Genomic DNA, 288358 nt, shown 5'->3' with positions numbered 1-288358 from the left:
ACCAGCTATCTGTAAACGCTGCGCACAGACCACAACCCCACCAGCTATCTGTAAACGCTGCGCACAGACCACAACCCCACCAGCTATCTGTAAACGCTGCGCACAGACCACAACCCCACCAGCTATCTGTAAAGGCTGTGGACACAGCACAACCCAACCATCTCTCCGTACATGGCAGATGCACAATGCCAGCATGCCAGCTCCCAGTAACTGCCACGCGCCTGTGGAAAGTTTTAGGCTCGGTCTCGCTCCACAGAGCTCTGCGTTTTCTTTTACAGTATCGGGAGCTGGACTGGGGTGTTCCCCATTAGGAAAATTCCACTGGTGCGTGCCTACAGCAATAATGTCAGTGTGATGCTAAAAAGCCGAGCCCACGTGTGTTTTACACAGGCAGTTTAGGTGGCACTCCATCCCTGTTAGCTTACTCCCGGTGTGGAAAGAGGATTTTTCCAGTCTCAGACGGCAGATGGTTTCTCTCCCGGTAATCCCGGCAGGATAACGCAAACACCCCCCCCCCCACCCTCAGGACGTGGGGTCGCCCCCGAACAGCTCGCAGTTCCAAATGTTTGTCAGCAAACGTTCAAAATATTTGTCAACACGTAGCGGGATGGCCGGAAGTCATGCTTCCCTTAATATTCCTGCGAATACAAATAGGAGTCTTTGCATCCTCTTTCACTCAAACTACACCCGTTCTTTCAAACTGGACAACTCATAACAGGACTATAAAGTACTTTTTAAAGTAGTTTTCCAGCATCTTGTTCATTCTGGGAGGTAAACTGCAAGTCTTGTGGAACAAAATAGGACCCTGACAAACTGGGACAATATCACCATCTTCTGGAGAGATACTGTTATGAACAGGACAAAGTACTGGCGTTAGCAATTGAAAAATATCTAAATGGAAAATACTGCAAAAATAAAAATTTATGTACACGTTTTTTTTTTTTTTTTTTTTGCTTTCAACTTCAATGTATCTCAGAATAACAGACACCAGCTTAGATGTTTAACAGGTTGACCATCATCAGTCCAATGCCAAACACAGAACTACACTACTACACTAGAGCTATCTTCTGGCACACTCAGAGGCCTGGGATTTACAGTAAGTAGTTATACTGGAATTGAGGTAATCTTCGTGAACAAATGAAGTAATGACCTCTCTAAATTATGCGCAGCGAGGGAAACATTTCAGGATGTTTCAGGCTAAATACTCTTACGCCTCAAGGGCTACAGTTGGAAAAGGATTATTGCGCACATGTAACATTTTAATATTTCTTTCCAGCTAAGGCTATTGTGTGCCTGACTTTTGCTGCCTTGCCTCTGGTTTCTCTGTTCCCCTTCCTACATGGCCATCTCAATATTGATCGGAATAACCATCTCTTTTTACGTCATTTCTCATAATGACGCATTCTGTCTATTTCTTGTCTATCTCTTTGGAGCACCCATTTCGCCTTAGTTGTGCTCTTGTGGCATGTCCTCCCCCTTGCTCTCCTGAAATGGCCCAGTGGAATCCTAATTCATTAAAATGACCACCTGTGATGCAGACTATTTAAAAGTGTGTGCGTAGCCATCTGATGAAGCCTGCCAACCAAGGTTATGGACTCACAGGAGTGCATACAGCACATTTGATTCATGTAAGTTTGATGGCATGACCAGTTAAAGGCTGGAAGCTGATCTGAGGGCAAAAAGGAGCACTGCTAAGCACTCCATGAATGATGGAAGAGTGAAGATATAGGAAGTCATGACTCATTGATTAGAACCAATCACAGTGTTCACACTCCTGCTCCGACACTGTAATTGGAGCAGGAGTCTTTTGATTGGTTCAGACCAGTCAGTGATCAGCTGCTGTTTGCTTCCCGGGAAGCAAACAGCAGCTGTGTGTGTGTGTGTGTGTGTGTGTGTATCTGTGCGTATGTGTGTGTGTGTGTCTGTGTGTGTGGTGGCAGGGTTGCCGAGATGCCTTCCCATACTTGTTTTCACAGCCAGACTGCAGCTGTTTGATGCAAATGGAAGTGCGCGGAAGTGTGTGGAAAATGGCCAAGTACTTTTATTTTTCCATTTCCATTTCAGTTTTCTGGAGAGGCAAAAAGCAAGAAATTATTTTAAAATTAGAATGCCTCATGAAAGATTATTTGTGCTGCAATCAGAGAGGCTGGTCAGCAGCCAGGTATGTTGTGAATGCCAAAACTGTTGCACTGTTGTAAACAGCGATGTGTTTCAAAGGAAAAAATGTTCAGATGTTCAGCACCATTAATACTGCATTGTTTCATTATCACTGTATTGTTTTTCCATTTTTTTTCTAGAGCAATGTGTGTTTGATCATCTTTTCGTCTCGCCTACGTTTATGTTTATAGCGTAGATAGCTCGCAATCCTCTTTTTATATTTATGATGAAATACAGATGCTTTCTCAGACATTTCAAACTTTTTTTTCACTGTATATGCATTATCTTCCGCTCCTTTGGAGACTCCAGCATTCAGTCGCTCTGGTACACAAATGCATGAAAGACATGAAAACATTGTAAAACGATTCCTTCCTATGCTACTGTTTGTACTGCAAAAGTCACTCGTGAGCTGGATAACCTCCTCCCCTCCACTGTCTACAAGTCCCTGTCGGCCATTTTTCTACCACACCTCTCAACACACCTCTCCCTTTTCCTATTGGCCAGACTCCCCAATCTCACTCCACACCCACTCAGCCATGCCCTCAAGGTGAGATTCTCCATTCAGAACTTCAGTCGAAGCTCCGCCCACCAGCCTCCTCCTCTGTGAAAGGAGACTCGCACTCCCAGAGACCTCCTGTGCAGCTCTGGGGCTCGGCGAGCTCCGGCCACAGGCGGTGGACCAACGCGGCTCTGCACTGCAGTCGTTAAGAGCCTGTGGGCAGGGCGTGGAGGGGGGTAGATGTGGTCCAGCCTCATTATGGGGATTTGGGGCTAATAATGGGTAGCGGTCAACCCAGCTGTTACCCAGCAGCGTAATGTTCCTAAGGGATTCTGTCTCTCTGATTTGGCTATTTGTGGGCCAATCCCAAACCATTTATGACAAAGCAGTCAGTCATGGTGATCCCTAAGATAAATTAACTAATTTGAACAGAATTGTTTTGCTTTATATCTTCTAAGACAAAAGTCGCACATACACAAATGCATGCAAATGAGAAATATATGCGCATATGAGTATGTTGTGTATTTATTAATTTCTTAAAAATTAAAATATTAAAAATGCCCTCTGCCTGTGAGCCTATACTATCTATGTGGGTGAGTGGTTCTGACAGCGACACATGAACATAAGAACCACACAGGACATCTTTCAGCCTATGTGCTATTTCGCACTGGAGCTTTATGTGTATGTTACAATGACATGCGTCTAACTTCAAAACAGGAGACCAACGGAACTGTTCCACCCCGTTCTTTGTAATCCTGAAGCCTGGGATCAAATGATGCCATGTCTGTATCAGTGTGAAGGAAGCGGTGCAGCTCAGCTTAGGTCAGTATCAATCCAAGCATAAACAAACAAAGATAAGCGTGAGTTTGCTCTGAAAGCGACAGCCAAGCAAAGCAGAATGCCAGAACAGCGTCGACAGTAACTGGGCAGTTTTTTTCCGTAACGCGGGAGATTGATTGACAGGTGGCTTGAGTTACTTTGAAGCTCTCCGTGAAAATGTTATGACCTCATCAGCGCTCCTCTCACTTTCTATATGACGAGGTATCGCAACCAAGTCCTGCCAATGTTCAAACTCTATTAAGATACTCCTTTTGCTGCAGAGCTTCGGTGCTCTGAAGCGTGGTGACCAGGGCCCGAGACTCAAACAGCCTCAGCACTGCTGAAAATATCCGGTGTCGGAAACGTGTTGCAATTCAAGTCCGAGATTTCAGTCTGTGTTTCTTCATAGACTACCAATGTTTTCATTTCATTTCACTTACCATCACACTTCTAAGTAAGAATGCCAGTGTTTTTGTCGATGGCTGTAAAACATATCCACTTTGCTGATACCGCATATAATTTGGTCAACAAGATCAAAAAACCCAAGTTTGAGAGTGTGTATTTTTCTCTCATTTTCTTCACCAAAAAAAAAAAAAAAACAAAAACAAATTAATGTGAGACAGTATGTCAATATGAATGCGGAATGAAGTCAAATCAGATGTCAAGCTCTCAGACATTTGGATTTGATAAATGGCGCCCCTCTGGGCTCTAACATCTTGGCTGCAGGAATGGAGCTGGCAGCTGACATTCCCTTGTTTTTGCACAGAAAAGCTCACCTCTCATTCAGCTGTGGCATATTTGGAAGCTCGGGAGCCAAGCAGCTACAAAAAAAAAAAAAAAAGGACCCTAAATCAGTTCCACTCTGCTGTAAATTACAACCCTGCATTTTTAATTTCCTCTCCACATACAATGTTATTCATTGGCGTCCAAACCAAACACGGGCCTCACAGTCTGAACAGCTTGGGAGAACAAACTGTCCTCTTTTAGCAGTCTTTACCTGTCAGAAGCATGATTAAACACACACATTCCTGATGTGGGAGCTGTAGAGCCCGGGCGGCCGGAACACAACGGAAAAACAAAGGCCCAGGCAAAAAAAAAAAAAAGTTTAGATGAAAAGTCCAAACGCTTGTGTTTACCTTTTGAGTCGGAGTTACACGGGCAGTTTGACGTGAAATGCTATTCTTGGTGTCACTTTTTATTTTAGGTAATCGGTAATACTGCAAACAGACTTAACATGCTCCGATTTTTTAGTCGCACACATCATAAAAGTTTTGAAAGATTTTTTTTTTCTTTTATTGCAGAACTTCAAACACATGAAATACCCTCAGGCGGGCTCAGGGAAAAACATGGAACAGATCTGTAAATACAGACCTTGTTGTAATCTTTTTTCAATGGTCAGGCATTATAGTTTAAAAGGACAGAGTTGACTTAAACTATGTCCAAATCATACAAGTCAAATCAAATTTATAAATAAAAGAATTATATTCATCAGGTCTTTTGGATAAGATGTTTAAACTGAGGTCCTGGCTCTCAGTCTAGGTGGTTGTTAAAAATCACATGGTACTTTTTGCTGCAAGAATGGGTATTAACCAAAAAGCCTCTGGAAAATTCTCAAGTAGGCTCTCTGTACCTGGACATCTGATCAGCCCCCCAAACCCCCCCACCCCCCTTCAACACACACACACACACTCTCTCTCTCTCTCTCTCCCACCCCAAAACTGTACAGCAACTTGCCTCCCCAGATCATCACTGTAGAGAAATTAGTTCTCTCCAGATCTGACTGGTTGTACAACATACAACACACCTAAAGAGCAGTGTAACTACTGTATATCCTATAAAGTTATTCTCCTGTGTACAGAGTTGAGAACTTGAGCTGACTAGCTCTTTGTACTAGAAAATTACTTGCTCTTGTATTTCTAAATAAAACAAAAAGACCACTAAATAGAAAATGGTCTCCAAGTTAACAGCAATGGCCAACTGGATACAGTGAATCCGTTAAAAATAAAACAGACAGAAAAGTCCCCAGATGTAGCCAGAACTTTTGGGTTTTTTAAAATGTGGATTTTTTTTATTTGGTTTACAGATATGAAAATAAAAAATGGTCCACTCGCCCATAGCGATGGTAAGTTTCACAGCACTTTAAAGACTTTGCAATTTGCGGTATCAGCCCCAAATCCATTCAGGGCAATTCTAAATCAAATTATGTAAATAAAACAGGAATGACACACGGATTACAAAGGAGTAAGGTCTCAAATTTGAAATATAATATGCTTTCCAATGGGGTGCACAATGTGGAAATATAGCGGGACCGCTGCCATTTAGATGAATTTGTGGCCCTAATGCCTCGCCCGCCGCATCCTGGCAGACTCCCTTGTGCCTTCCAAGCCACTTAATGTTTTGCTTTCAAACAAAATTGCCACTAGCATATCAAAATGTGATCTTTAAAACGGCCTTCAGTCTGTCTTGCCTAATCAGGGCTGGTTTTCGAGAGAGGGGAAAAGTGTGCCGTGTGTATCAGAGCAGAGACCCGACACATTCCCTTTTCCCTCCGAGAGATCTGTAATCATTCGCTGGCGTGATGAACGGGTGTGGGGTGCCAGCCATGACTTGGCACTGTGCATTTTCACGACGTCCCGTATTGTTTCAGTGTCTTTCAGTATTCAGCTGTAACCGCTGACAGCGCACTTTAAGCGAGTTTGGCTCACAACGGCTGAGCTTGTCACACTTCACCTTTTCAAACACTTCAAGTTTACATTTTGAACCCTGTTGATGGCAGTTGGAGAACAGTCAGTTTAAGGCTATAGTGATTCTGTTTTTCTGAGAAAGAATTGTGCTGAAATCTTGAAAATATCTGAAACTGTATACAGATCAGTATCCCAGCTGACCAGCAGGGTTTCAAATGGCTTGAAATTGAGATTCTAGATATTTCATTACAGTGTCACCATTTTCATTTAACTTCCTGGTAAAAGTTGCTGCAATGTGGTGGAAATCAGAGCACAGTAAATGATAGAAAAAACATTTTAGGTTTAGTGGTTTTACCATGTACTGGTGTCAACATCCATAATACTGTCAAAATTCTGCTAGTAACGGTACTATAAAAAAAAAAAAAAAATTACCCCCCCCCCCCCTTACAGATTCTACTGCTACTCCTGCTGCAGCTGCTACTACGACTACTACTACTATTACTAATAATAATAATAATAGATAGTCATCACCATTCAGTGACATCCTCTGATTTCCACTCATTAATGGCTATGTCCATCCCTACTCACTCTGACTCAATACTGGAGCTAAATGACAGTGTCCATCTCTGATAGTAGTGTGTCTTCCAGCAAGCCACAAATGGGCTGCAACCACAAATACATAGGGGTGAGGAAAACATACAGACAGGGTTAGGAAAAATGCAAAAACTGTATTTTTGTCTTCAGCGGCTTTTTTGCCGCTGACATTTCTCTGGAAGAGACACAAACGCATCAGTGATTTGATCAGAATGTGCTGTATTCATTTCACAACAGTGTGGCTATACCATTACATTTCTGCATAGAAATCGTCCCTCTCCCTCATACCATACCACGTCCCTCAAGAACATGAAACTGCTTTCCTGATCAATCACAGAGCTATATGTCCGGGAGAATGAAATATGAAAATTATTATAAGAGTGTTTCACACGAGTCGCTGGGATTCTGTTTACGGTTACTAATGTTCAGATTCAATCTGAAAGGTTTAAAATGATTGGTTCTGACAAAGGATGATGTTTTCCCTGTTATTTAAATGCATGTAGAATGTGCCGCATGCAGTACATTCACTCTGTAACAGAATACGTTTTCTTGAGAATAAATTGCCTCATAATAATCATACAAAACATAGCAAGTGGTCTTCACTGTACTGTCCATGTTGAAATGTTGTGTTGTTTGTCCTGTCCCTGTAGAATTGCTTGTGATGGTGTAAACAGGTTACTGGCACAGTCAGAGGGAAAACTTGGAATATTATGAGAAACCTCACAGACTGCAGCAAATGGTTTCGCTATAGTCAACACACAGGGTGGGTATTAGGGAGGGGTATTTTAAATGTGAAACAATAGAGCATTTTGTTTAGGTTTATACAATACTCAGGTTGTAATTACACTATAACCATAGCTGATTTTATTAATGAGTTTTGTTACATTTTGGATCTGAACTTGCCTGACCTTCTGTGTACGTCCAGTCCCTCTGTACAGCCTGGGTCTGTCTGCTCTAGGGCCTAAGCATGGCTACACAGCCACAAATTACAGTAAACCTTACTCCAGTGTGGGGTCTTCTGCCACATATTATTGTTGCTAAGACAAAAGGAAACACGTCTAGTTCTGTGTCATCCATCATAACTCATGGTTACATTGCTTTAGCAAAGTATGCAAATCAAAATTCTCTGTGTTTTCTTCTCTTTGTTCTCGTAGGTTTGATGCATCTCTTTGATGTTTCAGTCCTTTGTTTTATTGCAAAATTTCACCCCCTGTCCCCCATTCAGTCTCTACGGCAATATACTTCAGAACTGGACTAACTCGATTCTCCACAGTGGGTTCACTATGCATCCATAATAATGCTACACATTTTTAAGCATTTATCCTCACATATTTACAACAGACCTCACATTTACTTTAGACCTTTTGCAGGAAACACACTAGCAAAGCCGGCATTTCATCCCGGGCCAGGCTTGAAGCAGTGCAAAGCTCGATATTTTGACAACTCCAAGCTGAAAGACTTTCCCACACTTAGAGAAAAGCACTTACTGAACAAAGCACCCATTAACACAGCTGGAAGCTCCCTATAATTGCTATAAATGCTTTTCGCATGCAATTTTAGACTTTTAATTTTAAAACAGTGCAAACTTCAAGAGTTAAAAGACTAGATGATCTATGTGTCATCCTTGCGGGAGGGCAGTAGTTAGAAGCCCCTCCCGGGAATCGCGCAGTTCTCTACCGGCCTCCGATTCACTAATTGGGTCTCACATCCTGCTGCAGCTCTTCCTATTCACGCTTTGGGTCTCTCTTCTCATGCGCGTCTGAGGGGTGAGAGGAAGCGCAGGGCAGATAAATCTGTAGATAAATTCTTCAAACACCGCCGGCCAATGAATGGCTTCCTCCCCGGACAGCTTGCTGTCGGATGTCGTCATGCGGATGAACTCGGAGCGGTATGCAGTCACCAGGCACTGCACGGACTACGAGGCCTAAGGGCCGGCCGTGTCGGGCTGCAGAAAAGAGCGCTAATATTCCTCAGATGCTGCGCTATTTATAACGGCCTGATTCAGAGGACGGCAGCGAGGCGGACAGGGCAGGGGTCACGGAGAACGGCGCGCCGAAACGCTGTGATGTGGAACTCTGAGGACGCCCGATCCCTCTGTGCTTTCAGGGGAGAGCTCTGTCCGTGCTAATGAGATGGGGGTGGTGTGGCGTAAACACCGGTCGCTGCCATGCTTTCACACCCTTCCACTCTGTAGGCCTAGGACTGAGGACAGAGCGCGGGTTCAATAGCTGGCGCATCATAACAAACCATTTAGATTCTGTTAGATATAGTACTGACCACTGGTTTAAGCCACGGTGATTATGTTTCATTGTCTGTGCTCAAAGGTTAGGAAATGCTGGCTGAGACAAGACAGCTATGCAGTGCGAGTGAGAATCGGAAGCACCTTCTACGGACACCACAGTAGGTTACAGGCACTGTAAGGCAGAACGTTGGGATGCATTCAAAATCCTTTTTTGAGATCCCTAAATTGTATTGGACTACAACCTATGGATGTGTAATGTTTGCAGTGGAAATGATAATGTAAATGAAATGGCCTGATTTTCACCTGATAAAGGTAAGAATGCAACATTTAATTTGAAATACACTAATCGTAGTAGTATGCTGCAGTGGTAAATAGCCCCAAGCAGAACTTTGAAAGAGTGAGTCAGTTAAAATTACACCACTGTGAATGGCACTGATGTGATGTGTCTCCCTTGCCAAACCAAGTATCATCACACGCTGTGCATGTCACACACAGGTCTGTAACTATGTGGCAGGCCCCACCCCCTATACGATTACATCATATAAAACACTGACAGTTGCAAAACCAATAATGGGATCACATAATTACATCACAGCCTTTGAAATGGCTATATGCACATAATCATGTCGTCGCACGCGCGTAGTGATGAAATCTTGCCCACTCTAGCGCTAAACCAGAATGCGTTTCGCAGGATAGCGTGCTGCCCTCAGCATTCCTGCGGCCTCTGAGAGACTCATCACTGGCAGATCCTGTTCCAGGCTTAGCTGCCACTGTCACCCACTTGCCGTACTCTGGAAGGAGACACTTCGCCGCCTATTGCTCGAACCCCAGCACTGGGAGTGAGCAGCAGCAACGGGGGGGGGGGGGAATGAGACTTGGCCACAGTTACAGCTGTGGGCATGAAAATGACAGTTGCCGAAGGCCTCTGGAGTTGGGTTAGCAACATAACATTGCGGTGGGTGGAACTCTGCACAAAGTTAACCGCAAAGTGACCAGATGCTGTTGGGTCCACTGCTCGTGAGAAACAGACAGTGGAGGCATCAAAAGGACAGCGCGAGTGATAGAGGCCTGACTGCTGTACCGCTACACCCACAGTCTGCAAATAGACTGCAAATCAGACTCTCCCCAGAGGCCTGCCCACAGTGTCCCCTTACCCAGCTGGTCATGAACCCCACTATACCAACGCACACTCACACAAATTAGTCCCAGGTCAACAGCGCTTCAAAACTACCAGTTACAGTTAAAAAAAAAAAAAAATTATGAAACAAATGAAAAAGTCAAATATAGAATGTTTTCACAACAAAACCCCAGAATAAACTTCTTATTTTGCCCTGAACAGGGGCCGCACACACATTGGGTATCTCTTCACTGTCAGTGACAGAACACAGAGGCAAACCCTACCCAAGTACAGGCATAGTGAACGCACACTGGTACTCTAAACAGGCTGGCACAAAAAGGCAGTGTTGCTAAAACAAGACAGTATACATATCAACATATTTCAATATCATATATCACTGTATCTTTGTCATTTTACAATTACAACATTTAATGTGTGTACATGCTTCGGGGTTTTATATGTGTTTTTTCCACCCTGTATAACACACTTTGGCAATATGAAAAAGCAACTCCCCCATTTTCAGACTTAGGTAGCATCAATATATATGACAGGTATATCACTCTTCTCAGTAATCCATCCACTTAAATTGGAATTTGTGAATGAAATAGCTGACAATAACCATCAAATAAACACCAGAAATCACAACCAGCTAGCAAAAGGAGCATAATACTCAGTGATTCATGCACTGCTACAGAGCCCATGATAACCTTATGCTAATGCATGATAATGTGACCATTATCTACCTTAATTATAACTGTTCAAAAGACCAAATACCTTGAAAATATATACAAGCAGTAATGCACAAATCCTGTTTATATGGCCGACATAATTGCTTCACATTCTTGGACATGTCCATGGTGCCTTCTATACTTGGGTCATGGCATTTATAATAAAGTATGACATCACACTGCGCGGTCACCAACTCAACACACGTGTAAATACAACATACTGACATGGACATTCATTGCAAAGTGCAATTCGATGCATTTTTGACTGATTGCTTATGTTCCATTTGCCCTCCTATTGGCAATCAATACAGAAAGAAACTTTTTTTTCCATCAACAACAATCTTGTTTTGCCCTTTAGAATTTGTCTGTTGATCAGAAAATCAATTTACAGCAAAAGAAGCTCTCAATTTGATACCATAGTACTGTGGGGGGGGGTCGTTATTGTGACAAATGTAGGCACTGACGCTGAAATAGCTTACATTTTGGTGCCACTTAAAGTCTATTTCTAGGGAATGTTGCAGCGATACAGATCAGGTTTCATTTATTACTTTTAACTGTCTTTCAGCAAGGACTCCTGAGGTAGCAGTTAAGGAAATGGCATGAAAAAACTTTCAATTAATTGCTCATGTTTTGCTGAATGGACATGAAAGTATCATATTCCCAATAATTAAAGGTACTGGCAATAAAATAATATTGATATAAATATTGTATAAAAAAAACCTGGGCTTAAAAAGAGAAAATACCACTGCATACTGTCTGTAGGCCAGCTATGTCACTTTACGTTTAGCCTCCTTTAAATTCATACTTCCTGTGTTTCAGGTCAAACACACTTGGCTTCAAGACTCTGCCCCTTCTGAGAGTCGTACAGGTTCAGCTTCTAATTATAAACCCAAACAACTGAACCCATAATGACCCCGACTTCCTCCCTCAAAGGTGCACGCTTAATGCTGGCAGCCCTTCTAATGCTGCCTGCGCTGAGGAGAAACTTTGACCGCTGAGGAGAGACCTCTCCCGGTTCGCGTTTCAGATATATGTGCCCTCGGCTCAGGCCTCACCCCGCACATAATGTCTCAATAACGTTTTAATACGGCTGGGCCGGCTCCAAGATCATGGCCGGCACACAATATATGGCGATCATACCGCAATCTGATAAGGGATGTGGTTCTTCTGGAGCATTCAAACCTGTTGTTAATCTTTTGGTCCCTCGCATAACGACTGAACAATAACTCAAATGTTTCTTTCCTGGAACTTTCACTTGCACTAGACTGCTTCAGGGGACAGCAGATTGGAATCTGTATCTATATATAAAACCTATGCTCAGAAACACCAACGACTACTGGCACACAACAGGTGGGGGAAAGTGAACAATGGTAATATGCGTGTTTACCCATTTCCCAATGTTGAGGTGAGGAGGCTACTGCAAATAGCTTACAGCTATGATCTACAGGCAAATGATCAAAACAAATCATCTGGCTGAGCCAAATTTATGCGATTCACTTTCTCGTGTTTTCATTTGTGTGTGCCACATATGAGTGTGCATGTGTGGCGGTTTCTGCAGTAGGAACTATTGCATACACATATGTAATAATATTTCAAGAACTATATTAGCTATTAAGTTTACATAGTCAGGGCCCTCTTCTGACAGTGATCCATAAGTGTTTTGCCCTTGCATTCAAACTCAGAGCCCAATACAACACACTTAGATCACACAGGTAAGAAAGAAAGGACAGGTACCACGTTGGCGTGCTGTTGAATCTTAAAACAAGGGACAGCAAATGGTCTGTGATACAGCCATCGGTGTTAGACAGTTCTTGGATACGAGATGAAACACAGATCTTTTAGGTAAAATGCGATGTATTTTCACTAAAGTTGAGCCTCCTTCACGATCATCTTTGATGGTAGAGGGTACAGTTTAAACACCACCCATTTTGTGTGGGGCTGCTGGCTTCTAAAAACACATACGCGTGAAGCACAGCCATCACAAGCCAAAGACGTTCTCTCCAGCGTTTTTTTCACACCATGGGAACAACAACAGATTAAACACGCAGTGGCACCGAGTCTGAGAGCCGAGAGAGCTCGTTTCTGTCGTCAGCAGCCATTAAACACCACAGAGAAAAGCGTGGAGGTTTCTGTGCACTTAGGCCCGGCTCGTATCAACCTGTGTGGCAGCGGTTGAGGTTGAGGTGGCTCGTAAAGTGCATCCAAACCTGAAACCACAAGGATCTGGGAAACACCTCCCCTGGCTGTGTAGAGAAAAGAGGAGGGGGAAAAAAAGGATTTTCTCCAGAACCACATTGTTTACTGTGGCGGTTTCCTATCAAGTGTGGAGGGTTAAACGCTCCTCGAAAGGCTAAGAACCTAACAATAAATGAATGTGGTTTTGTGAGAGAGAGAGTGTCTTTGCGGTTAAATATTTTTTTTCACCAATCTCAAATAATCTGTTAATTGGAATCATTTTAGAATTTAAACAGCATTCATTCTGCAGTAACCTGAGGTACGGGAATCAATGGGAATGGAAAATTTTAGTAATATTGCGGTTTCACTGATGTATAGCAGCACTGGTAGCAAAGCAAACTCCAAAGAAAAGACAACATTGTTAATTTGCTGTCAGTCATGAGAAAATAATGACCACCAACAACTTTTCATCCCACCTTTAATTCAACCAGAAAAAAATTGAGTTTTATATTACTGTTTTTTTTTCTCCATCTCTGAAATGTATTTAATGTCTTTCATCTATTATTAATGGGTGGGTTCAAATTATTGTATGTCATAGAATCCTTGAAAAATGAGCATCTACTATTTCAAGTGATCGCTTAAGTAGTTTTACAAAAGTAAACACGCGTGCTACGGTGAACCGGAGCTGTGGTAAGTCATGAGCTGCTTACGCAAGTTTACCAAAGTCCCCCCAGCATACTTCACCCCGTATGACTGCTGTAGAGGTTTCCAAGCCCCCCGCCTCCATGCGAACGCCTTTTTTTTCCCTCCCCCTCACTGTAATTACATGACAGGACCAATTTGAAACGAGATTGAATCAGTAAATGAGAGGTTTAATGGGAGCTTTCACACAGTTAAATTCAGGATTTTCGCCGTAAATGAAAACGTACCGCAGGATTTGAAGCCAAATAACAGATGTTGCGGCTCAGTGTCATATTTGTTTAGGTTTGACGTAGATGCACTACTGGACTAGCTTAGGGGGTTTGGCAGCCGTTACTGCGCGGTTTACGCCTTCGTAAACTGCCCCCGCTCCCGCCGTTTGGGCCCTTACCTTGATCACATCCATGACTCACTCTTTTTAAAAAGGTCTTTGCCAAAGTTAGCTGTTCGGCATTTGCCGAACGACTTAATTCACTGTTTATTTCGAGAGGGATATTAAGCACATGCGCGCGTTTTATTATTATTGGTGGTGGCTGCAGTTGCTGATATAGCCATTTTTCTGGCCTCGATAATCTTGCTTTTGTTAGGTTTCATGTTGAGAATATATTTTCTTGAGCTGACATTCGAGCTCTTCAAGGTTAACACCGTGTCATTTCCTTTTCCGTCTGTGGCTTTATTTGAATGTGTCAGTATTGTTTGTACTATTTTAAAGGATATATTTGCTGGAAAAACCATCACTTTCCCTCCTGTGTTACCTTTGAACATGGACACATACATGCCAAGGGAGTCTGAGAGTCTCTTCAGATTCTCTGCAAAATGTCAAGCAGTTCTATCATCTAACCAGGATTCACTCAGCAGAATACTTGCTGCATGCTTGGCTTTTAAGACCAAACATAATTGCCGCATTGAATTTTAGATTTGCATTTATTTTTTCATGAGTATTTATAATGTATTGTTAGGTTTTATTTTGTTTTGATGATTTCTGAACAGTAACTTACGATTCATCTAATGTTATTTAATGATAGACAGAAACTAGCATAGGTTACTACAATTATTAATATCTTTTCATACTACCATTGTTGTTGTTAACAACGCACGCATTTCCAACATTTAAACAAGCCAGCAATACTTGCCACTTTTTCCCCCCACACATGCCACAGGCCTTATTTTGCTATTATAATTGTAAATGTGGCAGCACTAAGTAAGATGAATGAGCGTATGAGTTCCCAGGACTGGGAACCTTGGCCTTTAGCACAGTGAGCTAACTGTATCCCTTTTACCATGCAGACAGCCATGGCCTTTATGTTAATACTGCAGCAGACCTGCCCCAACTACATTAATTCAGTTACATAAGAACAGCAAGAAATCCACAGAAATTTCACATGGACACAATCACACACTTAACATCATGACCTCAAAGTCAGGCTCTTCAGAGTTCAGCTTTTCATGTTCTTGCCATGCACGCGAATGCACATCATCATACGATCAGCAGCGGTGAGGCTTCATTTGAAAATGCTTCTGTTATTTCTCACACATACACACACATTACTGCAGTTTACACTTCATTTTACAGCTGATATCATTTTGTTGACAACTCTGGCAATAGTCGCTTTTGCGGTTTCTGAAGCCATACTTAATTGAGCATCCATTTTACGTCACATTCTTGGACAGTTCATCGGTGTGCAGTGAGTGCATATGATGCATTTCAGTGACGACAGTAACCAAACACAAGACATCATTTCTTCCACGTTGTCTCACACAGGAGAGCATACACAATCACCCACTGATTTAAGATCCGCTTTCAAGACCTCCCGCAGTGGAAGGCCAAGGCCCAACAAGGCCAGGCTAATGCTGCCAACACTATGGGACTAGCTCACCCCATCACACCTCTATCACCAAGTACAATCCAACTCCACAGCAATATGTGAACAAAGCAACGTTTCACACAGAAAGTATGCATAAACCTTTTGGGGAAACACAGTACGAGGTGTAACAATACAGCTAAGCATATCTAACAATAACATTCTGACATCTAGCCTTAGTCGTACATGCATTTTGAGGTTACAGCATCTGGGCCAAAGGGTAACTCGGATACGTCTGAGCGAAACAGAGACCGTATTAACGAGGACTGCAGGATCCAGCAAGAATATTTAATGATTAATGGTAAAGGCCGCACAGTTACAGCCCATGGAATAGTGTTTTGGCTCCACGCATAAGCAGTTTAATCAGGTATGCACAAATGGATTTATAAATAATCTCCTCTTTCGCAGCAGACAGACAAGTGACGCCACGCAGACACATTTAATTTGGCTGTCAAGAAAATTAAAACCTTTAATGACCTCCTGCCGGATGTACAAGGAGAGCTCTTAATGGCTCCGACAACGACAGAATAACAATCTTGTTGACCGCTTCCGCTTGTTCCCCCCCCCCCCCCCCCCCCCCCCAGCACCACCACCCCGCACCCCCGATATCCAGCAAACCTCGAGGCTTGATTGGTTTTCCAGCCGTGTGGAGCCTGTATAATGTGACTGCTGTTTAAAATAAAGTGACAATTTTTAATGGCGTTTCAAACCTCAGCAGTTTTCCCTGTCCTGCCAAGTGCTTGGCGAGGGCCCTCTTCCAGCTTTCTTTAATGTAAAGGAAGCAGAGGGAGAGAGAGAAAAAAAAAAATGACATGAAATCGCTGCCATCTAGAGCACTGCACAGGCAGCAATTTTCTCGTCTTGTGTTGATTTCACATTGTGACTGAAATTGCCTTTTATTTACACCATATGCATGGATCGGTGGCTTTTTACAATGTAACTCGCTTCTTGGGGCAAAAAAAGGCAGTTGCTCTCAGGACAGAGGAGCTTTTTAACTCATAACAAGTTTTGTTGGTGGTCAGTGTTGCTTTGTTAGAGAAGCATGGCTTTTGCGACCCTTCTTGGCGTGGTTCTATTTGTTGTGCTCCTTGGTTAGAAGGTTAAAATAGTCAACAATACAGGCAGGGATATGTTCAACAAGGTTTGTATGGCTGATGCTCTGTATATGTTCCTGTAATTTGTGTGTATGTGTGTGTGTGTGTGTGTGTGTGTGTATTCTGCTGCTCTTTGTTTCTTTTTATCTTTTACGTTGACATGCTCAGTGGTCACACTGCTATTGACTTTGACAGACTTTCTTTGCAGGGATATATACTCACCGACAAACATCACAGCAATGCATTTTTAAATGAGATCAACAACAGATACGACGCCATTCTGGGGATTAGTGTACTCAGACAGAGCCGGCGGCCTCCAATAACAGGATTACATTCCTTGCCACTGTGCTAGCAAATATGAACGTAGTTTGAGAAGGGGGAAATAAAGGTTATGAATCAGCAATCATGCTGCCTTGATTTAAATCTCATTAGGCACCTGTGGGGCTGAAACTACAAATCAGGTACAATGCTGTGAGCCTGCCGGGAAATCTGGAGTGCTGTAAACACCATATGGGATGCACCAGCGGTGGAACACCTGCACACTCTGCTTGAGATCACCCCCACGGAAGCTAATAATTACTGCCAAATGCAATCTACTGGATATTAAATGAATGATTTGTCAGGTACTTGGTATCATGTCTAATGTCATAATCCAGTTTTTTCATGATCAGGCAACATTTTTAGAGGCAGGTAATTCTTTGTCACTGGTAATGTTTTTTTTTTTTTTTCTGCCATCATGGCTAATTGCAGACCCTTCCATGACATAGTGCGTAGTGTGCTACTCTTCACAAAGTTCCGCAAGCACTCCTCAGAAGTTTGTTCTGGAGTTCTGCTGCTTGACATATTGTATTCATTTTCTCACATAACTCCAGGAGACTTTACTTTCCTGGTTCCACGGCTACTATTTATTTATTTATTTTTTTTAATTTTCTCTTCTTTTTCTGCACCATCCTTTCCTTCTTGCGCTCTGAATTTTTAAGTTTACGGGATATTCCGCTCTACCTAATTGGACAGAACTCCAGTTTTTTTTTTTTCCTCGCTCTTTTATTTTGTAAGTGTGTCAGCGCTCAAAGAAAAACAGGAAATGCAATTAACGTCTGTCTAGCGCCGACATTCTTCAACAGCAAGGCCAATTTTATGGCAATTTCAGAAAATCAGCAGAGCCCTAAGTAATGGTAATGAGAGCCCTAATGTTTTCACACGGAGCAGCAGAGCCTCATTGTGGTATTTTCCCTCCGGTATTTGATCCGCCTAATATTGTGCACGCCGTTTATACTGTGTTTTCCAAACTGCAGGCTTCCACAAGCCCCGCGAGACGGCAGGCACCAGCGCTTTTTGGAACACCGTCGTTAAAAGCTGTGTATATAGAGATCTCGTTTCTTTTTGGCGTCCCCAGAGTTCAAAGGTTGTGCATATTTAAAAGCTCCTAATAACAAGGTGTGGTTAAGGCCGAGTTAAAGCAAATAGCAGAGCTGAGCTGCAGAACGAAACGGACAGCTCGTTACACTGTTTTCCTTGGTGCCGCTGGCCGGGCGAAGACGATAAACGTTCGAAAAGGGGAAAGCTCCCCAAACTCCATCTGACAGAGCAGTTAAACACTATCACAGAGACCAGAGGTGTGTTAGCGAAGTTCTCTGTTCTTCTGAGGGCTCACAGCCAATCACTGGACCTGGCACAGAATGGCTACAACCAACCGCTGCCAAGGGACACACACACAGAGTATCGTTACCTACTGGACAGAGAGCTGCTCTGCAGATCACGCTACACCCTCTGTCACATTGCTCCGCTGCACTGTGTCCAACACGAGCCCAGACCGTTCTCTAAAAAATGAGGAGCAGATTACCTGACAGTTACATTAAATGCATCTATGACTGAAATCAAAAATGCATTCCAAGTCTCTCTGAAAACGGAGTCCTTCATCCATTTCTGTCAAAAAATATATCCTAAACGAATTAATAATTCATATCTCATGTTTAAGCAGGCTACACCGGGATGACCTTCCCTGACGCATTCACACATATGTGTTGATAAGGGAACTCCTTTCCAACACAACATGAAACGTCTTTTAATTAAATCTTTTACTGCTGGTGAATGTGCAATTGAAATGACTCGGACCACCCCGGCTGCACATCTCAGTTTTGAATTTGGGGAGAAATTTACAGCGCAGGAAATGCTGGGGCTTGAAAGTAAATTTAGAAACCCAGCGTCTGGACAAAAACAGCAGAGCAATGAATCACTCAGCCCTGACAGCTATCTGTTTACTCTGGTACCTCACATCTTGCGCCGAATCACACCCCGGGCTCGAGAAGTGCCCGCTTAAAACACGGCCACTGTGTGGCACAAACACCTCGGGGGGAATGACAGCGCATTCATTTAACTTGGTAATTAGATTTTAATTAGACTTTTTTTTTCTCTTTTTTAAACAGAAGGTGACCAAATGCTGGTCTGTTTCATCAGCACACTGTGTTACATACACTTCATCTCAATATACCAATAATTGGTATATTGTTTTTTCCTTTGCCTGCATCAAAACAAAGAGGAATAAAACAGGAAACTGTTCAATAACATTCCTAATGTGGATTTGTGAGATAATAAAGCCCAGGGAAAGTGTTTGGATGTTTGGATATCAAACATGTGCATTCCAGCCTTGTTTGAATTTGACTTGGTGTGTGTGTGGAGCAGTACAGCAAGCTAAACAGTTTTGTCAGGTTTTAATTTCTACTGCTTATCAATTTCATTACAGTCAGGTAGTGCTACAGACAGGTGTGTGAGGAGTGCTCCAGCCAGGTGTGTGCAGAGTGTTACAGCCAGGTGTGTGAACAATGCTTCAGGCAGGTGTATGAGAGGAGATGGCTGGAGCTCAAAGCTCTGCCAACCAGATAATATTTCAGAAAAATCTTTTTTGTGAAAGAGAAAAATTAAGACTGAAATAAGATTAAACACCCTGACTGAGGAAAAAATAAGCATTATGACTGAGATATAATCTTTAATCTTTGTTATGTATTATGTTCAAAAAAAAAAAAAAAAACTCCACACTAGCTTAGCATTTCAACTTTGTATCTTACTGACCTCTTGTAATACCTTACGATGTCTACTCTTAGCATAGTGATGCACTTATTTGTAAGTCGCTCTGGGTAAGAGCGTCTGCTAAATGATGTAATTTAATGTAATGTAATGTAATCTGTGGTATATGTGAACATAGACAGGGTGATTTGCTTTGATTCAAAAGGTGATCTACCCTTTGATCACAGCAGTACTAACTCCCTCTTGTCATCGGTGCAAATGGATGACTGCCCATGCTCTTGAGATAATTCTAGTTAAAGTGTGAGCTTTGGGTTTTATTTTTCAGAGAAACTTAATAATGAAAAAAATCAACTTTATCCCGTAGTATTTCACCATCCATTATCTCAAGCATTAAATAAATACATGTTCACTCACGGTATCAGGCAACTTTTGCCTCCCCTCTCTTCCCGCACTACACTCTGTCATACAATACCAGTCAAAGTTTGGACACAACTTTTATTCTTATATTTCAAAGTAGCCAAAATTTCTTTTCTTTTAATTCGTAATTCATACATAGACAAATATAAATAGTGAAGTTGATGCCTAAGAAACAAACTTCAAGCGTGTAAAAGCAAATGTCTTTAGATCAAAATGTCTTTGAATTTGCATGTTTCCCATTATCTTAACCAGGTGTGTGCAAACTTTTGACTGGTACTATAGATTAGTATGAGTCTTCCAGAGATGCTTATCATTTCAAGTTCAGCTGAAAGGCACTAGCACCGTGACTGACTATAAGGAAGACAGAGATAGCATGTTAAACCCAATATGGATGCACTTTAATTTCACAGTGAATATACAAAGTGGCGCTGTGTTACTTTGGTATAAGTTCACACTTGTGTTATTATTACAACATTGGTTAAGACTTGCGGCATGGGCTACGCCTGGGGCAGTACCAGGGATGCTGACACAGCCTCTGCAATTACACAAATCCCTAACACCTGTTCCACTCTGATCACTGTATAAATATATACATTACCTGATGTTTATGCAGTCATGTTGTAGTTACATTTTTCTAATTGCCTGCGTACTGTGACGCTGGGAACACCCACACTGATGCATGAGCCGCAGTAAAGTAGAGTGAAGTGTGACACTCTTGCTTTGCTTAGAGCCAGAACACAGATCGCAGGTTTGGGTTCTGGGTCTGGGGCAGATACAATAGTCTGGAGCAGACAACTCTGCACTGCAGCATGGAGCAGACTACTGCCCACAAGTGCCAGCATGAAAGATTTGTAATTAATAGGTGCCAAAGTCACCAAAACATTGTCAGACCTCCCTAAAATCGAAGTAGCTGTGTGGATCAGGTGGCCTCATTATTAGTGAAAAAAATTATGTGGACAGTTTTTTTAAAATGTGCTCCAGATTTTCAGATAGACAATACAGTCACAATGTATTATAAAGGGTTACATGAGTGTTACCTAACTGTGTGGGCAGCATAAACCTGCTTAGAAAACTGGACCAATGAACTGCACTCCATTCCAATATTACAGTAAGAATTCAGACTCCAACAAACTGAAACTTTGTGTCCACCAATTCTAGTGAGCCAGCAGCACTGGCCAGATATTATTCAAGATACTGAAACGGTGCAGCTATAATTACCATGGCAATAAAACAGTTCACTGGAAGAAGAGCTTATGTTGGCTATCAGTACGTTTCATTTTTGAAAAATGGCACATGGCTATCACCTAGAGCTTAGAGTAAGAACTGCACTGGCAGGATTATACCCAGCAGGGAGGTACACACTGAAACTCAGCTACACAGACCACAGAAAGGCAAATTACAATGCCACTTAGGGGTGCCTTCAATCTAAGATCTGTCATGCTCCATCTTCAGCTTTAAAGGATTTGTTTTTGCAAGTATTATTTTCACACATTGAGAGTTTGGAGATCACAACATTCTTCAAGAATAAAACGTTCTTTTACATAATGTGCACCAACACCATGAAATCACACCGTTATGATGAGCAAACAAATTCTCTTCAAGGGAAGGCAGGAGCTCAGAGCAAGAGCAAAGAACCAGTGAGCACGTATGCGGCCACCCCTGCTGCTCACTCCACTTGTTGAGACTGATCTCGTGTGTTTACAAACACTCTGTGAACACCTTATGAACACTTTATGAACACCACCTCAGGGTGCCAGCCAGACTTACGAAGTGACAGAGGTGCACTGTTTTTGCCCCTTGGATTAATCTTGAGTGTCTGAAATGATCTAGCCAGGTAGGTAGGAAGCCAGCAGGTGAGGCAGGTCACTAACATAGAAGGTCACTCACATTTTCAAAATGACAAATTAAACTTTAGCTACTACTTAACATCTGGTAATTTAGCTAGGTAAAATCTGCTGAAATAGCAAGTCTACATATTCATAAAAATAATCTGCTGGCAACATTTATAATTCTGAGGGGGATAACACTACAAAATAAAGTACCAACAGATCGTGCCTTGAACCTTGTAGTCTTGCTTAATTCGCTTTCTTTATTCACTGCGGTGCGTGATTACAGAAACGGAGTACACGAATTACAGACTATTGTATTTTAAAAGCAACTTCCTATATTTCCTTTTTATGTTCCTATATTTTATTTCAGCCACTTAGCCAGCTTGGTAGTTATTTAGTTAGCAAATAAGGTTGACAATGGATTATTCTTGCTACTTATTTAATTTCAGCCAATTAGTTAAATTGTTAACCACTGAACTTGCCACATAATTATATTCTTTCTCCTGAATTCATCATTACTTACACTGATGGCACTAATTTTTTTATACACTATATTTTGAAAGATTTCATTATGTTTTGTTTAGCATACCTGATCCACTTACAGTTTACCTTTTTACATTAAACTTTTACAAGGGCCACTCTCAAACGGCTTTGGAAGTGAAAAGTTCATTTTATGGGTGTCTAAAAGAAATTCATGGAAGTATTAAAACTGAAGTGAATTTAACTGAGCAAATAATGTTTTAGCATAAATCTAAATATTTACACTTTAAAATGGTTAAATTTACTACTACATGATACGCATTTTAAAAATTCAATAATGGAGGAGAACAGTTCTTTTGGGGAAAAAGGATCACATATATCATGTTTCGAGAGGAAAACAAACAAAATGATCATCTTGCACAAAGAGGACCACTTATCTCTTTGTTTGCCTCCTGCGTATGTTATTCCAGTAAGTGGAATTATCCAATGATAAAACACGTATGAGCCATCTGAAGGTTTGCATGCCACTGCAGTACAGAGGAACTTGGCTTCAAAAGGCAAGGGGGTCAAACAACAATGGTGCCAACCCATAAACCCAACCGTTTGCGTTGCTGTGAAACAACCTAAATGGCCTACCCTTTATACTGGTCCCCGAGACCCCTGGCTCTGACAGTTAGTGCTCTTTGCCGTGGGGGTCTGGTTTGTTTTCTGTGGTTATGGTGATGCACCGTGGTCTGGCGGGAGGACGCTGGCTCCCTTTTATTTCAGATCCCGCCGCAGATGACAATGCCGCGCTCTCCACGGCTGTAACCTTGCACGGCCCACAGATAAATGTGCCATGCAGCTGCCAGTACTATAAATCGTGTTAATTCTCTGAATGAAGTGGCTGCAATACCACCATCCCCCCCTCCCCCCCCAACCCCCATCCCCGCCACACAACTCCCCCCCCCCCCCCCCCCCCCCCCGATCCCTTCTCAGAAGTAGCTGCTGTGTGAATCGTGTCCAAGTTACCGCCCTGCAATCCGAGCCAAGAATTATTAAACAAACGCACCCTTTGTGAGTCGTTTCCTTGATTAACTGAAACTTTGGCCATATGTGCCCCCTAAAAAAAAAAAAATCTGGAGAACACTGTTGGTGGGGGCCGATATTTTTTAGTCCCGTTAATATATCAGTGGTGCTGAAGTTGTTTTTACCCTTTTTAGTGGAAACTAAATTTACACATATATCTCTCTCCCGAGATTCAATATTTTCAGAAGCGCAAGACTCTGATGTTTCACATATAAAATAAATACTGAAACTCCACTTGAAAATACCTGAAGCAGAAAATTAGTAGTCACAGAAAGCTGGGAAGGGTACATTTTGCATTAAAAGCAGAGATTAAGACATTCCACAAACATTTTTAAAATGTTAAAATGGAGGACTGGTACAAGTTATCCTCCATACCACCCACATTCAGAAGCATTTCATCAGCATAAGAAGTCACTGAACACCACCTGCATTCACATAGTGACACTGTGATTAACTGACACATTCAATCTCCACAGCAAACTGTAGCCGCATGTGATCTGTTAATTGCTTTCTTATGTTGAAGTCCTGTACAAATACACCAGGAGAATTCAATGGGAAATAGTTTCCACCATCCTGTCAGGGTATTTAAAGATATCTGCACTGCAACTGCTTGGTTTAAAATTCCCATGTACCTGTTCGCATTTCAGAGGTTTGCAGAAGATAAGGTAAATTTATCGTTTAGAATCCTGTCTGAACACACACATACTGATGACAGGGTGAAATCTGTTCAAAAGGATTTTTTTTAACTAATTCATTAAAACTTCCTGGAATAATTTCAAAAGCACGGCAAGGACATATGTGCAGTGGTTGTGGCTGTATGTAGTTCTTTGCACATTGCTCCAGTTCTGACCCTTCTTTCAACAACTGAATTAGTGAACAATACTGCACCCTGTTGGAGGAATGTTGGAAATGCAGTGATGCAGTGCACTACTATAAAGGCAAATGTTTATGTGGCAGCTTAATTTAGCTTTATCTAATTGTGAAGAGTGTATGTAATATAGTGCTTTCGAAAGGGAAAAAAAAGACAGTATTCAATCACCCTCCACTACCTCACTCACTGACTGAGCAAACAGTTCCTAAAGTGTGACAGCAGTGCTGAGTATTTTCATAGTTTTAGTGGTACTGAATTATGCTACTTACAAGGTACCTGGTGTGCTTCCATGGCAAAGAAAAAAAAAAAAAACTCTGGTTGGATGCAATAAATAATTTAAACTTGTAGTGGCCATTGATTTCTCACGTGTACATGGTACATCACAACTGACCCCGGGCTGCATTTTCAAATATTTATATATGTATGTATGATGTATGTATGTCCTAAATAATTTACATATTAAATGCGAGATGTAAACTTTAAAATATTTCAATGAAAAGCCACAGGTGTCCTTTAAACTGCATTAGAAAAAAAAAATTGTTACATACACACATGTAAACATTCTAACAGGCAGTCATCAGGTATTCTTATGAGCAGAATGCACACTATTTAACACATTTTACTGTCAGAAGGTCTGACTGACAACAAGAGTTAAATCACAGGTCCCAGGGCAAAAGAATGATTTTAAGGTCTTTAACAGAGCTTAAAACACACACATCAGCTGAATTAGTTAACTTTTGAAGGCAGCTCACACCCCCCCCCCCCCCCCAATACTCCTCACACTGCACGTCCCTCCCACAATACTGTGTTATTCTCATAACATTGCTTTTGTATCGACAGAGCTTCGATATATTCTATAGCTCGCGCTAACGATTCGCAAATGGCCCGTTGATTATAGTTTACGTTTGCTGAATATTGACGAGAACATATGCCTTTGTGTGAGGAAGTTCCATGATTATAGTTCCATGATTCACTGTAAATTGTGACAGTATAAATAACTCCGCAGACTGGACAGAGAGACGGAACACCTGAAACTGTCCACATCTGCTGAAATCAATACCCACATGTACTTTTGCTGTTGAAACTGACACTAAAAATGGTAGAGAGTGAGTGATGTATCTATCCGTGTTCTCTGCAGATGATGCTTCGAAGAGTCCATTAACATGCTTCATTAACTGTTCTTGTCCATTTTGACAGCTTAAGTATGGCATTAAAATATAAGCAATTAAATTGTACCATCAATACATATCTGTTATTATGTACTATATAGACTTCTGCTGTAATTAAAGTGCAATTTAAGAGCAAAATAAATTGTTTAATACAACCATTCAAAACACAGCATGGTAAATAATGGTACCAGGAGGATGTAGAAACCAACTCACTTTAAAATTAAGGGCTCCAGTTCACCTGTCGGTGTGGTCAGCGGGGTGTTGATCACCTGCACTACCTGTCTGAGGGGTGACCCCAGGGTCATCATTCTCGTGAGGAAGTTCAAGCACACTTTCAAGGGTGTGCTCACATTTCTGAGACTCATCAGACTCTAAGCCTCCTGTTCAGTCCATATAAAATTAAGCCAAAACATCACAAATCAACTGTCAGAAAGACATTGACAACAAACAGATGAATAAAAGCCATCTAGGTTTTACAAGTGTTCTGGAACACAGCTTTTCAGCTTTCCATTATTGTTAATTTGGTCATACCTTATCTTAGCACACAGGTAATCATGTATTAAGTCGTTTCAAGGTATTGGCTGTGAAATGAAATGGTTATAGAACTTTTTCTCCCCGCAACTACCAGGAAGCTACCACTCAGCACACAACTACCAGGTAGAAACTTGTAAGAGGTGGTAAGAAACTACATGTAATTATCTACTGAACATACACTGTAATAAAATGCCTACTTACAGGCGAAAAAAGATCACAAAGAGCAAGAGAAAAGTGTTCATTATACAACTTTAAGAAACACACACACACTCACGCACACAAACCTCTGTTACTTATTTGGGTTGTCCATAATTTAAGACAGTTTTCAAGCACGTTCAGCCCTAAAGTAGGTTCTTAAAAGGGCCATATGTCAGTGAAATCGCATAACTCTCCATAATAGATGCCTCTGTCCAAGCGCCGTTCAGCGTTAAATAGGCCCACATCATTAACATGACCAATGATCCTGACAGTCCAGACTGTAAAAAAAAAAAAATTCTCTTCTCTCTGGCTTTTTCCCTCAATTGTGACATCTCTAGCTCAGCTAAAAAGTCAGTTGTAAGTAAGTTGACTGGACATGTCAGGAGAGTTTACTGTGGCACAAACGAGCCACAATGTGCCATGTGTAACACTCAAGTACTTTTCATCAAAGAGGAAAGAAAGAAAATAACCGTGTAATCTGATCGCTGTCTAGTTTTTATTTAGGTCTTTTTTTATATTTCTTATATTTCTTTGACCTATGATAAAACAAAACTACAAACATTAAAGTGATAAGGTCATGATAGTTGCTTCTCTCAAACTCTATGAATGACGACGTGTAACATTACATTACATTACATCATTTAGCAGATGCTCTTACCCAGAGCGACTTACAAATAAGTGCATCACTATTCTAAGAGTAGACATCGTAAGGTATTATAATAGGTCAGTAAGATACAAAGTTGAAATACTAAGCTAGTGTGGAGTTTTTATTTTTTTATTTGAACATAATACATAACAAACACAACAAAGATTAAAGCTCATATCTCAGTCATAATGCTTATTTTTTCCTCAGGATGTTTAATCTTATTTCAGTCTTCATTTTCCTCTTTCACAAAAAAAAGATTTTTCTGAAATATTATCTGGCTGGCAGAGCTTTGAGCTCCAGCCATCTCATCTAACACACCTGGCTAAGATACAAAGTTACAAAGTTAAGTGCTAGGCTAGTGTGGAGGGGTTTTTTTTTTATTTTATTTTATTTATTTATTTATTTTTTTTTGAACATAGCAATCGATAGGATATATAGACATACATGGGGGGAAACTACTTTTTAGCTACAGATACAGCTTGAACATCCAAGATAAAATGTATTCTAAACCCTCCATTAGTGAAATACACAATTAAACAAACACATTTCGTTATTATTAAGATAACCAGTTAGCGATCTTATTTTCGATCGAATGCATAATTATTTTTAGAACTTCAGAACGTTCCTCTAAGAATCGATGCCTTTGTTTCGCCATAGAACGGAGGCTTCCGTGACAGTGAGCTATGACACCACACAACACGTTGTCATAATTCAAAAGAATTACTAGTTTCTGGTATTTATATTTCATGCACACTCAATTATTTCCCATTTGAACATCTGGACTGATTCTACAACACTTAACTTACTCATTGCGATTGCCTATGGTACTTCTACTATAGGATAATTACTGTCAATATGGCAGGTTTCGTTCGACGTTTGTATGTCTTTCTTTTGTTGTATAATATAGGATTATTCCCATTCCTGGTAGATGAGAATTCTCTGGACCGCGGTGGTGAGTGTTTTCTTCTCCCCAGTTTTCCCCGGAATGGGATGAGATCCAGCCATGAATTTTATTTAAGCCAATCAGAGAGTTGTATCAAAGTACACTGACATTGCTACAAACGCATATCGGCTAACGAGCTGACCTGTCTACTTGCCGTTAACTAAGAAATTAGTAACCTGCTTTTATTTCAATCTACTTTACTTAAATGCTAGAACAACTAAACAGCCATATTTCTTATCTGTACTCTCATCTTAACAGCATTGATAATGCATATACGAATTAACACAGTGTAACAATCTTCCTTATATACCGTAACAAAGTTTGGACGAGTTGCTACCGCTTACTACGTTAACGCACACACCGGTTGTTCGATAACCGGACGACTTGGTCTGTGCGATATAGAATGATGGTTCGCCATTTTGTCTTACCTGTTTTGTGGGAAGTCCATTCTCCATGGCGCTTTGAGGTTACCAGCACTGTACGTCATGACCATGACATAGCTGTATTGTCAGCGTCATTAAGAGTAGGCTAACTAGTTAGCTATCAAGTGACTTTGTTTTCCCTAACAAGCGATCTCAAATTATGCTTGCTAGATATGTTGTCGAGTTAACTAGACAGCTGGAAAATGCGGGCCAAGACAAACGTACATAATGTAGCTAACCTTCCATTTCAAATAAATTATTAAGCAAGGTTATTATCCACTATTAACAAAACACATAATATTATCATTTACCGGTAGCCTTCGTGTCGTTGTATTAAAAAAAAAAGCCAGCAGGTTTCCAATGTTAACCTATGAGACAATGCCACTTTTTAGGCCCAAGACGCCATATTGCCGTATGACGGCGGTAGATATCAGGGGCTGAACCAAATGGTTGCCAATCTAGCCAATCGATCCCGTCATTGGACGAGAGCTATCTCTGACCAACCACGGCATTAATTTAATTGCCTACAATTTAATGCGTCATTATGACTTATAAACAAACTAAACCATAGAGACAATCAGTTTATTTCTGTTGTGTAGGCACCTGCAGTGTGATTTCGGAAAGAGCAGCATCTAACCCATATGATATATTCATCCCACAGTGCAACAGTTGTGGTGTGGAGAAAGCCAGGTTGGGACATTTACACCCGATGGTCAGTTTGTGAAATTTGGCAATACCTCAGCGCTGAAAAATGCACAGGCAAGGAGAGTAAGTATACCATCCAGACGACATGCTTTCAATATGAATGCATGTACTTTGGTTTTTAGACAGCTTTAAAATATTGGCTACAGTAAATGTGTTTATTGTATGCCTTGACCTATGACAAACGTGCTTGTAAATCTAGTTTCCTCTACAATAATAATTATAAGTGACTATATTGTCTCCAGGTTGACAGTCGTTTTGACGATAGTCCTAAGGACAACTTAGTAACCAGTCACACCAGCACTGATAAGGGGTTACAGCCTTTTGCAGAGGTAATTGAATTCATTACTTGGTTGTACCTGGGCATGTATAAATTGTGTTAGAATTCTGAGTCATCAGTTCTTCCAAAGTCCCTCCATGTAGAAAGCTTTAAAATATTGGCTACTGTAAATGTGTTTATTGTATGCCTTGACCTATGACAAACGTGCTTGTAAATCTAGTTTCCTCTACAATAATAATTATAAGTGACTATATTGTCTCCAGGTTGACAGTCGTTTTGACGATTGTCCTGAGGACAACTTAGTAACCAGTCACACCAGCACTGATAAGGAGTTACAGCCTTTTGCAGAGGTAATTGAATTCATTACTTTGTTGTACCTGGGCATGTATAAATTGTGTTAGAATTCTGAGTTATCAGTTACATCAGTTCCTCCAAAAATCCCTTCCATGTGACAATAAAGAGGGTCTCACAGGACCTTCTTACACCCGAGTAACCCAAAAGGTTGCTGGTTCGATTCCCCTGCTGGTGCACTGCTGCTGTACCTTTGGGAGAGGTACTTAACCCACAGTCGCCTCAGTAAATATGTAGCTGTATAAATGGATAATATGTAAAAATTGTAACACATGTAAGTCGCTCTGGATAAGAGCATCTGCTCAATGACAGTAATGTAATGTAATATAAAAAGAGTACTGGCCTGCCTCCTCACCGCTTTCACTCTGGCAGTGGCACATAATCACTGATCATATTGCATTACCTGTTCATCGGAAATCAGTAAACCACTTATAAAAGTATTTGATAGTAAAATGGGATTGCGGGATCTCATTTTCTTTTCAGGCCGCTGATTTTGTACATAAGAGCAGAAAAATCACTGGTTTGACCTCAGAGGAGACTCTGAAAGGACCACAGGCAGCAGTGAAAGATCAGTTTGATTTGAGCAGCAGTTCTGAGGGGGATCACCCATCTCCAGGTAGCTGGTTTTTGGTCTAATATGTTCTTTAATGGGGGGGTATTTGTCATGTGTTCATGTTTTAAAACCCACATTATGTATCTTCAGGGTCTGTGGATTCAGCTGATGTTTCTGACCATCATGAAAATGATCCAGAGGACCCCACCTCATTCGGCTCCTTTCTCCTTTGGATTCAGGACCATTTGGGAGAATATTATAAAGTGCTTGATCTTGTTTCTTTTTTTCTTTTTTGAGGACTTTAGAATTAGTTGACTTTGTTAATGTTTCTAAGAAGTGATTAAGGGAGCTACATAGTGGGTACATATATTAATGCTTTTTGGTATTTAATGTCAGAATGTTGTTTTCAGGCTTTTTGTCACTGAATGAGTTGTAGCCTACTTCGTAAGCCCGAAAAAGAAACCTTAGCAAATGATGGGGGTTCTGCCCAGTGTTTTTAACCTTTGGTTGCATTGTAAAGTCATGTACTCTCAGTTGCAGGACATTGTGGGGGGATGTGATTGCCTCAGTGGAGCCCCAAGGAGCAGGTCTTTTAACCGAGTGGCTGAATTGTTAAACTTTCAGATCATCACCAGCCTGCTGTCGGACTGGTCCCCAGACCCCTCCTTCCGTGGATTGCCTTTGGAAGCTTTATTCATCACATCTGCTATCGAAATCCTCCTAACATTCAACGTTATCTGGAGAGTAGCGCATTCTGTGAGTCTTTTTTCACCCATATTGTAAACCGTGTCTCGTAGACCTCCCTGCACAATAACCATAAAGCCTCTTTGCTGAAACATTGTATTTACATAATTTCATATTTTACAAAGAAACACATGAAGGAGAAGGAGACATTTCGCAAGCAACTGGAGAAGGAACACCAGCAGCACATGGAAATGGTGAGCTTTTCTGCATCTCTGCCTTTGTTGTATGTATGTTGTAAAGGTTTTAAATTGCTCAGAATAAGTGTCAGCTAAATAGGGATGGGTATTTGAGCAAGTTTTTGCAACACTTTGGTTCATTTAAACTGCATAATAAAACTATCATTTAAGATGCTGTATATTTAGGGTGTTCATAATATTTCAAATATTAGGGATAATAATATATAAAAAATATCAAATAATAGGGATGGGCATTTGAGCAGTTTTTTGCAAATCTTTGGATCAGTTAAACATTATATTACATTTCAAAATACTTTAATCCTGACTTGCACTCTTTAGTTGTGGACATGAGTAACAGGCTGTGAAGTGAACAGCTGAGGTTCAGTAATGCGTTTCCTGACACAGGTGGAGATTGCTATCTCAAGCTGTGAAAAGGAAAGGAATCGCTACCTGGAGAAACTCCTGGCAGAGGAGGAGAAGAATCACCAGCTGGAAGGTACATTGCATAGATACCATTGCTTATCAACAAATGACTCTCGAATTCCCTGTGCCTGAACTGTGATGGTTTGTGCCCCAGAGCAAATCGAGATGCTGAAGAGGGATGAAACCTCTTTGATCTGTGAGAAAAAGCAGCTGGAAAGCCAGACTAGGACCATACAACAGAGGCTGGAGGTTATGAGCCAGCTGTGTCAGCAAAAAGAGGATGCATTACAGCAGTAAGCACCCAGCACATTGCCTAAGATGGGTTTTGTGTATTCATGGCAGAAGAGGCCATTACCTGAGAATATGATCCAGATGAACCATTCAACTCCCCAAAGACCCCACTCTCATACTGTAATTTTTAAAATTGTTCACATTTTCTGGTGGAGTTGTAAGATGTATCTTATATGACTGTTGGAAGTAATAGAAGCTTAAAAGCTGCTAGGCGCAGGAGCTCAGAATAGTAATTCGGACGGTGGAAGGCTGAAACCCCTGTGTTCTTGGTGTTGCAGGAAGTTGATTCAGGAGAAGATTGAGCAGGATGAGAGAGAGAAAGAAGCCCTGCGCAATAAGGAGGCTCTCGATGCTTACCAGCAAAGGATGGACAAAATTAAAGAGGAGCAACAGCAGCGCATGGAAATGGTGAGCTTTTCTGCAGCTCCGCTCATGTAGCAGCAGAACTTTGGCTGTAAATGGTGCTACAGACAAGACGCTCTCACATATCACTTTATAGCCTTGTAAACACAAAGGCCTAGAATAATGTTGCTTTTATGGATCGGTCTTAGATTCCGTTTGTACATTTGCATGATGCAGATACATTGCTCTCAAGAATAACTGTTAGGCACTGTGTGTACTGTTATATAGCCTATACATTGTATGTATATTGTAAAGGTTTTCACCTTAATGCTCATTTCACTGCATTACCAACTCTTCTGTACATACAAGAGTAAGTTATTTAAAACACATGACTGTGTTTTAAGTTGCCCAGAATAAGTGGCAGCCAAATACGGATGGGCATTTGAGCAGGTTTTTGCAAATCTTTGGTTCAGTTAAACATTATATTACATTTCAAAATACTTTAATCATCACTTGCACTCTTTAGTTGTGGACATGAGTAACAGGCTGTGAAGTGTACAGCTGAGGTTCAGTAATGCGTTTCCTGACACAGGTGGAGATTGCTATCTCAAGCTGTGAAAAGGAAAGGAATCGCTACCTGGAGAAACTCCTGGCAGAGGAGGAGAAGAATCACCAGCTGGAAGGTACATTGCACAGAGACCATTGCTTATCAACAAATGACTCTCGAATTCCCTGTGCCTGAACTGTGATGGTTTGTGCCCCAGAGCAAATTGAGATGCTGAAAAGGGATGAAACCTCTCTGATCTGTGAGAAAAAGCAGCTGGAAAGCCAGACTAGGACCATACAACAGAGGCTGGAGGTTATGAGCCAGCTGTGTCAGCAAAAAGAGGATGCATTACAGCAGTAAGCACCCAGCACATTGCCTAAGATGGGTTTTGTGTATTCATGGCAGAAGAGGCCATTACCTGAGAATATGATCCAGATGAACCATTCAACTCCCCAAAGACCCCACTCTCATACTGTAATTTTTAAAATTGTTCAAATTTTCTGGTGGAGTTGTAAGATGTATCTTATATGACTGTTGGAAGTAATAGAAGCTTAAAAGCTGCTAGGCGCAGGAGCTCAGAATAGTAATTCGGACGGTGGAAGGCTGAAACCCCTGTGTTCTTGGTGTTGCAGGAAGTTGATTCAGGAGAAGATTGAGCAGGATGAGAGAGAGAAAGAAGCCCTGCGCAATAAGGAGGCTCTCGATGCTTACCAGCAAAGGATGGACAAAATTAAAGAGGAGCAACAGCAGCGCATGGAAATGGTGAGCTTTTCTGCAGCTCCGCTCATGTAGCAGCAGAACTTTGGCTGTAAATGGTGCTATAGACAAGACGCTCTCACATATCACTTTATAGCCTTGTAAACACAAAGGCCTAGAATAATGTTGCTTTTATGGATCGGTCTTAGATTCCGTTTGTACATTTGCATGATGCAGATACATTGCTCTCAAGGATAACTGTTAGGCACTGTATGGACTGTTATATAGCCTATACATTGTATGTATATTGTAAAGGTTTTCACCTTAATGCTCATTTCACTGCATTACCAACTCTTCTGTACATACAAGAGTAAGTTATTTAAAACACATGACTGTATTTTAAGTTGCCCAGAATAAGTGGCAGCCAAATAGGGATGGGCATTTGAGCATGTTTTTGTAAACTTTGGTTCAATTAACCATTATATTACATTTCAAAATACTTTAATCCTCACATGCAATCGTTAGTTGTGGACATGAGTAACAGGCTGTGAAGTGTACAGCTGAGGTTCAGTAATGCGTTTCCTGACACAGGTGGAGATTGCGATCTCAAGCTGTGAAAAGGAAAGGAATCGCTACCTGGAGAAACTCCTGGCAGAGGAGGAGAAGAATCACCAGCTGGAAGGTACATTGCACAGAGACCATTGCTTATCAACAAATGACTCTCGAATTCCCTGTGCCTGAACTGTGATGGTTTGTGCCCCAGAGCAAATCAAGATGCTGAAAAGGGATGAAACCTCTCTGATCTGTGAGAAAAGGCAGCTGGAAAGCCAGACTAGGACCATACAACAGAGGCTGGAGGTTATGAGCCAGCTGTGTCAGCAAAAAGAGGATGCATTACAGCAGTAAGCACCCAGCACATTGCCTAAGATGGGTTTTGTGTATTCATGGCAGAAGAGGCCATTACCTGTGAAAATGATCCAGATGAACCGTTCAACTCCCCAAAGACCCCACTCTCATACTGCAATTTTTAAAATTGTTCAGATCTTCTGGTGGAGTTATAAGATGTATCTTATATGACTGTTGGAAGTAATGGAAGCTTAAAAGCTGCTAGGCGCAGGAGCTCAGAATAGTAATTCGGACGGTGGAAGGCTGAAACCCCTGTGTTCTTGATGTTGCAGGAAGTTGATTCAGGAGAAGATTGAGCAGGATGAGAGAGAGAAAGAAGCCCTGCGCAATAAGGAGGCTCTCGATGCTTACCAGCAAAGGATGGACAAAATTAAAGAGGAGCAACAGCAGCGCATGGAAATGGTGAGCTTTTCTGCAGCTCCGCTCATGTAGCAGCAGAACTTTGGCTGTAAATGGTGCTATAGACAAGACGCACTCACATATCACTTTATAGCCTTGTAAACACAAAGGCCTAGAATAATGTTGCTTTTATGGATCGGTCTTAGATTCCGTTTGTACATTTGCATGATGCAGATACATTGCTCTCAAGGATAACTGTTAGGCACTGTGTGTACTGTTATATAGCCTATACATTGTATGTATATTGTAAAGGTTTTCACCTTAATGCTCATTTCACTGCATTACCAACTCTTCTGTACATACAAGAGTAAGTTATTTAAAACACATGACTGTATTTTAAGTTGCCCAGAATAAGTGGCAGCCAAATAGGGATGGGCATTTGAGCATGTTTTTGTAAACTTTGGTTCAATTAACCATTATATTACATTTCAAAATACTTTAATCCTCACATGCAATCGTTAGTTGTGGACATGAGTAACAGGCTGTGAAGTGTACAGCTGAGGTTCAGTAATGCGTTTCCTGACACAGGTGGAGATTGCTATCTCAAGCTGTGAAAAGGAAAGGAATCGCTACCTGGAGAAACTCCTGGCAGAGGAGGAGAAGAATCACCAGCTGGAAGGTACATTGCACAGAGACCATTGCTTATCAACAAATGACTCTCGAATTCCCTGTGCCTGAACTGTGATGGTTTGTGCCCCAGAGCAAATCAAGATGCTGAAAAGGGATGAAACCTCTCTGATCTGTGAGAAAAAGCAGCTGGAAAGCCAGACTAGGACCATACAACAGAGGCTGGAGGTTATGAGCCAGCTGTGTCAGCAAAAAGAGGATGCATTACAGCAGTAAGCACCCAGCACATTGCCTAAGATGGGTTTTGTGTATTCATGGCAGAAGAGGCCATTACCTGTGAAAATGATCCAGATGAACCGTTCAACTCCCCAAAGACCCCTCTCTCATACTGCAATTTTTAAAATTGTTCAAATTTTCTGGTGGAGTTGTAAGATGTATCTTATATGACTGTTGGAAGTAATAGAAGCTTAAAAGCTGCTAGGCGCAGGAGCTCAGAATAGTAATTCGGACGGTGGAAGGCTGAAACCCCTGTGTTCTTGGTGTTGCAGGAAGTTGATTCAGGAGAAGATTGAGCAGGATGAGAGAGAGAAAGAAGCCCTGCGCAATAAGGAGGCTCTCGATGCTTACCAGCAAAGGATGGACAAAATTAAAGAGGAGCAACAGCAGCGCATGGAAATGGTGAGCTTTTCTGCAGCTCCGCTCATGTAGCAGCAGAACTTTGGCTTTAAATGGTGCTACAGACAAGACGCTCTCACATATCACTTTATAGCCTTGTAAACACAAAGGCCTAGAATAATGTTGCTTTTATGGATCGGTCTTAGATTCCGTTTGTACATTTGCATGATGCAAATACATTGCTCTCAAGGATAACTGTTAGGCACTGTGTGCACTGTTATACACTGTATAAACTGTATGTACATTGTAAAGGTTTTCACCTTAATGCTCATTTCTCTGCATTACCAACTCTTCTGTATATACAAGAGTATGTTATTTAAAACACATGACTGTGTTTTAAGTTGCTCAGAATGAGTGTCAGCCAAATACGGATGGGCATTTGAGCAGGTTTTTGCAAATCTTTGGTTCAGTTAAACATTATATTATATTTCAAAATACTTTAATCCTCACATGCAATCGTTAGTTGTGGACATGAGTAACAGGCTGTGAAGTGTACAGCTGAGGTTCAGTAATGCGTTTCCTGACACAGGTGGAGATTGCTATCTCAAGCTGTGAAAAGGAAAGGAATCGCTACCTGGAGAAACTCCTGGCAGAGGAGGAGAAGAATCACCAGCTGGAAGGTACATTGCACAGAGACCATTGCTTATCAACAAATGACTCTCGAATTCCCTGTGCCTGAACTGTGATGGTTTGTGCCCCAGAGCAAATCGAGATGCTGAAAAGGGATGAAACCTCTTTGATCTGTGAGAAAAAGCAGCTGGAAAGCCAGACTAGGACCATACAACAGAGGCTGGAGGTTATGAGCCAGCTGTGTCAGCAAAAAGAGGATGCATTACAGCAGTAAGCACCCAGCACATTGCCAAAGATGGGCTTTGTGTATTCATGGCAGAAGAGGCCATTACCTGAGAAAATAATCCAGATGAACCATGCAACTCCCCAAAGACCCCACTCTCATACTGTAATTTTTAAAATTGTTCAAATCTTCTGGTGGAGTTATAAGATGTATCTTATATGACTGTTGGAAGTAATGGAAGCCTAAAAAGTTCCAGGCACAGGAGCTCAGAATAGTAATTCGGACGGTGGAAGGCTGAAACCCCTGTGTTCTTGGTGTTGCAGGAAGTTGATTCAGGAGAAGATTGAGCAGGATGAGAGAGAGAAAGAAGCCCTGCGCAATAAGGAGGCTCTCGATGCTTACCAGCAAAGGATGGACAAAATTAAAGAGGAGCTGCAGAATGCAGAGCAGTCATACAAGGTCCAGGTGAGCAGGATCTGAGGACCACAGTGGAAATAAGTCTGGCGACTTTATTGTGTTTTCCTTAGTTTCTTTTTATATCCATTGTCCCCACATTGTGGTAATACTGTATTTTTAAAATTAATGAATAAAGTCAAATTAGCAAGACTACCCAATACGATTGCTGTACCCTCCCCTTGATAGAATTATATTTGTCCAGTCTGCTCCTGTATGTTGTGTGTTATGTACTATGTATCATATATTATGTTTTCAGTGGTTCCTACAAAGATAGTGTACTATGCTTCATATTTTTCATATATAGCATCTTGTACAGATTACAGAATAACAAGGATTGCTACATTGACTGACTGATTGACTATTTGGACATGCCCTGAATTTATGTTACTTCATATGTTGTACTGACTGTTACTTCTCTCTCCATAGATTACATTTCAAGAAAATAGAGCAGAGGAGAACTGGGTAAGAAGGATGTGGTAGGAAGGACAGTTTCATGTGTTATTGGCTTTTTACAGACAAAATATTCACTCTTGTCCTTTTCCCTCCAGTTGAAAGCTTGCACTGCAGAAAGAGCCTTGGAGGAAGAGAAGAAACAGATGGCGATCCTTCTTGAGAAGTCAGTTCAGCGGGAAACAATAGCCATTTACCAATTGGATATGTAACAAACAAAGGGATAGATAGTGGCCAAAGATTGATTATCAATTGGCAAACTGTCAGTAACAGACCTGTTATAATTTGTGATGGTGACAACGTATTTAGTAGATTTGGCTTCATATTTTCATCACATCCTCCTTGCTAAACCAAATGACAGACACTTCTAGCAGGGCAAAAAAATTGCTCTTGTTTGAATGGCTTTTTATCTACTTTTCAGGCTAGCTGAGATGAGTGTGAAACTGGCTGAATTCCAAAAACCACTCTTGGAGCTCAACATCAGCCACTCTAACCATGAAATCGCTCCTCTTGCAATAGGTGAGGCCCTGCCAGTCTTGGCGTTTTACCATCCTGTCTTATTGAACTGGTATGCAGAAAACCCTCCTTGGCAATCTGTGTCTGTGGGAGTGTTTCAAGAATAGTTTATATAATGTAAAGATTATCATTTTGGCCGCTCTCATGAAACAAGGTATACCATCACACCCCCAAATTCTCCTTCTGCAGACACACCCCCCAGTGAACCTGCAATAGACCTTTGCAACCCTACTTATGACAACAGATTCAATGGTAAGAGTTTCTTGTTTTTTAAATTCAAGATTTTTTGGAAATAAATTTTTGTATAATAGTCATCAACTTCACTTATTTATATTTGTCTAAGGTACAAATTTTAAGCATACGTCTTTAGATCAAAACGTCTTTGAATGCATCTTTGCCATTATCATTATCTTTCCCATGTCCAAAGTTTTGACTGGTACAGTATATATTAACACTTTGACCCCTCTCATAAACCATGGTATGCCATCACACCCTCAAATTCTCCTTTGCAGACACATCCCTGATTGAACCTGCAATAGACCTTTGCAGCCCTACCAATGACAACGGACCTGATGGTAAAGAGCTTGTCGGTTTTGCTGCATTTGAAGAAATGAGTCCCCTTGCAATAGGTGAGGCTCTGCCCATCTTGGCTTTTTATTCATCCTGTCTTAATGACACAATATGCAGAAAGCACTCCTTGGCAATCTCTGGTCTGTTGGTGGGATTGTCAGTGTTTCGAAGTATAGTATATATAATGTAAATATAAACACTTTGTCCCCTCTCATAAGCCAATGTATGCCATAATGCCCTTAAATTCTCCTTCTGCAGACCCAACCCTGAATGAACCTGCAGTACTTGCAATAGACCTTTGCAACCCTACCAATGACAACGGGTCTGATGTTAAAGATCTTCTCAGTTATGCTGCATTCGAAGAAATGGCTCGTCTTGCAATAGGTGAGGCCCTGCCAATCTTGGCTTTTTACCATCCTGTCTTATTGACATGGTTTGCAGAAAACACCCCTTGGCAATCTGTGGCCTGTTTGTGGGATTGTTAGTGTCTCAGGAATAGTTTATTTAATGAATATATTATCATGTTGACCCCTTTCATGTGCCAATGTATGCCATCATGCCGTCGAATGCTCCTTCTGCAGACATACCCCCCAATGCACCTGCAGTAATTCCTTGCAGCCCTACCAATGGCTACGCATCTGATGGTAAGCACTTCTTATTTTTGCTGCACTCCAAGAAACATGTCCCCTTGCAGTAGGCAAGGCTCTTCCCATCCTGGCTTTTTATCCATCACGCCATATTCACATGGTATGCAGAAAACACTCTTTGGCAATCACTAGCCTGTTTGCTGGATGGTCAATATCTCAGGAATAGTTTATTTAATGAATATATTATCACTTTGTCCCCACACATAAGCCAGTGTATGCCATCACGCCCCCAAATTCTCTCTTCTTCTGCAGACCCAACCCTGAATGAACCTGCAGTACTCGCAATAGACCTTTGCAACCCTACCAATGACAACGGATCTGATGTTAAAGATCTTCTCAGTTATGCTGCATTCGAAGAAATGGCTCGTCTTGCAATAGGTGAGGCCCTGCCAATCTTGGCTTTTTACCATCCTGTCTTATTGACATGGTTTACAGAAAACACCCCTTGGAAATCTGTGGCCTGTTTGTGGGATTGTCAGTGTCTCCGGAATAGTTTATTTAATGAATATATTATCATGTTGACCCCTTTCATGTGCCAATGTATGCCATCATGCCGTCGAATGCTCCTTCTGCAGACATACCCCCCAATGCACCTGCAGTAATTCCTTGCAGCCCTACCAATGGCTACGCATCTGATGGTAAGCACTTCTTATTTTTGCTGCACTCCAAGAAACATGTCCCCTTGCAGTAGGCAAGGCTCTGCTCATCCTGGCTTTTTATCCATCACGCCATATTCACATGGTATGCAGAAAACCCTCCTTGGCAATCTCTGGCCTGTTGGTGGGAGTGTTTCAAGAATAGTTTATATAATGTAATTATTATCACTTTGGCCCCTCTCAAAAACCAAGGTATGCCATCACACCCTCAAATTCTCCTTTGCAGACCCAACCCTGAATGAACCTGCAGTACACCTTTGTAACCCTACCAATGACAACGGGTCTGATGGTAAAGAGCTTCTCAGTTTTGCTGCATTTGAAGAAATGAGTCCCCTTGCAATAGGTGAGGCTCTGCCCATCTTGGCTTTTTATTCATCCTATGTTAATGACACAATATGCAGAAAACACTCCTTGGCAATCTCTGGTCTGTTGGTGGGATTGTCAGTGTATATCAAAGTATAGTATATATAATGTAAATATAAACACTTTGTCCCTCATAAGCCAAGGTATGCCATCACATCCTCAAATTCTCCTTTGCAGACACAACCCTGAATGAATATGCAATACCTGCAATAAACCTTTCCAGCCCTACCAATGACAACAGATATGATGGTAAGAGTTTCTCGTTTTTGCTGCATTCAAAGAAATGACCCATCTTGCAATAGGTATGCCATCATGGCTTCAAATTCTTTGTCCTTCTGCAGATCCAACCCTGAATGGATATGCAGTACCTGCAATAAAGCTTTCCAGCCCTACCAATGACAACAAATATGATGGTAAAAGCCTTTCATTTTTGCTGCCCTCTGACATACACACAGACTTAAAGCTGGAGCGTATACTTTTTATTTTTTACAACCAAAACATCCTAATCAAACATTTGTATAATGTATTCTCTATATTTATTCTTCTCCTCTTGATTTTTATGACTGAAACGTAGCAGCTTTTAAAAACGCTGCTCAGAAATCTGACACACCACCACAGTGTGAGGTGAGTAATGGGCAATGTGTTTGAAGCAGGGTGCTTTCTGTTCCCAGACTTTGAAGAGATCAGTCTCTCTGACCCACCTGCACCAAGGAAAGGCGGTCCCGCGGGGGTATTCGACATCTTACGCCAAACGGCCCATGACTTTGTACACCTGATTAAAAAACAGCAGCACAAATCCTGTGAGAGACCGGCCCGTGTCCGGTATGTTACCCAGGGAGCTTCTGCTCAAGCCCACAACCAGTCCAGACCTCCGCCGCACTTGGATCTGAGTTCCTGGGTTTTTCTAGAGCCAGTCCACGAGATGGAGGACTTCACATCCCACAAGCCAGACCATCGTGCCACTCTGTCCTCATTTTTCCATCCAGCTAGCAAAAGTTCTGCCATTCATAAAATTTTCAAAAATAAATCATAATCAAACCAGCAGTGTTGTGTTGTCTTTGGGTTTAGGTATACTAGTCAAAAGGAAAATGAATGAATTAGTTGCAGAGGTCTGTTGTCAGGTGCAAGAAGTCTTTACTCATAAGTATGACATTCTTTTTGGTGTAAGGATAATTGTGGGATGTCTTGGAAAATGAGGATCCTCTCAAAGTTCATTTTTGAGAAATGGATGTTAAACTTTGTCCTTTGAGGAGCAGTTATAGCAGTTTAGTTATTATGTGGGAAAACAACAATGAAATAAGAACTTTAAACTTTTTTAACTTTAAGCCGTTGTGCTGTTAAAGAACAACAGAATATGAAGGAGAAATCTTGTGTAAAATCTCTAGCTTTGAAGCAGGAAGGAACAGGGTACCTGGAGAGAGCTCCGCACAGTGGGTACTTTTATTGTGACAAAGTGGAATTCTGGATGACCGGGAACACATTTCCGGTTTCCGTCGACTTCTCCCATGGAACGAACGGCAGGTAGGCCAGTGGCGGTACACTTTCTGTCGTATTCTGAATTAATTTCATATTGAAGAGCTGTCGAGCTAATTCGTTTGATATCGTAAGATCTGCTAGGAGTAAACTGAAGCCATGCTTTCTTGCGAGCTACGTGCAACGTTCCCAGTAGTTCAGATGGCAGGAAGACCATTTACGGGAATATGTCTAGTTAAATGTAAAAGTTTCGTATGAAGCATCGCGTTTTCTGGTAGATAACCTATCTCGTTGGACAGGATCAGGGGACATATGTGAGGATTTTTGAATGTTTTGGGTCAGAGGCAAAGCCCTGTGTGCTGTGCACTGTTAAAACGTACCAAATTTAGCTAACGGAATTATGCCAGGCCAATTTTAGGAAAGATGAAGGTCGCTGACCGTTTTATTTCGTGAACAGAATGAGCATTGGAGTTCTCCTGAGTGACTCAGGAAGCGGGGCACTTGTTTTGAGTGCAGGCTGAGGCCTACGTCTTTGTAAACTGCCGACAATGACCTATAGCCCAGGGTGGCGGAACACAATTATGTTCATTCCCTGGGACACGGGTAGGTAAATCGGCCAAAGTTTCCCAGTCTCACCGCTTTTCGCCAAATTCCTCTGCGTACTGCACGTGGCGTCAGTGGCTCCAATGATGTATCCTCCAATGAGTGCACATTTTATTGCAGCGCTCTGTGTGGGTGAAATACCCGCTGCGCTGTGTCTCAGAAATTGCGTTTGGTGAGGTAAAACCAGTATATAATTGAAGAGTCCAAAAACAGTTTAAAAAGGGTGGGAAAGGCATTTAAAAGTAGGAGCTCACCAGCTACCTCCCTATTGTTACTGGGGTCTTTTAGCACTACAAATGCAATTGTAATGAAGTAGGTGATTGCTGTATTCCGTTTTAAAAACTCACACACCAACTATTGCATTTCATTGGAGAGCTCCGTTTGTTTCTGAATCAGTAGGTGTGTACTTTTTATTTTTTGACATTTTGTCACATCTTGTGTGTATCTGTCCCTGAGGAGGGTTCCAGATATTGTATGTAGATTCTTGGAAGGACTAGCTTCATGACCCTCCAAGCCAGTTTACAGCAAGAAGATACTCCTGGCTAATGCAGTCCTTGTGATCTCCTAGTCCATCTGGACAAATGAGAAGTTTAATACCTTTTAGGAGTGATAGTTGGCATTTACACACATAGGTCCTTTTACACTTGATAGGTCCTTTCACTGAGTATGCAGGATGAGAAAAAAAAAAAAAAAACACTGGGGTTTTGCACAATATTTCAGACATGATGACCAACTCCTCTTTATTACAATCTTTCAGGATGTTTGTTTAGGAAAATAAAGATATGTCAAACTAAGCACCTGGTAAATGTATACTGCTCATTATACTGCAGTGCAGTCTGCTTCAGTTTCAGCCCATGGTGCCAAGTTGTGATCAGTCGTGCACAAAATAAATACATTACATTATATTACTGGCATTTAGCAGACACTCGTATCCAGAGCGATTTATATAGGTACAGTTTTTAAATGTTATCCATTTATACAGCTGGATATTTACTGAGGCACTTCTGGGTTAAGTATGTTGCCCAAGGGTACAACAGCAGTGCCCCAGCGGGGCATCGAACCAGTAGCCTTTTAGCTACCATTCGTGATCCTTACCACTATGCTACTGTACTTACTGTTCTTTACTTTTTAAATGTCTTTAGGTAAACTTATTTTATGATCTGAAATTACAGATTATAAACTCAAAAAAGAGATGCTTCTGTCAGGCCCAAAAATGGGCACTGCATCAGAACAGAATGAAGAAAAGGGGTTCATTCTTGGTAAGTTGTATTCTTTCACTAATGTGAAATTCAGGGATGCAAGATAATTACATGTGTACTGCACATATGTCTCTGGTTACAATGTGTTGAATACCTTGGCTGATGTATGCGTTTCTTCTAGGGCTGAACGATACAGCCATCGCAATGTATTGTACAGCTATTTTTAGCGCAATAACAGCTATCCCCGGTATGTGGCGTTAGGTTTTTTCCCATATGTTTTTCAGTGGCTGCGGGTGAGCTGGAAACAGGGGAAGCGGAAACACGACCTTTAAATCTATCATTACTTGCAGCCTGTTCCCCTTAATCCTCCTCTATTAACAATAAAACAAATAATTCACAGAATAATTGACACCAATCGTAAATAAATGATTATGCACGCGAAACAGCGCAGATTGTCTGTAGTTTGTGTGCTTGCGAAAGCTCCAACGTGAGATTGTTTAATTAACAAGGATGGCATTTATCGATGTAAATTACGTTAAATGCTCATGACACATAACAGCTTTTGTGTTCTAAACATTATTGTTCACTGCACTCAGCCTAACCTGAAAGTTTATTCTCAGTAATTTAAATCGAATTAAATTACAAAACGGAGCTAAATTTAGTTAACACAAGAAAGCTATAACTTCAAACATTTAAGAGAAAGCTTTGGGATCACTTGCCACTTAATTATTCAATTTGCCATCCTTGTTATTTTGAGCATTTAAAATAATTTAAATGCTCAGCCCTAGTTTCTTCTCACTTTTAACTCTTTTCTAGGTTGGAGTATAGTTATTCCAGTCAATATTATACTGAATAGTGGTAATGAAGAAGAGGAGCATCATGCTATCGACCATGGAGCAGAGGGCATAAAAACAGAGAAACATGGTATCTGGTCATTTTCATTTACTAAGTGTTTAATATGTTCTGATTATTAACACTGACTATAGTCATTCATTGCAAACATAACTCCTTATCCTTCTTCCACAGAGGGGTGGCAGCATGAATGGGACAGCACAGAAGCAGAGAGAAAGCCATGCATAGACAGGGAGGAATCCAAAGAGGTCAGCCACTGTGTTTCTGGAGCAGTGGTGGAAGATGGCGACGGCTGTCCGTTCAGTGCTGCGGAGGACGTGAAGCCGCTGGCTCTGTGTGTGTGTCAGGTGACGGGGGATGAGTGGAAGCTTCTGCAGCAGCACAGGCAGGTTCACTCGAAGCCCCCGCTGAGGTGTGGTCTGTGCCCGTGTCCCGGGGGTGGGTCGCAGGCTCTGAAATGCCACGCAGCGACACATGTAGAGAAGGAGGCTCTCAGGTGTGAGCTCTGTGGCTCCTCCCTCTTCGCCACCGACCCGGCGGAATTCGTGCCCGTGAAACCCGAAGACCCTGTTGTGAAGTCCAAAGCGTGTGAGACCCCTCTGTGCGTCCCCGCTAAGAGCCCCCACCACAAGAGCGGCACAGGCCGCGGGGGGGCCGAGTACACCTGCAAGGAGTGCCCATACACCACCAACAGCTCGTACAACCTAAGCTGCCACGCCAGGACTCACAGCGGGGAGAGGCCCTTCCAGTGCCCCAGGTGCGCACGCTGCTTTCGAACCCGCAGCACCCTCAACCGGCACAGGAGGTCACGGCGTTGCCGGGACAGGGGCAAGCCCTCCCTTATGCCCGCCCGCCTGGCACAGAGGGAGAAGCTGACCCTGTGGGAGTGCGGGGACTGCGAATACTCCACCGTTAATGGCTACAACTTCAAGGTGCACCAGCGGATCCACTCCGACGAGAGGCCGTACAGGTGCAATAGGTGCGAGAGCGCGTTCCGAACGCAGAGCCATCTGTACCGTCACGAGAGGTGTCACCAGAGGCCCGCCAGCGCGCCAGGTTTTCTTGGCCATTGAAACCTACAGTTTTCGGATCTTTGTATTTGAGCCGTGTGCTCAGATGTTGTTTTAAGTCAAGTTCTCGACTTCTCCTGTTGTGATGCGTTCTTTCTGGACACACAATAAAGGCTCTTTTGTGTGGCAGATAAGTCTCGAACCTCATTCCCTTCTTCATCGTTCTGTGTATCACAGGCCAGCTTTGCCTTCCACCAGCAAGGGCATGTGCCATTTATCAATTAATTATTTGTGGATGAAAATATATATGGCAAGCATAAGCAAAGTCTGCCGTCACAGTGACACTGATGTCAGCAGTTTGCCCCTGGAAGATACAGTTTGCAACCTGTTTGTTTATTTGTTTACTCCTAGATGAAATAATATGGCCATAAATCATGTTGCTTCAGCTGTCGTCCGACATATGATTTCATTTGGGGCTGCACTGAGAATTTCCATCATACAATTTCTTTTCTTATCTCAAGCAGTTACAATATCCTTACTTTCACACATACAAAGCATGCAGTTGACGCATGCTGTAAAGAACATATTGTAAGTCAAAACCAAGTAAGTCCATAGAGCACCTCCTCTTAGGTCCTTGCAGTGTCATTTGCGGCTTGTCTATAGCAACCATTTTATCTCAGCATTTTTAGCTGCAAAAAAAAGATAGCGTTTTCTTTTCACATGTTGACACGGACAATGCTTAAAAAGCTGAAGAATTGATCTATGTGAGGACAGAGTGAAGGGCCAGTGGTTTGATCAATGCTGTCTGATAACCTGGGAGTGCAGGTAATTGGTTATTTTTCTGTTTAACATTTAAGTAATGTGTTATCTTTGCTGTAGTTCTTTGTGACTGTCAAACATCACAGTGTTGTCTTTTTAAGATGTAGCCGTCTCACAAATTGAATTGTTTGCCACTGACTGCCTGAAAAGGGATGCTTTCTATTTAATGATAGATGATTGGGTTACTCTCTCTTGAGTCGATAAGTTACAGTACGTTTTATCTTTTAATTTTTATTTTTCAGGATACAATGGTCGCGGCCAAGCAGCAAGAAGGAGTTTTCAGGCAACACTTGTTTCTCTCTTAGCGTAATCGAATGTGTGAGAATGTTTTAACTGCGTAAGAACTGTGAGAGTGCTTGAGGCCCTTCTTACACTTGCAATGGGTGATGCACAGCAATTTTTTGTTTATTTCTGAAAGGCAGCAGCAGAGCACAGGGACAGCGTCAGAACTGTACATTTCTGTCATGTTACTTCAGTGTAATTCACATAATGTATTGTCCACGTTATTTATGTATAGATTTTTCATAGAATTATTATATTCTGGCAGCTGGTACTGGGCTTGTAACCAGGGGGTTGCTTGTTCAACTGTCACCTGAGGCACTGCTGAAAGACGCTTACTTTAAACGGCTTCAGTAAGTATCCATTTAATAAATTTTTTCTGCGTAAGAATGTAAGATGTTGGACTGTACTTGTCTTTAGTACAGGCCTCACAGCAGGGGTTAGAACCCAGTCCTGTCATCTGCCGACCGTGACCGGGAGCCCACAGCAGCAGAAAAAATCCAACGGGAGGGGGGGGCGGATGGCCAGAGGTTCCTTGTCACGCTGTTGTTAAGTCCCCCCCCCCCCCCCCCCACAGCTCCTCAGACAACATAAGTGGCTTAGAATTTATCCTCCAATAGATTCCCACCTCTCTGTGGTGCACTGAGTGACTTGTAGTGATTTTTAAAGAGCTGTTTGAATGCATGCGAGTGTATCAGAGGACTCCATTCAGCGGACTGTTTATCACTCACTATGATTCATGTTACCTAAAAACCTTGAATAAAATACTCATTGTAAAAACAACAATTGGTAATTCAAATAATTCACAAAGGTGCATAAAAAATGTAAGCTGTATAAGTCTTCCCACCCATTGGTAAAATGGTTCTATAGTTTCTGTTGGATTTTCAGCTTAGTGGTCGAAGTTAACAGGCCACGAGCGGTGTGTCCAAACAAGCTTTTTCACTGGGTTGTCTTTCCATAGTACCATCAAGTTAGCCCTCGACTTGCCGCCTGGCTATGGGTCCACTGACCGCCCTCACACCCAACCGCTGCTCGCCCATCTCCCACGGTGCCTCACTCTCTGCCTCCCCTCACGCCCACATTAGCCCAGGCGTAGGGCACCAGTTCACGGCTGTCGCCCTTCCAGTCTCGGTGCTGCACTTAAGTAAATCAATTTAGTGGTGAGAGTCTGGCAGTCTGTACACCTGGTCTTGAAGAAGAACATTGCTCTGAAATGCACACTGATTTATCAATATGTTTCAAAGACCATTCAGAGTCCCATTCAGTCACAGTATTAAAGTGATCAATTAAATCAAATTAGTAAATGTGTTATTGATTTTTAACTTGCTGTGCTAACATTGGTGTTTTAACCAGCATCTAAATACACTGGAATATGTACTGTTTATGTACTGCCTGTCAGATGTGCCTACTTTTTCACAGTGACTTTTGTTAATATAACAATTTTTTAATTGAACTCATTTTATGAATCTTTACTGTCAAACTATAATTTCTTCCCACATTTCTTCTTTCCCTCTGGCACATCCCTTCAATCTATCTGTATTTATTTATCATCTTGAATTTTCTTGGATATTGTATCTATCTAATAACTCATCTGTTTTTTTTTTTCCTTTATGAAGACTCGTTCTTTCCCCTGGGAAGTATTCCCAGACCTGTATTTAACCTGAGCTAATGTTAAATCTGTGCATATGCATTTCTGATTCTGTAATTAAATTTATTCTTCATATTCTTACAAGTTGTATTTATTTTTCTCATGCAATTAATCTCATGCATCTTGGATGGAGTCTGTGAATAACGATAATGAGTTTATAAATAAAGTGCATGCAATCAACAAAAAAAGTGTGTGTCCTTATCACAGGCAATTATTATTCTAAACATATTTGCTCTTTTTGCTGTGCAGTTGGGTCACAGGGTGAAGTACGACACCTTGTTACAACGAGCGCCTCCTGATATCAGGGCAGTTCTCCTCTGGAAGATTTTCAGTCACGGTTGAGATGCTCGGCAAAGCTAATGTGCCTGAACAGCGGGGAACAGAGAGAGGTCTCTCTCTGTTGACCTTGCACTGGAGTGACAAGTTTCTGTCCTCTGTGGACACACATCAAAGTATGTGAGCCCATGCAAAAGTTATAGTGCCAGAGAATGTTATTTACTGTAGGTGCAACTACAGACAGCATTCAACCCGGTGTTGCTTCCATTTGCACACATAACACAGTTTCCTTTCCTGTCTGGCTTTGATCTGCTGTAGTCGGTGGAAGCTGTACAGGTTTTATGTGGTGGAAACTGGCATTAGTGAGGTCATTTCAAGAGGGAGGAGTGGGTAGCTTGGGTTTCGCACATCCACTGAGATAAATATCACCTCATTTCTCTGACAGCTCCGTGTATGTCTTTAAAAAGAGAAAGGAGTTTCAGATTTTTTTTTTTTTCCTGTCTGTAATACATTTAGGAATATATCCGGACTTTTGTCAGGAGTTGCTTCAGTTTTGATGATCCCGACTGGAAATGTGTTTGACATACTGGAGGAATTTCACCCTCAGTGAACAATTTGAAGAGATGATTCTGTAAATGAAAATGGAAGATAAATACACATCAAAATTATCTCCTGCCACAGACTACAGCGCAGGAATGTTTCTGGTGGTAATCGGTAAGTAGATCTGTTTTGACGTTATTATGGTAATAAAGCTTTGCTGTAAGATCACATGTATGTATGATAACCGTAAATGCCTTGTCTGCATTCTTAATCAAATGCAAAAAGATCCCCGCGGTCATTTTAAATATTTACAATATATTTTAGTAACACTAGTCAAACGGCTTCTTTTGCTTGCTTTTGAATTTGTTTTCATCGTTAGTTTTCATAAATTCTGATTTACATCCATAATGCTCATATTAGTCTACTTACTATTTATACATTCTATATTTATTCTACAATATTCTAATAGGAATATGCATAAATACTGTATACATGCATAAATACTGTATACATAAATTTGTGTGTAATTATTATGTAAAACATATTTTATCATGTATAATGTATGTAATGTGAGTTAGTTATACACAGTGTTAACTATAGTGGATAGTGCACTGGTTATACATGTGGTGCCTACAGTATATTAAAAACAACTAGTCTGTGTTTTTTTTTTTTTTTTTTACTAATAAATGTTAAATCAATGCATTGTTTAAAAAATCTGAGTTGATCCAGCAGGCACAAGAGCATTGCATTAACTGTGTTTCTGTACAGACTGTCTATGACAGCATTTCCCAAATGTTCACAACCCTGCTTCCCTGAGCTCCACTGTAAGTGCAGTGTATGGCTTTCTGCTGCACAACATTAGCATGATGTCATTGTTGCAGAACCACTTAGCTGTGCATCAGAAGGAATGTATTCCTAAAAGATTCCTCTGATGGAAATTTAGTGCTATCATTGAATGCAATGAGGAATGTGAGCCAGAGGCAGACAAGGTCACCAGTACATCATATCCGTACAGTAGCTGTTGAGTTAAGTTGAGGTGGAATGACTCGTCCCAGTGATTGCTGAAATATTTAACAAGCTTTAGAGTGCTGTACGCAGGTGATGGAGTGCTTCTCATGTACATTACTTCAGCAATATTTCAAATACAAGGTACCTCCTTCATTTCTTTTTCTAATGACAATCTAGTGGGCATTCTACATTAAATAGAACATATATTTGTGTTGAATATATATTATTAAACAGGCATTTGCTCCCAAGTGGCTCAGACAGCAAAACTCTCATCTTGAGTGCAAGCTGAACCCTGGTCCCACAAAAGGCATGTCATCTGCCAACAGTGACCGGGAGCCCACAGCTGCAGAATAATTTGGTTTCATTCTGCCAGGGGTAGAGGTGGGTAAGTCAGGCAGGGTTTCCTCACTCGCCTCTCTCAGGCATCCTGAGGTTCCTCAGGTGCTTGCCGGTTGCTCAGATGACATCAGTGGGACTGATGCCCACTTCACTGTGGTGCACTGTATGACTAGCGGTGCGAAAAATAGCCGTTGGCTATGTGCGAGTGTTTCGGAAGATCACATTTGAACCCATAAAAAAGGGTCAAAGATGAGGATGGATGTTTAAGGCTTAAACATTGCAGGTGTGCAGGTGCAAAACATTTCACTCCTGTCTGGGAAAGGGACTGCTTCCTTCTCACCTGTCAAAATCAATACCAGCCTGTGTGTGAGATCTGTGAATCATAACCTGAAGGATGAAGTGACATGATCAATAAACACTCCACATACAACACACTTCCTGGCTTTATGTTTTCATCAGCAGTAGTGCAGGTTGCAGGACAGCAGTGCACCTGGGGGAAAAGGAGTTTTGCTATAAATAGATCTATTCATAAGAGGAGCCAATGGTAGTAGGGATGGCAATCCTTACCATGTCTAAATACAATACACATGTGAACAAAATGCTAAAGGCTCATGTGAGTGATATATTTGATGTTTCTGTACTGTATTTGAAATGAGTATGAATAATCTGCATTTGGTTTACATGTGACTTGAGTTTAATTATGACACAGATGATCATCTGTAGGCTGTAGCCTACAGTCTCTTGCACGTGCCCATCAAAACAATGAATATAATGAATCACTTGCTTAAGGAGTGATGAGAGAGGAAAACAGTTCTATTACCAAATAGGAATGTTCTGGAACAATCTTGCAACCTGCGTGGATGACGTTCATATGCCCGAAAGGTCATAACATAAATCGGACTTAGCTACCGAATTTTTACTTCTTTTTGAGTATTTCTTACCTTCTTACCTAACCTTTCTAACCTCTCTTCTAACTACTTCCCATTGTGCATTTATCAATTTGTAAGTGGGCTGACTGGTGACAATGGCAGGTGAGGATGGTCAAATGATCAGGTACAGTAGATAATCACAGCACATATATTTTCAGACTGCTGTACTAAAACCCAAAATGACCTGATCATTGCCCAATTACTATTGCCCAGATGACATATTGGATCTAATGATTTTAGTCATATGCTGCCTCTAAGCATATCTTTAAGTGTCTTTAAGCAGTGCATCTGTATGAATTCATAAACTGCTTCAGTCCAGCACACTTGCTAATGTCCTTCAGTCATTTCCCCCTTGCAGCTCTCACACAGTCCTGGAAATTCAGTGTTAATGCACCTGTCCCCTAGCTCTTCCCCTAATGACTACACCTTATATCTGACATGCAACTCATAAAAGGCTCGGTGTGTACTGTGTGGCCACGTTTCGAAGCACTCCGTGACCTTCACGCTGTAAAATTTCAGCTCATCTCATGGTTACAACTGCAAAAACAGAACCAGACACTGTAATGATCTAATGCTACACAAGGGAAAGAAAATATGATGCAGAAGAGAAGGCAAGATTGCAAAATGATGCTTTTACCACACCGAAGACATATATGGAACATATCACTGAAATTATGCCCTTGTATGTTTTTGTCCATTTGATGTTGTCTTCTTCAAACATGTAAGTATTTTCAGAACATTTCCGCCCTCTGAATTGTCCTTACCTTGCCCTCCCCCATCCCACAAGACCTCAGAGGAACAGAGCGTGCTGAGTAGGATATGTTACACGTGGAATTGTGTACGCGACAATTTCCACAATGCAGCAAACCATAATCCTTTTCCGCAAAGGGAAGGGGTATCAGCAAATCCCTGACAGTAATCAACCCGTGAATACTGAAACACTCCAATGCCTCAAAGAGGCTGCAGGCAAATTGTATCACTGCCAAACAAGTGAATACTTCTGTACTTTACGATGACTGTTTTAGAAGACACAAATCCTTGCATGTTGGCTGTCTCAGTTTAAGTCAATATTTCTCAGAGCTCATGGTAAACATGGCTCTTGAGACCACTCCTGAGTGGTTCAGTCAGTAAAAACACTTGATGATTGTGCAAGGCTGCGCCCTTTGGCCTGGGTTCGATCCTACTGATTATTATTGGCATTTTAGCAGACACTGTTACTCAGAGTGACTTACATCAGTTACAATGTTATCCATTTATACAGCTGGATATTCACTGAGGCAATTTTGTGGTTAAATACCTTGCCCAAGGGTACAACAGCAGTGAATCAAACCAGAAACCTTTCGGTCACCAGTCCTGCTCCTTAACCACTATGCTACACAGGCGCCCACTACCAATGATGACCAGAAGCCAGCAGCGGCAGAACTAATTGGCTTTCTTCCCTGCTGTTATGGGGGGTGGGTAGGTCACCCAAGGGTTTGACCACCCTATTGCTCATCAGTGACCCCTGCTGGCCAATGGGCTGCAGCTGTGCATGAAGTATCTTCCTCCAACTCACATCTTTGCAAGCTTGGCAGTGAAAAGCTTGCGCAAGCTTGTGTTTTGAAGGAGAGCAAGAGTTTGAATGAGCTCTCTTGGATTGGCAGTGGGGGTTGCAGCAATGGTCAGGCTAGTCTATGACACAACTGGGCACTTCAAATTGGGAGAAAATTGGGAAATTTTGGCCCTCCAAAAAAATAAATAAATAAATACACACCTCTTGTGATGTGTCATAGACAAACGTTGTCTCACAGCAGCATGACAGCAACTCTCCACAGGCCAAAACAGACCACTTCAGGATTAATTTTTTTTAGAATTATCAAGATGGTAAGCGTGTTTCCAATGAAAAGCAAATCATGGGAGATTTGCTGCAAATCGCATCTCAGTTCATCTCACAGGTGTTAGATCAATAGGAGAGCTTGCTGAGGATTGTAACGATCACCCAGGAGCATCAGTTTTCCTGCTGTTAGACGTTTCTCTAGGGGAGGTGCCGCGTTAAAAGCACTACTCTGCATTTTACTCTTTGCATTACGTGTGATGACATTTTTATTTGGAATTAGTGGTTGGCACTGGCTGTGCATAACTTTAGGGTTAAAATGCAGGGGGTTATGCCATACCAGCAGGCAGTAGGCAGTCGCTGTCTGTGGTCAGAGAGACATCGCCATGATTAGTTAATCTCCCCCTGTCCTCTTGAGGAGAACAGGCATTTCTACGAGGAGGAGAAACATTTTGCCACAGGAAGTGATTTGAAATAGGTTCTGCAGAAACAAAAGTGGGTTTTTGGAGCATGAAACAGAATGCGGGCCTGAGTCTTTGTTTTGATGTTTCAAAACGGACACCTTAATAAAGCAGAAGAACTAGAGAGGAAAAAAAACAATTTGAAGACACTGCTTTTTAAGAACACCTCTCCCACCTCCTCCCATGTTTGTGGTACACTCCTAGGCCACTGTCCTGTTGAGAGCAGATAGTGTTTCTTATCCTCACCTCAGGAAGGAATCACTTTCATACACAGTTACCCTAGAAAGGAGTCATTTACATTTACATTTTAAAAACTGAGCTTGAGCAACACCTTTCCTCAACACTTCCCAGGATTAGGCTAACCTGACAGATGGCCGACTGAGAGATCTGGTCACACAAAATGTCTTGCCACACAGCATTTCAACACGTTCTAGGACTGAAAGGGTAGACTTGTCAGAACTGCACTGCATTCATTTGTGAGAAACACCATAATCTCATGTATATGTCATTGTACAATTTAATGTTAACATTAAAGAAATGTGTGCCAGTCTTCTGAATATCCTTACTTCCACTTTATATATATATATCCTTATCCTATACTGGGTGCTTGGGTTCAATGTCCCGGTAGGTTGCAAATGGTTTGCTCCATTAATTTTTAACACATTTTACAATATGAAGGAATAGCCATCACTATTATACATATTTACTGTAATTGGCAGTTTTAAACAGGCAGTAAACCTAAATTTCTAGGATGGAAGCATGTCTCAGTGTAGCTTCGCTGTTCTGTTATACTGAAGAGGTTCCTTCATTAGAATTATTGGAAGCAACCTCCACTTGATACATTTGTGGTTACAAACACTGCCATAATTTTAGTGTTGTATTTCTGTATCTAATATGTGATAAAAGTGAAAGATACTGATGCAAGACAAGTGCAAATTTATGCTGGGCCTTGCACTTTTCAGTGTTTTCAAAGCCACGCTACAGGATCACCCAAGTTAACCCAACAGGAAAAATCAACATGTCAGGCTCTTTCACTAATGAAAGTAGGAGATTATTTACATGTACGAATTTATAGCAAAAAAATTAAACTCAGTATTACTCAAAAGCTTACTCAAATGAACACAGAAGCCCATTAATGTAATTAATTTCATAATGCTGTGGTGGACAGGGTGGGAAATCTTTCAAAACAGATTAAAATTACAGTAACTAAGAACCATTTTAGAGCAAATTTATCACCAAATATAGTTAATGGGCAAAGATTAGACTGCAATTATTTTTCAGGTTAGGGGTCAATGCACGGCCTAGCTTCATCAAATCTCTGAGTAATTAATGACTTTATCGGAGAGGGTGAGAGACACTGTGTGTAAGTTGGACAGGTGAGCAAAATGTGTTTGTTATAGCTCATTATTTCTGTATCACATTGTCACAAACAGTTAGACACTGAGTTTATTTTCTAGAGGGAATCACACAAAAGAAAACAGAGAGGAATACCTGAAGTCAGCTGCAGGCAAACCAGTAACTTTATCTCAGGAAAAGGTGGGGTAGGAGAAACTGACCGAAAACTGTTTTGTTGCATGATGATGACCTTGGTCTTTGTTCAAATACTGTTTTTGTGATATGTCAGAAATTTCACCGTTATACCTTCTTTCCAACAACCATATGCACATTTGGGTTTTACATAAAAGGCGGTTTCAGTGAATAGTTTTAAAAAAAGTTCAGGTACGCAAAATGCAGTGGTCATAATTAACTGTGTCTGTTGACTTTAAAGTTTCATGAGCAACGGATGACCGAATGTGTAACCTCCCTTTTAATGTGTTTCAGGGCTTTACGGTTTATGGTCTGTTTGTTTTGTTTTTACCTTTCAAATGTTAATCCCCTTTTTTTTAGGTTCTTTGTATATATTTTTCTCATAAAAAATATGTGGGGGTGCTAAACAGATACGGTTTCATATGGTAAAACTGTGGTGCTTCAGCATCCCTAAAAGGAAAAGTATTTAGAGCTATCATAGATTAGATGTCACTTAGGGGAAGAGTGGGGCTGTGATTTTTCATTTTCAGTCCAGCTAATCCTACAATATGGATGATTAACCAGGATTTCCCAGGGTTAAAGTAAGGTTACCTTCAAATTAAAAGAAGCTAAACATATTTTCTTGGAAAGATATTGTCTCTAATGAAGCATGAAGTCTAATGAAAAATATTTTATGTGAATCTGATTGTACCTAAAGCACATTCAGGTAACAATAACAATAACATAACAGAAAAAGTCAAAATGAAGCCTATTGTGCTTTGTAAATATGTAGGATAACTTTCACATCTTACATTGTTGCATGCTATACATTTGTCCAGCTGGATATTTACTGAAGCAATACAGGTAAAGCACCTCACTGAAAGGGTACAGCCGCAGTGACCCAATTAAAACCTGCATCTTCTGGGTATCAATCCTATTTCTCAACTTCTACAGCCCACCCAGTGCCCCTCATAGGTCCCTTTTAGAAATGCAATACTCTAATGTTTTTAATATGCAACATCCATATATTCTGTTATTTAAATGCATGAGAAGCACCATGTAAGTAAGGTGCATTGTTACTATTTTAGATAGAGGAAATATGACAGACCACGGCCAGCATTATGGGGATGCTTAGGGGTGCACCCCCAGCTGTCTCTTTATATCCCGATGTCTACATAGTATTTATTATGTTTTTTTTTTTTTAGATGTGACGTTTTGTGCACCCCCCCCCCCCCCCCGCAGAACCGCACCTCTCTGTATTTTCTCCTGGCGCCGAGCCTGTGACAGACTGAGATGACCCCTTATAATTCTGCTGCTTCTTCTGCTTCAGCGGTCCTGTCCATTTTTGGAAATGCTGCTGTCCTCGCCACCGCTGCCAAGCGCCTGACCCTCCTCAAAGCCCCGGAGCTCCTCACGGTCAACCTGGCCCTGACCGACATCGGCATGGCCCTGAGCATGTACCCGCTCTCCATCGCCTCTGCCTTCAACCACACCTGGGTCGGCGGGGACCCGGCCTGCGTCTACTATGGCCTGATGGGGTCGCTCTTCAGCGTGGCCAGCATCATGACCCTGACCGTCCTGGGCATGGTCAGGTACCTCATTACAGGGACCCAGCATCGCTCAGGTACGGCTGCAGCTCTAACGACGGTTAACAGACAGTCTTTACATCTCTTTTTCTTTAACAAGATTTGTTTTAGCATTTTAATCCAATTTAATCTTCACACAGTGATTGGTAGTTACTTTTGTGCTCTACAGTTTGGTGTTAGGGGGCTTGCATGCACACAAACACAGCATATATTTGTGATGTAAATTATATATATAAACCTTATTGGCCAATGTGAATTATAATATCCTTTCTTGGTGCAGTAAGTAATTTCCACAGTCAAGCACATTTTCCATTTTCATTGTTTTTAATATCAAATACTGGAAACTGACATTCCAGCAAAGTTTTTTTTTCTTTATCCTCTCAGCTGAAGAGGCTGGTTTTTATTCAAGCCCAGACCTTTTTTATCTGGGGAAATAGTTTGCATAAAAATACAAAGAGTATATAATATAGAAAGGGTGCATACTCTGGGTATAATCCACGTTGTAGGTGGAGGTGACCCTCAGTTTTCTTTCCTGAGTAAAGAGCTGCTTGCTGATAGAGGAGGACATAGTGTAATGTTACATTTCTCCTGTGGTTAATCCTATTGCTTTTTGTAAGGTATTTTATGATTATTTTAAGCACTATATCCTTATGCTGGATTTCGTCGCATTATTAATACTGCAGCTTGACACTTCATTGCTATGTGTTCCATGATGTACTTGATGCCAATGATGCCAATGTCCATAATGTGGACATCTTCCACTATGCACAATAGGCGTTTTACATCTTAAATACAGCCTGGCATGTCACTCAGGAATCAGCCAAATGAATGAAGAATAGACATTGTCACGTTTTTTTTCTGTAAGCCTCAGCCAATAATTTTTTTTTCCATCAGTGCCGCTCCATCCTGAAGACAATCTCACAGTCATTTCCTCACACCTTTGCAGGTAACAAATTCCAGAAGAAGACCATTATGGTGATGATCACGTTCATCTGGCTGTACGCGGTGCTGTGGGCTGCGCTTCCGGTTCTGGGATGGGGATACTACGGTCCAGAGCCGTTCGGTCTGGCCTGCTCCGTGGACTGGGCAGGGTATCAGCACTCTCTCAACGGGTCCACCTTCATTTTGGCCATATCCATCACCTGCACGTTTATGCCCTGCCTGGCGATCATCTTCTCCTACTCCGGCATCGCGTGGAAACTCCACAAAGCTTACCAAGCCATCGAGAACAACCAAAACCTTCCTAAATCTGGGAGTCTAGAGAGGAGGTTCACATTGGTAAGTCCCTTTATTTATTTATTTATTTATTTTTACAGTTCCATGTCCAGAAAACAAGCCTCGGGGTATTTCTGCCCCGGCATTTTCACAGCACTGAGATGCTACATGAGCTGTGATGGTGAAATGTCACATCACAGAGATTGCCCGAATCCCGCCGTGACATCGCCTCGCTGCGTTGTGACAACATTGAGCACGGATCTGTTCACTCGCGTCCAGGTGCAACATTGCCAGGATGTGCGAGGTCTGTCGTGTGAAGGTCTACAGCAGGATCTGAATTAATGCAACGGCTTAAAACATAACAATCAAGCAAACCTAGCGGCGTGCAGTTTGCAAATGGGCTAATATTTTTTCAGTCTGCTCAATGAACTGTTATACTTCCTAACACGCTCCCTCCACACACAAATCACGGACCCTCCTGTAGGGCTCCTATTTGTATCTGTTTCTCATTAGCTCACTCTTTCTGTAGTCCCCATTGGATTGGGGTGGCAGTGTAGCATAGTGGTGAGGAGCAGGACTTGTAACCCAAAGGCTGTTGGTTCGATTCCCTGATGGGGTACTGCTACTGTACCCTTGGGAAAGGTACTAAACCCTAAATTGCCTCAGTAAAAATCCAGCTGTATAAATGGATAATATGTAGAAATTGCAACTGGATGTAAGTTGCTCTGGATGTGTGCATGCATTAAACAACAGTGATGTAATTGTTTCTGTCATGAAATATGGATAGTTGCTTTACTCTGGTTAGTGACCATGGCTGGGTGGGTGACCATAACATCAAATCCATGTGAATTCAAGGCATTTTATAGCTCAACTGAACAATTTCAGTTTAATGCAACAAAGTTTCATTTTATCATCCCGACGAAAGCAGCAATCTGAAACATGTTGGAATCTTCTGTCATCAGTAAATACTAATAGTTTCCAATGTCACAACACAACCACAACAAATAATCTGTCCCATGACCAAACCACAAGAGTGCCAAATTCTGTGTTTTTTTTTGAATGGTTATTTTACACATTTTACTGTTATCACAGTTATTGCACATGAAGGCCCAGTCTAGAGAAGGTAAGTTCATCAGAAGAGTTCTGAGCCATGGAGGAGTCTTTCTGGAAAGGGCACTTGAGGAGATGCTTGAAGGAGATGATGAAGCATGAAAATGGGAACCTTGTCACTTTGATTTGCTGGCAACTTTTAACAGAGCAAATGGGGCCGTAGCACGACATCTCTCTTGAGGTTAGGAGCACAAGAACAAAACTGTCTTTTAGCTGACGTTAGCGAAGAGATTACACAGGATCACATTTACGGTACGGTTTCAGTTCATTTTAACTTCGGTTATGGCCACGAGGCAAGATTGAAAAATGGTTGGCAGAGCTGTCTGTGATATCTGTGCTTTTAAAGAACAAACCACAAATAATGGCCTAATAGCAAGTGATAGATTCAAACTGTATATCCGTGTTTTTTAGTGTCGCTGTCTTCATGGAGGGCTCGGATTTGTGCTGCAGTCATGAATGACAAGCATGTAAAAAACGACAACCATGACAAAAGGGTAGATATTTTTCATGAGTTACCACAAAGCATAACTGCTAAATGACAGAAATAAATGGTTGCGTGCACACTTGAACTTGGGTCACAACAGAACCGGAAACCACGGCAAGAGTAATGCATTTTCATGTCACAGTCATATAAATGGGTTTCTCGTGTTCAACACATTCACGGGGCCATTATCGGATCAAGGGCACTGCGAAAGAATTGCCGAAGGATTGTGGAATGTTTGCTTCTGTAAACACAGGTCTTTGTTTTTCGCCAATATGACAAAGTGTGGCTAATTGGTCAGGGAGCTGGCCTTAACTGGCCCTTACAGTCAAGGAGAGGGGCTGAGACATTGTGCTCTTGAACTCTGCATCATTTAAGGACAATATCCAGCTGCATAAATGGATAAAATAGAGAAATATGTAAGCTAATTAAGTTATTAATTCCCAAACCTGATCCTGGCAACACATACCTGAATTAAATAGTTGTTAAAATAGTGGTTATAGACCCAGTTGCACAACTAATTATATTTAATCAATATTCGCATATGTGCCCCCAGGACTAGGGTTGAGAAAAACAGTTTAAAAAAGTTAAATAATCCTATGTGCGCTGAATGTTAGCACGATGTTTTTTGTTTTTGGCTGTTTTGTATTAACACTGTTTTTATATTTCACTTACAATGTTAGCATGTTTAAAGTCTTTGTTTCATTCTGCTACCACATCTTCAGAACCCCTGAAGTGAAGCAATTAGTGACCAGAAATACGCCGTATGTCAGCAGCACAAAGCATTGAGATTTTTCTGCATGGCTGTAACTCCCCCCCATGGCCGCACCTGCCTCCCTCTGTTTCAGATGGCCGTGCTGATCAGCTCTGGTTTCATCGTGTCCTGGACGCCGTACGTCGCTGTCAGCTTCTGGACCATGTTCCACCCCAAAGGCAAGGACAGCATAGCCCCCATCGTGAGCCTGCTACCCTGCCTGTTTGCCAAATGCTCCACTGCGTACAACCCCTTCATCTATTACATCTTCAGAAGGTCCTTCCGCAGGGAAATCGGGCAGATCAAGTGCTGCTGTGCTCTCTGGATGCGGCTCCACGCTGCCGAGAACTCTCTCGCAAGCAAATCCCCGGACAGCCAAACCCTCAGAGGGGCCACCAGGGACAGCAATCCAGGGCAAGCCGCGGACAGCCAAACCCTCAGAGTGGCCACCAGGGATGGCAATCCAGGGCAAGCCGCGGACAGCCAAACCCTCAGAGGGGCCACCAGGGACGGCAATCCGGCACGCGCCTGTAGCACAGCCGTCAAGAGACTAACAGATGGCGAGACGATGAGTTCCTGTTGAACAGCCCATCATACAGGTGGAGAATACCATCAGCAGGGTCAACAGCAGACTGAACCTCACTTTGGCAAATGTGAATTTAATATGATGGCCATCATTTCCAACCTGCACCAAGGGTCCTCTCTGAACCATTAGCATCTTCATCTAAATAATTCATTCTATAACTGGGAGGTTATTAGGAATTTCCTTTCTGCTCGCAGTCATGTAGTTTTTTTATTGTTTAAAATGTTTAAGTCATAGTTCTTGTTTAATTGTTTAATTCATATTTCGGAATACACTTACCAGCTGTTTTGTAAAAGTATAAATAGGTCTTTAAGCTACACTAAACTCCCAATCAAATATATTTTTAAGTTGTTCCTTATTTTATAATTCAGTGGTTATCCATACGAAGACCACAAAATACTCTCATCGGCTACTATAATGGTGGCTGGAATGCTGCAGTACATTTCCCCTCTCCTTTAAATCATAAGTAAATGCACACTTTATTTTAGACTACCTCCGGTTTAAAAAAAAGGTATTTTTTACAATCTCAAAATGAGCCCTCAGAACATGTCCATGTGGCCATCCTGGGCAAATCACTCCATTCATACATTAACAGGAAAGGTTTCTGCTGAAACACACAGTGATCCTTTCAATACCACTCCTCTCTGCCTGCCATCCCCTGCATTCACAACAAGCTTGTTTAATCCAGAGAGAGAGAGAGAGACAGGGAGAGAGGGAGAAAGAGAGAGAGAGATAAAGATGGCTACATTTGTCAGACACAGAACCACAAACAAATTTCAGCCTGTGCTATTACTTAATGAAAATAATGGCTCTTTTGTGTTGATTCTTACTATAGTAAAGGCAGGGACAACATACTATACCCATATATTTATGAAATTGTGGTAGAATTATGCTTAATGTTTGTCCAGTAGGTTGCATGTGCAACAGCATATTATTCTATACTTCCCTTCCCAGGCAATAGAGCATAACTGAAAATACCATCAGAAATCCTTGAATTCCTATCATAGGCCTTTCTATGACTGTCTGCTTGTTTGTACCTCCAGAAGGACTCGAACATGTGCTGACATAGTGAATCAACCCTTTTTTGTGGGCTTATTACTGCGAGGCTTTTCAAAAGAATGCTGGGCTCTGGTAATTTATCAATTTTGACATATGAATTTTACCCTATGTTGCTGCCTATAGGCTTTACCATTTTGTTGTGCTCTTGTTGTTTGCTGTTTCCTTGTATAATGGTGGGCATCCTTTGAAATTACTGGACTCGGTGTTAGATTTCATTTGTATTGTAACTATTACATTTAGTTATTATTTTTTTCTTTTGGGCTGGGGTTGCACAATTAGGTTTTACCTTCCAAAATGTCTGCTTTGGTGGATAACTCATGGGTATATAGCTTTGTGCAAGTTCAACATTAACCTAAAGAGTTTCCCGATTCTATTTAGATGGGTAGCACTGTAACAACAAGGAGGTGTACAAACTGTCCATGGTCATTGATCTAACATGAAAATAAAAGGTTGACCCTTGCTAAGAGAATCTCACCTCGTCTCTTGTGTCCCCTAAGAAAGCACACTCGTGTCAGCTTCAAAGCACACGGGATCTGTCTATAAGTAGCACATCCACGTATCACATGCTTCTAAACTAACAGAACAGATACACTATCAGAATGCTGTTACAATCCACCACAGATTTGCCAGGTAAAGGCAAGCTTACTCGTCTTCCGAAGCAAAGTTCACTTATGAAATTTCGTTTATGATAGTCATTGTGTGTCTACTGAACAACCACACAGTGCATGCAGTTTTGAGGTGTGTCTGCTGGCTGGTTTGGGAGGCCACTGATGGATTCTTTCCCTGGTAAATCCGAAAGGGAAGAAGCTATAGGGAGACAGCAGGGGCACTAGAGAAGACGTCATTGATTGTAGCTGAATACAACAGTAATTATGCAAACCCAAGGAAAATCACCCTGGGTCATGGAGGCCATTACTTTGTTTGCATCAGTCTTTTCCATGGCAACAGTGTGTCAGGTCCTCTGATTGGAAATGGCCGCCATGCACTATATGTTGATCTACAGAAGAGGTATATATACCACATATAATGACCACATATAATGTCATAATTTCAGTTTTGTGCTTATATGCTCACTCAAGCATTCTTCAATTATTTTTTCATGGATGCTGATGTTGTGCAGTGCTTTCAGTCCAATTAATTAACCAAAGCTTTTGTTGATAAATAATTCCTTGATAAAAGTTGATTGAGCTTAACCCTTTGACACATTTATTCTAAACAGCAATGCCAGGACTGTGGGAGTGAGATCTTTTGTCATGTGCTTAAAAAATGTTTCTTTTCTCCAGTTGAACAGCTTCCTTACCACACCTGTGTCTGTTTGATTCTTCATTTGTTTTTCTGCCCAGTAGATTAGCTAGCTAGCTACATAAGTTCTAAGTATTCTAAGGCTACACCGTCTATCCATGCTGACTGACGTAATCATGGAAATTTGCTAATAATTTACAATAAATCAATGCTTTAGGGAAACAGCTTGTGAAGGCAGATCTAACATTTCTTTTCCTTTGATTTGACACAAAATTACACGTAGCTATATAAGTACTTAAAACATTGATTGTTAACGTTATGCTCAACAGTATAATTTACATGTGTATGCTTTCAATAAGGCTAGTAGCAGAAAAGGCAATTTGTTGCCTTTTATTGTTATTGATGCAACTCTAAATGGTAGACAAGGTCACAGAGGTCAATATCTTCAAAGACAGCTGTACGTTTTCTTCTGCAGAAAAAAACCTTGTAGATGGGGTTTGAATAGATGCTTGAAAGGGAAAATGCTACTACCCATGCTACTACATAAATACCGTGCCATTAAGCCACTCAGGCCGTCAAAATATACCTCAATCGACACTAATTGCCATTTTCAGGGACATTACACGTTCAGGAACATTACATGTTCATTCTTTTGTCCTTTGCAATATAGCTGAAGATTTTTTTTCCCCTCCCCATGGACATGTTCATTACTTTGACATGTAGGGACAATTGTTTTAAAGAACGAACAAAATGATTGGACCCTATTCTGTCATCAGGCAACAACACTGATTTCTTTGCCTTTTACAACATTGTTCTTGTAATACAGCATATAGGCAAGGCTAAAGCTGGTTTCTTATTTCCAGCATCCTATTCAGTTGGATTCCTACGACAATCTCTTATTCTGAAGGTATCTTTGTCCTTGGGACATCTAAGAGGTTAACCGCATCAACACATTTAAATTGCCTGTGTAACTACAAAATAGCAATATGTGCAAGGCTGGCATTTGTTTTTGAAAGGTCAAATAACTTCTAGCAAGGTAAAGAACAGTGTCCTCTGGTAGGTAACATAGGTTTCCTGAAGCGGGAGTTGGTAAAACTTGGTGAACATGTGAGGAAGGTGTTAACAAATAAGGGAGATGATAAATGCTATTGTAATATCAAACCTGCCATGATTTTTTGTGATATTTGAATTGCATACATTATCGAGAAACATATTAGTCAATTAATCAATTAGGCAAGCAACTGGCTATACTAGAGAGTGTGCCTGGAAGCTACATACAGCCCAATAAAAGACCGATAAAATTATTTTGGGCCAGGAAAAATACAACTTCCTTTGGAAAGCGGAACCTGATAATTGAAAGGCTAACTCATTGCAGGGTAAATTCATATCTTGCCACTTAACTATCAACAACTATGAGTGTGAATTTTGTTTTTGTCTAATGTAAGGTAATAGTATAATTCGGTGTGTAATTGATATACTTCATGAACCTGCTGGGTATAAGCAGGTAGTATGTTCAAAATGGAGTGGAGGCTACTGCCCCTCTAAACACTAGGCTGTGTGTGGCTTGTGCTTTTTATTGATTTATCTTGCTGTTTTGTCGTTCGTGCAGTACATATGAGCTAGCCAGCTCACTCTACATTTTTTCTGCCTTATGTATTGTGGATTTTGCTGTGGTTTGACGCATATCTAGTTATGCAAATTCATTTATTCAGTTATTAGGCATTCATCAACTTTTTCTGTTGTATATTTATGAAAACATAGTACTACACACACATGCACGCACACACACACACACACACACACACACATTTCCCATATTTCCAATGTGTATTCCTTGCCTTTATTAGCTAGAAAGCTAGCAATCAGCAACACAACCACAAGGACCCAGATCTCCAGTCACTGCACTTATATCTGCAGCAAACTCCAAAAAGGGCCTCAAGCTTAGTCCCATATTCCCCAATATCATTTACTTGGTGGACAGCATACCATCTCAATTAGTTACACACACACACACAAGCTGCTGCCCACTAGAGACATACTCCAGTGGTTACTGTCTATTCAATAGATCTTGAGGTTTGGGTCTTTGTGGTTATTCTGCTGATAGATCATGTCTTTACATTACATTACTGTCATTTATCAGACACTCTTATCCGGAGTGACTTACACAGGTTACATTTTTTTAGATGTTATCAATTAATATAGCTGGATGTTTTTATTGAGGCAATTCTGGGTTAAGTACCTTGTCCAACAGCACAGCAGTACTGAGTAGTACCCATCAGGGAATCAAACCAGTAACCTTTTGGTTACAAGCCCTGCTCCTTACCACTATGCTGCACTGCTGCCCTTATCTATTGCCCTATATTTATAGTCAAATATTGTACAATGGACAATAAAATGTAGCTGTGAAGTAAATGTGTGTAAATATATCTCTTCATTTTATAGTTGACATTTTCAATTTAAAAAGGCATAACATTTGTCATTTAGAGGTATAAAACCTTTAGGTATACTTTCAGTTTTTATGTCAAAAAAAAACAAAAACAATAATGAAATGAATCCCACTAAGCAGAGAAATTAATGTGTGGTGCTTCACGTCAACACTCAGCTCTGAACAGGAGCAAATGTACATCATGATAAAAACACAACAGTCATTACATTAGCCATGCCATATCATGTGGTTTGCGCACTATTGAAATTCTGAGAAAACTTCCCTCAACCCCTTGAGCTCTCATGGAGTGCTCTGCTTGCAGTTCATGCACATGTACATTTTCAGTTTTATCATCCATTATAACAGTCCATAATAAGGTGACATATCTACACTTTACCACTAAATGTACCCACATTACTTTCAGTATGGCTGTCAACCAGTATTAAATATGTTATTTCAAGAAACTCATTGGCCGCTACTGTGGCGACATATACAATTGAAATATTCTATGCTGGAGTCTGGAGGCATGATTGTATTTTTTATTAATGTCAGAGAGGCATTTTGATAAGGCAGTTTATTAATTCATACCAGTCATGTCTTTGTTTTTGTCATTTTACATAGGTGTCCCTTTGCAGATAGGCCTACTGTATGTTACAGAAAAATTACACATCAGTAGATGTAATGATTGTGAAAAATGTTCTATCCAGAATATCCATATTCACTACAGCTAGGGACACAGCTCCCCATATGCATACATGTAATTGTGACTTTTTTTAAATACCATCAAGGATTTTTTTTTTGTCCTTTTAACAATGGATATATCCTTAAAAAAATTATTTGTAAGGAAATAACAAATAAACTGGAAATTATTTGAAATAGCAGCAACTAATACCATGATTAGGTATGATAGCCTGAGCTGACACTATAAATTCTATTTTCAGCACAAGCTAATACAATTTTTCCTCAGATAAAAAGCACTGTTTATTGTTTAAAATTTATTTACAACTCGTGTAATTTATATAGAATGATTCTAATTCAGATAGGAGCATCAAAATCAGCTGATTTTGGGACACTGAAAGACAAAAGGTTGCCTTTTTCTAGTTATCCATTCTACATTTATTTTGTAGTCTAGTGTAGTGCACAAAACCTCCCTGAGGGTTTGTTATAATTTGACACAAATGACTATGCTATAATTTATTAGCTTTCTACGTAACATGTAAAAATGGCAAACAGTTTATTGTAAAAATTATTGTAAAAAGACTGTCATGTCATTGTGCCATTTACAGTCGAACGTTAATTCTCAGACTCTGTTGCTATTGATTTCTAAAAGGCTGTCTCTTTCTCTTGAGTCTAAAAGCCATTTTATCCAACAAAAATCAGTTCTCCATAGTTGCTGGAGGGTTGAGCCAAGGACACAACTACATACTGTGATCCAGAAATAGACATCTCTGGGCCACTTTGTATAAATTCAGCGAAATATAGGAAAGCCTCCTATAGCCTCATATGAAAGTATATATGTCCAGTGGGCATGGAATATCCATGACAAGTTTTATAATAACAATGATTAATATTGAATTTATAGTGCTGATATGCTGAGTCACTTGGATCAGGTGACTGCCAACACTGTCACATTTGATATATATTGGCAGCTCAAAGCCACCTCAACATACCGTATGGTGTGACAGGATCACAAGAACTTTAAGCTATACATACAGTAAGTAGCTTATATTATTTCATATGGTGAAATGTGTGCAAATGTTAGAAAAATAAAGCTGTCCAAAAGGCTCTTTGAGAAGCACATTTCTGGAGGTGCAAGAATTGATGTTGCATGTTGCATGTCAGAGCAGAGATATGGTGCCTTCAAAGAGGGCTTTGCTTTTAAACAATACAAGGGTGCAGACTAAGGACACATTCAAGCCATACTATTGGAGGAGGTTACAGGTTACTTATATCTGATAACAAGGAAGTATAACACCATGAAATAAGGTTCAGTTAAGCAGTACAAAAAGTAAAAAAACTGAAGGTAAATAGGTCAGCAGGCCTCTGAGAGGTATTAAATTAAGAGTTATAATAGAGTTAATAATTAAATTATTATTTATAATGAATTATAATGTATAATGAAAAACTTGGAATCGGAGTGACTGCAGAATGTAGCCAGCAGAATGAGCAGGGATATGTAAAAATGAGTTCAAAGTACTTTTCAATGCTATGAAGGATCACACAGAGAATTATTAATGCATGGAACAGATCGGGCTTCGAGCAGCCCTTGATACATTGCAGACTAGCCTGGCATGGTCAACCAGGGGCCACATGCAGTACTTCAGAGACCGATATGACCCCTGAAGTGAGTGTGAGGGAAAAATTCCAATTTGGATTAATGATATGGCCAAAAATGTTATCGTTGGTCCTGTGAAATACATAAAAGGCTATTACAGCTACAGAAAACTACAAGGTCATACTCAAATAAGGATTACCCCTGTTGTTATGATTTCAGTGTTTCACTCCAACTAACAATAAAACAGTTGGGAGAGATGGAGATCAGGTTCTTTCATGCTTTACTAGCATAATCAGAGAGTGAGGATGTCAATCCCACAATACAATGCACACTCAAAGTATGGGTGGAAAATGGTATCACATTGCTTGACACAATACATAACGCCAACCAAAGAGATACATCTGAAAAACTGTGCATTCCACAGTCAACAACAAAGACTGTAAAATACAAGGAGAACATTATGAAGAGCGATGGAGAGAAAAAAAAATACATACGAACTAACAAGGCACCTGTCAAACTTGACATGTTTATGATCAAACATTGATCATAAACATCAAAGCGTTTTAGCCCACACAGCACTGGCAATTCACTAAAGTAATTAATGTGGATCAAATAGTTTTATTCTCTACAATAAACTTTGCATAAAATTATTACACCATCAAATATTTTTTCCATGTTTGAATTTTTTTAAAGGGCCTTCGCAGATACAGTCAATTTTATGTAGTCATTAAGAATGAATTGTTTATAAAGAGCAAATAATCATGGCTAAAGATGACTATTATGAGTAGGTTGCACTGTATAATAAATTGAGTGTTTCAGTATTATTATTGATCTTTGACAAAGAAAAGACACTGTAAAACTTTGGTTCCTGCTCTGGGTCAGAATGGCCTCCTCTGTTCTAGCCAAAATGACAAGCTTAGATGGGCTGAATGACTCTTTCCTGGCATTAAACATTTTATTTTTACTCTGATGTAATTTGTGGGGCTCTTTCAGAAAATAAACCAAAGAAAACTCTGTTACAATTTGTTTGTCTTGGATATCGTTATATAAAGGTGTATCTTCAAAAAAACTGGATCAATTTCGTTTCTTTGAAGCCTTGTTCTCTGTTGACCAAGATAAAATGACAGTGTTGTCATGCTCAGATGTCCACATCACAACCCTGCAGTGCAGTGGCTCTCCTGGTCACTGTTGATTGTGTAATAAATAATACTGGTTATAATATATGATTTAAAAAGACAAAACCCACATGTTGTGTGGAGTCCCAAGGACATAAAACTTAATTAATATGACAGTTATGAACATACCTCCAAATCCCCACCCCCACTCTTACACACACACACACACACACATACACAGATGTTTAATTTTACCACCTTAAGGGCTGTTTTCTTTTCAGTTTGACCACAAAATTCTGATTCCTGTTAAGACAACATCCAATCAGGATGTTAAATATAAATTGTAACTGCAGTTGTTACAACAAAACATTTTGGGGGAAAAAAATCAAATGATTTTTATTCATATAATCAAGAGCAAATTTAATTTAATTTAAAGCAAATTTAATTTAATTTAAAGCAAATTTAATCTACAAAGGACTTTTTCCTATGAACCTATGTGACTTTTTTTTGTTTTTATTTCAAACTGAGTCAAAAATGGTCTATACCTATTATAAAATGTATTTTCTAAAAATATAGTTTTTGCAATAAATTTTTGCAAAATATATTATTGGGTAGTCCAAGTCAAATACACTCCTGGCTGGTCACTGAATGACATTGCTTAAACAGCAAACATTTCTTTCCTGATTTTGAACCACAGGGGGTTCATGTTAGGTCTGCGTGGAAAACACATGCTTCAAAGAAAAAGATTTGTACAGCTGAGAAAAATCTTTAGGCCTCCTGATAAGAAGCCTGACTAACAAATGCATCTTATGTCATCATCATTAGAATTGGCTTTTCATCAGTGCGGTTTCCTTTCATGAGTGTTTTAGGATTTTTTTTAAGTTTATTGATTGGAGCCTTTCAGAAACCTAACCCCAGCCTTTGATCAGGCGGCATAGTATAAAATTGGTTGGATTTTTTTTTTTTATTTAAAAGGGAATTAAAGTAAATTGTGAAAAATGTAAATATTGTACAAAGAATTTCAACCACATGTTCCATTTAATGATTTATGTAAAAAAAAAAAAAGAGCTCTGCTGTATATTTTGAATATATTTGAAAAAAAAAATAAACTGACAGAGTCCTGGGTCAGGCCTATTAAAGTTGTGGCCCTTACACCAAACTGGGCCCACGAATGGTTCTCACTAACCCACAACACAGCCACTAATTAGTAAATAAAATAGTATAGCATGTGCTATAGTTTAACTTTCAATGACCTCTGCATTCAGACCTGCAAATTTCAACATCAAATATGACATTTCATCATAATGTTTGCTAAGATTTTATAGACCAACTCTGACCATGACAATCAACAAATGGCGACCATGCAAAAACCCATTCAGGAGTTAGATAAAACATTACAAATACATTAGCATTTTCATCAATGCAAACTTTACTCTCAAGTACCAAACACTTCAATGAAAATTTTACTCTAAATTTCAAATGATTCATACTGTATAGTACTAGTACTTTTTTCCCAACTGAATAATCTAACTACCTGAATAAATGAATAATAATAAAAGGGATAAATGTAATGTAAATGAATAATCATACGGGCTGTATATTTTATTAAAATAACTGAAATGTTGACTCACCCACTGGATTTAATGCCAGCCATATAGCAACACGCTAACATTTCACAGCCTGAGGCCCTGCAGTATCAACCAAATGACCAGATGGAGCCCACCATCCTCAGTCGATGACTCTCGTTCCCCCCATCATCTCGCTGGACCACAGCTGCCAGCACTCCGGCCTGAGCTGCATGATTCTCCCTGTCTGTCTGTGTGTATTTTGTTTTTGTTCCTTGTGTTTCCTTGTCCCACCTGCCTCCTCCTGTTACTTGGCCACACCCATCACCTGAAGCCTGTTCCGCCCACCTGTGTCTCGTCCCCTCATCATCTCCCAGCCTACTTAAAACTTGCTGTTTTCCTTGTTCTTTGCCTGATTGTTGCAGTGTCATTAGTGGTTCGTTCTTGGCTCTTGTAAGTATACTTGTTCTGTTCCTGTTGGTTATTGACTCTGCCTGTTCCAGATTACTCTTTTGCCAGCTGTTTCTGATGTTATCTGTTTTCCTCTGGATTTTTTGGCTACCAACTTGGCCTGGTTTTTCCTCACTTTGATTTTTGCCTGTGTGTTTTGGACCCGACATTAAAGAATACCTTTTCGAACTGCCCATATTGTCTGTGCCTGGGTCCTTTCCCTGCAAATCCTGACAATAGCATTCCATCCCCATAACCACCCCTAGCACCAGCGGCATCTGTGCTATTTTTATTCTGCATATTAATGAATGACCAATATATGAACAATTATGTGCATGTCTTCTGTCATAATTCTATAAATGCAGTGTAATTCTGGTGAAGAGGCTTTTAGTTTGTCTGCACATGTTTTGTTGCTGTTATGGTACAAATTGGATGACTAATTTTACTTGCTACTTACCTAGCCTCTTATAAGATGTCTTCTGTGAGCACAATGAGAAGTATAATTTCTGCTTTGCTATTTTCATCTGCACATGAAGGAATGGCCAGCAAATAGATGTTGTTTATGGACAAGTGCACAGTAAACTGTTTAAATGCAATGTACTTACCATTGATGTGGGGGGGGGGGGGGGGGGGAACGATAAAATGTCTTTGAATGTGCACACACTACACATGAGTAGGCATTCTGTGTTTTAAGCTGATTAGCCCACTGGCTGCTTGAGTTTTCAATGTGGACCACTAGCGAGCACAGCTGGCTAAGACATCAAGGGACCTATTTAGGGGATGCAAAGCACAATTGCTATTTCAGGACTGTAAATGCATGAGATGGCAGCTATGTTAAAGTTTCCATTTCACACACACACACACACACACACGGTGTAGTCATGTGCAATTCGGTTTGTTTTGACACATGAAATAAACCCGTGTAGTGTGCAGTGTAAGCTAGTGGGCTAGGGAACAGAGTTTAACAAGTTGTAGGAGTGGCAGAGGTGTAACCATGTACTGAGAAATCAGGAGCAACAAACACAAAATGCCCATCTACACTCTACCCAAATACCACTTTACCCCAAATATTCATGACCACATACTAATTTGTTTTCTTCACCCTCCTTCTCAGGGCAAAGCACTAATGCAGTGATGATGAAAATCACACCTGGTAAAGCTGGTATTTTTGTGGAATATAGCGATGAAATGACCAAAATCCATTGCATGGCATGCACTGCTGGTCTGCACCAAGTATGAACAGCAGACAAAATATTCCAGTCTTTTGACACCTCAATGTTGGTCTGTGAAGGCAGGCAATAAGGTTTGTTCACACAAACAAGTGGTCTCAAGAAGCAGCACAGTCTTTTTTTTTTAAAAAATCGCATCATCACACTGTCTCGTAGTACACCAAAAACTCAAAAGGGGTTACTATCAGATGGGTCTGAACTCCGTTTCTTCATTACATAACCTTGCACATGATTTTTCAGGACGATCTGGATGAAAAATGTAGAGTGATAATTTTATTTCTTTAGTCACCAAAACCTAGATAAAACTGATGGCATATCAGTTCGAGTGAAGAAGAAAATTCTGTAAAGAACCTGGCTGTTAATCAACCTAGCAAAAACATATATACGAATAAAACCACACAAAAAGTATAATTTATGCTGCTGTGTATTATCTTTGAGGTTCTCCATACACGTAGTTCAGCTTTAAAAAAAAAAGACAGACTCAAACAGACTAGCTCAGAAGACTCATATTCAGGACAGTATCACCCTTTGAATTTGTGTTCTCTAACTCATCTTGAACCAAAGATAACATTTAAATTTGCCAGTCCTTATGTGTCAGGGACCTTTGGGTTGGTACATGGAGGGCTTTGAATGGAGGGCTTGAATACTCACATTCAAAAAAAAAAGTCATGTTTTTGCAAGAACATTACAATAAACAATCCGGAGATTAATTAAGATTAATTAGTCCTTTTGATTTATATAAAACTCTGTGCTGTTAATCAGTCAGGCTGTATTTTCATTAAATTAATCAGTCCTTTTGCAGCGTTATTAAATTCATTTCCTTAACGAGGAAATGTCATTAAAAAGTAGGCTGTTGATAAGAGGGAAATATCCTATTTACGTAAGAAAATATGATTCCAGCAGATATTTTCACCATCTCTCACCAGTCATTCTCTTTGGCTTGGAGCCTCTTGCCAGATCCCTGACGCCGCCGCTCCCTCAGCCCACCGGAGCGGTACTACTGCGTCACTCGTCGAGAGCTGCTGGCCATCATTCTGGGGCTCCGCCACTTCCAGTCTTACCTCTATGGGCGGAGGTTCGTCCTGCGCACCCACCATGCCTCCTTCACCTGGCTCCTCAACTTCAAGGAGCCAGAGGGGCATTGACAACATTACTGTACAGTGTAAAACTTGTCTACCAGCGGTGAAAATGCTGTCAACATCGAAATGCTCAATATCAAACCTGAGGAAACATCTACAGGTAAGTTAATGTAACCGTAATCAGTCACATAAAATAAAGTACCTCCCTCCCCACCATATTTTTCATGTGTGTTCAAGACATAATTTAGCTCTATATTTTGCTCGGTGCCTGTCCAGTAGGCTACATATTTATGTTCAATCTCCATTCATGACAAATTAATTGCTAGCTAGCTAACAGACGCCTTTTGCATAGCCGCACCTCCATTTATGAACTCTTTGATAGAAAATCTTAGCTAACGTTAGTCCTCCTTGAATAGTGATGTAGGTAGCCTGTGTAAGATCTAATAACACTCACTAACTTAATTCAGCATTGCGTTTTCATTAAATATTAACAGAGACAAAGACAAATGTACTTACTATTAAGTCAAAGACATTCTTCACTCTCTCATGAGATATGGTTAAAATAACGTTTATGCAGTATGTGGTGTAATGCCATCCCTTTGTCCTTTCTGATAAAGAGTCACTCTGCCCCCTGTGACTCCCAGCATGTCCCAGGATCTGAGCTGCAGTTCGGTGGAGCAGAAGAGAGTTCTAAAAAATATATTCTCTGAGCTTCAGGACTGAAATGAGACTGTTTGCATATTAGACATTTGTAAGGCAGAGTTCAGAACAGCGCAGTCTATAACCTCACGGGTCTTGACAAAGACCTTCATGGAGCCTCTGTACTGCATGTGAGCTGTATTGGAGATATTACATTTGCTTAGCAGATGCTCTTGTCACATAGCTTACAGCTTTCATAAGTTGCTTATTTATACAGCTAGGCATTTAATAGGGCAATTTGTGGCCAAATTAAATCAAATAGGCAGTTACGGTTAAATAACTAGCCCAAGGGTACAACGGCAGTGGCTCCTTGGGTATTCAAACCAGAAACCTTTACAGGTTACAACCCCTCTTCCTTATCACTGCGCCACACTGCCTATGAATGCTGCATCATAGCAATCACAAAATGTTTTTCATATACCAAAACTATTCACTGCAATATTTTAAACATGCAGTTAAACAAACAAGTGTTATGTTCTGAAGAAGGCTCATACCTGAAAGGATGCTCATTTGATTCCCCACTGGGACACTGCTGCTTTGCCCTTGGAAAAGGTACTTAACCAGTAATTGCCTTAGTAAATATCCAGCTGCATAAATGGATAACACCTAAAAATTATAATCTAAGTTGCTCTGGATAACAGCATCTGCTAAATGCTGGTAATATAATGTAATGTAGAAGAAGACAAAAAGAAACTCTCCCCTCTAGTATAATTGCTATAGAAAGTTAAGACCAAAGTTTTTTTTCCAGTTTGTACAAAACACTTGTATAATGCATAATCCATTTTCTTCCTTCTTTCATCCATTCAACCATAAGGCGTAACCTGAAATGCCAACACCTGATTGGTGAAGCCAGCATTTTCCACCCCTGCCACACTGGTAGACTGTGATGGTTCCCACCAAAATTAAAGGGCCTCTGAGCTCTGACCTTTATCAATCTCAGAACAAGGATGCTCTTTGTTCCCATTCAGAAAGCTGTCTGGCTGTAGCCAGCATCATGTGTATGATCTCTGCCTTTGTGCTAAAATAACCAGGCAGCAACATGATGGGGACCTCTCAACATTAACAGAGCAAAAGTACTGCTGTATTCCCAGTGCAATGCCGATGGCCTCTTCCAATGCAAATGGTCTCTTCCTCTCATCCTCAGCACAAAAGCACTGGTTACACATATATGAAAACTACTTATAGCTCATAACGAGTAGTCTTGATGGTTGCATGAGTGCGTGAGTGTGTGTGTGCGCCCGTGTGTGCAAGCTCGTGTGGCCGAACATGTGCGTGTGTGTTTTCTCTGAGTAGGAGTGCTAAACAAGGGAAATGTAAATGTAAAAATGTGTGTTACTGCTCTTCTGACATTCACACAATGGATAGAGCAGAGTAGTGAGCGTATTGGGAAAGAATGGCATGACAAGTAGAAAATTTACGAAACTGAGATGGTGCCACAGCATCCTGTTATTCTGTGATCGTTTAGCTTTGGTGAGGACACCCCGAATATGTCATGATGAAGGGACATGTGGCCACATGCCACCCCTCAACAGTGTGACCTACTACTGCAACTCCCCATAGTATGCCTATTTACAGCACAGTACCATTACAGTACGCCCCATTGGCCCAGCGTAATACTGACCAACCCCTTTACAGCAAAGGGTGTCAACACCAGCAAACACTATTCAACACATGAATAGTTTCTTTATTGTTTTCTTTAGCCAGTGTGAAGTGAAAATATTGAAAGCAACTTAGTAGAGCATAAAACGTTCGCATATCTTAAATGCTCTGGTGATCAGCTTCACAAGTTTTATTATCTTGCTGTTTCATTTATGTCAAACATTGTAAGTGAAACTTTAAGAGAAGGCAAATGTTCAATAAAAATGTGTATGATGTAATGTTACACTTTAAAAACTCTTTTAAAACTCAAAACTAACAATTTGGCTTGTATTAAAACTGTCAGACAACTACTTTTGTAGGTAAAATTTAGCTTCTATTTTACACGTGTAAAGAATTTTGAAAGCAGCATGGTCTTCCTAAAATTAATTTTTAGCAAACCTTGAATCTACCAGTTTTTTTTCTGAAAACAGACAATTTCCTGATAGCATTAAATTTGTCCAATAGTAATGCAAGTCATTGTGCCACTTTGCACACACAACCCATACACCCACAATACAGCAGGCAAAAAAGAAACTTTTAGAAAGTTATTACCTACAATTGGCTCTATATGTAGTCAGACACAATCTTATCAGACCTAAACAGACTGTTGATGAGCTGCATAGTGCTTCTTTTAATTTCCTTTCCAAAGATCTGTCTTTTATTCAGCAAAATATGAGTATTGCAATATAATCGCTAAATTGTTTCTTTCATTGTTTGCTGTATTACATTGAATTTAATGTTAAAAATGGGTGGAAGGCATCAGCACTCTTATAAAGAGGTCAAATTTATTTTGTGCTTTGACATAGCTTTAAAGGTATTCAATTTGACCATTTTGTTACGGGAACATAAAAGCCTGTTTCAGATGTGCTGTAGGTGGAAAATGTGGCAGGTTTTACCAGTGATCTTTTCTGAAGATAACTTGTTAATAGCACAATTATGCAAATTGTTGTTCAAAGTAATTATGCAAAATTAGTTTCCTGTAGCAGTATGATCATTTTTTGATAGTCCTTATCATTTTTACTTTAGCTCCTGTTGCTTAACAGATATTTTCAAGTAATGGGATGTGAAGTCTGCTGTATTTCAAGGCTTTTATTATGCCATACAAGCATAAAATCAAACATTTTTTTTTATTTTTTTATTTTATGAAAACAGTGGTTCTCAAGAGCAGGCACATACTCTCATCTATGGGTAAAATGACAAGCCTGACTGTGCCGAATAGCCTGTCCTTCACATTTATCTTTGTATTTTCCTGTGTTCTTATACACAATAAGGCTCCAGACAGCTGTGAAACGTCTGTATGTATTGAGAGAGACAGAGACACAGAAAGAGATAGAGAGAAAGAGAGAGAGAGAGAGAGAGAGTAGAAGTAAAGCTGTAAAGAAGCTTGTAATACAACTTCACCAGCTTGCAGTCTGACTCCCCCAAACAGCTGACCCGATGCCCTGCCATACATACTGTATGTTATGCCTCAGCAGTGGTGAAACCACATGCTGTGTTACCTCCGCATGGCTGTCCAAGTGTGCAGAGTTTCACTCATCGAAATTCACATCTCAGCCTAAATACATTGACTTTGCTCATTAAAATTCACATTTCATCCCCAGGATAGATCCCCTGTCCTTTTGAATTCTACTGTCAATCTGGGTTATGTTTAATGAAAATCTTGTCCCCATAATCCACACCGTACAGCTGAAAGCAGTCATCAGTGGCTAAATAAAAGAAAGGATGTATAATCACTTCCTGCATCAGTCCAAGGTGGATAAAATCAGTGCTGTTGTTCAATGGGGAATTTATATGAATAACATGTTCTTTAGCTGAGCAAACCATATTAAAACACAGTTTCTGTGGTCTGAGATAGACAGAATCAACTCTCTCACAGGAGAAGCATACTTAAATACTGGCCGATGAAATTCTGGCATTTTTAATGCTACCTTTGAACTTATTCCTCCATTAAGTGAATCCAGTATTATGAGATGTCTCAGCTACTGAATTCATTATCCCTTGAACAGTTCTGCTGTGGTTAAAGCCAGAAATATCACACTGTTCTGTCAGGAAGAGAAACATTCACTTGGAAGCACAGAGCTGTGTCAGAGCTCATCAATAATCCTATTGACATGCTGGACCAGTTAATTTGCTGCGTTGATTAATCAATAAGGAGACAAAGAGATAATTTGCCACTCTTTCAAAATGAACATTTTTGCTGAAGGACACATATTGAAAGCTTTTCTTAAATATCTATGTACATCTGTTTATTTTAGTCTCCCTTATTGCACTGTGAGATCAATTATTCTTTTTTTTTCTCAATAGACTCTTACTTCCACAGTGATTTGGCAAAGGTGCAGGCAGTGGAAAAACTTATATAAAATGTTTCCAAATCTTTGATTACGATACATTGATGAGCAAGACCTCTGACTGTGAGTGTTCACAATGTACTTCTGACATCTACCCTGTACAGGATGTAGTCCTACAATGAGTTGGCTACTAGAATGTGGTCAAACTGCAGCACAAATTTCACAGATAGATTAGCTAAAATGTAAACACAGGATTAATAACCATATCTCAGTGGCAAATTACCTTTGCAGTGCATTGAATCGCAACCTAGATTTTTTATTTGATTTCACAGTTTGTGGACATGTACAGTAGCTTAATATTATGAATAATTGAGTTTTCCAGCTCTTGTTTTATTGACGGAAAACCTATCTGAAGAGTTTTGCGCTAATCTAACCATCAATAGACTCAGCACGTTGTTGATATAAATAGATTATCACAGCATGTTCCTTTTTTACAGATCAGAGGCAGAGGAAGTGTACAGATAAAACTTAGGAAACACAGACAGCAGATACTAGTTGTATTTTCAGGCCAACACATTTGGATTCATAGAGAAAAACACAGAAAAGAATTACAGTTAGCTGACTATATAGGTCTGTTATTTTAAAACAAACACCGCAGTCACTCAGAGTGATCAAAAACACTGAGATAGAAGCATTCCTATAACCATGTAATTTAAATATTGTTGCCTATAAGAATCAAGAAATCCATTGATATAAATAAGTTTCGGCTCATTGTCAAGATGTGGTACGATACTCTGTTTAGTGCAATTGTTTATAATAAGTGAAAAATCTTGAATAGAGTGAATTTCACATCTCACTTACTGTAGACTCTGTAGATTCTTAAGAGTCAGAAAAGGCTTATTTATGAGCCAGTGGTACTTGATAAATTATTTTGTATTAGAGGTTTGAATTGATTGTCCATTGTTTCACTGGCTGCTAGCTATCTACCTGTTGATGCCACTTAAGTACAGTTGCCATAGTGCATGTCTCCTTATTCTGCCCTTGATTCTCTTCTGCCTTGCCCAGATGTGTCTCTGTCTCACATCAGATGCTTCGTATAAAATATAAGCAAGGAGTATGGCATGTAAATTAACAGCTAGACCCTTGCTGTTAAACCTTGTTGAGATATGATCCAAAGCAAACCCAATAAAGCAATGTATTATTTCATATTATTGAAATAAAATAAAGCAAAATACATGTTTTTGCCTTTAGTATCAGTTTGGTTTCCTACTGGATATTAAGCAAAATTTTACTTTTCAGTGAATAAACTGGGAAACGCAGGACAGCATCTACGTTTTGCTGGGCTTGTGAGCACAGCTTGTTGGATAGTACTGTTGCTGTTTCATGCTATTTCATGGATCAGTAATCCACTTGCCTTACGTCAAGCGCGTCTTTTAAACAATTAAGTAACAAAACAATGAACACCGTCTCCATACAGTTGAAAGTAGACTAATACCTCGGCTAAAGCCACCAAAAGACGGTGACAAAGTATTTATAGCTAGATAACAGATATTAATCATTCATACCAAGTCACGACGACGCAGTGCTAATTATGTTAATTAGATAAAGATCCAAGCCGGCTACAGAAGTTTTGATACAAGACGTTCAGCATATGAGTGACAACCTGTCCTTGTTCTGATATTTATTATTCATTCCTATTTTGCACAACCAATCACCTTTATTCTAACATGACGTCAGACATTATGAATTTCGCTCAAAGGAGGTGGCAACCGGGTAACTGAATAATCTTGAGGTCCACAACCGCCCTTGTAGTCAGATGTCTATGACACATTCAACACCAGCAGCATGTGAAGAACTCCAGACCTGACATACGCCGCAGCAAGGTTTGTCGGGCAAGGCACTACAAATGTATGAACCCATTCAGACAAGAATTTGCGGTGGTGCCTCTAACCGAAGACCTATAAAAAGAGTTTGGTTTGCTGAACAGTTCTGTGGTTTCCAGACCAGTTTCTACAGAATCAATTACTGCACGAACAAAAATACGCTTAAGTAATGGATAATCGCTTTTCATCTAAATTGTCACCTGCTATGGATTACGGAGCCGGTGCTTTTCTTCTAGTTATAGGTAAGCGTGTGTTTTTAAAATTACTTTAACTTTTTTCTCAGTTTATCATATGTCAGTCTGTTGTTGATTCATTATGTAATGATGTCAACAACGCGTTCGACAGTACAGCAATATACCTTCTAACACGATTTATGTATATATAATAAATAATTGCTTTTTGAACTGGTGAACACACCGAACCTCTTTTTGATTGGAGCAGCTAGGTACGAGGGAAAATCAAGTGGGAAAATTGAATGTAATTAATGAGTTGAATAATTCTTAGCAACAATGTGACAGCACGCATTTAAACTTATTGATGAAATAGTCTAATTAGTGAGAAATAACCAATGAATATTGCTCGGCATGTCTTACGAAACGCATTTAACACGCACGTCGCAGGAGTAATCATTAGGAATTACATCAAAACAAGAAATTAAGAGTATAAAGAATATCTTATATCTGCAGCATATTGTATTTTCGTATAGGCACATATATAACTCTTATATTTAATGCTGTATTTATACACACTCATATACATATACATATACAGCTAGCCTGCTTTATATTTCAGACTAAAGTCGACATGTTTTACGAAATTTTATATTGTATGTTTGTTGGGACCTTTTAAATGCAACGTTGCAAGGTCGTCCAAGTTTTCAAGTTACAGCTCCCTAACTGGCATCGTCTTTACTATTGAATCCATCATCGCATATACTGTCAATTTCGCTTCTTATACAGTCGCGTATCAGGCTTGTTTATGTATTACGTCATTTGCAGCACAGTGGTCGCAATCTTTCTTCACACCATTGTAAACCCAGGCAGTCCGATTGGCGTTAGAATAAAGACAGTCCTGCCTGTGTGGGAGGCACGACCATCAAAATAAATCATACTAAATGGTAATTATAAAACTCTTTAATCATCTCAAAAGACAAAAATTAACTGTGACTATAGCAATGTGACTACCCTTTTAAATAACTGAAACACACACCCAGGTCTGTGAGTTTTTCTTGCAATGTCACAGACAAACTCAAGATCTAAAAGTGACCAAACGCCACTATGATTTAACCCTATGATGTGGTCAAAAATGAATTTATCGTAACTTTATTTCTCAAATTAATATTACCACAAATACCTTGTTTTGCCAGGCTTTGTACTGCGGTGCAGAAGTGGAGTGTTCAGTTATTCCTTGCATGAGTGCTTAATCCTGTGTATATGTTTGACTGCACATGCGTGCACACGGGTGTCTTTGTGTGTGCACGCGGGCACACATGTTTGTTTGTGAGAGACAGAGGTACTGTAATCACATTGTCTGTTAAATATATGCTGGATTAAATGATCCTCAACTGAGGCATTTTTGTATGTGGGAGCTCAGATCAACAGAATGATTAGCTTTCTGAGTGTGCTGCGGATGACCATGTGTTCTCTTTGGCTGTAATGATTGAATGTATTGTGCATTATACATGTATAAGTGCTTTGTGATTGTGAAAACAAGCATTTGCTTATGTCATGAGAGGAGCAGGGCCCTTGAGTTATTAAATAAAATTAAAACTAACTTGTCCCAAATAAGGTCACTCAATAGAATGTTACGTGATGTCACATTATACAATACATACATATGATTTAATGCAAAAAAACACAGTATGTATCTATGGTGAACGGAATATTATTTTTGGGTTGTCATATGATTACGCATCATATGATACTCATAAAAGTGCAATACTACAGTCTTAGTATTCATGGTATAGTAACTTTCCCTTCATTTTGTGAAGAAAAGTATCATATTTAACTCTAGGGCTAATGCTGAATCAACCCTCAAGTGCCAGTGTCACCAGTAAGCAGAGAAAATATGATTTCTAATCTCTAGAGTTCCTGTGTCAATTTTGTCATTTATTTACTAGAGCCAAAGTTATCAATGCAGGAAAAATGAAGGAGAGCACTGAAAAGGTCACTTTCACTCTGGAACCCCCCTCCCAGCTCTTTCCCCTATGACCTTTGTTTACAAAAGGAGACTTCTGGAGGGCAATATGACATTTTGCTCTCAGGAGTTGGGTCAGGAGATTTTAATCATAGTAACTTAATTTGCATCAATTTGGCTTAAGTGGTATATAAAATAATATTATTTGCACTTTGTCCGAGTAGACCCATTTTGCTGATGTGATATTGTCAACATGAATGTAACCAGGGAATATTTGTTTACATTTGATCTATTGAAGAGATTGCACCCAAGGACCACTGACAAAAAACACTCAGGTTTTCTAGTTTGTCTAGTTTCTAGTCTGATTAAACTCACTGGTACGACTGAGACATGGGCTGGAATTGAAAACAAAGCCTTCACCCACAGCAAAAACTGAATGGTCAAGAAGCCGAGAGACCTGAATAAAATCTCTGAGGGAATAACAGGCCTCATATCAGCTCCCAGGGCCAACGATGCTGGAAACTGGAACTTTGACACATTGTCATAGAAGCTAATTACTGCTTGGGGACAGTCCCAGTATAAACAAAGGAGATTTGTTTTGGGGTAAAACAGAAAGGAGAGCATTACTGATGTTGGGACAAAAGATATTGAGGAGTGACGGACCCAATAATGACTGCAGGACTTCAGACAGAGACACAGACCGGCCAAATGTCTTGTATGCTAATTGCTCATGATATGCTCATGATATGCTTTAGTTTGCCACGAGATGGTTAGAATGTATGTGATTGTCCTTCTTTGTGAGTTTGCTTGTGAACGGGATAACTGAAAAACTTGCATGGTTTTGGACGAAACTTGGTGAAATCGTTGTCTTCACGACAAGGAAGAAGTGAATTGATTTTAGGGTTGCTAAAACAGTTCTTGAAGGAGTTGTCTCACTGGTTGTTAGATCCTGACCCACTATAGGTTTCCTGAACATATGAACACCTTGAACCATCATATATGATATATTTTATGAATATAACCATTTCTTGGCCTCACAGACCACAGGCTGTGATAAATCATAAGAATTATCCTAATACCAATCATTAAGGTTTCTGTCATCTCTTCCTATTGTAATTATTACTTGTACTAACAGCACTTTGTACTAACAGCAATTTGAATACATCAAGCTGGTACCGCAAGTGTTACTATTTCTAGAATTTCACTGAATCTTTCCTGCATTGTATTCTTGGATGTAACACAAAGATTTAAAGACCAAAATCTCTACAGATGGAAGGTGAAATACTTAGGGCCATGTTACAGGAAAGAACTGAGGAAAGATTGAATAGATTTACTTTGGAACAGAGCTTGTTCTGTCTGTATGAGACAATGTTATCCACATTGTCTAGTGTAACTTGGCTTCATACTGTGAATGGTGTGACAGCATCATGCTATGAAAGCTCCTTATAAAAACAACATGCTCAATCACCCAACTCCACAGTGAGGATGAAATTCACATATACTGGTTAGGCAGGGGTTAAATGAGCATAGATGACAGGGTTTCAGTTTTGGCATCTATCTCCCTGCATACTGGTTGACTCTCCCTAATTGTAGGCAAGGTTGCACTTTATTTTTTACACAAAGCAGATGTCTATTTCTAATGTTGATAACATTGTATTACTTACATGTATAACTGGTGCTGAGAGCATGAAATATCATTGTAAAAAAGAATGTGAAAAGATAGAATCTGGCCATATTGTATGAAGGTCACTCATACAAAATCCATTTTGCCTCTATGGTCACCTTCAGATCACAAAGTTGGTCAAAGCACAAGACACCCTTGGGAGCACTCCATTATGTGTCATGACAGAGTTTGCCGTCATGTGAGATTCTGACACACAGTGATAGGAATAAAGGCGGACACAGAGGCCGTGTTGGTGCATTCTTGCCCTGGCCTGTAACTCAGTCAGGCTTGGTCAGATCTGGTTATTTACTCCGACCACTGGTGAGAAGATTTTGCTGGCTCCGGGGCCAAGCATTTATTGGAAAGAGTATAAGATGTACTTTAGAAAACAGTGATGTCACTGAAAGTTATTTAATGGGATTACTGAACAGCATTTAATCCTGAGAACTGAAGAAGTTTATGAAAAAACAATAAATTACATAACAACCCTGTTGTTATGTAACCAAGGGAATTAGCTTCTCATTAGTAGACCAATTTCCCATGCAATCTGTAGAATTTTATGGACAACCTCAGTTAACAAATTACTATTGTTATTACTATTATTGATAATATGTGCCCTCGATCAAGGAAAAGTATAACATATAAACATTATCTAATTACATGAATCCAAATATTGACAAATAAGCATAAATACTAAGCATTTAACTAAACATGTTACTCAAACAGTGAAAGTGCTTATGTAGAAATATTGTACATAATCCAATGGCAACTATTATACTGTTTTCCTGGCAACAGGTCTTTACATGATTCAACCTTTTTCTCGTTTATTGTTTATCACCAAACTGTAAGCATGACTGCGTTTTTACAACTGCAAAACAACAATGTGTTTAAACAACACTTTCGCTCACTAGCACATGCCACTTAACCTGGAAAGCTAGGTAGTGATACGATTAAAGACACGTATGTATTTGCAAACATCCACGGAGCAAATACGCGGTTTATTTTCGGTCAATGGCTGTGTTGCTGCAGGCAGTCGGGAGCTTGTGCAGTGGGTTGCAAGCGTTCATATTGTCATTCCCTCCTTAGTTCACGCAAGATAGGTTTGCTTGCAGTGGGGCTGCTTGTCCAGGAACACCAGTTAAGAGCAGGCGCTGCGCAGATGAACTACTGTGTACTTTGTAAAGATGCGCTGATAGTGGACGCACGATGACATTACTGTATTTATACAGTATGAATATAAGCGGATCCGCGATGCGCCTGCTCAACACCTGCATGGCAAACCGCCGTTTCCTAAAAGTTACAGACCTATCATACGTAGCAGTACAGGGAATCTCGGGTGCTGTATAGTTTTACAGTTAAATAAACATGTCAAATGACACAACAGACACAAAATATTTGTATCACAGACAAAGCATCAGGTGAAGGTCGTGTAGATCGAACCGGTGTCACTTTTGTGTAATAAACAATGATGCTTTTCAAGTTCAGTGTGTGGGGGTCGTTCTTATTAATCTTATTAAACGAAGATCTTTACCTCAGACTGTCTGCCATGTCGATTGTTTGTGTACGTCGAGGTATGTGGCCGGTTTCACAACGCAGGATTACTGAGTTTGCGGGCTACCTTTAGCAAGATGTTTCCAAAAGTCAGGCTTAGCCCGTTTCACGACGGAAGCTCAAATTGTATTGGCTAAATTACCGTGGCAACATAACGCTTAGCCCAAAATTAGAGTGAAATGACGGGAACACCGAAAATAGGCATGTCTTATCAATCAATCCCCATGACAAGCCTTTGATCCACGGTGTCACCATTCTGAAGGAATCGATTTAAATTGGTGTGCAAATGGAAGGGAATTTGAGAAAATTTATTTGACAGGATCCAATACGTTACTCAGATGATTAGTTTTTACGAGCGATATTGATTCTCAGATAAGGTAGACTATATTATACCAATTTACTAAATCCATACAATGGCAGCGTCACTCGTTGCAGGTCAGCAGCTCCGTTACTGGCAGTGACTGACTTTTCCGCACGGGGGAGCTTCTTCTCACAGTCGCTTTGGGATGCCGAGCATCGAAGGCGTTGTTGCGTTTCAAATTCCTTTGCACTGCATTCTTCCCTAGAGCGCTCATGCCTCATATCAAGGCTCACCTGTTTTCACTTCCCTTGTGAAACTGCTAGTTTTTCACTATTCACAATGAATCTCAGCCCATGCATGCTGAATTCGTACCTCATCCTAACACCTTATGCTCTGAGGTGTTTCAAGTCCTATGAACAATGCTCATTGTTATTTTAAACACCTTAGGAGTTGCAAGGGAATATCAACCACTTTTGGTATTTTCACTGATTTTTGTTTAGTTTTGTTTCTTGAGTTTCCACAAAAGTAGGGTTAAATATTGGTTGGAGGTTGAAGGCTGAAGACTTCACTTTCATTAAACCAGCTGATAAAATATTTAAGGCAGTCCCTCAAAACAATAATAAAATTTTAAAAAAAAGTAATAATTAGCCAATTGAGCACATCCGTGATTGTCCTGGCATCTTTGTTTCTGCCTCATTACTTTCAGCTGCATTTGTAACTTCTCATCTTACCAGCTAAGTGAGTTGGCTAACGCTATTGTCTGAAAAAATAAATGGTGAATCTCCTTTGAGATTCGGTCAAAAATGGTTGCGTAGTCTTAGGCTGAGCATGAGCCAGGCCTTGTGTGCGTTCCCCCTTAGCTCTTTAAAAAGCAAATGGAAAACGTAGACCACTAGTTCGTCTAAGTTTGACTCGGTCAACCCTTAAAAAACATTGTCTTATCAACCTACCACACTTATGAATGCGCTGTTAATGATGGCTGCCGTTTAACCCTGTTTCTCCCCCGGTCAGCTGTGCTGTCCATGGTGGGGAACGTGCTGGTGCTCGTCACAGCGTTCAAGAGGTTCAACCACATGAAGCCCCCGGAGCTCCTGAGCGTGAACCTGGCCTTCACTGATCTGGGAGCGGCCGTGACCATGTACCCGCTGGCCATCGCCTCGGCCTGGAACCATGGCTGGCTCGGGGGAGAGGCCTCCTGCATTTACTACGGCCTGATGGGCTTCTTCTTCGGGGTCGCCAGCATCTCCACTCTGACCATCATGGCGGTGGTGCGCTTCATCGTGTCCTTAAGCCTGCAGTCTCCCAGTGAGTACACCCATTTCCATGCAACTGCCCTCGTTTGTCTCATTTTTCCTGCATAAGGCTGTGAAAATAACTAATCACTTAATTACATTACATCATTTTCTCTCATATGGATATTTTTTAAAAAGTACACCTGTAATGAGAATATATTCAATACAGATCTCCCGGGAAATGCGCCTGTCATATCTGCCCACACAATTACTTTCAACTAGGCACTTTGAAGAAATGAATCATAAATAATATGCAGAGATTACCATGCTAGACAATGAGACTCACACTTAGATAATGTCAGAAATATTAATCCTTCTTCATATACATAGTACCTAGCTCTCAACTGAGAAAAAAATATTTTCAGACACATTGTGTGTAGAATACTCCTTTATATTTCCTCTATGCTATGAATTCTTTGTGGCTGAAATATGATATTGAAGGTATATTTGTGAAAAAAGATCAGGCCAAGCTGCTCCATTCGCATATTTTAATTATTATATTTAGGGTACCCGTCTTAATTAAACTGTGAATTGTTCAATGAATCGCTCCTGTTCTCAGTGTACCGCTATAACCTTAATCAATCAAACTGAATGCCTGTCTGTGCTTTGTCTGTAGGGCCTCAAAGGAATACAAATCATTTACAAAGGCACTGCCACAAACACACTTCCAACAACCCATATTTCCAAGAAAGAGGCTCCAGCAGTAGATGGTTGATGTAAATCAGTATTCAGTTAACAACATAATGAAACCAACTGAGAGCTTAGCTGCAACAAAAGTATGCAAATACTGTATACTATATTCTGTCAGGACCTGAGATCAGAAACACTGCTTCATCTGAAGTGTCTGTATAAATGCAATTACTGTTACTGGAAATGACAAAAGGCCATGCTACACCACTCCTTGACAAAAAGACAGATATATACTGTGTATATAGCCATGCACTTACAATGTTTTTTGCCTGCTTAGTTAACTAGCTGTTATATCATTTCCATTTGTGCATTTCCGAAAATATACTGTAATTAAATATTCCTGTGTAGCACAGTGTGTTCATCTGTGATCTGTCATCAGCTGAAAGCTGAAAAGGGCCAAAGCAAGCAGAGGATGGGTATAATAAGCAATTATGAGCAGAGCCAGGGGCAGAGAACAGCCCACATGTGGTCTCTCTGAGAACAGGTATTCATATTTACATTAATAGGCTCATGCAGTCTCAAGTTTAAATGTTGTTAGACGAGTTATTTTCTTTTTTTTCTTTTTACAAAGGAATCCACTGAAAAAGAGTTTCAGCAAAGTACCATAAATAAACCAAATGACTCACTTGAAAATCTCAAAGCTCCTACTAGTGGTGACTATTAAACTGAACCCACAGTGCTTTGTCCTTAACTTAAAGTAGGGACATTAAGTATGCATTAGAGGCAATATTTTCCTATTCCAACATGGTGCTTTTTTTAAGCAAATCCACCCGCCACTGAACTTGTATGTAACACTGTCACAAATTGGTGACGGCTCAGACATAAGGGCAAAACTGCACAGCACCTGGATTCGCAGGACCTCCTCGTTTGATTTCCTCCTCCCGTTCTCCTTTCAGAGGAGAAGATCAGCAAGAGGAACATGCAGGTGCTGGTGCTGTGCTCGTGGCTGTATGCCCTGCTGTGGGCGCTGTTCCCCGTGCTGGGCTGGGGGAAGTACGGGCCCGAGCCGTTCGGGACGGCCTGTAGCATAGCCTGGGGCGAGATCACGCAAAGCTCCGTCTTCATCATCAGCATGTTCTCCATGAACCTGGTCATACCGGCCATCATCATCATCGTGTGCTACTTCGGGCTGGCGCTGAAGCTCCGCATCGCCTACAAGTCCCTCAACAACAGTAACCAAATCCCCAACGTAATACGGATGCAGAAGAAATTAGTCACAGTGAGTACCCTTGAGGATCCCTTCCAGACATAAGTTAAACTGAAAAGCGGGCAGATAAATCAGCTATCATATTTCAAAACTAATTGATTGCTTTCAACTGCTTTTTTTTTTAGCAAATGGAGCGTGACCAGTAGTTTTAGTGGAAGAGATACGTCCTATTGGGTATTATTAGTTCACACATTAATGTCATTAAATGAGTGGAGCTACCATGTGTCATCGGTGTCATTGTGTTTTTCTGTGAGAGGAAAGTTTTAATCTCTAATTGACTACACATGGTAGGAACACCCATAATGGGGTTCACAGATGACCTTTTTAAATTTAATTTGACGATGCCAATACATAGCCCATACAAGCCCACCAGTTAACTGTCAGCTTGTGTCCTCAGCAGAGTGGACTCTGTTCTAAACTGACAGGATAAGCAGAACAGCAAATAAATGGGAATGTCCTTCCTCAAGTGAAAATATTTGTATTGTGTTTTGCATATTTATAACTAAATCCGTTTTCCTTTTAATGTCATCCGGGGATACAATCACTGTGCCAAAAGTATAAGCCTTGTCAAAAACATGTCTCTGGTGGCTTTGGCTCTGTAGATGATCGTTTCTTGGTTCCCCACTCTTCACTTTTGGAGTCTTAACATCACTTTCAGCAAAGCACTGATAATTAAAACATTTGAATGAGACTTAATTCAATGGTCCATCATCCACAAGTCTTTTACAGCCTGCTGGGCAAAGATTTCATTCTTCAAAAGGTAATGTAGAGACATGGGCTGGCTGCCTATTACAAGAGTAGGACTGAAAGTAATTTATGTTCCTTAAACTAAATTTTGTAGACAAAAATACTTGGATGTAAAACAGACTTTTTTCATTAAAAGGGAATTACAGATATGTTCTTTGCAACTAGGTCCTAATTGTGCTTAAACTATTCTAGAGCTTGATAAGTAACTCTTAATTGCCCCATATTTTTGATAATCATTATTTCAAATCATATAATCAAAAATTTTTTTTGATTATTTTTGATAATAATAATTTCTTGCCATTTATCTGTTGGCAATTGACTTGACAGCTGATTGGGACTCACTGGCATTGTCTTGACCTAATGCCTAAAGCTCCCGACTGCCTGCATCTAGGGTTAAAAAAAAAAATGCTTTTCTTATTACTTTTTCAGATCGCGGTTCTCATTAGCGTCGGCTTCATCGGCAGCTGGACGCCGTACGCCATCGTTAGCCTCTGGTCCATTTTTCACACCAGCGAGTCCATTTCCCCAGAAGTGAGCATTCTCCCCTGTTTCTTCGCCAAGACGTCAACGGTCTACAACCCGCTGATCTACTACCTGTTCAGCAAGAACTTCAAGAGGGAAGTGAGAGAACTGAGGTGGCTCTGCGGGAGATCTAATGTGCCTGGCGAGACAAAGCAAGACAATATCACGGACAACCACATCTACGCCATGTGCCACAGGAGCAGGGTAAAAACGGTAGCTGGGGACCAATCCGAGAGGAAGACGACAGAAATGGAGACCAAGCCGAACTTAATGGAATGCCAGTGACCCTGCGCTACATTTCGAAGATGTTCCCAAGTGGATCTACAAAGACTACAGTGAATTTAGAGTTCTGACAGCCTGTTTGGTGCGTTTGATATAAGACGGAGTTGACATTATTTGTAGTCCATTATTTGTAGTTTGAGCTGCAAGAAATCTGAAATTACTGAAAGTGAGAAGCTAATACACACGTTGTGGACTTGTACAGTCATTATATAGGGCACAGCAAGCTAATTCACAATATGGCAAATTAATTTATCCATTGAAAGTTGCATGGGAAAAGGCAAAGGAAAAAATTGCAGCTAAAGGTGGTTTGAAACCAAAGAGATCATTAGCTAGCACGCACAGCAATGCACATGTTATCTGTTACTTTCCAAAACACCACATCTGACTAATCACATCTGACAGCTCAGGCAACTGCACACTTCCACAAGCAGTACTGGCCACTTTCTCTGATAAATAATGCACATATATGAATTTTAAATGAAAAGCGTGAAGCCCTGAAATAACATATGTGTTTAACCAGCAGAGAAAACATTTGTATTAATGTTTTTTTTTTTCCTTTCAATTCTTATTGGATATTCTCAAAAATGGCAGAAGTGCACAGAGACTCAAAACACTTTTAGGTCAGAACACTTGTTACTCAAGGATTGTCTCAAACATAAACATATAAGACTCAGTACTTCTATACTTCTTGGAAACAATTTCTACATGACAGTCAGTATACCGTATTATTTAATAATGAACATACAGAACAAGCAAATAACTATATTTAACCAGCAAAACCAAAAAAAAAACATTCAGTTACCAATTATATTGGGCTATTCTTTGCCTTGCACAAACACATGATCCCAAAGAAGATGAATAAAAACTGGATAATTCTCTGACAGACATATGAACTGAATATCATTCATAAATGGCTTTACATGACACTAGCACGCTGACCTCAGCCACTGAATGACAAATTTCACACCAATTTGCTGTCAAAGCCAGCTTGAGTTGGTGCTCTTTGCCTGAGGAGAGTGATTAGTGTAACTGAGAGGTGGGGGGGGTATTTGGAATAGCCGTTTTGGGCAGAGGAGTACTGCAAAAGAGTTTCACATTAATAGCTGCACACATACAAGGTAAATCGTGACCGAAGTTCTTAGAGGTGGGATGACACTCTAAACTTATAGTGCAAGGAAAGTGAGACAGTGGATAAACTCATTGTAAACATTTATGTAAGACAGATACGTATTTTTAGCTGAGACTGCTGTAGATAGCCTGTGCCATGAATGACACTTTGAAGTGCGCCGTTTCAGTCAGTGCAAAAGGATTTGAAACGGCGCAACATGATGGCAAAAAAAAAAAACATTCAGATTGTCTCCTGATTACTCAGGAAATGGGAATTAAACTGGTGAATCTTGGGATGTACAGTCTAAGTTTTACTTTAAAACCGCTAGACAGCAGTGAGTGAAATATGTGTAACCTGCTTTTTAATGTCTTTTGCTTCTTGTGAAAAAAATGACTTGCAATAGCATTGAGATCTCACATACATGCTCATATACTCCACCAGTTTTTTGCCTTTTGTGAAATTAAGTCTCTGGTAGTTCATGAGGAAAACACAACACAAACTGGCCCCTCAATGTGCAGTTTCAAACTACAGGAGGAGCATAAACATCCCAGAGTAAATGCAGGTTTACACTGAGCACTGAATTTTAAACAGCATCCCACTCAAATATGTTTAGTCTTAAAGCTGAAAAGAAAAAAAAAATCAAATTCATTTTGATAAAGAACCATCTTTGAAAACATAAGTAAATAAAACTTTTTGTGTGAAGAGAGCATTACGAGAAATGGTGTCTGTTTTAATGTTTTACCATATTACGTCTCTATTTTATATTATTTATTTCACATATTTTTCATCTGGAAAAATAATGATGGCTTAGCCTGACCCCATGCATGCCCAAGCAGGAGAACAGGTGAAGCTGTGAACACCACATTAATACAGTGCAGTACTGGAGCATTGGAGCAGGTATAACTGTACAGTAAATACACCATTAGTACAGTACACCATTAGCTTACATAAAACCAATCACAATTTCACAGCACATAGTTACAGCTAGAAAGCTCAAAGGATGTGTATGATGCAATATTGGTGACGAAAGGATTCCCATGACTAAATTAGTTATTATATACACTGTATTTATTGTACAACAAAAGCAACCTAGATTCTGAAAAATGTTTGTTATTCACAGACAATCAGGGTTTTTATTGAGACTAACTGACAATTCAGTGTTGTTCAACTCAAAAAAAGCAAAAATCCAGCAACAAAATATGAATATAGGACTATTTTGATGCAGTCAAATCCACAACTACACATGGGTAAAATGGGCGCTGTTTTAGCAGGGAGGGGGGCCTCAGTTGTTTAAGGTAGAGGTTTATGGTATAGATTCACACATCTGTATCTGATATCCATTATGACTGACGCTAGAAAACAAACCAAGCACTCTACCAGCTGGTACCCTTTTTTTTTCCTCAGTCACGATAATCCAGTGCGGTTACTGACAGAACCTGACAGGACGACTGATGAACCACAGAATTGCTGCCCCTCTCATTTCTGACGCTCCTCGAGGCGGTAAGAGCAGAGGCGGGCGAGCCTCGCGTGGTCATTTCATGAAGGAAATTTACGATAATGATACATTCAGCAAACCCCAAACACATCAAAGCAGTCAGACTGAGAGAGGTGATTTTCGTAGGAAAGAAGGAAGGGTTCAAAGATACGAGCGCCCCTTGTTCTCAGGCTCAAGTTTGTCAAGATCTTGTAGGGGCTGACATTTAACCGTTTGATGGTGAAACGTGTCAGGGGGTCACAGAGGGGGCCTGATATTGTGCTGTCTGTCTGACAGCTGGTGGCTTCTACAGGCTGTAATAAATATGTGCACTGCTGTGTGGACTTAGTGCACTTCTTATCAGTTTCTCCTCAGTTTTTCACCCAAGGATGCCTGCTAAGCCTCAAAAGGCCACGGGTGACAAACCACCCCACTCTGCCAAAGCTGCCAGAAAGAAAGCAGTCTAGTCTCCAAGCAAACCTGTAAGTCATGCTTTGCAAACTAGAAGGGGGAAGATAACACAAGGATCTCAGGTGGTGTTTTCGAGAAGGGATTTTTTACACTGCTAGTAGATAATGTAATAATGGTGGCAAAACCTGCAATCTCCTGAGAGGGGGTGGTTTGTGACATTGCTGCTGTATTAAATAACATCAGAACCTTTAATAAGCTTAAAGGGTTTAGTTCAATTCAGCTGGTTCACCTTTTGCATTTCCATTCACGTTTTCTTTTGCCCTTCTAATACCTTTGGTGTGCAGAGTTCAGGCATCCTCTTGAAATACACACAGAGCGCAGGATAAAGCAATATGGATTCAAGGTTAAGATGATAGGTATTACCCATATTGGCAATCTTCACTGAAAGCTAGCAGTGAGTCTTCATGGTAGGCCTGCCATTCAACAGCCCTGCACCAAGCTAAATCCCAAACCAATCTTGACATTAAGACACTGTGTCCCTGCCTTGGTCTCAATGAGACATTCAATATTAACTGAGAAAATATCACCACTTGAGAAAGTTAAAGCTAACACTCCAATTAGCAAAAACTACAGCAAAGCATGAAGAATTTATTTTCAATTTATTTTAAAGTGACACCGATGGAACATTTTTTTTACATTATATTCATTTACATTACATTGTAATGTAAATGAATAATGCAGTAGTTTTTATGTTGATTATCAATTTAGCCCCCTCTAGAAAATTAGACTCAGAAATATTTTTCATGTGATAGGCAAGCATGAACTGAATTCAGGAAACTATTCTTTTTTTCATGTCAAATCATTGGTAAAGGCACATTGCCACAGATGGTAATAGCTGTATGTCTTCATTGAATAATGAACAAGCAATGGACTAGAAACACCCCAATATCTTCTAAGTCAAGACTAGCTCCTGTTCTCCAAGAACATCACCCAATCATGTAGAAAACCAAAGGAGAGAGATCAAACGGCTTGATGGTTAATGTTAGAAGTCCCTCTGGTCTAAAAGTAAATCTGATAAGATGCTTCTATTAGCTGTGTAGAAGGAGGCTCCTGCTTTCAATATCACACAGATAATGGACAGAAAATGGCTGTCAGAATATTTGCTTCCCCGCCCACCATTACATTGCTTGGCGGTTCTTTTCCAAACTCTTCTCGATGTTGTCAATGACCTCCACGGCTGCCTGAGGGATTCTTGTCCCCGGACCGAAGATGCTGCAAACTCCCTTTTCATACAGGAACTCGTAGTCCTGAACAACAAGGACACACAGATTATTTATTACATATTAAATGTGTTACCCATTCTACACAATACACAATTACATTCCTCCGAGTGCTTGCAAAGTGACGATTCCTCAGTCCCACGATGGCTGGAGCTTCCAGTAACTGACGTGATGAAGTGAACCAAGGACTCAGGCCTCCAGAGAAAAACACCAAGACTTGCTTAAATCAATGTCACGGATAACACATGATAGCTCTACTGAATCTAAGGTGTATGAAGCCTCAGTCTCCCATAACTAATAACTCTAAACATTTCTGTACATTTTTTTTCCCCTCAAGGCTTTTCTCATGCACTCCAAACAACACTTCTTTCCACCTTTGGAGCACAGCATGACTTCCTGAAGACAGATGTCAAATATAACACCTCGGAAGGTTCAGCCATATGCCAGTGAACTCGGTATCTGTTACCCGGGAACACTTGAAAGGTGTATCGATTTTCATGTCAGTTCCGATTTCCGCTGTTTAACCTGGATTAAATCGCGCCTGCTACGAGACAGTCCATCAGACATCACTCAATAATTGTTAAATCGCATCCCAGATGCAGCGGCTCGCTATTTGTTCGACGTGTCTGTGTCATCGGCCGCTGGCCTTCCCCGTTTCTGCAGATGTGGAGCTCACACGAAGTGGAGAAATCAGCTGCCATGAGATTCTCAGCGACACCCAACTGTATCGGAGAGCGGCCAGCGTTTCCGCAGTGTCAAAACAAACACGACAGTTCTGTGCGACAGCTGTAGGTACACAAAACGCTCCTGGTAAAAATCGCTGCAATGCCTTGTCCTGATCTGGTCTGGGAGTGTTGTTAGATTGGTCCGACACTGTTTCTCATTCAACTTCAATGGATACACTTCTGTTCTTTTGTGATGTTAAATGAATGTAATGTAATGTAATGTAATGCCTTGAGGTGCTACGAGAAGTTACAGGCATTACGTATTTGTACTTTAACTGCCGGCCCTCATGTTCAGAGAGTGGAGAAGCGCTCCAGTAATCTCCACTCACGCAGTCCTTCCTAAGTCCCGTTTGACCATTCGGTGGATGAGCCTCAGCAGCTGCTGTGGTACACCACGTACCGTTACCACTGGCCACACTTTCACACTTCACACCCCCCAACCCCCTCAAGGCCTTGAAGTGATGGTTGGGGGATTTCGAGACACATGCTCATTATGAAAAATGGATACTGGTCTCCTCTAATCTGATTAACCTTTTAATCTTGCCAAAGGTCTTGAATTGAGCCCTGGGATATTTCTGGGATATGATGAACCTTGTGCCAGACCCAAAGAAACACAACGGAGTTTCTCACAAAAAAAGGGTCACCCACCTCCCAAACACATTTATAACGGAAAATAGTACCACCTCTGAAAAGAGAGTCTCTAAAAAGCTATCCATGCAAAGCATGCATTTCTAAATATCCTAATAAATAAAAAAATTACCTCAGATTTTAATTTGTCCTTTGTGTTTCATTTAAGATAAACTGTTTCTATAGAAAAACTTTATTGTGAGGAGAAGTTTCTCAATTTTTAACTATTAAAACCACGCTCTAATACAATTTTAAAATGTTATGAAGGTACAATAAACCTAGCTGAATGTTATAAATAGGAAGGGTAATCAAAGCTCTGATAATGTACGCTACCCTGGAATGCTGAAGCAGCTATCCACACATTATATTAAAATGGTACTACGATCTAATCAGACAAAATTCACAATCATGTGTAATTAAACTGAGGCAGAAATACCTGACATTTTATCAGGAAAGTGAAAATGACACACCTAAGCTTATTCAAATTGACATTCACAACATGCTGCATACCTCTTCCTTAATTACACCCTGAGTTAGCCAATTTAAGACTTTACATGAACGTGAAAAAAATGCTTTACAGAGCAATTACTGTATGTCAGGTTGACTCACTGTGAAAACCTTTTCCCTGTGAGTTCCTGCAGTATTTTAAGCGCGAAAAGACCAGTGGAAATTGGTATGTGCCAGAGGCACAATATCAAAGGTAAATCCCACTGTTAGTAACTAATAAACCAGATATTAGAGAGCAGCTCTTTGGCAGTAGTGCTTCATCTGACAGCCAGAGGAACAGGAATACCTGCTTTTTGTGAATAAAGCGTGCAAAATAAGACAACTATATCTGGACGGAATGTGCCGGAATTCATTCAGTCTGCTCTTTTTAATGATGACAGTTTGTAATAATTAGGCCTGTCAATGCAATTACCAGGGCTGTTCACGCAATTGCTGTTCTTTATAATTAGCACATTATCCCTTTGCAAGGCAAACTGCAATTTCCTTGTTTGTTCTTGTCCTTTCAGGCCTCTTAATAATAGGTCTGAGGAAAAAAAGAAACTTAAAGATGGTGCTTTGGATAAAAGCAAGATTACTTCTTCCAACTGCCGAAGTTTCACTGAAGTAGAATTTTCACTGAAGTAGTTTTAATGTAGCATTTCACTGAAGTTGTCAGCACAACCTATGTGTTAAATATACAGTGACTTGAAAAGGTATTCAGCCCCCAATACAGTTTAAAATGTATTGTCTCAGATTCCAAATTTAAAATACATTAAAGTAAGATTTTTTCCAGCTGGTCTACACAGTGTTGTACATCCTGACAAATCTAAAGAAATGGTTAGAAATAATCTAATATTTATAAACTAAAACTTTTGAGTTTTAGAAAGTATTCATGCCCTTCGTAATTATCAGCTTCGCTAATCTTGCTCAGGTGCAAGATAATGTCTTATAAACTCATCCAATTTGTTGATGGTCTCCACCTGTGTAGGAAATTAGTGGATCACCTGTTTTGAATTACGTCCCCCTCTATAAGGTCAAACAGTTTGGTTGGAATTTCCACTGAACAAACCAAAATGAAGAGAAAAGACCATTCAAAACAAGTGAGGGATATAATTGTGAAGAAGCACAAATTTGGGAAAGGATACAAGAACATTTCAAAGGCACTGAACATACCTCAGAGCTCAGTGCAATCCATCACACGGAAGTGGAAGAAATATGTAACTATACAGCCACACTGCCTAGGGCAGGCTGCCCCCCTAAACTTAGATGCTGAACAAAAATGGCGCATTTCAGAGAGGCTATTGTGATGCCAACTGTCACTCTAACCAACTACAAAAGTCAGTGGCTGCAACTGAAAATGATGTCCATGGGTCAACATCTCCAAGCTATTGCACAAAAAGGGCTTTCATGGAAGAGTGGGAAGGAAGAAGCCCTTGCTCAAAAATAAAAGCACATGCACAAGTTTGACCTAAGGCTCAAGTTTGACCCAATGACCCAAAGCACATTGCCAGAGCAACACTGGTTTATCTTGAAATGAAGGAAACTGACATCCTTGAATGGCCCAGTCAGAGTCTTGAACTTATCCCCATCGAACATCTGTAGAAAGACGTCAAAATTGCTGTCCACTGCCGCTCCCCAACTAACCTGTACGTTGCGCAAATTTAATAGATTTATCCAAAAAGACTGATGGCTGTAATAGCTGCCAAAGGTGGTCCAACCAAGTACTTTTATTCTTTAATGATTTATAATTTTATTTCTTCACAGGTCTGCACTGTTGCAAAGTTGAGTGATACACAAAAAATCTCAGTGTAATTAGTCAAAATCTCAGGTTGTGGAAATCATTTGTGTGGAAAAAAAGGTTGGGCCTGAATACTTTTTCAGGGCACTGTATGTTAGCTGGTGAATGTCTGCTTCAGCTCAAAAGAGATTTCCATTTAAGCAGAGCACTATTATATAATGCCTGCATCAGTGCAAGACAAGGGATCAAACAAGCAGAATTATTTGCACTTTGCTTAGTGGTTCAGTAATCATTCAACTTAAAATTATTACTTTACTGACAGCAAATTCAAGGGAATGATGCAATTTCCTTTTTTTATTTTACAGTTGCACTTTTTAATGTCTTCTTAGGAAATAAAGAAATGTAGCTATTGAAGCAACAATCAAATGTGCCTGGCCCTGAGATTCCTGCAGTCACCAGTGGAAAAAGCATCTATTCAAGCCACAAACATCTCTGTATCTGCCGCATCATGAGATCCTCACATGATACGGCGGTGTGTATTTTACCTTATATCACATATATATATATATATACGTATTTATACATGGAGAGCTGAGTAAGAATTCCATTCTGGCAGGTTCCACTGAAGTGCAATTTACTGAAGAAAGTAAATGACGATCACAAAGCACAAGAACACCCCCCCCCACAGGGAGGTGTGAGGTGAAAGGGCCTTACCTGGGGGGGTATGACACCACCGCAGACCACGAGAATATCAGGGCGGTTGAGGTTGCGCAGCTCCTTGATCAGCTCAGGGACCAGAGTCTTGTGACCTGCCGCGAGGGTGCTGACCCCGACGCAGTGCACGTCTGCATCCACCGCCTGCTGCGCCACCTCCAGGGGGGTCTACCGGGGTGGGGGGGTTGAGGGGAATGAAAGCACAGCCTTACTCTCCCCACCAAAATATTTACATTCAAACCACCTAATTGCACTGAAATCTTTATCTGAATAACGGGGAGCTTCATGGCTCAGCTCTGCGGCAGATGAAAGCACGCTACACATGTAAATATATTCCCCTCTTATTGTGGCCACGCTGCTCAAAGGTAAGGGGTCACGGAGCGGTGTCGTGCGTGCGAAGCATCAGGTTCCCCGGGTTTAATTACAGCACAATAAACTGAAGGACCTGTGCAAGATGCTCCAATGGCAACGGAGACAACAGGACTTTCATCAGCTACTAACTGGAAAACATGGTGGATATAAGGGCCGCTGGCCTCGGCTTTCATTTACAGAGGGACGTGGAAATGAGGGCTCTTCAGCTGCTGAGGGCAGACGCGTTTCGCAGCATCTGATGATCACAATGACAAGTGGACAACACACTGATTGGAAAGCTGCCTGTAGTTAACATGCAGGTGGCTATAAAAAAATTCTATGATAAATGCAGTCACGTTTTTTGTTACAACATAACATATCTGTGATAAATTATGAAATTAAATGTAAGAAAGGATGAAATCTGCTGCTGCCAAATTAAAAACACATTTACTCGCAGGCTGCTTACAGGTGGTCTCTCGACATGGATACGATACTGGCTCTTTGGCAAATGTATTTACAGACAGAACCTACAGAGAAAATTTAAATGCATTCGGGGACTCACTCAAAAGGAATAAAGTGGATGGATTTAATAGTATTTTGAGGCATTTCAGGGCCAAGACAGCTGACCCAGTGTTATTCAGTTTATTCTGCAAGACTGCGAAAGGAATGCTCTCTACTACAGGCTTTATTGATGAAATGTGTTCATTTAAGAAACACTGATGTAAACAATGACATGTAATATAAAACTGCCTTTTAATTTTATGGAAAGAAAACATCATTTTGACAGATGAATTTTCATCCACTGATGTGTGGAGCAATGATATTGAAGAGTTATGTATATTTGTCCTTATTGTCATTACATATCATAAGCCCCTTCTGGTAATAAGTATGAGTAAAAGTTCAAAAATGTGTAAATAGAATCAGTACAACTAAAATATAATTATGGGTTACACTGCTGTGTAGGAGTAAAAGGTACACAGAGATGAAAGCAAAGGATCAAAGGAAAGTTACTACTATTTTAACTGCAACACATACTAAGCATTCACAACTGAGCTGGTCAAGCTCTGACAGGTACAGCTCTAGCCAAAGAAATAACATGTGTTACAGGAATCAAAATAATAAGGCAAAAATAATAAAACCTTATTGGATTTCACAGCATTAATGGCTTGTTTCCCCTCTGACACTGCCACATGAAAAATTCAAAGGGATGTTCTAGTTTATATTGCTTCAAGAAAAATCACGTTTTTTTAATGCCATGAACAACGGCTGGAATGGTTTTTTATCAATTCCAGGCACCATGTTGCCTGAACTCTATATGTGTACAGCTGTGATTTCTTTTGCCAGTGGCATGTCTAGAAGGTTCACCCATAACAGCAAGCAAGCCATTACCATGCCTCCCAAACCCAATTTATTTCTGACACCCACGACTGTCATATTGTGCTTCTGAACCAGAATCACATAGCGTGCATGATTTCCCTGGGTTTGCCTGTGAGGCTATTGAATGGAGTCCTACCCCGGTTGGTTGGAAATCGAAAAGAAGCAAAACTGCACCAAGCTGGGAAACTACATGTAAGGGAAACAATTTCCTGACAATAGTGTAGGTCATGAAGAAGACAGCTTAAGACTACAATTAAATGTAGTGTTTTGACCACAAAATGTGTACTTGGTGCACAAAATACATACGTTAGGGCACTGTAACTCCTCGCAAACAACAACAAATCAGAGGATGAAACAATTCGATCAACACTCATTATATTATATTATTCATTACACATCCTAGTCATGCCGTACTGACCTTTATTGTTCACACTAGTGCCCTCAATCTGTAACTGTGGAATACTCCCGACCAGTTCCCAGAACTACACTCTTTCTCTACAGAATGTGATCACACTTCATTACTGAACTTTTGATACTCCAATATGTTGGGTGCGGATTTACAAATTACACATTGCATAGTTAAAATGCAGACTACTACAAGTCTATGTTCCCTTCTGACCACTACGCTCTGCTACCGACTGGCGTCTGGTGGTCCCGTCACATTGCGGCACAAAATCACTTCCCAGAACCTTATCTGCCGTTGTGCACCGATGGCGGAATGAACTTCCACGCTTCATCTGTTCTGCCGAGTCCCTCACCATCTTCAAGAAAATCTGAAGACACAGCTCTTCCGCGCTCACCTCATCACTTGAATCAGTACCACCTAAAGCAATTTCTTATATTGTAAACTCTGTTTTTCATAAAGAAAATGAATCTGTGGTTTCATACACTTTTATCTCTACCAGCTAGCTTGCATCTTGTCTGGCCAACTATTGAAACTTCTTATATTGTTGACTCCTTATATGGCTTTTTGCTTGTGTTGCATTCTGCCTCACTTGTAAGTTGCTTTGGTTAAAAGCACCTGCCAAATGAATAAATGTAAACGTGATCGAACTGTAATGCATCCATTTTGTTGTTTATCATTTTGTTGAACAAGCCCTCCCTTCCCCATGGCAACTCCTAATGTTCCTGCAACACATAACTTGATATTCTCAGCCAGAGTAATGATGTAACTGATGTAAGCAAGCAGGTGAGAACTGGGAACGCCATTTGTTAATAACATCAGCTCTCCTTGGCATATTCTGTGTGTGTGTCAACAAAAGGAAGCATACCTGGAAGAGCGGGCCAATATCGACATCGAACCCAAGGTCAGCAAACCCAGTGGCGATCACTTTGGCACCTCTGTCGTGACCGTCCTGGCCCATCTTGGCCACCAGGAGGCGCGGATTTCGACCCTCCTGCTTCTTAAACTGCAGAACCCTGGAAGGCAGTTGGCAGTAGGTAGTAGGTAATGTGAATCTGCTTGCTTTGCCACATGTGCACTGTGTGCAAAGCAGAAAAGTGCTGGGGTTTAGTAAGACCTGGACTGCATGCATTGCTGAAGGCAATGAGGCTGAAACAAACAGCTGTGTCACAACATGTTCAATATGGGATTTAAAAAAAAAAAATCAAAACCACACAACGCTATTGCTGACTAGGGAGTGCAGGCATTTATATTGTCCTTGAAAACAAGCTGGGAGTTTATTTTTAGGTCTTGCACCTCATATGGCTTAAACTTTATTGGAATAAAGTAGGTGGGTGGTCATGATGAACTGACTCATTACTCAGAAACAAATGCATTCAGTGGATGGAGCTAAACAAATCAACAGACCATCTGTAAAAAAAGTCCTATGTGGAAGCTATACTCCATTATAACCCAAGAAAAAATTCCTTAAGAGAGGTGTATCAGAGCTTCCTGCTTACAGTCAGAACTGCAGGATCGCTGTCCATTTTCCCTTGCAGATTAACAACCGAGCTGTTCAGAACACACCTTAACACCAACATGAGCTAGTAGCTGTTAAATTAATTATGATTTAAACCTGAAATATAAAAGCTTGGTGGCACCTCAACCCTTTGCAGCACATTAGTTCAGCTGTAAACATGTTGTGGAGATAACAAACCTATAGAATTGAAGGGTCGCGCAGTCTAATCTTAATGTTGCGTACTAATAGTTTAAGGCTGTATGTCCTTTGACAGCACTTAATCCCTCTGGGTGATGTCCCCCACAACAACACGGCATTTCAAGAATCACACTAAGGTTTTAATATGTCTGCAGCTAATTGACTAACCTACTGAATGCACTTTTGTCAGTTGCCCCAGATAAGAGCGTCTGCCAAATGAATAAATTTAAATGTAAATGCAATAGTGCAAAGCTATTATACTGCAAATCTTATTTTTCGCCGTCGGTTACCAATCGCCTGTGGATGTTTCCCAGACTGGTTGTTGATTTGATGAATGCCTACTGTGTCTTGCAAAACACTTCTCCTGGATTTATATTTCACAGAAAACCACTCTAAATGGCTGGTGAAGTGCCAGGCGCTGGCCAGATTTAACTGTCATTAGCAATGAAGACACTGTCTGAGCACTGAATCCTAAATGAAGATCTGTCTGAAACTGAAGATTAGTTATTGGTGTTTCTCCTCCAAGTGGTTATGAAAATATGAATATGAATATGGCCATTAACTGCACGAGAAAAGAAAGGTTGGCACAGACAGCCTGACACTCAATAGGAACAATGAGCCCAATTCAGTCCTGGGAAGTGCTGATTCTACCTGTAGCATGAACTGCCTTTAAATCATTGCAAAATATATGTTTACATTTAACTAGTATTTGTTGTCACAAGTTTTGAGTAAGCCTGGGTTAAGGTTGTTGCATACTCAACTGGACTCACTGTGTCCACTGAGTGACTGACAGTGGCTGTGTTCCTCAAACACCAATGTGGTGTATAAGTTACATTCAACTCTACGAATGTGAAATTCATAATATTGTGTATGAAATGAAAGAGAGGTACTTGTATTCACAGAGAAAGATCAAACATCCAATCAGCAAGACTGTGGAGCTCAGACTACATCACTTAGGCAGCATTGTAAATTACCCAACCAGGTATTATAAAGATGAAAAGCAACAATGAAAAATTTTGAAAAAGATAAAAAGGCACACGAAACAAAAATCACAATTTCCTGAGTAACACAATAACTAACTATTACTACTATTGATTAAATAGCCTGAATATGGACTGACAAAAAGCTGTTAATTTCTGATACGTTGACAATTTCACAAAATGTATTTTCCTAATTTTCACCCTTAGCCATTGCGACGTGCATCGCTTACCTGTACATTTTGATAAGCTGCCCAATTACTGAAGCAATTCCACTTCAGAGCATTGCACAACACAACCACACTGGACTTTCAAAGCAGGTACAAACTGAAGCAGGACCGTTGCTCACTGCAGTCCTTGCACACATTGGACACAATCACCACTTTTGTTTTACCCATTATAATTACGTTATCATTTGCTTATTATTCATAATCAAAGCTTATTCACTGACTGAAGCTCTCCGCGCCTACCTGTTGTTGGCGTAAGCGATCTCCTCGTGTTCTCCGAACTCACTGCGGTACGCTCCGCTCACCATGCGGGTGCTGGCTCTGTGCTCGCCGAACACGGCTTTCATGGCGTCGGTGATCTCTCCCACCGAGCACCTGAAGAGAGGGGCAGCACATTGGCTCACAGCAGGCACTGCGGTGGCAGGAGTGTGGGGAGGCAGGGCGTGCGGGTGGGGTTCTCTTTACATTACATTACATTATTACATTATTGGCATTTATCAGACGCTCTTATACAGAGCAACTTACATCAGTTACAGTTTTTCAAAATGTCATCCATTTATACAGCTGGATATTTACAGAGGCAGTTTTGGATTAAGTACCTTGGCCAAATGTACAGCAGCAACCTTTTGGGTATGAGTCCTGCTCCTTAACGACTATGCCTCATTGCCGCCGGTTCTCTGAAAGTCTGGTGGGGGTGAGGTGTGAGCGTTGGCACGTGGGGCATATATATGGCGGCAAGGACTGTGTGGGGGGTGGGTTTTGTGTGTAGGGTGGGGATGTAGAGTGTGTTTGTATTTGTAATGGCAGGGTGTGTGTGTGGGGTGGGTTTTGTGTGTAGGGTGGGGATGTAGCGTGTGTTTGTAGCTGTAAGGGCTGGGCGTGTCAGTGTGGGATGGGTTCTGTGCATAGGGTGGGGATGTAGTGTGTGTAAGGGACTGTATTTGTAGGGACAGGGTGTGTGTGTGTGTGTGTGCGGGGATGTAGAGCATGTTTGTATTTGTAAGGACAGGGTAGGTTGTGTGCATAGTGTGAGGATGACGTTTGTGTAAGGGGCTGTATTTCTAAGGGCTGGGGTGGGTTGCGTGAGTGAGTTGTGTGTTTGGCGGGGGGGTCACCTTGCCCGGGCCGCCTCCACCGCCAGGGCCAGCAGGTTGCCATCGCGGGTGCGAGCGCACTCCTCTATGGCAGAGAGGCACTTCTTCACGGCCTCGGCGTCCCGGGTTTCTCTCACCTGCGGAGAGGAAGTCAGCCTCATACTCCATACTCCACACACCGATGTCCCATTTACACCACAAGAATTTCTGACAGAGCAAAAAATGGCCAAAAAGTCCCCCAAAATTCTAATTCTAATAATGACAAAGACTCTTCATAGTAATAAAACAGATGGGTCAGTGGGTGGCCCTTCCTTTCACAACTCACAGGGACCTGAGCGCTGTTAGGATGACATCAGCAAAGAAGCGTCTATCTTCCAATGAGTGGCTGTCATGTTGAGATGAGCCTAATGAGCAACTGGTGATTCCAAGGTAGGGTTGCACAAAGGCGATAAAAGCATTAATATTTCATACTATTTTATTTTAAAGAGACATTCTACAGCCCTCATCATCTGTAATCTGGATTTAGTCTTGACTCTTGTCAAATGTCAAACAAAAGCTTTTAACCTTTTCAGTCAAAAAAGGGTTCATTGTCCACATCTTGACATGAAATACCAAACTGATAAAACCACTGCTTTCCATCAGCTGAAGCATGTACTTAAAGGTAATGCTAACTGACCTTCCAAGACAGACATTGTATACATATTTTATTTTATTATATTACTGCACCCCAGACTAACCGTTTCCATAAAAATGTTTTCATTACTTATTTACTTCCTGGCTCTGAGGTTAAGCTCCATATATATGTCACAGCTGTCATAAAAGCAGGCAAAGAGCAAAGACAACACTCAGAATCACAGATCTCTCACAGAATGCCTTTTAGTCCAACACTCTACTCTCTGAAGCGATTAGCCTTCAAAACAATGCAACTGAGAAAGCAGGTCTCCTCAAAATGTAATATCTAACGGTAGTGCTTGTGTAAAGTCATTTATTCTTTATTCTTTAGGTTGGGAGCAGGTTTAATGTGATACAGTGCCCGCAAGGTCCACTTATAAAATCCTATTTTGAGAGCCCTTCAGGCATGATCAATGCTGTACAGTAGCATTATCCAGCTGGCCTGGGGCTGTTATTTTTGCTTGCTGGGGCTCTACAGGCCAGGAGAGTCTGTACATAGCTTCAGTGTTGCCTGGGGGTCAAGGCTATATCATTAGCCGGCTTTGACAGGTGGTTCACCACAGTGGGACATAATTGGCTCTGCCCTGCTGGGGAAGAGGGCACTCAGGTCAGTCAGGCTTCTGCGTGAGTGTCTCTTGCCCAATCATCAGGCTAAACTGCCATCAGTAAGACGCTACGCCCCAGTTTAGCGCCGGGCCTCCTATATTGCGCTGTGGGGCTTGTAGCGTGTCAATGGCTGCTGGCCGCCAGCAAGTGCGTCGAAGGATTGAAAGCACCTCACTTCAGTGCTTCCTGGCCACTTGTGTGGGTGTATAATAACAGAAATAATACAGCTTCTTTCATTCCTTCATGGAGATAACACTACCCTTTCACTCATCCATGCAGACTTCTAAAGGTATGTTAGATACTCAGTCATGACATGGTGTTTGTACTTGACGACCATGATGATGGTGATGATGATATTTGCTCTCCAACCTGGTCACAAACCCGGGAAATGGGTGTAACCTGATATGTGCGGCTGTTCATATGTGCATGCATGCAGGCAGGCCGGTACCTCACCTTTGTGGGTCTGTCAGTTTTTTAATTTACTGGACCAGTGAGTTGCTAGTCTTTTTTAGTGTTTTGTGCTGGTAACACTTATGATTTCTTGAAAGGCTGACACATTTCTAAAGCTATCCCATAAGAGCAAAGATCTTCATTTATCTTCAGTTATCATTCGCCAATTTTCTCATACCCAGGGTTCCTACTGCGCTTTGAAACTTTAACACAGACACCGAAAGGTCATTAATAACCATTTCAATCCTTCACATCTCAAAAGTATGAATTTAAAATACAAATGGGTACTTCTGCGTTGCTGTGGTAACAGTAGGAATGCACATGCTAACATTCTAGAGGATCTGTCTGTGATACCAACAACGTCTGACTTTACATGCTGCCGATGCTATCATTATTCAGAATTACACAGAAGTGCTCCCAAACCAAAGCTAGCCTGTGTCAATTCATTTAAAATTGTCACAATGTTCATTTGTATTACAGTGAATTAATAGATACAATTTTTTAAAAAAAAAAACATGTCAAGTGAAATAATCATTTGCCAAAGGCAGATTGAATCAGAGCAAAATGTTGTGTTATACAGTCATCAGCTAAAATCCTTTTGACTACTTTTTCAAGTTTTGGGCATTTTGGGTCAAACATCTGATTTCTGCTAACCGAATGTAACAATGCCCTCCTTATTTTACACCAGAACAATCCTGAGAGAAAGAACATTCTGTTTCGGGAGTGTTTGTTTGCCGGCCTCAGTGAAGTGTTATCAGAGGTTCCCCAAGCCCTCTGTAAACAGGACATCACCATTCTTAACGTCTGCGAAACGTATGGTCTACAAATCAAGCCTTCATTTCTCTCAACTGCAGTAGACCGGGAAGAAAAACACGATTTTAAACTGGAAACTTTTAAAAAGAGGAAAAGGGTCTTTCATAGTAGCTGACAAGGCTTTAAAAGAACAAAGGAAAGGCCCCGTTTTGTCTTCTGAGGAACGTTTTTTTACCCATATATTAGACCACAAAAGGGAAGTGGCGTGAACGAGGAGGGCAACGTGGCTCCCTTATCTGTAGACAGTCTGACCTCTGCCACCTATAGGGGTACCAGGGTACCAGGGTACCACTACAGGTGGCACAGTGATAGCTCAGGTCTGGGCCCAGATATCAATACCATCAAAAAGACTATAACCATTCGTGCTGTAGAAACTCAACAGTCAGATGAAGAAATGCCCCCCGCAGACAAATGAGCAGAGACACAGTGGAATGTACACATCTCTGTTCTGTACACAACCCTTTTTTGGAAGGCTATTTTTTGGCTATTCACACTCTGTAGAACTGCTTCATCACAGAGAAGCTGATCATTGGCAAATCACTGACAGCCCAATAACAAGGGCTAAATTCATTAAAATGAACTGAAACAGAATTAAAAAGACACTTCCTAGCGGCAGCAGAACTTCATATATTTAAGATTCTACGCCTATAAGCACTTACATAAAATGACATATCTGTGTGTGACATGTTCATCATTTACTCCCTTCAAATTAAATTACATACATGTACAGCCAGAGCTGTCTATGTCATTGTCTTGCCATGGTCTTTTGAATCCAGGTTGGTGGCGAAGGTGCATACGCACCACTCTCAGTGCGTCTTTAAATCAGCACACCTCAGGCTGCAGTAAGCGTGAAAACACGAGGAGCTCACACCTCACAAGTGCAAATTACCACAGGCTGGAGGGCAGCGTGAGCTATACGGGTAGGAGGATTAATACGGGAATGTTATAGGATGACTTAGACAAACGTACGCAAGCCGAGTGACTAACGCTGAAACACTCCATCAAGATCAGATCAACAGCCGTGTTCAATCCACATCACGGCAGCTGGCTTTTTGGTATTCTGACTGGGTCACAAGTCCAGTGTTCTGGAGCACCACTCCAAATGTAACTACTGGATAATTACCTTGAATGGTGTCACAATAGCTGGAGCCGTCACTCCAGGGAACAGAGGAAAGAGGCAATGCAAAGCACCTATAACGCTCACCTTCCTCAGTTTCTCGATTTGCTTGTTGCGAACCGCGGTGTTGTCGATTGCCAGCACCTCCACCGTCTCCTCTTTCTCCAGACGGTATTTGTTGACTCCTACAATGACTTCTGATCCTGGAGCCAACACAGTGGGACAGAACAGACATGAAAAAGGTGAGAGTTGCTCTTCTTTGACAAGCAACTGTGATCAGCCCGTTATTTCTAATCTAACAAGACCCACAGTACACACAAACATACCTTTAAATATTTCATTAATCGAAAGTCTTTTGATTCGGTTGAACAGTCTGCAGGCGAATCTGTTTGATTTCAGCAACAAAAAAAGAATACGGCACGATCAAGATCAAGAGACGGTCTAATTTTCGGTGATCTCATGGTCTCGTATCTCGTAACACCAACCAACCAATCCTTTGGCGACAGGTTCCCTTTCAAAAGAAAAAACAAGATAAAAAGCCAGTGCCACCCCTGTCCAATGTAAGATATGCACTGAAGCACCAGGGGTGTGACTAATATCACACCCCATCCTTCTCCCCGCACCAGAGGCCAGACCTTTCATCCCTGAGCCTCTGCGGTCCCCTGATCACCCGCACTGTTCCTCTGAAGCCGTGAGAGGACAGTGATGCACACGCACGCACACACCTCTGCGGGGGGACTATTACAGAGACATGCGGGCTGCTCTCCTGCCAGGAAAGGGGCGAGGACCCTCTGCTGGTACCCATGCGGGAAAGGGGATGCCTCCACACAGCAGGCCCCACCCCCCACCCCCCCACACCAGCTCTTTTCATTTGCTTTAACGCTTCACCGAGACGAGGTGCACAGATCACAGTGAAAGAGCAAAGCAAGTACCGGAGCACTCCTGATTCTGCAGATCCCAGCAGGAGGTCTGAGGGGAGAGAGCAACAGGTAGACAAAGAGAGCTGACGGCTGCTGGTAGGTGAAGGACACCCCGTCCGCATGTCATTACCCTCTCTGCGTGCTATTACCGTCACGGCTGTCAGCCCCCGCACCTGGCAGCTCTGCTCATCTTAAATTGAACCTCTCAAACCCCAGGAGCCCAAACAGCAAAGTTACAGCGCCCCCTGGTGAAGAACCAACAATCACAGGTATCCTGTGGACACTGAATTCCACTGCTACACATGATGTCATGCACTGAGATTTAGCTGTTATGGTACACTCGCACAAAAGCAAAATGAGTGAAGTTCAATGGATCAGCACAGAATATAAACATCCTTTAACCTTTTATATATAATTACAGCCTTACACCTGCAGTGTTACGCGAACCTCTAACAGTGTGAAAAGGAAGAGCAAAATGACGCACTTTCAAAAAAGTGTTGTCACACAACGAATTCCACTTCAATCACTTCATTTCCAATATCAACCTATCGCGAAAAATGTCAAATCATTTTCACTACAGGCAAATGAACGGATGTTAAAATTAATGCTAACATTCGCATGTAGGCATTTACATTAGAAAAGCATTTAAGGTATGCCTCTAAACGAAGGAACAGAAGAAAACTATGTTGTTTCACACATTTCCTCAAAGTCAGTCACCTCAACATGGTCCTTTGGTTATTACAGTTGTTCCGTATGGCATTCTAACTAAATTGCTCATTTCCCTGTGAATTACTGAAACACTGATGTAGCTAATCGCAATGGCAAAGAGCAAAGAGCATAAACTTCACAGCCCCTTCACCATGTAGTTCTGTGTTACAAACTACAGACACCTGTTACAGCAGTAGTTTTAAAATGACATGTAAAAGCTCCTTAACTCAAACAAGCTTTCACAGAACATACGCATTTCACCAACTGAAGCTTATAGAATATTACAGTTCAAGTGAACTTGACTGCTTCGTCGATTGACACTTGAATGTCACAGATAATTGCATGCCAACGCTGTCCACTCCATTTCTGTCCTAACATTATGAATTCCAATCCAATACGAATCTGTGTAACAATTCACGCTGAAGAGGAAATGAGCCATTTTATTAGGTAGGATTGATACATCCCTCGGAGAGTTCTCTTTTCTTCTATAGGTTTCTTCCAGAAGAATTGCTGCATGCAATGTACGTGAAATCAATGGATTGTTCGGTGGCTCGTCGGCATTACCACACCAACAGATATATAGAACGCAAATACATTTTGGTTCCAGGGCATTTCAGGTGTTACTGTGACAACATAATTTTCATAAAAAGGGGAAATGAAGGCCTAATTTTGCAATCCACCCAGCGGACGTGACTGAGACAACCAGTAACTTCACGTAGCTCTTTCACGATAAAGTTGATAAGTTGTTTTGCTCCTGCTTTGAGAGCCAAACACACAGACGACACACAGGTCTGCAGTCACCATTCGGCTGGTTTTCCCAGATTCACACTGGTTCTCACGTTCCGTCCACCGTGCTTTGTCTCTGGGACTGCGCTTCCACAGCTCTTTGAAACATTAGACTGGGAACACACAATACTCCACGGCCATTAAAATCCGAAAGCATTCTTCAGGCCAAATTGCAGCAATTACGAAACACTTACTGTTATTTACCACACTGGCATCTGTGAGGTAAAATACAAAAGGGTAAAAGCAGGTGAAATACTTTGGTGGGTACAGCAGCAGCTCATCACTTGAGAATTGTGCCTTTAAGATGTCATCTTCTTATCCACCCCATCACGCTGCCACTGATTGCTTTTCCCTTGTTCTTGGTGGATTGAAAGAGTTGAGGTGCATCTCTCTTGCAAAGCTGAAAAGAAGAAAGCATGCTTTCTTCTTTAATAATGTAAGGTCATGCCAATAAAGCATAAAGCATATTTAAATGGAGCTGAACTGGAGTGGCAAATGTAAACTTTCACCGGCTCCTTGAGCAGAGGCCTGCTCCTGAATACAGGCCTTGTGAGCACGGCTTCTACAGCCCTTACCAGCGCAGACGGCTGACCTGTGACATCACCTTTAGGGATCAATCTCCGTTCGACCGTTAACTTGCGTGAAGCGTGAGGACTGAGTTCCACCCTACTTCACAAACGCAATTGCGTTTGGGTAAGACCCTGAGCCGGGGGGGGGTCACAACGGGTTACAGCTTCTGCTGGCTGCCCATGCTGCTGAATGCACAGTAATTGTGACCGCCTTTCCACTGCGTTTGCGCCATCCTTGAGTAACTCATTTTAAAGAGTAGACCTTGCATTCCACTTCACAGTAATTCAGCCTGATGTTAATTATTAGTTACAGTGCGTAACTCACACTTGGAGCTTTAATGTAACTACCCTGCCACCTGACACTGATTTTAATAGTTTAAAAGAACATAAAAAGCACCACACAACTACATTAGATCATGACTCCCAGCCCAAGCACATATCATTTTATTCATGTGTAATCACCTTCCACCATTCAGAAATATTCTGACTGTAATATTCAGAAATATCACTTCATTAGTAAACAGTAACCAGTCTAATGCATGTTATCAGTTACCCTCCCTAGATTCACATATAAAAATAGCTTTTGACAAATGTTTTAGTAAACAAATAAAATTAGGATATTATGTTAATGTCCACCCTTTTTATTGCATTTATTTTCCAAGAAAAAATAAAATTATCTTTTTTATTCCCCCTGAATTTCAGCCAGGGTCTATTGATCCTGTGGCAATGGTCCAAACCGGGTTACTGAGTACAACGTTATTACTAGGGTTGTGCATTTTCATTAACGCCATATTTGCATATTCTATATATATTTGTGAATTCACATACTGAAAGGCCACTTCTTACCCTCAAGCACTGCATAGGCCTGCACGTCTTCCTGTGCATATAAACACAGAAACAGATCCAAACCCTCACCATTCTAGGCAGGAATATAATTAACAGTAGCTTATGCATGGTCCCCGGGCTTCTCTTTATGAATACAGATGAAAACACATGCAGGAAAGGACATCATTTTTTTTTTCTGTTTGCACTGCAATTTTGTGAAATTATCATTTGCATACCAATTGGGGAATATGGAGCAATTTTCTGAGTGAATTTAAATCAGTTTGCATAAACTTTGAGATGTCAGTAACACCAATATTATATAGAAATCGCCAAGATAATATTAGTAACATTATCTGCTGAATACTAAATGACTGCAAATAAAAAGTTACTGAACAATTTAGTATGAAAACAGAAAACACTTGCAATTACCTTCCTGTTGTATGTTACTTTAACACAGTATATGGGAGAACCAATTTTCCAGTCAAGGATTCCTCCATCTCAATATGTATGAACACTTGACATAAGCACTGTATTTATGTTTTCCTTCAGAAATCTTTTTCAACATTCTGAAATTTTCATATAAATGTTCACATTTTGAAGTCTTAAAACCAAACCCATTACATTTCTGATGCAGAACACTTTAAACTGGCCATGTTACATCTGTGTATAACATACTTCCTACATCAAATTGGTTGAAATTCTGAACAGGAGAAACCTATGGGCAGGATCACATTGTTTTACCAAACACTGAACTGTAGGAACAAGAGGTTATTTCCCACCCAAGAAAGACTTTGACACAAAAAAGAAGCCCTCACTGCAAAGCTAGCCAGCTACAGGCTGGGACCAATTCAGTTCAGTTCAGTTCAGTTTATTTATACAGCACTTTTTACAACATGAGTTGTCACAAAGCAGCCTTACCAGGGCCAGGGCTCCCAGGATGGCGATTCTTTATGTCTTGGCAACACTGTGAGTTCTTTAATTGTATGATGTGGTGTAAATTTTAAAAAATCACCTAAACCAATTCTGGATGCATTAGCAACATCTCCAGCTCCTCCCAGAAGCTCCCAACCCATCCATCCAGTGCAAAGAGTGGAACATAAATACTAACTCAAAAGCATGCGTTCTCTTTTCATTCTTCTGAGTAGATTCATTTGGGGAAAAGTATGGAATGGAACCCGCACAATGTCTCCCTAGATCACTCACTCAAGTCACAACTTAATTGATGATCAAGTGAAATCAAACACTATTTCCACCCCTGGAACAGACCCTTCCTTTTTTTTCCATCAAGAACTTTGAATACTGATAACCTGAGTTTGAGCTACTCTCTGCCCTGCCCTACACTGCCCTGTTGTATGATTTAAATACCACACGGGTGGCAGTGTAGCATAGTGGTAAGGAGCAGGACTCGTAACCAAAAGGTTGCCGGTTCAATTCCCCGCTGGGGCACTGCTGTTGTACCCTTGGGTAAGGTACCTTACCCACAATTGCCTCGGTACATATTCAGCTGTAAAATTGCAACCTATGCAAGTCGCTCTGGATGAGCACCTGCTAAATGACGAAAATGTAAACTGAATACTAATCCTAATACAGTTGTGATCCTACAGTAGCTCTAATAAATGGTCTTACCCCTAGTCATCAGAATGCTGATACCCTTGCCACTGTTCAGGGCCTTTGAGCCCAGGTCCATAGTGCGATTTGAGTCAGTACCTGAGTCTATCCTGGCCTGCCTGCGGGCAGCACACTCCTCGATGCGTAGCTTGGGGATCCCCTCGGCCACAGCCCGCGCCATGCCCCCCATCTCTTCAATCTCCGTGATGAACTGCAGAGGGGACAGAGTAAAAAACCCCAGGTCACCCGGACTGAGCAGCCACCCCCTCACTGGTCCTGAAGCTGCTCCCCCCCCCTCTGTGAGCATAGCAGAATGAGTGAACCCCACGCATTATACATGACAGTCTTCCAGGAGGACTCAGGGCCAGGAGCTGGAGCCAACTGGGGGCTGGAGGCTCAGAATTTGCATACACTATGTTCATTAGTTACGTAGTTCAAACAAGTTTAGCGTAGCGCTCTGAGCTAATGCTCCAAGCTGGTGTTCTGACATGCACCGTTCAGTGCAGTTTGGCGGTTCGGTGCCCTTCTTCCCCCCTGCAATGAGGATGCCAACAAGGATGGGATTCACTATTTTTATGTTTTTTTCTTAATTTTCTTCATTTTACCAATTACCACACCTGACTATTGTACATGCACCACAGCACACCCCACTGTATTTTGGATAATGGACAGAAGTAAAGTGTACAAGGCTTATGACCAGTTAAGCCACAGAAACTGGCTAGAAGAACAAAATGAACACAAATGTAGAACCTGACTTGACACTTGCAAAAGTGAACACTGCCACTTATAAAGTCAAATGGTAAGACTTCGGGGGGGACAGCCCGGGTGTGCGGGCCTACGTGGTGGGGTGCTCACCTTGAGGGCGGAGTCGTAAACATCGTTTGTCAGGGACTCCATCATGTAGGACCCCCCCCACGGGTCGGCCACCTTGGGGATGCCTGACTCCTCCTGGATGATGATCTGCGTGTTGCGGGCGATGCGGGCGCTCTTGACTGTGGGCAGGCCCAGGGCCTCATCAAAGGAGTTAGTGTGCAGGGATTGGGTGCCCCCGAAGACAGCCGCCATGGCCTCGATTACAGTGCGGATCACATTGTTGTAGGGGTCCTGTGGCAAAAAAAAAACATCAAAGCATTTTAACTTTAGAAAAAAAAGAAGAACCAAAGGCTTAGTTTGGCTCAAATAAAGAAACATTTTACTCTGTTTCCATACAAAAAAATACCAAAACCAGATTAGTGGTCAAAAGGCTGTTAGTTAGACTTTAATATTTAAAAAAAATGTAAAAGTTTGTAAACCATGTTTACTAAGTCAAACTGTTTCATAAAAAGGCCAAAAGACCTTGCTTTGTGGTGAAATGTGCAGACTGAGTTTAAACAGATCACAGCTTGTTACATTCTTCTGTGCACCCTGGATTGTACAGATCTTTATATTCGAGTCTACACAACTGAGACTGCCAATCCTCTCTCATGGTCACCTGCTCAGTTAAAGACCATCCTGATGTCTGGCAGTGAGTTCTGAGCAGCAGCGACTTGGAGTTCTTGGGCTGAAATTTCTCCTTGATTAGACTGGCCCAAAGCCGTCGTCCTGCCCTCAGCTTGGCAATCTCCATGTAAAAGTTCATGCCAATGCCCCAGAAGAAAGACAACCTGAATGAGGAGAAAGAAATGACACAGTGTCATGGAATTGTGTACATTAGTTTCTATCATTCCATCTAAAGTCACCAATGCTGAAGAAGTACACTCTGAACTGTATCAATGATTTGAGAATTCCTGCAGAAAAGGGGCACTCTAAAGACATGTACAGCACTGTTTCTGATATCACAGGCTGTGTCCCTTTCACAGCAGACAGAGGCCAGCAACGAGGCAAGGTATATGATGCTCAAACAGGGTACACGAGAAATCAAAGGTAGACAAGGACAGCAACTGTGGACAGCAACAAGAGTCCTCAAATGCAAGTGGCAGCAAAAACAAGACAGAAAAGGCTTCAATAATAAAGTATGGAGGCAGCTGCCCTGCTGTTTTATATTTGATCCTTCAGAACATTTGGTCACGCTAATTGCTTCGTGCCTTCATGCTAATTTCCCAAAAGCTTTATAAATGGCTTTATTTCCATTTCATAATAGTTTTGCCTCCAGCCATGTTCAAATGATCAGGTTATCAAAGAACTTCAATGAATGACTTTGACGAATCACTTCACTAGGAATGCCAGATTTTATAACTGTTAAAAACAATATTGTACATTTCAACAAAAGTCCATCTGTGATTCTCTTATCTTGATCAGCTTACCTTGGGGCAAATTCATCAATAGTCAGACCAGCCTTTAAGCCCGTTCGGCAGTATTCCAGACCATTGGCAATGGTGTAAGCTAATTCAAGGATAGCATCTGCGCCGGCTTCTTGCAAGTGGTACCCACTGATTGAGATGGAGTTGAACTTCGGCATATGCTGTACAGGAAATAAAACAAAAAAAACAATATGTAAGGGATGCACACAAAGAGCCCCAGACACATGGCCTCAGCGGTGAATGCCGAGTATTTTTCTGATGCATGCTTTAGGAGGAAGTGTAGAAGGTGCTAGGCTTCACCTTTGAAGTGTAGGCGAAGATGTCGGCAATGGCGTGCATGGAGGGCTCGGGGGGAAAGATGTAGGTGTTGCGGACCATGAACTCCTTGAGTATGTCATTCTGGATGGTTCCCGTCAGCTTCTCCAGGGGCACCCCTTGCTCCTCCCCCGTTACGATGAACATGGCCAGTATCGGAATCACCGCCCCGTTCATCGTCATGGAAACTGACATCTTCTCCAAGGGGATGCCGTCAAACAGCATCTTGGTGTCTTCCACGGTGTCAATGGCCACCCCTGCCATACCCACGTCACCGTGCACCCTGGGGTTGTCCGAGTCGTAGCCACGGTGGGTAGCAAGGTCAAAGGCCACAGAGAGGCCCTGCTGCCCGGCTGTGAGAGCACCCAAAAGGAAAACAGTTTCATTCATTTCATAATTAATTTTATTCATTTCAGACCTATAAAGCAAATGAATAATACAGTATTAAGCTATATTGACTTGGAGTAATCAATAGTTGAATGTCTGGTACAATACATTGTCAAACAAATTAACTGCAACCAAGACAGCTGCCCCAGACAGCAAATATTTTCAATACACAATCTTTTTCATAGCACACCTTCAACAGCACATTTCATTACATTCATTTAACTGGTGTTTTTATCCAGAGCAACAGTGTCAGACCAGGCTAAAAACACTCCCAGACCAGTGAGTGTGAGCATCACACCATTCAATCCCTACCACAAGTTAACTTGTGCAATCTAACTCGGCAACAGAAGTGTACTACGATACATCAGTCACTAGAACACAGAATCCAAAATACATGGCAATATTACACGCAAAATAATCATCAAACACTAGAGGCAGCAGGTGCTAGGGGGCAGGGGCTGAGGTGGAACCTAACCTAGATGCAGTCTGAAGAACTAGGTCTTCAATAACTGATCAATTACACTGCTAGGAGACAGCTCAGATAAAAACTAGCATATGAACAGTAGATGGAAAACTAGCATATGTCTGGCAAATTTCCCAGGACCAGGATTGAGCAATAATGCACTACACTGGGGAAATGAAGGAACTGACTGCCCTTCTTGTCTTTACTGTGTGAAATCTTCCATGTCCAGGAAGCTTTGTAACACAGACACAATCAGTGGACTGATACTTTCCATAGAACAGTCACTGCAAGTAAGCAATTCAGAATCCTGCAAATTGATGTCTTATTATTTGGTGGCAGAATAGCATAGTGGTAAGGAGTAAGACTGGTAACCAAAAGGTTGCCGGTTCAATTCCCCACTGGGGCACTGCTATTGTACCCTTAAACAAGGTACTTAATCCACAATTGCCTCAGTAAACATCCACCTGTATAAATGAGTAACACGGGAAGAATTTAATCTATATAAGTTGCTCTGGATAAGAGCATCTGCTAAATGCCTGTAATGCAATGCAATGTGGCATTATACCTTTGATATTGTCTTTGTAGAACTTGTTGCTCTCCTCCACGGTGCTAAAGCCGGCGTACTGTCGTATTGTCCATGGTCTGTAGGTGTACATTGTGGGGTACGGACCGCGGCTGAAGGGGAAAACTCCGGGCAATTCATCGGGGATCCCCTCTGTGTCACTGCGGGTATAGACGGGCTTGATCGAGATGCCCTCCGGCGTGTGCCAGATGAGATCTTCGGGATTTTTGCCCTTCAGCTGTTTCTTGGCCAGCCCGGCCCAGGCGGCGTGCAGCTCTTTCTGCGAAGGTGTGGCAGTCTGGAAACATCTGGAATGCGAGTCCGACAGAGGTAGTGCACTGGTTGATCTTAACAGCTGTTTGGCGGCGAAGGCCGCAAAGGCGCCCCGTGCTGTCAACATGGCGAACTGTCGTGCTCTGATTATCTTGACATTGGTACCTGCAAAATGATAGACATGACACCAATGAAATTGTAATGCAATTAAACTTGGTTGCACTAACTGGGCAGAAAGCCTTCTAACGGTATGTCATACTGTCATATTATTTCAGAAAGCTGGATAGTTACCCAGCGCCCTCTCAAAAGCGAACAAAGACTATGAGCTACCTCGTTAGCTGGCTAAAGTAAACTTATGAGAGGCAATGCCTCACGTAACATTCGGCTCGTTATCTAACGTGGGCTAGTTAACTTGAATGGATACTTCGCCAAACAATGTAGAGGCTGTTGGATATATGTGTGGATACCAGCTGGAAAACCTGATTAAATATGCTAGCTTTTGCTGAATGTACCTACACAGGCAGGTAGCCAAAGTTAGCTTCATTCTTTCTTTCTATTGTACATACTGGAGCTGTCAGCTGACAGATGCGGTTATGCCATCAAATGCATTTTTTGGACAAGCTGTGTAACACTAATATAGATAGAAAGCTAAAATAGCATTTGTTTAACTTAGTTATGCTAATCTAGCTGGCTAGCTGGCTCAAACGATGCAAAGCAATTTAGCCTGCTAGCCCGCTAACTTATGATCAGGTACCCAGCTACCTAGTTATTTCAACGAATTTTGAATCTGGGGGCACCGTTGTCTTTTATGTTACTAAATGATAGCAGCAAGGTGCTAAATTAATGTTACCAATTGAATATACATTCGTCCTGGAACATAAATTCAGCGTCCTGACCTTGCGTTACTTGGCTCCCGAACAGAGATGTGGAGTGGAAGGTGTATGTCCAACCACCAATAGCGTGAAGCACTGCGGTAGCTGTCCAATCACAGGAGAGATTGCCCTGCGATTGAACTTTGACCTCTTTACGTACTACACCGGAAATGCTTTTTTCCTTTGATTAATGTTTACATTTTTTCCCTGTAGTCTTTACTGCCACCTTTGGTGTTTAACTATGTAGCCAGGTATATGTGTACTATTAGCTTTAATGACGATTCAAAGCTCATATAGGCTACCTAGGCTCCCAGATGAGAGACATAACTAAAATAATTTCAGAATCAATGGTAATTTTCGCAACTGTTCTAAACCGTACTAGATACAGTAGGTGCATTTTAGATGCATGTGTACCTTCTCCACGAGATGGTAGTGTTGCCCTTCATTTGTATAACAGCAGCAAAGCTGGTTCTTATTTATATTTGGGGACCAAGCCCCGAAAGTGCTGGATGCGTACTGGTTTTATTAACATTGTTGTTATAAATTACACCATGTTGGAAACGAATGGCTATAAAACCGTATCGAAAACTGTTTATGGAAACCCGACAGAATTGGGTAGGCTTATATCAATATCTCATTTCATGATGTTGATCAGACACTTGATCGGAAAACTGACATTCCGATGTCCAAGAATCCTAATCCTTAAAAAGATAACGTCGTGTAAGTTTAAAACCTGTAAGTATTTGGCTAAGTGAAAAAAAATCTGGCTACAAATGAACTTGCTTTAGCTAAAGTATAACAAATACACCTCTTAAGAATCATTTAGCATAAATGATTTAACCACATTTATAAGGCCTATTTACAATATTGACAGCTTGCAGTGTAAACTGATGATGTTGTCTTAAACATGTGTACTCCCCATTCAGTCTATGGCAGTGACAGAACAGTCCAAGGACTGTAGCACGTACAGTAACTGATTTCTACTGAGCTCCGCGGCTAACCGAGGAACGCTTTTAAGTACACAACCCGTGAGCTCAATTCTTTAAAGAGGATCATTCATGTCATGCATTCAAAGCTGGCCTAGGTGTAACCCCTTGACTTTAATTCACGGAAGTTTCGTTAAATGCCTCAAGACGGAGAAGGGTGCAGAATTGAAAACTGTTGCATAACACTTCCGGACTATCGGGGAGTCCAATTCTGGATGCCGCTTTAATGACTTGAAGCGCCGATTGAACCTGATTCAAATACAAATAATGTATAAGCTACCTAACCGCTAATAATATGAGCTACCACTCTACGTGATCGTCGTAGTTTTATTTTAAATCTTAAATAAGCAATTGAAGTTGGCTTTATATTAGGCAGCAAATCACAGAAAACATCACGCTGTGTCCTCTATTACAGCGCAGTAAATGATGCTGTCTCCATATGTAGAAATGCCTCATCAATAAGTTACTTCTCAAAAAAATTACAGTCCAAAATTAGTCATCTTAAAAACCCACAAAATTAAAGAAAACTACTTCTGCAGGGTGTTGCAAAACTGCTGTTTTGGGTGACGTGGCCGAGTAAGAGTAAAATGCTCACAACATTTTCAACCGCTGCAGGGGTCAGGGTTTCTAATTAGATGACCAGGATATTGGGGAACTCTCAGTAGATCAGTGAGCCAAGATCTCTGTTTAATGTCTCATAGAAAAGACAGCATCTCCTGCCACAACGTTTAGTGACACTACACTTGTTTTTCTACCGGGTTCAGAGGGAAGATTGCCTACTGTTGGTTGACCATATCCATCCAGCAACCTGTTTCATTCTGCCAGTCAGCACTATCCAAATTCAGCCACATCCCTGGATTACCAGTTCCTCCTGCTCTCGATGTACAGAAAAAAAAAACAAGACACCAGGTTTAAAGGTAAAATCATTCCTCATGAATCATTAAGGGTACTTTATTCATTCTCACGCAACATTGCGAATACATTTGTAACATGCCATTGATGACAGCTGTATATTTGCAAGTCAGTACGCCTTTCTACACAGAATTCAACTGTAGACAGAGTGTGTTCAATAACATCCAGGTTTACCACGGTGCACCAGCATTTGCAGGTTATAGACACTGTCTCTGTGCAGGGCCACACAGAAAACTGAATTAACTAGCAGGATTTATAATTCCTCAGTGAATGCATTGAGAAGACGACTGTTGTTGTCTCATTTAATGACGATCGTGTTTAATTCTTTCGAAAAGCCAGCGAAACGACAGCAATCAGTGGGTGCATGGTGGGTTACCACACCAAAACCACGATATGAGCATGGGTGAACCACACAAATGCTTCCACCCAAAAGCAGAGGTTACAAACTCATGAGAAGGGGAGCTAAATGAGAGAAATTCTGTATGTGCCCAAACTAGAAAAACACTGGCACATTCTTTCTTTGGAGTCTGGTTTCTTTTCCTTTCCTTTTTTTGGTGTCAAGTTTCAGAATATCTCCTTTGGATAATGTTTGTGACACTTTTCGAGAGTATGGCTTTGTGAACACTGGTGATGCATAAGGTGCGATGACCCAGGAGATCTGAGAGAAGCCATAGTAATGTGATGCAGAGCTTTCCCTATTTCACTCCTAAAGGCTCAACTCTACAGTTTTTGTGGTGCAGGAAAAAATGTGCTTTATCTCTGTATCTCTTGCAGAACTACTTACAAATGCTAGGGATTTTAGTTTGGATGCCCCTGTTTTAGCTTGCAGTCAGGCAGTTGAACACATTCTAGAATAGATGTAAATGTAACGCTATTTATGAAATGTTACCCTTAAAATGGTCAAAATGTCTGAATGAACTGAAGTAATATTTTTTCCTGAATTATAGGTCTTAATAAATAAGCCTTAAGCAGGCTTCCTCCATGTGAACCTCATGCTTGCTAATGTGAGAGGATAAGAAAATACTTGAGAAAAAAATCTCAGACAAAACCCCTAAAACCATTCAACTTATCTTCTAGTCATTCACTCACTGCTGACAAATTAACTACTTTGTCACCAGCACTTAAGACTTTTACAGTGTGCTGGCAGTGTTTACACACAGAAGTCTGTAGACTTTATCCTTTTCAAGGATTTTTTTTCTCTAAATGATATTTTTAAAAAGCTGACAGGCATTTTATTTGTTGATCATACTCAAAGGTTTCCATGTTGAGCACATAAAAATGATGGTAATATATGGGAACTAAGCTGAATTTGCCTTTGGAAACTTTCGTCTTGGCCAACAGCTACAAACCTCTTTTTACAAAAGGGACTTTTGGAGGTAATCTAGCAACTTTTTTGCTCTGAGGAGTTGGCAGAACTAGGTATCATCAGCTGGGGTTTCTGTGCATTCAAGGAACCAAAAAGGCTTCTCTTGAGAAAGTCTAAGAGAGATACATTCCTGCCCCTTTAATTGGCAAAGAATAAAGACCTCTCACTCTTTTTATTAAGGGTTGATGAAGCATGTGATCCTCATAACTAAAGCAACCTTCAATATGCAGTAATTGTGCCTGAAATCATGCAATTGTTCTTTCCTGTGGCTTCATCAGAGCAAGCTTATATGATGGACATAGAAAATATACTAAACACAGCAAGACTATTTTTTATCAGCATTCAGCAGGACACACCTCAATTAAAAGTGGCAATGCAGATAGTGGTTGTTAATGCCCCTTAAAACACAGAATATTGTACTTTCACGCCCTACTTCCACTTTAACAGTACGCTAAGGCAGTGGTTTATAACTCTTTATATACTCAGTGGTGAGGGATTCAGGTTTTTTTCATTTGCAGAGTCAGTAGAAATGTACAACCTAAAAATGTAAACGAAGAAGAAAAATACAATGGGTAAATATAAACATTGCAACAAAGGAGCCTAATTATGGTATTGGTAGGTAAAATGTAAAAAGTCTAAGAACAACGATCGACATCTAATTGACACAGTTGCCAGCGAAGCAGAAGATACATTAAGTAAGAGGTTTAGTATGCTAAAATCGATTGGGCGTGGGGGTGGGGGACCCCTGGCGGAGGGTGATCGGTCTTGGGCGACAACCCCTCCCCTCTGCGGTGGTCCTCACTCCAGCTTCAGGAGCTCCACGTCGAATATGAGGGTGGCGTTGGGAGGAATGACTCCTGGATGACCTGTGGCCCCGTACGCCATGTCCGGTGTGCAGGTGATCTTAGCTCTCTGGCCCAGGCTCATCTGAGTACGGAAAAGAAACAAACAGGTGACAAAGTACCATCACGCACAAAGTACCATTACTAGCTTCCAGCTAGTAAGCTGCTTGCAGACGAAGCTGTGAAAGTGTTTGTTTTATTTGTCCTTTAATTATGCTGCATCAGCTGAGATGGCAGGTGAAGCTGAAAAATTATCAGCTATAAAATCCATACAGTTTACCTAAAACTCATAAACCATGGAGTGTTAGTGGCCTATGGGACATACGCAGCAGTGTTGGCTGGTGAGCTAGAGACAGGTGAGCCAGAGGCCTTTTCTGTTTACTCCCCTCAATTTACGATCCAACAGTTAATTTACATATATAGGTATAGCTTTCAAATTTTATTCTGTGATTGCATTAAATTGCTTTGCATCATAAAGTTTTAGCTCTTTTATATCCATTTAATTTTAGCTTGTGGATGAATGCACTCTCTCCCCATGCTGGAACTGAAGGAATATCGACAAAATAAGACCCTGTTAAACTGATCTGGGCAGATCGGGAAGTTTAATGTTTATGAAAAAGCGCTGAGGCTTTCACTGAACTGAAGTTTATGTGCTTTGCGTTATTAAGCGTCGTGCTCAAACGGGTGTGCTATACGGTTGACAGAGGGTATGATGTAGCAAAATGTAGCAGTTCTTTGCAATTCTTTGAAATTATTCATCTGATTTTTATTCAGTTAAACTCCATATTGCCATTTACATTCTTTAATGTGATTAAAATACAGAGACTGCTACAACTTAATACAAAATTAAAATAAAGCTTTGTCATTTCGTACAGTCATATTGCAGAACACAAACCATCAGACAATTCAATTTAGTAAAATCAATTTAATGTCTAACATTTAAACCAATTTAATATCCTTCAGAATAAAACACTCTTAATTAACACATCACATTACATTAATTAAATGTACATTATACCAGCTTTGGGCACAATGTATAATAAAGGCTAGAAAATGAAGTTCAGAACCTCTATTTTATTTAAACTGCAAAATCTTCACAAATCAGATTAACAAATATCATACATCATCAATATTTCCTGAATTAAGACATAAAAAGTACTGATCCACAAATTGTTAAAGATGTAAAGAATAATAATGTTATCTGAAACTGGTACTCATTACAGTTATTGGTATTAATTATTCAGCTAATTAACGTTTGATTGCCAACTGAGGAAAGTAAATGGAAACAGTTTAAACTAATTAGGTAAGGGGTTAGAGGAAAGGCTTGTGTCTCCTCTGTTTGAAGCTCACCAGCCACCACTGATACACTCACAGTCTTCATACTTATGGTTCAAGAGGTACAACCACCATAAAACATTTTTGATTTTTTTGGAAAACACTTATAAGACATCTATATTGTTTGATGAATACATTTGGGATTTTAACTGTTGTGTTCCTTGGACACATGTCTTTAAAAGTTATAGTTACACAATATTTCTGCATTGAGGAAAAAATGAGCAAATCAATATTAAGTATGTATGCATACATACACAAACTGGGCCTAAAATGACAACCTGACCCATGTTGGATGTTGATGCAAATACACTGTAGCACACAAGGAAACATATCTCATATTTGATGATAGACATGAATTGGACCCCATTTGGAAATGATTACCAATGTTCTGTGGATCTCCTGATCTTGATTTCCAACTGCAAAATGCAAATGGCTACCATTTGGAATTAGCATTTACATTTTTTGAAGTTTTTTTTGCCATCAGACCTCTGTTTGTTCAGGTCATATTAACCTGTGCTACTACTTCTACTGGGCTGCACCAAGCCATTTGGACCAATTGTTTATATAAGTCATATTTTGCCTAGCCTTGAGTAAGAGACAACAATTTGATAAGACCATTAAAATCAATTCCTTAAATTGTGGGCCCAATCTTGAGTGGCCAACTAGCCTTGAGATGCAAAGTCCATGACATAAAGAGGTAGAGATGCATGTTACATTTCCTGGAAGTAGACCCCATTACCTGTGCAACACCTTCCTCCCAACCTTTGATGACTTCCTGTCTGCCAATCTTGAACTTGAATGGCTTGTTTCTGTCTCTTGAGGAATCAAATTTCTTCCCATTCTGCAGCATGCCTGACAAAAAAAAGAGATGCACTTAGAAACAAACTGCCAATCAATCATTGTGTTTTCAAAAACAGAAACAGAAAATGAATGGTCATGTTACTGCACAGACAGCCTGTAAAACTGATAGCACATCTCTATACAAAAGATGGATCGGTCAATACTTTCCACACAATTGGCCATAAAGGTATCAAGTTTCTAAACAACTGTCTCATCAATCATATTTCCACACAATCAATCATCATGTTTCCAAACAAATGTTGAATCAACAATTTGACAATCATCGGTCATGGTTTGCTTCACCTCATTCCCAAATGGAAATATGTTTCACAACAGCACAATTGTATTATATTACACTCTTATCCAGAGTGACTCTCATCAGTTGCAATTCAATGTTATCCATCTGTACAGCTGGATATTTATTGGGGCAATTTTGGGTTAAGTAACTTGCCCAAGGGTACAGCGACAGTGCCCCAGCGGGGAACTGAACTGGCAATCTTTTGAAGTCCTACTCCTTAACCACTATGCTACACTGCCTCCCCACTGGTGGAGAGAAAATGATATAATCTTTCAGTTTCCCTTTATAATATATGTAGTCCCAAATGCCCCAACAATCACATCTAATCTGTTTTGTTCTTAAATCTCCTTTCTGAACTATGAAAGACAAACGGAACAGAGACACATCTAAGGCTATTCATGACTAGATCATTTGTGCTCTCTCTTGCTGAGATTACATTTCTCTTCCACGCTGCCTCTTCTGATGTGCTGTAGGTGGTTTTGATTTTCTCAGCTGCTAGGTTTTATTAGAGTCCGTCGCCGACTGATAGCATTTGATCTCGATCTGCCGTCCCCGTGTGTGTGTGGGAAGTGCCCATTTACATTTTCTTACATGAGAGAAAAAGCCTCTTGCATCAGGAATCAAATGGCTCATGCTGCCTTACATGATGAGTCGACTCACACCTTCGTGTTCCTTAATATCCACGGTCCCTCTAATCTTGTATGTTTTTGTGTTTAAAGGGAGATAATATGCCCTGAAGGAAAATGTGATTCTCGTACCCTGCTTTTAAAAGACACCAAAGTGAATTGAATGGCTGTGAGTCCTGTTCCCCTGGGTATGTTATCCAGAGGCTTTATAAATTAACAGGGAAACTCAGAAGGGCTTCTGGCCTACAGACAAACCGTACTAACAGCTGTTTGTTTACGCAGCTTCAGTGTGGCTGTTTCATTAGAAAATGAAAAATCAAATTAACAAGCGGCCACCAGATTTTCATTCGAAAATGGGCTTTGTTCATTTCTGACAGATAGAAATTTGCAGGAGCTTCATAAAAACAGCTGGGGGGGGACAATTTGATTTCAGCCGAGAGTTCAGCACATACACGACGGCACAGATAAAGGCTTTTGACTATCTTTTTTTAAAAGGAATGAGAGAGTATCTGCAAAATTACATTTCTCAAATGGACCATTTCACAAGTGTGGGGTGTCTATTCAATTTAGTCAGGCTACTGGAAAATTAATAAAAGGTAATAGAGCGATAACAACCAAATGTAATCTGCTGCATAATGACATCATTTGCATAGCGATAATGCCACACAGAGGCATATCACTAAATAGAAAACACTCTGGATATCCAGAGTGACTGCTAAATGCCAATAATGTAATATAATGTAATTTAAGATGAGACTGAATGGGAGGGGTCAACAGTGAGCAAGGCTCTGGCCTTAGAAAAGATTCGGACCCTAGATGGGCACCCCCTCTACTTGAGCCGAGTTAACTGACAATTTGAGCCAACTGATATTATGTAATATGATAATCAGTTATTTGGTATGCAAACTGAAATAGCTGGTCCTTTTGTTCTTATTTTTTGTGGCTGGCAACTGCAGGACATTCAGAAATAACGCATAATATTTTTGATAATGTTCATTATCAGTATTGTTTTTAAGGGTTAGTTAAGGTAGTCTCAAGCAGAAAAAAAAACATTTCACATTCTCCTCCATGTAGGTGCTTAAATAATACAGGTGTGAGATTAAATAATTCACGTATGCTATGTGGGCTAAAGTTGACAGCAGGCTTCTGTGTCAGTTAGGACCCTTTACACAAGCCAAAGCGTAGTTTCATGTCCAAGCCTGCTCTATTACTTGGGAAAGAAGAGAGAAATGTGAAGAACTCCAATTTTTCAATTCCTGAAACATGGAAATCGTGTGCACTGTTCAAATCAAATTACATTGCAGTTTCCCCCCCGAACAAACCAAACCAAATCAGATCAACCTAGACCAAACAGTGGTACTGTAGGGTATGTAACAAAAAAAAAAGAATTCAAAACCAGAATCCTCCAAGACTGAGGAATAATTCTATTCGGCTTTCCTGATATGATCTTAAGATGTCCTTATGCGTCCTTCAGAGCGAAAAGGTACAAACGGGATGTGGAATATGGGACGCTGGCCTAATTCCGCGGATTGTTCTAGAGTTATGTGGGTCACTTCTAGCCTGCAGTTGGACCATCAGAGACAGAAACTGTAATTGAACAAGAAAGTACAAAGGCTCGCTAAAAATTAGCTCCAAACAGTCTGATCCTCCATCCAATGCTAAGGCAGGCATGATTGTATAACGTGCCTTTTGTCATAACTGTGCACTTCGGATGGTAAATCCCAATGTTTTTCACTTAAACTGATCTGGGGGCAAAATTAAGCACGTACAGCAAGTGACCAGGGTCACCAATCGGGTTACAAACATTCCCAGTCAGAATAACTTTAGATTACTGAATAAGAATTAGGACACAGCAGTATTTGGCCTATATTTGTTTTCTCTAAATGTTTTCTGTTTTTTTTTTCTTTTAATTTTGTATGTCTCATGATCCATTTCTGGAGCACACCTAAACATTTACTCCGCCATATACAAGCACTTAAAGACATAACAACATGCATATCCCTGCAATGACATCAAGACTATGACTGCTTTTTGCATTAAAAATATCAAGAATGGCTCTCAGGTGGCTCAGCCATTATTGTGCTTAAAACCAAATGCAGACTGACCTCTATAGCCGAAGACATCGAGTTTGAGTCTCAACTGTGCCATTAGCCAACGAGGACCAGGACCCGTATTCATTAAGTATCTGAGAATTACTCCTGAGAGTCCTACTAAAAGCACTTTCAGGAATAAAAAAGCCCTACCACAGAGAAGGCAATGGGAGTTATTTATGCAGCTCTCAGCTGGGGGTAAGACCATTTCCTATGAGTAGCTCTCAGTTGACATTTACAACATAATACTTGCCATGAACAAATGGTTGCGATGACATTTTTCAGTTTGTCTCATGTATTTCGAAAATGCCCAAAAAATGCAATTGTGGAATGCAACAGTGTTGCCATAGTGCTGCAAATTATGAACATGATCAAACAGCTTAAAAATGTGAATAAATGCCAGGAAATTAGCCTGGATGGTTTACACTCTTAAACACCTTCAAAAGCAAGACATATAATAATTTGAAACTATTTTTCTTAATCAGAATAATGAAATGTTTGTTAAGACTATATTGTTTCATTCTATCATTACGGCTAATATTGCCTTAATCCTCAATTTCCCCAAAGGATAACAGGCTAAAAATACGACTCCTCAACTCGCAGATATTGTGCAGACCTGCACATGCTGTTATTATTCAGCTGGTTTTTTCAGGGCTGTTTCCAGATTTATTTGTGGAGAATGTGAATGTCCTTTTCCAACTGCCTAAGTTCCCTCTCCACGACAATACGCATGACCTTACAAACCCTACCAATGACGCAACTGGAGCTAGCTGTTGTGCTTGAGCTGCACAACTGCAAGCAGTCACGGAAATGGAGTCACTGGCTATGGTTTCTGGAGCTATCCATTGTCTCTTAGTAGCTGACATCCTAGGGGGACAAAATGGTTTTCAAATAAAACCCTTTCCCTGTTGCCAAGAAACAAAGTTTGAATTACATTTCTTAAAGCATTAAGTGGTGATGTTCCTCTCACAAGAGTGACAGTGTCTCTAACACAGCCGATGACAAATAAAATACCACCCTCATCTCAAAGACATCTTTTTAACAGTTTTGTGTTGTCAACTGTAGGCAAAATGTATTTGCTCTCCTGAAGAATGCATGTGTGCTCCCCCAATGCAGCCGTTTGTCAGCCACTTCTAATGGGTTAACACAGCTCGCAAAGACTCCTAAATACCTGCTGAGGTGGGAGTACCTGTAAGTCTAAAGAATCTCGGTAAATACCTTCTATTCGTAGGAGTAAGTGTCGGACCAAACTGACGCCACTCTCCAAATTTCCGAGCACTTAGGACCTATTTCCTGCTCTGAGATGAATGGCAGTCCACATAATTGGGTTATGTTGGCTAGAGCCCCCATACTACTTCTCGGCACCATCCGGTGACTTTTTCGGGACCCTACTGATAATCTGGGTTGATAAAACGCTGTCGGTGAGAAACATCCTGAAACTGGCGTTCACTCTCCAGAGGGGCATTGTGGGATTTGAGAAAAGAAAAGCAGCTGTTGGCCGCACACAAGTGCACTGGAGGATTGCATCGGTTGCACAACTGCCGATTACACACTTAGGGTGGGGAAAAAAGGGGGAAGATTCATAACTTTAATACATAACTTTATTACACAACATAAATCCTTTAATCTAATATTACACAAAATAAATCCTTTAATCTAATAAAACCATAACCTGTTTTTATTTCAAAGGCGCCGCAATTAGGAACGCAAGAAGCAGGTTCACCTGGGAGTCTGCACTGTGCCGTAAACGGACGGAAATCTTTTAATTATATTATTCCACTGAAAAGTAATATGAGACTGTGCAGCACTGTATGTCAACAGGCAACCCAACAGAGCACATGAAGCACAACATTTGGAAATGGAAGAATGGATAGAGCTTGTTAAAGACTTTGGTGAAGCCCTGGAATGCATCACAAATAAGGAGCAAACGGTAAAAAGACAGTTTTAATTCCAGACAGAACAGAGCTGTGAATCTAGTCAGCGTGGTTAAACATGGCTGCAGAGTGACATTAATACGCCACGCCCGTACAGTAGTACTTCGCTTTCCCTTTACTTGGAAGGACGAAGGCTTCCAGGAATTAGCGTGCCAGGGAGCCAGACACTGAAGCTGCGGCACCCCACGCGGGGGCCGGCGGGCACAGGATGCACCCATCACCAATTTTCAACCCGCCAGTGATTTATTGACAAAAGAGCAGCTACACAGATGGCCAGTGTTCCGCCCTGCCAGTGTAGCGCTGCAGGCATGGGGTCCCACGTTACACTGCAAACGGGAGTTTTTGTTTTTTTTTTGTATTTGTTCAAGACTTTTGACAGAGCCTTTGCCTACCAGGAAGCTGTGTGAAACGGACTGCCTGATATCACAATTCGCCTGCATATCATCACTTCATTTGCACGCTGAAGGTGTGTGTGTGTGTGTGTGTGTGCGTGCGTGTGTATTTTCACGTGTGCACGCATGTCAGAGTATTTGGCCTATGCATGCACGTGCACAGTTGAGGGTGCAAAGCGAGCACTCCCAGGGACGCTGGTGTTGAGCTCCTAATTAAGACAAAATTCTTGCTCCTCTGCTGAGCTTCTCCACGCTGAGACTGCCCTCCAGCGAGGAGCCCGCAGGAAACCGCACTGACCGCTGCACAGACAGCGGCACCGACTGGCATTCAGAGATTTATCTGCATCTTTAATATCCTAGGACACAAGCCTGGCGCGCGCCCTGGAAGTTTCTGTGCTCGTTATTTTTGGGCAGCCACAGCACACGCATTAAAACATAAAACGCGCTAATCTAATTTCGAACAGTGGGGGGCAGTACGGGGTTTTTGGCATCCCATCTCCTCAATGATGGCACAAAGGACCTCCCACCCTCACCCTGACAATGCTCACTCCAGCCTTTTACTTTGCGAGTAGCACTCAGCCTGGAGTAAGAGGATAAGTAGCTGACTCATCCAAGGTGCACACTGTAAAACAAACGTCTCCTTCCAGCTGCAGCATCCCGGGCTAACACGAGAGCTCCCCAGGAGGCTAACTCTATCTACAGCAGCCCGGCCAAGAGCTACTATTTTTACCACTGTTTACTGTAGCTCTCCCAAGTGAAGTCTAGCAGCCCTGACGGTAAATCTTATCTGCCCGGGTTCAGATGAAATGCGATAGGCCACGTACACCATCTGTCTACAACTTGACCATATATACGGTTCATCCGTTTTCATAATGGAGTTATGAATGTCTTGCAGGATATAAAAAGCTGGCCAGAGGCTGCTTAACTGATAGAAACTGTGCGAAGCAGAAATTCTCCATGTTTAAGTTAGGTGTGGCAAAATAACAAGCACAAAGCATACTGAAAATCTACTGCAGGGAAACTGTAGGCCACCTGTCCTGGATCTTTTGGTGTAGAAACCAAAAAATATTCCTTTGCAAGAAGTGGCATGCCTTTACGTTGCCAAATTTGTTTTTTTCGTGCCATCTCGGTCCAGTTGCTGCAGACTGCATCACCTACAATATTTTTACATCTGACAGCCTTGTTTGTGAACAGGCTGAGTGTAAGCTGAATTTCAAAGGCAGTTTGGTTTATGCTGTAGGTCTATAGGCATTCATTTTGGAAAGAGGAATATTAGCAAAAATTTCTCTTCAGCAGCTTTCTTTTCAGAGAAAGGATAAAGAACAGAATGAGTGTGGAATTTAAATGACTATAAAGTGCATTAGAGAGTGGAGCAGTCCTGCTTACCCACAAGATTTAAGATGTTGAAAATGTGTTTAAAAATGGAAAAAAAAAACCAATTCACAAATTTTTAAACTTTATTTTACCCAGCAGGGTCACTTGAGACCAAGTTCTCTTCTCTTCCAATGTCCTGTGAAGGACGCTGGGAACTGCCTACTCTTTGCAGTAAGCGCAGTGGGATCTTTAATGACGACAGGGAGTTAGGACCTTGGTTTAACATCTCATCTGAAAGACATCATCTCCTCAGCACAGTGTCCCTGTCACCATCCTCGGGCACTGCTCACCTGTTCGGTCCAGAGGGATGACTGCCCCCTACTGGCCCTCCAACACCACTTCCAGCAGCAACCTGGTTTTTCCCAGGTCTCTTTTCCAGGTACTACCCAAACTCATCATCACTGCTTAGCTTCAGCCACGAGACAGGATGGTATGGCTGCTGGCCATTTAGCATGAAAATATTCACATTTTCCTTCCACGGCAATGACACCTTCCATCTGTTACAACACCTCAGCCTCCATGTCAAAATCCACCTTCAAGCTGTGCGTCACTATGACATCTATCCCTCCAGCAGCACTGACAGCAGCTCCACCATCTTACACCTTCAACTCTAAACCTAAACGCTTATATATCCAGTCCACTGATGGGAAAGAATACACAAGAGATTGCAGCCAATCAGCACACATGTAAAGCTGCAGGACATGTCTGCCAGCCGGAGACATCTCCTGTCAGAACTGATAAACGACCTGTATGATCCCAGAAAAGTGTGTCCGTTACAGAATTGGGTGGTGCGCATGATTTTGGGGGTGGGTCGGTGGGTTCATCCTTCACTCCTACCCTGTTACATTAGAACCCGCAGAGCAACGGTGACAGAAATCTACCCAATCTGGGCCATTAAACAGCAGGGAGACGGTTCTGTGGCAGCAGTAGGGGGCAGTATGGAAAGACCCATGTAGGCTGAACGGCTCTGTCATTGCTCAAATGCTCTTCACAAGGGGTTTACATGTAAGTATTCAACATAAATTTCAACATGGCCACGTTACCGTGTGAGCTTCAAAATTTTTTCAGTTATAAAATTACTTCTGGCGTTGAATAGGAAATGTGTTATATTCTAAATCTGAGCAGTTTGTAAGCAGGGTCACTACACACAAATACACAAGGAAGTAAACAAAAATAATAAAAATAATAAACACAATACTGAAATATTTATGCAAAAGAACTTAATATAGTAAGGTGTGGTTTGACAGGCTTCTGTAAAAATATTAGGTATTAGATAGTAGACTGCCTATACAGCGGTATGTCATGGGAAGAGTAGTGAACTCTGACTTAAATGCCATGTGGACAGCTCCATTTAGAACTGACATCATCAGTGAGGGACAGCAGGATCTGTTACCAAGAATCTCGTAACTCTCACTAGATACCAACAATGCATTCAGCAGTTAGAGTCAACCATTTTGGAGGTTAAGGGTCAATTCCACATATAATAAAAGGTTAGCAAAGGGTTCCCTGTTATCATTAACAGTAGTAGCATTGTTATTTATAGCAGTGAGATTAACTGAACAGTATTTGAAAAGAGTCCCAGCAGAAATAGATTGCTGCAAAAAATAGGTCCAGTAAGCTCAATGGGATTAAGCTACTTTAATTGATTTGTTCTGCCTCTTTCAAGTAGGTGGTTAGAAGCTCTGTACAGAGTGCTTACCAAAGGTGTATCACTAATAGTATCACTAATGTATTAGTGTTACCTTCTACTTAATCACTGTATTTACTGGTAGGCTAAAATGTTGCAGTGAGTTTAACTTAAGAATCATCAGGACAGAAATTCAGCCATCAATCAATCAATATTTTCCTGGGCACTCTCTTGTTGTTACTTTCAGACCTCAAACAGGGTGTAAATCTATTTCATTTTTCACAGGCAAAGGCAAACAGGATTAAATACGTTGAAAAGAATTTGTCAGAGTGTCCAGAGTGACCTTTCCTGTTTGGTTTAAAACCAACAGCTCTTTTGTGGCTGACTGCATCATATATTGTAGACACAACCCTTGTAGCAGAATGTAAGTCATACTGTAAGTGTTTTGTGATATAATTTTCTTGATGTTAAAGAACGTGTTGGCGGGAGGCAAATCTTAACATGGAAAAAGAGAGTAACAGGTCTGTACAAATAGTTAAGTCCGACTGCACAGTTTATAAAGTACATTGTTCAGGGCAGGAAGAAAATGACACCATACATCTCCTTCTACCTGCTTCTAGAAACTCTTCATTGTGTGGCACAGAAATAATAAAAATGTTTACAGATAAGCCAAGCCAGGAAATGCACAGAACAGATATCGGGCTGTAAATAGAACAGCCCAAAGGCAGAACAATAGTCCATTTCCACTGTTACTGCTCTTGCTCATATTTCTTCAGTTTCCAACAAGCTTTATGCAGCTATTGGGTGATCTTGCGGTTCTAACATTAGGCTAGCATGCATTATCCCAATGCCAAAGCAGGCATTAGTAATGGGCATTAGTTAATGGGCAGGCTTGTCTATAACCCAGCAGCCCTAAAGCAATTACATTTGTTTACTTTAATAAAAACATTATTACATTGGCATTAAAAAATATGCTTTAGCAAGCATTTCAGAATGCATTTTTATAGATACTGACACCCCTAGTCCTACATACCTTCACTCCCCAATTTAATTTAAACTCACATGCACGTCTTCTTCAAACTGAAAGTAAGACTATTAAAGCAGAACAAAATGAATTGAAATACGGCTTATTGGTCTGCTGCAGGGTTTCTGTTATCCGGTAATTACCAATTTATGCCTGGTAAAATTTTATAAAAAACCGACAAATTAAAAACTTGCAGGTGAGGATGTCGGGTAATAATGCTCATACGAAATGTAGCTATAATGAAGGCTATCCCTAAATTGCCTGTGTTCTGCCCGTGTCAAGCGTGCCAGCAGAGAGGGGCTTCTCTCTGCAGAATCGAATTAAGACGGCGCTGCGAAGTCATCTGGAGGAGGAGAGAGTGACGCAGCTTATGCGCATTGCAAGCTGCAAAGACACACTGGACACGTTTGATTTCAAGTCGGCAGCAGAGGACTTTGCCACAATGAAAAAAAGGAGAAAATAAAATGCTACCTGGTATCCTATAGGCTACTTTTGATGCCATGTAAGCCTAGCCTTTGTTTTAAACAGGCTACAGATGTTACAGGTTACAGATCTTTCGTAATAGCCTACATTTTAGCGGCTAACGTTGAGGTTTTGCTCAATCTTTACTGTCCGTGTTGCTTAATCGTTACTGTTCATTAACTAGCCAAACTGATTTGAGGTTGTTGTCATTCTTTCGTCAGCCTAGGTGTACATTATACTTGCATTGGTAACATAGACTGGTATTGAAACATGATCGGTAAGTTTCAGATTTGTCCAGTAAACTAAATTCTTTCCAGACACCAGACCGGCAAGACAAAATCCTAGCGGAAACCCTGGTCTGCTGGTGTTTCTGGTTTCTGGCTACTGCTGCTTTACTGTAACAAGGGAAACACTGCCTGCCTGGCAAGAAACTGAAAAATAATCAGGACAAAAGGCTTTGTGTTTTTTATATTATTATTGTTATTATTAAACTGCTTTTTGGAGGGAGGCTGCTGGCTTCCCGAGCTGGAAAGAGGAGGCAGGTGGAATGGGAGATCAGGCTCCACATTAACACTTGGCTAATAGGGTCAAACTTCACCACAGCCAGGGTGGGGGGGGGCTTAATATAGTCAGAGGCAGTGTGCTGGTCCAACAGTACACCGCTGCCGTTGGCCCCTCGTCAGCAAACTTAAAGGGAGGGATGACCGCGGCCATTCCTCAGCGGAGGTGACGACCATTTGTCACGCAGCGTAAAATTAACTCCAGACATAAATAAATCAGAGCGCGAGGCGGTCGATTCAGCAGTTCAGCATGTGTCACTCTCTCTCCCTGCCTCCCTCCCGGAGAAAGCACTCTCTCCGCGGACAAAACTGCGGACCCACCGCCAGTCACAGCTTTTACTTATACAACGTTTGATATCCTTCTCGGTAACCAGGGGCATATTTCGTGACATGAACCCATTTGTACATATCAGCTCCTTTCTGTACCGAGTCCCACTGTGAGTGGTGCTGCATGTGTCAAACCCACCATCATGGCCACCATCATTATACCAGTTTTGAATTATATATGTACAAATGTACAGTGCCCTTCATATTAAGTCATATCCCTGGCTAAATATGAACCAAAAATATGCTACAATAATGTACATATAGGATAATTTTTAAATTTATATCTGAATAGCATTACACAGAGCCAGTTCAAAAATAATACACCTTTATTGAGAAAAAAATACCTTGTCTATGCACACCTTTAAGTAATGTTTCAAACAAAATCTGACAAAACAAAACTACACAAACATTGTGCATAGATGGAAGCTTCTGGACCTATACAGCTAGGCGTTCAAAGGCTTCCTGTTTCCCTGTGAAATAAAAGGAGGCGGCACACAGAAAACCTCCCTGAAGGCTGTAGGTTAATGGTCACTGACCTCCACAAGCTGGGAGACTATAAAGGAATCCACAAATATCTTCCACTTTCCACTAGTGTCCATTATTAAGAAATTCAAGGCTGCTGGTACGGGGGCTGGAAAAAAGGGTGCATGTCTACCTTGCTGTCCTGGCCTGTGACGTGAGTGGTTTGGGAGGCAACAGAAAATCCAAAAAAAAAAAAAGTGTCAAAGTGTCAAAAAGAGCCTTTCAACGTTGCATGCATGAATGTTGGCTGGGTTGCGAGGAAGACGCCTCCTTTGAAGACAAGGCACAGAAAGAGGCTTTGAACTTCACCAAGCTACATCTGAATAACAAATCTGAGCCTACCCCATGGTCAGATGAAATGAAAATTGAGGTTTTTGGACAGGCTCATCAGCTTTATGTTTGACTCGAAAAAGTGGAGCTTGGAAATGATGAAACAGAACCTGCGTCTATCCAGCAGAGCACAAAATAAACTTTCTCAACTGATCCTTTCAATCTCCAGACCTCAATCCAATCAAACATTTGCAGTTCGAACTCAAGAAAGCAGTTCACAAAACAAAACATAATCATCTGAAAGAAGAACAAAATTTGTTATAATTTATGATATGAATAAAGGTCTCTACTTGTTTATAGAGTGCTCTTTCTAAGCAATATGGCCAGTAGCAAGTCCACAACAGTATGCAATCTTACAGCAGCTTACTATTATACAGTATGCCGGCAGATTAGACATAGACATCAGTATGGAGCTGATTTTCATATCTTGGGCATGTAAGTCATATAATCCTAGGGTAAACACTACCTTTGCACTCTACACCAGGGCTCCATTGTACATTTTTCCAAAAAACTGAGATGTCTAAATATAGGGTCTTTAGTTCGAAAACCATCCAAATGTAGGAAACTGTAACTTGCTCAGGACGAAGGGGTCTTACTAGGCAAAACAAACAACAATATGTTATTGAATTCAGCAAGGACCAAATGAATCATGAGTTTAAAAGAATTTTTTTACCAAATACCATTTTAATTGAGCTCACAGTGAGACACATTCATCAAACCTGCTTTGAAGAAGAACCACAATTCAGAGAGGCCCGAAAGGATGGGCTCAGTGGTTTTGTGGACAGAGGCACAAACAGGAAGGCTAGGGGTTCACCGCGCAGCATACCAAAGACTTCAGAAACTCTGCTCTGCGTTCAGCATAAAAGAGATGGACAGGCGTAATGTCCAGGGGAGAGCTTGCATGTCAACCTGCCTCATGCTGCAAGAATTTGAATATAGCGCAACCCAACAAACTGTCAAGCCCCAGACAACTGTCTCCAAACGACAGGCAAGGGCAAGCAGCAACAATGAAAACTTGGTATTTTTGCCAAGAAGAGAGTCTTTCCAGCAACACAAAAAAAATCTGCAAACCACTCACATCTCCTCAAGACATGAATTAGTAACATAATTTTCACAATTCAAGTCGGCCTCTCAGTCCTCAAAAAAAAAAAAAAAATTCAGTGCCCTGCAGAATACCGAGTACTGTCACGCTTTAAAATGAAGGTGGCAGAAATGACCTGTGTTTGTTCTTGGGTTAACCTAAATCAGTCTCAGACAGCGCTTGGCAATTTCATACATCTATACAACTGTAAAACAGAATACATACTTCAGTGTGGACAATTATCATGCACTACAACGGAATGGGCTGTTGACTTGCGTTTAACATACAACAGCATTTTCATTCCTCAGTCTCTCCACAGGCACTGAACTGCGGCCAATAAAATGGCCCAAACATTGTGCTGAGGTCTTGAACTCCAAGAGCTTGGGTCACTCAAGGACCAGAGACCTTCCCAGTCTTCAGTCATATTTCCTTTTTTATACTTCCCTATAGTACTGGATCATGTAGGAAACATGATGCATGGTGGTGTGTCCAGGCCTGGGCGCGTTCATGTAGTCTGAGCTTTTTCCCATTTCTGCAGCATGAAGCAATGTGATTTACAAGTAGACTACCAGGGACAGGATGCCGTGTCTATTACAGGGCCATTCCCCTGATCCGGTGCCAAGCCGAGAGGCAGCGGGTTGCATTTTTAAGGGTACAACTTGGTACAGTTCGGCTGGGGACTGAACCCCCACGCTTCTGGAGTCAGGGAGGACACTCTTAACATTTTTACATGTAACATTTTTTTGTTTAGCAGGTACTCATATCTGGAGTAACTTGCATATAGCTAAATGTTTGCATGTTATGGATTTATATAGCTACAGTACATAATTACTGGGGCAAGTCAGTTTAAGTAGCTTGTTCAATGGTACAGCGACAGTGGCCCTCCCGGAATCAAACCAGCAACCTATCTGGTTACAAGGCCTGCTCCTTTCTACTATGCCACACTATACTCCGAGAGCTGACTGCATATTTCCCTGTGTGAGAGAGTGAGTGAATGCAGATACTATGAGTAATTAATTATGAGTAATTATCTCCAGTTATTTATTAGAAATAACTGGAGTTCTACACACTGTTTCTGGAGGAAAATGCAGTGAAAATCAGGTGAAAATGGGGATTCAAAGGTTTCATCCTGGGAACCATGGAAAATTCAAATATCCAAATATGAACCTGCATATCCATACTGAGTACCCACGGTGCAGATCAGTGATGAGAGGCCATGAGTTCATGCAGTCTCAGTAACTCTGTAGAGAAAAGAACAGAGTCCTGTACAGCTTCAAGTGGCAGTGCTTTGTTTTTGTTCTGCCTGGCTGTGCCAAGCTATACTTGTACATCTTGACCCGAATTCTGTTCTCTGCAATAAATCACCCTGAAACCAAAATGTCTGCTTCATCAAAGTACGGTGTTCTTCATCCTTTAATGTGAAACTCCGAGCAACAACTCTGTAAGTGCTGTTTTGTGTTGTTTTGTCTATCACTTAATTGACTGCAGATTCATGTTATGCAAGAAACAAAAAAAAATACCAAGTCTCTTAGATTCTTACCTCAAAGTCAAGGGCAATATATGAACCACAGGTCTATTCACAGCTATTCTGTAAGCCCAAATGCTGAAGAGTTCTGCTGCATCATGGGGGAAATGCACTTGCGTCACAAAGAACAAAACATGGGCATGAACTACGCTGGTTGTTTGCAATGCAAAAGAACCAGCTTCCTGGTGTTCTGTCTCAGGCATTCTAACATGCAATAATCAATGGGGAATCATCAAAGACTGTGGGCTGAGAAGTGTTGGGCTGAAAAATTTATCACCGTCAGACGGTAAACTGCGGATCACCCCACCTGCCATTACAGGTTACACTTTCATAATACCACACACAGCCATAGGCTGATTTAAACTAATCTGAACAAATAAGAGAGACATCTGACTTACATTACATTACTTTATACATTCCTCATTACATTACACATTATACAAGTGCAGTATGCTTCAAACACACTATTGGTTACACACACTTGGTTAATACCAGTTTTATAATGGGCTCATTTTTGTCTCACTAACACAGAATATAATTTCAAGATGAACTCTTCAACCTGAGAAATAATGTACTCAAAACAATGTACTAAAGCCTACACATGGAGGGGCAGATATGATTACATCCTTAATTATGAACACAGAAGTACACACACTTACATCAGATGCTCAATTCAAGGAGTAGGATGATGACTGAGAAGCACTGAAATATTGTTGTTGAAACAAAAGAAACTACAGACACCCAGACTCAATACACATTCCACACATACTATTCCATACATACTCTTGACATACTCTATATGTTCTAAGCACACTCCATCCATATTCCACTCATAACACATGCACACTCCACACTTGGTCAACACATGTTTCAAACTTACTCAAACCTATTTCACACATACTCCATTAGAACCCAAACATACTCTCTATGTACTACATACATGTTTTAAACATACTCCATACATATTCCATACTTAAATCATACACACCCCATACATATACCATTAATAGCCTGTGCATACTCCACATCACTCCATACTCCACAGTGTATATTACTCCATATTGCATACATTCTGTGTGCATATTTCATTTGAACTGTAAGCATACTCAGTACACACTCCGAACATGTTCTAAACACATTCTGTCTGTGTTCAGACAGGATGGTGGAATGTAGACGCAGCTGTACTTCCTGTCTGCCGCTGTATGTCACTGCGGAAATGTAGCGGCTCCACCCATCTGAGAATTTCCATGGAAACCGAACAAGATTATCACTGCTGATTCGCAGGGCACATGCCTCCCCTTCACTAGGACAGTGTGCACGGCCTTTCTCCAGCACGTTTCACTTTTCGGCTTAAACACGGTGGCAGCATACGCAGATTAAGGCTGGAACTTATGCACTCAGGCATTAATTGTGAAAATGGCTTTCTTAATTCCCTAAACACTTAAATAACATTTGCCATGTTATTATAACTGTACCCAAAACAACATTAACTTATAAGCCGTTACAGTGTGTACCTTTGCCTAATTATCGACAGTTTAATATTTATTTTGCTAATTTGCAAAAAAAAAGACCTATGAAAATTGCAGCACTGAGAAAGGACACTGCTAATGGCCTTTTACCACAAACTCACCTGTATAGTGAACCACACACGTCTGTCCTTTCTTTGGAAAAGTCCTTCCTGTTTTAATGAGAAAATTAAGTACATATTAGTAACTATAGGCATAGAGCATGATGAAAATAGTATGCCATTTATTTGTTTAGCAAACAAGTGCATCCAAGGTGACTCACACAGGTTACATTTAACATATCATCCATATATACCTCTGAATGAATTCAAGTTAAGCACCTTGCTCAAGGGTACAATGTATAAACAATGGATACATACCTTCGATTTGAACCTGCACCATAAAGGTTACAAGTTTTGCTCCCTAATAACTGCACACATTAATCTCAGCATGCACCATGCAGGGATGAGAATAAGCATGGCCATTTATTTTTGGAGAGAATGACAGTTAGGTGGAAACTACACTGGCAACATGCCTAGTTGCAGAAAAATTTGATGACATTATAAATATAGGCTCAAACCACACAGAGCTGATGCTCTTTCTGCTCCGCACACATCCATCATGATTTTAAAACGGTCAAACACAATCTATTTTTAATGGGAGCAATGCACAGATCTACTTTGGTTTCCACCGCTGTCCCTGCCTACCTGCCTGACCTCACTGGACACAAGTGGGACATTCTGAACAGCTTCTAGCTGACTGAATGCTGAATTGCAATAAGTGGCTGATAAGACCTAATGAATGTCCATTCAGAGTTCCCACACTCACTCCTCCTGATCAGTACTGCCCACAGAAAACTCACAGTGACAAACACTGGAAAGACAGGTAGCTGTGTGCTATACACGGACAGTATATGCCAGTATACACAGTACATCAACAGCAGAAATGGCGAAAACTAAGGCTAAATAACCCAATCTATCTGTCTTCCCCCAGTTTGCTTTTCAAGTATGTGGACAGCCACACATATGGCCCATAGTACAGAGCCTATAAGGAACCCATTCAATCGAAATGTTTTGCTACATGGAGACCAAAAAATCATTTTCATTTAAGTCCTAGATGAAAGCTGTCTTTTGTTTACTTGGCTGTTCTTACTGGAGTTAGGAATTTTAAACCAATCCAAGCCTTCACAGCGCTAGACCTACAGGCGTTTAACAAGAACACCTGTAAGCACTGAATCCTGTTAAAAATGTAGCTTAATTACTGTACTGAAGTGTTATAGCAAAGACTAGATTGAACTCCACCCTAAAACTTAAGGACAAAGCAAATTCGATTGAATTCCCATTTTAACCTTAATAGAATCGACTTAACCTTGATTTCAAAATGCAAATTGATTTTGTTAAAGAAGTGCACTCAGCTGAGAAGTCTATTAGAACTGGCATGGCTCACCAGCTTCCACAAAATCACAATGATGTCTTCCATCATGCAAGTACCTTTAATGTCATCTAAATGTTATCATATGTGTATGGGGTAATCCCAGATCAGAATTCTCCCATTGAGAAAGAACAATTTCCTCACCTTATCCAGCATAATTGTCCCTGAGAAGCTGAACTCATCCTTGATTAATAAATACATGATCCACAATTACAGTTTTCCCTGACAGAAAAAAACTCCTGTGCTGCCTTGACCAAGATTCAGTTGTGCACCATGATAAATCATTCATGAAACACTTGGGACTTCACACAACAATGAAGGTGCTTTTCTTGGGAGGAAGCAGCTATCTGCCTCTCAGACACAAATGCTTTATTTGTGTCTGAATTTGGGTACAACTACAAGCTGAGAGATATGCATGTGTTCCTCAGTGTAAGCAGCTGGCTCCACACAGGGTCATTTAAATTAAGGAAAAAGCAGGAATATTTTAATGGTAATCATATCGGTTCTGCCCTCTGGGTGACCTCCTTCTGTGGATGAGTATACGGCAGTGTGTTTGCATTAAATGCATTAGATGGTTATAACAAAATGCTGGATTCTAAAGTATCATTACTATACTCACCTGACAGATGCCCTTATACAGCACAATTTACATATCTGACTTTTATCACATATCGTATATTGACAGCAGTCCAGGTTAAATACCTCACTCGTGGGCACAAGGATAGCAGCCCACTGAGGACTGGAAGCTACAACCTTCTGGTTACAACAGTCAGTTTCTTAACCACTCCACTGCAACATCAATGTATGCACCACAGTACTGCATGCTATGAGCGGGCTGTGCAAACTCAGAGCTGCCTTTGGCTTTTCGTCACAGTGTTGAGGCCAACGCTGAAACGGCCCACGCTCTCAACGAGAGAGGGCCGGGGCCGTGTGGAGTGGGAGTGGGAGTGGGAGTGGGGGGCGAGAGTGGGCTGAGGGGCCAGAGGTCAGCAGGAATCACACTCAAGCAGCCATCAGAGTGGAGTTTGCACATTTCGTCAGTCTCAGATGAAAAACTAACTCTTTCTTCCAAGCATACAATCTAGCACAAATTTACAGCTGTGCGTTGTGCTCCGGTTCCTCAACCACAGCCAAAATCTTTAGAATTAAGTCTAATTTTAATGCAGTTTATAATGAAATAATGATATCAATGTTGGACAGTAAAACATTTTATGAATTTAATTTTGAGCTATGAGAGACTAACACCACTGCGGAGGCTCTGAGGCTGCTCAGTGCAGCCAGCTTCACCCCACAGCAGAATGCTGACGGAGGAACACACCGCTGTGTTGCAATAAGTAGGCTGAGTTTATTAAAGCACACTCACTTCCTTAAGGGTTACACTTGGAGGGCTTTCAAATGCTGAGGGAAAAACAGAACAACAAAAATCCTCAGCCAGCTGGAATCAGCCAGTTGTTTTCACTGTTTGTGTTCCGTTTCTCTCTGTGCACCTCACAGCTCTAATTGCAACACTTATGTGACAGAGAAGTGTGACTACCTGATATAACGAACTCGCACCTTTTTTTTTTTCCCTCTTCAAAAAAAGGTGTGCTTTTCTTTAATGTTCTCCTGAGGTATGGGGCAGAACTGGGAAGACAGAAGTTTGACACGCACACTGGAGATACAGAAGACTGGCCACACGCAGAAATTACTGCGTTGTTTTTCATCGGTATATTTCCAGATCATACCTGTATTATACCTGCAGCAGATATTTACGAATGAATCTGCATACGTGTATCAAACCTGCTACAGCTGGGTTCCATGCACTTCGTGAGCGCTGCTGTTTCTATCAGCTGTGAGTGAAAGGAATGTGTGTCACATGACACTGGGAGGGGTTGGGGGCGGGGGGTGAATGTCAGACAGAGACAGGAATGTCATGCAAGAGGGATTCGAGATTCCCAAAGAAAGTCTGAAAACTCTCACTGAGCAGCTGCGGTGCTGCACACTGCGTAAGGAACTGGGCTCGCGACCAGAACGTCGCGGGCTTGATTTCATAGCGAGACGCCGCTGTCGAATCATTGCACAAGGTTATAAACTGCTTCAATTCACAACCCAGCCGAATAAGTGTTTGCATGTAAAAATCCAATCTATGTCCTGCCTCACCCTGGAAAAGGGTGTCCATTAAGCAAGTATATAATAAGGGTGTCTACTGAGCAAGTATATAATAATGATAAAACACCACATTAGCCTACATGCTGGTACATCTCCATGCGGTTTCCCTTGACCTACAAATCACATACAGATTCATTACCGAGTTTATGGAGCAGTAAAGCTGGAAAATGCCATTCATTACATTACATTATTGTCATTTAGCAGACGCTCTTATCCAGAGCAACTTACAATTTTGATCCACTTATACAACCGGATATTTACTGAGGCAATTGTGGGTTGGGTACCTTGCCCAAGGGCACAGCAGCAGTGCCCCAGCAGGGAATCAAACCAGCAACCTTTCGGTTGCAAGCCCTGCTCCTTACTACTGTACCACGTCGCCGCCCCATTCAGTGCCCCAGACTGTCATCTGTAGCAACAAAGGTAGCTTCGTTATTCTGCTCTTCAGCTTTTGCACGCCTGACAAATAAAATCTCAGCATAACATCGCAGAAAAACGGTGCAAAAATAAATCTTGTATTGTTTAAATGAAATATCTTCACGTGACAAGTTGCAACATTGATATTGCATATATATAAGGGGCGTGTAGTACCTAGATTTGTGTAAAGTACGAATATGACAAGGCTGTGCGGTATAGACCTTCATGGATTGAGTTCTGATAAAAAGGTAATCTGATCCACTAGTTAGCATAGCCGTGTGGTTAGTGTCGGACTGTCTGTTCTCACACTGGCAGGCTGTGGGATTTCACACCAGCTGAGTCACACTGAAATGTTTAAAATGATACCCATTATCCCCCCGGGATAGACAGTGAGTGCCGAGACAGCTGTAATTATGCCCCTGTGTCGACTAAAATCCTTCCCAGTGGCTGTCTGCTCTGTTCCTGCCTCGGAAATCAGGACCACCACCTGTTTCACCCAAAATGATCCCCAACTTGATTGTACAGAAGCTATACGTTTACATACGTGACGGGAGAGCCGATACATGCTATACCCATTTTCAGTATTTATTCCAAGACGTTAAAATGTTGCATCAAAATGTTGTGATACACAGGGTGATCACTACAAATGACTGTGGTCTGTGTTTGTTATGAGAACCCTTGCTCATATGTTTGCTCCCCCATCAACTTGTAATTTCGCTTTCAATCAGGCTATGTGAAAACCATGTCAACATAAAATGGCCCCAGGTAACCATGTATTTGCTACAACAGACTTTGCATCACTATAATTCTGCACATGAGACTTGTTTAAACTGCACGCCCCACCCCAAAAAAAAAGGATATATTTTAGAATCTTAGAAATACCCCAGATTTGTTTGAAAACGTCCTGTTTATCAGAGGAGTCGAGGACATATCTGAATGGTTGCTGGTAAATCATCCGGTGGCTTGTTTCACATCCTGCCAAATCTGCTCATATTTGTCTCTGGATTGAGGACTGCGGACTCACATGAGCGAATTAACGTATCAAAGACAAAAATTCAAGGAATTGCTGTGAGGTCTGGAGCCACTGACTGATGTGTCTCTGAGTCTGAATCTTGCTGTCAAACAGCAAACCCGAAAGACTGTCGTGGCGTCCATCACGTCAGGACCATACCGGAGGAATCGTCTAGGAATAACTAATACCAGCAACCGGTGGGAAACGATCAGAGGTTGACTTAAGCAACAGACACTGATTAAAGATTGACTGTTAAATTCAGTGCATGTATCAATGCCACTGCCATCGTCCGCTACAACAGGTCAAGGTGATTCACACTGTGAGATCTCAAAAGAGAACGCAATTTTCTTAAGTTGAAATGAAAAGAGACGAATGCTGCTTTATGTAAGTGCTGGCTAAATAATGCATTTGTTAAACGCCATGGGGGTGATCAAAACAGCGCTCAGTTTCTACATCTTACGTGGGTTTTGAATTTAACTTGAGTGCTTTTCAAAGTAACTAGGTCCAAATCAAGTATTGCAATCACCAAATCAAACTGCAGTCAGCGAGCCGCTGTAAACACAGCGTTGCATTTGCATTTTGTATACAGGGGTAACTTAACGCTTGTTAGCATATTGAACACACTTTGCAAACAGTTTGTAAAATACTAAGAACTCGTCAGTGAAACTTACGGAAAGATTTTCGTTTCTAGTTATCAAACGTTAATTAAAATATGTATCCAGCCTATACCTCAGATACCAATAAGAGTTTACAACTATCTTGCTGTCTATCTATAATCTATCCGTCGGGCTGCCTGCCTAACTATCCGTTTAGCCATCATGCCCCCAAGTAAGCAAGGGGTTGGGCAGCTAACTGGGTAAACTATGACCACTGTAGCTAACTAGTTACCATTCATGCACGAATAAACCTGAAAGCTATCTATACCCATCCAACAACAGAACTGTTTCAAAAGAGCTATAACAATCTAACATCGGGATTAATTTAGGAATGGCTGTGTTTAGCTAGGTGATCTGGATAACGTTAGCATAGTAATTCATCAGCTAGCTAATAATACAACTGTAGAAGAATGCAGGAACGCAGAGGAATAGCTAGGTATTGCACAGCTAGGCACAGTGGCAAGCAGCAAGCAATTATGTGCTGTAATATGCCGCAAGGATGTAGCTATGCGATCGTTGAGGCAATTTGTTGGTGGCAAGCTGGCAAGCTAATAAATCCTAATACCCCGCTTTACCCTTGATAACTGCTGGCTACAACACTTTCCCAGTTGGATTTTTTTAAAAAATGTAAAATTTTAGCTAGTTAGCGAACTGCGAAAATTGGGCACCAAGGAAATAGCTAAAATTAAGAAATAAAAGCGTAATGTTACACCTTACCATCTCCCGGAGATATTGTCTCAATTTCCACACCCATTATTGAAGTAGCTATCAAGCTAATGCTTCGTTGAGAACTGGACAGACCCCGTTAGATGGTTATCTAAGCGAGCTAGCTTGCTTGATAACGTTACTATGTCCAGGAGAATTAGCAAGCTACAGCTATCCCTCCCTCAACTACTGACAGACTGTACTGTACTCAACCAAGATTTTGTCGCTTCTCCGAGTTAGATATCTTCCTCCCTATTTCCGTCTTAGTGCACCGGCAGGCGAACCAAAAATGGATCCAAACACGGAGCTCCTGCACTACGAACAGATCCATTCATTGAAAGCAATGGCTGTATCAACTGTAAGGTGGCTATCGAATTATAATGTATGTGTCTATGTGACAATTAGAAATACTGTTCCAATATCCAGTTAAAGTGTAGAACAGGTAAAAAGGTTCTAATGAATAAACATTTTGCATCTTTTAGCAATGTAATGAAACACATATGAATAAGTAATATTACAAAATTAAAGATGAATTCTGAATTCTATCTGACACTGGACCTAATATGGCTTAATTATCAGAGGAAAAACTGTAGATTGTTGCAATGATCTAGAAAGGTATAAGCAGAAGAGAACACAGAGCACGTGGCAAATCAGAAACAAGAAGGTAGTGAGAGACCATATCGTTTTTATGAAGAACGTCAAAGTGCGTTACAAAGAGAGGGTGACCCACCTGGGTGATTCACAGCAATGGTTTTGCACAAGGAGACTCAGACCGCACATTATGCTGAGATGCGTAAGGAGGAACTGCTTTAGTTAGTTAAACTGAAATATGTTCGTATGGCAAGACCGAGAAAGCTAAATTGGGAATTTTGACAGATCATCATGAAGCCCCTGTTTGTGTTAAGTGCCACGGGGTCTTCAGTGAACACAGTGAGCCAGGACTCATCTGAAAGTTAAGGTCTCCTCCAGTACAGAGTCCCCAACAGTGCATTAGGTCATTGATTATTATGCTGCGTCCAAAGAGAAGACTGCCCCTTACGTGTCCTTTCATGAAACTGGATTGCGTAGATTGTAGGAGATCAGATAGCCAATCGGCTAAGATTTCAGTGCCTCCAGTATGGGTCTGTTAGATTTGTGAAATATTTATTTCTGTCCATACAAATAAATTGGTTAGAACAAACCAACATTTCAGTTTCATTTGACTAAAATTGTTCCGTTCAATGTGGAAAACATAACGTGCGCTAATACTGTATGTAAACAATTCTGCATTATGTGTTGGGACAAACGCGGATGCGTTCTGGAATTTCTATGGGAACTGCACTGAATGTCGTTTCCACACAGGTTAATTTAAGAATATTACATAACATGTTGCATGTTTTATTTTGAACGGTGCTAGGAAGGGCCGATAATCTCCAACGACGCCGAAGACGGAAGCAGTGATCAAGTACTGTACCTCGTAACTAAACAAAAAATCTCTGCTTGAAATACTTGAGTCGTGGTTGCCCGAAGTCTATCCGTGTTACCAAAAGCTTTTCGGTGTACTATGGGTGATGGGTAATGTGGCCCAACTAAGGCTTCCTTCCAAATTTCTGGCTCTCTCTGGCGCTTGACATTATATTTTCAAGCAGTCATTACAAACAAGGTCAGAAGGAATCAGGGTTGAGGGTAAAGCTGTGCTTTGGGACGTACTAATCCTCATAAATCAAGCGCCGCCACCCCCACTATCAGTAGTGAATCAGAACGTGTGTCGCAAGACTGTAGTCATAAATATGAACTATTGGATATGCAGAAACAATGTTCCGTTTAGCAGCACTCCACTTTAGGTGATTATCCTCAACAACGACTATTACCGTATCTACAGGCGTACCCATGGGTACCCTTGTACCCAATTTTAATGAAGGTGTAACTGAAACTACTGATTTATGTGTGAAACTAACCTGGAATGAGAATGCAACCGCTTGGTAGGCCTAAATAGAATAGTGACTTATTCGGTCAGTGCAATTTAAACAAGACGCACGGTAATGCAGCCGAGCACAGCAAGCACGGTGAGCAAACAGCGGGCAAACCCATTTGGGCAAGGATAGTGGACAACGGAAAACGTGTAAACTGTGTTTAAAATTAATATAGCTACATATTGACCGAATCAGTGTAAAATAACACGACCACTATTTAAAAGGGAACGCATTTTATTCACCTTTTGAAGGTGGAAATGTATAAGAAACAGCTCGATTCGAGTAGGATGATGGATAATATATATCTGGAGATATTCGTGCAGACCAAATTAAAGCGCTATACTACAAGCGGGTATGAGTTACCCATCACTTTTATCTCTGTTGTCTATCACAACTCGAGAACCTGTATCGGAAACTATTTCCATGACAACAACTGATACCTAGAGATCTCTGTGCGTTCACTTTAGGGCGATTTGTGACTATTTACCTACTCTGTTATGAAAAGCCCAATTAGCTAGCACATTGCTCCTCTTCTTCGTTGGATTTTCTGCTCACAGTGGTAAATTGAAGAACTTTATGTCTGACGTTACATAGTTATTTATCATATGTAACTTGCTTTTAACCATACATTTAACCATTTAGCAGACGCTCTTATCCAGATCGACTTACAATTTGTAACTGGACTGGTGCAAAGCATTTCAAATGCTTGATGTTAGGTCTAAATAAGTTGTTTAAATCGGTGCTTTCAAGCTGCCCATCCTAGATTAAGTTTGTTTCAGGTTCTTTACATAGGTGTTTTCACCTACACAGAGCCTCACACTCGAGATAGTCTGTGTGTGCGTAAACCACACACTCCTATCACCTCTGCGCTGACATGCAAATTTCAGCTTCTCATGGGAGAGATGAGCATTTGGGGCAAAGTTTACACGAAATGAGTGGGTGCGCCTGATTATTTATTTATTTATTTATTTATTCATTTATTCATTTATTTGTTTACTCTTAATTCTGTTTTCGAATGTCGTGCAAATGTTGCTCAAACATGGCAGCGTAAAAATGCATTATAACAAAATGAATACCTTTTTTGTTCTTTTTGTTGCATTTTCAAATGCATTATGCTGGCTACATGCTCTGACGAGTAATTCCTAGCCTTGCTTGCCAGCCATGTGTCACACAGATTCGCATCCTGAATATTTTATAAAAGGTGTAAATGAGAAATGTCAAAGTGCTTGCAGAATGTAGGGGAGCGAGTAAAGCATAGGCAGAGAAGTTAGGAAAGAGTGATGAACCACTTAGTGTTCCAAACCACTGAACACCTGGACTGGACTGCTGTCAAGCTATCTAATTAACTTGACTATGCTCTTTTTGTTATAAACCTGTTCTTGCTTTAATATTATCTGTCTTGAAGTAAATACTGTATGAAGCTGTGTGTTTTCAATATTTGTGTTTTCTAATAACTAAAATGTCAAGTTTGAGTTTGAGTTTCTAATAAGAAATTAAGTACTTTTGAAGCATTAGGCTACAAATGTACATAGATTCACTACAGAGTGCATATATTACTAAGTGTAGTGTGGAATAGGTGTGGGGCTGGCATGGGCTGCCAGGACTGAGTATAGACCTGTCCGTATGGGCCTCTAACAGTGGGACCTGTGTTGCTCCCATTAGCTAATGCCTGCAGGTCCACTCTGGAAATTATTCTCGTACATGAGTTGAAACAATGACTGGTTTCTTTGGGTGTGGTTATACAGAAAGGAAAGAAAAGTACGCTACATTTCCTTCTTGTGTTTTCATACACAGTGAACTCTGCCTTTCACCCATTGCGCTTCCTGAATATCATTTGCCTCTATCTAATTGGGTGAATTCCTGAAAGGGAAACAGAGTCCATTAAAAGATTGCAGACTAGCATCTGATAAGTATTGATTACCCCTGTGTTCCATTTAAGTGAGACTACATTAAGTCCAAGCAGCTCCGGAAGCAAGACCGGCAGACACAGACACTGAAATTATATTACGGAATATATGATTTATGAGTTTTGTTAAAGGCCATTCTGGCTATATTTGAATTAATTTGTTGGAAAGGAAAGTTGACTTGTTCTCCATGTAGTCCTCTCATTCAACTTATACTTTGTGTCTGTGTTAATGATATCTATCATTCACTCAGATAATATACTGTACTTACTGTACTGTATTAAGACAGGAGCAAAAATAAACCTGAAATTTTTATTTAAAACTAATTTGCTTTAAAAAATCTCACGTCCTAACTCCAGTTGTATAAAAGGACAAGTTACAGTTTATTGCTGTTTTATTAATCTTGTTTAATTATAATCTTTCCTCCAGACATAGAAAATAGAATGAGAAATAGAAAATAGAAATTAGATTATACAGCTCCTCAAGCTTTCTGCTTTTGTTTGTGTACTTGTAAATTGTAAAATGTAAATTGCACATAGGCATAATATCTGTGTTTTCCATCCAGATCAGCATTTAAAATCTCAAATTCATTTAGGTTTTAGGCCCATATATGTATATGACAGAGAATGAGAGTTTATGGCTATAGTGTTTTTACATCTTTGCATAGATTGATTGCATAGACTGCCAAACTAATTGCCCAAATTTCAATTCCATGTCATAGACGTTTGCTGTTTTCGCTCGCCCTCTGGTGTTCATACATAAAATAGAGCCAGTATAATTAAACTTCATTTCCCATAACACACACGTAGCACGTTCTCCGTCGTGTTCCGGTCTGTAACTGCAACTTTCACCCCGGGAAAACGTGCGTGAGGTGATGGAGCATTTTGAAAGAATTCCCCGGGCTGAGCTTGCGTTGGAGAGTTTACTAAACAGATATGCTAGCATGAGTTTGTTAATTTCCAAGGTAACTATATCATGACTTTTGTAATGCAGCTAACACGTTAGATAACTCCCTTGTTAGCGAAGCGTCTCGCAAACTGGGTAACTATTTAGAGTCATAGTTCCTACTCGCTAGTGTAGGTAAAGTTAACTAGAATGTTAGCTACTTATGTCATGCTAGCGAGCTTGCTAGGTAACGATTTCGGGCCTATTATTGTCTGGTTTCCCTTTTGTGTGACCAGCGTTTACTGCGTTGTGAACATAATAAAACAGTTCCGAGTCCTGAGGTGATAGCACATGTATAACAATACAGTAACTGTCTGTATACTGATTTCTTGTTTTTCACGGCCGTGTCTTTAATACGCTGGTAGTATCAGGCTAAAATATTTGTCAGTGGTTCCCCCCTATCACATTTAAACTAGTATGTAAAGCACATTTAACGGAACCTGAAAAGTAGTAGGTCATTTAGGTATAATCAGCTCAGACGAGACTGTGGGCTTGTAGAGTACATGCCCACAGGATTAAGGAGTTCTCACTGCAAGAGATAGGAAAGAGGCTTTGCCTATTCTTAGCGTGCGATAGCATTCTATCTGAAGAGCAGAGCAAGGCAGTTAATTTATACCGGGGGCAGAGCACGGATCTGCCCGTATTGATAATGCATTCATTCTATCAGTTGGTTTAACGCAAGCCTTCAGCTCTGTGCGAGAGTCTGACTGAAGTATGGATCTTGGGAAGGTGAAGCTCTTGAGGACCGGTCTGAACACTCTACACCAGGCTATCCACCCCGTGCACGGGATAGCCTGGACGGACGGCAGGCAGGTCTGCCTCACGTCCTTCCAGTTCGCCAGCGGGGAGGCCAAGTTCGGCGACACCAATGTCATCGGGCAGTTCGAGCACGTGCTGGGCCTGCACTGGGGTCCGCTCTGCTGCGCGGAGACGCCGGCCCTGTTGGCCGTCCAGCACAAGAAGCACGTCACCGTCTGGCAGCTGCAGCTGAGCTCCCTGGAGCAGAACAAGCTGCTGTGTACGCAGACCTGCGAGATGAGCGAGCCCTTCCCCCTGCTCGCCCAGGGCTGCGTGTGGCACCCCAAGGCCGACGCGCTGGCCGTCCTCACCAAGCGCGACGCCTCCGTGCTGTTCTCCGTGCGCGTGGACAACCGGCGGGTGAAGGCGGAGATCAAGGGGAGCGGGCTGATCCACTGCGCCTGCTGGACGCGGGACGGCACTCGGCTCATCGTTGCCATCGGCAGCGCCCTGCACTCCTACGTCTGGAACGACATCCAGAAGACCCTGACCGCCTGCACCTTCTGCCCCATATTCGACGTGGGCGGCTACATCTGCGCCTTGGAGTCCACCGAGGACGCCCAGGTCGCCGTGGCCACCGAGCTGCCGCTGGACAAGATCTGCGGGCTCAACGCCGGCATGGCGTTCGACGTCCCCTCCAACGCGTCATCGGGGTCTTCGCAGCCCTCGGTGCTGATGGTGGACGACGAATGCTACGGGGACTCCCGGAGGCGGTCGGTAGACTCGGACAGGTCCCTCCCGCTGGGCTACATCGCCTCATCTCCGTCCGGCCCGGTGGACCTGACTCACATCCTGGCGAAACACAGGCGGTCGGACCCCAGCCCGCTCATCCACCTGCGGCGCAGGGACAACCTCACAGGCTCAGGGCAGGACTCCTCCCACCTGATCGTGGTGACGTACGAGCGCAAGGCCACCACCACCAAGAAGGTGAGCATCCCCGGCATCCTGGTGCCGGATATCCTGGCGTTCGACCCCAGCGGGCGCAGCGTAGCCGTGGCCTCCAACACCTGCAACACGGTGCTTGTGTATGGCGTGGCCGCGGCCTCCATGCCCAACACCCAGCAGATCCAGCTGCAGAAGAACGAGAGGCCCAAGGGGCTGTGCTTCCTCAGTGACAGGATGCTGCTGCTGATGGTGGGGAAGCAGAAGTCCAACGACCCCGCCTTCCTCCCCTCCTCCAACACGGACAAGTACCTCATCCAGCTCATGACCAAAGAGCTGCTCTGCGACGAGGCGGCCAGCCCGCTGCCTGCTCAGAATCACCAGGACCTGGGCTTTAATTTCCCGGGGAGCAGGCGGTACTCGGAGAACTTCCCCAAGGAGGAGCGTCTGGGTGGAATCAGGGAGCTGGTACTGCCGACGGGCGCGGCGATGCCGTCTCCCGGCAACCAGAGGAAGCTGGTGGAGGAGGTGCGGAGCAGCGACCCCAGCCCTGCCACCAGCCTGACTGACTTTTCGGACAGAGGGGCGTCCAGCACGTCCTCCATCACTGTGGAAAACTTCGACATGGAGCACGTCCACCGCCTGTCCAGCCTGGCCGTGCTGGGCCAGGGCAGCCGGGACTCCAGCCGGCCCTGCTCCCCGAGGCTGGACGCCTCGGACAGGCTACACTCCGACCCCACCCTGCCCAAGAGCAGCTGCCTGTCGGCAGAGAGGCGGGCGGACCAGCTCTCGCACAACATGGAGCGGATTTTCGCCCGCTTCGCCGAGGTGCAGCAGTGCCTGACGGAGATCCGAGACTTCACCCAGAACGGCAGGAAGTCTGCGGCGAGCTACCCGCCGTGCGCTGAGCCACCGTACATCAACGTCACATGTCAGGTATGCCCGTCGTTCTGTGAGAGGGACGTTTAGCTTCCAGCAATGTCAGAGGCTGATGCCCCATCTGCTTTCTTTAAAAGCCAGTATTATTCTGCCCAGGTACCCACACGGTGTTTCATTACAAATGAGCTCTCTTGGTAATGAACATGACTCATTTTCTAAAGGGGCAGAACATATCAAACATAAGTTGCATAAATAACTACATTTATATTTCACTAGTGAACTCACATCTCCAACCATATTTTTCTCTCATGAAGGGCTTGCTAATGTCAAAATCCAGACTTAAGTTCTTTTAACTGCTTAGTTAAGCCCAATTAATGATGAGTTTGTCTGTTGCTAACAGGCATTCCCAGTGCTCTCCCATGAAAGACTTTCCTAGGTTAAACAACGACACCTCTATTATTACCAATCAGAGAGCTGCCATTTTGCGAGTGTCATTGTGTGTCACTGCAACAGCTGAATGGATTGGCATTAATGCTAGTAATGAAGATTATTAAGCCGCGAAGGCGATTTAAATTTGTGAATTAAATGTGGGATAATGATGATTGAAAGCTCTGATTCAGGGAACCTGTGTTCAAATACCTGGTTTATTTTTAATAACTTGCCTAGTATTTAGTACATATTTTACATTAGCCACAAGATAACAGCCTTTTTGTGGAGCATTCCAAAGCGATACTGTCAGCAGCTGTCAGATTATTCTGACATTGTTGACCTTGATGACTTGTCCAGAGGTTAAGTTTGAAGGACTTTGGTTTTACACACACACATACACACACACACACACACACACACACACACACACACACACACACACACACACACACACACAGTGGTGTGTATGTAGAAGCAGACAGGCAATAAATGTCAGTAAGTAAATTTAATGTCAGTCCTCTATGTGTGTAGCGTAGCTGTTTAAATGCACTTGTGATGCTCGCATACAGTTCGTGCACCAGGTTAATAAACGCGTTGGATACTCCGAGCCACATGGTTTGGAGCCCACCTGATCGAGCTGTGTGTGCAGAAGACCTGTGCTAAGGTTAAAAGGTGTACCCAAAACTGCTGTGCTGCCACACCTCTGTCATGTATTTTCAGTTGGCTTGACTACCATGATATTCTCACTGGCAGAAGTATTTAGTGTATTAGAGAATGGCTGTGACTTATGGCAGATTAAGTTCTGTTCGGAATAAACTTGTGCAATGATTTTGTTTTTACAAAACAAAAAGGCAGATTCAAGACCTCAGCTCCAGGCTCACTCCATGGATTGCATAAGCTTTCCTTTTTTTCATAGCTAAATTCCCGCTCCATACAAAACTGATGTAAAATTCCAGTTTTGGGGGCACTGTTTTATTTGTCTGCACCGCACTATTTTATGTAAAGTCACCATCTGCTCTGCATTGAAAGTGTGCAACTGCAACTTTATTATTTCCATCCTTTTGCAGCTTTCTGGCATCAGTCCAGAGTGTTTTATTGTGGAGCTACAGAAGGTCACCCATTTTAGGTGTATTGTTCTAAACTTCTCGATAAAAAGTGGTGGGTGGGGGCTGCAGCTAAAGGTGTTGTGTATCTTTTGGAAGACTGATTCCTGAGGGATTTTGGGGGGGTAAAAGATGGAGCTAGAGTTAGAATAAGCCTGCCTACCTAGTGTCTCGAAACCTCACAACTCCAGGTGGTCTTTTTTTCTGAAAAGCAAAAATAATTGTATGTCAAATGAGGTAGTACAAAATATAGTAAAGTTCAGATTGAGTTTAGAAGGATTTCTCCAGATACATTTCACTTTATGTTGAGTTTTTAAACTGTCTCTTACTAAACTATAAAAAAATGTAATGGTTTGGTTGCAGTGGTTTAATGTAATGATTTGGTTGTAATGGTTTAACGTACTCATTAGCTTTACCTGCTAGTTTGTACCTTGCATGGCCAACCTTTGGAATTATGTCATGCAGTACTTCTAATATTGTTGACTCTGTATGGTTTTTCACTTGTGTTGTATTGTACCTCACTTGTAATTCGCTTTGGATAAAAGCGTCTGCCAAATGAATAAATGTAAATGTTTTTCCAGCTCACAGCTGAAAGGGCAATTCAAACAAAATGATTGATTTCTGAAACTAACATAGTCAAACATCCAGGTGAGTGAATATTGTGGCTAAATCTGAGATGGATGGGCTGCCAGCCATGTTGGTTTGACATGGCATGCCCCTGAGCGTCTGGGGACAGGAGGCCAGTGCGATCCCCCTCCCCCCCCCTGCTCCAGTATGGAAGAGTTGCTTTTCTTTTCGCTGACAGAGCTCTGACTGGTCTCATGGAGCCTCTGCTGCCAATCAAAGGTCAGAGTGTGTTGTTTTGCACACAGAAAACATTTTGACATCTGTCCATTCAAAGTTACCATGAGTTGCAGCCTTTTGGATTTATTATTCTCAGTAAGACTGTATATTTGACCATCTGATGAAGCAGGAATGATTTCTTCACAGTATCACATTATTAATTGGCTCAGCAGAAATTCTCTTCTTCCGGGACTTTCATTTTTGCATGTTAATTTACACGACTGGACATATTAACCAAGACAAGTCGGGTTAAGTACCTTGCCTGAGGATTCAGCTGGGATTTGAACCTGCAGTCCTGTCAGTCACAAATCCGGTTCCCAAGCTGCTACGCCTCACTGCCACACTGATGCAATTGTTAATCCCGGCTAATTAATCTTTGCTGAGGTCCACTTCATTTTGGCTCGCTGCTCTGCTCGTCTCGGGGCGCCCTGCGGATTACTGAAGGTGACATGGTTTTGGATGTCGTCCATTCAGGGCTTATGGAGCCCCGGGTTGTGACTGGTGGCTATGGGAGGGCGAGGCTTCACAGACCTCAGAAAGAGAGCCACTGCCATGTGTTCTTATGTGTCATGTGATTCACTGGTTTGAAATAATTCTAGTGTCTCTCCCAAGGAGAGCAAATGAGTGTCATTTCAATGAGTGGCAGTTCAGTTTTGCAGTGCCTTATTGCCTGTGTTTATATGTTCATAGCAGTCTTTATAGCAGCCTAACTGTCTAGTCAGTTTGCACGAGTTAACTGGAGGGTTGGGCTTGAATAGTTTCATGCTCACACTCACTAGTCTGGGAGGGTTGTTAGCCTTGTCTGACACGGTTGCTCATTTAACTTAAATGGATACACTTACTGTATGTTCTTTTGTGGTGAGCAATCTAATGTAATCTGAGTTTATATATGGAGCTATTCTGAAACTGTCACCCCTGCTGCACAGGGTGCTTGGTGTGTGGAATAGGGCTGAAAGGTGGGCTGCTGGTGGGGTTGTGGGTCTCCCTCCTCTGTATCATTCACCCGTGCCCCATTTCCCCCTCTCCGCCCCGTGCAGAAGAAGCTTTCTGAGAACGTGTTCATCGACGAGAGGAGGCCCGTGCTGCTGTGTGACGGGAAGCTGTCCCTGAGAGTGCTGCAGGACCTCTTCGGCCTGACCGTCCTGGAGATGCTGCATGGTGAGCCGCACCCGTTGCACTACATTACTGTCATTTAGCAGACTCTCTTATCCGGAGCGACTTACAGTCAGTAGGTTACAGTTTTATCCATTTATAGCCTGCAGCTGGGCCCGTAACCAAAACGTTGCTGGTGTGATTTCTCACTGGGACACTGCTGCTGTACCCTTGGACAAGGTACCACAAACGCCTCAGTAAATATCCAGCTGTATAAACGGCTAGCATGTAAAAACTGTAACCTATGTAAGTTGCTCTGGATAAGAGCATTTGCTTGAAAAAAATAACAGTAGTGTAATTTAAAATAACAATTGCCCCAGTAAATACGCAGCTTTAACAGTGGACAACATGGTAAAAATGGAAACCGTTACCCTGCATGAGTCTGTCTGCTAGGCAAATCATGTAAACAGGAAAAAGGAACAAATGTATGAAATTAAGGTTCTCAGCACAAAAAAGGGAAAAAAAACAAGTTCTTACAAACTCACTTGATTCAGAGCATATCCTTTAGCATCAGGCCCATATCATAAAAGGCCCACATTTTGTAATCGTTGTGTAGTACTTATTATGGCAGAGGCAAAAAATAGGAGTGGATTAAGAGGGAAGATGGCTTTTAGAGGTTTAAATCACAATCAGCTTACAGCTGCACTGGTGTGACATGCGTTTCCGAGGCTGAAACAGGCTGAGCCATTTTAATATGCAGGGTGGCTTCCCCCGTGGGCCACAAGGTCGGAGGTGTGCTGAGGAAACCACCTGGGACAGCACTCCCACCGGAACAGCGGTGCCTGTCTGCCTGTTATATCAATGCATCTAGACACTTTGATAGCATCCTTGCAATGTTTGCAGAAGAATCTGAGATTTCCTTTCCCCTACTGTAGTACACAAAGAATTCACATGTATTTAATGGCTGTTTTGCATTGAAAGCATAAACTGAAGGAGCTATGTAGTAAATAAGAGAAGTTATCCTTTAGATAATGTTCAGCCCTACCCCTAGCAATGCCTGTCTACAAAAAGCAACTTGTGGGGAGTGATCCGCTGACTTTCTGCTACGCAGATATCTGAGGGTGGAAGAGAAGCAGAGTATTGTTATATTCACAAGCATATAATAGTACATAAATTATTCACTTCAATATGTTGGTATTCACACTGAGGTCCAGCTCTCAAATGTTCATGTAGATATTGCTAAAATATTCCATAATTTAAATGAGTCCAATAAAGTGGTGATTTAGGAAATGAAAATAGCAATTTTATGTTCTTAGACTGGCAGTTTGTTGAGTGTGTTGTTGTAAATTAAATGATCTGGAAAAAGTATGGATCTGGCCATTTCCAGATGAGCCATAAAGAGGCAATAAAGCTGTGTTTATGTTTCTCTTCTGCAGGTTCAATGTGGATAGTTCTGGTGGCGGATGCAGAGGGATTTGTGCCGCTAACATTCAAACCCAAGGAAGAGCTCACAGTTCGAAATGGGAAGAGGAAATTGCCAGCAAATTCCACTGGTAGCGACGAAGGATCCCGGGTGGAGAGTCCACCCGTCCTGAACTCTGAAAACTGACCGTGGAGAAAGAGCACAAGTAGTGCCCAGCCAGTGTGGATCACAACACAGACACTGCTGATAGTTGAACGCTTGCAAAACTTGATATGCTTTACCAGTGACACGGCCCGTGAGCAAGATATAAGGGAAACAGAGGAAATGCCTTAAAAATGAAAAAAATCCTGGACCCATTCTTGGTTGTTTTTCATCATTAAAGAAGATTGCCAATTTATTCAGGGTTCACCCATCAGCAGTGGATTCCTTTTTATTTGATTGCGTCTAATGTTGTACATGACAACGCCTTTGTGCACTTAACAATAAGTCATTTTAATTATTACTCACAGTTTGGGTCACAGAAAATAGTTTTTAGATTACATCAGATATATATTTATTTTTGTCTTTTTGTTACAGTAAAACAAAGATAGCACTTTAATGGATGCAGTCAGGTAGGAAAGGATCAGATGGTAATGGATGAGCCTTGTTTGTGTTGTCATGCTTATTAATTACGCAAAACAAAAGCAGATTCAGGATAGCTAATAAAGGTAAGATCTCTGCCTGCCCTATTAGCAGATCCCATTGCCAGCCACTGCGCTTTGCTCAGGAACTAGGGTACCTGGGAGCTCAAAATGTTTGCAGAAAAGCCTTTTATTTTAAAACTGTCAGAGTTTTTCTTTAATTGATGAATCTCACCTATGACTGTTGGCCTATTATAGTCCCCCCCACCCAAATAATTTGAATGTAAAATTCTGAATCAGAATGGAGTCACATGGAGCTTTTTATATGTTGATTCAACAGTAGTTTCATACATTGTTTGCTAAAATGGAATTGCTTTATTTTTGTACTCTTGAATGAAATATTTTAGTGTGTGTTGTCTGGCAAGTTCAAGGTTGTACATCTTATACATCATAATGTCGAATTAGTGTAGATAGTGTAGTTTAAGCATTTATTGTATGTCAATTTTAATAACCTCTGATTCTTAATGAGAAAGCTCATGCTCATACAGCCTACTGAAATATTTTTGTAAAACTATTTTAAGATAATGCATCAATGCCACTTTCACTTGGGAGTCCTTCCATTGAGTTTGTCTTCTTTTTAACACGCTGAGCAGGTTTCGGTTTTAATTTCACAGGTCTTGAAAGGTATAAACAGCCCAGTAGGGTTCAGCATGAATTATTCAGTAGCATCAAAAGCATGGTCTGCTGTGAAACCCGAACTTGAATGCATGATTACCGATAGGGTCCAGAACTGAATAAAAAGCCTGACCGACATGCAGCCCAAGTTTAATCGGAAAGATCTTTGCTCACCTAGAAAATCATCCTGATGGTCTGTGATTTGTAGTTCAGTAGGGAAGGACTCATTCTGGCTCAAAGGAGAGGTTTTCCCTAGAAAAGCGTGACATGAATTCTGAAAACACCTGTGCACCTTTGATTTTTTAAAGATGAGGTAAATCTGGCTTCATTTTGGGAAATCTGAATGAAGAGGCTAAGTGTGTATTTATTTGTGGTCTGGTCCGTATCCTTGTTTTGTGGCTTTCCCACAACTGAATCTAGTTCAAAATAGTAGCCACCATAGTATATGTGCGTGCATGTAAAAGCAAGTGTAGGACAGCTTTCAGGCCCTCTGCATCATGACCTACACACAGCTCAGTATTGTCCTCCGTGACAGTGTTAAGTTTAGGTGGGCAGTCTGTCTAGACGAAAGCACATTCTCAAAGGTAGACATATAAGGAGACCTAATACATTTTCAGATTACACTTAGCCTATTGCCATCAGTTTTTACTCAATCAGTAAAGATTTCAAAATGTCCCTCCTTAAGAAACCGTAAGCAGATCAAAGTCCTATGATGATTCTGTTTTTTTTTTCTAGCACATAGTTGTCTACATGCTATTGATGGGGCATTGAAAAGTCTCAGCAGGCAGGCATTATTAAAAGAACTATGAGAAAGTGCCCTACTGCTCATAAACGGATAATCTGGTCTGATTTATCGGATGACATCACCTGATTCTTGTCCTTACATTAATCCAACCGTACTTTATCTTTTATCCTGTTCACTCCCTTGAACAATGAAGACTTTGAGGGACCATTGAGTAAATTGTGTTCAAAGGATGGGAGGGGGATTAAGCAGACGCTTGTGCCGCTGGTGAACTGGATTGTGTGACACCCCAAGAAAACAGAGCTCGAACAGAGCTGTTTGTTTCCTTCCTCCACACACTCAGACAAAAAAGACCCACATAACCTGCACGCATCTTGTCATTGCAGTTTCGTCATACCACGGCATTTATTCTTGGAGATGTGTTATTGTTCTTGTTTTACAGTATTAGCAGCATGTTAATAATTAATAAACATGCTACTTGCTTCAGTTTATGCCAAATACCAGCTGCATAGTTTAAACCGCGTGGCGTAAGTGATGAAGTCTATTTGGGTTCGGCGTCATGCGTTCACTGGAATATTGGCTCTGGTGATATTTCAAAAAATTCCAGTGGTATAGAGCGTAAATGAGCGCTCACACCGTGTAACTCATTTAAGCAGACTGGTGGTGATGGTGGAAGTCGTTGCATTGTAGGTGTGTTCCTATAGAGATGCATACTTGTGCTTGTTTGAAATGCAGTGTAAATCCTGAATGGATAACCTTATAAATGAGAAGGTGAGGGTGTGCGGAGGAATTTTAGCGCCACCTACAGTAAAGCAGTAGCCACTACAGAACAGTAAGACAACATTGCAGATACTGTATGTAGCTTGCTGTTAGAACTGGCAAACAACAGTGGCTTTTAATGCCAGCAAGTTTTTGAACCTAGTTGGTTTACCTCACTCTCTACTGTTTTCAATCGCAAAATCCATTATTCATTTTCAGTGTTGGCTACTGATTGTCCCCATCTTAGTTTTCACTCTTTCAGGTAATTTGACTAGCAGATGTACACCGAGCCAGTTCTTCAGTCCTGTTCACTTGGAAGTATTTGGATATGGATGGATATTCATAGTTCACTCCCTCTATTGGTTTTCACACCAACAGCAGTTTATTGAGCTAACATCACCATACTGAGTATCACTATACTCACTGGTATTAATAAATATACGGCATGACCCAGATATACATATTACTTTTGGAAAAATGTAAAATAGTAATATACATTGATTTATATAAATTAAGAATATATGTACATTTTTTGATAGTGATACATTACTTGTTCATGTCAAAATACAGAAACAAACTTAAATGTTCATATTAAAACATACAATATCAGGCTTTCCCAGTGTAATATACACTAACATTACTCTTTCCAGTTGGCCTGGAGTATAAAGTGTCCTACATTAAACCTTAAGACTAAAGTCTAAAAGCTGAAGAAATCATGCACTACTCCGCAGGTCTTCTGTTTGAGGTCTTGAACTGAGGCCCTGTGTTCTGTAAGGGAGCAAAAAAGACATCATTACAACACTATCCAGACTCAGGGCAATATTAGAGATGATAGAAGAAGTCTGGAAAGCAGAGAATAACAGGAAAGAGACAGAAGTGGAGGATATATACTTCATTAAAGTGCACCTAGAGCTGTTCTCTGGTAAAACTATTAAAAGTTTACTTCAAAACTGTGTCGTGAATGAGTCTAACTCAAGCATGAAATTGTTTGAGAAGTTTGCTGGGAAAAAAATAATCTATAGCCTGAAAATGGACCCCAGGGAAAGTGTTTAGCTGGCTGTAACAAGCACAGAGGTTAATGGACCCAACGGGGCTCGTTTATAAATAGTTGGTGCTCCTTCTGTGGCGATGCCGGTACCTGAGCTGGTCCAAAGCGAGCTTGTTCTTTAGCCGCACCTCCTCTGTGATTGGGTAAAGGACTAGGATCATCAGACCAGTCACGATGAAGGCCACAGGAGCAGCTCCAATCAGCAGCTTGAGAGTGTATGCCACAGGAGGGGGCTGCTGGCATGCCCCGGTGTTATACCCTGCAAACCTGTGAACACCAAACCAATTAGGCACTCAGAACTACAAGTCCCAGCATGCAACTGTTCATACAGTTACTCCCAGGTAGGTAAAGTGTGATGTCACAATTGAATATGTTATCAGTGTAGAATCAATTAACAAATACATGTGTTTGCAGCTTTTGTTATGTGCTCAGCCAAAGCATGCAAATAACAAGGGTTGGAGGTGTTCAAATTAACCTTCTAGATACTATGCAATAAAAAGTGTGCAATTATCCAATTTGTAATTATGGGGTGATATAAAAGGGAGTCTATACGATTAAATTAATTGCATTTGCAGACAGGATTGCCATTGGATTTCCCTGACTGGCTTTTATTCATTTCAGTTTTGAAAATGGTGTCCTGGACCAAGACAACCCTACTTCCTTCCCACTCACTCCAGACAAAGTGTGGAGACTCCCAAAGAAATCCCCGCAGCGAACTTGGTGAAGAACACGTAGAAGGAGTAGAAGATTGCTTCGTGTCCCTTCGAATAAGGGTTGACCAGTCTGAAGTCATCCAGCACGTCCGGCAGCATGGACCTTGATCATAGAACACAGAAACACCGCTGTAAGGTTTTTAAATAAGTCACAATTAGTCCAGCCTGATCTATGTCTCACAGAGCTATAAAATGGGACATTAAAACTGCGACAGTAATAGCATTCAGTAACGCAACATTCAGCCGGTAGTGCTTTGATGAGTTAGTTCACCCACAATTGTGGGCTCACTTAGCAGGCAAACGCATGCTTCAGAATACATGTCGTCACTTTGTGGCCCCTGCTAGTCGGAGACTGGAGCATATGTTGTAGCAGTGGAGCAGTATGGTATGGTATTAAAGGAGCTGTGGGTGTAACCAGGTTACAAGTTCAATTCCCCAGTGACTGCTGTACCCTTGAGTATGGTAAATGGTACCTGAACTGCTTCAGTAAGTATTCAGCTTTATAAATAGGTAACATATCAAGAGAAAAGTGAGCTACAAAAGTCCTGGATGTCGATGTGTCTGTTCTACATAACATATAGTGTTATAAATATATTTATAATGTAATCTATGCACAGAGAGCAAAAATAAAAGAGCCTCCATGATGTCCCACATTCACATTTGGAAACTGTGCAATGTCTTTTACTTCCTCTGCTGTTTCTATTTAAATTTGACTGTCATTTCTGTGCTCTGTCAGGGCCATAGCCAATCAAAAAACTTTGCTAAATCATCAGATAGGTGGCCGAATCCCTGTGTCTGAAAATCTGTTGCATTGAGCACCTGTGATTTCTGTGACCTCACAAAGACAATCAGTCTCTCTCGGATTCGAGCTGTGAATGGCTCATCATTTTATGACCACACCCGCTCCGTCCCACCCCTCTGGATCGCACACCGGCACACAGGGCCCTAAACTCTCTGCCTTGATTTCCTGCTTACAGCGTGCTTCTCTTTAAAGGATTCTCTCACCATGGTAACAGGAGTGACGCAGCCACGCTCAACCCGGAGGCGACGGCCACCATGTACGCCACCACGAGGTTGGGAATGAACACCAGCATGATGGTGAAGGGGACGATCCACTGTGGGCAGGCAGCAGAGACAGGGGGCAAGTTAGCGCACAACACAGGCACACTCATTAGAGAAGGAGAACAGCACGATGGGGAACTCTCCTTCTCCCGTAAAAAAGAACAAAGAAATAACCCGAGTGAATGGGAATATGTGAGAGGTGAGGAGAAACAAATGATCGAGAGAGAGGTCCAGCCATGTGGCAGGATGGTTGTGGAACTAGTTTTGGAATCAGAAGACTGCAGTATCAGAATCTTGCTGCACTGCTATTTTACCCTTCAGCGAAATTCTCTGGAAATATCCGTGCGTATAAATGCAAGATTTGCAAAATGTAAATTACACTGGTTGCTCTAAACATGCGCCTTTGCTATTGCTTCATGTAAAATATAAAGCAGTCCTACTGGGGTAATTAAAAAGAGTGTCCACAAGATGTCACTTGTGTCTCAGTAGTGGAGTTTCAATTGAAGATTTCTGAATGAGTGTACTGTGTGTGAAAAGGTTGTGTTAGTGAGATATGGGTAATGAGAATGTATGATTGCGAATGGCTTTGGAGGCTACTGTGGGATGAAGGAACATGTGTCTGTAGCACTCATGGACTTAATTTAAAAACTGGCAACAGTGAGAATCAGAAACACTTATTGCATTTCTGGTGCTGGACTGTTATGTCCAAAATCACCTTAGATTATTTTCAGTTTCAGGTCTTTGCTACTTTGTGGATTCATAGAGTGAAAAACTTTCTTTGACAAGTGCTTGAAAAAATCAGAAGGTAACATTATTTTATATCTGTCTGAAATGAACAATTACAATCACGTTTTTAGAGTACAACAAGGTCAGGACAGATGGAACCACATTTCAGATTACAACAAATATGTAAAGAAAATCTGAGGCAAAGTAAGTCCAGATTTATCTTTCTGTTTCTAATTTTGTAAGGATGTTGTGAATCAAATGAATGGCCCCCCACTGCTGACCTTCTTCTAATTAAATCACTGGAATTCCTGCTCATCATTACTCAAGTAGCGCTAATTGTAACTGCACTGTGACCTCGGCCCCTCGGTGTCTCCCTCCACAAACTTCACAGCAGGCAGGGCGGAGCCTCAAGCTTTGATTTCTGTCTGATCCAATCTGATTACAGATCTGTGTATGAAGGCCTCCACCCTCCACGAAAACCAGAGCGTAACGAGAAGTTAATTCTACAGTGGAGATATATCTGAGACCCCGCCGCGGCGGACGGCCCCGTGGAGCTGGGCGGGTCCTGTGATTGACGAGTGGGGGGAAACGCTTACTGTGATGCCGCAGTAGGCCGCCGTCTTCTTCCCAAACCGCTGCAGAAACCACTGCCACAGCGGGATGCTCACGGCGGCAGACATCTGGGGGACAGGGAGCACTTTTTTTTAGCATTGTGCTGATTGCAACAGCCACAAAAATCCATTCATTGATGGAAATGCTCATTAGCATTGATTACCATTTCATTCAGTCTGAAGGAGCTATATTGTGGTATCAGTGCGAATTTACTGTATTTTTCTTGCATACTGGCTGTGTAACCCAGGGCCAAAAAATGACTGACTTACAGAGACCTGTAAAGCGTGGACTCGTTTTAAATAAATAAAATTTGAGTAAGACAGAAATGGATCATGGCTATTTGAGGGTGTAAAGTTTGCATTTTGTTTCAGTTCTATGTCTCAAAAAATCTGCCATATGTCTGCACTAGAGGAATATATTTCACAATAAAAGCCTCACTCTCAATCTCGATACAAGTTCAATTTAAAATGCTTTATGTGTTTTTTGGTATATTAACTGAATCTTATAATGCTTTGGTTTTGTAAAGGTTAGGCATTTGGTACAAGGCTGAACGCTCATGTGTTTGCGACATGGGTATTAGGACATGCTCATACTTTCACAAATATGTATAAGCAATAAAAAGCCAGTGAAAAGCGGCTCTCACCAGTATTGTCAGCACGATGTTCTGGAAGTGGTCTCGAAGATCCACTGCATAGGTGCAAAACAGCACGAAGTTGCTCTGCACAAGCTGAAAAAAGACAGCATTCATTAACAAGCAGAGCTCACACAAAATTACCCAGAAGCCCTGCAGTCTGGTCATCAGCAGCTGCTCTCTGCATTCCAAATACATGTGCTTCAAAACTGGGTATAATATGTACTGGTATGGTGCTAAAAATTAAGGTTATATGATGTACATATATACCATCACCACCAGCATTAAAGTTATTCTGCAAGTGTGAATGTAAAAAGGTTGCTCAAATATGTGAGTTGTTTATAATATAAGAAGCATGTAATAATTAATTTTTCTACAAACAGGATACTTAATTCTAAAAATTGTGATGAGTATTGGGGTCTGGAGACGCTGTGAAGCTACTCAAGGCACTTTTACATGTCAATCAAGATTCAACCTGGTATTTTAATCCATGTTTTTTTCCCCACTATTCCCTGTTTATATCTGACTGTGAACCCAGCAATTTCCTGGCTTCCCTCTGTTTACACCAGATCACTCCAATACCAGGTTTGCGTGCCAGAGTTTCCCATCCCTGGTCCTGGGGCCACACCATGTGTGTTTTTCCTTCCAGCTCAGCTCTCAGTTAACTATGTTTGTGTAAATGGATAACTGAGACCATTTAACTAGTAACAGGAATTGTTTGTAACAGGTATGGCATTTTGGCATGTTTGTTCTAGCAGTAGGATACAAGTAAAGATGTTTAAAAGTAATTCTTAAGATGGTTGGAAGTTATTTATATTAGTTTGAGGCCCCGTATCATATCACAGACAGTGGGGAGGAGGCGGGCAGTCACCTGGATGGCTACGGATATGAAGAGGAAGGCTGCAGTCAGGATCAGGTAGGGCCCGTGTCGCATCACCAGCATGAAGCCCTTGTGGAAGGGAATGGGCTTCTCTGTCCTCGGGGCGTAGGGATCTGCAGGAGGGGCGAAACGGATCGACTGTGTGAGACTTCCAGTCACGCCGGTCACTCGTAATGAAAGAGGAATGCCCTCCCGGCACTGTGCTCCAGTCATCATTTATCTGCTTCTCAGCTCATGTGTAAAGCAGTGTGATATGAGCAAATAATTGTTATTATTATTGTCATTGTTATAGTACCATTCAAGGCATTCAATAGCATTACAAGGCACATTCAAATCTGGGGTCAGAATTCACTAATAGAGCTACAGTGGGGTAAAAATAAGTAAGCACCCCTAAATTGTCCAATTTCTGCTGTCTGCAGGGAGCATAAGAACATTGTGATAATGAGAACAAGCAATTTGCCCAGCATGAGTTGTCTCAGGGATAATAAATTTTATTGGTACGGTGCTTCATATGCTGAACAAAACAACCAACAATGAATGCAGCAATCATAGAACTGTTCATTTGTCTGACTTACTTTCAGAATTGGAGGCTTACATGAAGCACTCCATATTTAAGATATTTTGTACAAAAATGCCAATAAAAACCCCCAAAAGCTTCTGCACTCAAATGCCTCCCTGGAACATTATTATCGGTGTGAAATTCAAGGCTCACCGTCCTTCTCTTTGACTCCCAGGAACATCACCAGTGTACAGATGAGGAAGATTCCCCCAATGACTCCCGCTGCAATCATGTACACCACCTTCTGCATAGAGAGAGAGAGAGAGAGAGAGAAAGAGACAGCCTGTCAATGGACCCATTTTTAACCACTACCCGCTTCACTTCTATGACAAGCACTTACAGTACATTACATTACATTTATTTAGCAGGCACTCTTATCCAGAGCGACATCCAGCACAAAAGAACAGAAGTGCATGCATTCAAGTTGAATGGGGAAACAGTGTCAGACCAGGCTAACCACACTCCCATACCAGAGAGTGTGAGCACAACACTATTCAAGCCCTACCACAGGTTAACTTGTGCAACCTGACAGAACAGAACAGCTTAGAACTTTACCTTTTCCTTTACAGTTTTGCTGACTAGGAATTATGAGATATGAGGTATCTATGAGATTATGAGATATATCAAAAGAGGACCTAGACATGGGTGCAACAAGCATAACTTCTATAGTGTCTGTGATTGATGTTTCTGGGTTCTTGCACGTTTTGTCACATGTGGACTGTGGAGGGTGAAGGGTTTGCAATGCATGTGTGCTGCACCGCCCATAAAAGGTAGAGCACAGTTTTCAAGAACTACAGCCTCCTTGCTTTTCCTCACAAAAGTAGGTTATCTTTGACTTTGAAATGAAATCTGTAACATTTTGATCTCTGTGCTGTTTAACTTGTTCAACTCCCAGAGAGGCAGAGAGCTGTCTGATATTTTAAAAAGCCTCTAGGATTGTTCCCTTTGACACTTAAACCCAGGGAATGTTCCTGGTCGATGTACCAAACATTTACAAATCTGCCTTGTAAGGGCCATTGATATTTTTTTATCCCACAGCAAATATAGCCAAAATTTCCAATTAGATTTACAGAACATGTTAAATGATAACTGTAAAGCAGAACACTGATAATTTGTCAAGAGTGGCCCTGTATATCCTTTAAATGTGCCAGGCTGTGAGAGAAAATATGAGCTTCTGGGAAAACTCCAGTTTTCTTTCCACTTCAGGTGATAGTTAATGGGTCTAATGACTAGAATTTGTACTGAAAAAGTATGATGCTTTTTAAAATTCAGAGCATTCACAAACTTTTCCAAGACTTGAATATCCTTAAAAAACAGCCAGCTAGCCCAGCAGCGGTCAGAAACTTTGATGGTTTTACGTAATTTAAATGTGTTTATTATTTTTCTACACACCACGGCAAAGTGGTTTATTATTTCGGACCAAAACATCAAACGGTACCATTTCCGAACTATCAGGGGTGTGTTTCATGAGCCGACAAACAGCGTTCCTTTGAGACCTCAGAGGAATGCAGCACTGGCTCAGAGCATACAAAGTGGCCGCGGTAGTCTGGTCAGTGGAATGGTCCGAGCCGGGTTTACCCAGCCCTGCTGGACCAGCACCAGCTGTGTCTCTGAATAGCTGGGCCTGTTTACATGATGCTCCTGTTGGTTCATCTCCCCAAGCGCAACACAGTGTGATTGTAGGTTCATGCATTGGGGCAATTTTCCATTTAGAGAAATTGACTTGTCAGCCCAGAAGGTTGCCGGTTCCCATCCCACCTGTACTCTTGTGGAAGGTACTTAACTTGAAGTATTTGAGCACATATCAAACTGTGTAAATGGAGAGTATGTAGAGTAAGCCATGCAAACGGTGGTGGAAAGTAGTAATAATCAGGCAGTTGGGCAACCACTGGGTTTTTGAGCCAAATGGCTGGTTTCTTTGAGTGACAGTCAAGATGAGCAACTAATTTATAATGATATGTCTATAGTCGTTATACATCCATAGCTAATGTCCCAATAGCACTCAAACATGTGACTTAAAGTTCAGGATGAAGTCCACTGTAGTTACATTAAATATTTGCCACTGTATAACCTGAAGTGACTGGGCTCCAAGTGTGAATCAGGGGACTGATTAGAGAGTTACAATCCAGTCATAACCAGTTGTCAGGGGGAGAACTTACGGCGTGATAGAGGAAGTCCTGGACAGGAGCCGGGCTGCGGACCACGTGATCGCCCTGCTCGGCTCCGCTCACGTTTCCCAGGTGACCCAGGGACACGGACACGTTATGATGCGAGCAGTGCTTCAGGGTGTGGGCGCTGGCCACGATCTGACCCTGGATCGCAGCTCCGACGAGCGTCCCCAGCACCTCCACTGTCATCCCTGCAGGTACAGCACACAGCAAACCTCAGATACAGCATCAGAGATATCAGGCCCTTCACCTGCCGAGTGATCTGTCTCCTGTTTAAAGCAGAAGGCCCAGACTAATAAACCAGCTATGATGTTTATAAGACATTTCATAAGTTCATAAGTAATTTCTAACAACACTAACAACAATGGCCTGTTCAGCAATGAACTAACATGTGAACTAGTCTGGCTCTCCTGCAAATTAAATTGAATGTGCTGGGAATACATTTGAAAAAAGGGCACTCTTAACTTTGCACACCATTCCCATTCGTTCCAATTTTATAAAATTTGTTTCTGTGGATCTATGCTTTCTTTTTTTAACACCAAAAGCATTTTCAGGGTATAATGTGATGTGTCTCTCGTGCATTTGGAAGCTTGCCTCTTGTTGAGTGCATCTTTAGCTCAGCCGGGTTGGCTTGCACCTCAGCACAGGAGAAAACCTCCAGACAGAGAGTGGTGCAAATGGATTTCCTCATGCACTTCAGAGCATAGCCCGTGAGCTCGCTCTGCACAGAGACCGTACCCTGACAGCCTAATTAAAGGCGGTAGCTTTCTCTCGGGCTTACCTACAGCCAGCAGACCACATTTTAAACAGTGATATTCCGGTGCAGAGTTTGTTTTTTTTTTTTTTTTTGATGTTGGACAGAGACCTACTGTAAGCGGTGGCCGAGTCCCTCTCCCGCTGGTCGGTGCTCAGGAACATGGTGAGGGCAGAGTACGGCACATGGAAGCACTGCAGGAGATCAGGGCACACACAGGCAACGCGGTCAGAGGGAGAGGGAGAAAGGGAGAAACACAGAGCCCAAATTACAGACCTCCGGCGTTTTACGGCCGGCCCCTCGGCTGCGCTCGACGCTTTGTGACTCTTCGGTGATTTATTTATCCCTCCAGCGAAACGATTTCCTGGGTTTCCAGGACCGTGTTTATTTGTGTTTTACTTTTCCATGCTGTCACACAGAGGGCTACAAATCACCGCTTTGATTCTACAGCATCTCTCATGTTATTTTTGAAGTACAGATCATTTAAAGGCAGTATATGCAGTATATATATATATATATATATATATACAGTAGCAGTAAAATGTTTGGACACACCTATTCAGAACGTTTTTTCTTCATTGTTACTATTTTCCACATTTTAGAATAATAGTGAAGACATCAAAACTATGAAATAACACAAATGGAATTATGCAGTGACCAAAAAAGTGTTAAACAAATCAAAACTATCTCAGATTCTTTGAAGTGGCCAAAAAGTATTTTATAAAATATTTTTTAGAAAGGCATCACAACTTCACTATTTATATTTGTCTAAGAAACAAATTTCAAGCATTTAAGCATAAGTCTTTAGATCGAAATGTCTTTGAATGCATGTTTCCCATTATTTTAATCAAGTGTGTCCACTTTGACTGGTACAGTATATATACATCAAACGCACTGTCAATTTGAGCTATGGACTTTTTGTAATTTTGTATTTCTTGCCTTCTGTTTCTTGTCTTCTTTGGAGCATTGATCATTCTGTTGTTCTGTCGTTCCCAGTTTTGTGTTTTTACAACCAGCTTATTTCGAAAGTGCAAAAAATCATATTCATTTAGAATGAATATTTTCTAACATGCGACTGTCATACAGTGGTAAAGTAAAATACAAATTTATTGAACATGTGCAGAATCTGATGGTAAATATAGTTTCCCGATTTTTGTAATTACTGTATAATAAAAAGTACTACCTTGTCAGTAACGTGAAAATGGCACATTGAGGATGCAGGCATGTAATCAATTTTTTCTTACCACAAACTCTAGCTAGAAACACTTGTGCATCTGAATTAGTTCCTCAGTATTTCTTCCCTTTGTAATTTGGACAACAGTGGAGTCAGCGTTGTGGCAAACCATCAATGTCCAACAGCAACCAAAATAAACTTGTTCATGAAAGACTCTCCCAGTTCCCTCGGCCATAACGCAGGAACATGTCATTTGTGGAGAATTGTTGGACCGCTATTTATAGAATCGGGCCGGGTCGAACTGACAAAATGACTCAACAATACAAAGAAAAAGGATTAATCATTTCTTCAGCGCATTAATAATTGCATGACATTGCTTTGAAAACAGTATTTCTGTTACTTTTTTCTGCAACCGTAATTTTTTCAATTAGTCCAACAGGACACGGTATTTACGCAATGGCAAATGCAGTTGTTTAGCATCTCAAGCTAGACAATAAGGGAATGCTAAAAAGGGTAACCAGCATTTAGCTACTCCTGAGGTTTCTGGCCATGCGGACTGTGTATTTATCAAATAGTCAGAATGGCATGTCATAACAGCACACTATACTGTGGCTTGCGTCCTTGCTACTATGTAAGACAAGCTAGAGAGAGAAAATTGGTAGAGATTGGCCGGACTTTAGTGACACCAAAAACACAAAAGCAAAGCAAAGCAAAAACAAAATCCTTCTAAGATGCGAATGCAGCTTTTTCAGTTTTGGGTTACTAGATGTACTGTGGCATTGGGGAGTCTCTACAGCTCTGTAGTAATGACTGCTGTACAGATAGGCTGAAAGACAAACACCGCACAGATTATCTAGAGCTGGAGATGGCTGTTGTGATAGCAGTTTCCCTCTTCACAGAGAGATGAAAGGCAAGCCTGAGGCTGATGCTGGGATATAGGAGGACTCGGGAGACTCTGGAGGGGTTTAGTTCATATAAAATCCCTCTGCATCACCAGCAGGCTTGTATTTGCCCTCACCAAGCTGGATTCTCTAGTGTTACACTGCATTAACGGTGAAATAAAAACAAGACCCTATAATGCAACCAAGAGGAAATGGATGTGTATGACCGTCCGTCATTAACCAAATGCGACCCGTGTCCCTTTTTCCACACGAAACAGAAACAAGTTGATATTCGACCTATATATTTGTGATTTCTGGTTAAATGTATTTTCTGTTGTTTGAGCTCCCGGTGGTGTGTCAGTTTTGCCTGAGAGCAGGTACAGCTGGAAAAGTGCAGACCGACAGCACTCTCAGAGAGTCTCAGAGACGTTTAATGGGAATAACGATATGTAGGAGGTGTCCAATAATTTCAGCCAAACGTGCTATGAATTTTTTTCTAACCAAGTATAGCCTACTAGATGGGTGAACATCAGAGAAAACGGTCAATCATTCAAACCTCTGACATGCTCTAAAGCCCTAATAAGGGCCATTTTGCACAATTTTAGGTGCGATAATGAAAATGAGAGAAAAGAAATCATTTTGATTGAAAAATAATGATCAGGCAAGGGAGGTTCAGACAGATGTATCTACGAGCCGAAAGTTTTAAAGCTGAACAGAGGAGACACTTACTGTGATCAGTGTTTGGTACAGACAATAGAAGCCAAGGTACCAAATGAACTTTCCGCTGGAGAACGGTGGAACATACCAGAGGTAGAAATAGGACACCACCACAAAAGGAGTGCATCCCACCATCCTGAACACAGATGAGAGAGAAGAAACATTGTAATAACGTTATCAATGCATTCATACAACACTCTTCTCCATGGCACCTTCATACACCTGCCCAATGCAGCTGGACATTTACTGTGAAGGAATTCGGGCGAAGCACCTTAGTAAAAGGTTCACGGGCAGTGCCCCAGCTGGGACTCGAACCTGCAGCCTTGCCATGCAAGTTCATGCAAGCATGTTAAATGTATGCAAATAACGAGATGCATCAATCAACAGCGACAGAGCAGAACTTGTCCATAGGTGTTTTTCAATAGGTATTCAGTCATTTGCTGTCTTATTTGTCTGAGGCTATCACTAGCATCTGGAAGAGTCTGAGTAATCATTAAATGTGACTGTTGCCCGAATATTCAGACCTACATAACAGTGAAACTTGAGATGTATGTGACCACAGCCGCAGTCATGAAACTCCGCACATGTATGACTTATTTACAGTTTCCTGGGGCTCAAGTGCAGATGTCAACCAGAGTACACTACGTAGTTTAAGAATATGTTTTATAGAGATGTAATTTTACATGTTTTTAGATGATAAAAAATATATTTTGTTCTCAGAAAAATTATCATCAGTTTTTAATTAGGTAATTTGTTATGGTAAGTATTGTTTACCACATACTTTTTATTGGACCTTTCTAAGAATTCAGTTTAAGTCAAAAGTGACTCAAACAGTCAGTATGCATTTTTAAAAGATCATTGAGTGACTGATTCATGAGTAATTCAGGGATGGTGCAGATAAACCTTTTTCCATGGGTTTTATTTTTAACCCTGAGTGCGTTTTACAGCATTTAATGACACCGTTATTAGTTATGACCCCACAATTTCACATGGAGGCTCCATAACACTGCTTGAGCCAAGATGCCTTCTCTCAACAGCCACCACCACCCCCCTCCCCCCTCAATCCCCCCCCCCCCCCCCCCCCCCCCCCACATACCCTGACCTATGCTGTTATTTTTCATTTAAGCGAGTAGAACTGAGAGAGCAGCCAATTCTGGCAGCGTCCAGGTCTCTTTTCCATGGTTAGCGCACAGGTCACCCTGCCTTCTGTTTCCCACGGCGATTGTTTCCTGGACAAAAGGGTGACGGCCGCTCGGGGCTGCGGTATAGTGCGCTGGGTCATGGGTTGGGGTGGTGGGAGGGGGGCAGTTGTTGTGGGGGGTGGTGGAAAAAAACGAGTCTGATTTGAATGGGTGCGTTGGAATATTCTGTAAGATAGTTTAACAGGACGTGTGATAGAAACATCCACTCTGGCAAAACAGTTTCCATTTGGATGAAAAACAAAGGTCTCATGCTCACCCGCACCCCCCCGGCAACCCCCCATCAAGTGCTTCTAGAATCAGGTTTTGGTTGTTCAATGTGAAACTGTCAGCAGCCATTCATAAAACATTAAATGGAGCCTCGTCGCAAATTCTGTTGTTCCTCTCTCTCCAGGTGAATTAAAGCCGGAAAATACAGAGAGGCGTTGCGAGAGACACAAAGCCACGTTTTAATAGTCAATAAAAGAGAGGTGATCGAGTCAACATCCCGTGATTATCCTGTTTCTCTGTATCGAGCATACGGCCCCTGATACAGAAATAGAGAAAGAGATACTTAGAACCTGGCTTAGAAGTGCCGAGCTGTTAAAGCTTTATAACAGTTACAAATTTAACTGTTAGCTCATTACTAAAGCTTCTGTGTACGGTTAAGTTTAGAAAGAAATGTTGATGTTATCTATCTGACGTTATCTATCCCACCCCTCCCCATGGAGGTGTTAGGGAGATCTGTTGAACAAGGCCCAGCACTGGAGGTCCCAGGTCAGCAAGGCAGGAATGCTCCACTGTATCAGGCTCTGGATTCTGCCTTCACACAAACAATGACTTCCTGTCTGTGGGCGTGATGTCACACATCAGTTGCACGGGGGCATTATGACTCTTCAGGAACTTCTGTGAGCCCGTCGCCATGAAAAGAAGCGGCTGGCCAATCGGAGAGAGGGCCCTGCGTTTCTCACGATGATGACCGCTGATGACGGAAGGCTTGGTAACGTGAGTAACTGACCACCACTTTTACTCCCCAGACAGTGCAATGGAGTGGGTTTAGTACAATGGCTGTCCAAACTGTCATCCCTTTGAAACTCCCAGCACAAAACAGCAAATTTGCTCGTGTTTTTGACGCATATCATTGTGATTCATGTTGGTAGATTGACTTACGAGATGTTTTCAGTGCGCTTTGTGGTCCATTGTCTGCTGATGAATGAGTTTGCATTTTATGTAAGGAGGCTGAACAATACCAAAATGGTTTAGAAACCTGGAATTGGAACTGTTTTTCATTTTATTTTAATTTATTTTATTCTAATTTAATTTTAATTAATTTGCACTGAATTGTTCGTGTAAGCATGATCACAGGATCTCACACATTGTTTCCCATTGAGCTCCGGTAAGACACAGAGATGATATTTATCAAGGATGATGTAATCGTCATATCGCTTCATAACACAGCATTTATAATGTATAAAGGAATAATGTAGAGTCATCATTGAGATTCCTCATTGGCTAAGCACACATATAACCAGGCCTGAATTTTACATTGTAAAGAGGAATAGTGTAGAAAAACCAGGGACGCCAAAAGGCAAAAATGCATCTGAAGAGAACGGGAAACAGAGCAGGCTTGACGCTTGCTGACAATACCACAGGTGCGAATCTTCACAAAGCTACAGAGGAACACCCAGAGTAAAGACTCAGAACAAACAAAAAGGGCTGTGACCTACGCTTAGCAACACCACAAAAAAAAAATCTCAAATGTGAGTCCTCTTCAGGAATCAATCTGCCATTCCTTTCTGCTCTGTATCTTCACTCACAGGGCTTTTATTGACTCTGAGAAGCTTTTTGCACTGTGGTATTGTCAGTGAATTGTCAAGGTCAAGGGATAGTCGCTTCTGCCCGTTGCAGATGAATGCTACCACATGCCACAGGTTAATGAAACATAAAGAGCTCTGTGAGTCTGTGAGAGCCGGCAGCTGCCTTCAAACTCACCAGGGCATGAGCCTGCCGATCCGGGTCCATTTGCTTTTGCTGATGAAGAACCCCACCACCGGGTCCGTCACTGCTCCCCACGCCTTCCCAACAAACAGTACCATGGAGGCCTGGAAAGGGTTAATCTGCAGAGAGGAGACAGTCCATTAATGGCCTTAGCCTGACAGCAGTGGCTAAATGACCTGCTCTCATGTATTATGGACTCAGCCATCAGTTATTAATACAGTCCACAGTGTAGTATAATTATAGCTAGGCTTTCACACCATCAGTCACGCAAGTCTTTTGTTCTTTGGAGAGTCTATAGTTTGCTGGTTTTGCTTCAGTTTCATTGTAATGATTTAATACTCTTCATAACCTCCTGTTGGGTGAAGATCTGTTTAGATAATTCACCATATCTTGCTGCACTTGAACTAACCCAAGTGCAACGGATATGGTTGCACCTGGGTTAGTTCAAGTGCAACAGGATTCTGCTTATAATCTATGCCGCACATGCAAAGGCCTCACCTGTGCCACGTCCAGGAGGTAGATTTGCAGGAAGAAGGCCGTGGCACTTCCTGCTACCTGGTTGGGAGCTCCTCCGATGGCATAGCATAGCTTACTGCACACGGACAGCTTCTGATCAGGATGAGTCTGAGAACACAGAACAAACAGCCTGAAGAACGCCGAGGGAAATCAAAGGAAACATCAAGAAAATGCTCATTCTCTAAACATCTGGCTAGTGACGTGCGTGTCAAACCACAGACAAACGAAATGGAAGAAAATAAACAAAATTCCTCCCTTAGTTCCAGTGCTCATAGTCAATAAGAATTATCTTGTAAGTTGATTGTTATTCAAGTGAGAGAAAAATACAGATGAATACTTGATGATTGATTGATGATGATGTTTTTAATGATAGATCCCATGAAAATTTTGATCAAAAGTGATCAAAGAGACCACTCAGTCAGGCAGGGGATAGGCTAAATCAAAACTATTACCAAGACAGATGTGCTAGCCTGGTTTTATTCAATATTACCGCTCATTTCACTACCACCTCCCTCTCCTCCACTACCCTCAGCTCATGACAGCTCATGATCTTAAGATCAACACTTGCAGAAATATGTTTCCCTCAGCGTTAAGCGAAAAGTGTCATCTCCCCCTGAAATTCTATGCGGAATGCTGCCTCAGTGGCTCTGAGTCTGTCTGCAACACATCTGGCGTGTGTGTGTGTGTGTGTGTGTGTGTTTGTGTGTGTGTGTGTGTTTGTATGGTGGGGAGAGTGATGGTGTTAACCTTCATCATGGTTTCTGGCACGCACTGCTGCTATACCGCTTAGACCCCTTTGGGAAGATGAGGGGGGTGGAGGGGGGGGGGGGGGGGGGGTCTGGTTTGGGTGTCGGGTTACTCCTCCACCCTTCTGACAGTATTTAAACCAGTCCCTGAGGATTTTGGCTGCTGCTGATCTGGAGATAGGAGCTGAGTGTGGGTGTTTAGTCTGTGGTTATCTCAAAGACGCTGAAGCCAGCAGAGTGGCCGGCTCAGCACATAGAGGGATTCTTCAGATGGGCCACAACAGACACAGGGATTCAGCTTCTGTGTGTGTGTGTGTGTGTGTGTGTGTGAGTGAGTGTGTGTGTGTGTGAGTGTGTGAATGTGTGTGTGTGTGTGTGTGTGTGTGTGTGTGAGTGAGTGTGTGTGTGTGTGTGTGTGTGTGTGTGAGTGTGTGAATGTGTGTGTGTGTGTGTGTGTGTCTGTGTGTGTGTGTGTGTGTGTGTGTGTGTGTGTGTGTGTGTGCGTGTGTGTGTGTGTGTGTGTGAGTGTGCACGTGTGTGCATGTGTGTGCTGGACTGGATGGACAGAAACTTTTTTCACACACATTAAAGCATAGTGAAACCAGGGTATGAAGATCTAATATTTATGTTGGTTTTTCTGAAGGTCTTCGAAAAAAAATGTCACAAATCAAAAAGAGGAGCAACTAAAATGTCCAGGCTATTTCTACAAAGGCTTATATCAAAAAGGCAGCACAGTATGATAAACGCAGCTTATTTTCCACATTTTCAGCGATTTTTATTAACGTTCACGCTTCTGGTAGAAGCAATGCAGCTGGTTGTAATTTATGAAACAGAAAAAAATCCTTACTCCTGCCACATGACAATCCAGATCTCCCTCACAACGCTGTAATTATATTGATGACTTATTTTGCTCATAAAGCCATTCGTGGCCTCCAGAATTACAATAATCAGTAGTTTGGTATACAGTTATTGAAGGGCAGGACATTGTTAACAAGCCAAGCTCAAGCTTTAACAGTACAGCATATGGGTCAGCTTCAAAATCTCTGCTAACTCCACACACCCCAATGAATGTGTAAATAATGGACAGGAGACATGTTTCTCAGGTGCTAAATAAATAAATAAACACAAACAGGGTATAAGGAACTGGACTTATAACCAAACGGCTGCATGTTTGAATCTTGGGTAAGCAAAAGCTACGCAGACCAACGTAATTATTTTATATTATATTTATTGTATGTTATAATATTTTATATTATAGTTAATTTAGATTGTAATATTTTATATTATATATATTATTATAGTTATTTTATATGATAATATTGTTGACAATATGATAATACGTTGTAATTATTTTTAGAATATTCCTTATGTGCATTTATTATTAAGGCAAGATTAATATATTTTCAGAACACTCATTCTGAAAGGCACACGTATGTTTATAACAGGCCTGAAATGTCTGCTGGAGGGAGGGCAATGCATGGAAAGAAAAGCTGGATTTAAGTATCTTAACAACACTGGAAACTACTTTGCTCTAATGCCGCAGAGTTGGGTGGAAAACAAACACACTCAGGAGCCAGTTCTATTTACTGCATTCTCGCTATGTCAGGCACAAACAGGAAGTGTTGCCCCTCGGCTCAGATATTTGGAAATATGCAGATATCAGTGGGAGAGAGAGACGAAAACGACATCAAAGTGCCTGCTGTCAGCAGATTGAGTAATTATCCCAGAGCTCTATGGAAAATTAACAAACTTAATTAGCTGATTATTGACTGAGAACAAACAAATGAATTAAGAAGCAGTACATCCATTGTGTCAGTTCCTTTGGTAGCGGGGATTTAAGAGAATTCTACATAACCAATGCAGTTTAAGTCATGACAACAACAGACACTGCCTGAAAGCGTATTTAAGCCAAGGGTGCTGGTAACACTTGTTCACAGCCACATTAATTAACAGTGAATGTTTAATTAAAACTTTGTTAATAATTATCAGAGAAGCTGTCCTCCACCCCTTTCCAAATGACTCTGGGACAGCAGCTGCGAAAAAGGCAGCCAGTGTGAGTAATGAGTTAGTTAATATTCAATGAGAATTCATAAGTTATTTATAAGGGGTGAGGTGTGTCTGCTTTGGGACAGGTACTGAAAAAATCAATTGTTACTAATATTAATACATTCTGATCATGCATTATTGAAGGGTAATCAATGTGACCTTTTGTTGTAACCTGTATCATTTGCAACAGTAGATATAATCATATGCTGGACAGTTCAATGCAGTGGCATTTACCTGTGTGTGCAGGAACTAAAGTAGATGCTAAACCCACCTCTGGAAAAATAACCGATATTGACTGACAGTCTGAATAAAAACCAGTTACCATTTATGTTGCATTTGAACTTCTTCACATGGGTGTCTTTATTTTGATTAAAACATATCACATATGTTTTGTTTTATTCAATTAATTTATAAATACAGTATTACCACAAGGCGATCACATAACAACATAAGATTACAGCACATCGGCAGATCATAGAATAAAATAAAACTAATGTATTCAGAACACTGTCCACCGGAGTGTATATCCCTGTGTGTGTGACGAGTGTTGTCTGTGGTGTTGCTCCGCCTCTATGCCTCTGCTTTGTATGACTGAAATATAATGTCACTTAATGGTTCGAGTATGTTCCTCAGAGATGAAACAGAAGAGCTACAGAATGTATCCTCCCAGTTATGGCACTGTGGTAATATTGTCTGACGCCTGGCGGTGGCAAGTGTGTGTACAGGGACTATAAAATGACTGGGATCTAGATTCTAAATGTAGTATACTTTGTCTTTAAATGTGAGAGATTGAATTTAAGTATTGTGTACACGTTATTAATTTTTTTTTATTTGAAGTATAGGACAAATTGGATTGGTTAGATTGCATTCCCCACTGAGTCTCCAAAATTCCTTTGACAGTTGACTGCCAGGTGCAACACTCACTTTTTGCCACCAGGGGTCTCTGTCACTATCACATTAATTTGAGGTGATAGACCATTCAATATTAGACTGTTAAATTTTATAACACCAACAAAAATTCCCCTCAGTCAGCCTCTTGTTGGGTGGAATTTCCAACTGGTGTCATTGTTTGCAAGCCACACTGCTGATGCGCTTAAAATAAAAAAATGAAAAAAGGATTGCTCATTGTTGCTGTTATTTAAGGCATCTTAAAAATCCATGTTGTATGAATGGCCTGTCACTTGATATTTCTGTTATTAAATTACACCAGGCATCACCTTATGTGCTGCTGGAATCACTGGCATGCGATGATGATGTCAACATTCAAGGAAGTTATGAGCTTCCAGTATCATCACTGTCTTCATTATGAGGGGGATATGCTGGAGAGACACTTGCCATTGATTTTCCTGTCCGAACATTAAACCTGTCAGCTTTTTTAATGAGCACGACAAAGCTAAGCATCAGACACGGTAAGTTCTAAAGGCAGTTCTGCTGTTGCCTCAGCGCCAGGAGAGTTTGCAACACCACAGAGAACGTCAGTCGGGTCAGCTTGCTGAGCGACCACATGAATGGCTTCCAGAGTTTATCCAGACGCCAGCCCGCAAAGAGGGGTCCCTCCCTGGCGCTGGTCCACCCACACGAGAACAGATAAATGAAAGAACTTCTATTGAAAACAACGTGCAGACACAGGGTTATTTTCTTACTTTAAAAAAATATATACCAGGAATGTACCACTTTCTGATATGAATCTCTCTCACAGTCATTATGTCATTGCTCCTTGTACTCCACAAGGACAGAATTTGATACCCGCATGGTGGATTCCAACTGTAGTACCTTCATGTGAAAGAAAAAAACACAAAATCCAGAGTCCCCCCTAATGTGCACACTTACACACACATACACACACACACACACACACACGCACACGCTTCTCTCCCTCATCTCAAGAAAACCATAACTTTTATGTGGGAACGTTTTCTCTTTTCTGTCCTCCACAGAGCTGATGCCCTGGGCCCAATCTATGAATTTGCCTTTTTGTTCTCATGCCAAAAACATCACTTTGGTAAAATGGCTAAGCATTGATGCAAAGCCCTTTAATAAATTTAATCTGAGGTTGTGATAAGAATATGAGAGAAAACTCAGATGAAGTCTGAGTTTTCAAAAAAAAATGACACCCAGAAGTATTAGAAGTATTGGAAGTGAAATATTGGTTAATTCTATTATTAGTGGTTCAACACGTGATACAGCCTGTGGTTCAGTGGTTAGAGTTTATAAAATGTGTTTCTAGATGGAGGAGCACAATCGCTTAGTTACAGGGGTGTCGTATTTTGTGCTCTTCAATCCTGTCTACATTAAAAAAAAAATTATATTAGATTGAGATGAAGCTGTAACTAACTCTCATATAACAGATTTAAAATACTCCATTCACAAACAAGGTAGTATGTATGTTCAAAATAACTCAAATATCAATGTAAATTTAACTACTCTGCCAAAACTGTACTTGTGTGTTACACACAGTGTATTTATTGATTCAATGAATACCAGCACACTCACAGAACTGACACCCTTCTAGATAGGATACAGGTCCTCTACAACAGCAAAAGGACCATTCATTTCATCTGAACAGTCACCACTGCACAGAATAAAACATGTCTCCAAACTGTTTCAGATGTTTTATAAAGGTAAAGAAGACAAGCTCAAACACATCATTTTCATGTCATGTTTTCGGTCAACTTCAATGACATCTTTCTAATTCTGTCTGTATATTGTCTGCTGTGACTTAAAAAAAAGACTAAAGTAAAACGCAAGGAAGCTGTCACTGTTTTGATTGACTCGATTCAGCAAATCACATAAACAATCATTCTCAACACAGGTCAAAAATCATGATCAAAATAAAAAAACAGCAAATAAAAATACTCTCTCTCTCTGTTTCTCTGTCTATCTCTCTCTCTCATACACTAACACAAACACACACACACACACACAAACACAAAACACAGAACAAGGCCATATTAAGGAGTCAGTGGCTGTACCTGGTGAGGGGTTTTGCTGTAGTGTGATTCCGAGTGATTGATCAGTCTGTCGGAGGAGCTCTGGACCGTCTTCTCTCCCTTGGCCATGGCTGTGACAGTGAGCGTGCTCTCAGTAGCTCTCAGCACTACCATTCACATCGTCCTGCGAGCTCTGGAAACCTGCCAGTGAGGGAGGCCGAAAATCAGCCACACTCCTCTCTCTCTGGGCAGGACATCCAGCCTTCAGTCATTCACCCGGTTACCTTCCACTCCTAGCCACACCCCTTCCCCCAAACACATACCGTCACCACTCCCCAAAGGTATGACAGCGAGTCAGTCGGCAAAAATGTCTAGCGCGCAGATTAACATAACTGCGGTCTGGTTACGTCAGCTGTCATCCAAGAAGTGATACAAAAAATTAAAACATTTGCGTGTGGGTGTTCCATTTCATTAATGGGTATGCCATTTCAGATCTAATAATAGTTTTATTACAGGTGAATCAACCTCATCTCTTACCTCCTCCAAACACCATAACACACACACACACACACACACAAACACATGAGGTTTCAAAGTCACTCCATTCTAAGAACAAAACAGAGCTGAAAGAAATGTCTGACCTGGGTGTTAGGAGAACAGGAGCGGCTCTGGAGGTCAGGCAGTCAGGCGGAGGGGAGCGTTGCACGGCGATTCCAGAAGCAGCGGATGGGACTGCAGCAGCTGACGGCGCAGTTCCAGCTGAACGCGCCGGAGAGTGTAACCTGCGCCCTCTCGTGTAAATAGATCGCACTGCAACAATAAATATTGACGATCGCACATACGGATCTTTATTTCTAACAAAATATTTGCCCCAACTGATTGCCCCATAGATTTTCTGTCGTTGTAATACAGTTGATGAAAACCTTAAAACAAGGCTCGTGGTCTTCTTCCTCTAAAACCACATGTTTTCTTTCATTTATTGTCTTTCTTTCAAAAAACTTTGAACAGACTTGAAGGGAAGCGCTGAATTCTTGTTTTAAACTGCCCTTAAAATGTGTGAAACCTTAGCCGTACACATAGAGCTGACTGCACCCATATGAAATATGTGAATTTAATTCAGTGCGCTGTCCGGAGCTAGCGTTTGTTTTGTTTGGACGGATTAAAATTTGTTCTGAGAAGAAGGGATGATGAATCGCAGTCGGAATGCCTGAAATGCTGTTAGTTGTGTTTCTCCTCGGTTTCAGAGGTGTGGAGGCAATTCAAGCTAATTCACTGAGTCACGGGTGGCTTCCGACAGTGACACGCGTGCATTGTACTGTGGGAAAGCGGTGCCGCCTAAACATGATAAAAACGCAGCGATGGCTGTCAAAAGTATTCATCGAAGAAGCTTTTTTTCCCACGCATGCAATGTCATAGAGGTTATACGTTATACAACAGAGAGATGAAGTCTCAGCTAACCTTAATCCTCATCAGACCGTCATCGTCTGCTAAACTGTTTATTCGTTTTATTTATTTATTTATTTGGTACAAGGCCACAATGCGACCTTCAGATAACATTTGTATCAGCATGTAAATAATAATTGCAATATTACCGTCATTTACATTACCAGCACGTACAACAATATATTGTTCACTTTGCCGGAGTGTATTTGTTTGATGCGTATTTTCTGAGCGTAAGAGAGTGATCTCAATACGGCAGGATCTCTATAATAAGTTATGGTGGAATTGTTGTGTACTTCTTTTTTGTTGAAAGGTCTAGGATAGGAGCTCTCAGTCATATGTGCTCATTTTGTATTGTCACATCCAGGATAACAAGCGACGGATGGTACAGCAGAAAAATAACTGTAGTGGAAAGAAAAGGGCGAACGCTGTGGGGCCTGTTTTATAACTGTCTTCACATCAATTAAAATCAAAAACCATCAATCAGCCAGCTGGTCGATAGCTGGCTCCAAGTGTCATTGATTTTAATTTCGTGCAACTTAGTATAGTTTGCCTTGAAAAAAACGTCAACGGTGCAGATGCCGTCACTGTAGGTATAAATTGCTGGCTGATTAATTGATAACCTGGTCATTTGAGGCTTGGCATTTTTTGGAGGGTCTTATTGCTTGTATGTGTAATTCGTGCACGGTTACAAATGGTGCACAGCGCGGTTTCTTAATAAGATCACAGATACAAGTGTGAACCCAGAGCTCTTCACACCTAAATCTGACAACGACACCTGTCTTGTCTGGGAAGAGATCCATTCCAATGAAGCCCATAGAGGCAGCGGAGTCAGATGAAGAAAACGGTCCTACCTGAAAAGATCCGATACGCGCCCGTACAGAGCGAAGGTTTCCTTTGACATTCCAGACATTCAGTCAATTTAACCAAAACGACATCGCTGCCAGCTCTATCGAACCGCAACGGGAGAGCAATATTAAGCTACATCATTACGTGTCTCAGAGAAAAAAAAGTATTAATAATGCGTGAAAAGGGAATGAGAACATAAAAGGCTTGCGGTAAAGGTAAACAATGCAGCATTCGCAATGGAATTGTGGGAATTTCAGAATGCATAATTCCTTTCGTGCTCGGACTTATTAAAAATTTAGACAAGGAAATGGGTCCCATGCAACCGAGACATTTCCATTGGGCGAGAATCCAAGACAAACCATCAACAGCCCCATGAAAAATAAAACGAACATGTTTTCTGTTTCTACAGGTGCAAAGTTCGCAGTGCAGTTTGAGAGCGGTGACCTCAATATCTTAATTTCACATTGATTTCCACGGTCCCCTCGGTTCCACGCAGTCTGGAGTATTCCCATCCGACCCCGACCTCTTTACGCCGGCTCTCCATCTTGGCTTGCACTTAACCATCTACAGCTCCGTGCTTTCCCTCCTCCAGCGTTAAATATTGAAGACGGATAGTGACATTCTTTTCTGCACTGATGTGGAAGAGGCCACAGAAGTGAAGCACATGAGTAGGCACAAGGAGGAAATATGCTAACAATATTTGAAGCAAAAAATGTTATGTTATAAATGTTACGTTTAGAAACTCTCACAAATAAACAATATTGCCGTTGCTCATTCAGGCGCCGGTTATTTTCTTTATATTTGTCATACCATGCTGACGTTGACCTGAACTTGTTTTGAGGTGCCTGAAAAAGTAAAACTTGATATTAAGTACCAACGGAAGAAGTATATGCCTACACATAGCACATTATGCAAGGTTGTATTATGGTATTGTGCATTTTTACATTGTAAAATATTTGTAATGTCTGTATAGCATTAAGATGAAAGTGGCAATGATGCATATTGTTAAAAAAATACTGTATATTATTTTACATATAGCACCATTCTGAAAGCTTTTAAAGCAACACTTCACAAACACAACTCACTGAACCGCAACTGCACATGGAGGTGCACTGCAAGAGCAATTTCTCTGATCAAACAAGATGCTATAGATCTAGTAGGTTTATACTAACTTGTGAGAATGAGATACAGAAGCTTCCCTTTCAGTAAAAGGCTTTATAATTCACACCAGTATGTATAGCATACAACAACAACACCGACACAAAAGTATAATGACCAAATGATTTATTGTCATGGGTATGCTATGTGACTGTGATTGTTCCAATAAGTGAACTTATTTCTTGATTGTTTCATATGGAAACTCGTGGAAGTTTTAAGGATCACCGCAGTGAAGGGCTGTTGATACCCCTGGATGATCGTCTATCCAGCCAACAACTCTTGTTGTTCCCTTATCATTCATTGGCACAAAGTCTCACCATGCATTTATTACACTCTCTGTCTCAATGATGTCTCAATAGCATTCTCATATTCATTCAAAAATTGGCAAAATGCTTCAGGGATCACACTCGTCCCTGCAGAATGAAATGTGGTGGGTATTTTCAGGTACCTTTGGTAACTCAAGTTTAATGGGCTTATTTACCCATACTATGTTTTGAAGTCAGCCCTGCTGTGAAATGATACTTCCCTTTGCTGTGTCTACCAACATTTTTAAAAGCGCTATATGGGTGTCATAACCGTTTTCGCATGAGCCGAAGGACAAATACGCCAGGGTCAAGTAACAGGCAGTGTTTCAAAAAACAAAACAAAAAAAAACATCCTTGGTTCTGTGCAAATCATCAAGTCAGCGGAAGAACTGGCATTGTGCATAAAAGGTGTTCTTACAGGAGTCTTTAAACGTTTTTTTTAAAACTTTTTTTTCCATTGCTGCCAGCCGCGCTCAGCGCCTGCTCCTCCCAGCCTGGGCAGTTTACAGTGTCTCTCTCAGCGAGCGGGCTCTGCCCTGGTCAGGAGTGGCCGAAGGGGGGCTGGCTGTTGACGGGCCTCTGGACGATGACGGCGTTGGAGAGGTCGGCCTCCTGCAGGCTGAGGTCCTGCTGCCGCAGCTCGCGGAATGGAAGGGAGGTGGTGAGGATGAAGGGAAGGCCCGTCCGCTGGGACTGCTCCACGAAGTCCTGCACGTCGCTGATCCTGGACGAGCCGGACACACAAGAAAGGAACTCATCATCCCGTCTGCCCCATTCTGATGTCCCCATTCTAACGAAACTGCATCGAAATGTCTGCAGCGGTCTCTGCATGTCAGACTCCTGCCACTTACAGGGACTGGCTTCTGACTCTTTTCCTATCGGTGACCTTTAACCTGTGCGGGACCTTCCTGGAGTTTCTATTGCTGCCTCAATTTTCCACGTGGTGTACCTTCAGTATCCTTGCAAACACTCCACAAGGATTTAAGATTTTAGATTCAGATCTCACTCTATTACCTTTCTAAGATGAAATTTGTTTCACATCTCAGTAACAGTTACTCATTATATGAGTACCAGCAGAGTACATAGAAAACATACATAAAGTATATTATGACAATTATGACATCATAGACACAAAAGGATTTGCTGAATTTCTAACCCTCAACCCGCAACAATCAATTACGGAGGTCATTGTACAATGGTACCAATGAAAAAGACTTAATTTAATGAGGAATTATATTGCAAAAATCACATCATGATCAAATTATAAAAATGCATGCGAACTTTTATCCTGTACTTTTACCATGTATGGAAATCAGACTGTTCAAGAATGAGATAGGAATGCTAGATCTTGTGTGCAATACAATGGCATCATGGCAAAGTGCAGACAAAATGAAGTTACCTGAGACTGAAAGACATTTCAATAACAGAGGCTGAGTCAAAAAGAAAAATGTAGGTTGGATCTTCTGGCGGCATGCCAAACTGAAATAAAAATGCTGCTTGGCAGCAGATTGCCAATGCAGTGACTACACCGTTTATACAGGATATAAATAATATATATCACTAAGGTTAGAGGGATTTGTACAGTCATAAATGTCAGTGTGGAGACTCTTGTAAATTCTTTAACACACTTAGAGGAAAAATAAAGGTCTAAGTTGGCGCTGTGTCCTTACAGAGCTGATGTGGAAATGGAACTGTATGAATATGATTAGTATTGTATGTATCATTATGAAATAACAAAAATTCAGTGTATTATGCTGTAAAGTGAAATACCCTTGTGATGCTTCACATGAGCCTTACAGTGCCATTGTTTGGATGGGTCTCATTCAGGGGCCGTGTAATTGGCTCCTCGGGCAGTAGGTCACCTCCCCTAATGTATTATGGCTGCACAGGGATCCCACATTTCTGGGTCATGTTACGAAAGATGCCAGTATTGCACAATTGCTAAACAGCTGTGATGTCCCTGACCGTCTACAGGCTCCTGCTTAAAGGAGCCCATGTCCTAAAAACTGAGATTGACAAAGTATTAACTACGTGCATAAGGGATAGTATGACCAGTTTTGTTCACAGAGAAGCTAAGTTACCTCCCAGATTTAAAATAATATCTCCTGGTAATCAGCAGCAGGTTGTTGGCCATTCTGTGCTTTCAACAGATGAGTCAGTTCAGTTCTGGAAGACTCTCTCCCCGAATGCAGCATTTGCCAAGTCTTCCCAATGTGTAAGATCAGTTATATCAATGTCATTTGCAGTCACTGGTTATATTTATAGAAATTTTTAAATAAGATGCACGCTGATTACATAACCTGGTTCTTAGCAAACACACTTCATCCTGCCTCTCTCTGCAAAAGTAATTATGTTCAGACTGGCACATAAATGTACTGGACTTGGGAAATGTTTCAGCTATGTTTAGGTGCACCAGTTTTCTTATGGGTTTACCTGTTATTCCACTTTACCAATTTTTCTTGGTAACTCAGCTTATCCTAAATAGTTGCATTGGTCTGACATTGACACACATCAATTTCGAAAAGACTGAAAGGCTACGCTTCATTCGTGCAGTACCGCCATTCAGCCACAAGGAGATATACCTGCCCGAGGCTGCACTGAGGTGGTATAGGAACATTCATAGAAAACTGTTTTTACATAAATCATACGGCAAACATAAAAATAATTCAACACAAATTTAGGATGAAGTTTCTGCATACAAACTGTTGATAAACTAGGCCCCCAGAAATATCTAAAAAGCAACCCCCGCTCATATTACTCATAAGTTTACTGTCCACTCGTCTCCACAGCAACCTGATATTGACGGATTTTGCATCCAAAACAGTCATGTAACCTCTGCCAACCCCTTGCTGGGATTGAAGAGAATCTCTCACACTGTCACTGTGTCATCATGTTCTCATGGCAACATCATTCACCTACTTGGCTGACACTCATCATCCATTTAGAACACTTGTCATTTATTTAATCCACTCAGGTTGCAAGTTTATTGGGTGTACTGCATATAACATTCAAACCTGCAGCTTTCTGGTTACAGGGCTAGTTCCATAACTGCTTGTCCACAGTGCTGCCTTACCTGTGAGAGAGGTTAAACTTCTGCACCAGCCTCCTCCCATCCGCCAGCCAGATCTGCAGGCTGGTGACTGGCTGTGCGTCATTCAGCTCCACCAATGGGGTCGGAGGTGCGTCTCTGTCCTCGTGTACCGAAGGGGACCTAGCTATGACTCGGGGCGCCACGCTGCAGAGATTAAATAAACAGGATTAGAACAGGAAGTGTCCAATGCTTGTGATCGGTGATGGGAGACTGGGGCGTCACCAACATCATGTGGGCGGAGGTACCATGTGGTGTCAGCCACTGACTGGTATGAACCAGTGAAATTACTTGCTCTACACAGCAAAGCACTATGAATTATTGAAACAGCATGGCTTTTTCCCAATTTTGGGAGTCATGAAGCCTCACTCTCCCATCACTAGTTGCAGTTACTTTACTGGCTGTTTCACCCTCTAACAGCTGTTCGCTGAGTAAGTCAGTCAGTGACTGAGGGACACCACCATTTCTCGGGCTTCCTCCAAAAACCTACAGCCGAACAATAATAAAAACTCTTTGTCCTCATTTTAGGCCTGGAGCGAGAGAGGCTCCAGATTTTGAACATGACATGTCATGATGTTGGCCATTAATGATAAAAAACATACGCATCTGAGGAAGGGAGACCGTCACCTCACAAACTGCAGTTCCTCATGATATAAACAAAACACAAAATCTATTCAAGAGCAATGAAACACAGAAATTCAAATCTCTGATTATACAAATCCCAAATGAAGGATTCAGCTGCAGTGATTTGTTTTTCAAATTCTTATGCAAAACCTTTCAGTACTGTAGCATTCCACTGAATGCATGATGATATGTAAATAACGAAAAATTAATATTCCTTTAAAATTTTATGTCAAAGTGCATTATGAATAGACTGGTCAGAGTCAATGCAGTAATGCCTAAAAGTATAGTGCTGGAATGGTCACCCATTAAATTATTTATTTTAGTAATGGAAATCCTTGTCCAGAATGACTTCCACAGCATACATTTCACCCATTTATACAGCTGGCCAAGTTCCTTGCTAAAGGGTACAACGGCATTGACTTATCTGAGATTCAGACATGCATTCTTCTTGTTGTACACCGATGTCCTTAAACGCTACAACAGCCTGCCTCCCACCAGCATGTTATTGCTAAATTAATGCCGTGGATGCCGTGCAAAACCTCAATGGAACAGCTGCACAAAAAAAGGATCAGCTGCAAAACACTGCCCCCCACCTGCCCAGTCTGTACCCCCGGCCGCTGAAGGGGTGGAAATTCTTCTTCCTCGGAACGTACATCTCGTCCTTCATGTCCTGCACATTCACCTCCAGCTCCCCCTCCTCTGATCTCCTCTCCAGCTCTGCCGGCAGCTCCCTTTTTAGGGGCAACACTCATTATTACATTATTGTTACACTATTATTACATCACTTAGCAGACGCTCTTATCCAGAGCTGCTTACATAGGTTACAGTTTTTACATGTTATCCATTTATACAGCTGCGTATTTACTGAGGCAATTCTGGGTCAAGTGCCTTGTTCAAGGGTACAACGGCAGTGCCCCAGCAGGGAATCAAACCAGCAGCCTTTCGTTTACAAGTCCTGGTCCTTACCACTATGCTACACTGCTGCCCACTCAACAGTTACACTCACATGAGACCAGGCACAGACACTCTGCCATTGCAGAAATACATCCATTTAATCAGCAAAGCTGGCTCTGTGCTGATGCAGAGCATTCTGGGTAATGGTGGCGCTCTTCCTGGAAAACCATGGGACTGAACACAGGCTGTGTATTTTCCTGTCTGGGATGAGTGCCTTTGCATTTTGCTAATCCCCATGACATCTGCCTTTCTCTTCCAATTATCTCACCTACAGTTCAAATATTTCCCTCAGTCATTATGTAAGAAATTTCCAGATACAATTCACATAATTATTCTGATTATTATGACATTGTTGGTCCTGCTTAGAACCTTAAATTAACATTGGTTACCATTTTTTTAATCCCACTTATGTTGCCTTTTGTAAAAGAGCCGATATAGATGTGAAGGGATAAAAATGCAGAAAATATCCAATGGTACAAACCCTGTCAAGTCAACTCATAGGTAAAAGTCAACTCACAAAATAAATGCATTGAAATTGGAAGTTAAATAAATGTATTCTTTGCTTTCCCACAGTAGTCTTGTTATTGTTTTTTCTTAATGTGTCTTAACATGCAGGCAGGTGAGCATGCACACGCATGAAGTGGTAACATGACTAACCCTCGCTTAATGGCCTCCAGGAACTGCTGGTTCTCGTCCTGAGCGTAACTGCGGAGGTCTTCATCGTTCACAGTGAACCCGTTCCTCCACAGTCTCACCACGATTTCCACCTGAAGCACACAGCAGAGGAAGGGAGTCCAGTGAGATGTTATTTTGCACATCACATTCATTCAGTGCTTTGTGTCACTTCGGCATCCAAACAAAGCAGATCTGTGCCATCAACGTGCGATTTCTGAAGGAAATTCAGAGACAAAATCCAGTCCTAAACCCCGTACCTTGTTGCCCCTCTCAGAGACGCTGCCAATCCTCTCAACCTCGTCCAGCAGGTCCTCCACCGAAAAACTGCGCCTCATGGGCCTCTCTTCCTCGACGTTCTCAGCACCATCGCCCCTAAACAACACAACTCCGACAGTTACCGGGGGCAACTCCACAGCGACCAACTTTAAAGTATCGAACCCTTTTGTCTAGAGTCCCCTCTGGGGAAGAAAACTTCCATCATGCGCTTGTCAGTGACAGCACATGACAGCACATGCTGCTCCTTTTCCATCAGCCACCAGCTACCTGCTTAAGAAGCCAGAGCCATGATGTGTTGTCGTAGTGAGCCAGTCTGCAGCGAGGGCAACCATGGTCTAAAGTTTAATTAAGGTCCTCTCATTTTTGTCCTCCAAGAGAAAACACAGCATGTGTATTTATAGAACCCTGTAACAGCGGCACATGAGGTGCTGATTTCATGCTCTGCTAACAGAGCCACAGGACAGAGGGGGCAGAGTAATTACTGCACAGAACAACTTTCCATGATCTGTAGTTTATTCATGATCAAACTGGACCAAACTGTGCCAAACTGGATCAAACTGTGCCAAACTGGATCAAACTGGACGCAGTGATAATTTCGCTCTAGACTACAGGCAAAATGTTGAGCCAAGGTGTGCCGAATGCCATGTTTTCTTCATCAGAATCCCATTTCATGTGCTCTTTATCACAATGAAACACTGGAATTGTTTGCTAAAAGTTCACCGCTCACCAGTCTTCATCTTTGCCGCTCTCTCTTGTGTTAATGTCTTTCATGTTGTGTGTTGTTTTCCATCTGTGAAGAAACACAGAAAGCATGGACTGACAACCTCTGTATCTACTGCATACATATCCATATGCTCGGAACTCACTGGAGATATACAAATTGCTATTTTCATTTATCTGTGTTGTCAGAATATGAACATATTTTCTAAAAACCTTACTACTACTACACTTACACGTCACAATAAATGACTCACTCACATGACTAAGCAAAAATAAATAAATAAACTTTTTGTCATCATTTTGAAGTCTAACATGCCTAAACATATTAATCTGTACTGACCTCAGCACTAATAAAAAATATCTCACAATCTACATATGTCTATGAATTAAATGAAAACCACACAGAGGCCAATCCTACAAACAAGACGCTTCTGAAACTGAAAGCCAAGCTTTGGATATAATCACAATGTTGACATCCAAATGTTTTAAATTTATTTCAACATTTTAAATACTTGGATTTGAATTGTAGAGAATTCAAAGCACAAATCAACTATGATTAATTCCAAATATTGCTGTTCTTTAATCAGTGGTCAATATGCCCTTTTATCCACATTTTATCTGCTAAAAACCAGACTGAAAACACGGAACGTTTGAAAAGAGATACGTAGACATAGTCATTTTGGTTAAGAGAGAAAAAAAAAATCAACCATCACACATACCTAACCAAATCTCACTTCCCAAAATTAACGAAATAACTGAAATTTCTCTTTTTGCCTGTCAAGCAATAAAATACATCCTATAGTAAAGAAACCTTAAATGAGAGTCTGTGTCCTGCTAGCAAAATGTTTGCTTCAGAAAGCGTTCTGTGTGATGATTCCCTATACTAGCTGATTTGAAACTAATTACTTACAAGGTAGCAATATAACGCTGTTCATTTCCTTTAAAGACTTTAATTTTAAAACCAATGTGTTACTTATTATCCATTATATCAACAGTGATATATCAAATAATGAAGAGCAGTAAAAATATTAACCACTGTATCAACGCAATTTAGACAACAATATTACAATTATTGAGGCGCGGCTTTGAACTAAGCAAATAACGTAAAAATAGCTCACTAAAATCAACATGACACTGCAGTAGACATCCTTGAAACAGAGGAAAAAATAGGCTACCTAACGCTCAAAACTAACAACAAAACACATCAAACAAATATTGTATTAATTTAAATTGTTAAAAAGAATAGATAGTCGATTGAGAAAAACTAAAGAATAAAAACAGACCTCATCTGGTTTTCTAATATCACACGCTACACGTAAGAGCTACTACAGTAGCTAACTTAGCAAGAGTGCGACAAAATTACATAAGGAGGCGCGTTTGATATAGACAAGCAGACGTCTAACATGCTCTCTGTGATATCAAAGAATTATTTCAAGAAACTCTGAATTACAATCGTTCCCATTTATAACAAGATGAGTAAATTAAAATATAGACGTTTTCTCTTACCTGGGTGCGTCTCCCCACACACCGCTGTTACTCGGCCCAGGAAGCTCCTCGCAGTGGTGGCCTGAACCGTCCGCCCGCCAATCATATCGCTGCCTCTCGCTGACGTAGGCGCCGTCTACCCTCGCAATCTAACGTAATATTTTGAAGAGCTGACGCTCTCTTCCACCCGGTATTTCAATGCCACCTCCCGGCCAGATGCATGCTACAGTACACAGTGTATTTTCCGGTATTATCTCATTAGTGTATGTTTGAATTTGTCAATATATCAAAATCGTGCATCTTATTGTAATAGCTACGTCAATCGCCATCGTAGGTAGTCGATCTAGTTTTTAGTATTCTCGAGCAAACTAGTAAAAACAAATATCCTCTGTCACAAAATAAACGCAACATTTAAACCGATGCATCCAATTCTGTAAATCGTTAGACGCTATTATCAGAAAAAATGGACCGTTCATTGTTATCGAAATGTCCAAATATTCGGCTGGAGTTCCAGTAATCCAGAGAAAAATAACAGATGGCCGGATCTGCAGTTACGCAAACCAGGCGTCATGTCAACAAAACCAGGGTGGCTTATTCAGACACCACAGAGTCTACACAAGGGTGTTTTAAAACGCATATAGTTACTAAATTTATTGAAATTTTTATACGATAATAAGTGCGTGTTTATTAACAAAGACACTGGACGGTGAAACAGCCTGGCAAGGAATTACAGTAAACTTAAAACGACGGTCTGCTTTCTAAACTAAAATTGTACACTTCTTACCGCCACACTCAATGCAATAAATGGAAAACATTTTGCTCTTGACTTTGAAGTCAATACGTTTTATGCCCGCCCTCACAAAGGGTTAAATTAGCAGTGCAGTCGGAATTACAGAGTAAGGAGATTTACATTAATCTAAAGACTGAACAGCAGGAGGCTCTGTGTACTGAATATGCATGAGGCCTTGCAGAGAGGCTGTTGTTCTCCATTGCATAGCAACAGGATTTCATTGTAAACCATTAATGTGGAGTGATATCCATAATCATTGGGAGGCCACTGTTACTATCCAGCTATAAAGCTGACAATTTGGCCTTCTTATAGTTTGTTATTCAAGAAAATGACCTAAGTGAGGCAACTCTAAAATAAGATATTTGAATAAAACATATACATTATTTATTAAAACAGAAGAATCAGAGTCATTGGAAGGTCTGGATGGTCACAAACCAGCAGATCAATTACTAAGTAAATGCATATGATCACTTGCCTAAATTGATCTAATTATGTTATCTGTGTTGGATGGAAAACACATTTGGACATCAAGTACCATGCTAAAGACCAGGTCTGCCAGCCGCTTATCTTTCATAGATTTTATCTTGATATTCCTCTAATATAGATGTGGACAATTCTATACCAGGACCAGAGTGACTTTTGATTGATTGATCAATAGCTGTTGCTCGTTAAAGTCAGAATTTTTATAGAAAGTCACTTCACCCTGTAAAAGTCAATCTAAATCTCATCGCTCTTGAGGACTGGACTTGTCCGTCTCTGATCAGTAATAAATCTTTCAATCTCCTAAAGTGAGATACATACAGCATATGAGCCAAAAGTGGAATATTACTTGGTCATGGATGACAACAAATTGCACACCATTTTTCCAGTTTATCTGACAATAACAGTAGATATGCAACTTTTCAAGACCTTTTCTGTTAAGTAAAGGTAATGTAAATGGTCCCCTTAGAACAAGGAAGGATATTTTCATCTTATTTTTAATCTTGAATTAGATTTACATTACATTACATTCATTTAGCACTCTTATCCAGAGCAACTTCCAGCACAATAGAACATACGTGTATCCATTCAAATTGAAATTTAGCAAATGCTTATTTCTGTACTGGAACACAAATATCAAAATGGTCCTAAAATAACCATATAGGAGGTTTATGGTATAAATTATAGAGGTAGAAAAAGTGCAATTGAACACAAAGCTTACATATTAAAAAAGCGTTAAAATATATACATATATAACAGCTTTAAAGGAGCTGTGACTATCGTATTTGTCCTACATTCTTCTCTTTGTGTTCATTTCAAGGAATGCAATGCAAGAGCTGGAGGTGCAAACAAACCAACACGTCTTATTTTCATATTCCTTTACACGGATAAACTGATACATTTTGCTTCATAACTCACTTGGTAAATTTTGTATTTGGACAGAAATATAATGCCTTCCCTGACATTCAACAGGAACATGGCGCATTTGAATGTAACTAATTAAGAAACAGGGGAAAATACGCAATTAATGTATCTTCGTTTTAACTTGAAAATGTTTCATTGCACAACACTGCGCCAAATGAAAAAGATTCATGAATAATGAACGGAGGCGGACAAAAGACGATTTTTTTTTCTCCAACCCACATCTCAAACCCTCTCCTCCCAAAAGAGAACCAAAACATTCACACACGTGGCTCTGCTCTCGCTGTGAATGGAGAGATCTGTCAAAAGCGAAACTCGAAAACCACAAAAGTGTGGGGCAAACGGAAATTGTGCTGTAAACAGTCTTAACATAATACAAATAACTCATAACATGCACGAAACGTTACTCCATCCAGAAACAAAAACGCTCAAACAAGTATAAGTAGGTGATTATCTTAAATTCTTTTTTGTGGGCATTGCAAAGAGAGACTCGCCAGTTGTCGCTTGAGCAGCGTCAACCACGCTCAGAACCGATCTCAATAACCATGCGTTAAAGACGCGTAATTCCCCCATGCTAATACTAGATACTTATTTAAAGCATGAACGGTGTAGCTAAATCTTTGTAATCGTTAAAATTGTAAATTCACTTAGAAGCACGTCTGCTTTTCGTAATTTTAACGATCTAGCCTGCCCTGTTCCAAGTTAGTCTGTTTGGTGACAGTTTCAAAATAAAATCGTGCTCGGAAGTCCGTGAATATTTATCTATATTCTAGTTAACATATGAGGTTGACATATTAGGTTTTCGTGGATTTGTGACTCTTTTTTACTCAATGCACTTTCGTTCTACTACATTGTATGTTTCCACCACAAAGTCGCGTGCAAACCGATGGGGAACACCGCTCGCTCCAAAGCGGAAGTGCTGCGCGCGAGAGCGTGCACTGACAGACAGCTCGAGGGAGAGAGAGAGCGCGAGAGAGTGAGAGAGAGAGAGAGAAAAGAGAAATGGCGCCTCAGTACTCCACTCACTGAGACCAGTTTGTAACCCAAGCGGATAAGACAGGAATTTAACAGGAGCCGCCGTTTAAAAGGAATAACCATGGTGAACACCCGCAAGAGCTCGCAGCACGAGAGCTGCGGTCTCTTCATCTCGTCCAGGACCAGGTCGTCCGTCAAGAACAACCCCAGCTCAGAGGAACAGCACCATGTAAGAAGACCGGGCTTCTTTTCTTCAGGCTAGCTTAGCCTAGCCTAGCCTAGCCTAGCTGGCTAACAGTCTCGCTCGGCCTGCAGACTGCCTCTTTGCCAGCCCGTCTTTTGTTATGTAGCTAGCTAGCCGGCTAACGCTAACTAGCCAGTGCCGGCAATGTTTGTAACTGTCTGTTGAATTCGCCGAAAGAGCGGCGACATCCGTGGCACCGCTCACGGCCGGTGCCGGAGCACACGCCGAGATATTTGGACAAGTCTGTTAATTTCACAGCAGCTTGTTTTTTTGCGTTCAGCGCTCTCTCTCCCAAGTTCTCTTTGTGTGGAATAAAAAGATAGCTAGCTTAGCTTAGCTAGCCGGGCACCCAGCTGGATACAGCGGTCTGGCCGGCATGTCGCCTCGTCTCCTACACGGCGGCTGTTTGTACGGACGGAATAAAGACAAACACCCGTTGAGTAGTTTATGTTAAGTTGTCGCTTTGCTGTCTGTGTAGCCTGGTAGTTAACGTTAGCTATAAATAAACGGAACCAATGTTAGGGGTGGGGGAAGGGAACACAGCTGAGAAAATGACCCCCCTCCCTCCCCTGGCGGTTTTAAACAGACAGTGTCGTTAATTTAGGAAAGTTGAACTCGATAAACTTTCTTTGCTTTTGCGAAAACTTGCAGGCTGGAAATGTTTGTCCAGAGGTTAGGTACAATATCTGCTCGGCGCGCCAGGATTACGTTTAGACTGTATTGATCTTGAGGGCACGTTTGTTTATACTGTCACAGCCTGAGTTTCCTCACAAATACATTTTCTGTTCAGCTCGTTAGCAGAAAAGCTGTACGTGATTTTACCGAAACCGCTAATTTTACGTCAGCTAAAATATGTTGAAAGTAAAGGTCCTCACACATAGCTAAGTTGTCCAAAGTGGATCTTGTGGTTCTGAGGAAATGGGTTGTTGTCATTTTAACCAACAGCAGGCGATCCTCGAGGTCACATTGTTAGCTAGCGAGTTTGCTTAGACGATAGGGCTGGCAGCTTCACCAAGTTGTTTCCCTTCTCTTTGTTGCAGTGAAGTGACAATTGACAAAACTTTTGTGACATACATTACCAGTTTTAAAATTTTCGTCCGCGCTGAGATAAACGTTATGCTATTGCGCTAGAAAATAGCACAGTGGCATTACTGAAAACATGAGATAGACAGCTTTCCAACGACACCAACTTCATCTAGCTGCCCGCTTCTTTGTCTTCCTGTGTTTTGTTGGCTGCGGAGGTGACATTTCCCTAGGAATGCCACATTTACAAATAGACTTGTTTAGTGTTAGCCTTTCCGTTCTTGTTTAGTTTCGATTTGTTTCCCTCAGTTTAGTGAAGTCTGTTTAACACTGATGTTGTCAGATTTATCAGAACAACAATGAAAGTAAAGGCTTTCCAGTGGACGCGACATCTGACACTTGCTTTGCGATTAGCATATTTTGTGTGTCAGTACATTGTTCATGGAAGACGATACAGTTTTTTTTAAAAGCTGTAACAGCCCTGGCTACTAGTAAAAAGAGTACATAAATCTGCTTGGACGCACCCAATCCCAGCCGAAGGGGGGCATACCACCTCACTTTCATATTTCCCCAGTCCCTTTCACTGTACCGCTTCCATCAGCATTGTTTGTGTGTTACTGGGTTCACAAACCCAAAGACCTGGACAGAAGTTCAGATCCTGAGAGCTAAATTCAGTGAAGTTATGGCTCATGTTCTATGTGGAGGCAAGAGATGTCGAGCTTCCTCTTGTAGCCGAATCAACTGTTGAGTCACTGATGTGTTTGTCAGTTGGAACTGCTGTATGTTGATGTGAATTGTGCAATATAACTACTGCTTTGAAAGGTTCATTTAAGAATTTCGTCTTTAAAAGTCGAAAATTGAAGTTTGTAATGAGTCGGGCAAGTTTTTGCCCCTATTCTGGTCACTTCTTAATTTCCCATTTGGAAACTCTTAGTTTCACTGCATTAACCTACAGTAAAATTTCAGTCAAAGACATCACAGTTTCTCATGAAAATGACTACTTTGTTCAGAGGGAACCTGACTTTTCAGCTGTCTCGGTCGTCTCTGTCAGATTAAAAACAGATGGTTGAGCCCCAAGATTATGAAGACAATGCAGATGGTCCACAAATCAAATCGCTCCATAAGTCATGCCTCAGTGAACCAATGGGAGCAATGTATGCTGTGTCTGGGCACATAAAAAGGGGTGAAGAAATACAGCTGCATTACAAACACAGTGACTTAACATTGCAAAATATACCTAGAGGCTGCAATGTGAGCAACACAGGATGTCATGGCTCACATTTGACTTAATTTCCGTTTTCACTTCGTCAGCTTTTATTTTTGTATTTACTTTGATTTAAAATACAAATCGGTCAAACCAGTTTTAAAAACCAGCTCCTCAGCCCACAGCTACACTGCGAAACCGCCATTTTCAACAGTTGGTTGATGACTGATATGAGGAGCTATCTTCAGCTGTGGTTTGTTGTGGTGATATCAGTCTAGGTGTTGTTTAATGTCCTACAGCACAGGTAGAGTACACTTTGTGCTTCAAATTTCATAGGCACTGTTGTAATGGGAAATATTCTTCTCACACCCCTCCACCCCTTCATACAACATTGTCTCAGATCCCTACCACATTATGCTTGGGTTAAGATGTTCTTTCTGCAGGTGTCACACATGTTAATGACTTTGTTTTTTAACCTGTGTTATGAGTGTGCACAGTGCCGATGCATTCAGAACTGCTAGGCAGTTTGAAACTGTATGTATGTGGAAATAATTCCGTCATGTTTTCCAGTCTGACAGTACATACATAAAAGATAAAGACGAAAAAAAAAAGATAATTGATAGTAGCGGTGTCCAGTCCGGGCCAGCAATGATGAATATTTGTTGGTCTGTTGGCCGAAGACACCATTCAGCAAAAGCTTTAGAGGAAGACATTAAAGTGAGCAGTTGTGAAGTAATGCACGTCTGCTGCTTATGGAACTCTCATAATCGCTCATAATCCCTTTTCTGGGTGTTGTACAGAATATTATGGTGACACTGCCCATTTTACCAGTTAACTATGTTTGTTTTCATAATGCAGTACTCAAGAGAGGCAATTTAATAGCTTTAGTGTTCCATGTTTAAAGGCCTTGCGCTGTCAGAGCATTTATATTTGTTTATAAATATAAATATTGATTAAGTAATACAGGGATCGATCAATGATTCTGAGTGGAGTGGACATTTAGTTTAACTGCCATGTCGCTCTTATGGCTGAGTACAGACCTTGAGTCAAAGCAGTGAATGACATATTAACCATGATTGTTATGGTGTTGTGGTTTCCAAACCTAAGGCAGGTGTGGTCAAGGTTGTGACATGAAGCTATTTACAGTGTTTGAAGGTTGTACAAGTGCTGGGTGCTGAGAAATAGTTCTCAACAAGATGACTTGTTTGCTACATAAATATGGGATTAAGGCAAATATTTGTAGAATAATTCTTATAAATCTTTCCATTTTAAATATACAGGCTCAAATTGTGGCGGTAATACTCAGTATTGTGACAGTTTGGGAATGAAAGGACACTGAGAAAAGAAATACATAGATCAGTCTTTGGATCGGTATTTGGCTGTGTGAGGCAGACATGACACATAAAATGATGCACACACACCAATAATAAAGTAAATAATAAAAGGAAATAATCTTTTTCTCCTCATGTGCTCAGTAAATGAAAACAATAAACTAAAATAGTAAAGACAACATGGGAAAAACTAAAATGAAAAAGAATCTTTGTTGCCCTTTGACTGTTTTTTTTATCCACTTTCTGGCTCTTGTTCCTACTCCAGCTTCTCTCTCTTTGTAAATTCAGGTTTTGTGTCATAAAACGATTGATGGTGACATTTTTAAGAATGTCTTTAAACGTGCCTCTTGAGAAACTGTATTGTTGTGAAGCAGGTACTGCCTGCAGTATACTTACAGTTATACATATGTATCATGTACGTGAATATGGTCGTAGACCTAGCTAAAGTGGTACACAATATTAAACTCCAGAAACATAGCTCTACAATGAGTTTGTGATTAATCAAATGACTGATTGAAACTTCAACACATGTTCCTGCCAACGGCTGTTATTTTAATAAAACTTCAGTTACTACACTTAGATTAGTTTGTTAGTTGCATTTCAGTGAGCCACATGAATTTATTGTTGTTGTGTTTTGAGTTTCATCTTGATAGTATATAGACCTGTTTTACAGTTTGCAAACATTGGACACACAAGCTACATGTGCACACACTATACCCAGAATACTGAATCCTGCTTCAGTGTTCCTGCATGACTGACGGTTATTGTTGTGAAATGAGCCTAATGTACAATTGATGATTCCTCAGGGATGGATTAAGGTTAAAATCATACACAAACCAGTAATTTTAACGTTTAATACCAGCAGTGTAAATCCAAAGTATATCTTCGACACTCACTGTGTTGAATAGCACAACATCAGTGCACAACATCACTTTTTTTTTCATTTTATGATAAAGCATAGAAGACCGATGATGACCGGCAGAGAAGGCCAAAGAGAATAAGCACTGAAGCAGTACTGCAGCCTTGTGCAGCTCCATCCTGGCAGCACAAGAACATTGTGTTCCTTAAACAACTACATTCTTCTCTTCTAATATTTGTGCATTGTTTGCTTTTTAACAGCAGTTTTTTTGCTGTTCCTTAATGGCAGGGTTTTTTGTTGAGGCAGTCTCGTTTCTGGTCTAGATAGGCCACCTTGTCAAAGCCAATCCAGAGGACACTGCCCGAGTTACATCCAGACGACTCCCGACAGGACTCGTTTGGACCTGTCTGGGCAATGTACATGAATCGTTTGGACTGAATGGGAAATGATAGGGGATTATGGGGTGCCTTGGGCTTTAGCAACAAAAAAGGCTCAGTGTTGCTTTGCTGCCGGTTCCTACTCCAGAGATTGCAGCGTACCTCAGGAAGTGAAGTCTGGTGACGAAAATTTTGAAACGCTTTGTTTATGATGTTTTGCAGAAAGACCCAGGCAGCGATGTCAGCTCCAGCAGTGCCCGGCTGTCGCCCCCATCAAAGCGGACCCGCCGACACACCACGCCCAGCTCCAGTGACACCTCCCCGAGCCCTCAGGTCAAAGGTCAAAGGGTCACGTGGAACATCCCTGCACAGCACACGAGGTGAGAAGTTCAACTGGGAACAGAGGCACACACGAGATTAGCTTCTAGAATCCGGTTGCATAGCTATTCCGCATTGCTCCCACCCAGCAAGATCAGAGGTGCTTTGAGAAGTGTAGTGTTAATTTGAATAGGATCATAGACTCCAGGTTTTACAGTAATTTGTCACCTCTGATTGTGTTTAAGCAGGGAATATAAACATGGGAGCAGTAAATCCGGAACAATTTGTTGTAGTTTCTATGGAAGTTAATAAGATTTATTCATTTATCCCCATGGAGACATGAAGTGCAAGGTTAATGATATTTATACCTTGTGTGTATGTAAAATGAATCAGTGTAGGCTCTGGGTATTGTGCGCTAATCTCGCCATTGTGTTGCAGATTATCGTCTGAGGCCATGCAAAATGGACATGGAAACATTTGTGAGTTTTCCTCCGCTGTTTTTCCTTTCAACCCCCCTCTCACTGCGCAGTCAGTGAAGGAGCACCCAACAGTTTATAACTGATATGTTGTTCAGTACTCATATTCAGTTAAAGACCCTTTTCACATCAACAGAATTCAAATCCTCAATCCTGTACTCAACGTGAATACTAGGGCTAACGTGGAACCCGAATGCTACTTCTCTGCTGCAGAGATAGCATTGCAAACTGATTCTGTAGTAAGCGCCTTTAGGGCAGGAAACACTAAATTCCTCACCCATTAATACCTGTACACGTTAATGCCTCAGAGCTGTTCAGGGGCACCAAAATTGACCATCACAGAACCGGTGTCTGTTAAATGAAGGAACAACACTGCGTGGTTTGTGATGGAGTCCTCCTTTGGTGTGGTCTGACTGTTTGACGTCAATTCATTGTCATGTTGTTTGTAGTCATCTGCGTAGAGCTCATTTCAACATGCTGTTTTCTGTCTTGGAACCATCGGTGCCACAAACAATAGTGAAGACATTTGGGGACTTTGTACTGATTACATTAAAAGTGTTATTCTGTATTAAAACATCTCATTCACATTTCAAAGGTATAGCTAGTGTAAGGTGGGCTGGCAGGAGTAATTAGGCTATCTCACTTTGGGACCATTTACGTTACATTATATTACATTATTGTCATTTGGCAGGCGCTCTTATCCAGAGTGACTTGCGTAGCTAGTATTTTACATGTCATCCATTTAGATAGATGGATATTTACTGAAGCAATTCTGGGGTAAGTACCCTGCCCTAGGGTACAACAGCAGTGCCCGAGCAGGGAATTGAACCAGCAGCCTGTTGGTTTACAAGCCCTGTTGCTTACCACTATGCTAAACTGCCACCCACTGCCTCTAGCGGTGACAGTATTTCTAATAGTGACAGGCTGGTCTGATAGTGCGTTAAGTTCCATCAGTAGTGTGTAGGAGACAAAATATTGCAATACTGAATTTTGCAAGATCAGACATGCTCATCCAGACTTGCTGGGCTACATCCTTTGATCGTGGGACCAGACCCTTTTCCTACAGTCGATGATGGAAGCAAGCTTTACTGCCAGGCACAGCAATACAAAGTAGGCCTACTGTTCAACTAAAGATTGTTGTCCTCCTATACATAACTGTCTGATAACGTAAAGCCACCACGAGTCAGGTATAAAAACATTTATAGGTTCCTCAGTGGGCGGGCTTTACTTGGGGATAGAACCTGTACCACACATCACTATAGTGCACACCAGCTATGTGAAGACGTGTGATAAGCGTGACATGACCATTATAAGCGTGATCTACTCCCCGAAGGTAACGTTCTTTGGGTTTGGGTTCTCGGTGCTGACTGAATTTCAGCTCGCATGACCCAGAGGAACGAGGAAGGCGGGGATGGTGAGCACGCCCGCATGAACGGACACGTGGAGCTGAAGAGAAGCTGCCGCTCCAGAAAGAGCCGATTCGAGCACCTCAACCAGAGCAGGCTGTTCGACCAGCTGGTGAACAGGTAACTGCACCGCCTCCCCCCTCACACAGTGTAGCAGCGTGTCAAGTGAACAGGTAGTGGGACAGGAGAAGGTAACCCCAGTGATGCCATATATGGTGCACCTTCAGCTGACACGTTCAGGGATGCGGTCATCTCGGCATCTCCAACAGATGGCTGACAGACCTGCTATCTGCAGGGGCCGGAGACACCTTGCAAGTTCATTGGATTTTCTTGGCAGACGCTCGAATCCAGGGAGGCTTGCAGAGCTCCCATTTTACATTATTCATTTATACAGCTGGATATTTACTAAAGCAAGTCAGGTTAAGTGCCTTTCTCAAGGGTACTGTGCCTGTAGCACCTGGGAATCAAGTCTGCAACCTTTTGGTTGCACGTCCATCTCTTTTACAGTGTGGCACACTAGCTGTTACAGACTGTACCTGTACCATTATATAATTATCTTCTAAACAATGAAATCTGTACTGTAGGAGGAAGAATTTTAAAGTAATGTTCTGAATAACTGGATATCCAAGGGCAGCACTGTAGTATAGTGGTAAGGAGCAGGACTCGTAACCCGAAAGATTGCCAGTTCGATTCCCCGCTGGGACACTGCTGCTGTACCCTTGGGCAAGGTATTTAACCTACATTTGCCTTAGTAAATGTCCAGCTGTATAAATGGATAAAATTGTAAGTCGCTCTGGATAAGAACGTCTGCTACATGACAATAATGTCATGTAATAACTGTCTTTCACAGTTTAGATCAAAACCACCCTCCTTTACTGATTTGATTGTCATGCATGTCAGATACAAGGCTGTGAATCTTAGTCATTTGTCAAATTTTTATCGGTCAATCAGTCCAACATCAACAAAGCATTATTGTACCAAATGAATCAACCACTGATGACGTTAGTGTTGTCTACTGCTATTGGGAATGCTTTTATTAGTTGGACTTATTGTGATACACCATAACTCAGTTATGCCCTGCTGCTCTCCCATGCCTCTTCCTCCACAGACAGTAATGACTCTCTCTCTCCTGTGTTTACTTTAGGCCATTTTTACCCTGTCTCACTACCCCTCACCTTCACTGTCCTCAAAATGTCGTGCCATATTGTCATACCAGATTTATTACCAGCCTTTTCTCTTTCCTTTTACATTCAGATACTTCACCCCAAACATGGCTCATTCAGAATTACTCACGCCAACTCATGGCGGCTAGATTTTTTCTTCATGGAACATAAATGCAGTCAGCTCTTTGGTGATAAAGTCAATAATTCCACACTCATTAAAGACAGTGAATGCCTGAATGACACCTTGAATGACAGAAGCTAATGATTGACTGGATTAATCAAGAACTCTGCATCCTTCAGCTGAAAGGTTGGCAGTAATTCTGACAGATAGAAAATACAGTAGATTCAGCTGATGTGACCGTGAAACACTCACGTGTAACGGTGGCCTTTCTACAGCAATCTGTGGTGAAATGCAGAATAAGTCACTCTCTTGATCCTTTCTCTTTCAAGTTGTTACCGAAGTCTGGTGAATCTGGATGAAGATTTTGAATGAACACAGTTCCTCTGTGGCAGAGACAAAGGAATCCCCCCCCACACACACATTTTCCTAATAGGGCATATTATATTGCTTCACATTTGTTTAGCAGAGGCCCTTATCCAGAGCGACTTGCATAGTTTACATACTGAACCAGTTTGGGGTTAAGCTCCTTGCCCAAGGGTACAGTGGCAGTGTCCTGCCAGGGATTCTAACGGCAACGGTTGGGTTGCAGGCCTTGATCCTTAGCATGACACCACACTGTTGCCCTGCTGTACTTTGCACCACACTACTGGTTTATGGGTAATTTCACTGAAGGGAAGTGATGTCTTTAAAACCTGTTGCTTCCAGATGTCAAGCAGTAATTGAGGGTTCAGTCTTGACTGGTGAAGTTTACTCTGTGAAAATGGCAATTTGCATGTCATGCTACTGCTGTCTCTGTGCGCAGTGCTTTGGCACCTTTATAACCTGCCCCTGTCTCACTGTCAGTCTCTCTTCTTTCCCAGTGTTACACTTGGCACATCCTTTATTCACTTTCCCCCATCGTTCTGTAAATTTTTTTAAATCTCTTCCCGTCGTTCTGTCCCTGCAGGGCAGCAGCTTGCTGCAAGCTGCAGGCCGGACATCTGTAGCCTGTTGTACTTCTTAGACAAATACTAATGACGTTAGTGAGTGAATGAGGGAATAAATCAAGGGCGTGTCTCCATTCGCAGTACGGCGGAGGCGGTCCTCCAGGAGATGGACAACATCAGCAGCATTCGGCAGAACCGAGAGGTGGAGCGCCTCCGCATGTGGACAGACACTGAATTCGTGAGTCCGCCCGCACCCTCTGAAAAGAGCCCTTCCGTTACAGGAGAACACAAAACCAAACCAAGGGTACAAAGAAGGGAGAAGTTCCAACAGCGCGGCTTCTCTCATGCTGTCTGCCTGTCTCTCTCCCACCCTCACTCTCTATCAAATTCAAATTCAAATAAGCTTTATCAGCGTCACCACTCTACTTCTCTCTCCCTCTGTCTTAAATTTCTCGGGTCACTGTATTCCTCTACTGACGGTGCACCCAGGTCTCTGAGACGCATGCTGAAATTCACTTTGCTGTCACATTTATCCTCCCATTCCAAGCCCAGCACGTCCTATGATAAAGTCTCATTCACATTGGCGGGTCTGGTGGTTTTGCGAGGGTGTTGCAATGGTTTTGGTTTTTTTGTAGGAGAACATGGACATGTACTCGCGGGTTAAGAGGAGGCGGAAATCCCTGCGGAGGAATTCTTACGGGATCCAGGCGCACCACAAGGTCATGAGCGAAGAGGAGGGTGAGGAGGAGGAGGGAACAGAAGGTATTTGCCGTCACCATCGCCACTCAAAGAAATGCTGCTAGAAGACCAATGTGAACAGACTGCCCAGTGTGCGGATGAAATTTCAGCTTTGGCCAGCGCAGAAATGACAGTCTTTGCACCAGTAATCCCACCGCGGCCCCCAGTCCCACCATAAAATAAAACGTTTTTGGTTTGACCCCAAACCCAAACCAAAGATGCTCTTTGTGGCGAGTGTGCAGTTTTAGATTACTGGGGTGGTTCGGGGTTATATTTGGTGGGTGCTTTCCAAAAAAAATTCCATTTGAAACAAATACACTTTGTGACGAAAGGTGTGGTTAGCTTAGCATATAGAGTGTGTGGGTTTATTTTGTTCCTTACAATACGTTGAGGTCATCTCTGGCCTCTTTGACTCTCTGAGTGATGACCCAACATTTACATTTACATTTACATTTATTCATTTAGCAGACGCTTTTATCCAAAGCGACTTACATAGGTTACAGTTCTTTACAATGTTATCCATTTATACAGCTGGATATTTACTGAGGCAATTGTGGGTTAAGTACCTTGCCCAAGGGTACAGCAGCAGTGTCCCAGCGGGGATCGAACCGGCAACCTTACAGTTACAAGTCCTGCTCCTTAACCACTATGCTACACTGCGCTGCACTGCTACAACATGTGAGCAGTCTGTTCTGTTCATAGTATCACTCCTTCCCCTCTGCATTTACCTGTTCCTGCTCTTCCCTCCTCTGTGGGAGAGGAGCAGGGGCAGCTTTTTACCCGAACAGCTCTGTTTTTCCCCTTGTTAACAGTAATCATACTCGATAATAAATGAATGAAATCAATTCAAAAGATTGTGTCTGTTACTTTTGTATCTCCGGTTATCAGAATCCCATGAGGAGGAGGAAGAGGATGACGACGAAGACGTGGAGGACGACGACGAAGACGATGAAGGGGATGAGGTGGAAGAGGCAGAGGAAGAGAATGACAGGCCGTACAACCTGAGGCAGCGCAAGACTGTGCAGCGATACGAAGCGCCCCCTATAGGTGCACTCCCTCTGAATGCTTGAGAGAGTCTGTCTTTTTCCAGCTTAATGTCAGTCAGATGTTTGAACACACAGGGCAGAACATTTACAAAAAAATCTCATGAAACAACTTTTGTAGTGCTCTTTATTAAAGTTCCATTAAAGTTGGCAGACGGATGCCTCAGCTGACAGACTTGCTTCCAAGACCAACACAACCGCCCTCTTATAAAGCAGTTGAAAATTGAAATATTATGTATTTGCATTGAATGCCTTTAAATGAAAGATTTGTTCTCATTGGTCAGCCTGTTGCTTGGCGGAAAAGCGTGCCTGACTTGTATGTTGATCATGACTAAACGATGAGCTGTACTGTGATGTGTGATTGGGATTCTTCTGTCATGCATTTACAGAGCCTGTGAATAGAAAACAGAGCAAGAACACACTGTTTGACACCCACAGATCTCCTGCGAGAAGAAGCCATATAAGGTCAGTTTGCAATGTCTGAGACAAGGACAGACATCGAAAAAATCCCTCGCATTCCTCAGAGAACTGTGAATGCTTTCCGTAAAATCTCACCAGAGCTGGATGCAAACTGAAATCTCTACCCCTGGACAAATATCTGTCTACTTGGAGTGATGTAGGACAGGACTAAGCTGTGGTGTCATAGATTAGAAAGTGGCCATTACAGTAGCTGCCAAGGGTTAGTTTTTTGAGGTTAGTTTAGGCTGATCTTTTGGTATGGTTACATTTTTTTGTTTTTTAATGCCTAAAGCTGATACTTAACTGCCTTGATACTTAACTTAAATTACTTAACTGATAGTTGGGGCATTTTTAACCTTCTGAGGGTCCCAGAGGTGAGCCGGTTCTGTGTGGAACTCGTGTTCTTCTCTGTGACACGATCTCGGGTCCCTTGTGTTCCTCGCATGCTACCCACAGGGTTAAGAAACATGCCATCCACAGCAGCGACACGACGTCATCGTCCGACGAGGAGCGCTTCGAACGGAGGAAAAGCAAGAGCATGAGCCGTGCACGCAACCGGTAGGCATTCAGATCCAACCTCCAGTCGTAATTCAGCTCACCCGGGGCGGCCAGCGTTCTCTCTAATTTCTTTTTCCGTGTATCTGTACTGTGACCGAGGTCAGTTTAAGTATTCCAGTACAATGGCAGCGCACCACTAAGGGCGTGAACCAGCATCCCTCTGACCTCTGCACTACATAACCGCTGCTGGGCGCCTTCCGTCTCATTTCATAAGTGAGTTTGAATGATGGAAAAATGGCAGATGTTCACGAGCCCCACCCTGTGGGTGCAGGTGTCTGCCCATGAACCTGCGAGCGGAGGACGTGGCCAGCGGGGTGCTGCGGGACCGAGTCAAAGTGGGCGCCAGTTTGGCAGACGTGGACCCCATGAACGTGGACACCTCAGTAAGTCCCCATAAAATAACGCAGAGGAAGGCTTCTGATCAATTACACCCATCCCATAGTTGCATAAATTAATATAGAATATTATGTGTTTGCCATTGAGTTATTGCCTCAGTTAAAGGTATGTGTTGAATTGTGTGTTTGTACACTATCTTTTACATTTTAAAAAACATCCCATGGTGCACTTGAAGTTCAGACCCAGTGTTAACTGTCTAATCCTAATCACAGAAATGTAGCAACAGATCATGAGCTGGGACTTGCTGCCTTACCCACAAACACAGCAATTTATGTGCTTTGTGCAGTTTGAACCCACTGTAGAAACATTCTTAATCTTATGTACGGAAACTGGGAAGAAAAGCAAATATGACAATTTCCTCGTTAAAAGTAAATAAAGTAAATAACTTTTCCAGTTTTCTTGCAAATCCTGCAAAATTCATATCATGCGCTTTCAGCAGCCCACATTTTTCTGGCGTGGGGTAATGCACCTTGCTTCGGTGATGTCACCGCCCTCAGTTTGAACCTGTGACCCTCATAACCATCACACACACTCCCCACCCATCTCCTGACATCTGAGAGCAAGTGGCCAGATGCAGTTTAGCAGTCAGTAAAATGACCTCTGATTAGTCATAGCCAGTAAAACTCTTTTTTTTCAGCTCCTCCCCTCGGGCCAGTGGCTCACATCTGTCAAAGCTGGGACAGCACATTTTCAGGATAGCATGTGTCCTAAAGCGTTTCAGGTTATGAATACCCTAGCAGACAAACACTGTAGCCCTATGCCTAAAAAATACACACAGCACTGTGACTTGCCAGCATTCCATTATTAGGAGCGGTGTCTTAATGCTACTTGGCCAAGACGTTACACATTGCATAGTACTGCGCTGTATTTTATTCTGTTATATGTATGGCCTTTTTTTAAAATGTTGTGGACACGTGCTGTGCGTTACCTGTATGTTAGCAAACGTCGAGGCAAATTCCCAGTAGGTTTGATTGATGGGACCAAAAAGGTGTGATTAATGTCAAGTTTGTTTTTCTGCCATGGCTTCTACAGTGTATGTTCAATCCGGTACAAGATTTTCTGTCTCCTTGAAAATCCTTGGGAAAAGATTTTTTTCTGAGAAAGATGTGTTAAAATGATGTAAAATGACCTGCAGAACTCATGTCAAACTGTTCAAATTGGAAAAAAAAAATAGGTCACCTGCATTATTATTAAAATTCTTCTCTCTTGCTACTCCCTAGAATAATGTCATTCAGTCAACTCAGTCTACTTTGAGTGTCCTGATATTGGCTACCAGATTGGCTGACTTGTGTTCTAGATCTACTGCCAGTAGCAGTAGCAGTAGTAACAACCATGTGTGGGTGTTACTTCCAAGGGCATACAGAAGTGGGTGTCCACACAGATTCACAACATTTTGAAAGTAATTTCTCAAAAAATAACAAAAAGTCCCTTTTCAAAATTCCCCAGTTTCACAGGAGTTGCAGAAATAAATAAATTTGTGCAGTTATCCTTACAGTGTCATTGAAAAGCTTGTAGAATATACCTGTGATTGGAGTGGGAACCCTGATGTGTGGCTTTTCTCTGTGAAAGGTGCGGTTTGACAGCGTTGGAGGCCTCGGTCACCACATCCAGGCTCTGAAAGAGATGGTGGTCTTCCCTCTCCTCTATCCAGAAGTCTTCGAGAAGTTCAAAATCCAGCCGCCCAGGTGATCCACCTGAAAACACTTGCTTCTTAGGTTGTCCTCTAATATCCCTTGTTTTGCTTTCAGGGGATATGAAAGAGTTGAAGGATTAAACCTGTTTTCACAGTATTGGTCTTTAGTGGCAGTGCCCTTACATAGGCACCATTATTAGTGCAATCAAATATAGGCCTTTGTTTATTTCCTCCAAGTTGAGGAAAATCATCTGTACAGTTAGATTATGCAGTTCATATGTCATTCCATCTAAATACTTTTTGAGGTAACAAATGGTAAAGGAAAAATTCTGTACTCCTTGGGTAAGAGCTAAAATGTACTGTAATGTGCTTTCAAAAATCTTTAACCGTTGCCTTTGAAAGTCACAGAAAATGGTCAAATATCTGACTGTTCTTGAAAAGTCATTGAAACCTTTACTTTTACTGTAATCAAAATATACCCATCAGTCCTGTTAACTGACTAACTTTGTTATGTGCTGGTTTAGTCTCTGGTCCAGTGATGTAAGTCTGCTGCTATTGCTAGTAAATTGGTCACTGGCTTATTGAATACACCCAGCTACCTCTTTCTCAAGATCATCGACCTGAGTCAGCATGGTAGCTGCTAAACAGTGTCATTTAGTGGCTAATCAACAAGCAGATAAGCTAAATTAATAAGCGGTGGTCACCATGCCAACTTTCAATGAAAAGAATGTTGACAATTTAACAAAAATGGTTTTTATCGCGTGTATAAGTCTGGCATTAAAAAAACAAACAAACCCCGAACTCTGTAGAGGATGTTTTCCTCTGATATGACTTTAGGAATTTCTTTTGTTCTCAGAAATTGTTTGTCCTTATCTGAGTGCAAATAATGAGCAAATGCCGCTGTACTCCATTACTGTGTGTGAATTCCCCTGTGCTGCAGTACTGTGTGTGTGAATTCCCCTGTGCTGCAGTACTGTGTGTGTGAATTCCCCTGTGCTGCAGTACTGTGTGAATTCCCCTGTGCTGCATTACTGTGTGAATTCCCCTGTGCTGCAGTACTGTGTGTGAATTCCCCTGTGCTGCATTACTGTGTGAATTCCCCTGTGCTGCAGTACTGTGTGTGAATTCCCCTGTGCTGCAGTACTGTGTGTGAATTCCCCTGTGCTGCATTACTGTGTGTGTGAATTCCCCTGTGCTGCATTACTGTGTGTGTGAATTCCCCTGTGCTGCAGTACTGTGTGAATTCCCCTGTGCTGCATTACTGTGTGAATTCCCCTGTGCTGCAGTACTGTGTGTGAATGCCCCTGTGCTGCAGTACTGTGTGTGTGAATTCCCCTGTGCTGCAGTACTGTGTGAATTCCCCTGTGCTGCATTACTGTGTGAATTCCCCTGTGCTGCAGTACTGTGTGTGTGAATTCCCCTGTGCTGCAGTACTGTGTGTGAATTCCCCTGTGCTGCAGTACTGTGTGAATTCCCCTGTGCTGCATTACTGTGTGAATTCCCCTGTGCTGCAGTACTGTGTGTGAATTCCCCTGTGCTGCAGTACTGTGTGTGTGAATTCCCCTGTGCTGCAGTACTGTGTGTGTGAATTCCCCTGTGCTGCAGTACTGTGTGTGAATGCCCCTGTGCTGCAGTACTGTGTGTGTGAATTCCCCTGTGCTGCAGTACTGTGTGTGAATTCCCCTGTGCTGCATTACTGTGTGTGTGAATTCCCCTGTGCTGCAGTACTGTGTGTGTGAATTCCCCTGTGCTGCATTACTGTGTGTGTGAATTCCCCTGTGCTGCAGTACTGTGTGTGTGAATTCCCCTGTGCTGCAGTACTGTGTGTGAATGCTGATGTGCTCCTGGGCTGTGTCATCATGCTGTGCTCCCGTCTCTCCCCCTCAGAGGCTGTCTGTTCTATGGGCCGCCAGGCACAGGGAAGACGCTGGTGGCACGAGCGCTGGCCAACGAGTGCAGCCATGGCGACCGCAAGGTGTCCTTCTTCATGAGGAAGGGGGCGGATTGTCTCAGCAAGTGGGTGGGGGAATCGGAGCGACAGCTCCGCCTCCTCTTCGACCAGGTGAGACTCCGGCAGAGCAGAAGGTTGTAGTTAGTATAGCTGTTTCCCTGAAGGGCTACCCTCTGTGTGCTGCTTCTTTCTGTGATAGACGTTTGCAGGCATTTAACAGTGTGGCCTCCTCTGAATGAGGAGTTTACTCAAATTTAAATATTCTTGAAACATTTTCATATCTCAAAAACAGTGGAACTTGACATAGGTGAGGGGAATTATTACAAATGAGTGGGTACCCAGAAGGTTAATTTTATTTCGGTATCAGCAAATTATTATTTGGATCCACATTCAAAGGCTAAGGATCCCTTGTAAGGAATCGCTGTTGCTGACTGTTTGGACTCAGGTCATTTGGTGATGTCCAGTTTTCCACTGGAATTGACAGTGAAGCTGAGAGTGATTAGCCACTGTCCCCTGTCCCCTGTTGATGGTGAGAGGGTGTTTAGACTGGAGAGTGAAGGTGTTTTTCTACAGGCATACCTGATGAGGCCCTCCATAATCTTCTTCGATGAGATCGATGGCTTAGCACCTGTCCGCTCCAGCAGGCAGGATCAAATTCACAGGTAAGCCGGTCGCAACCGGTTAGTTCACCACTTCCTGCTTCACAAAACGCTTTGCACTTGAAATAACGTTCTGCTGGTGCTGGAAACACGTTTTTTAATGTATTTTTTGAGCTTGAAACATTTGCAAAGAAGCATTTTGCACCAAAATTTGCACCAAATTTGATCTTCTGAAGTGGCACGTTTTGTGGCAGAGGTACAATTGTGTGCCCCTGCCTACCTTAACAGTTGTCCAGTAAAATACCTGTTTAAAAGTGAAAGGTCCCCCATTTCTGGCCATACCTGTACCTCACACATAACAAGCAGTAGTGATATAATGTAAGCATTTCTTTGTCCCAGAGGGGGAAATTGTAGAGCTGGTTATCTGCATTTGTCCATTACTCTTTCAACCGTCTGAAAGGCACATATAACCTCAAGCACTGTTATTTGTGCAAGTCATCAACATGAAGAAGTTTGTACCAGACTGTGTAGTAGACACTTTTGTGGCTTAGCCTTTTGTGGTTTTGAATATTTGCATCAGACGGCATTTTCTGTTCCTAGTTTCAGTGTCTGTTCCCAGACCACAGAGCACTGCACCAACACCTAGGCGCTTCAATATTGTTTTTCAGTATTGCATACAATATTATATTCTCATGTTTATCGCTTGTTAATCGCATTGGTGCATATACATAAATGTCAATGGTGACAGATATTTAGGAATATCTCCCCATGTGCAGGAATATGTTCTTGAGATCCTTGAATATGGTTTCTTGGATATCTCCATCACCTGTAATGTTTTTCATAGCAACAGTGACATTTTGTCAGTTGTCCTGTTCAGGGACTGATGGATGGAAATGAAAAGGTGGTTACATTGCTTCTGCCTCACATACTGGTGGTGGAGGTGATTAAGTTTTTTAATGCTGTTCAAAGTTTTCAACTTCCTTGAAAGTCTGAATTGAATGTTTTCCTTGACTAAATACTTGGTTAAGTGGTTTGCAGCAGAAAATTTGCATTTAAAATCAATATGGACTTTGGACCAAAAGCAATCAGGATTCCATGCATTGCTAACAAGGCTTGTTAATGTGGAAGAAAAAAAATCCACTTTGTCTGGCCATTTTTAATAAGTCCTTAATTTAGAACTTACCAGATCAATTCTCAGGTGTAACCTTCATTAAATAAAAAGTTAGTTAAATTTCTGTACTTTTTTATGGGTCAGACAAACTTCTCCCTTATTTCTGGGAGAGTATGGATTGTGAGAGATTGTAACTGACAAGAAATGTAATTAAAACAAACATCCAATCAGAATCCTTAGTTATGTCAGGGAATGGAGGGCTCAGTAGAAATGTGTAACTGCTTTCTGATTGGTTGGCCAGGATCCCCAATCTCATTTCCTGCGTTTATCAGTTTGGATCCTTCAGAATGTCTCCAAATCATGTTATTGAGTTATTCATTATTGTTTCTGACCACAAACTAGATGTGAAAGTCTGCTTTATTTGAGAGTAAATGTGAAGATGCTAAAATGGCAAAGCGCAGATGTAAATGATGTGTAAGAATTTGGTTTTTAGCCTTGATTGTTCAATGAATTGGTTTCCTTTGATAAGAGAAAACGCTGTTCCTTCCAAAGAGGGCGTGAGTGTCGAAGTGCTTATTGCATCATTAATGTGCTCGTCTAATGCCATCATCCAGGGAGACTCTCATCTCAATGATTTGTCCAGCTGCATGTTTACTGAAGCAATTAAGCTTAAGCACCCCGCTCAGGGGTTCAGCCACAGTACCCCACCTAAATTTAGGATCCTCAGCCCTCTAGTTACAAGCTCAGCTTCCTCTTCCATTCTGCAGAAATGAACAACTGAAGGAATGCACCCTCTACATGCCGATTTCTGCTGCGTTATTCAAAGCATTGAAACAGAAAATGTGTTCAGATGTCGGTCTTTGAGGAGCAGCTATTCTCCTGGAAGGGCATGCTGGCTGTTCCCCTGCCTGCTGACGGAGCCTGCATCCTCCCTGGGCAGCGAGCTCCCCACCCGCTGCCCTGCGCTGCTGCTGGTTCCCTCTGAAAACCTCCCCCGTGTCTGTGTCCCTCTCCCTCCGCAGCTCCATAGTGTCCACGCTGCTGGCCCTGATGGATGGCCTGGACAGCAGGGGGGAGATAGTGGTCATCGGTGCTACAAACAGAATCGACTCTATCGACCCCGCACTCAGGAGACCGGGCCGATTCGACAGGGAGTTTCTTTTCAATCTGCCTGATAAAAAGGTCCGTGGTGGTCCCACCCCCTCACCCCGAGTGATTGAGCTTATGAAATAAATGAATGATTGCTTGAATGATTGACCGGTCGATTAAGTAACCAACCGAAGGCCATCTCTTGCATACTGTAGCAGCAAACATCCATAACAGGCCCCTGGTGTTACTTCGCTCAGGAGGATTTTACTCTGATGCACTTGAGTGGACCTTATTCACACCACTTGCCTCAGCTGGGATTAGTTACATGGGTGTGAATTACCGGCTTCAGCCCTGATCTGGCGTTGCGGCTCAGAGCTGGGCCTGGAGCAGCCGTGGAAAAAGTTGAAAAAATTCTGGTACATTTTGCCTGTTGAATGTACACCTGAATAATGATTAAAGCCAGACATGACTGCTAGATCATCTCAGAGGAGTGGGAGACATGGCCACGCAGACTGGCTGTCCTACACGGTCCCGTGAGCTTCGGCTCAAAGCACACCAACAAGTGGTGACTGATTGGGAAGGGAGCGGGGTGCCATACAGTCCCATTTTTAACTGCTGCTGCCTGCTGGCTTGCTGGTGCGACACACACAGCCACACCTGTGTCCATTATCCTCTGCCTGGCATCTCTGTGACAATTCAGAATACAGCGCAGTAATAAATGCATAATAAAGCATTAATAACTGAATTATACATCATGTACAAGTAAAAACACCTTGCTCATGTCTAGTACAACATGAATAAATGTGTTGTTAAGGAGGACATCAGGGTTGCCACACAAGGTTACAGTACTTACTATTGAGATGGGCATATATGCAACATAACAAGGGCAGTTAAGCATTTGTAACCGCGCTGTATTCTGAAGTTTCACAGGTGTCTCTGTAGCCTGGAGTAGTTTGTCTTCACAGCAGGGAGCAGGTATATCAAAGGTGAATCTTTCTGCAGTGTTCTCAAAGCTTTGAGGTGTGTTTTTGAACAGTCATAAACTCCCTGCTTGTGATGTAGACCTGCAAGCGGGTGATATATATATATATATATATATATATATATATATATATTTTTTTTTTTTTTTTTTTTGCTGTTGATTTAAGGTTACTTGAAACAGTTCTGCTCTGACTCTCACCTCTCGTCTCGTCGCAGGCTCGAAAGCACATTTTACACATTCACACCCGCGAGTGGAACCCCAAACTAGCGGAGCCTTTTGTGGAAGAACTGGCGGAGAAATGTGTCGGTAAGATCGAAGGGAGAGACAAGCCGCCGCTAGCTGAGGGGCTAAACGGGTTAACCAGCGGGTCTGTCAGTGACTGTGTCTGAATAACGTGCGCAGCACGGTGAGTGCAGTGAAGGCACCGTTCCGCTCCGTTCAACCCAAACGCAACGTGCTTCTCCCTTTAAGCAGGTGATGCCTTTAAGCGGGTTTTTCCTTATTTATGTAACCTGCGCTGCGTTTTTCATTCATCCTCGGAAACAGGGGAGCCTACGATCGAATCTAAGCTCATACCAAAATGGAGCTCCCTGACCTGCTGTTACCTAGTGCACGCACAGGGCTTTGCATGTCTGAAATAATAATGATATCAATGATACTTCTGAGTGCGCGAGTTGCACCGGTTGTCTGGATTAGTTTTTCAAAAGCCATTTTGAATTAAGCACCGCATTACACTGAGTAATTGCAACGCGAGTAATAAGGTATCTTTCATTCCAGCCTCTTCCTGGGATTTGTGATCCTAATGATTTCCAAGCTGTGCTTCACAGACTCAAAAATCAGCATTTAGAAGCCTTTGGACTGTAATGTAAGGTCGATTTACCAGTAGCAGAGTTGATTGGTGGTGTAAGTGGCTAACCGGAGAGGTAATTAGTACCTGCAAAGGTGAGTTATTGAGGTGGAAAGCGTGTTCACGCTCCGTGTTTTTTTTCCCCCTCCACAGGCTACTGCGGGGCCGACATCAAAGCACTTTGCACAGAGGCGGCGCTGATGGCCCTGCGTCGGCGCTACCCCCAGATCTACGGCAGCAGCCAGAAGTTCCAGCTGGACGTGTCCTCCATCGTGCTGGGCCCGCAGGACTTCCAGCACGCCATGCGCAGCATCGTGCCGGCCTCCCAGCGCGCGCTGGCCTCCCCGGGCCACGCCCTGGCGTCCGTGGTGCGGCCGCTGCTGGAGCGCACGCTGGCTGAGGTGCAGGCCTGCCTGCTCAGAGTCTTCCCCCACGCAGAGCTCTCCCACAGGGACAGCAGGGACGGTGCGGCACCGATCGCTTCCTCTCTCACTCTCTATGCTGTCAGGTCCTGTCTCTGTCTGTATCTTCCTCCTGTCTCCTCTCTCTCCTGCTCCTCTCTCGTCCTCTTCCTCTCTATCTTTGTGCGTCTTCCACCGCTCTCTCCTCCAGTCTCTCTTTTCTCATCTCTTTCTCTCTCCTCCTCTTCCTGTCTTGTCTTTGTGTGTCTTCCTCCTCTCTTTTCTACGGTTTCTCCTTACCTATCTCTTCCTCTCTGTCTCTCTGTATCCTCTCTTTTCTCTGTCTTCTCTCCAGCCTCTTCCTCTTTCTTCCTCTTTCCTCCTCTTCCTTTGAATATTCCATCTCTGAATATTCCCTCTCTCTCTTCTATCTCTTCCTCTCCTCCGGTTTCCCCCTCTTCCTCTTTCCCCCTCTTCCTCTCTATCTCTGTCTTCCTCTCTCTCTCCAGCTGCCTCTCCTCTCTCTTATCCTGTCACTCCCTCTCAATGTCTCTATCTTCCTCCTCTCTCCTACACTCTTCTCTTCTCCTCTCTGTCCTCCTTCACCCCCCCCCCCCCCCCCCCCTTCATCACCTCTTCAGAAAGTCAAGGCTGCTCTTCAGTTAAAAAAAAAACTTGCTCTTGAAAGTTGCAAGTCCACATTATTGGGGTTAAGACTGACTCAACCTGCTGAAATAATAATGAAGTGGTTCAACACCTACATGAGAATGAAGCAGTGAGAAGAGCATAGGGCTTTCAGCTTTGCTGTATTTATTTAACCTGAACTTCACCAGTAAATACCCTCTGGAGTAAATGAATGCTGTGCAGTCTGTAAGCTTTGGAGGAGGAGGCCCAGAGGAGATAACGCCATTTAAATGCAATATAAACGTTCATTATAAATGTATTCTCTGTTGCCCTCAGATGCAGACAATCAGCTTCTGGAGGATGTGCTGTACAGTGACGATGATGACAGTGGTGCTCCATCGATTTACGATGATGTAAATTCAGGGTCTCCAAAGAAACCGACAGATGCAGCTGCACACAAGCCCTTCCTGCATTTCTCACTGTGAGTGTCACCGTGCCGCCAGAGGCCCTGTCTGACTCTGCAGCATCCAGTGCTGGGGTCCGTTCTGCTTCCGATTTCTGTTTTATTGTGCGTTTTATTTTGGGGTGTAAAACCACCAACATAAAAACAATAGGATTTGGAGTGCACGTTGAGTATATGGTGTTAAGTATTGGGATTGTAGGAGCTTATATTTATACACAGATGAGTCTGTAATTGACGTGTCTTATTGGTCCTTTTGCAAATCCGTGCGGAAACAAAGGCATGAACATGTTTGTTCAGCTTAAATCTTTCCTGTTGCTGCCATCTTGTGGAGTGTTTGTGAAAAACAGATTCTATCTCCATTCATTGGAGGGAATACTAATTTTTACAAGGATTGTAATCTCATGTAATGAATTGGACACTTGTCACAAAATTGCAGTTCCATCATTAAGAGACAAGATGAATATTTCAAGTGAACGGGTCTTAGATTATGACTGGTGTGACCAGAATGCACTATGGTCATTTCCACTGGTAGCAATAACTGGTAGCAAATAACTGCTTTGCCAAATGTGCTTAGACATCATGCGTGCATACTGGTAGCTACTCTTTTAAAGAGACCTTTTTCAGAGCAGCTCAACATTCCGTCTCTTTTTTAGTGTCACACCTCTGCTCAGCTTACAGGGAGTAACTCAGTCTCCCAGTCAGGGAGCAGAGATGTGCTGGGAGTAACTTAGTGTCTCTCCCTGACAGAGAGTAGAGATGTGCTGAGAGTAAGTCAGTCTCCCTGGTATAGAACAGAGATATGCTGGGAGTAACTCTGTCTCCCTGACAGAGAGTAGAGATGTGCTGAGAGTAAGTCAGTCTCCCTGGTATAGAACAGAGATATGCTGGGAGTAACTCTGTCTCCCTGACAGAGAGTAGAGATGTGCTGAGAGTAAGTCAGTCTCCCTGGTATAGAACAGAGATATGCTGGGAGTAACTCGGTCTCTCCCTTCAGGTCTGCCAGCCAGCAGCCCTCCTCATATCGACCGCGGCTGCTCCTGGCAGGGGACCAGGGTTCGGGACAGAGCACACACCTGGCGCCCGCGGTCCTGCATTACCTGGAGAAGTTCTCCGTGCACCGGCTAGACCTGCCCACTCTCTACTCCGTCAGCGCCAAAACCCCGGAGGAGTCCTGTGCTCAGGTGTGCCCACTGCGGACTGTACACACCAACCGTACACTGACCGCACGCAACCACACGCAAACCGCACACTTACACACCGACCGTACACTGACCGCATACAACCACACGCAAACCGCACACATACACACAGACTGTACACTGACCGCACACAACCACACGCAAACCGCACACATACACACAGACTGTACACTGACCACACACAACCACACACAAACCGCACACATACAGAGCAGACACTGACCACACACAATCATGCGTAAACCGTACACATACAGACTGACCAGGCACAGGCCACATGCAGCCAGTCAATGACTAAGCTTAGTTACACCTTTAGACCTGATAGGCATGCTGGTTCAAGTCTAGCCCAATGTCAGTGTAAAACTTACAAAACATCAGTAAGACCTCGCCCACGGCGGGCACACGTCCTCACGCCCGGCTCCCCCCTGCCTCCGCCCCAGGTTTTCCGTGAGGCGCGGCGGGCGGTGCCCAGCGTGGTGTACCTGCCCCACGTCAGCGAATGGTGGGAGGCGGTGAGCGACACCACGAAGAGCACCTTTCTCACCATGCTGCAGGACGTGCCCTCCTTCAGCCCCATCCTCATCCTGGCTACCTCCGAGACCCCCTACCAGCAGCTCCCCGAAGAGGTGAGGCCCCCTCTCCCTCGCTCTCAGCGCCGTCCGCCCGCTCCCTGCCTCTTTTCATTCCTCTTTCCTTTTGCACTTTTCCTCCGCCCCCTGTGCCCCAGGTCCCTTATTTTCCTCCTTTTTCATCCATTCCTTTCTACATCTGTCACTCTTTTTTTTTTTTTGTTTTCCCTCACCAAGTAGGAGCCCTCAGTCTATTCGCTTGCCAAACCCTCAGCAGAATTAATATAAAAAAAAAAAAAGAAAGAAAGCGCCCTCACAACAAACAACAAAAGCAGCCTAATTACCATGCGGAGCTGCCAGCGTGCGATTTCACCCCGGGAAGCGTGATCAAGAGTTACCAGCAGCTCGCTCCCGGTGCTGGCTCTACCCACGGTGCTTTGCGGGGGGCAGTTGGCTGGTGGCGAACCCCTTGATCATCACCCCGCTCTGAGGGAGAAGCGCACTCGGGGGCCCCCGTCGTAGGCCTGCTCTTCTCGCAGGTGGAAATTCATTAACAGCCCGAGTCCCGTGTTTTTCGGGAGGGGGGGGCTTCGGGGGGGGTTGAGACACGCTTTGAAGGGGTTATTCATAAAGGCGCGGGAGCTTTCACTGAGTCACGGAGTCACCTCCTTGTCTGCGTGCTCTTCACACCTGCGCCCGTACGGAATATAAAAACGTTAAACGCTCCCTCCTCGTTTCCCCCCTTCACGTTAGTGCGTAAATATTACACGCACACCGGTTTCAGCCGCGGTGCTGAAGGATTACGCGGTGCGCTGTTTACCGGTGTGTGCGCCCGAGCCGGGCCGAGGAAAAGCTGGCGCCTTGCGGGGCGGGGTTGGTAACACTGTTCGGGGCGTGGTTTTTGGAGCCCTCGGCTCTTTCCGCCGGGGCACAGCGAAGCGTTTCCTCCTCGCTGGCTCCTGGATGCTGCGCTTTTGGCTCGACGCGCCGCTGGCGACGGACGGCTCCTCCGCAGCCTCGCATTCTGTTCCCTCGTACTGTGTAATTGTGGATTATCTCCTACGGTTTTCGCCAGCCTCTTTAAATATGCAGATTTTAGCACCGCGATGGAGTCGTAACGGAGCAGAGAGAAAACACTCCAAACCCCTTCATCTGGAAATTTCTATTATCCAACACTATGTTTAGAGAGGCACAAGGTTTTTCTGTAGGGAAATATGAACAGTTATTGTGCGTTACAGTTGGTAAGAATAAAATTAAAGTGGCAGTATTACAATCCTATATTCTAGGGAATGTGTATTGATTTAAATATAGAGCAGGTAAAGCTTTTAGGCAGATTTGCCAAGCACAGACCAAATGAACTGCCCCCACAAAGCTGATATTAGCTTTGATTGCTTGATGTCCAACCAAACACATTCCCTTGGGATTGACCCTCAATAAGAACCACCCTACATACTCTGCGGTTTGAATTTAATGGACACGTACACTATCTGTTTGGAAAAGGTGTCTTTATAGACACAAAGAAGTAACCCACTTGTTATTTAGATCCCATCTTTGTTTTTTAAATAGTTGCTTTAGGATATGTGCTCTAGATTAGAAGTTAAACATGTCCAATTAGTGTTCCCTGTGTGAATGTCTCGGGTGTTGAAATGAGTTTCCTTCAGCACAGAACACCGTAAACATATCGACACAGATGTTACTGCAGAGCATGCCAAAGTTAGTGTCGACTTTTCCTCCTGTGCACGGTCCATGCTGATTGGCATAGCAAGGCTTTATCATGGGGACAAAGGGGGTGAAAAATCCATGACACCAGCCAATCAGGATGCACGGTAATAAGCTTGTCCTTGGAAATCTGGGCTTCCTCAGAGCGCCTCGGAGCAGTCTTCGCGGGGGGCCTTCGTGTGAAGCTGGGATCGATGCCGGCACCTCGCGAAAACGAAAGCTGCCAAAGCCGCGATTTTAATCAGTCGGATAGAGCAGCAGAAACAGCCTTCTTTTAAACTTCATCCTTCGTTTGTTCTTGAGAGATTTGGAAAACATGAAGGAAATAACAGATAAAGCAGCTTGACCGAGAAAGAATAATAATAAAAAAAAGAAGTACAGTGCTGCCACGGTACAGATACATTTACTAAGCCAACAGAGAAAGAGGAACGCTGATAAAAAAAGCTCTAAAATTGTCTGTGTGTCTGTTTCTTTTCCCCTACCTGTACTGCTATATTTTCCTGCTCAAAACCTTGAATGTAAAAACTGAGGGTGTCTTTGGTTAGGTCTGTACTAGGCTGAAAAATGTGCAACATTTGAAAATGAACCCAGTGTTGAGATGAACTTGCCAAGCACAAGCCTTGACAGGAACCTGTGGAAATGGAGCGAGCTGGTCTTAGCAAATCACTTGGCGGTAAAATAACATTATTCACTTAACACATCTTTCAGCCAATCCAGAAAGAAGCCCTGAGCAGAATATGGTCATCAAAAGTCTGAATTATCCGTAGCATCTCAGATTTAATTAAGAAATGGACAAAAGAGGCGTATTAATTACAACTTCAAAATGTCCTTTAGAGTAGAGAATAGGTAAAATAGAAGAGCACAGTGCAGCCTGGAGTGTGGGGCTGAGGCGAGGGCGTTTGCAGTAATTCTTTTTGAAAGCACAAATGCAGGCTTTTGCGATCTCAAAAATAACTGTGTTAAATGTAAATTTTAAAATGAAATTGAAGTGCTTTTCTATGCAAGCAGGCACAGAAAGGTGTGTGTGTGTGTGTGTGTGTGTGTTTTGGGTGCCTGGGTGTGTGTGTGTGTGTGTGTGTGTGTGTGTGTGTGTGTGTGTGTGTGTGTGTGTGTGTGTGGGTGGATGGGTGGGTGGGGGTCACTTGCAGCAGTGTGGCACTGTGGATTTTACACAGCAGGGGAAAGGCTGATATTTAAAGGCAGATGGCGCCTTGTATCGGAGCAGAAAATCTCTGTTCAGTCTGGTTTTCTGGCGCGGGCAGAGGGCAGCCATCCTCGCCGTGGCCCGGTGCCATACGGGATCCGTCCCTCTCCGTTAGGACACGGGTTCCAGCGTCGTCGGGGGGGCCCCTGGCGCCCCCGCCCGTCACAGTGAGGTGACAGCTGTCGCTCACCCTGGCTCAGAACCCGCCCCGAGCAGCGGGCGAGTGGGAGTGCAGCCTGCTGGGGCTCAATCTCAGCGTCGCGGCGTCGTTAACACACAGAACGGGACACGGCGGGGGGGGAGGCTGAGCAGAGCCGGGCGCCTCGGCACCGCCGCGGGATTGCCGACGGAGACCTTGTCAGTCAGTTTCCCAACAGTTTTGAGGGAGGTTATGGTGGTGGGGACATTTTGAGCAGAGCTGAAAACAGCTCCAAGCCTTGGGCGGCGTAGATTTAAAATGCACCCTGCCCTGACTCATCTGACTCCATATTGGAATGCCTCGCAGCTCCTCTCTTGTGATCTCTTGGAAAATATTAAGCTTTTTAAAAAGATTTTCTTTTCCTTTTTTTGTGAATAAGAACAAGTCCTGGGCTTTGTTCCAGCTCACTGCATGTGTGCTTAGATGGTTGTGATTTTCAACTCAGTGGAATGTAGTTTAAGGTTTAGGGGTTGATTTTGACTTATAAATAATAGTACTAACATAAAACATGGTTTGTTCTGTATTGAATACTTCAGTCTCTCTCTTTAACCTCTGCACACGAGCAGGATGCTGAAGGGCAGGTACAATACCTGCTGATGTCGTCTCAGCAACTCAGTGGTGCTTGATAGGTGACTAGAGGGTGCTGTTGAGCAGTGTGACAACTGGACCCTGGCTGATAAAACCCATCATACCCCATCAGAACCGAGCCAGTTATGTTCTGCTGCTGTGGACTCCTGGTTATTGTCAGCTAATGGCACAGCCTGGACTTGAACTGGTGATAATTTGCACTCTTGGGCTCAGCCTGCACTGGGAATGAGCTATACTGAGTCACTTGCACAGCCCGGATATACAGTATATATTTTCGGAGGTTTATAGCCCTGCATCAAAACATTTTTTTTGTATGTGAATTCATCCAAGGGGATTCTCTTTGAAAAGAAACTTTGCTGACTTTTAATTTCAGAAAACCTGGCACTTTTATCTCTCCATTTATTCAACGTCCGTCGGCTCTCGCCTCCTGACTCATTTCGGCCGCGATTTTCCAGGGGAAAAAAACGGAAGAGAACTCATTAGTGCATGGAGAGCACTTCATCATCTCCGTCCCTGCGAGACCCCGCCTGTTTGTCCTCCAGTTTTCCTCAAGCTCCGACTTGGGGGGGCTCTCCTGCGCTCGGAGCTCTCGGCTCCGTGCTCCACTGATGCAGAGCCAATAACCCGCTTCCCGTTCCAGCGCCCTAATCGGGATGAAGTAAAAATAATCACCTGGTGTGGGCTTTGAGCAGATGTGGCCTCGTGAAGGCTGTGAACAGAGGAGGATGAAAATGAGAGAGAGAGAGAGAGCGCGAGAGAGAGAGAGCCACCTTATCAAAGAGAAAGGGAAGGGTATTTAGCTGATGGCATTTGAGAAGATTGATAAATATGTAAATATGAATAGATAACTATGAAGCAGATGTCTGGGTTTCATAGAATTTTTTTTTTTTTTGAGCACAGGCTTTCATCATGATGAATCACTGCACTTTTTAAGTGATTCATTTTCCTTTTTTAAATGCATCATGCAATACCTAAACATTGGTAACCCTTTATATCAAGTTAACCTTCCAACAGTGTAAAATATCAAACAGTTGGTAATTACACTACTCATTCCCTGGTCCTGTAACAGTATGCTTATACACCCTTGTGCCTGAGGTTATTACCGTATTATTACACTGGTATAAGGTCAGCTTCATGTAATATTGACAAGGCGTTTTCTTAATTAAGGCATGCATTGGCAGGGTCCTCTCCTCTATTTCAGTCCTCTGTAATGTGCAGCCGGGGCCTGTCAGAGGAGATGTTATGTGAGTTTCTTGGCAGGATCAGTCAGTTGCCAGAAGCCTTTATGTGTACTTCTCTGTTCGAATATCAGTACACATCCGTGTCAGTTTGATTTAGGGAGCCTAAAAACAGGCAGATTATACATATGGCCCTTTGCAGACAGGCTTGTTGCAATGCACGAATACGCACAGCGCGGTGTCCGTCGTTCGGAACGTGATCAGTCAGAGGGATCGATTCTCTCACCTGGAGCCGTTTGATCTTCAGGCAAGAACGAGAATGTCAGGAAGCGATGGGAACAGAGCTGACCAAAAAAAAAGACCAGCAGGTTGTTAACAGGCTATTTAGAACTTTGGGCGAGCAGAACTCGGCTGGGTGAGACTAAGAACCCCGGGGGGGCATTGTGTTGTAACTCACTGGGGTGGACAGGGCTGGAAATACAATCGGAGTTCAGTCAGCTAAAACATGAAGCTGCCAACAGACATGAACAAGTGAAAGGAACCGATTGATTCAGTTCACATAACAGCAAGTGTCAGATCCTCGGCCTTTTCCTAAGTTTTTACTGTAGCTCCCAAAGCGTTGTGTTTCAAACTAGCACTGAATCACTTTATGCCCCTTTTGGTTTTAAAACTTTTTGTGTCTTAATGCTGAGTGCTCTTCAGTTACTGTAAACTCAGGAGTCAGGGAATGGCTTAAGTTTACTCACTCACCTAAAAATGACATGAATGCTTGATGTTGCAGGATTCTTAGTCATGTAACGGTCTGCAAAGTTTGGTACTTATAACCTTTTTGATGGTTTTATTCAGATGTTTTTCATCACTATGAAAAGCTGATGGGAGGTGTCCTTCTTGCCCTCTGACCTTTGACCTTCGTAACAGGGCTGTATACTGTGTAGAAATTCCCGTTTTTTTTCAGCACACAAAACCGAATAGACCTTCACTGTTTTTCTAGCAAGGCAGGACACCTCTGTCTGCAACAGACTTTGTAAGTGTTTGCCATTAAATGTATGCATGTTGTGAGCTGAGGTGGCTTTAGCACTACAAATACGCCTTTTCATTTACTGTGTACCCTGTGCTGAGAGACGTTTTCAAATGAAAAGATTAATGCTCATTTTAAACCGATAATTATCATATTCCACCTCATAAATATCACCTGGCAGGTCAGCTATACATAACAGCTCATTAATTGTTTCACGCACTGTCTGTAGACGTTTAGTATTCATTGTGCCTAAATGTGAGTGCTTCTGTGGAAGTGAGTACTTATCTGTGTATCTGAGTACTCATGTGAATATGAGTATGTAAGTACTCGTTGTGTGTGAGTGTGAATACATCCTGTATGTATGTGAATAGTCATTGTGTGTGAATGTGAATACATCCTGTAAGTAAGTGAGTACTCATTGTGTGTGGATCTGTGTTCCCAGGTGAAATGCATCTTCAGGAGCAAATATGATGAGGTGGTGAATCTGAAGAGGCCGAATAAGGAGGACAGAAGGAAGTTCTTCAGAGACTTGATCCTGGTTCAGGCAGCCAGGCCTCCAGCATGCAGGAACAGAGCAGGTGGGTAGAGGTGTTTGTGCCGCTGCTGCATGTTTGAGATCCTAAAGCACGGAAAGGCCCGGAAAAAGCACAGCTCTGGAACGTGTGAACACGAATAGTAACTAATCAGGTGGTTGTCGCGAATCAACTTCTGCAAACAGCGCTGTGAATGTTGCCTCAGAGAAATTCCAGCGATTTGTCTTTTTGCCGTCTTCATTCGTCAGGAATTCTATTAGAGCCTTTCAGCAGCACACCGGCAGGCAACGCCCGTGTTGTGAATAGCAATCAGAAAAGCCAGATGGACAGTCCAACCTGCAGTTAAAAAAGAGCATGTCTGTACCGGCGTGTGTGCATGCTTCCTGAGACGATGTGAGCACGCAGGTGCATTAGTAGGTGTGTTTCTCAGTTCGTGTGTGGAGGTGATGGTGTGCTCGATGCTGTCCTCTCCCCAGCCAGCTGATACTGCCTCTGTGTTTTTGCATTTCGTGCATCAGGGTACTGTCCCCCAGACCCCCCCCCCCATAACTGTAACCCCCCCCCCCCGCCTGCCAGGTTTCATCACTCCCCGCCACGCGCTTATTCTCTCGGAAGAGGAACTTCTCGAGTCGCCCCTGTCAGCTGCAATGTCTTAAGCGTGTCTCGGCCCTCCCTTTGTGCAGATTGAATTTGCTGGCTGACTGAGTGATATTTAAAAGGATTTCACACTCTCCCAGACGCGGCTCCCTGACGGCAAGGAGTGACATCTCCGAGCCCCGGTCCCCCCCCCCCCCCCCCCCCGGCAGCTGGCTCCGGTCAGGCGGAGGAGCCGCGCGCAGGGTCGCACGGACAGACCGGCCAGCGTGTAGCGCGTGACGCGGCTCGGGAAGCGCAGCTGGGGCTCCTGTCAGCCTGTCAGGGAGCGCTGCGAGCCCTGGCAACACACTCGCAAAGCACACAGCACCGCCAGGGGGGGCGGGGGGCGGGGGGGGGGGGCAGCTTGTCTGAAGCGTTTTCAGCTAGAGATGTTACGGAGGAACACGTTTCCGTTAACGTGTGGAGATCTTTGGACCAGTGTGTTGGGGTACAGAGGTGCCAGATCCTGTATTATTAATCCATATTGTTATTATTAGTCTTGCATATATTCAACATTGCAGTGATATATGGTACTTGCACATCTTTTTCAACCTAACTTCCTTTTTCATCCCTCTAAGACCTTGGAACCATAGTCTATATTTTTGTCTTTGGTTTAGTTCAGTCTAAATATGGTTGTGAGTTCCCCTACCTGCTCTTAATATAGCCAAGTTCACACTTATAGTGGTTAAAAGTGGAAGCTGTCAGTGCTGCTAGAAGCAGGTAGCGAAGCCTGTGGTTAGTGCTGCTCAGTACACTAATGAGCATTCTCTTGCGCGTGTGGCCGCAAGTGGAAGGGGGCAGCGGTCAGCGCACAGATAACATTTAGCACCTCCAGTTTTCCGTTTCAGTACACGACGTTAAGAAATGAGTTTTGTCTGTCTTGTGGTTTGCATTGGAGAGTTTATAACTTCCCCCTCATGTGCCATTAGAGTCTGCACAAACTCAACTAGGAAGATCCACCGTAGGGGCTCTAAGGTGCCCAATCTTCGAGGCATTAAGGCATGGCATCTAAGGCCCCGGTCTGTGGCATTTAAGGTGCCAGTCTTGGAGGTGTATAGGTGTGGCGCCTAAGGCTTCCAGTCCTGGAGGTGTGAAGGCATGGTGTCGACAGCTCCCAGTCTTGCAGATTTGGCTGGGGGGAGCATGAGGCTGGGTGAGATTGGACAATGGGGTGTTTAAAGCCGATAGCAGAAGCATGACGGGGCTTCATTATCCCGGCGAAATAAAAACCATTTCATAACGCTTAGATGAAGAGCTCAAGACTTTCCGGGCTACTGCTTTAAGGTCATGCCTACTGGCACACAATGACTTCACTGAGACTTGAATGATGCGGTCAATTAGAATTGATCGTATTTTGGGGTGTTCCCGGGGGACCTGATGGCCGAAGGCTTTCAAATGTAAATGCGCTGAGAAACCTTATTGATGCCAGGCAGGGGTCCTCGCTTCCGCTCCACGGGGGGTCTCCCCTGAATAATACAGCAGACCCAATTCCATCAAGAACGGTCCAGGGGATCCGGGGGGCTGGTTCATATCAAAGGATGGAGCATTATTACTGTTAATTTGATTCATTATTACTAATGTTACCGGCACAGCCGCTGATGGTGATGGCTGATCGTAACGTCACCACAGCGTTGTGTGGAGCTGTAAATGAAATCTGTTGAGCGCGTGTTTGGACACACCTTGAGGATGCAGCTTTTGAGTGGCTGTCTGTGTGCACCGCAGGTGTCCTGGTGTTTCAGACTGATATGCCTCCCTGTGTGTGTGACTAAATCTTTGTGCACACATTTAAAACAGATGTGAAATGGTTTTTTCGTCCCCTTTTACTCCTTAAAACCTTTCTATTCAAACTCAAAAGTGGTTCAGATTTGGTTTGCCTCGCATCCGTTAGCAGGTAGGAAGGGTGTCGTTACTGTTGTATTTAGGATTCTCTTTGTAAGAACGGAGAGAGGGAATACACATTACAGCGGTTTCCAAACTAAACCCTCAAATGTGACTGTGTATGGGTGCGTATACATTTACCTGTGTGAGATAATGCATCTGTTTACCTGTGTGAGGGTACCTGTGTATAACTGTGTGGCTACATGGAGGTGTGTGCTTGCTTGCTTGCTTGCTTGCTTGCGAGCGTGTGCACTCACCTGTGAAATTTATGTGCGTCTCTGCATGTGTACAGTATTTGCATGCATGCAAGCGTTTGCTTTTTTGTTAGTGTGTGTTCGCTGTGTGACTGTGGGTTTATGTGCTTGCGTGAGCATGTTTGTTGGTGTTTGATTGTGTGCGTGTGAGTGTGTGTGTGTTCACCTGTGTGTGTGTGTGTGTTTGCTTGCAGGTGAGTGTGTGTGTTCACCTGTGTGTGTGGGTGTTTGGTTGTGTGTGTGAGTGAGTGTGTGTATGTGTATGAGTGTCTGTGTGCATGTTAGTGAATGTGTGAGTGTCTGTGTGTTAGTGAGAGTGTCTGAGCGTGTTTGTGTTAGTGTGTGTGTGTGCGCGCATGCGTGTGAGTGTTAGTGTTTGTGTGTGTGTGTGTACATGCATGCTGTGTGTTACCGCATGGCTGACCTGGTGCCTCACCCCCTGCCCTGCTCCCCTGCCCCGCCCCGTGCAGCGCGGCGGATGCTGGAGGTGCTGCTCCCGGCGGAGGACCCCGGGCCGCGCCAGCTGTCCGAGGAGGAGCAGCGCCGCCTGGAGGAGCAGGAGGAGAACACGCTGCGTGAGCTCCGCCTCTTTCTCAGGGACGTCACCAAACGGCTGGCCACAGACAAGCGCTTCAGCATCTTCAGCAAGCCCGTGGACATCGAAGAGGTCAGCCGCTCCGCCCCGCCCTGCCCTCCCCGCCCCGCCCCACCGTCCCACAGACTGACCTGGGATCAGGGCACATTACTAACCGCTGTGCAGTTATATCTGGCCTTCTGGAAACCTTGCAGAAGCATTGTGTAGTGGGTGGGAGACTGGACCTGCTTAGGAGACACAGGTGGTAAAAACTTAAACATCCACCTGTCTTTTTGGCCATCGCTTCTGAAAGGCACATGAAAGGCACGGAACTTGTTAACTTGTTAATTGAGTAATATATTGACATTTTAATTCAGGTGTCATTGTGAACTAACTGGAACTAACTGTTACCACAGAGTTGCACCTGCTTAGCAAATACAAAATTGTTGAATAATTTGGTAAATAATATAAGTCATAATTGAATAATCAAGCAAGCGCGGTAATGATTAATTGAATAAGTGCCATGTTACCTGTGTAACGTCATGCCTCAAGCCCGGCAGACACTTGTGCGATTTGGCTGTGCGGCTCCAGCGGTGTTGTACGCAGCAGAGCGCTTAGGTGTTGACATCTCTGCCACCGGTTGCGAGCGCTCGCTGAGCCCGCAGAACCAGGCAATCTGTCACGAATCTCGCGGCGAGGGATGTATCAAGTGAACCTCATAATGAACTCTTATTGGTTTCCACTTGCACGCGGCCAGGCGGGAAATTGAAAAACCGACACGTTTTGGAAAATGGCATCTGTGCCATGGAAAGCCAGTCGTGCATCCTTCATGAAATATACTGTAGCTAAGTAACTACAGCTCACAGATTGAAATAGCTTTTTTTTTTTTTTTTTAACAGCGACACAAATCAGAACATGACAATAGCATTAATAGAGTGATGATGATGATGATGATGAGGAGGAAGATGGCGATGTCGTCATCCTCTTTCTCATCATCACGTAATGGTAGTCGTACACTACAGGTGGGCAGATGGGTAGAAAGAAGTTTATATTTAAAGCTGTAGTAATAAATTACTATTTTGTACCAGAAGTTGGCAGTAAAGGCAGAGTTGCTGGCCTTTGAATTTGGCCGTTTATTAAGTGGCGATTTTTTACATCATCAACTTGGGAATGTCATTTTACCATAGCGGTCAATACAGTGTCAGTCTTAACTTACTGAAGTAAAAGTCAGACCTTAACCAAGCTTGCTAGCTAGCTAACTGTGCTGGACTAAGCCATCTGTTTTCTAATCATAAGAAAAGCAATCTTGCTAATCTATATCCAGTTAAAAGCTGAATAGCTTCTAGGTTAGCTGCTGAGCAAGGTGGACCAAGCTGCTTCAGTAAATTTTCTTAGCAGCCTCTTACTCTGAGTTCTGTCTACATTTGGTCTCTAGCTCTGCTTCAGCTGCCAGTCAAATCTGTGTTGAAATTCCACCTGCCCACCTGCCGTGCCTGAATTTTCTTATTTGTCGAATTTAATAAAAACAGAAGCTGTTGTCTTGAAAAATAATCTCCTACTCAAACCGTCCACAGCTAGCTGGATTGCAGCCAGGTCGCTTGAGGTTGTACAGTGTCATTGCAGGCAGCCGAGTTGCATGTTTTTTGAATGCAGCCTAGCTGAGCAGTCAGAATGGCGTAATCCTATACCTGAGATTGGGGGGAATAGTTTGTCAGTTTGTCTGATTATTCAGTTTTTGCTTCTCCATGTGGTTTGTGTTGTGGTTTTGTTTTGTTTTACAGGTCTCAGATTACCTAGAGGTCATCAGGCAGCCCATGGACTTATCAACCATAATGACCAAAATCGACACCCATAAATATCTTACTGTGAAGGATTTTCTCACAGATATCGACCTCATCTGCAGCAACGCACTCGAGTACAATCCAGACAAGGACCCCGGAGGTGAGAGACCACAAACCAGTCATTTTTCCACAAAGCCGTGTCCATCAAAGACGCTGACCTACTTTGAGCTTCCCCGAGCACGGGAAGAGGCAGCGGGAAGACGGGAAGTTATTTTCCGACTCTAGCGCCTCACGCCTCTTCAAGTGACGCCGCGCAACGCAAATCCAAAGACACGATCTGCCAACCAATCAATCTGGAAATTAGCTGGGAGGCAGTCCTTTGGGGGAGGGGGAGGAAATGGTAGCTAGCTGAGAGCGTGTCTGACAACCTTTTGGAGTTGGCAGCCGTGGTTTTCCAGCAGACAGCTGCATCGCAGATATTCCTTTTTCATCTTTCTTTATTGTTGTCATATTTAGTCTCAACCATTTGAAAACTGAGTTCCTGAGGAAAAACTGAAATGCCATCTCCCGTGAAAATTTCACGCGGCTTATCTGATGAAGCGTTGAGAACGCGCAGCTTGGGAGTCGGGAAGGTTTCTTGATAAGGAGAAACGGGAAAACCGAATTCTCCTCAAACTATACTAAAGCTCTGTTTCTTCTTTAATGATGTCTGAGTTGCCTTTCAGGCACGATGAAGCATGAGCAGAAATGGTGCCAAAGTATTGTAATATCCATGTTAATGGAGTTAGATCCATGCTATTGGGAAATTGAATTGAATTGGTTTGAATTTGTAAATGATCGAGTCTGAAATTTGTCAAGTAGAGCAAGTAATGTTTGCAGTTGAAATTCCATGTTTGAATGTCACAACTGTACATTGGATTTTATCAGATTTTATGCTTGAAATTCAGTTAAAACGAAAGCTATATTCAACTTCTCCGTTGCATTCAAAGCAGTTACTTCTGCAAATTCAAATTCAGATCGTGAAAATTATGATTCAGCACATGCAAGTGACAAGTGGGGTATTTAAACCATTTCATTTCTCAGAAGGCTGTAACTCCATGCACTCTCCTACTGCGGTCCATATATTAGGGCATTTTACTGTATGTTTCAACAGAAAATCGCAAAATATTCATTTTTTTATTATGAGACACACATATTTGGTGATAAATACTGTCCTTAGTGGCATGTAACGTGCTTAATTACACTATATAATATTTGAATATAGAACATTCCAGGGCAATAATTCTGAATATTGTTGTGGTGTTGCGGTTGTGTTCTCATAACATAACAAAACCTTCAATTAAAAACACCATTTAGTTTTTTTTTTTATTGTTGGCGCCCTATGGATAAATTGATCCTCCACAAAAGGTAATTAAATGGCTTTGCAATAACAGGCCTGATTCAGTGGATTTAATTGCAGGCAGTGTCCACAAATGTTACTCTGAGGGAAAAAAGGCAATTTACATTTTTAATAAGGAAACCACCAGAACTACTAATCATCTTTGTCCCAGGGGATGAAGTCAGGGCTCTTCACAGTTTTTGTTTTTACTATTTAGACCTGAAGAACTGAAAGGGAAAAAACACATTGTTTCCTTCTCCCTCTGAAAACCATTTAAAAGTCATTTTGCTCCTGCTTTGCTCTGCTGCTGTAGTGGAGGCGCGGAGCAAAGCATCGAGCAGGGGCGATGTATTCCCCCTAGTCTTTATGCGTTTCGCTCTCGTTCGAGTGACAAAAGAATGCCCATGCCACGGTGTCAGTGTTTCCACCAGGAAAGCGACAAATGAAGCTCTGCTTATTTGAGTTTGCCTGCTTGTGCTGGTGGTATGAACTTCTCGTGAGTTTGGGAAGTGAAATGAGGAGGGCAGGGGGAGTGGGCAGAGAGAGGGGCAGGGCCGGGTGGGGGTGGCGGCCGCTGGCGGGACGCGGGCGTGTGGAGGCAGCCCACCTCCCGCTCGCAGCTCTGACCCCTGTAATCCCGGCCCCTGCATCGCTAGATTGCCTTCGATCTCCTCGGCCTGGCCTCTACCGCGGTCATTTGTGTACGTCCTCTAATCAAAGAGGTGGAATGCATGTGGAACGTGACCCTGCCGCCTCTTGGTAGCAGAGCCCAGCTGTTATCTTCAGTAATAAAGAGGAGCTGTGTGTGGGTCTCTTTTTTTTTTTTTTTTTTTTTGGCTGGGTGTTTTTCTGCCTCTTTGACATCTCCCTCAAAGGAGAAAGGATTTAAGGATAGCAGAGGGGAATTACTTCCTACATAATTACTGCTGGAGTTAGTGAGACTTTTCTGCTGTTTTCACAAACAGTGAGAAGATGCAATATTCCTCCTTCCCACAGAAAATCAATTTCAAAGGCTGACACTCCAAAATGCGCTTTTGGCGCTAATGCATTCTTTCACTTTGCAAAGAAAGTTTACGGATTACCAGACACACACAGAGGACGCTAAAATAAACGGATAGCAGATTTACAAGATAAACCGCTAAAATAAACAGGTTACAGATTTACCGGATACATGCTAAAGTAAACAGATTACAGACTCGAATTTGTTTGCGTTGTAGGAGAGGGCCCGGCAGCGGGCATTTGCATTTGCAGAGGTGTGAAAGTACATTGTGTATGTTAGTGCGAAGGCTGCAGTGTGCTAACGGGCTCCTGCTCCCCCCCCTCCCAGATAAAATCATCCGCCACAGAGCGTGCAGCTTGAAGGACACCGCACACGCCATGTTCGCCTCGGAGATGGACGTGGAGTTCAGCCGCATGTGCGAGGAGATCAAGGAGGCCAGGAGAAAGAGAGGTGACCTTGGACCGCCGATACGCACATCACTGTGGAGCAACTGTAGCGCCCATGTGGCAGAGTTTCGTTAACGTGTTGTTCTGTTTCGCTGAAATTTTCTCCCGAGTTTCCCGCCTCAGTTTCATGCCCTGAGCTTGCCTCTTTCTTGCACAGCACTCTCATTCTGCCCAAATGGAAAACGTCACGGTCGGCTTCCGGAAGGTTCCGCCGCTGCGGACATATGCCCTGAATGAGAGCCGGTTGTTTGTAGCTCTCAGGGGGGTTTAACGTACTCGTGTTTTTCGGCTTGGCCAGACACGAAACAATGAATATTAAGGAGCTCATTGGGACGCCGAGTGGTGCCTCTCGCCATAAAGAGGCCGCTGCTGGTCTGACTTAGACAGGGAGGAGAGGTTATGTGCAAAATCTGAATTTACCAACTGTCTGCAGTCTCAGGAGGCTGTGCCCAGCAGTGCCCTTCATTCTGTTGCTGTTTAATGGAGTACAGAACTGTACCAGCATTGCAGGGTGAGAAGTTAACTCCTACAAAGGCTTTGCATTGGTAATGTATTCGGCACTTTAAAGTGACAGATACTGTATTTCACTGTGCTGCACACATACTAATACTGTACTACACTATACCACAGTAAAATACTTTGGTATTTGTGTTTGACACATTGTGTTCCCCCATTAAAACACACTGACCTACGCTGCGGAATCGGTGAGATGTTGTTTTAGAAAATGAGCCGCTGATTGCCCTTATTCTTCTGCTGGAAACAACGGCAGAATCACTGGCCAAATGCAGAGGTGTGATTAGGGCCTACCTGGAGCAGATGGAGAGGGATGTGGAGACAGAGACAGAGAGAGAGAGAGAGAGAGAGAGAGGGATGTGGGGGTGAGGAAGAAAGCTGTGTTTGTTGGCAGCGTGTGTCATGGTGGGACAGGGACTCCCTCTGAACAGCAGCTTTGAGGGTAAGATGCGCTCCTCAGCATGGCTGTGGACGCTGGAGTCCCACCTCCATTCTCTAAAGCAAACAGGGGTTGCTGCCCTGCGCGTGAGTTCATGAATAGAGAGCTTTTTCTGCCCAGATTCTTCTGTGGGCAGGGACAGGCGTACCTTGTTTGTTAGCTTATCTCTCCTTTTGGCACAGAGCATTCAGACAGTTGCTGTCCCCTGTTTGCATTGCATTATTCTCGTGGGTGCGCGTGTAACCTCTCGCAGGCTCTTCTCTGCTTTGATAAACACACACGCCATTTGCCACCCTTTGATTGTGAGGCCTCTCCACTTCATGCTCCTGCTGTCCTTCCCTCTGCTAACCACAGCTTTGCATCCCCGCTCGTCAGATGTGCTGCACTGCTCCACCAGACTGCCTTCACCACAGCTGCTTTCAATCTCTATGGTGGGCACAAGGATCCTTTAACGTGTGCCCCCCCCAACCATACAAACACACCGGACTGCTGTGTGTGTGTGTGTGTGTGTGTGTGTGTGCGGGAGAGCTAGAGTGTGGGTATGTGATTTTATGTGAGGGAGAGCATGTGGGTGTGTGATTGTGTGTGTGTGTGTGTGTGAGAGAGAGTGAGAGAGTGTGAGTATGTATGTGAGAGAGGGTGTGTGGGTGTTAGGGAGAGTGAGTGAGTGTCTCTTAGGGAGAGATTGTGTAAGCATGTGTGTGTGAGAGGGAGAGAGTGAGAGAGAAAGAGTGTGTGTGTGTGTGTGTGTGAGAGATTGTGTGGGTGTGTGTGTGTGTGTGTGTGTGAGAGAGTGTGAGTATGTATGTGAGAGAGGGTGTGTGGGTGTTAGGGAGAGTGAGTGAGTGTCTCTTAGGGAGAGATTGTGTAAGCATGTGTGTGTGAGAGGGAGAGAGTGAGAGAGAAAGAGTGTGTGGGTGTGTGTGTGTGTGTGAGAGAGTGAGAGAGTGTGAGTATGTGTGTGAGAGAGGGTGTGTGGGTGTTAGGCAGAGTGAGTGAGTGTCTCTTAGGGAGAGATTGCGTAAGCATGTGTGTGTGAGAGGGAGAGAGTGAGAGAGAAAGAGAATGTGTGTGTGTGTGTGTGTGTGTGTGTGTGTGTGTGTGAGAGAGTGAGAGAGTGTGAGTATGTGTGTGAGAGAGGGTGTGTGGGTGTTAGGCAGAGTGAGTGAGTGTCTCTTAGGGAGAGATTGCGTAAGCATGTGTGTGTGAGAGGGAGAGAGTGAGAGAGAAAGAGAATGTGTGTGTGTGTGTGTGTGTGTGTGTGTGCCAGAGATTGTGAGTATGTGTGTCAGAGAGGGTGTGTGGGTGTTAGGGAGAGTGAGTGAGTGTCTCTTAGGGAGAGATTGTGTAAGCATGTGTGTGTGAGAGGGAGAGAGTGAGAGAGAAAGAGTGTGTGTGTGTGCCATTATTTAATTTGCGGTGCTTATCTTGCCCGTGCAGGCTTTCAGACAGCGCCGCAGCAGCCCGCCCCCCCAGGAGCGGCAGCATCAGCTTCGAAGAGGCCTGGGGGAGAGGAGGCTGCTGGGAGCAGCACCCAAGGGGAGGGGCCAGACAGCTCGCCCAGCAAGTGCAGCAGTGAGTACTCAAACACCACACACACCCCCCCCCCCAACACCTCCAAAAAACCAAAGCCCTGACAGCCGAGCCGACGGCCGGCCCTCGCCTCTGTCACATTTTATTCCTTCTGACAACCTGGAATCAGGCCTCTGATCCCTCGTCAGGAGGAGAAAGAAGAAAGTCCCTCTGCGCCGCTGAGAGGATCCGGCCCCTTCTGGGCAGCCGAAATGAGCAGACGCCTCTGCACTGCCGAGAGAATCGGGGCCCCTCTGTGCAGCTGAGGAAATTAGGGCCCCTCTGTATAGCTGAGAGAATCAGGGCCCCTCTGTATAGCTGAGAGAATCGGGGTCCCTGTGTATAGCTGAGAGAATTAGGGGCCCCTCTGCGCAGTTGAAATAAGCATACCCCTCTGCGCAGTCTAAGTAAGGGGATTCCTCTGTGCTGTCAAAGTAAGCAGACCCCTGTGTGCAACTGAAATATGCAGACCTCTTTGTGCAGTTGATGTAAGCAGACCCCTCTGCGCAGTCAGCATAAGCGGACCCCCCTCTGCGCAGTCGATGTAAGAAGACCCCTCTGCGCAGCTGATCTCTGCAGTCAGAGCAAGTGCACTCCTCTGCATTGTTTACATTTACATTTACATTTATTCATTTAGCAGACGCTTGTATCCAAAGCGACTTACATAGGTTACAGTTCTTTACAATGTTATCCATTTATACAGCTGGATATTTACTGTTTTTATTGTTGACACAGGCAGACCCCTCCGCACAGCAAAGTAAGACCCCTGCGTGTGAGAGGTGCGGTAAATAGGTGCCTCGGCGCAGCTGAAAAAAAGGCCGGCTGTGTGAAAGGCTGGTATGGCTGATTACAAGGTGCGGGGAGGGTCTCCCTGCGTTCATGCAGAGCGGCGGTTACCGAGGGTCACCACGGCGCAGCAAGCCTTCTCATTATAACCGCTGTGTTTTCACCCTCGAAAAGGCAGATTCGCTCGCACTGCGCAACAGTGTAATTAAGGGCCTACCTAGGGCTGCGGAGCAGATGGAGAGGGATGTGGAGAGAGAGAGAGAGAGAGAGAGAGAGTGAGAGAGAGAGAGAGAGGGATGTGGGGGTGAGGAAGAAAGCTGTGTTTGTTGGCAGCGTGTGTCATGGTGGGACAGGGACTCCCTCTGAACAGCAGCTTTGAGGGTAAGATGCGCTCCTCCGCATGGCTGTGGACGCTGGAGTCCCACCTCCATTCTCTAAAGCAAACAAGGGTTGCTGCCCTGTGTGCAAGTTCATGAATAGTGAGAGCTTTTTCTGCCCAGATTCTTCTGCTGTTTGTTAGCTTATCTTGTTTTTGCACGCTAAAGCTGTCAGTCGGTTGTGTGTAGGTTATGTGAATGGTCTGCCCTCACCTACCCTTTCGGTTCTGGTGTGGTGTTATGTGACTTGCATACATGGGGGTCAGTAGTTATTAGTTGGTGTCGGTTACGCAACGTGCCCTTGGAAAAAGGCACCTGAGCAGATTCTGAGAATCTGAGGGAGTCTTTTTGGTTGGTTTTGGTACCAAGAATTCATAAATGAGGCTGTTGACTTGGTGCTTGCTGCTTGGGGCTTCCAGGTACTGATGCTTTTCCCTTTTTAATACTCATTAATGTTACTCAACAGCTTAATAAATTTAATATGTTTTATCCATAATCATTTCGGTGCCTCATTTCTACTTCCAGTGAGTTTGAGGATACTATAAAGTAAACCAGTGATAAAGTCTTGGAGCGAAAGCCCACAGCGTGCTTTAACAGATCGAGCCTCCAAACCATGCCACGCCTGCTTCAAGGCGCTCACGATAAGGGTGAGTTTCACAGTGTCCCTGAGATAATGTGGTGCCGATCTGGGTTTGGGTGGGTCCGTGAGAAGCAGCGTGTCTCTCCAGGTACAGAGTGTCGCCAGGGAGAGCAGCAGGAGTGAGACCGAGCAGAGCGACCTGGGCAGTCATGTGAACACAGCAGGGGCCGTAGTGGCGGCACCGGTGACTGTAATGGAATGTGACTGGTTTTAACCTGGAGGAAAAAAAAGAAGAAGGTCTGTTGGTATGGAAACCCTGTGGTTGGTGCTCTGGTTACCGTGTCTCAGCTGTATCTGAGCTATTATTCCATGCGAGCAGATCTTATATGAATATTTGAATGTTTCAATGCAGCCTTTACAATGAGCATGAGCTTGTATTTAATCTCCAGGTTAAGAGGCTCTTTTCGTAGTTTGCAGAGGCGTTGTACAGGGAGATGAAATGATGCCTTTTGACATGCAGTATACAGCTGGAATAACAATGATTCTTTTGAAGCAACATTTAGTATTTAAAAAAGAGGATGATGCCACGCCTATTTTCAAAAAAGGACTCTTAATACTGCTTTTTGAAAGAAGTAAATTTAAGGTGAAATGTCACAGTATGAGCTCATTGATTGTCTAATAAATCCTTAAAAGTCAAAACTGCAGGAAATAGTGATTTCTCTTGGGCAGTTCAGCTATTTAAATGGCAATATCTAAATCATCCATTGGAAAAATTCAAAGTAATGTCTAGAAAAGATTGTGCTTTACAACATCTGGGCCAAGGTAAGAGTCTTGGTGGGCCGGGTGGATCTCTGTTCCAAACAACCCCTAACTTTTGTTAGACACTGCATCGACAGCCCGACAGGCCTGTCAAGCCCTCCAGTCTGGCCTACAACCAGGCCCAGAAATGATAGTTATTGTTCATATTTTTATTTGTTCAGTGTGGTTGCCAAGTACATGCTTGTCTTGCTGGTGTGTCCAATCAGCATGTCAGAATGGAAGACACCAGCTATGTCTACTTGAAAGAAAACATCACAGTAACAGCTTCCATAGAAATGTGGCCCACTTAGATTTTTCTAAATGGACCATGGCTCAATCTAAGTGAGTGCTCCCGGTTTAGGCAGTGAAGGTGCATTATATATGTGCTGAATGGCAATCTAGTAGAGTGCCGTTGTTGGATGAATATTGGCAGGTGGTCTGCAGTTCCCTTTATGGCCACCAGATGACGCAGTACTCTCATGAGACTTGCTTATTACGGTGTCCTGATGAGGCAGTGGAGCTGCGATGCAAAGTGTGTTCTCGGTGTGGAGAATAAATCCTTGCGTTGAGGTGCTTTTTGCCGTAATGAGCAACGTTTGCGGAAGGGACTAAAGTGCAGGTTTTTAGACATCGTTTGTTTTTGTAAATACGCGGTATGTAGCCAGGCTCCCCCCAAGAGCCTGCAGAATGAAGGCTGTGCTGGAGAAAGCCTCAAGGGTCTCCCTCTCTCCCTGTCTTTTGTAAATGTAAGGAATGAAAGCGGTGCTTATTTTTGACTCCTGGAAAGCGATGTTGTAATGGCAGCACTGCAGTATGCTCCAAGTAGTTTTCCACAGTATTAATCATCTCTTTCAGATCATCCGGCTTCTGGGGAAATCTCACCTTTGTTAGCCGAGTTTCTGTATTGATTAGCTTGAGGTCTGTGAGCAGTACTCTGGGTTCTGAGTGTTATTAGAAATGTTATACATTAGTGGCTTTGAGGTAACACTGTGCTAGTAACTGGTTTCAAGGAGGTTATGAGAGGATACGGTAATTTACAAGTTGGCCTTGTTTTCGTTGATATGTTTCCCATAAGGAAGGACAGTGGACGGCTAATATTAATGGCTAATTGAGGTCATCTCTTTGGAGTATGATGTGCAGGGGTGTGTGTGTTTCTGTGTGTGTGTGTGTTTCTGTGTGTATGTGTTTGTGTTTGTGTTTTTATTACTTTCATAGTAATGCTTTCTATTACGCATACAACTTTATCCACAGCACTTCATTTTTTTTTATATATATGTAAAATTAATATGTAACATGTTAATATGTTACAGTTAGGCATGCGCTCCCAAATTGGCCACCTGTATATCCTGCAGGGAAAGACATGTTGGTCTTGGAGTCATCCTAGAAGCATTTCCTCCCCATCGGCCAATACTTCTGCCAGAATCACCCGCAACGTTTATCATTATCTGATACTATTTTTGCATCTCTGTTTTGCATGGTGATGTGGTGGGGGAAAAAAGTGACAACAAAGAGATTTTGGAGGCCCTCTTCATGAGGAAGAGGGTGTAGTGAGATCCAGTGGTGTAGCAGGTGTTTGTGGGCGGGGAGGGTGGAGGAGGAGGGGGGCGAGGGGGGTGTGTTAGATTGCTAAATCAAAGAGCTGGAGAGCAAACTGCTGCTGTGAAACAATTAAGGTGATTAAAGCCCTCTCTGTGTCAGAAGCAGTCGGAGCCTTGTGGGATGTGCTCTTAAGATGTGCTACAAAATGAATTGTGTTCCCCCCCCCGTATCGCAACAGAGCGACGGGCGCTGTAGCGGCAGCCTTCGGGACGGTGAAGAAAGGGACAGATATGAATGATGTATACCGACTTGCCGTTTACCTCCGAGACCGCGAACGCCGCCACTCCGACGAGCCGGCTTCCCTTTGAAAGCCGGCGTTTGGCTGTCGAGCTGGTTATTACGCTGCGTCATTTATTTGTTTGGCAGGCGCCTTTACGCGGTGCGACTTACGTAACTCACATTTTACACATTATCCATTCGTACAGCTGGATGTTTTTCTGAAATAAGCACCTTGCTCAAGGGCATGGCGGCGGCTCTCTCCCTGTGTTTAAACACGCAGGCCCACTCTTTAACTGCTCTTCCACCATGTCGGCCGTTCCTGACAGCCTGGCCACCTTGCTTTTGATTGGCGGTAGTTTTTCATCAGTTTGTTAGCAGACTCTCACTCAGCATACTGTGCGGAGTGTGATTTCGCCTGAGAGTTTCACCTGTCGGGAGGTAAATTGCGTGCGGTGTGATGTGGAGTACAGCACGTTACACTACTTTCTTTTAGCAGAGGCTCTTATCCAGAGCAGCATCCATTACAAACAGAACAGTAGTGTATCCGTTCAATTTAAGTGAGCATCAGTGTCAGATCGGGGTAACAACACTCCCCGACCAGTGAGTGCGAGCACAACGCCATTCAAGCACTACTACAAGTTAAGGTGTGCTAACCTGAAACTAAATAACCTGGAAGCTAAGAGAAGCCGAGTACATACACCAGCGTGCATCGCACAGGAGCAGCGGTGGAGGATGGCGAGCACGAAAGGGCGTGTTGACAAAGGGAAGTTCTGTTGTGCTCCTTGCCCGTCCTTCCTGTTCAAGGCCCGAGCCTCTCCACGCTGCATGCTCTGGTCTTCTCCGCTTTGCGTGTTTGTTCCATCGTAAAACGCAGGACGTGCAGTTTGCTTCCCACAACACGTGTGACGGCTGACTGGACGCAGAGCTTGGCAGCTGTTACGAACGTGCCTCTGAATAACATTATTGGCTAAATTTATGGCCCCAGAATCTCCTCCGAAGTGAATTTCATGGATGATTGTGCTCCTGGAGACCGAGGAGAGGAGGTGTGTGAGACCCTGACATTCATAGACCATCGCCTCCACTGCCACCATGCTCGGCGTCTGAAGAGGCTGGAGACGTTCTTCAGGAGAGTAACTATCTGTTTTCACAGTTCATTTAAAAAAGAAAGAAAAGAAAAATAGCCAAACTAATCTGCAGTAAAATATGTTGTCTTTAATCCTTTGACATTATCTTTATCCCAGGGGTGGACATTTGCCGCCTCAGAATTGTGTATTCACATGATGGAGGTTGATTTAAGTTGTAAAAAAAAATGTCCTGATTTACAATAACAGACTAATTTACAATAACAGATAAATGGCTCTTTGGGGTAATGTTGTTTGCAATCAACTGCCTGTACATGTTATTTGCTTTTTTAAATTGGATGAAGATTCTTATGAAAGTGGCCATGCTTCTCATGTAATGAAGGTAGAAGCACTGTGAAGCATGTACTTTCTCTACACATCACAGGCAGTGTAGCTCAGGTTTTGTTGATCAACAGGAGCCTGCAAGGGTCAAAAAGCTTGTCGACGCCAGGAGCTTTTTTCAGAAGTTTCCAGTGGCTGCTGTTGTAAAAACAATCATATTTCACTCTGCAGCTTGTCTCGTTCACTAATGAAATCCCTCTAAGCCTGACTGGGAAATAAATGTGCCAGCCGCCAGCCAATCAGCTTCCAGATTAGCGGGCATTTTGTGGGCACAGATGCCCTCTGGAACATTGCGGCGCCAACTGTGAAATAAATGTAAAATCGAGCATGTTAGCAGATTTTCCTGTTTAACGTTTTTAAATGCAGCTGAATTGACAACATAATAAACCACATGAAGTGTGGATGCCACGGCTGCAGTTTTTAATTTATTGACATCTCGTGACTATGATTGATGTTTGTGCTGCACTGTGATTTTGTTACTGCAGCAGGACTGAATCCAGTTAGAGACTGCCGAATAAACTGTAGGGTTCAGTGGTGGTCATTTATTGCAGATAACACACCCTCTTCTCTCTGTGGGCCTTTTAGGGGTTAGCAGGGTAGTATGGTGGATAAAGACTGGGGGACATTTTTTGACAGGTTTGAGTCCCAGATGGTGGACTGTAGTTTACCTGTATTGTCTGTACAAATGTCCAGTTGTAAAAAAAAAATGGGTATTGTGTAAATAAATAAAAGATAAGTGTTTGGGTAGCGACGTCCACCAGTAATAATAGAATGGTAAATGGTCATTTTGAAATGGCATGCATAAGGCTTTCTAGGTCTGACGGAATTTGTGGAAATGTATTCTGATTCCTATCAGCTAGAGATGAGGCTACATGAAGCCCAGAGTGGCTGGATTAGTGACTCATGGGTTTGAGCCAATCACAGTGTTTTCCTTAGGAGGGCAAAGTCTTTCTCAGTGTTTCATATGAGTCAGATGAGTCAGTTACTGGACATGGTGGATGTGTCTTTTTCAGTGTTTGATTCGAGTCAGATGAGTCAGTTACTGGGCATGGTGGATGTGTCTTTTTATAGTGTTTGATTCGAGTCAGATGAGTCAGTAACTGGGCATGGTGGATGTGTCTTTTTCAGTGTTTGATTCGAGTCAGATGAGTCAGTTACTGGACATGGTATATGCTCCCATTATGAGGTTGATGACTCTTTACCTTCTCATCAATAACAGCCCTCTCTTTTGCTGTGCTGTATGTTCTGAGAGCAGCCCTGTGTGGCTTTATCGCTCTCCTGGGAGACCCTGAGCCCGTGGACTGTGAGACTCCTCATACAGCTCGTAATTTGACCCCCAGTCTGTGGTTCCAGAACTCAAGTGCTCCAGGACCCAGCTGAACCCGCTAGATGGAAATTAGACTCTTGGACAGATACATGAGTGGCAAGCCTTGGATATTTGGAAATCAGATATAGTAACTAAAAACAGGCAGTTGGTGGTACAACATTGATTTAAACCCTCGTGGCCCTTGCCCTGAAGTCTCAGAAATACATGTATGCCATTTATAATAGTTAGTTCTTTCCTTATTCTAACATTAGGGGTTTGATTGCCACTGAAATGCTTGAAGAACTTGATGGAAAAATTACTATACTTACTGAAAGTTAAGGACAGAATGCCATTATGGTTAGATTGATCCCCTCATCTGAGTGACACTCCAGCTGCTGTTGACACTACACAGGTGCTGTTGCTCATTCATGTACAGACTTGAGATTAGTTGGCAGCCTTGCACAGGTGATTGTTCCACCTTGCACTGTTCTGAGATCAGCCAGGATACCTTCTCAGCCAAACACCCCCCCCCCCCCCCCCACCGTACCCCCTTCCTCCTCTCTCTCCTGTTAATGTTCTCAATATATAATTGATGTAAACCAAGAAAACAGCAATTTTCCAGGCACGCTCCTCAGTGGTTTTTTCTTTTTTTTTTTTTAATTCTGTGGAGATCTCATCTCATCTCAGATGCGGTGCTTTATTTGTGGGGGGGTGGGGGGGGGGCGGATCGATGAAAGGTAGAACACAGCATGTATTGGCTCGGGAATGGTAGGATGGGGAACTTTCATCAGTCCAGAACTCTGAAGCTCTTTCAGTCAGACTGTTTTTAATAAGGCTTCCTTCCCTTGCGCAATTAGGAGGCAGTCACAATAGCCTGTCTCCTCAGCAGCAAAGAGGCCAGTTCTCACATACCGTAATGACCATTGTCATCAAACACACTGGTGGTTATAAGATTTCAAAAACAGTTGGCATTGCTTTGTTGTTATTGTTATTGCTTTGTGTAGCAGATACCCTCATCCATTTTTCATTTTACAAACTAACCATATATACAAATTTGAAATGACATTTGCTGAGTCATTTCAAATTTAGTCTTCTGGTTAAGATCCCATTTCCCAACTTCCATTGCTTGACACCAAACACTGTTACATGCTTTGGAGTAACTAGAGTCCAGTATTGACCTGTTAAAAAAGTGAATGACCGAGTGCTTGGATTATGCCCAAAAAAAACTTAGTTCAAAAGCTAGTCCACTTAGTGAAAAAGCTTTTATTACCAGTGTGTACAGATGCACGTTGTGCGGGTGTCGGTTTGGTAATTTTCTGATTTCCACTCTGTGAATAATTCAAGAGCTCTGTTTTTGCATCATATGAACTGTAATAAGTTGCTGAACATGAGCTACATTAAGATACATGAGTTGTATTATGGCATAAGAACTACAGGAACAGCAATAGACACATTTTAATTATGTTAAATTACCCTTGGTGCCACTCACTGCAGGATAAAAAGCTAAATCTCCATTAGTGGGTTGAATAGGTTTTTTTTTTTCCTTTTATGATATTTATACTTTGTCTGAGCACATTTGATCTTACTACATAATAAGCAGTTGTCTCTGAAGATGGTGAGAATCTGTAATTCTCAGATCCAGAAACTGAACACCTGCTTATTTGGTCAACTACTGTATTTCGAGTTACACGTGTAATATACTTATCATTCATATACTTAACCTCTGTATAGAATGAACGTGTAATTCCTGCATTGAAATCAGGTTCAGAATGTTCTCAGAATGAAAACTAAATGCACGTGAATGGTGTTCCTGCCCGTATTCTTTCTCTGTGAACTGGCTCTTCGATTTTTCTGAATGGTGCTTTGTTTTTGTGAAGTGCCGGGTGAATTACAGAGGAATGCTATGCAAGAAAAGCTCTCTGTTTGGATCGAAGGACACCATATTTTTTTATTCATTAATTTGTTTTGTTGATTTTATATTCTCAAAAGGGGCTCAGGTGAGATTCTGCTTGTAAAATGTAAAATGCTTGTTGCCTCTTTATGAGGATCCCTTGTGTTGGTAAATTATGTTAAGCTCACCAGCGGCAGAGGAGCAAATAAATGAAGTCAGTGAGAGCACCACAGTCAGGTAAGTGTTTGATATTTCCATAGGGAGCCTGTCCAGGCACCTCAGGCAAGCCTGCTATTCCCTCTAAAGATCACACTGATTAAAAACAGCCCGTGGTTTTTCCATGTCCCTCTCCATCCAATTTTCCCTCTTAATTAACGCTTTAACGCTTTCTTTTCTGGGAAGGATAAAACCAAATTAAGAACCCCTTATGCCTTCTAGAAGTATCTGCTGAGCTCAACTAAACTAGAAGCCAACATCTGTTCCGCATGCGATCGCCAGACTCTTAATTTTAGATCTGCGTACCGCCGCGCTTCCTCAGTGCGCAATGTGATGCCGGCGTATATTGATTCAGGGATCGCAATATCATATGATATGATAGGGAGCGTATTGCGGTGTGCATAACGCCACTCATCCAGTCGGCTTGGTTAGATGAGGCGCTTGTTCTGAGCGCAGGCCGGGCCCCATGCCTTCCAAGCCAGGCTGTGTCATTATCTGCCATTGACCGGGAGTCTGCCGCGGTGCAGCGTAATTGGCTGTTCCTCTGGGGCTGTGTGAGCTACGTCACACCATTCAATAACGCACTTTTAACGACTCTCCAGGCGCTTTCGTGGCCCTCGGGTGACGTCAGTGGGGATTGTGCCTATTCTCGGTGGGGCTTTTCCTCTCTTTAGAGCACTGTGAGAAAAATGAGTGTCTGAGAAAGTGTTTCGCAGAGCCATATTGGTGCTTGAGTACTCCTGTGCCAGCACAGAGGATACAGCAGGATGGGGTGAGCTCAGTGTAGTTACGGGCTTCAAAGTCAGGCTGAAAGTCAGGGAGGGTAGCCATACTTCATTTCTCCAGCTTGAACCGTAAACCCCTGTGCGTTGCAGTTCCCAAAGGTCAAGATGTGGAACTAGATTTACAACTGTAGTTAGAGCTGTCCTTCAGCCACAGAACACAGATGAAAATGTTGCCAGCAGCTTGGATGTATTGACATGTAAAGATTAGAGCTGGTATGCTAATTTTTTCTGTACAAACTGGTCTTTTTTTTTTTTTGGTTGTGATGATAATTGTGATGATGACGATGATAAGTGCAGCTGATTTCGAAAGTAATTAAAATGGATGGGACTTACAATAGCGGAGATTTTCCCTGTCCTAATACCAATTAACAATGGGATATTAAAAGTAACGATACAGCTACAAGTGCTGTACAAAGAAGGATAAAGACGATGCAGAAGGAGCCACATAAAGAGCAGAAATGTCTGGTAGTGTTAATTAGCAGACTGTTAATTTGCTACTTTAAAGACACGTCCCTTAACCTGGGCTAATGTGTCCTCCTCCCAGAATTGGATTTCTGACTCCTTTGGGCATGCTTGCCTCCATAGAGGAGTACGTGGTGGAGTTCCCACCAGTGTGAGGCAAGGCAAAGCGGCTAAACACATGTACCTGACCTCAAACCTGCAGCTAAACCTTACGTAACGTGCTGAAAAACTCAGTGTGCTGATTTCATGGCTTTTGAAAACATCAACCCATGGTCGTTAGGTGCTTGGTAATGTGGACGTACGTCACGTCAGGTTTAAAAGTGTCTGCACACTGGCGCTATGGCTTGGCTGTGTTTTCTCAGCAGCGGCTGCGTGAACTGTGATCGGATTTGGCACAAACGCAGAGTATGTGAAAGACAGCAGCATATCAAAGAAAGAACTGAACCTTTTGTTCCATTAATAAAAGGCAAGAAACAGTGATTGCACTCCATTTTATTGTACCCGTGAAGTAATCCCACACAGATATTTATTTATTTATTCTTTATTTTACCAGGAAATGCTCTCACTGAGATTCAGAATCTCTTTAACAAAAGACAGTCCTTGCCATGAATCAGCACACACAGTTACATACACAATTGACAGTGAGCAACAATTAAACAGTAAAAAAGAAAAGTTTGGAATCTGGTTTGACAAGCATTAAAGCACAAACAATTATTAAATGATTTGTGTTCCAGCTCCTCCGACTTGATCTTGAATTCATTCGATAAGAGGCGATGCTTCAGTTTTATTCCATTTTGCCATATTCCATGATGATGGAGCCGTGTAGCAGCTGCCATATTCAATTTTGAAAGAAATATTGAACAATATGCAGCTCTATATTCTGCACACTATGGTTACTGCTTTGTTTGGAGAAAAAAATGCATAAATGAAGTGAAGTAGCTGTCCTGAGATTACCTCACATATAAAAAAATTTACAAGTGCTACAGGTGTGTGTGTTAGCAGACATTGTTCACAGCATTGTACATAGGTGTAATTGTTTTATGGTTCAGTATGTTCTGAAAAGATGGCTGCCCATGGGAAAAGCTCTATAAATAGGGAAGGTAATCGAGTTTCGAAATGATAGCCTACTCTGAATCCTCAGGGGGTTTCTTTTTACAGTTATATTCTCCATTAGTTTAGTTTTTGAAGAAAATAAAACAGTAAGTAAAGAATCCGCTCCTACAATTAAGGTTTCATTATTTTAGTAAGCTGTGTTATTTTCATGTAGCGATTCGTTTATTAGTGATGATAACACGTTAAGCTGAGGAGCCGTATTTGGAAAAATTGGAGATGATATTGCTGAAGTGTGACATGTGACTATTGAAGGACCAATGTCTTCGTGTACTGGTGAGGATGAAGGTGTCGAGAGTCGTCAGGTTGGCACTGCAAACTGTGCGCATTGTGATTGAATGGACCCCCTGACGCTCGGCGTAAAGGACACCGCTGACCGATGGCGTGCACACCGGCGAGGGGATGCAGGCAATGTGACCTCACGTAGAGCGGAACAAACAGCCGTTTGGGAAAAGCAGGCACTCGCCCGCGCGGCGCGCCGGGATAACCCGGTGGCATACTGCAGAAGGGCAGGGCATCTGTCACCTGTACAGCTAGCTTTAGTGGGGGGACAGCGGGAATGGATTAGGGCATCAGCAGTGTGTGTACAGAGGTCTTGGTCACCGCATTCTTAGAGAGGCAAGCTGCCTCTGACATTTCCCCTCTGAAAGCCAGAGGAAGAGATTCAGAGGTTTACACATACACACACACTCTCTGCTGGCTGCTTCGCAGTGACGCTCCGTGAAGAGCTAACGGCTTTCTGTTTCTACATAAGCGATAAGTGGTTATTTTAGGGAAGCAATACTTAATGGATTGTGTGCGGTTTTATTTCGGAAGTCACACAATTCCAACACTGTTGTCTGTGGGTTTAGTGTCTTGTCTTGTTTTTCCTTCCTTTCTCTTGTGGCCGAGCCTTCCTGAGCCCTGTTCATCTTCTGCTTCAGAGTCAGTGTTTAAGTGTTTAGCCAGTGAAGAATGTCTGCTAGACTGATTGTAGTTCACGCAGAGGGAAGAATTAATCAGACAATATTAGATGGTGCAAAGGATAGCTCATATTGGGTGCTCCCAAGTGGCTCAGTCAGCTAAAGGGCCTGTTCAGAGCACAAGCTGAGCCTGACGGCTCAGGCTTGCTCGACAGCCACTCATTGCTCAATGATGAGTGTGATATCATGACATCACCAGGGCCATTCTTTCTCCCAGTTATTACCCTTCTGATGTAATGACATTTTATGTCATTAATAAAATTGCGTGTCCTCTGTGTTTCATTAATAAAAATGTAATTATCATAATTACGGTGAGGCACCTTACTTGTCCACATGCTCATTGATCCTGGTTTACATGGTAGTCACGTAGAAATTGATTTGTGGGCGGGCAATGTCCGTAAAGTACAGTAAGAAGGTCATCATGACCGCTGACCCCTGTTCAATAAGAAGGTGAGGAGAAAATGCTCAACTCCACGCGGTCATAAATACTGTTGGTTGTATTTATTTATTTATTTATTTATTTATTTTTGTTGAGATGGTGAAAACGGTCTCGTTTCCTCCTTTGTGGCTTAAGTTGGTGCTTTGATTTGTTTACCTGGCTTTCAGTCGCCATTGTCTGGGCTGGGTTTGCCAGCCTGTTCTGACAGCGTGAAGTGACTCAAAGCAGTCTGAGGCAAAGGGAAAAACGTGTGAATTTCCCGACAGATTAGCTGAACAGTTGCGAGATTTAAAAAGGATTAAACTCAGTTTGTAGCTGTTGGCCTCCGTCATTCTCCCTCATAGTGGGATTGGTTTGTGCGTGTCTGTGCTGCGGCTTGGTTCTGCTGTAGCTCTGTGATGACGAGCCTTAAGAGCGAATCGCAGGCCGAACGCGGTGGCGTCTGTCTGCGGTTCTCCCGTCACGCCCTGCTCCCGCCGCTCCCCGCGCCTCGTTCCCCTCGCCTCGTTCCCCGCGCTCCGTTGGAACCCGTCTCCGTGCTCGGCCGGCGCGTTTTCGCTTTTCAATCCACCGCTGATAATGCTGTTCCGTCGCTTAAACGTCTCAGGACCGCTGTGCGTGTACTACATAATTGTATCAGATGGGGGAGTGAATTGCCAGACAGAATCTCCGCTTTCGAACCGTGCCAAAAATTCAAATGAGGGGAAAAAGGCCGAAATAAACCGCCTGCCTGTCGTTCTCCCCTCGCCGGCAGCCCCCCTTGCCTCTCCCGGGTCGAAGAAGGCGCCGGAACAACGGGCGGCTCTCGCTGTCGCTTTCGGCTTGGCCCTTCAGCCACACATCATATTTAATTTCTTTATGAACATTTAATAGCTCCTGTTTTGTATTCATTTGAATTTCACGCTTTCATAATTGCCTTTATTAAAACGGGGCTGTCTCTTGCATGCATTGTTTATGAGCTGCAGGTTTTTTTTCGTTTTTTGTTGCGTCTGTGTGTCTGAATTTAGCAGCTGTCCGTAGCCTCGAAAGCAGCCCTCCTGAAGTTGAACATGCTGGCAAAACGGTCTGGGATAACGATGTCGTTAAGATGATGTGCTTTCAGGGCGTTCACAAAGCAAAGTGTGGATTCACAGTGTTGTAGCTGCGTAGCCTGTTCTGCCTGCCTTCACAGCTCCCTGTAAACGGGCAGCTATCTGAGATCCTTATTTCCGCACACGCCGCCGCTCCCACCTGTAACGTAGCGTAGCTGTCAGCCCAGGCGGCGGAGAGATCCCTCATTGCGCCCTTCCTCTTTCTCTCTCCCCTCCCGCGTTCGGCGGTAAGCGCACGGCTAACCTTTCCGTCAAGGACAGAGCCGTGCGATCCTGAGGGCGGTAAATTTGCCCAGAATGTACTGTACCAGATCAGCTTTGCTCGGCTGTCCAGAACGGGGCGTTTGGAGAGCGGGGGGTGGGGGGCGTGCGTCTGTGCCCGGCCGAGCGGGGAGGGCGTCCCGGGTGCTGTCACTCCGCAGAGGTGCGGCGGGCGCTGTAATGCACGCGGTATTTTTAGCGCGTGTGGCGAGTGGCGTCCGCTGCCAAATGCATTGGGGCCCGAGCTGCTCCGGCTGCCCGATTTGATTAGCCTGCCGGTGAGCGCCGGCCTGCTGGAGCCTCGCTGGGAGCCTGGCAAAGCCTGCCGCTTTTCATCCCCGCGCCCCCTGCTCATACACACGCACACACACACACACACACACCTACTCCACAACCCCCCAGTCCTGCTCCACAAGCTCATACACACACACCACAACCTCCTAACCCTCCTCCACACACTCACACACGCACACACACACACTCCACAACCCCCAGTTCTGCTCCACATGCTCATACACACACACCACAACCTCCTAACCCTCCTCCACACACTCACACACGCACACACACACACAGAACGATATCTAAGTGCACAGTTAATTCAGAATATTAAATTGGTTTTGACTTTTTGCATTGATCAAGGAAATCTTTAAGTACTGCCACCATCATGTGGTGGAGAGAGTAAGGGGGAGAGAGTGGAGGAGAGAGAGAAAATGGATCATTTTTCCATTTTTTCCTCGGAGAAGCCAATGTATCAATCAGGCACTTTGGTCACAGAGTGACCCTGGGGCGTCACTCAATAAAAGCCCCGTCTGAAGCTGAAGACGAAACCAGTATTTCTCCACCAACCACCATCCTATTTAATATCCTACGAAAAGAGAGTTCTTTCCTCTTTCGTTTTCTTTCATTTATTCCCTCCTCCTTCCTTCCCGGCTGGATTGTGCTCGTAATCAGGCCGAGGGACAGCGGCCCAAACGGAGCTGACACTTTAAGCAGACCTGTCCCCCTGCCACGCTCGATGTCCCACAGGTGTCCGGGAGCCGGACCTCCAGGCAGGCGCAGAAGGGTACAGAGAGAGCGCACAGAGTGACATCACGAGCCTGTACGACAGGCCCTCGCTCCCCCGCCTCACCCTGTCTGAAATCGCTCTCCGTACAGAGCGCGCAGCCCTGAACCCTAACCCTGCCCCGCGGGGGCACCGGCGCCATCAAGGGTCCCGCCAGCAGCAGCGGATCAATATTTCATTACCGTTTCCAACCGGAAGGTGCAATCCTGTTAATGCCAATACATACTTTGAGAGAGCTGTGAATTAGAAGCGTGGGAGGACTAGTGTAGCGTGTTTTTTTTTTTTTTTTTTTTTTTTCCCCTTCATAAAGATGGAGTTAGTCAAGGCGGGGTATGCAGTCCACCCATAAAGCTGTTTTGCTTTTAGTCAAATCTGGAATGTTGTTGTTTTTTTCAGCACAATATACATCTTTCTTAACATTTTGGTTCAGGCCTATATAATGACAGCCCGTCAGAGAGCACGTCGAAACTTGTCATAAGACCAGACGTGGATTGGTCTTTTAATGGTTAGATCAAAGTATTCATTTACTAAGATGCTAGGAAATATCGATTGCTACCCGGCCGTGCAGTCAGGTGGCCTAGAATCGTGACTGACCCGGATTTGCGACAGAGAACCCCCCCACCCCCCCCCCCCCCCGCCCGCCCTTTCTCCCTCCCCCTCACCGAACGCAGACAGTCTCTTTCTGCCATCAACTTAATTCGACTCACTGTAAATACAATCCGTCTTGCGCCGCCTTCCTCTCAGCCGAAAATGTTTAATAACATTCCCAGCGTGGGCAAGATGAAAAGTCGCCGCAGTTTTGTGCGCCGAAGCGCTCGGGCGCATTAATATTGGAGAGTGTCCAAAAGCCCATCATCGCTCCATAAATGTGCTGCCAGGGCTCAATCAGAGATCTCGTTTTTCATTAGTCAGGCGTATAAATAATTCCCCGGGATCATCCCCATCAGAATCGACTGTCCCCGGCTGACATTGCGCGTCCCTGCGAGATTTTGTTTCCAGACAAAAGCCGTGTTTGATTGCCTGCTTAACGCGCAAGGTGATGCATCCGGGCCCTGTGACACGACTTGCATAACCGGGTCCGCTTTCAGATCTGTTTTATTTTTCCCCATCTACTGAAAGACCGGTGGGCATTAGAGGAGATCAGCTGGGTGCGTGCTGCCATTTTTGATCCCGTGTAGAAGCGGGGGCCGGTCTTTCTCTAAGCCCTCGCCTAATCAAACACTTAGGCTTCGCTTTTTTTCTCTTTTTCGGCCTCTCGTTCACTTCCACCGTTTTTAAGAGAGGCCAAAATGTTCATTTTCTGCTTGTCATTGCAGTAGCGTCTTGTCACATGTTAATGAGAGGAATAGCATCACGGTAAATTAAATGGCGCCAATGCCAATTTTTATGTGAAGTTTTCATATCCAATATGCGCAGCACAAAGGACGGAATACATATCAGTTCTCCCAGCATGAACGCTTCTCAAAATGAGAACATGGGCAATGAGACCATGTAGGTAAATGTATTTAAAATGTATTTAAAAATGCTTTTGACTCTGTTTTGGTGATGTTATTTTTGTGATGTTTTTATGACTGATTGGGATTGGGGTTCAGCACTTGGGTAGTGGGCTGTAAGGATTAGTAGAGAAAAGTTAAAGATGAACAATCCTTGCAGCATCCCCCAGAGGGCCATTAGTTGACTAGCTGTGTGTTTGTTTTATCATGCATTACATGTTATTCATGTATTATGGTATTATCATGTTTTATTTATTTTACATTTTAATTGCCTATTGTAATTTTGTCATGTGTTGACACATACTACATGACAAAAGTAAATTAAATAATAGTAATAATATAGTAATAATACATTTTTATCTGAAGGTTAATTTAGAAAATATTTGTCCCACATAAAGGAAGGACTGTGTAGCTGAAACCTTGTGAACAGTACTTGAAAAAATAGAACCTGGTTTAGGGGGAAGAAAGCATTCACTGGTAATATTGTGAGGTTGTTAGAGTGCGAATTGGATGTATTCATTATTTATTTAAAATTTGTTTGATAGGCACAATCGATATTTTGCAAAGTGAAATCAGACACGTTCAATGCATTTTAATGGGGTTAGCCACAAAGCTAATTTTCAGCTGTCATCTCTCAGCAGGCAGTAGGTCGGTCGTGCCCCCTCACCATTACATGGTAGGGTTCCGACTTTCAAAACGCCTGCATGCAGTTCACCTTTCACTGATAAAAACTGTGAGTACAGATGCGTTTTTGTAAGCAAGGTGGTTTTCAAAAATGTATTTGGTTTCGATATTAAATGGTGTGCTTTTGGCAGTGGTGGAGAGAGATAGCTGTCGTTATTCCAATGCCGCCAATGGAATTCCGCTTCTCCAGTGGCAACAGTGACTCTCACAACCAGTACAGCTTCTGTTTCTGCAAGAAGCCATCACCTGCAGTGATTTTACAGCAAGCTCTTTAAAACCCGCACACAGTGAGGCTGAAAATAACCTGAAGTCTATAATAAGTCTAAAATCTACTTCACATGTACTGCAAAGGGTGAAAATTGGCTGCTTTTTGGAACATTGTTGGTGACTCCTATTTTTTTTTTTAAATCATAATTTGTGACTATAAAAATACTTGCCTACTTGGCTGTAGTATCTAGCGTTGGTCCAATTAGTCAGACTGTCTTTAACCTAATTGGGTCAGTTCAAGAACACGTCCTTCACCTCAAAATATGATTGGCTTAGGTCTGCCCAATAGCTCAATCTATTGGTTCAATGGTGTTTCATGAAGCCTCTCTTCCATCTGAGGCTGAAGCCTCTCTTTCATCCATATGAAACGCATTGTTTGGTGTGAGTGTGTGATATACCCAGTAATACTTGTAAAACTATCTGGTAAATAAATCTAGTAAATGTGACATGAAACATGCCTATTCAGTTTCAAATGTAAGAGATACACATTTTTAATTTCCTTGCTTTTTTGTTGTTCTTAAGAGCCTTTTTTTAACGGACAGGATAAGACAGATTTGTGATAATGGACTGAAAAGTGTTTTGCTCCAGCTGATCATTTTTGAAACACGCAGGGAAGCATTTTATGGTTTATGTTTATATCTATATAACGTTATTATTTCACACTGTGTGATATGTGCCACAGTGCTTTTAATTATTGCAAAGTGCCCTGCTGTTCCAAGCTGTAGAGTCTCCAGCCCCCCCCCCCCCCCTCCCTTATATCAACCCTGTGTAAGTAGCATTCAGGCTTGGGCAGTTTGCATGCATTATTAAAGAGCTGAAGATGACAGCTAATTTCCCCTGCATTCCATCTCACCTTCCCATTATACAGAAAGAGACTGTGATTATATGATAATATTCTGCACCCCCAGGACTCCAGCTCCAAAACTTACACTCCTCTGACCAAAGGGCATTCAGTGTGATAGTGTGTGGGTAGGTTCCATGGGCTGGGATCTGTTTGGAGGGGGTTGGAGGTGCAGTTTGGTGTGTGTGTGTGTGTGTGTGTGTGTGTGTGTGTGTGTGTGTGTGTGTGTGTGTGTGTGTGTGTGTGTGTGTGTGTGTGTGTGTGTGTGTGTGTGTGTGTGTGTGTGTGTGTGTGCGCGTGCGCGCGCGTGCGTGCGTGCGTGCGTGTGTGTGTGTATATGTTTGCCAGTGTGTTTGTTCGCACAGAAAACTAAGTGTACTTCTTGTGTAAGATCCTGGTTTTGTGCTTTGGTTTCTCAGCTTCTCCGGCCATCCCCGAGCAGAACGACATCATTCTTAACAGGAGTGACACCTCTGGCTGCATGCATAGCAAACAAAACATGCCACTCTCATTGTTAAGTCCCCCTCACCCCCCCCTGCTGTTCCCTGCAAAGCAATTGAAAGGTTACCTGAACATGGAGAACCGCCAGCCAAAAGCACAGCTATGAATAATTACCCAGTTTTGCAAGGTGACATTTATAAATGAAATCTCAATTCTGAAGGGCAAACTGGGGTCCGGTGATTAAAAAAAAAAAGGCACGGGCTTAAACGCAAAGGCTAAGAAACGGAACTCGCCATGTGCCCCCCCTCCACCAACGCAAAAGCAGCTATTCATATTCTCCATTCCCCCATGGATGAGGCACATCATAGACGCATGTCTGTCACATCACAAAAAAAAAATATCTAACGATCTGCCTCACAGGTCTTTTTTTTTTTTTTTACTCTTTCTTCACGGGCTCAGCTGTTTGCTCCTACAGTGAAGCTGGGAAATTAACAAGCCATGCATGAAGGGTACTGATTGCCGTATGCCGGTGCTCTCGATGGTGAAAGGTACCGGCCCCGTTTCGCCCGTTCTCATCATCCCGCCAGCGGCTCCTTGCCGCTCTCCTTCAGGAAGCGGCGGTCTCCGTGGAGACGGTGTCCACCGCCGCACTGGTGCTGGGCGCAATCTGAGGGGACTTCAGCTCGCTTTCTGGAGAGGGGCCCTGGCCGCGGCTCTCCCTTTTTCTCAAATCTAGACTGGGGAAAACAAGACAGATGAACTCAAATCGTGTCCCTTGTTTCCCTCCAGTGTAAGAGATGAAAGGAATCTTCTTCTCTGTCCAAAAATAAAGATACAAATTTGGTTCCCAGTTTCTTAAGGGAATTCGTCTTAGCCCAAGCTCGGTCCTGTCTGAAAAGGATGCCCGCTGTTTGTGATGGAGAATTATTCAACAGCCTGTTCAAACGGATGGTAAAATAACTCTCTGCAGGAAAAAAACTAATGTAATCCAAGTGCAACCTATTAAAAAAAGCACTTCTGTAAATTAGGGCTGTGGAGATGAGTTGATTAATTGGTCAGATCAATCAAATAAACTTTTACTGGCATCTTACTGGCATCTAAACATTTAGTTCCAACCACTGTTAACCCTTTGTTGGGTATGTTCTAATAAACAGTATTGGGACTATGGTAGTGAGTTTTTTAAACCCACTAAATGCTGTATTCAGGTGGCTACCAACTTATATTGGCCACTGTGAATCAGTAGTCGATTTACAGCAGATTGACTCCACATAACAAGCTACCGTTAGGTATGATTTCACAGATATTCAACAATTAGCTAGCTACCTGGGTAAGTTTTGAATCATGCTGCTAAATGAATGGGAAAAATTAAAGGAAAAAGGCTGCTTCATTACAATATCTCTATGTTAGCTAGTAAAACTGTCTTGATGTATTGTTGGAGCAGGCTAGTGGGCAGTGTCATTTACATGCAGAGTGTCCTTTTACAAAGGGAAGCGTCAAGCTGCAGGAACAGGAAGGGGGTGCTTACACAGCAGACGGTGCTGCTTTATGACACATAAGCGATCTTATAAATCGACAATAAATGGACTCCTATAGATGTGACAGGTTGGACCTAAGTAGAGGTGCAATAAATGGTGCCCTAAACATGCATTCAGTTGGAACATTAGGAGGGGTAAGGATTAATATTTGAGTTTCATTTTTCTCCAATATTTGTTCTGGTGTTTTGGCTTGTGCCATGGTTCACCACAAAATGTTTTAAAAGCAAGAAGCCAGTGACCGTGCTTGTGGTACAGGTGACGGTTTTAAAACCCCTGAGAAGAAAAACAAAACGCGTTTTGCTCGTCCATCACTAAGACATTTCTGTCTTGTTCTATTTTCTGGCTTGAATATTTACAGTAGCTCCCACTCACACTGTTGCTGGTGTGGTTTTAATGCGGGGCGAATCTGCTACTCTGCAGTTTCCACTGATGTTAACTTCATGCTGTTATTGGTTTGTTTGGATGCAGTAGCGTGTTTCTGCGCAGCTGATAGATGTGTTTTGGTGCTAATTTCCCTCCTTTGCTAGTGGAGCTCTGCTGTGCATATTATGCTACATTCAGTCAGCATGCCTCAAATGGGGTCAACAGCGAGGTATAATGAGGTCACAGAACACTCCCCCCGCCAGCCGCCTTCTAATTGCCTGCTCGTAATTATTTTTCCGAACGTGCCAGAGAATCTTCCGCGGCGTTCAGGTACGGGAATCGGGAGCCGCTAATGTAATGGTCTGCACGCAGTTCCATACGATCTCATGTGTGACTTTGCATCGTAAGTGTATTTTTCCCTGTGCGCGCGGCCGACCGTGCCGAATTCTCACACCGCTAATCTCATTAACGAGGACGGTCTTCGCGTTGCCCGCCTCTGAGTTTAGAACCCTGAAACAGAGCTGGAAAAGACGGCATCGCGTCACATCACGGGGGTTTGTGATGGAGGATGAACTGGAGGGCTGGTCTGCCTTGCTGAAGAAAGTCGTCTTCTGCCCTGTTTGGTGTGCATCGTCCTCTTTCTTGTTGTCAGCTAACACCCACCCCACCTCCTCCCCAAGATGATTTTCAAAATTGAATTCTGGCTGGTATTTTGTCTGCAGAGACCATTATGCTTTCCCCAGTAACAGTTTAGCTACAAAGTGTGGAATTGGCAAGCTGAAGTTCCGTTGCGTGAAAAATCCCTTTTGCCAGTTTGCGGTTTCCCCGCAGTTTGAGTGGTGGAGCCTGGTTTTTGGATCTCTTCCTCCGCCCACCCCCCTCCCTTCCTCCCCCCACAGGGTGACCATCTGTCGCCGGGCATGTTTCCCGTCCCGGGATCCACCTCCCCCTTTGTTTCTGTGTCCTGGCTCTCGTTGGTTTGTTCCGTGTCTGCTTGTTTTTGATTATGTCGGAAGGGGGCCCAGCGCAAAGCAATCGATTCCGCAGACAGAAAACAATCGAGGCGCGAGGGGAGGGGAGGCGGGGGCACGGAGCTGTGGATTTAATTGGTTGCCTGGCAATTGAGAGTACATCATTCTTGATACACCGGCAGCTGCATATAGTCCGGCAGGAATATCCCTGCAAAAATACAAACAGAGGATGTTTGCCTTTGATTTGCAGTGCATGTCTGGCTGCTTTGTGTTTTCAATTAGAGTGTAAAACATGTGGGTTTTTCACTGCGCAATGCATCACAACAATTACCCGCAGACAGGAGGTGCGCTCTCCTTCCTGCTCGCTCTGCCTCTGCGGCTCGGAGAACGTGCGTCGCAGTTGGGCAGAAACTTTCCCAAACGGTGAAACACAGATGATTAATGTGTCTGTGCGAAGGCAATTTTTGGTGCTCCGCTCTGATCGAGCACCAACTGTAAGAATGTGATGTGTTAAGCTTCGGTAACACCCAAATCTCTTGATTGCAGATCACCTGAAGCGCAAGGCGAGGCGGCGGCCTTCCTGGGGGCGGGGCATTATCCGGAAGAAGAAGAGCTACGGGAAGAAAGAGGAGGCGGAGGGGGAGGATCCGGACGAGGGGGCGGGGCCCGACGACGGTGGGGAGGAGTCCAACGCCGCGGGCCCCAGCGACTCCGCCCTCACCCAGGATGAGGACTCATGCGACACCATGGACCCGCCTCCGGGCCAGAACGGTCCGGAGCACAACGGCCACACCCTGTCCACGGAGGAGGAGAACTCCAACGAGCCGCCCGCGCCCAAGGAGGAGACGACGGCGCCCCCCGACCCCCCGCCGCAGGACTGCATGAACGGGGACGAGTCCCTCGACAGCCTGGACAGCGAGGCCAACCGGAAGGAGCTAGGGGGAGAGGAGGGGGCCGCCGGCGCGCCGTCTGCGCCTCAGGAAGTCGCCGTCTCCGACGAGGGGGACGGGGAGGAACGGCAGGGAAAGGAGGACCCCCAGCTCACAGCGGGACCGTCCGAGGCAGGCGAGGGGGACCCCGGTAAAGAAGGTATGAGCCTCATTTACAGTGCAGTACATTACGTGCAATTAGCAGACACTCTTACATTACATTACAGGCATTTAGCTGACACTTTTATACAGAGAGACTTATATCGGTTACAGTTTTTTACAACGTTATCCATTTACACAGGGGGATATTTACTGAGGCCGTTGTGGTTTGGTACCCTTCCCAAGGGTAAATCCCAGCGGGATTCGAACCGACAACCTTTCAGTTACAAGTCCTGCTCCATAACCACTATGGGACACTGGTGCTCTTACACAGAGTGCCTTCCAGCACAGTAGAACATGAGTGTATCCTTTCATGTTAAATGAGCAACAGTGTCACACCACTGTAGCAACACGCACAGACCAGTGAGAGTGAGCGTAACACCATTCAAGCGCTACCACAATTCAACTTGTGCAATGTGGTTATGGAATGGCATAGTGGTTAGCCAGCTGGGCTCGTGACCCAAAGGTGTTTCAGTTCCCTGTTAGGGCGCTTCTGTTTTACCCTTAATCCTCACATTACCTTATTTTCATTTACCAGACCCTATTATCCGGAGCGACTAACATAGGTTACAATTTTTATATGTCATCCATTTATACAGCTGGATATGTACTGAGGCAGATCTGGTACCTTGGTGCCTTGCCAGGGGCACAACAGCAGTGTCCCATTGAGGAATCGAACCAGCAACCTTTCCGCTATGAGCCCTGGTCCTTACCATTGTGCTACCCTCCTCCCTGATCAAGGCTCTTACCCTGAAATACTGCAGTAAATATCCAGCTGTATGAAAGGAGAAATAAACCTGTGAGACACAGAAAGTTTGAGTCTAGTCTGTGTCATTAGCCAACAGCGGCCGGGAGTCTGCAGCAGCGGAACGTAATTGGCTCTGTTTGGTTAGTGTGGGGGTTAGCGCGGGCTACCTTAGCTGCACTGCTCAATGCCGCCCTACAGGGACTTATCAGGTGCTCCTGGGGCTCTTGAGTGACGTCAGTGATAGATGCGCCCGTCCTCAGTCCTGCATTCGCTCTCCTGCGGTGCATCGTGGGATTTCTGGTGTGAGATAGTCATTGGTTGCGTGCGAGTGTAACGGAGGATTATATTGGCCGTGCTTCACCGCTCCTTTGCAAAGTGCAGAGGATGTTGTAGCGAGGCAGGCTTAATGTACAAATTCCCATTCCAGAGCCGGGGATAAAAAGGAAACAAGCATAGCTTAGCTGCAAACCTGCAAGCTATTGAAGATACTCTGGTTAATTAAAGCTGCTGTCTCACTGGTTCTCGCTCGATGACTCATTCCATCCACATCGATATGCATAAATCTAGCTGAGAGGTCACTGGCATCTAGGTTTCACCTTTTCACCTGAACACAAGGGAACTAGAGGGAAATGTGTGTGCATTAAAATCCTGCAACTCTGAAAATGGTTTGCAGCACCCCTGATAACCAGATTCTTTTCCTCCAACTGCTCTTTTTTTGGAAACTCTGTGGAGACAGTTACACCATATTACACAGTTCATAATGTGTGTTTAAGGACAGTTCAGTTAGGAATTTATGGGAACTTGGTGTGCACATGAGTTGCCGCACCTAGCTGTCTTCCTACCTTCAGAATTTCTCAAATTGCACTTGGCATATACGGATCGCAGTTACAAATGATGATTCTTCTGTCTTCATGGAGCCCTGGTCTGGGGACTATGAAATGCAGAACATCCTTGTAGGGCCGTACTCCTAACACTGTCACGGTACATTCAGATACAGAGCAATAATCTGCTAATACGTGATCCTTACATAAATACAGAATAAAATTGATATTTGATTATTCCGTCGCTCCCCAGATTAAGTTTTCAAGCACTCATACCCTGTGTGAGGCTCTCTGTATGAAGTTCGTTTTGAGTAAATAATGACTCAGTGCAAAGAGGTTTGCGTTCACTCACTCTCTGGCAGGAGCATTAATGATAGCGGTGAAATATTTATAATTTCTTACAGGCTTATTGGGCCCTCATTGCCTTTTTTCTTTGAAGAGGGGTGGGGGGGAGGGGGGGATTTATTGAAAGTGTACTGCAGGAGACGGTTGTTGGAGAGGGGTGTTTTATTACTGATGACAACTGGTGACCTAAAAGCACCCAGAGAGTTGCATGGAAATTGGAACAGGGCAGTAGCTGAAGGAAGGGTGTCATATTTAAGCTCATCCTACCGCCTGTAAAGCACGATTATGCCAGTTCTGCCCTGTTGCAGCAAACTCCTCATCGCATCAAGAAATGACATATCCCAGAATGCAGTTCAGCAGGAAATGACATACCCCAGACTGCAGTTAGCAGCGTCAGGGCTGTGCTTGGACCCAGGACCTGTCCCCAGTGACTCACTTAGTAGGCCTGTAGGCCCTCATTATTGTATGCAGATGAGAAAGAATACAAGTCATTGTTTTTACAGCGTTCAAATTCTGGTACAAGTAATGGATTAATGATCTCATGGTTGAATGTTACAAGCTTGTGTCTCATCCCTAATGCAGTTCAGCCTAAAATCCTTAGTTCTCAGTAATAATTTCTTTCAGATCTACCTTAAGGGCGCGTCTCTCCAGCCAATTGCAGCTGTACAGCAGAGAGTTTGTCCAAATTAACTGTTAGGTTTTGGGTCTGTATCAGTTGTCTAATGTAAATTTGATTATGAAAAAGGAAGCAGTTCTCATGCTTGTGCTGCTCTTATTGTGATTAAAGAGAATACTTTGCAGATAAGGCACAGAGTACAGGAGAATGTCTTTTCTAATGTGGACTGCAGATGATATGTGAAGAGCTTGGCTACCTATCTAAGAGTGAGCGCAGTTGAAGACAGATTGCGTGTGGTAACTTGCTCAGGATAAACCTGGGGACCTTCTTGTGCTCTGCATCACCCCATCGTCATCTCTGGGGTTGGATAGCACACTGTAGGCCTGGGTCGGTTCCCTGTGGGGACTCCCTTGACTTCCCTCAGGTATAGCTGACTTAAACCTGATTCAGGTTAGAGGAAACAGTGCCTCTCCCACCACAGCAAACGAGCACTACAGCAGTGGAGATCAAATGAATTGCTGCTCCATACACAGAATGCACATTACCCTGTGAAGACTGTGGAAGTACTCTCCACCTTCTCTGTGCCCCCCCCCATAGATGTGTTTTTCTCTGGCTGCCCTTTGCTCTGAAGCATTTGCCATTCATTTATCTGCTCCGCGCCATCTGCGCCCAGCCTATAGGCATCGGCTGCGCTTGATTTATGACGGCATGCCCGGAATTATAAAGGAGCGAGCTGAAAACCCCTCACTGGCAGCAGCAGCCTGCCGCTCTCCCGCGCAGCTTCAGCCCTCGCCATCGAGTAAATAACGGCCAACGGAAAACATCCTGCGAGCGGCATCATCATCTGTTTCCACCGGCCCGGCGCTCCAACCCCCCCCTCACAACCCCCCCCCGCAGGCACGCTAATGAGTCACCGCAGGGTGACGCTTTCTGACCGCCACTGCCCTTTTCTGATGCAGGGGGAAAGGGTTTAAAAGGTCTGCAATATCTAGCGAGCCTCGGTGTGTAGAAGCGTGTGGATGATGCTGTGTGTGTTTTTGTTATACCTCACCCCCCCGCTCTCCTTGCCCCCCCTTATCCTCTCCGCCCTCTTTGTCCTGTACGGCAGGTGTGTCCAAAATGAAGAGATGTAAGAAGGCTCTTCCTGAGCAGCTGAAGGCAGCACCAGCCGAGGACTCCCCCCAGCCGCCCCCCCCTCTCGTGGTGGACTACGAGCGCTTGAAGGTGAGGTATGCGCGTGTGATACACACACGCGCACGCACACACACACACACACACACACACACACGGCTGGCTCTCATACTGGAGTTTATAAGAGAGCCCAGGGAGTCAGAGCCATCCTCAATGGCCCTCGGCTGCAGGCACGTCCTGGACAGACAGGAAGTGACTCACTGGCCCCCGCTTTCTCCATTCAGTTCCCCAACACCGGCGCGCTGCTGTTAACCTTGATGTAAAAGCATTGGGCTTTGTCTCAGAAAGAACAGGTAATTGCTAGTAGTTTTATTGAGTACTTCGTATTATTCCTCTGTGTTAAAAATGATTAATACTTCACTTCATTAAAAAAAAAGGTTGAAGCACATTTGTAATTGTGAGCCGACCTTTCCAGACATTTAGCATTGTGTGGTGTTTGAATATAGCCTAGCTGTGTAGTGCAGGCCCCAATACAAGGCACAGCGGAAGAGTCCTGGTCACTCGATAATATGACCTGTAAGAGAAAGGAATGTGAAAATTGCTCTAGCTCATATGAATGGACAAGGAGTAACAGTGACAGCTATCGCGGGGTAATTTTTTACACACCAGTGATGAAGTGCATTTCACCAGCTGCTGCTGTTTTTAAAGAAACCGTGCCGCTGTTGTGACAGAGATGGAGAACTCGAACGGCTGATGGCTGAACTGATTGATAGCTGTTCTGGGCTATAAAACGTTCTCCGGTGCGGCCGCTAATGAACAGCGCACTGTTATTGTTAGGGTTTACAGTTACTGTTATCAATCTTAGTGCCTTAACCCTGTAAGATGAGAAAGTTCTTTTACTACAGAACAGATCCATCTCTCTGGCCACCTTCCTGCTGCCCCATGTGATTATTAACTTCATGTACTTTTACATACACTCCTTCAATTATACTCTTTTTGGAGGCATTGTTGCTGTAACAAATTTAAGCCGTAGGAAGCAGAAATTTGCTGACTTAACGTCACGGGAGAAAGGAAATCTTCTAATTATTGAAATAGAACAATTGAAGCGAGAAGAATGTTAATCGGGGAATAGATTGCATCACTGATCCCCGGCAGGATTTGGGCGCAGGGATAGATAGAACATCTATTGTTTTCCGCATAATGCTTCTGATTTTTCCACTGAACTCTGCGCAAATTGGCGCGGGCGCAGAAAAATTAGAACGGTGATGATCGGAGTCGACTTGTTTCAGAATAATCCACGAAACTGGAAATCTCACAGCTTCTTCTCATTCCAGACCATTAAGAATGTTATTCAGAAACGGCTCCAGTTAATATGTCTGTAATCTCCCGAGCGCGGCAGTGCTGGCTTCTGAATGTGGGATAACCTATTGTGAATTAATGATGGATTACAAGCCAACCAAAATGGCTGAAGTCTTCAAAGCATTGGCGGGAGCTGTTAATTAGTCTGTACTTTCCGCTCGTACCCTGCCTTCCTGCACCACTCCTCCAGTGGACACGGCAAAACAGCGCTACCTTTAAGGGATTCGCAGTGATTATGAGTGACAGGCTGAAGAAGCCGTGGAAAGACCTGAGTGGAAATAATGGAATAATTGATGTTTCCCTGGTAAAGAGCTGATGATTCAGTAAAGTGGAGCGTAAGGGAAAAAGCAGCTTTGCAGCAGTATTGTTGGCGCCGGGAGGGGGAGCGGGGGGGTTAGGGGGTGCGTTTAGTCCTGCGAGTCCTCGGCTGCTCCCGGAGCGGAGCAGCGGCGGCGATGCACGGGAGCAGGTGTGGGAAGGGTCACGTCGCGCCGCCTGCGTGTTTCGGTCTCCGCCCCGCGTCGTCGCCTGCCCGCCTCGCCGCTGCAGCGGGTCCCGGAGCCGCGCGAAGAGGCTGCGACTTAATGCTGACTTCTTAATGAGCGCAGAAACCCGTGTGCAGGGAAGCACAACTGCTGCAGGTCTATGTACTGGCCGGAGCTGTGACCGCTCTTCTCTCAGGTCACAGCGTTTGATGCCTCTGCACCACTGGGCTCTGCACTGTATTGCTTCAGGGGAGAAATGCTCTTCATAGGTACATGAGGTGAAGAGCATACACAGTGTGAACCGCCCTGAATAAGGGAGTGTCACACCACAATGAAGATAGTGAGTTAGTATTGCATTGAAAGGTTCAGCTCCCTGCTGGGGCGCTGCTGTTGTACCCCTGGGCAAGGTGCTTAACACAGAATTGTGTTAGTAAATATCCAGCATTATCAGCGAATAGCATGTAAAACTGAGAGCATCTGCTAAACAGCAATAATGTAATGTGGTAATTGCGTTCTGTAAGCCATTTCAGCGGCACTGTGGTGGCTGTGAGCAGCAGCCTGGATGACATAAGCATCACCTCTCAGAGACCTCCAGGGTGTCCTCTCTCCGAGTCACACGTCCACCCCCATCCCAGCCTCTCCCTCATGCTGGGAAGCGTTAGCATGTTCCACACAGTGGGACGGGAGGTGACAGTCCCGCGGAGCGTAGCACCTAAGCTGCGGCCCTTTCCGGAGTTTGTTTGAAGGTGACTGGAGAAACACGCAGGCATTGTCATTGATCCATTGTTAAAGGAGAGTGCTGTTGTTTGCTCCTCTCTCTGACTGTGGCTGCTCGTAAACTCCCTTCATAAGGGTGTAGTCAACACTGGAGTGTGGCTGGGTGGAACAGAATAACCAGATGCATTCACAGTGCCGTGTGTGTGTGTGTTTATGTGCGTGTTTATCTGCCTGTGTGTGTTTCTGTACTGATGTGTTGACAGTTATGTACTTATGTGTTGCGCATGTTGTGCAGGGCTATTTCATGAGCCATTTTTAAGGGATACAGGGGGTCCTCGACTTACGTCGGAATTCCGTTCCTACGGCGCGACGTAACACGATTTTCGCCTTAAGTCGGAACTCACATACTGTACATAAGTACCTATGTCACTCACCTACGCTAACATAGTGGTATAATTATATCTATTATATCTATATCTATTATATCTAATTTCACTTCCATGGAGATGGCTTTCCTTTTCTTCGAAGCACTGCCATCAGAAGAGTCTGACTTACGCTTGGGAGCCATAATGAAGGACAGAAAGTTTCCAAAAAAACAACACAAATGAAAGAAAGCGAATGTAGCACATTCCAATATGGCGTACAACCTGTGAATGTTAACAAAGCCGTCTTCCTCGTATAGCGCCGCGTGACGACGTATTCGTCCGCGCCGCTCGCCGACTAGTTCCCGCGCGAAATTTGTTTTAACGTCGCAAACGCCGTACGTCGGAATGATGGAACAAGACTTTCTTAATAAATTTATGGGAAATGGCGACTGTAACCACGAAACGCCGTAGGTCGAGGACGTCGTAAACCGAGGACCTGCTGTTCTTTGTTACGTGTGAATCTCCTGCACACAGCTGTGTAGTTTAGCAGTCTTTTTGCAGTTTTGTGCCAGTAAAATAATCTGTTCTTTACCTCCGGTCACCAACTCTAAGCTCAAAATCTCTGAAACGTGATCGCAAACACTGACCACCTGAAAAGGAGGAAATGGACACTTCTGAAGTAACTGTGTTCTGATGTGTGAAGCCACGCTTTGCAGTCTCGTTGCAAAGTTGTACTGGCTGTTGAGTTCCTATCTCCAGCCATTCAGTGGGCTGCTGAGCAGAGGGCTAAAAACTGTTTTTTTTTTTTTTTTTCCAGAAGTGAGGAGTTTTGGTGCAGATTGCTCTGTGTTCATGGTTGTGTGGCTGCGTGACAGATGAAGATCTTTGATTGATTGGAACTGCCTTTGAATTTAGTTTAATATTATGGAATGAAACATGAAGTGTTACGGGTTGGTGAATTTGTGTTGGTAATGTTTTAATGATCGCGCTACACCTCTGTTAGTGTAACCCAATACGCTGTTTCAGGCTGTCAGGTCATGATGGTTTTAGGGTTTTTTTTTTCCTGAGGTACCGATGTATCTTCAGAGATGCTCCCCTGGGTTTTCAGCACCATGGCTATGGCGGCGATTTAGAGTGAATATCTGAGTGCAAATTGGATGGCCGCCGCTTGAAGTGATTCCGCCACCGGTGGATGGGCCGGGTACAGACACGAACATAATTGGTGTAAAAATCACTCCTCTAAAGTGCACCGAGCCGCGCCTTATCTGACCGCAACACCTCATATTACAGCGCGGTCTCGTGTGCTTCTCTGTAGCCCTGGGGCATTCGGAGCAGGCCTCCCCCCGACACCGACCGGCGCATCCCTTCCCTGTTTCCATGCCAATCCCAGACCCCGCCGCCCCGACCACAGACCGTCCCCTCTGTAAATTAAACCCTTTTCCAAAGGCCGCCCGGCGAACGCGTGCCAGCTTAATCTGACTGCTTATTTGTGCACCTCTACCCGTAACCACCCCCCACCCCCCGCCCACAAAAAAAAGAGCAGATATCTTTAATAAACAGATCGAGGAGTAGGGAACTGTGAATAATTGGTTTTTGGTCGCCGGATTACGGATCAAATTGAATTTCCAGTGATTCAGATGAGAGTTGCCACTTAAGCAAATGTTCCTGGCTTCCTGGCACGCGGCCCTGTCGTGTATCAGAGGGGAAACGTATTTCACCTGCACGCGCTGGTGGCGGAGCCCTCGTCACGTGTGCCGTTTGGCCTCGGAGCTGCACCCTGGAATCCTCCTGAAGATGAAACGGTGTTAAGAGAGGCTGGATGTTGAGTTCGTCGTGCGGGGGATTGAACGTGAGGGGGGAGCTAGTTAAAGGGTCAAAGGTGTGTGATGGTAATTCGACACCGCTGACGGTTCGCGGGGGGCGCAGCAGCCCCCTGCCAGTGCGGGGGGTGGGTGACGTCGGTACACCTACCGCCGAGGCTTTGCAAACGCGTCACAGAGGAACACCCCCCATCCCAGAACATCCGTGAGTGAGACTCGAAGAGGGCAGCTCTTCTTCCGCAGGGAGAGCGTTTACAATCCCACAAAGACTAAGCAGCCTGCCTCTGCTCTGCCGTCCCCTTCCCTCATAGATCCGCGCTCCCTCCTTCACTCTGTCCTCCTCCTCCTGCTCCTCCTCCTCCTGCTCCTCTCCCGGCCGCGGCCCCCGCCGTCCTCCAGTCACACGGCTCTACTGCTTCTGCTCATTATCCTGACACTTTTATTCACTTTTTGTTAAAATATAAATAGCTGCGGAAGTTTTTTTTTTAAAGATTTAATGGAGCAGAATTAAACTTTGCGCGTCGCCTCATCTAATGGTTTTCAGAGGCAGCGCCAGGCGCTGGATGCCAACTCCAAAGATGCCACTGTATGGGTGCCTCCAAAGCCAGAGGTGTGAGAAATATGGTCCTGAACAAAGGGAGAATACTCAATATTTTCGTACCCCCATGTCTATTTTTAAGCTTCACACCTGAGGTATTTTATATTCATGTAAAGAAGTTGTGTCTTGGAGTGTGGGCTGGGAAAAAGCACACCTTTGTGTATGCACAGCGCGCCGCCTGTCACTGCATTAGCGCTCCTGGTAGAGCAGCATTAACTTTATGGAGTATTCCAGACCTGCCCTCTGTGGAATCAGTCATAATTGAGTACCTCCTCTTCCACCTGCGCTCGGGATGAAATCTGAAGTGAGAAAAGACAAATAGCGCCAGCGCTTTTAATTATTCATATGTCATCTTCCTGGTTGTTTAAAATACTCCTTGTCGGATACCCCACCCTGAGGGCAAAACAAAGTCCTGGTGCTCTTAGTCTGCCAGCGAAATCAATTGGACAATTAGGCATTAAGGTCATGCAGTTATGAACCCATTTATATACAGACATGCAGTAGCATGATTGACCAGTTGCTTGACCTGTGGACATACACTTGGCATGCAAGTCTCTCCCCCCCCGCCCCTTGAAACAATGGATATAATAATAGTTTAAAATATCCATTATTTTACAAGTTGGAGCTTATTTATATTCTTTAATGTGATGTTTAATTAGGTTGATGCTTTTTTCTTCTGTACACTGGCAGTATACAGACACCAGGGCTTTCTAATCTGTTTGGTAATTTGGCATCCTGCAGGAGCAAGTTAGAGAGGAACAAACTGATCGGTGGAGGGGGTCAGGGTAGTAGGAATTAAGCGAGGGGAGAAATAGTTGCTGAAGGTGTTAGGCTGGTTGTCTCAGGCTTTTGAAGCGCAGCTTTAGCTGAGTGACTTGCTTGCTGTGTGTAGTGTTTGTGTATATTCTCTGGGAGAAAAAGCTCACCCCTCTATCTCTTTGAGTGGCACAATGAATTAATTTATTTCTTAGCTGTCAGGTAGCCATGACTGTGCTCACGCTCTCTCTCTCTCTCTCTCTCTCTCTCTCTCTCTCTCTCTCTCTCTCTCTCTCTCTCTCTCTCTCTCTCTCTCTCTCTCTCTGGAAGGGACTCTGAACTGTGAAGTGTAACTGGTATGCTGTTTTATTTCTTTTCCAACAAGAGCCTGCAGAAGATAAAATGGTTAGTATTTAATTGTCTTTCCTAAACAGCAATAATTTTTAATGCTTTTGGAATTGAACGGGTAGAAATCTCACAGACTCAATTGCATACCTTCACACTTGCATACCTACTACAGTTACATCCTGATGTTGGCTACCTTCCACACCAAGAGTCCATACATTTACATTCCATTAGAGCCAGGAGCCCTTGCTGTCACCGCGTAACTTTCTCCCTTTGGTGTGATCGTCCAGCTTGGTGCCATTTCTGACGCTGCTTGGCAATATCAACCCTGCCGAGGCGATATCAGTCCATCAGCAGCCTCGCAAACTGGCCAATGGACCCAGCTCAAACCCTGTGCGCCGCAATGCTATGGTAATGCTACCATCGTGGCTATCATAAATGAGTTGTCACATTCAAAATAATGCAGATTGGAGAGCCATGTGACTTCCCATTTTACGGAGTACTGAAAGCATCCCCGCCTGCGTGTGGTTGGCTTCCCCACTCTTCAGTACCCCTGACCATGAGTTTGTAAGTGGTGTGCTGTACTGGCCTGACTGTTCGCTCCCTCTCAATAGCGTGTCCTAGAGTGACAAACCACGGCCCAACGTGACTGCAGCTCTCCTGAATCTCCAAGGTTGCGTACACGTTAAATACTTTAGGGCTGAATGGCGTGTTGGTGTAGCCGTCCTCACTACAGCTCTGTGTTGGTACAGCACTCTGTTGAAGAACAAAAGATAAAAAGGTGTGAACATCCATTTTAGATCTGAGACAGACGCGTGCACGAAGCCTGACACCAGGAACTCTCTCCCTGCGGCAGGAAGCTGAAATAGACGTAAACATGTTTCTGCTGGAAATAAAGAGAAACACTGCTGCTGTCATTCTCTGTATCTCAGCACAGCACAACACGCTTTCCTTTCCCCTGCCAGTGATTCCTGTGTGACCTTTTCTAAATGTAATCTGTGCTTTAAAATGCTGCATAACACTCGCTGCCACGTAAGTGGGTTCGTGTTGCACAGAGCTACACAAGGCGGGTAAGGTCGGGTTTGACTGAACCGGCCGGGTCAGCGTCCTTGCTCTTTAAGGCCACACCTGATGTTCTGTATTAAAGCCGTACGTCAGGTACATCAGAACAGCATGCCATTTGCGGAGTACACAGATAGGCCTTACCCTTTGTATCATTTTTTTATTTTTCAGAGGTTGAAAAATTGTATTATTCTTAAAGTGATTGCCCTCCAATTAGGGGCCCTAAAATGAGTCAAATGCCCCTCTCACCCGAACACTCCCCCAGCCAATCCCTGGTGGGAATTGCAGTAAAAAAAATCAAAAGTGTTGAGATCATTTGGCAGTGTGACCCAAAATAAAGTGCCAGATTTAGTCTGATTGCTGGTGTTACAGATTCAAGGGCACGCTCACTGATTACAATCATTTCTGCCTGTGCATTTGACTTGGAAGATGCTCATTTAGGCTTTGGAAGAGAAGTGTGTTTTTCTTTCCCCCAATGCATTTTGCAGTGCAGTTTAGCATCTGTAACCCTGACCTTGATTCACCATGGCTTTGAGTGGATTAACCCCAGCTTGATTTGGGTCATTCTTTTTCTATGACAAGCTCCAAACCTTATCTGTGATTAATAGGGTGTTTGCGCTACACAGCTGACTTCATTAATGTCAGCAAACAATTGGTTCTCTGTCCCTCTATGGCCCTGTTTTGTTTATTGGCTTAAGTTGTCAACTTATCTCATTTTTTCCGTTCTGTGACAGGTATCTTTTGTCTCTACGTGTATCCCAAATGAAATGCGCACCAGTTCTGTTAATATTCTTTTTTGTAGGTAATGTTCGGCATATATTCTATTTATTCCTCTTTTTGTTTGGGTTAGCGTTGTATGTTTATCTCTAATATTTATCATGCTTGTTGTGCTGGTGTGAAAAGAGCCATTGGATTTACAGTAGATTCCTTCCCTGCTGAAAGCCCTTTAAGTGCTTTAGAACTGAGAAAAACAAGTATGTAACTGAGAATAACAGGCCTTCAAACAGGCACATTCTCAAAAGGCAATGGTGGAAGTTGGAGCATCAAGAATTTAAAATCTCTGGCACTTTCAATTTGGTTACTAGTGAACTGTTGTTATTGCACGTTATGAGATAGTGATAATAATACACTGAGTTCAGCTTGTGCCTTGAATTTCATGTACTGAAGTCATTTAATTACCACAGTGTAACAGAATGAATGCACTTGTAATGTGTACTGATTTGCTTACAACTGAATACTAATAAAACATCCAGTGGTCTCTCCCTTGAGTTGCTTAAAAGGCTTTGGTAGATAGAAAGAAGGGTATCACTTTACATCAAGGCTACATTAGTTAACATCAATGAATTTATTACTTAACAGGAGTACATGATTAATGGACACTGTTCCAAAGCATTGGCAGGGCTTATGTAGACATACCAAATAGTTAAGATACATAAGCATTAATACTATGTGCTTGATACCAGATGTTCCAACACAAGGTTGATGCTATACAATGCATTAGATGCTGCTGTGGCACTTTAATTAGACATTGGTGTAAATTAGACATACATTAGCCTTTAGCCAAGAAATAAATAGTTGCCGTTTAAGGCAAGAAACTGAAGAATCTGTCATCGCGTGTTCATTGGTGAAGGTGTGGGTGGTAATTAATACGTTCGTTCATGTTAGCTGATGTGACCTTAACATAAAGTGTGAGCAGATGTAATGGGTAATGAAGTGCTGAAACATGATCTGGGCTTTACATCAACTGCCCCACCAACCCAGCTCTGTCCGAACGTGCTGATTGGTCCATTGTATTTGACTCTGCCATTTGGTCTGCTGTGCCTGGTCATGTTGGTTTGGGGCGTTGTAGAATTAACTGTGCTACAAAGAGTGGCATTGTTTTACCAGACTTTATAATGATCCTGTATCAACATGTAAATTTCAGTAAAGTAAGTAAATTAGTTTAGAAAAGCAACACTTTATATTAAGATTATATTAATTACACTATGGTAAAATATTGTGTGAAATATAAGTGTTGCCTGTCTTCAAGGCACTTTATCAGTCAATTCATGCGATGAAACATTAGTTGCCTTTTAACAGAATGTCTGAGTCTAATGCCTGGTTTAGCACAGGCTTTGCAGTCCAGGTTAATGATGATATAATGTTTTAATTCATGGAATCTCAATATAAATGTTGCTAAGGGATATAGAGTAACACAGAGCAGTGATAGTGGCCACTGCGTGGTCCCTCGTAACGCCTTGCTGTTCAGGCAAGTCTGTTTTTGGATGGTGCTCATTGCAGGGCCTGTTTTCTTGGCCTTAACCACTGCGTATTCTCCCTCGGGGCCCACAGACAAGGTGAAGTCTCTCTGGGCATCTTTGTAAACAGGAAAAAAAATAAAAACGATGTCTACATTTGGGAATTGCAAAGGCTCTTGTGAACTGAACAGAACCACAGCGTTTCTGAATTCTTCACTATTGTTTGCTCCCATGCTAGTCCTGCGTCTTTTTCACCTGAAAGAATGAAGTGATTTGCTATGGAAATGTCCGATCTCTGTGTGCACACCAAGCATTTCCAAGGCGGTTATCGCTAACATACTTCTACCGAGGCAATTTCCAGCATTTTAATTCTGTTTTTTTCCCCCTACTTTTTTTTTTTATCTCAGTTCATTTGCTACGGGAAGCTATTTTACAGGTATTTCATTACCGCTGGCATCCAGACCTCATTGTGTTCCCTTTTACGAGTTCTCCTGTGTCATTTTGTTCCAGAGCCTAATCAGGTTTTCCTGTTTGTGAGTATCAAATATGCATAATTCAGGAATTCACATTTATTAGCCTTTTTTAATTTTGATGAACATTAAGAAACTGGAATGAGAGTCACATTACCCGGTATTGTTTTTCAGTTGATAAGGCCATGAAAGTAAGGTAATATTTACCACAATCGTGATCACATTCCTGACCTTTTTTTTTTTTTTTTTTTTGGAAACTGCGGATCGGTCAAAAGAACAACATGTATCTCATAAATCTGTCATGTCTTTTGTCTTCGACACCGCAGTCTCCTGACTGCAAGGGGCAGCAATGTGCTGGAGTGGCTCAGGAACCTGGTTCTTCATACAGTAGCCTACAGCAGTAGAAATTGGACAGCGTGTCACATTTAAGTAATGCAAGTCACATATTCTATTTCCAGCCTGATAGATAATGTAACATACTCTCTGACAGAATTGACCGTCTAGTGTTTTTGATGAATGACCATGTCTGTTGCACATGCGACTTAAATTTCAGCGTGGGCTGCATTTCAATAACAGTGCGCGTGAAGTTCTCAGGCTTCACAGTGATTTGTAATGGGCGAAATGCTGCAATGCTGAAAGGCATGGGGTTTTTTTCTTTCTTTTATTTTTGTTCTAATGGGAACTATATACCTGTATGATATAGTTCAGTGTTCCTCAGCCTGTTTTTGTGGTTAATAATCTTGCCAGTTTCAGTGGTCGGCTTTATTTTTTTTTTTTTTTATCTAATTGTGTGTAATGTTTTAACATTACCTTTGCGCATGTAGTACTCTTAATTGCAACAGAGATTGGGGTGCATTAAAATTATGCTCATTATAACAGAGAGCGGGAGATCAGTTTTCGACTTCTTTAACTTTAGGTTACGCTGCAAAAAGCGTGGTATGAAAGCGATTTCGTGTGTAGTTCAAAAAGGCAGTTTGCTAATGGGGATTCTCATTTGAACTGGCATGCCTGTTAGTAATGCAGCGCGATCGGAAGCGGGGTTTTTCTCTGCGTGGCGCTTTGCTGACCCGCGCGTGTGGCTCCCGGCTGCAGGGCCTGCTGGAGACGGTGGTGGAGAAGACGGAGAACTACACGGTGGACCAGCTGGAGAGACTCTACTCCCTCCTCAGCCAGTGCATCTACCAGCATCGCAGGGACTACGACAAGACCCGCTTGATGGAGGTGAGTGTGCGGACGGCCGCCAACCATCTCGACATCCGAGAGCCGTTTCCCGGACGGCTAGTGTGTGTGGAGACCCCCTGATACACGCACAGAAAAACACACCAACGCACATGCGCACACACACTCATGGACACACACTTGTGCACGTACACACAGACACACGCACACAAACGCTCACATACACCCACACACACACACACACACACACACACACACACACCCCCCGCCCACCCACCCGGCCGTCTTTCCAAGGCTTATCTGTCATTACCTCACTCACCTGCCTCGGTGTGAAAGAGACGGCTCTCTTTCCTGTGAAAGGAGAGACTCCGACTGAAGCCTTTGGCAAGGCCGAATCCAAAGCCCGTCGTGACATTTCGCAGCTGTACTCTATTAGCTGTAATCCCCCCCCTTTTGTCTGCTCTTAATTCTTAATGCCGCTGCAAGCGCCACTCATCGTGGCTGAAGGTTTTCTTTTGAACGCGGCGCAGGCCACCCTAATTTCCCTACGACTGGCCTTTGCGAAATGATTTCTCAGCTTTTGAGCTGTCACAGGGCTTAAGGAAATGGAGAGGTTGTAACACCGATGTGCCGGGAAGATACCGGTGTGAGAGGAGAGCGGGAGGAGCCGCGGCAGCAGCTGCCGGGAGAGCGAGCGCGGCGATAACGGGAGGATGACGCGGCTCGTGTCAGCGGCACCCGCAGACGATGCACGGGCTCCTCAGCTCATTTTCCTGTGTGTGGGTGTGTGTGTGCGTGTGTGTGTGCGTGTGTGTGTGTGTGCGTGTGTGTGTGCGTGTGTGTGTGTGTGGGTGGGTGGGGGTGGGTGGGTGTGTGCATCTGGGTGTGTGTGTCTGTGGGTGTGTGGGTGGGTGGGTGTGTGTGTGTCTGGGTGTGTGTGGGGTGTGTGTGTGTGTGTGTCTGGGTGTGTGTGTGTATGTTTGTGTGTCTGGGTGTGGGTGTGCGTGTGGGTTTGTGTGGGTGTGTGTGTGTGGGGGTTTGTTCTGGATGTCGGTGATAGACATCCTGAGCAGATTCAGGTCTGGCACTAACATGCTTCAAATAGTTCAGAGTCCACCTTTTTGTACCTTTCAGCAATGAAAGAACTCTCTGTCCATGAACACACACAAAGCAGGCAATTCCTACGCTTGACTACAACCTCAGAGCAAGCAGGGAAACTGCTTTCTAAGACAGTTGGCTTTGTTTGCCTAGCGTATTTAAATCTAACTCGGCCACGGCCAGCCAACACAATGACAGTGTGGAGGAGAAAATAAACAAGGACTTGAGCGGTGTGTTGGAAGCCATTTCCTACACAGGATGATATGGTCTTCAGCTACACAGCTGGGTGAGGCTCATAATGTAACACCTGTGGATTTTAAAATGTTGGAGAATCTGCAGTAGTTCTCTGTGTTTGTGCTAATTGCATTGATTAGCTTAAAACCTCGCACACGGTGTTTCGCTTACACGTGGCTCCATTAAATTCTGTTAATCTGAACATCTCTCCGGAGCGTTTAGCAAACATGACTGAGCAGAACGCCATGCGAATGGTTTAATTTAACGACTGCCTTACTCAAACATGTATTTCTGCAGTCATTTAAAATATCCCCAGAAATCTTCCGTCGCTTGGTATCACAATCTCCTACTGTTTGTAATGCTTCCATATAATGTTGGCTATGTAATGCTTAGTTAGTATCAGGTCTTGCTTTCAAGGAAGAGGAAAACTTGGCTTCATTCCAGTCAACAAACATCGGTTTAGTCAAAAAGATCGAACGCAAGAGTAGAAATGATGCCCGTGTCAGTAGCCTTTCGGCCGAACTCTGAGCTCTTACACTCATCTCATCTCTCCCAGCTGTTATCTATCCAGGCTGAAGCCACGTTTGGTGGTCAGTATGCAGTATGTCAGTTGCGCTGTCAGCGTGCAGTATGAGGGGACAGAGCAGACACAGTAGCGTCCTCGTGCTGTCAGCGTGCAGTATGAGGGGACAGAGCAGACACAGTAGCGTCCTCGTGCTGTCAGCGTGCAGTATGAGGGGACAGAGCAGACACAGTAGCGTCCTCGTGCTGTCAGTGTGCAGTATGAGGGGACAGAGCAGACACAGTAGCGTCCTCGTGCTGTCAGCGTGCAGTATGAGGGGACAGAGCAGACACAGTAGCGTCCTCGTGCTGTCAGCGTGCAGTATGAGGGGACAGAGCAGACACAGTAGCGTCCTCGTGCTGTCAGCGTGCAGTATGAGGGGACAGAGCAGACACAGTAGCGTCCTCGTGCTGTCAGTGTGCAGTATGAGGGGACAGAGCAGACACAGTAGAAACCTGCCAGCTGAAGCCAGCCTCTCGCAGGCAGATGTTCCCAAACTTGCAGACACACCCATGCCAGATTTGTGCCGCACTTCATATTTTGTTTGGTCGGTCACAGATATTTTATTGTTTTCCCAATATTATTTTCTCACGAAACGCGTATGGGAATTCTCCGTATGGCTCGGGCTGGCAGCGTTTGCAGCACTGTGGTTTCCCAGCCATTTAGTGAGTAATGGAGGCGGGATTACTTTACTCACTCACTGGTGAGACATACATTTGGTGCACATACGGCGCCACATACCTCGATGCATAAGTAAACCACACAGCGCAAGGTGAGCGAGGCCCAGTTAAAATAAGCCGTTGTGTGACAGTTTTTGGCCAGTCGTGGTCCCCAGCAGTAGCCTCCATCTGCAGAGAGCACCTGTCCCCCCACACTGTGAGGGCAGGACGCACAGCTCCAGCTGTGTGGAAGTGTGGGACGGCTGGGTGCTGGCATGGTGCCACTGCAAGGCAAAATGACCAGGCCTCTGCCAGAGAGAAACCCAGAGAGCAGAAACTCAGCGAAAATTAAAGATTTCCTCAGTCACGCTGTAACGCGGTGTTAGGCTGTCCGGGAGTAATCCCATTTAGCAATCAAATAACTCACCGCAGAGCCAGCGAAGTTGGGCCTGCCTGATTGTAGCTACCGCAGTACTGCTGACAGTATTTTATCTTTTTTTTCTCCTCTAGTGAAGAAACATGGAGGTCGTTTCTTCAAAATGGTGATTTCTTTTGCTTTTCCATACAAGCCCTATTGTTACTCCAGTGATGTGATTCTGTTAAGTCTGCTCACTACTACAACAGAGCACCAAGGCTCTAGTTAATGCTCCCTGGAACCTACCCTTATTCAGAGGACACAGTCTGAGATCATAACCAGAGGGTTGTAGGAAACTGTCAATGTACTGCAGATAAAGCTAGCATATACTGAATTGTGTCAGTAAATTACCATCATTCTGAAACGATATGTCAGAATAAAACCTAACAAAGTTATCCTGTGTAAGAGTGTCTGCCAAGAAAATGTGTGAAACTGGATTTTGTATATGGTATACTTTCCTGGTATAATTTCCTCTTTATTAACTTCAAATAGCCTGTATATTAAGTTTTACTTACATCAATTGATTCCTCTTGATAGATAATTTTGCATGACTAATACGAGAGTGGAAATTTTAGTATAGCTGTTACCACTAATAGGTACCTGTATTGCTAATCTGTCAACCATTGATTCATTTCTGTCAAATGTTTAAAGATGAGCTGTAATATGTGTGTCTTTAACGTTGTCATATTAGTCGCATTTTGTTCCCTTAATTGACTTCCTACACCTTGTCACTTTTGGCTTTTGAATTTCCCGTGAGTCTCCAGTGAAGCCTGTCTGCGAGCCGGAGTTGAAAATGAGCTCAGTGCGAGAAAAGGCAGGGAGAGAGGCGTGCAGCTGCGGCGAGCGATGGAGCGCGCTCAGACGGTAGCAGCAGAATGCAGATCCCTGTTCTGAGCCGAGCCTTTCCTCTGTTTGGAGGAGTAATTATCGAGATGTACTGATAGCTGACGAGCCCCTGAAATGAACACCTCACTAGCAGGGAGCGTTTTGTCTGCGGTTCGAATCGTAAAATGAATACTGATTTGAGAGTAAGTTGCCCATCTGCTAATTAAACCCGCGCAATGCGACTGTTACTAAAATAGCCTCAGTTTTTTCGGTTATTCTGTGAGTTTTATTATAATGCTGGTGGAGTGGGCCACAGCCTAATTGTGGCAGGAAGAAAGAAAAAGTTGATGAACTGAGGTGATTGCATGCCATTGTAAGTAAAAGTCAGAGCGCGTTTGAAAGGACTCCTGATCTCCATCAGGGTGAGTGAGAGGAGGGGGGTTGTTAGTGGCATAGGTTTTGCAGTGTCTGAAGGCTTGCAGGTAATTATCTGCCACACGTTGAAGGTCACAGTTTCTCAGTAGATGAGGAGACACAATGCGAAGGACTCTTTTCCACTTTGTCCAGCACTTCGTCATATCGTAGGTCACTGGCTTGCCTACTTTGGATGGCTTTCTAAAGGTTCTAATGCAAAAAGAGGAGGAAATACAGGCCAGAATGAGTAAAGCTAGTGAGAATTCCACTGATGTGAGAGTTTTTTTGGGGGAAAAAATGTTCATTACATTATAGCCAGTTTTAATCTAATTCACATGCTAATTTGATTTTGTGTCATGTTGTCAGGGCCATGAAACATTTCCTTTCATTTCCTGATGAAAGTCTATATCATGATATTTCGTCACAGACCTAATATGTAAATATGTAATATGTAAATATGTTGATCTCTAATACACTTTTGTGTGAAATCACTGCTAGAATACATTATTTTTCTGTAGATTTGACATTAATTGTGTGACTTGTGTCCCACAGTCATGAATTACTTCACACAGTCATGCATTAGCCCACACAAATGAAATCAGAGTTAGCCCACACAAATGCATTCATGAATTAACCCACGCAAGCGAAATCATGAATTAGCCCACACAAATGCAATGATGAATTAGCTCACACAGTCATGAATTAGCCCATCCCAGTGGAGTAGGCTAATTCATGGCTACAGAAGAGCAAATATCCTGAATGCTCATTTTTTAATGAGGCTACACCATACTTTATCGTCCAATTATAGCAACATAAACATTATTCTGTGTTTGTCTGTAAAAGTGGTCGCAAGTAAACCGTTAGTTCAAGATATTTAATTATGGAATTAAGACATTTTTCCACTGTTCCTTAGAGCAGTCCAGGTTTTTTTTCCCCTCTGTTTTTCTGTTCCAGTGATACCAGATAAATGTCACTTGCTGTTATTTAAAGTCAGACGTCTGTATGTTTTTTATATACAGGTCTAATACCATCATGTACTTGGATTCTCACTTGGCAAATTTTGTCCTTTGTAGTTTGTCATTCATATTTCTGTGAAATAACAGTAATTTAATGGATATCTTTCTCCTTTTTGTCTTTCAGGAAATGGAGCGGAAAGTTCAACATTTCGAAACATTCCTGTGAGGAATTAGAGGCGGTCAGGTTGATCCTGATAACTGACTCTTACAGTACATAAGGGAGACCAGCCTTTTGAGCCATTTCTCTACTTCAGAACCAAGCAGGTTTGCAGCCTTGGTCTTAATGGAAAAAAAAACAGACTTTATATGGCGATTTTGGTGCTATTGTCTCAGGTACCTGGACCGAACCAGTCTACAGAACCAAACATAAGACGTATTTAGGTTTATTTTATGTCATTGAAATACACATGCCAATGCTGTCAGATGTTCCTGGTGCTATCATATCCATTTGCTGCTCTTGGTTTCCTTCTGAAAATCCGGGTGAAATCAACTCAACTGGTCCCCTACATCGGGCCACCCCACATAAATAAAGTTCACACACGTAAACTGTACACACACACACACACACACACACACACACACACACACACACACACACACACACATCCCCACATACCCACACCCACACCAGCAGTGGCAAAGCAGTGTGAGTGAGGTATCTCTGAGTAGGGGGTCATGAATGTTGTCTGCATTGTTCAAGCAAACTGTGTGACCGATTTTCCCCACCCTCTTGCGCAGAAATGGTAGGGCAGTCTTCCGGTACTTGGAGACACTTAAATTGGAACTGCTTGAAATGTTCACTCAAGTACTCTGAGCTCCTTTTGCCAAAATGAAATTGCTTTGAAAGGTCGCTTTGAAAGATTGGTTTGGACTTCCTTCTTTTTCTCTTGAAGGTGAGGTCCTCCCTGATCGTGTAAGTTCTTTTGGTGCTCCCACTTCCAAAAATATAAGAAAACATTAAAAAATTCTGGAAATCCCTAAATGTTTAAAATACAACCAGAAAAAGGCTGTGTCCGTGACACCAATGCAAACCAAATATAAACTGGCTCCTGACCTCTGACACCTCTGGAAAAACGGTGACAGTTTGCTCTTAGTAATGACATATTGACATGTACAGTAACTGAAATGTTTAGTATCTGCCGTCTGTCTGTATTCACTGTGTGATTTTTTTTTTTTTCTTTGACACAAGTTGTGCTCACTAATTTTCAACACCTAGCTGGGATAACTGGACGCAGTTGAATTAGAAAGCCTCGGTTGATTGCACTGCCTAGCATGTGCCTTATATAACCTTCTACTTAGACAGCACCACTTTTGCTGGTGGCAATTTGTTGGGCTTTGGTTTCATGTATGAAGTTTGCCTCCATCAGGTGTACAGAATAGAATAAGTAAACGAGACTACTTTATACTTCTAGACTCTGGCCATTTTAACTGGACTATAGAAAGGGGTGTAGTCTAGAATAATATTAGCATCATTTCATTATGCATGCAGAGTCATGATGTTGGCACTTTTCTCGTCTGCTACAGCATATCGCAGAAGAACTTTGTGCCAATCTTCCGCTCTCTGAGTGTGGTGTCCTGCAGTAAGATTTCGTAAGGAAATCAACAAATTTATATACGTACACAAATGTGTTTAGTACATTCAGTACATTTGTTGCATCATTATATAGTTTTGTTTTTCATTTTCTGTTATTTCCATAATTTTGCGCAAATTGTTTCAGAACTTGGGAAGAAGAAGGCCATTCTAGGCAGTGCGAATTGTTGTCAAAGGTATAAAGAGCATTATTTTGTTTTTGTTCCTTCGTGACTATTTCTTTTTCTTTTAATTTTTTTGTTTTCTTTTATTTTTTGTTTTCAATGCCTGACTTAGCAGAGTTTCTGAGCTGTTGACAACAAGGCTGCATTTTAATGGGTAACTACATTGTTTACCAAAAGCGAAATGAAAAAAAATTTTTTAGAAACTGCGTTTTGGTAGACGGACGTTAGGACAGGCTCGACGTGAAGAGCTCCCGCCATTTCAGACCTTCACGTGAAATCTGCACGATTCTTTCCATCTGTTTTTACAAACGTGGATCAGAACAAGTCACAAAGGTACAGGCCAGAGCCTCTACCCTCACACAGATTCCAGTGAAGCTTCTAAACATATGCAAAAATAGCATCTGAGGAGATAGTATTGGACTACTGCAGAAAGAAAAACACAGCTACCTCAGCTTAACTTAATTTAACGTAAGGAAAAAAAAATGACAAGCCGTTTACTGGGTACGAACAGTATTTGTAAAGTACTGCAATGTTGTTGCAACGCAAACGCAAAAGCTAAGGTATTGGATTAATTCTTAGACGTGAAGAGTAACCCTGTGGCCACTGCAGTAATCCAGCGTTTTCTGTTTTTTAATCTCCTTCCTTTTTGTCTGTTTGCATTTGAGCCAAGAAGAAGAAGAAGAATCCAGCTCATGAATTTTAGTGAAAAGTTGTTTACTGTATGCTCTGGTTTTTCAGATGGACGTCTTACATTTGCTTGTTCTTTCTGATCACACTATACTACAAACTAAAGGCTATCACAGTGGCACCATATTTTTTTGTCCATTTTGCTATTTTTCTTTTCTGCTCAAACCTAGGTTTTGACGTAGTCTTTATGCTATTCTTGTTTATTTCTTTTCTAATTATTTATTAACATTATTAAACATGGTGTTTTTACAGTCTAATATCCATTAAACAGTCTTTTGTACTTATGAAATACAATTGGAAAATTGTTACTCAAGTTTTGATATATGTGCTGAACGCAATGTAGCATAATTGTGTAGCAAGTTTGTGTGGAAAAGGGGGGTTTTTTACAGGTCTCAGGTTCTTGCTGCATTAATTATCTTTTCAACTTTTATATTTATTCTACGTTGATGTTGATTTTCATTTTTGATTTAGTGGTAAAAGGACTGTGACATACTGGATGGTGCCTAAACGAACAGGCGAAACGATCTTCTTTTCAAACACGCCAGATCTTGAAAGGAACTCTATATGTTTGTTGTTTAATTGCTGCTGTGATACTGACCACTGTTATGAGTCACAACGAGCTGGTTATGTCTCACGCCCACAGTCTGTTGCCACAATGTCACAGGATAAGAATAAATTTAACTTGCAAACGTGCTTAGAATCCGCCTTTTACTGTCATGTGAGATGTGTGAATTATAACCTTTTTTTTTATTAACATTTTCCCCTTTGAGTTATTGAAATATTGTGATCTCAAGATCTCAAAAACACCCAGCAATCAGTCTGTCGACTTCACAGATCAGGTGGTGTGGTTGGTTACAGTAAATCAGATGTATTCAGTTCCTGATCATATGTTATGTTGGCGTTTCTCTCTCCCCCCTTTTTTAAATTTTTTTTTTAATTTAACATTTTAACTTTCTACGCTTTCCGAGCTGGCAGGCGAAATGACTAACGCAGATTCAGAGGGCAACGATTTAACTGAAGTTTGGCGCAGTCAGGAGAAATAGATCTCGATCCGGTACCTTCAGGTACACATCGGACCGGCTTTGCCCATGAGACTCTGAGCAGCTCGGCAATCCCCCCCCCCCCCCCCCGCTCAAATGTTGGAGGCTTTTTATATTAGGGCAGGTTTACCAGATGTCAGTTAGCAATTGAAATTCCGTCATTTTGCTCCAGAGCACAAAAAGTTGGGACATTTCAGCATGCGGATAAGCTCTAGATTAATACACTTTGTCATCCCGTCATCGTCTACCCTTCCTTTCTCCTGGTGATGTGAAATCGCCTCCTGTTGACTGATGAGGTTAATCTTGTATGCAGAATCTCAGTGCGTTCACGACGAGTGATCCATCTAATTCTTCTCTTTTGTTTTTAATGATATGGTAGATTATTGTTTATTTTTTTTCCTTTGGTTGAATTAAATTTTTTTTTGGTGTTTTATTGTAGCCTTGCCATGTTTTTGGTATCGTTATTTCTTCTCAAGTTCATCAAAATGTATAACTTCCTTTTTCCCTTTAAATGTGTTACTTTAGTGTAAGTTATATTTGAATTGAAACATTTACTGTAATTTCTGAAAAAAAAACTGCTGTGACATACTTGAATAAAGGTGCAAATTGTATTCTGTGTAAAGTTTACTTTTTACTCATACAAAATGTACATTACGTACAGATAACCCCGTATATAAAACCTCACTAGTAATGTACAGATATGCTCAGTGATATTAGGAATACACCCCTGCCCTGACCCCTTGACAGAGTGTGACATTGGCCTAATTTGACTATTTTAAATACCCATTTTGTACCGTCACCTTTATATTCCATCAATTTTTAGACCTTGGATTTAAACTGACATTATATTGGTTGAGCACCATAAAATTCCTTTTTAGGTGACTTTTATTGAATGATGCAGTTGAAGCTGCATACAGTACATTTAAGTGTGCAAAATGTGATATTTATAAAGGTTGCCCACTGCCATGGGGGTTGACCACTGCTATGAAAATTAATGTCACGACTCAAATATTATGTCAAGTTTTGTGGAGGAACTGAGAAAAATGTAAATGCAGTGTTCTTCAATATGATATTTTCATATTAGAAAAAATGCCTTTGGGGGCATTGGTCCACTCATCAGCATTGTATGTGTATTATACATACAGTCTTGAGTTGATTACTCCTGAATAATAACTGTTTTACATACAGGTGCTAAATGAAGAGAAAACTGAAGTGCTACATTTAGACAATGGATTCTGCACATTACTGAGGTGTCACATTACCTGTGTGAGTGAAGATCCTACAAGGGTTGAGTGAAGTATTTGCAGTGTCCAGCACATTGGTCTCTTCAGAGGTCAGGGCTATTTTGCTAAAAAAAAAAAAAAGGTACATGCATTTCAAATGCTATGCCTGCCGATCGTCCACCTGAACATCTAGATTCATTTTTTCCTCCGAATCATTTCAGTGGTTTCTGCACTTTGATTTCTAAGGGTAGCACATGTGTGCATCATAAGTCAAACCCCATCTCTGAATGCATGCTGTTGGAGTTCACTATAAGGCAGTGCTTCTAACGATCACTCTCTCATTATGGATCTGAGCTGTGTAATGATTCCACAAAGGTGGAAAAAAATATAAGATATTTTCTGCTTTTACCTCGATGGACTTTCTGGCTGTCTCTGCTTTGACAGATGGACTGACAAGCTGTCTCCCCTGCCAGACTAAACTGTTTATAGGGTGTCTATATATCCTTCATTAGTATCCTGTGATTTTCTGAAAGCAAACACCCGCACAAGAAGGTATATTAAGGATAACTGGGATTTGCTGTATTTCTACAATTGCTATTTAAACTAGTCATCAATTATCATGGAAGTATTGCTTGAAGAAAACCCTATAAATAGTAATAGTGTTGGTAACTTATTAATGAACAGTAAAGACTGGACATTTAACC

The 288358-nt window shown here is 42.6% G+C and overlaps 9 protein-coding genes across 13 annotated transcripts; 5 read left to right on the top strand and 4 right to left on the bottom strand.

Moving 5' to 3' along the window:
* The first annotated feature begins 41866 nt into the window (after window positions 1-41866).
* Window positions 41867-46527, top strand: LOC118792265 (zinc finger protein 878-like). The gene is made up of 4 exons (XM_036550074.1): window positions 41867-41895; window positions 43623-43709; window positions 44466-44573; window positions 44676-46527. The coding sequence occupies exons 1-4, from the start codon at window positions 41880-41882 to the stop codon at window positions 45572-45574; spliced, it is 1110 nt and encodes a 369-aa protein (XP_036405967.1). The 5' UTR covers window positions 41867-41879; the 3' UTR covers window positions 45575-46527.
* A 2647-nt stretch (window positions 46528-49174) lies between these two features.
* Window positions 49175-60858, top strand: opn8a (opsin 8, group member a). The gene is made up of 4 exons (XM_036550220.1): window positions 49175-49247; window positions 56460-56753; window positions 57662-57993; window positions 60370-60858. The coding sequence occupies exons 1-4, from the start codon at window positions 49175-49177 to the stop codon at window positions 60856-60858; spliced, it is 1188 nt and encodes a 395-aa protein (XP_036406113.1).
* A 19116-nt stretch (window positions 60859-79974) lies between these two features.
* Window positions 79975-90199, top strand: opn8b (opsin 8, group member b). Its single transcript, XM_036550218.1, has 4 exons — window positions 79975-80047; window positions 86468-86761; window positions 88335-88657; window positions 89822-90199. The coding sequence occupies exons 1-4, from the start codon at window positions 79975-79977 to the stop codon at window positions 90197-90199; spliced, it is 1068 nt and encodes a 355-aa protein (XP_036406111.1).
* Window positions 90200-94032: 3833 nt separating this feature from the next.
* On the bottom strand, window positions 94033-119192 carry mut (methylmalonyl CoA mutase). 3 transcript variants are annotated; one of them, XM_036550674.1, is made up of 13 exons: window positions 119101-119157; window positions 117968-118402; window positions 116538-116905; window positions 116241-116398; window positions 115430-115601; window positions 114814-115062; window positions 114058-114169; window positions 108630-108745; window positions 104906-105021; window positions 104034-104165; window positions 101759-101906; window positions 98760-98927; window positions 94033-94496 (listed from the first exon to the last, which is right to left on the bottom strand). In XM_036550674.1, the coding sequence occupies exons 1-13, from the start codon at window positions 119114-119116 to the stop codon at window positions 94368-94370; spliced, it is 2319 nt and encodes a 772-aa protein (XP_036406567.1). In that variant the 5' UTR covers window positions 119117-119157; the 3' UTR covers window positions 94033-94367. The 3 variants fall into 3 exon arrangements, with proteins under 3 accessions (XP_036406567.1, XP_036406568.1, XP_036406570.1); XM_036550675.1 differs by having other exon boundaries at window positions 94368-94496; window positions 119134-119192; XM_036550677.1 differs by having other exon boundaries at window positions 94368-94496; window positions 119088-119150.
* Window positions 119193-121035: 1843 nt separating this feature from the next.
* fkbp1b (FKBP prolyl isomerase 1B) lies at window positions 121036-147617 on the bottom strand. The gene is made up of 4 exons (XM_036550567.1): window positions 147446-147617; window positions 141193-141240; window positions 125290-125402; window positions 121036-123300 (listed from the first exon to the last, which is right to left on the bottom strand). The coding sequence occupies exons 1-4, from the start codon at window positions 147480-147482 to the stop codon at window positions 123172-123174; spliced, it is 327 nt and encodes a 108-aa protein (XP_036406460.1). The 5' UTR covers window positions 147483-147617; the 3' UTR covers window positions 121036-123171.
* A 5313-nt stretch (window positions 147618-152930) lies between these two features.
* On the top strand, window positions 152931-159972 carry LOC118792666 (WD repeat and coiled coil containing). The gene is made up of 3 exons (XM_036550561.1): window positions 152931-154850; window positions 158206-158326; window positions 159697-159972. The coding sequence occupies exons 1-3, from the start codon at window positions 152949-152951 to the stop codon at window positions 159867-159869; spliced, it is 2196 nt and encodes a 731-aa protein (XP_036406454.1). The 5' UTR covers window positions 152931-152948; the 3' UTR covers window positions 159870-159972.
* Window positions 159973-163095: 3123 nt separating this feature from the next.
* On the bottom strand, window positions 163096-184535 carry mfsd2b (major facilitator superfamily domain containing 2B). Of its 3 annotated transcripts, XM_036550365.1 has the most exons (15): window positions 184460-184535; window positions 183861-184019; window positions 178079-178204; window positions 177575-177699; window positions 174417-174540; window positions 171748-171826; window positions 170870-171069; window positions 168864-168954; window positions 168143-168264; window positions 167284-167367; window positions 166625-166708; window positions 165246-165355; window positions 164200-164343; window positions 163618-163794; window positions 163096-163247 (listed from the first exon to the last, which is right to left on the bottom strand). In XM_036550365.1, exons 2-15 carry the CDS (start codon window positions 183990-183992, stop codon window positions 163193-163195), a joined length of 1653 nt encoding a protein of 550 aa, XP_036406258.1. In that variant the 5' UTR covers window positions 183993-184019; window positions 184460-184535; the 3' UTR covers window positions 163096-163192. The 3 variants fall into 3 exon arrangements, with proteins under 3 accessions (XP_036406258.1, XP_036406257.1, XP_036406259.1); XM_036550364.1 differs by lacking the exon at window positions 184460-184535 and having other exon boundaries at window positions 183861-184057; XM_036550366.1 differs by lacking the exon at window positions 184460-184535 and having other exon boundaries at window positions 168864-168951; window positions 183861-184057.
* Window positions 184536-188022: 3487 nt separating this feature from the next.
* On the bottom strand, window positions 188023-195486 carry ubxn2a (UBX domain protein 2A). The gene is made up of 7 exons (XM_036550668.1): window positions 195414-195486; window positions 193915-193977; window positions 193169-193283; window positions 192894-193003; window positions 191876-192013; window positions 190644-190805; window positions 188023-188294 (listed from the first exon to the last, which is right to left on the bottom strand). Exons 2-7 carry the CDS (start codon window positions 193956-193958, stop codon window positions 188111-188113), a joined length of 753 nt encoding a protein of 250 aa, XP_036406561.1. The 5' UTR covers window positions 193959-193977; window positions 195414-195486; the 3' UTR covers window positions 188023-188110.
* A 3073-nt stretch (window positions 195487-198559) lies between these two features.
* atad2b (ATPase family AAA domain containing 2B) lies at window positions 198560-285507 on the top strand. Its single transcript, XM_036549778.1, has 28 exons — window positions 198560-198787; window positions 203819-203976; window positions 204353-204393; window positions 205769-205916; window positions 208148-208244; window positions 208642-208768; window positions 209633-209791; window positions 210177-210252; window positions 210703-210804; window positions 211076-211187; window positions 212770-212885; window positions 214721-214895; window positions 215358-215446; window positions 217517-217676; window positions 218781-218871; window positions 219566-219877; window positions 220774-220918; window positions 221895-222081; window positions 222540-222725; window positions 229017-229152; window positions 232346-232542; window positions 234231-234390; window positions 236936-237058; window positions 239447-239581; window positions 262131-262673; window positions 266311-266426; window positions 277640-277768; window positions 283074-285507. Exons 1-28 carry the CDS (start codon window positions 198680-198682, stop codon window positions 283113-283115), a joined length of 4170 nt encoding a protein of 1389 aa, XP_036405671.1. The 5' UTR covers window positions 198560-198679; the 3' UTR covers window positions 283116-285507.
* The last annotated feature ends 2851 nt before the right edge of the window (window positions 285508-288358 follow it).

The sequence above is a fragment of the Megalops cyprinoides genome, chromosome 17 (genome assembly GCF_013368585.1).
Source record: "Megalops cyprinoides isolate fMegCyp1 chromosome 17, fMegCyp1.pri, whole genome shotgun sequence".
In the NCBI taxonomy this organism is placed as follows: domain Eukaryota; kingdom Metazoa; phylum Chordata; class Actinopteri; order Elopiformes; family Megalopidae; genus Megalops; species Megalops cyprinoides.
Note: the sequence above shows the minus strand (reverse complement) of the source record. Positions and strands in the feature narration are given on the sequence as shown.

Excerpts from the sequence above, each read along its gene's own strand:
- opn8a (XM_036550220.1), top strand. The coding sequence starts at position 49,175 with ATGGAAGATAAATACACATCAAAATTATCTCCTGCCACAGACTACAGC. Across the intron at positions 56,754-57,661 it reads AGGGACCCAGCATCGCTCAG|GTAACAAATTCCAGAAGAAG; the intron begins GTACGGCTGCAG and ends ACACCTTTGCAG. Across the intron at positions 57,994-60,369 it reads TAGAGAGGAGGTTCACATTG|ATGGCCGTGCTGATCAGCTC; the intron begins GTAAGTCCCTTT and ends CCTCTGTTTCAG.
- mut (XM_036550674.1), bottom strand. Across the intron at positions 116,906-117,967 it reads CTACAAAGACAATATCAAAG|CCGGGCAGCAGGGCCTCTCT; the intron begins GTATAATGCCAC and ends GTGCTCTCACAG. Across the intron at positions 115,602-116,240 it reads ATTGATGAATTTGCCCCAAG|GTTGTCTTTCTTCTGGGGCA; the intron begins GTAAGCTGATCA and ends CTCCTCATTCAG.
- LOC118792265 (XM_036550074.1), top strand. Across the intron at positions 43,710-44,465 it reads AGAAAAGGGGTTCATTCTTG|GTTGGAGTATAGTTATTCCA; the intron begins GTAAGTTGTATT and ends ACTCTTTTCTAG. Across the intron at positions 44,574-44,675 it reads CATAAAAACAGAGAAACATG|AGGGGTGGCAGCATGAATGG; the intron begins GTATCTGGTCAT and ends CTTCTTCCACAG.
- LOC118792666 (XM_036550561.1), top strand. The coding sequence starts at position 152,949 with ATGGATCTTGGGAAGGTGAAGCTCTTGAGGACCGGTCTGAACACTCTA. Across the intron at positions 154,851-158,205 it reads ACATCAACGTCACATGTCAG|AAGAAGCTTTCTGAGAACGT; the intron begins GTATGCCCGTCG and ends CGCCCCGTGCAG. Across the intron at positions 158,327-159,696 it reads CGTCCTGGAGATGCTGCATG|GTTCAATGTGGATAGTTCTG; the intron begins GTGAGCCGCACC and ends TCTCTTCTGCAG.
- fkbp1b (XM_036550567.1), bottom strand. The coding sequence starts at position 147,482 with ATGGGTGTGGAAATTGAGACAATATCTCCGGGAGATG. Across the intron at positions 125,403-141,192 it reads GTGTGTGGTTCACTATACAG|GCATGCTGCAGAATGGGAAG; the intron begins GTGAGTTTGTGG and ends TTTTTTTGTCAG. Across the intron at positions 123,301-125,289 it reads GGGAGGAAGGTGTTGCACAG|ATGAGCCTGGGCCAGAGAGC; the intron begins GTAATGGGGTCT and ends TTCCGTACTCAG.
- ubxn2a (XM_036550668.1), bottom strand. The coding sequence starts at position 193,958 with ATGAAAGACATTAACACAAGAGAGAGCGGCAAAGATGAAGACTG. Across the intron at positions 192,014-192,893 it reads CTGGAGGCCATTAAGCGAGG|GGAGCTGCCGGCAGAGCTGG; the intron begins GTTAGTCATGTT and ends GCCCCTAAAAAG. Across the intron at positions 190,806-191,875 it reads CGGGGGTACAGACTGGGCAG|CGTGGCGCCCCGAGTCATAG; the intron begins GTGGGGGGCAGT and ends TAATCTCTGCAG.
- mfsd2b (XM_036550365.1), bottom strand. The coding sequence starts at position 183,992 with ATGGTAGTGCTGAGAGCTACTGAGAGCACGCTCACTGTCACAGCCATG. Across the intron at positions 166,709-167,283 it reads ACATCGTGCTGACAATACTG|ATGTCTGCCGCCGTGAGCAT; the intron begins GTGAGAGCCGCT and ends CCTGTCCCCCAG. Across the intron at positions 165,356-166,624 it reads CGGCCTACTGCGGCATCACA|TGGATCGTCCCCTTCACCAT; the intron begins GTAAGCGTTTCC and ends GCCTGCCCACAG.
- opn8b (XM_036550218.1), top strand. The coding sequence starts at position 79,975 with ATGGATAATCGCTTTTCATCTAAATTGTCACCTGCTATGGATTACGGA. Across the intron at positions 80,048-86,467 it reads TGCTTTTCTTCTAGTTATAG|CTGTGCTGTCCATGGTGGGG; the intron begins GTAAGCGTGTGT and ends TCCCCCGGTCAG. Across the intron at positions 88,658-89,821 it reads TGCAGAAGAAATTAGTCACA|ATCGCGGTTCTCATTAGCGT; the intron begins GTGAGTACCCTT and ends TTACTTTTTCAG.
- atad2b (XM_036549778.1), top strand. The coding sequence starts at position 198,680 with ATGGTGAACACCCGCAAGAGCTCGCAGCACGAGAGCTGCGGTCTCTTC. Across the intron at positions 214,896-215,357 it reads TCCGCCTCCTCTTCGACCAG|GCATACCTGATGAGGCCCTC; the intron begins GTGAGACTCCGG and ends GTTTTTCTACAG. Across the intron at positions 222,726-229,016 it reads ACCAGCAGCTCCCCGAAGAG|GTGAAATGCATCTTCAGGAG; the intron begins GTGAGGCCCCCT and ends CTGTGTTCCCAG.